General features: G+C 36.9%; 2 pseudogenes; both read left to right on the top strand.

The window, feature by feature from the left end:
* The first annotated feature begins 136,560 nt into the window (after positions 1 to 136,560).
* LOC124523209 (protein S100-A11-like) lies at positions 136,561 to 136,871 on the top strand (annotated as a pseudogene).
* Positions 136,872 to 142,156: 5,285 nt separating this feature from the next.
* LOC124523353 (atlastin-1-like) lies at positions 142,157 to 278,027 on the top strand (annotated as a pseudogene).
* Positions 278,028 to 288,358: the final 10,331 nt, after the last annotated feature.

Here is a 288,358-nt window from a genome sequence, read left to right as displayed (position 1 = left end):
ATAGTTGTAACAGAATATTTATTGTGTCCTCTAATGAAAGTTTTCCTCCTTTATGATTCAGGACCTCTCAGCTAAATGATCTGGAATTGGGATGGGACACAATTATGCGAATGGATAACTGGGCATGATGGTAAGAAAAGCCAATTATCCTATTCCCTTTCATTTCTTGGCCCCATGTATTCCACCCAGTGTTGACACCACCATATATCAAATGAACTTTTAGTATATATATCATATCTTAGATGACCAGGCTCTAATTCTGCAGAGTGTGTTCTTAGAACTGTCAACTTAGCTGAGTCTTGAATAGTTTATTCCATCATTATATTTGACTAGCTGTCTTTGAGTGATAAGGTTTCATGGTACAAATGTTGAAAATCCCATTGTCATTCACCAAGTGTCACTCATCCTTTGACATAAAATGGATCCCTTGCGCTTAGGCAATGATATATAGTATACCATAATGATAGATTAGGCATTCTGTAAGTCCTCATGGGGTAGTGCTGGCAGAGGAACTGCAGGCAGAGAAGGAAAACCTATATCCTGGGTGGCTTTCAATTCTGATAAGAATAAATCACTGTTTCCTTCAGAATGGATGATGTCCATTAAAATCAACTTGCCATCAAGCAGGTACCTGGACTCCACGAGGAATGGTGCCATATTGAAAAGTCATGATTTGTCTCTATTGCCGGTAGACTAGGCAGTCAGTAGTGGCAGTAGCTAGTCACCTATATGTTGAGGAAGTTCATGTTTGAATTCATGTTATGAATTCATACATAAATCCATCCACGAGGCCATGGTCACTCAATCCATGGCTCACTATATTAAGACTTGTGTGATCAAGGACAGAGAGTGATTGACATTCTAGAACAAGTTACTGTCTTCAATTTGGTGGTTAGGCATCTCTTTGCAGTGGATGACATCTGTTGGGCATTAATAGGAGGCACAAACAAGTGCACTCATCATGCTTTTTCCTGTAAGTCTACCACCATGACTCTTTGTTTCTTGTGTCTGATTTTTTACACTTATTATTTCCAGACTCTTTACTAAGTATGCAAACCACTCACTATTATTGCTCAGTAGTCCCTGTACATTCATAACTAAGGTCAATTCTTCCCTACAAAGAGAACAGTGAACAGACTGCTCACAGCTTGGTCCTCTAGGAAGATTCTCATTTACTCCTTTGTTTAGAACCACGCTTGAAATGGGATATAATGAGACAGCAGTTCACTTTTGGCTCACACCAATCTCTCATACCAACTGAATTATTATGTATGCTTGAAGTGTTTTCCCTTTTCTTTCAGTTGGTCAGTATTTCTAGGGACAACACATGGTGAAAAATATAGAACACGCCCTAAGTTATGTATCTCTTTATTAAGGATAGGGGGAACATGGTGAAATAAATCATGTTTATTAAAAGGAATATCTCAGGATGCCACAGCTATTTAGAAACCTAAAGATGTCTACGTAGCAGTCTCAGAAGCTTTGTAGTTTTATCTGTCATCATATGGCATGTTTATCTTATTAGGACATCTCACTTACTTGTCCTTCTTGCTTACAAGATTAATCAGGATAATCTTCAGTATAGTGCACCAGTGTGATACTCCACATAATTCCAAGATCATCAAGATAGCCATAGACTATACATGAGAACAAGGTAAGAGAATTAATATAGCACATAACAAGACAGTGGATATGTACTGTTATCCTTCACATGAGAAGACAATCTAATTTTGCTTCCTTTTGCTGATGCAGACTGAGAAAAGCACATTCATTAGACCATTGTTAACATTCCAAATGTCAGATAGTGTACTGATGTGTTCCAGTAAAGATAACACAACTGTATAGAATAGTCCTAAGTATTGGGAGGTCCTGCTCCAATCCATGTGTTATTTTGTTGTTGTTATTGTTGTGGTTAAAGGAGCAACATAGGTTAACTAAATGGAAATATGATAGGACTACCATTCCTACATCCTTTTGGTCTTTGATAGTGATGCTAATTGCCATAGTTCCTCTTGGGATGTGGTAGTCCTTCAGATTTGTTATTGCCATGATGTAGCAATGAGAAAGAACATTTAGGGATCTTATACTTGGCTCTTTCTACTTTAACACCTCTTCTGCTACAAGATGGGAGACAATTTGAAGGTTCTGCTCGCTGGATGTTATATATATTTATACAATCTTATACTCAGAGATTGGAAAAATAAAGATAATTGGTCCATACATACATTGGGCTTGGATTTTTTTACACCTGGTTTCCAGAGCCCACACTCTAACTAGAGGACTTTATGGCTTGCCATGTACCCAAGTATCAATTCAGAGTTCATACCTAACAATACTCAAAAACTATGGACATTGCCCTTCCCAGAGCACAATTACTCTGGTAAACAGCCATTGTTCTACTAAGAATTAAAAGCATATTTACTATGCATAATTGAAGTGTCATCACATATTATTCCTGCTCTACTTTCAATCAATGGGCCTTGGGTTAAGACTGGCATCTGGAAAGAGATCTTATAAACATAGTGGCTTTTTCTTTGTGATCTTTGACATCAAAGATGTCAAAGGCTCCTTAGCCTTATTTTTTTTAATGTGGGTTTTTAAAAAAATATTAAAAGTTCAGTAACTCCTTTTTTGACTGGCAATGTGTTGCATTTGAGGATACACCATGATCTATTAGCCATTGTCATTCATCTCTACAATTACAGAATTTTGACTGTCACTCAGGCTTGTTGCCAATTATAGCAATCATATCTAACTTGCCTTTAAAAGTAAACTGCTGACAAATAACATTGTCATTCTGCAATTCCATTATTCCTGTTGATACTAAGAAGTCCTGTTCTATTACATGTAATAGTGTCAAATCTTGTCTACAGCCACCACCAAAGGACCAGTGACCCCCTTGTTAGGGTGGTCTTTATTACCTTAGTGAAAGGATTCTCCCCTTTCCCTCCAAATAAACATGGTAGGAGAAAGTGTTTTTTCCTGCACCACATAAGAAATCCATGTTAACCTTTTAAGTTTCCTGTGTCTTCTGACTCTTACCTCAATATAGTAGCAAGACAATTTTATCACCTAACCTCTCTTACTAGATATATTTGCATTTTATCACCTAACCTCTTTTATTAGATATATTAGCATGTCTAAGTTTCTAGGAGCTATCATAAAGAGCATTAATGACTGGTTTCAGATGTCCTTCCCAGAATATTGAGTAGGGATTCACAGATGAGTAGTCCTGTGACAATTTATTTTCCCCTTACATATGCCTTGGGTTTTATTCTTGGCTCCTTTAAAGCAGAAGCAGAGTGGTTACAATTAATTCACACTTACTGGTTAAATCAGGAGGATAAACCGAGGGAGCAGAGATGAGGGATGGGGAGGGCAGAAAGAGGAGTCAGTACAAGAGCGAATACACTGAGTTGTCTATGGGTAACTGTTTGCTACATCCCAATGGGTTCTGAGATTTAGATGAGACTCAGAGAATCATCTATCCATAAGTTCATGACCCTCACTGCTCCAAGTCTATCTCACGGGGGCATTAACTCCTCCACATCCATGCTTTGTGCACATGTGAAGGCTGAAAAGGTACCCAGGGTTGTCCCAAAGCAACTGGGGCAAAGAAGCCTTGGAGCAGAAGATGAAGGGTACACTGAATGAACTGAAGCAAATGCCAACAAATGGCATCTGCAGGAATCTGGTCAAAGACTGTGCAGAGTCAGCTGACACAGGAGATGAGGCTGGAAAGATCTGAAGCAGTATCCAAGAACAATCTGATAGACAATGCGTTGTGAAACAAAGGGATGAAAATAAAATTGTTGTAATTTTTATTAGTTTCACTTTTTAAATAGGTAATTTTAGTACTTTTCAATGTACAAGGTTAGCAGAGATATATTTTGTATTTGTTAATGGCTGCATTCTTGCTCTCCTCACCTTCAGTCATACTTCCCAGATATAATTTCAACTTCATGGTCTCCGTTACTTTGGACTTTAGTTTCCAAATTCTATGTTTGTTTCATTGATATGTATTTATGGTTCTAAGTTTGGTTATATAACTTTAGACAGCATCTTCTGACTTCTTATAATGCAAGCATTTATCACCTAATATTTCTCTCTACATCATGAGGGTTTTTGCTATCTTAATATTTTTAGATATTTTACTGATTACCTTTTAATCTATAAATAGAACATTTAAACCTCTTATCATCTCACCAGTTTAGAAAGTATTTCTACACACTACGCCGTATTAAAGATTATTAACATTCTGATCCTTTTCTCCATACTTCTCTAACACCACCCAGCTCTCTTCTTCAGCTATGTCTCCTGTCAATTTGTCAATTGTGGTAAGATTTTTTTGGGGTATAGTAAACCTAAGACTTCTGTTAGTTTTGTAAATCAGTGACTGCCAATACTTAAAACCATTAGCAGCATTTTAGCAATTTTGGATTCACATTTCTTCCCTGTGGTTCCAAGGTCCACTAGTTCTCATTTGATAAAAATGATTTCTGGAATCATATTCAGATAAATTCCTTTATTTTCTTAACTCATCAATTGCTTAAGATCATGCTACATGTAATTGTACTTTATGGATGCCTTGGATGCCGTGTTTTTGTGATTTTGTTATTGCTTTTAGTTTGTTTTTTTCTTGTTGAGAAAAATAGAAATTTTTCTTTCAAATATTAGTTACCAGTATCAATCATTTTTTAGTTTCATATTCTTTCTTTCACTTGATAGACTCTATATAGTTTTTTTTTAACGTTTATTTATTTTGGGGACAGAGAGAGACAGAGCATGAACGGGGGAGGGGCAGAGAGAGAGGGAGACACAGAATTGGAAACAGGCTCCAGGCTCTGAGCCATCAGCCCAGAGCCCGACGCGGGGCTCGAACTCACGGTCTGTGAGATCGTGACCTGAGCTGAAGTCGGACGCTTAACCGACTGAGCCACACAGGCGCCCCTCTATATAGTTTTTTAAAAGACATTCAACTTAGATTTACTTGAACTGTTTTTACTAAATTAGACCCCTTCTGGACATCATCTTATAGCTTATTTTCACTGTACTTTTAAGTTTTTTTTCCATTCCATTTTTTCTCTGGCAAAAACACACATGTGTCTTGTGAATCTTCTTGTCTTAGAAATATTTACTTTGGCCTTAGTTCTTTGGCTGGTATAGGATTTATAGTTAAAATGATTTTCCCCAAAAATTTCAAAGCACTGTCTTCTAGAAACTGGTTTTCCTGATGCGCTATCTGATGCAGCCTTAATACTCAATATTTCATTGATTATCTTTGTTTTTCCAGGAACTTTTAGCACTTTTCCTTGTGTTCTGAAGTCTTATGATGGCATGGTTAGGTGTATCACTTTTAAAAATATCCCTCACCTTATCATTTTTTTAGATTCTTTTTATCTCTACATGTGTGTCTCTCATGTGCTGGGACATTTTATACTATTATTTCTTGATAATTTCTTCCTTTCCCTTTATTCTGCTCTTTATATCTAAACATCATTATGGTTTTGTGTCGTATGTCTTTGATAGATCTTATATTTACCATATCTTTTCCATTTTACAATCTCTGACTTCTTTATCTTAATTATGCTTTTTATCTCAGTTATTGCACTCAATGTTTTGTGTTTGTGGGTATATATTTAATTGAATTTTTGATATTTTCAATTTTAATAATTTTTATTTCATTACGTAGCTTAAAATTTGACTTGGTTGGGAAACCGCCCCTTCCCTCCACTCTGGAGGAATTATTCCTTTTCTCCATGATTCTAAATATAGAACACTTAACTTCTAATTCTAGAAAATACTGTCATGAACTGAATTGCCTCTCCAATTTCACATGTTGAAGCCCTAACCCCAAATGTGAAAGTATCTGGAAATAGGGTCATTATGTGGTAATTAATATTAAATGAGGTTATAATGGTAAGTCCTATTCCAATATGACGGAGGCTCTATAAGAGAAAGGAAGAGATCTTTTTCTCTCTCTGCCATGTGCGATCATAGCAGGAAAGCCGCTGTCTGTAAACCAGGAAGATAACCTTCACCAGAACCCAAGCAGGCTAGCTCATGTACCCTGAACGTGGATTTCAGGCTTCCAGAACTGTGAGAAAGTAAATTTCTGTTGTTTAGGTCACCATGTCTATGCTATGATATTTTGTTATAGTACCCTTAGCAGCCTAACATAAATACCTATCTTTCTTGGTTTATTTTTTATCATGATAACAGCAAATAACATTTGTGTATTGATTTGTAAAGCCACACCTCTCCTGATGAGTTTTTGACCTTAGAGAAAAGGAATACTATTTCTATCTATAATTACAGCCATGCAATATATGCTATTTGGTCAGTGCTCACTAAATAGAATTTTGTTGGATTGATTTTGTTGACCAAGTGAGATGTGTGATAGTTTAGGCAAATCTTAAGACACGCTATAGTCAGGCAAGGCAAGGCTATGCCATTGATGAGGGAGCATAAGGCAAGCTGAGGACAAAGCACAAGCTACCAACACTGCCCTGCCCCTGGGTGGGATATGGTGATATTTCGCAGGCACTTCTGGCTGCCCAAGAACAAAGGAAAAGGAAAGGAAACAAATGCTTAACTGATAGATCTCACAGTCAAGCAGGACAGAGTCTTCATCAGTGTATATATGTTTTAGTAAATTATAAGAAAAAGGCAATCTTATCAATAGCTTAATCTCCAGAAACCTGTAGACTCAGTTTCCTGGAGCCCCAACATCACCCTCCCCTCCATAGTGATAGGGAGAACAAATGCAAGAAGGAAATGGCAGGTAAAATTAAATTTCCTTGGGATGCTTGGGTGGCTCAATCAGTTAATATTCTGACTTTAGCTCAGGTCACAATCTTGCAGTTCATGAGTTCAAGCCCCTCTTCTGGCTCTCTGCTGTCAGTGCAGAGCTGGCTTTGGATCCTCTGTCCTCCTCTCTCCCTGCCCCTTCCCTACTCATTCTCTCTCTCAAAATAAATAAACTTAAAAAAATATTAAATTTCCTCATCACCTGCAGTCCACTGACAAATGAAACAATTACAAAGTATAACATTTCTCCAGGAACCCCCTACTGTCCTAATGTTAATAGCTTACTAGAGGAAAAACAACCTTAGCTTGACAATAGCTAGGCCTCAGTTATCTTAGGAGTCTTATTTAGCATACGAAAGTCCTCCCAGAGGCCTCCTTTTTGCCTTTACCTCTCCCAATTCCACAGTATATAACCAATCACTCTTCACAACCTCAGTGCAGCTTTCTGCCCACAGATCCTGCCCCGTACTTTAACAAAATTACATTTTTTTTTTGCACCAAAGACGTCTCAAGAATTCTTTCTTGGCCATCAGCTCCAGATCCGTACCACTCCAAAACCCCATCACCATGGTCATAAATAAACCTGGAATTTCACTTGCATAACATTACCCAAGCCCAGGGCAGGTTAGGCAGCCTATGGCTGTCTTCCAGCAAGTAATTCAGAGAGTAAGCTACTTCTATCTTTCAACATTGTCACCATACAGTCTTTTGTTTACACCTGTGCTGAGGACAGAGAAAGCTTGGGGAAGACACATCCATGAATTTTGCCAAGACCAGGACACATCAATTCTGCTCAGGCTCCCCCATAAAAATGAATCGTTTGAATCCATCTAGATTTATGGAACCCAGGAAATGGATATTGGGTAAACAATAAACAGTTTATGCCGGCTGCCTTCTATAATATGTTGAGAGTTGAGTTTAATAATCATCATGTCTATGTTCTGAAGAACTTGCCAACAAAGAGAGCAGAGCAGTGGTTTACCAGCAAGCAAGAAGAGTTTGTGATTTTACTTCTCTTTAAGTCAATAACTTATGAATTTTAATGTAACATATACCCTCTATAATTAAGTGAAGAAATTATCTTACGGAATTTATCTAAAGTATCAGTTAATTAAATATAAAAATGGAAGAAACAGAGCAGCAAATGTAAATATCTGTCATCGTATGCTAAGAACAAAATAACTGTCAGACACCACGTATAGTTACATCTTACTCATCTAGTAGAAACACTATTCCTAGAAAAATTATATGATATTTAATTGCTCAACATCATGTGGGAAACAAAGACAGAAGAAAATGGCAGATAAAATTAAATTGCCTTGTAACTTGCAGCCCACTGACCAATACTCGAGGCTGGGGAATAAAACATTTCTCCAGGAACTCTCTAATGTCTTAATGTTAATGCTTTGCTGGAGGGAAAAACAAGGACAATACCTAGGCCTCCAGGGTCCTGTGAGTCTTCCTTAGCATCTGAAAATCTCTTTGGAAAGGTCCGCTGCCTTTACCTCCCTGCAACTACCAAGTATATAATCAGTCTCTCCTCTCCCTGTTGGTAGCTCTTTTTGCCCAGGGTCCTGTCCTTGTGCTTTAATAAAATCACCTTTTTTCTTGAAACAAGGACATATCAAGAATTATTTCTCAGCTGTCAGCTCCAAACTCCCATCACTACCAAACCCCATCATTTGATGCCCAACTTCCTGCTCATGGTCCTGTTCCTGTGCTTTAGTAAAATCACCTTTTGTTTTTGCACCAAAGACACCTCAAGAATTCTTTCTTGACTGTCAGTTCCAGAACCCACCTCCATTCCAAAAACCCCATCAAATATATACAATACTCGTCTTAACATCTGAACATAGATTAAGTGCATATAGTCATTTGGATAAATTAAACATAAGTTAAAAGAATTTAAAGGAAAAATACAAATTTCGTCAAGGTGGGCTGGTTATCTATATTAATAGATAATCTATTATCTATATTGTAGCTCACAGTGCTACAACACATTAGACAATTATTCCATGTTTACTTTCTCAGTTATGATACTATTTAATGAATGATAAAATTTGAAAATTTCAAATTAACCTCTTATTAAATCAAATAAACCAAGTTAACATGATTGGTAGAAAATAAACAAACTGATTTTGAAACCTGAAGTTCAAAGAAAACTCCCCTAAGAATAAAATGTTTGAGCCAACCTCTCAAGAATGGGTAAGAAATAATTGTGGTAAAGGGAAAAAAATATGACCAACAAGTGGGAACACTTGGGACAAAGGTCCTGTATGAGAAGGGAAGCAATGAATAAATAAATATTCAAAACATTAAGTCAAGGCAAGGCTGAATGAGAGTCAGCAAGGAATGAAGGTGTGGGCAGGCAAAGCTGGAATGGCTTCCCACATTTTGCATCCTCATACAATGCCAAATAAATATGTAATAATTATTCTCAATTTATCATTCACTCACTCATTTAATCACCATTCTTCTAGGGATTCATTATGATATAGATTTCTGAGGATAGGAGACAAAGAGGAGTTTTTGTTTGTGTTTGTTTGTTTTACCCTGAGGAGCTCACATTAAATCTTTTATACAACAAATGCATGAATTTGCATGCCTACCAAGCAGGCACTGGGAATTCTATCTTGCACATCATGTCCTTCCTGCCAACTGCCACAAGGTCAGCATGGCTGAGGCCATTCTAGAGAGACCATGCCCTACTACCACCTTCCATGTGTATTTACTGAACACTTCCTGTGTCTTGGAGTTGTGTTCATTGCTCCCACTTTGGTATGTCCTTCACCTTTGGATCAACACAGGCTTAGCCTACACAAAGATGTACAAGTGAAGTAGAAATTTAGTAAACCATTTGGTACGTTCATCTGCCTTTCTCTGGAGATAATTTCTTTCTGCCATGCAGCAACAGATTTGAACATTTGCCCCACCTGTATCTCAGACCAAGGAAATAAAAGGTACAAATCAATATTTGGAGCTTATCTGTAATGGAATTGCAAGCCCTTTAACAAGACAACTCACTGTCAGGACTGATGTGAGATAATAGGACATGTCTGGGGGAAAATGGGAGGAAGGGTTAAGCTCTGAAGCCATTTAAACAACCTATATTTTTTCTGGATAGTTGCAGATAAATAACCGTGCATAAATTATATACCATCATGAAACTCTACCATCCTAAGATGTCCTCAATATCTTTATAGAAGTTTTGTAGCTAGTCAGTTTCCAATTTATTCACAGCATGTATTTCACAACTTTTCTTTTAACAATCTATATACTAGAACAGACTGGTTTCTAAAATCCAGATATGTGTGTGTGTGTGTGTGTGTGTGTGTGTGTGTGTGTGTGTGTATTTCTGTGGTTGCTGTTGTTACTAACACTTGATTGAATCTAGTAGCAGATAAGTTGGTTACCTCTTAAAATGACTTTCTAAGGGAGAAAAACCTAAAACAAGAAAAGAAAACTAAAATGACAATGGGTTTGCAATGTTTACCTGCAGAAGTTTGATAAACGGTCACTAAAATTATTTCCTTTATGAACATTGCAGGGTAGAGAGGTCTGTCAAGACATATGTCTACCAACAAACCAGTAGCCCTAGATATCACTTAATAGCTAATACCATGAATTCAAACATCATTCGATATTCATTCAATTATCATTATCTGAATTTGGTATGTGTCAAGTACTGGGCTAGATAGATAGTTGGAACATAGAGATACCACTTTAACTTTGTTCCCTAGCAGAAATTCTGAGTCGGGAATTCTTCTTTGAGTAACTTAGGAGCTAATTGCTCTGGATAAAGGGAGGGAGGGAAGCAGAACCTGGAAGGAGAAATAGCTAAGCAGCTATAAAGTAACTCCAGCCTATCCCAATGGGAAGCTCTGGAACACGGATTGTACCACTAAGCTGACTCCACCTTGTGAAAAGGAAAATAGCTGCTGCCCCTCATGTCAGTTAGTTTGGGCTCAGGCTTTGGAAGAGGGTGCGTGAGGACAGTACTCTCTCTCAGGCACCACAGCTCCAGTTTTACTGAGGGTACTTACCTTAAAAAAAGTAACAGTAAGCCTTTAACAGCCAAGGCTCACAGTGGCAGGAGGGTACATGCACTGGCCTGGAAAAGCAATCTGCACGGGGCAACACCATCCACTACAGAAGTTTCTGTTCTGATCACATGACAGCACAGGACTTTAACTTAACCACTTAGAATGACTTACCTAGCATTATACGGTTATTAGAGGAAGCAGAATATCTTACAAAAACAAGCAAACGGATACACATTTAAAAGAAAAAAAAATTACCATTAGCATTTTTCAAAGATTCTCCTTAAAAAATGTCCTCTGAACTCTCATAACCAATATCAAATTTTGTCATTAGAAGTGGCCTGCTTGCTTGTTTCACTATTTAAATTGTTTACTCTTTATCTGGCCACGAAATAACTTTGAAAACTATTTCTTCCCCACACTACCAGAAAACAAAGAGAAACACAAAAGTACATGTAGAAATACAGATTTGCTTTTTCTTAAAATGTGCAGGTAAATATATACACTTTATCAATTTATTCCCCAATTTTCACTATCTGACTTCTATTAATAATTTAGCAAACACAGATGAACTCTAAAACTCCAATATATTTTTTAAAATGTTTATTCATTTATTTTGAGACAGAGTGTGCAGGGGAGGGGCAGAGAGAGAATCTCAAGCAGGCTCTGTACTGTCAGCATGGAGCCCGACACAGAGCTCAAACTACGAACCGTGAAATCATGACCTAAGCCGAAATCAAGAATCAGACACTTAAGCGACTGAGCCACCCAGGCACCACCAAATACCTTTTTTTAAAATAATTTTTTAAATTTTTATTTATTTTTGAGAGAGAGAAACAGACAGAGTGCGAAGAGGGGAGGGGCAGAGAGAGAGGGAGACAAAGAATCCAAAGCAGGATCCAGTCTCCCAGCTGTCATAGCACAGAGCCTGATGGGGCTTGAACCCACAAACCGTGAGATCTTAACCTGAGCCAAAATTGGACGCTTAACCAACTGAGACACCCAGACTCCCAACACCCCAAAATACCTTAATGGAGAAATCATAAATAGTTTTTCCTCTCATGTCACTTTCTAACTTTCTACTGCTTTGTTAGTACATTGTTGATTTCACTATTAAATAACATCACTTTATACTTTTATATATCTGTACTGATGAGACAGCTCTAAGAAGGAGGAGTGTCTGATTTTTCATGTTTTCTGAATGAAGCAATGCCTTGAATATCGGAGGTGCTCGATGGATGTGTGTTGAAATGGTGACTAGACAGTGAGGTTACATTTTAAGAGGCAGTCACTTTCTAAAGACAACAAGAAAAGCAACAATTCTATAAAATTAAAAATATCCTTGAAAAGTTTATAAAATTCCCATTAAGAAACATACATGGTTTTGTGTATATATTCCTATGTCGACTCCTCTAAATCCATTGCTCAATATTTTTTATGCTTTTCAATTATTCTTCAATTTCTTCATCAAGGAGAGTGCTGATTTGTCACAACCTACTTAAAGATCACTTACACCACACATTTAGCTCTTTTCAAAGGTCAGGAAACCCTGAAACAACCTTTATACATACTTATCATAAATTTTGGTAGTTCACATTGGTTGTTTTTGGTGTAACTATATCCACTGCTTGTTTAATATGAGTAAGGAGATAGGGGCTATCCTATGATTAGAATTAAATTTGTGTAAGATAAATACATTAATTATTCAATTTCATTGTCTTACTTCTCAAGTGAACATAATTAGCTCATCAACTTCAAAAAAGGACCCATCTCCCAATGGTTTTATTAAAATTTCCAAATTTCCTCATATCTTATTTTTTCACATATACTCATCATCTTAAAAAGCAGTGAATGAGTGGTTTCTTTTAGATCTTTACAATGCAGTCATAACCGGTAGCCAAACGAGCATGTACCCATCCCCTCCCTTAACAGAGATTTGCTTTTCTATATGCAGAATGGCACACTGTTGTGTTTACAGGACTGCTTCCAGCAGCTAATTATTGTAAACAACATAATGCTATATGGTACTGATAAGAGTAAATATGATAATGACCATGCATCCTCATCATAGCGTCATCTTTGGAAAACTATTTCTGAAAGTAAGCAATTGATGATAGTTGGAAGAGAAAGCAAGAGAGGGAGAAAATTTGATTACTAGGTTTTAGAGGTTTCAATTTGCTGAAAAAGTAAATCTCTAACATAATGACATGCAAGAATGTGGAAGAAAAGGCTCCATTACCACTTGGACAGCTGTTTACATTTTCTTCCATCTGGAACACAAGTGAAAAGAATAAAATTTTGTTTGATTGCAGCGACCCAGGTCAGCGAATTAAAAATGCAACAAAATTCCCCTAAAGCACCATGGTCCACAAACGGATGTCCCCTAAGCCAATACAAATTTATTTCTTCCCCAAAGCAACCAGCATTCTGGACTGTGAATAAGATGGAGACTTTTCCCACAGTTGTTCTCATCTCCCTACCTCTGCTGTCATGCACTGTTTCCTCCTGCAGTACCGTTTCAACCACACATCCCATTTCCATACTACGATCAAACAAGAGGACATTCTCAACAATGGGGAGAAAATGATACAAGTTTTAGGAAATTTTAACAGGTGTTCTTTGTCTAATCACACAACAAATAGACACTGATTCCCGGTAAGCAGCTTAAAACAAAATTGCATTAGTATCAGCATTGCAAGAGAAACTGGTCTACAGTGAAACCAATTTTACTATGATATGGAGAACAGACTGAGGTTTCTCTAAGGCTTACTTACCATGCTAACTTTACTTATAAACAAAATGACAAAGAAACTTCTAGCTGAGGAATAAAGTATCTCTATGATGTTTCCATATTGTATTACAAATGTCTCAGAGTATTTGTAGAGGCATTACTCTAGTCTCATTTCATACTGCAGTAAAATGAATTAAACACAGTTTGAAATTTATACAGTAATTCTGTATGTATAAAAGTAATCACATTACTTTTGCAGTGAAAATATAAATATATTACACGTTGTGGCTTTTAACATTCTTTGACTATTTAATTCCATTATTGTATCAGTCATTTTCAGTCTTTTATATAAAATACCAGGGTATATTTAGACCTACATTAGTTTTCCATTGCTGTTGTAACAAATTTCCACAAACTTTATGGTTTAAAATAACATGAATTTACTAACATACAGTTCTGGAGGCCAAAAGTCCAAAACCAAGTTTTTTGAGAAGGCTACATTCCTTCTGGAAGCTTTGAGAGCAAACCCATTTCCTTGTTGTTTTCAGTTTTTTGCTTTCCTTGGATCTTGGCCCTTGCCTTCTCATCTTACTCCAACAACTAATTTTCATGCTCACACCCCTTACTGCCAATTCTGATCTTCCTGCCTCCCTCTTATAGAGACACTTGTCCTTAAGAGCACCCTTGATTACACTGGGTTCAACCTTCCCAACTATCTCAAGATTCTTTACTTAACCACATCTACAAAGTCTTCTTTATAACACAAGGCAAGGTACTGACAGGTTCTGGGGATTAGGACATGGACATTTTAGGGAGCCCATTATTCAGCCTATAGCAACACCTTAAAATTTAAATATGAACTGATTGTTTCCAACATCAAATCATGGGATGTAAATATCACACTGATTTTTGCTAATTACTCTTCTTCATTTTGATAATGATTAACAATACTATAGTAAAGTATCTTATTTCTACGCTGTAATAATAAAGTGTCATGGAGGTTTGCCTGTCCATTTTAGAAAACTGTCATTTAAAATTATTTTCTTGAGGGAATCCTGGGAAGATGGCAGCATAGGAGGATGCTGGGCTCACTGCGCGTCCTGCTGATCACTTAGATTCCACCCACACCTGCCTAAATAACCCAGAAAACCGCCAGAAGACTAGCAGAACGGAGTCTCTGGAGCCAAGTGCAGACGAGAGGCCCACGGAAGAGGGTAGGAAGGGTGGAGGGGCGGTGCGTGGTGCTCCACGGACTGGCGGGAGGGAGCCGGGGCTGAGGGGCGGCCCCCTGGCCAAGCAGAGCCCCTGAGTCTGGCTGGCAAAAGCCGAGGGGCTGGACTGAGTGCGTTCTGACAGCAAGCGGGACTTGACATCTGGAAGGCTATAAGCTAACAGCTCTGCTCGGAGAACGGGAGGACAACAGGGAGGGAGAGTTGTTGAGCCCGGGACTACAGAGCTCAGCTTGGCGGGGAACAAAGGCGCTCGCCAGCACCATCTCCCTCGCCCATCCCCCAGCCAAAATTCCAAAGTACACCAGTTCCTGCCAGGGAACTTGCTTGCTCCGCGCAAACACCCAACGCTGTGCTTCTGCGGATCCATCCCTCTGGCGAGTCTGACTCCCTCCCAGTGCCACAGGGCCCCTCCCGAAGCGGATCTCTGAAGGAAAAGCGAGCTGAGCTTGCCCCTCCCGTCCCTGTGCACCTTGCCTATCCACCCCAGCTAATACGCCAGATCCCCAGCACCACAAGCCTGGCAGTGTGCAAGTAGCCCAGACGGGCCAGGCCACCCCACAGTGAATCCTGCCCCTAGGAGAGGGGAAGAGAAGGCACACACCAGTCTGACTGTGGCCCCAGTGGTGGGCTGGGGGCAGACATCAGGTCTGACTGCGGCCCCGCCCACCAACAGGAGTTATTCAAGACAGCACAGGAGAAGTGCCCAGCAGTCCGCAACCCCCCAGACTATACAAAATGACAAAACAGAAGAATTCCCCTCAGAAAAACGTCCAGGAAATAACAACAGCTAACGAACTAATCGAAAATGATTTAAACAATATAACAGAAAGTGAATTTAGAATAACAGTCATAAAATTAATAGCCAGGCTTGAAAACAGTATAAAGGACAGCAGAGAATCTCTTGCTACAGAGATCAAGGGACTAAGGAACAGCCAGGAGGAGCTAAAAAATGCTATCAATGAACTGCAAAATAAAATGGAGACAACTACGGCTCAGATTGAAGAGGCAGAGGAGACAATAGGTGAACTAGAAGATAAAATTATGGAAAAAGAAGGAGCTGAGAAAAAGATAATAAAATCCAGGAGTATGAGGGGAAAATAGGGAACTAAATGATGCACTAAAGAAAAATAATATACGCATAATTGGTATTCCAGAGGAGGAAGAGAGAGGGAAAGGTGCTGAAGGTGTACTTGAAGAAACAATAGCTGAGAACGTCCCAGATCTGGGGAAGGAAAAAGGCATTGAAATCCAAGAGGCACAGAGAACTCTCTTCAGACGTAACTTGAATCAATCTTCTGCACGACATATCATAGTGAAACTGGCAAAATACAAGGATAACGAGAAAATTCTGAAAGCAGCTAGAGATAAACGTGCTCTAACATATAAGGGGAGACTTATAAGACTCGTGACTGATCTCTCTACTGAAACTTGGTAGGCCAGAAAGGAATGGCAGGAGATCTTCAATGTGATGAACAGAAAAAATATGCAGCCAAGAATCCTTTATCCAGCAAGTCTGTCATTTAGAATAGAAGGAGAGATAAAGGTCTTCCCAAACAAACAAAAACTGAAGGAATTCATCACCACTAAACCAGCCCTACAAGAGATCCTAAGGGGGATCCTGTGAGACAAAGTACCAGAGACATCGCTACAAGCATGAAACCTACAGACATCACAATGACTCTAAACCCATATCTTTCTATAATAACACTGAATGTAAATGGACTAAATGCGCCAACCAAAAGACATAGGGTATCAGAATGGATAAAAAAACAAGACCCATCTATTTACTGTCTACAAGAGACTCATTTTAGACCTGAGGACACCTTCAGATTCAGAGTGAGGGGATGGAGAACTATTTATCATGCCACTGGAAGTCAAAAGAAAGCTGGAGTAGCCAAACTTATATCAGACAAACTAGACTTTAAGTTAAAGGCTGTAACAAGAAACGAAGAAGGGCATTATATAATAATTACAGGGTCTATCGATCAGGAAGAGCGAACAATTATAAATGTCTATGTGCCGAATACGGGAGCCCCCAAATATATAAAACAATTACTCATAAACATAAGCAACCTTATTGATAAGAATGTGATAACTGCAGGGGACTTTAACACTCCACTTAAATGGATAGATCATTTAGGCCCACGGTCAATAAAGAAACAAGGGCCCTGAATGACACATTGGATCAGATGGACTTGACAGATATATTTAGAACTCTGCATCCCAAAGCAACAGAATATACTTTCTTCTCGAGTGCACATGGAACATTCTCCAAGATAGACCATGTACTGGGTCACAAAACAGCCCTTCATAAGTATACAAGAATTGAAATCATACCATGCATACTTTCAGACCACAATGCTATGAAGCTAGAAATCAACCACAGGAAAAAGTCTGGAAGACCTCCAAAAGCATGGAGGTTAAAGAACACCCTACTAAAGAATGAATGGGAAAACCAGGCAATTAGAGAAGAAATTAAAAAATATATGGAAACAAACGAAAATGAAAATACAACAATCCAAACGCTTTGGGATGCAGCAAAGGCAGTCCTGAGAGGAAAATACATTGCAATCCAGGCCTATCTCAAGAAACAAAAAAAATCTCAAATACAAAATCTAATAGCACACCTAAAGGAAATAGAAGCAGAACAGCAAAGACAGCCTAAACCCAGCAGAAGAAGAGAAATAATAAAGATCAGAGCAGAAATAAACAATATAGAATCTAAAAAAACTGTAGAGCAGATCAACGAAACCAAGAGTTGGTTTTTTGAAAAAATAAACAAAATTGATAAACCTCTAGCCAGGCTTCTCAAAAAGAAAAGGGAGATGACCCAAATAGATAAAATCATGAATGAAAATGGAATTATTACAACCAATCCCTCAGAGATACAAGCAATTATCGGGGAATACTATGAAAAATCATATGCCAACAAAATGGACAACCTGAAAGAAATGGACAAATTCCTAAACACCCACACGCTTCCAAAACTCAATCAGGAGGAAATAGAAAGCTTGAACAGACTCATAACCAGCAAAGAAATTGAAGCAGTCATCAAAAGTCTCCCAACAAATAAGAGTCCAGGACCAGATGGCTCCCCAGGGGAGTTCTACCAGACGTTTAAAGCAGAGATAATACCTATCCTTCTCAAGCTATTCCAAAAAATAGAAAGGGAAGGAAAACTTCCAGACTCATTCTATGAAGCCAGTATTACTTTGATTCCTAAACCAGACAGAAACCCATTAACAAAAGAGAACTACAGGCCAATATCCCTGATGAATATGGATGCAAAAATTCTCAACAAGATACTAGCAAATCGAATTCAACAGCATATAAAAAGAATTATTCACCATGATCAAATGCGATTCATTCCTGAGCTGCAGGGCTGGTTCAACATTCGCAAATCAATCAACGTGATACATCACATTAATAAAAGAAAAAATAAGAGACATCCGAGGAAGATGGCGGCGTAGGAGGACGCTGGGCTCACCGCGCGTCCTGCTGATCACTTAGATTCCACCTACACCTGCCTAAATAACCCAGAAAACCGCCAGAGGATTAGCAGAACAGAGTCACCGGACCCAAGTACAGACGAGAGGCCCACGGAAGAGGGTAGGAAGGGCGGCGAGGCGGTGCGCGCTCCACGGACTGGCGGGAGGGAGCCGGGGCGGAGGGGCGGCTCGCCGGCCAAGCAGAGCCCCCGAGTCCGGCTTGCAAAAGCGGAGGGGCCTGAGGGACTGTGTTCCGACAGCAAGCGCGACTTAGCCTCTGGGAGGTCATAAGTTAACAGCTCTGCTCGGAAAGCGGGAAGGCTGGAGGACAAAGGGAGGGTGAGCTGCGGAGCCCCCGGACGACAGAGCTCAGTTTGGCGGGGAACAAAGGCGCTCGCCAGAGCCATCTCCCCCGCCCATCCCCCAGCCAAAATCCCAAAGGGAACCGGCTCCGGCCAGGGAAATTGCTCGCTCCGCGCGAACACCCAACTCTGTGCTTCTGCGGAGCCAAACCTCCGGCAGCGATCTGACTCCCTCCGGCTGCCACAGGGCCCCTCCTGAAGTGGATCACCTAAGGAGAAGCGAGCTAAGCCTGCCCCCCCTGCCGCCGTGCACCTTGCCTTCCCACCCCAGCTAATACGCCAGATCCCCAGCATCACAAGCCTGGCAGTGTGCAAGTAGCCCAGACGGGCCACGCCACCCCACAGTGAATCCTGCCCCTAGGAGAGGGGAAGAGAAGGCACACACCAGTCTGACTGTGGCCCCAGCGGTGGGCTGGGGGCAGACATCAGGTCGGACTGCGGCCCCGCCCACCAACTCCAGTTATACACCACAGCACAGGGGAAGTGCCCTGCAGGCCCTCACCACACCAGGGACTATCCAAAATGACCAAGCGGAAGAATTCCCCTCAGAAGAATCTCCAGGAAATAACAACAGCTAATGAGCTGATCAAAAAGGATTTAAATAATATAACAGAAAGTGAATTTAGAATAATAGTCATAAAATTAATCGCTGGGCTGGAAAACAGCATACAGGACAGCAGAGAATCTCTTGCTACAGACATCAGGGGACTAATGAACAGTCACGAGGAGCTGAAAAACGCTTTAAAGGAAATGGAAAACAAAATGCAAACCACCACGGCTCGGATGGAAGAGGCAGAGGAGAGAATAGGTGAACTAGAAGATAAAGTTATGGAAAAAGAGGAAGCTGAGAAAAAGAGAGATAAAAAAATCCAGGAGTATGAGGGGAAAATTAGAGAACTAAGTGATACACTAAAAAGAAATAATATACGCATAATTGGTATCCCAGAGGAGGAAGAGAGAGGGAAAGGTGCTGAAGGGGTACTTGAAGAAATAATAGCTGAGAACTTCCCTGAACTGGGGAAGGAAAAAGGCATTGAAATCCAAGAGGCACAGAGAACTCCCTTCAGACGTAACTTGAATCGATCTTCTGCACGACATATCATAGTGAAACTGGCAAAATACAAGGATAAAGAGAAAATTCTGAAAGCAGCAAGGGGTAAACGTGCCCTCACATATAAAGGGAGACCTATAAGACTCGTGACTGATCTCTCTTTTGAAACTTGGCAGGCCAGAAAGACTTGGCACGAGATTTTCAGGGTGCTAGACAGCAAAAATATGCAGCCAAGAATCCTTTATCCAGCAAGTCTGTCATTTAGAATAGAAGGAGAGATAAAGGTCTTCCCAAACAAACAAAAACTGAAGGAATTTGTCACCACTAAACCAGCCCTACAAGAGATCCTAAGGGGGACCCTGTGAGACAAAGTACCAGAGACATCACTACAAGCATAAAACATACAGACATCACAATGACTCTAAACCCGTATCTTTCTATAATAACACTGAATGTAAATGGATTAAATGCGCCAACCAAAAGACATAGGGTATCAGAATGGATAAAAAAACAAGACCCATCTATTTGCTGTCTACAAGAGACTCATTTTAGACCTGAGGACACCTTTAGATTCAGAGTGAGGGGATGGAGAACTATTTATCATGCTACTGGAAGCCAGAAGAAAGCTGGAGTAGCCATACTTATATCAGACAAACTAGACTTTAAATTAAAGGCTGTAACAAGAGATGAAGAAGGACATTATATAATAGTTACACGGTCTATCCATCAGGAAGAGCTAACAATTATAAATGTCTATGCGCCGAATATTGGAGCCCCCAAATATATAAAACAATTACTCATAAACAGAAGCAACCTTATTGATAAGAATGTGGTAATTGCTGGGGACTTTAACACCCCACTTACAGAAATGGATAGATCATCTAGACACACGGTCAATAAAGAAACAAGGGCCCTGAATGAGACACTGGATCAGATGGACTTGACAGATCTATTTAGAACTCTGCATCCCAAAGCAACAGAATACACTTTCTTCTCGAGTGCACATGGAACATTCTCCAAGATAGACCATGTACTGGGTCACAAAACAGCCCTTCATAAGTTTACAAGAATTGAAATTATACCATGCATACTTTCAGACCACAATGCTATGAAGCTTGAAATCAACCACAGGAAAAAGTCTGGAAAACCTCCAAAAGCATGGAGGTTAAAGAACACCCTACTAACGAATGAGTGGGTCAACCAGGCAATTAGAGAAGAAATCAAAAAATATATGGAAACAAACGAAAATGAAAATACAACAATCCAAACGCTTTGGGACGCAGCGAAGGCAGTCCTGAGAGGAAAATACATTGCAATCCAGGCCTATCTCAAGAAACAAGAAAAATCCCAAATACAAAATCTAACAGCACACCTAAAGGAACTAGAAGCAGAACAGCAAAGGCAGCCTAAACCCAGCAGAAGAAGAGAAATAATAAAGATCAGAGCAGAAATAAACAATATAGAATCTAAAAAAACTGTAGAGCAGATCAACGAAACCAAGAGTTGGTTTTTTGAAAAAATAAACAAAATTGACAAACCTCTAGCCAGGCTTCTCAAAAAGAAAAGGGAGATGACCCAAATAGATAAAATCATGAATGAAAATGGAATGATTACAACCAATCCCTCAGAGATACAAACAATTATCAGGGAATACTATGAAAAATTATATGCCAACAAATTGGACAACCTGGAAGAAATGGACAAATTCCTGAACACCCACACTCTTCCAAAACTCAATCAGGAGGAAATAGAAAGCTTGAACAGACCCATAACCAGCGAAGAAATTGAATCGGTTATCAAAAATCTCCCAACAAATAAGAGTCCAGGACCAGATGGCTTCCCAGGGGAGTTCTACCAGACGTTTAAAGCAGAGATAATACCTATCCTTCTCAAGCTATTCCAAGAAATAGAAAGGGAAGGAAAACTTCCAGACTCATTCTATGAAGCCAGTATTACTTTGATTCCTAAACCAGACAGAGACCCAGTAAAAAAAGAGAACTACAGGCCAATATCCCTGATGAATATGGATGCCAAAATTCTCAATAAGATACTAGCAAATCGAATTCAACAGCATATAAAAAGAATTATTCACCATGATCAAGTGGGATTCATTCCTGGGATGCAGGGCTGGTTCAACATTCGCAAATCAATCAACGTGATACATCACATTAACAACAAAAAAGAGAAGAACCATATGATCCTGTCAATCGATGCAGAAAAGGCCTCTGACAAATCCAGCACCCTTTCTTAATAAAAACCCTTGAGAAAGTCGGGATAGAAGGAATATACTTAAAGATCATAAAAGCCATTTATGAAAAGCCCACAGCTAACATCATCCTCAACGGGGAAAAACTGAGAGCTTTTTCCCTGAGATCAGGAACACGACAGGGATGCCCACTCTCACCGCTGTTGTTTAACATAGTGCTGGAAGTTCTAGCATCAGCAATCAGACAACAAAAGGAAATCAAAGGCATCAAAATTGGCAAAGATGAAGTCAAGCTTTCGCTTTTTGCAGATGACATGATATTATACATGGAAAATCCGATAGACTCCACCAAAAGTCTGCTAGAACTGATACATGAATTCAGCAAAGTTGCAGGATACAAAATCAATGTACAGAAATCAGTTGCATTCTTATACACTAACAATGAAGCCACAGAAAGACAAATAAAGAAACTGATCCCATTCACAATTGCACCAAGAAGCATAAAATACCTAGGAATCAATCTAACCAAAGATGTAAAGGATCTGTATGCTGAAAACTATAGAAAGCTTATGAAGGTAATTGAAGAAGATTTAAAGAAATGGAAAGACATTCCCTGCTCATGGATTGGAAAAATAAATATTGTCAAAATGTCAATACTACCCAAAGCTATCTACACATTCAATGCAATCCCAATCAAAATTGCACCAGCATTCTTCTCGAAACTAGAACAAGCAATCCTAAAATTCATATGGAACCACAAAAGGCCCCGAATAGCCAAAGGAATTTTGAAGAAGAAGACCAAAGCAGGAGGCATCACAATCCCAGACTTCAGCCTCTACTACAAAGCTGTCATCATCAAGACAGCATGGTATTGGCACAAAAACAGACACACAGACCAATGGAATAGAATAGAAACCCCAGAACTAGACCCACAAACATATGGCCAACTCATCTTTGACAAAGCAGGAAAGAACATCCAATGGAAAAAAGACAGCCTCTTTAACAAATGGTGCTGGGAGAACTGGACAGCAACATGCAGAAGGTTGAAACTAGACCACTTTCTCACACCATTTACAAAAATAAACTCAAAATGGATAAAGGACCTAAATGTGAGACAGGAAACCATCAGAACCTTAGAGGAGAAAGCAGGAAAAGACCTCTCTGACCTCAGCCGTAGCAATCTCTTACTCGACACATCCCCAAAGGCAAGGGAATTAAAAGCAAAAGTGAATTACTGGGACCTTATGAAGATAAAAAGCTTCTGCACAGCAAAGGAAACAACCAACAAAACTAAAAGGCAACCAACAGAATGGGAAAAGATATTTGCAAATGACATATCGGACAAAGGGCTAGTATCTAAAATCTATAAAGAGCTCACCAAACTCCACACCCGAAAAACAAATAACCCAGTGAAGAAATGGGCAGAAAACATGAATAGACACTTCTCTAAAGAAGACATCCAGATGGCCAACAGGCACATGAAAAGATGTTCAGCGTCGCTCCTTATCAGGGAAATACAAATCAAAACCACACTCAGGTATCACCTCACGCCAGTCAGAGTGGCCAAAATGAACAAATCAGGAGACTATAGATGCTGGCGAGGATGTGGAGAAACGGGAACCCTCTTGCACTGTTGGTGGGCATGCAAATTGGTGCAGCCGCTCTGGAAAGCAGTGTGGAGGTTCCTCAGAAAATTAAAAATAGACCTACCCTATGACCCAGCAATAGCACTGCTAGGAATCTACCCAAGGGATACAGGAGTACTGATGCATAGGGGCACTTGTACCCCAATGTTCATAGCAGCACTCTCAACAATAGCCAAATTATGGAAAGAGCCTAAATGTCCATCAACTGATGAATGGATAAAGAAATTGTGGTTTATATACACAATGGAATACTACGTGGCTATGAGAAAAAATGAAATATGGCCTTTTGTAGCAACGTGGATGGAACTGGAGAGTGTGATGCTAAGTGAAATAAGCCATACAGAGAAAGACAGATACCATATGGTTTCACTCTTATGTGGATCCTGAGAAACTTAACAGGAACCCATGGGGGAGGGGAAGGAAAAAAAAGAAAAAGAAAAAGAGGTTAGAGTGGAAGAGAGCCAAAGCATAAGAGACTGTTAAAAACTGAGAACAAACTGAGGGTTGATGGGGGGTGGGAGGGAGGGGCGGGTGGGTGATGGGTATTGAGGAGGGCACCTTTTGGGATGAGCACTGGGTGTTGTATGGAAACCAATTTGTCAATAAACTTCATAAAAAAAAAAAAAGAAAAAATAAGAACCATATGATCCTGTCAATCGATGCAGAAAAGGCCTTTGACAAAATTCAGCACCCTTTCTTAATAAAAACCCTCCAGAATGTCGGGATAGAAGGAACATATTTAAAGATCATAAAAGCCATTTATGAAAAGCCCACAGCTAACATCATCCTCAATGGGGAAAAACTGAGAGCTTTTTCCCTGAGATCAGGAACACAACAAGGATGTCCACTCTCACTGCTGTTGTTTAACATAGTGCTGGAAGCTCTAGCATCAGCAATCAGACAACAAAAGGAAATCAAAAGCATCAAAATTGGCAAAGATGAAGTTAAGCTTTCACTTTTTGCAGATGACATGATATTATACATGGAAAATCCGATAGACTCCACCAGAAGTCTGCTAGAACTGATACATGAATTCAGCAAAGTTGCAGGATACAAAATCAATGTACAGAAATCAGTTGCATTCTTATACACTAATAATGAAGCAACAGAAAGACAAATAAAGAAACTGATCCCATTCACAATTGCACCAAGAAACATAAAATACATAGGAATAAACCTAACCAAAGATGTAAAATATCTGTATGCTGGAAACTACAGAAAGTTTATGAAGGTAATTGAAGAAGATATAAAGAAATGGAAAAACATTCTGTGCTCATGGATTGGAAGAATAAATATTGTGAAAATGTCAATACTACCCAAAGCTATCTACACATTCAATGCAATCCCAATCAAAATTGCACCAGCATTCTTCTCGAAACTAGAACAAGCAATCCTAAAATTCATATGGAACCACAAAAGGCCCCGAATAGCCAAAGTAATTTTGAAGAAGACCAAAGCAGGAGGCATCACAATCCCAGACTTTAGCCTCTACTACAAAGCTGTCATCATCAAGACAGCATGGTATTGGCACAAAAACAGACACATAGACCAATGGAATAGAATAGAAACCCCAGAACTAGACCCACAAACGTATGGCCAACTAATCTTTGACAAAGCAGGAAAGAATATCCAATGGAAAAAAGACAGTCTCTTTAACAAATGGTCCTGGGAGAACTGGACAACAACATGCAGAAGATTGAAACTAGACCACCTTCTCACACCATTCACAAAAATAAAGTCAAAATGGATAAAGGACCTGAATGTGAGACAGGAAACCATCAAAACCCTAGAGGAGAAAGCAGGAAAAGACCTCTCTGACCTCAGCTGTAGCAATTTCTTACTTGACACATCCCCAAAGGCAAGGGAATTAAAAGCACAAATGAACTACTGGGACCTCATGAATATAAAAAGCTTCTGCACAGCAAAAGAAACAACAAACAAAACTAAAAGGCAACCAACAGAATGGGAAAAGATATTTGCAAATGACATATGGAACAAAGGGCTAGTATCCAAAATCTATAAAGAGCTCACCAAACTCCACACCCGAAAAACAAATAACCTAGTGAAGAAATGGGCAGAAAACATGAATAGACACTTCTCTAAAGAAGACATCCGGATGGCCAACAGGCACATGAAAAGATGCTCAACATCGCTCCTCATCAGGGAAATACAAATCAAAACCACACTCAGATGTCACCTCACACCAGTCAGAGTGGTTAAAATGAACAAATCAGGAGACTATAGATGCTGGAGAGGATGTGGAGAAACGGGAACTCTCTTGCACTGTTGGTGGGAATGCAAATTGGTGCAGCCACTCTGGAAAACAGTGTGGAGATTCCTCAAAAAATTAAAAATAGACCTACCCTATGACCCAGCAAAAGCACTGCTAGGAATTTACACAAGGGATACAGGAGTGGTGATGCATAGGGGCACTTGTACCCCAATGTTTATAGCAGCACTCTCAACAATAGCCAAATTATGGAAAGAGACTAAATGTCCATCAACTGATGAATGGATCAAGAAATTGTGGTTTATATACACAATGGAGTACTACGTGGCAATGAGAAAGAATGAAATATGGCCCTGTGTAACAATATGGATGGAACTGGAGAGTGTGATGCTAAGTGAAATAAGCCATAAGGAGAAAGACAGATACCATATGTTTTCTCTCTTATGTGGATCCTGAGAAACTTAACAGAAACCCATGGGGGAGGGGAAGGAAAAAAAAACAAAAAAGAGGTTAGAGTGGGAGAGAGCCAAAGCATAAGAGACTCTTAAAAACTGAGAACAAACTAAGGGTTGATGGGGGGTGGGAGGGAGGGGAGGGTGGGTGATGGGTATTGAGGAGGGCACCTTTTGGGATGAGTAATGAGTGTTGTATGGAAACCAATTTGACAATAAACTTCATATATTAAAAAAAATAAAATAAAAAAATAAAAAATAAAATTGTTTTCCTTTTACAAAAATAATAAGTCACTTTATAATACTTTTCACACAGGATATACATATGACATATATGTATATATGTATATATGTATATTTATCATGTTTATCATGTATATTAATAGAGCAAATTTTGTGTTAGAACTGTTTTTCTATTGTGATGACCAATTTCTTTCAGTCAAGAGAAAAATTAAATTACTATATGCTAGAAATGAGAGCTCTGTAATTTTAAATTTGGGGGAAAATTCTAAAGGTAGATATTATTATGCCCAGTTTAAGAATGACACAACTGTGACTCAGAATCTGGAAATAGGCCAAAAGACAGACCCCCTCAGTAGAAAATATCTAAATTCCGTCCTGCAGATTATATCATGGGTATAGTTTTAGGTAATGGCTATTTTTTTTAAATTTTTTTTAACATTTATTTACTATTGAGAGACAGAGAGATACAGAGCATGAGCAGGAACAGGGCAGAGAGAGAGGGAGACACAGAATATAAAGCAGGCTCCAGGCCCTGAGCTGCCAGCACAGAGCCCAATGTGGGGCTTGAACTCACAGGCTGCGAGATCATGACCTGAGCTGAAGTCAGATGCCTAACCGACTGAGCCACACAGGCACCCCGGTAATGGCTATTTTACAGTGTGTTACTATGTGCATTCTAGTCTGGCTTCCAGGTTCTGTTTTAAATGAATTCTTCCCCCATTAGTCTCCAAATGAGTTTAGTAGTAAGACAACACACACTAAGTGAAAAAGCATCATAACATGAAGTGAACTTCAAGTTTCCATGGACACTTGAGAAGTTACCTACTCCTTTGTCATTCTTCTTTTCTCAGTCTTCAAAGGTTGTTTTCATGACGTTTTCTCTAGGAGGCTGCCCCAGACCCACTCATCCTTACACAGAGTTACTTATCATTGATTCTGTGCACTTTATGTATTTTTTTTATTTTGATGTTTATTTATTTTTGAGAGACAGAAGGCCAGCAAGAGAGGGACAGAGAGAGAGGGAGACATAGAATCTGAAGCAGGCTCCAGGCTCTGAGCTGTCAGCACAGAGCCTGACATGGGGCTCCAACTCATGAGCTGTGAAATCCTGACCCGAGCTGAAGTGGGACACTTAACCGACTGAGCCACCCAGGTGCCCCGATTCTATGCACTTTCATAGCCCTGCCCTCCATTATCTCCCCACTGAGCAGACTGCGTGGTTCTTCCTCTCTACTCCTCCACTTTAAATCAGGGAAAGAAAGACCTGCCCGTCTGGTTTAAAAACTGTATCACCATCACCTAGGGCTTGGATGTTAGAACACATCTCACAGGCAATAAATTCTGGTGGGTACTAAATATATAACTGACCATAGAATGAATGAACAAATAAGTTAATGAAATGTGAGTGTTGCAGAAATTTTGAGAATGATTGCTAGAGCTTTATGTTTGATTAATACCTGATGGTGTCCTTCTAATTTTTCTTTTGATTTTCAATACATACTCAGCATCTTCTTCACATAATGCTGCATTATATATAAACCTGCTCAGTTGGATTAACAACTCTAAAAACTTAGACTGACAAAAAAAACAAAAAGTCTTACCTTTGGTAATATTTCTTACAAAAATGATAGCAGTGTAGAGATGAAAAGCACATCTCTAGGACCTATTTAATAGACATAGAAATGATGTAAAACATGCACTTTAACAACTGTATTTACTCAAAGGAAGAGAAGTAGAAGTTTTTGTTAAAGAGCAGACTGCATTATAAAAGTGACCCATTGATTACCGATTTTAATTTTTTTTAATGTTTAAGTTAATATTTATGTGTCTCCCAAAGTGGAAACTGAATCACACTATGTAAAAGTATCACCACTTGTATTTGTATAGGAATCTTTCCTGCAGTGTTGTTTTTGGTAAAGTTATAAATTCTTATTCTAAAGCAAACATTTAGCCAAGATTAATCTTTTTATTTTTTTATCCATGTTTTCATATACAGAACTTGCTTAAGGCAAGGTACATCTATATAGGCAAAATCCATTTTAATTTTAAAGAAGAAAAATAGCTAAAAGGCATTTTTTTGGAATTGGAAAATTACAGATAATTCACAGTTGAGGGACTACAATGCAAACTACCTACTAAGTTGTTTTGTTGTTGTTGTTGTTGTTGTTTGTTTGTTTTTTCCCCCTGAGGACACGGGTGGTATTCTTTTGCCAAAGGGAAAAATCCATTTGTCAGAAGACAATTAAAACTAAATCTAGTAGAAACTCCATGCCTACATGTTTTTATATAACAAAATCTCAGTGTCCTCAAAAAAATTCAGTATATTCATTGGTGCTCTACCTTTATCAAGTTTTTATTTTCAAGAAGCTTGGTTAATGTTTTATCCAAATTTGCCCTCAACCCATATGATGGCCCATGATTTCTGCATCTCAGACAGTTGACTTTTGAGTGGTAGGGGAGGGTCCCCAGACTCCACTCATTAGATGCTGCAGCAGGATTCTCACCCAGAGTCATGACTCTGAGGCTTTTCTTTCCAGGAAGCAACTTTATTCCTGTCAGCACCGTCCAGTTGGATTCCTACCCAAAGAACACCAGGAGGTGTAGCTTTTTATGTATTTTCTGCTTCTTTGTCTCCCATATAGAGTAACACACAAACATGCAGTCTGATTAAGTGGTCTCATGTTACAAGGTCATGAGGAATGTTGTCATGTATGGGTATAGCCAGGTTGCCTTGAGGTTTGTTTTGTTTTGCTTTGTTTTGTTTTGTTTTTTTCTTTCCTTAACCAGGGGACCCCACCACAGTGCCAGGTGTGACAATCAAAACTGTCCCCCAGTATTACCAGATGTCCCCTGGGGACGAGGTGGGGCAGCAAATTCACACTTAATTGAGACCTACTGGCCTAGACAAACAGAAGAACCAAAGAGAATCAGTGCTGTGTCTGTTAAACAGAGATTTATTCTCTGATTTTCCATATGATACAGAGTGAAGCACTTCTTTAAGTAATTGTGAGAAATAAGCCCATTGACCCAATCAAAGGAGGGACGTGAAGACTCCGAGAACAATGACATGAGGATTTAAACAAAGTTCTTGCAAGAACACGTGTCTACTAAACAGACACACTCCGGGCAGTTACAGCAGGCGATTTATCTCCTAGCACTCAGAACACCCCTGTTGCCTCACTGGCTGAGAACTGCAGAGATTACAGCCTTACCCAGAAGTCATCTATGCCCATGTAAGGCAAAAAGTAGTCTGATGGAAAAAGTGTACATTCCCTGAGGTGTCGCAGACACTTTTAGTCTCTCCTCCTTTTATTCTATGGCACATGGTCATTGCAAAGACCAGCAAACAGCCCGAGAACCTAAGCCAGCAAAAGGGAGAGAAGAAGAACCAGGAAGTGAAATGTCTAAAGGGTTGGGACTCCTTTGTGTGTGTGTGGTGTGGGGGGAATTCATACATATTTCCAGTAGGTTGTAAATCTGCTGCTAACTGGACAGCCCAGCTTTTATTTAGTATTTCTGAAAATGAAACATCTCCCTTACTTCTCACAGTAATGATCAGGGTCACTGCTTGCATTCTAAACCGTGGATTTTGTGCCTGACTTTCAAAACCGAAGGTATATATCATACTTGGAAACTGGGCAGAGGGCACATACAGACATGCCTTGGAAACAGAAATAATCCACTTGATGATTTCCACTGCTGAGATTTATGACTTCAGAGTCAAAACCTCCCCTCCCCCTCTACATTGCAACCCTTAGTTGTGATGGCCACACTCACTACCCCAGTGAAAGCATGACGTTAATTCAGCCATTTTGACCCGACAACACATAGTTCCTGGCTTTTCTCAACAAATTCTAAAGGTCACTGAACTGAAACTACTGGAGGTATTAGTCAGAAAGTTACACAGCCAAGGAACAAAAACAACAGCAGCAGCACACACTTCAAATGTGAATAGAAAATTATATAATATATGCCCCTCTCCTTTAATGTTACATAACCTACAGACACACACACACACACACACACACACACACACACACACACACCCCGGTTTTAACTTTCTTTCTACCTGTGATTATATTAAATTGAGTTGTTTATCTATTCTGGGGCCCCTCTGAACTGAAGGAATGGCTTTCTCCTTGTGTGTCCAGTTCCTGCATTTATGCTGCTTCTGAAATGCTGACTAACATGTTAGCCTTTTCAATTCGCTTGTCTCCTAGGTGAGGAGCTGCACATTCTTCAGTGACTATCTAATTATTTCCATCAGAAAGGAGAGTTCTGAAAGGAATAACATTGCAAAGCTTCTGGGTTTTGTTTTGTTTTGTTTGTAAGTAAACAAGGTATGGGAGGCAATATTTACCAAAGGGATTTCAAGTAGGATCTTGGGGAAATCAGATTCCCTGGATCTCCTTATGGTGTTCAAGGTAAGACAGTGAGTATATGCACAAAATATTACCAAAGTTACCGGAAGTAAACAACCTGCAATTCTTAACTAATTTGATAAAATGAAGGGATAACTGGATTATGGATTAATTATTCATACAGACTGGACTATGAGTTTTTGGTCTGATTCGCGAAGTTTAGCTGGTTCCTGCAATGCAATAAAATAGAACATGTCTACTGTTCCCATGTAGCAGCCTGGTATGTACATTTGTTTGGGTACAGTGAGAATGAGGCCAAAATTCTGTCAAAACACTTTAAATTCAAACAGAAGAAATAGTACCATTCTAATCATCTCCTTAAACCTCCTACTTTGCACACAGAAAAGTGTATAGTATCAGTTTCTTGAAGGTGGACAAAAATTAATATTCAATTGGAATTTTCACATTTCATCTGTTTTCAGATATATGTTGCTTCACAACTTATTTCAAACTCTGAAATGGCTTCACCTTCAATATGTGGGTTATACTGATCCCCTAAACACTATGCATGGCAATTACCTGACACTTTGAGGTTATCCTGTGAAATAAAATGCGTATCCAGTATTACAAAGAAGCTTCTATCTAATGATGCATATTAGCACATCATTTCAATTTTAATGAAATCAATGGCTTATTGACATGCCCTGATTTATGCCTCACAGCAACTAAATGAGTAAGTGCTACTAACCCCACTGCATGGATGAGGAAACTGAGTCTTAGTTTCATAAACTTCACATCACATGGAAGCTAGTCCAGTTTACACAGCTTCAATGTGTAGAAATGAGACTCAGAACTATGTTTGTCTGAAATCAAAACCATACTCTCATCTAAGAATCCTTTCCTTTCTTTTCAAACTAACCATCCTTTAATTCCATTTGAAAGTAGGTCTGTGTGACTTTCTAAAAATTAAAAGAAAAATATCAGTCATTAAAAGAAGAGTTCTATATTTGAGCATTAATTTTCACCTAAAATGATTCTATAAAGAAAATGAGTTAATTAAATATGCATTACAAACTTCAAACTTGGATTAGACATACTCCTGTAGATATTTAAAAGACCAATGTTTGTAATTTGTTCCCAGTGAACAAAAATTTATTAAGTGAGTATTAAGGACAAGGCAACAAACACTGTGAGGCTCTAAAAATGCAATTTATCAGGAAACAGAGGAAAAGGAGAATGAGATAATTCTAATAGAAAAACCAAAGCATTATTATAAGATTTTCATGAAAGCATTAGACAACACAAGAGTTTAGTTTTACTTTGTTTTTTAATAGTCTCAGAGTGGGAAAGACCTTTCTAATTATGATACCAAATACAAAATCCATAAAAGAAAAACTAATGCAATCAGCTACATAAAAATAAATTCTGCATGAGCAAGAAAAAGTCAAAAGCAAATTACATACTTAGATAAAAACATTTAGTATTTGCAGATAAGAATCTAGAGTCTGTAAACTCTATAAGAAAAAGATATATGCACAATGTTATTCATTACAATATTGTTTACGATAGCAAAAAGGTTAGAAATATGTGCTCATCACTGGTTACATATATATGTTACATGGATACTATATCATTATAGATGCATTTAAAAATGAATTTTTTAAAGGTATAATATAGAAACATTCTTGAAAATATTATAAAGTATTCAAGGTAGAGCCCAGGATAAAACTAACCTTAGGCTAAACAAAAGTATGCAATTTTGTGTGTGCATAGCTGTCTTTATCGAGTTAGCGTACCAGAAACTAAAAGCAGTGTTAGCCTACACTAGGATCCAAGGAGCAAGGAGATAGAGACAGGACGGATACTTTTCACAGTTACAAGTAAATTCATTATCTAGTCACATTTTAAATTAAACAAACAGTTATTTTAAAAGGAATATCTTATAAAAGACATTACTGGGAGGCTACCAAGGAGTAATCCTGAGTAATCATAAAGAGTCGAATACAATAATGGAAGATAACTGAGTTGGCAGGAAAGAGAATCAGTTTAGCTTGGGACACAATGAATGGGATGAGTTTGAGAACAGATGGATTCATCATGCTGAGGCATAAGTAGGTAGAGGTCTCTGACAGAGAGATGGCAATGTGGGCCTAAAATTTTGACAGTGTTCAGCTTCACATTGCTCCAAACCTACAGCACTAGGCCACCTGCATTTCATTCTCATGCCAAACCTAGTCTTGAGTACCCAAGCCTAATCCATACATCCTGCCTCTTTCTGAGGTCTGAGACAGGAATTTTGATGAATGGAGGATGCCGAAGTCAGGTGACCGCTATAGAATTATGTGAGGTTCATAGACATCAACATTGAAGTTAAGGGATAGTAAAGAACACCACAAGCCAAGTGTGATGTTATACTGTATAATTTTCCTTATATTTTTTTTCTCTACTGTGTTTCTTAATATCTGTGGACACTGGCTTCATCGGCTTATGTTAATAGTTTTGTGTCCTTCCTCTGGAATTGGTACACTGATGTTTTGGCCTGGTTCATTCCCATGGGCCACAGTTACAGACAACAGGTGAGTCAAAAGAAAGTATCTCAATTCTGGGAACATTTTGGAAGTATTCAAAACAAAGGTGATCTCTTTCACTAGGGATACTTGCTAAGATATAAACGTGTAAGCTTAGAATTTCGGGGGTCAACTACATATAGTGAGTGAGCTATTGGAGAACGAGATCAGCACTGAAGAAGATAAGTGCCTACGTGCATACACACACACACATTCATGTATGTGTATGAGAAAGGGAATAAATCTAGGCTATATCATCTGAATTCTGGAACCAAAGCCAAGTCCTTCCAAAATTTTATTATTATTTTTTTAATAATTTATTGTCACATTAGCTAACATACATTGTATACAGTGCAGTCTTGGCTTCAGGAGTAGATTCCCATGATTCATCACTTGCATACAGCACCCAGTGCTCATCCCGATAAATGCCCTCCTCAATGCCCATCTCCCATTTTCCCCACTCCCCAACCCTCCATCCCTACCAATCCTCAGTCTGCCAAAGTTTTATTTCTTGAGCCCAAAACTTCTTTGTATGTATGTATGTATGTATGTATCTATCTATCTATCTGTCTATCTATCTATCTGTATGTATCACCATCACTCTTATTCCTTAAGCCTCCTCAGTTGAAGTTTTATTACTTAAGAGAAAACTCATTTATACAACATTATACTTGCCAAAATGGTAGTTATAATTATAAAACTCCATGAATCAAATTCTGTCTCTATTTCAGGGAAGACCCAATCTCATAAAATTTGTGAACATTGAGTATATAGTTATTTGCCAAACAGTTCTAAGGGGCTCAATAAACACTTGTTGACTGATGACTCTCATGTGGCTATTTCAATATACAATTGACCCTTGAATAACACAGGTTTGAACTGTGCAAGTCCAGTTATATGTGGATTTTTAAAAATATAAATACAGGGCAGTACTATAAATGTATTTTCCCTTCCTTATGATTTTCTTAATAACATTTTATTCTCTCAGCTTATCTTATAGTAAAATTATAGTACACAATACATATAACAAGAAAAATATGTGTTAATCTACTGTTTGTGTTATTAGCAGAGCTTCCAATCAATAGTAAGCTATTATTAGTTAAGTTCTGGGGGAGGAAACAGTTATATACAGTTTATTGACTGTGTACAGGAACATGGGTATCCTTCCATGTTGCTGATGTACTTCAATACATGGGGTGAGAAACGACTAAAGTCAAGGTTTTGCTTCACTGAAATGAGGATTCTGGTATGTGCAAAGCATACTCAGTTAATGGGCTTTATAAGGCTGAATACAAGATCCTGGTGCTTGGATTTTAATATAAGACAGGAAATCTATTAATAAGAAGCTACATTTCTTATGACTAACCTTATTTCACTAATAACTTATAGTTTTATCTTCCTACAACGTAGATCTTTGGGTTTCTCTTTAGCTTTAGAAGAGAAGAACAATCAGTAATGTTCTACAAACAAAGTACGAACAACATTTAAATTGAAGTCAAAATTAACAATGGGTTATAGGATCAGACCTATGATCAGACCTATGTAGCTTATAAGTTAACTGTTTTAAGTGCATACCACATATATTACAAATAACATATTGTTATGTTTGGCTCTGCCCAGAAGGCAATAAATAAAATCTATGTCTAATGGCATTTACATATTAGTAGTGGCTGAAATTTTATAGATGCAGTTTTATGGCCCAAAGAAAAAGCAGTTATTTTGGGGTCTCTACAGCTATAAACCTGTACATAGATTTTTACAGTGCTGAGTAAGCTTGGATAAAATTAAAGCATAAAATTTCCCCACATGACTACTTTGGTTATCCTTGGGAATATTATTCATCTGAGGATTTTTATTTCAAATAGCAAATGTATGGAAGTAATTTTTTTTTCTTTTGCTTGATGTGGACCAAATTAATGAAACTAATATAAAAAGCAGACAGAAATTGTCAAAGACACTTGCAAGACATTTTGTATTGAAATGTCCTTGTGTTTTGACATTCTGATTTCTTGTTTTCTGACAGGGCTATAATTTGCTTTAAGAATTGTTTTAATCAGTTACCAAATGTTTCTTATGCTGCACTGGATAGAAGTAATTGAATTTTGTAAAGATGTCGCACAGTAGCTGGGGTAAGATTAAAAAATTTATTTCATTGACCCTTCTTGCTTTCAAACCCAGGGTCTAATTAAAAACAATGCTTCCTAAAAGAGGTTATCATCAAAGATGGTTTTAATAAAGCTTTACAGGTTAGCTTTGATAACATCATCGTTTCCTTTAACAAGACGACGAATGTGGTTGCTGCAATGACCAAATCCAGTAATTAAACATCTCACAGCTAGCCCATGTTCAAGTTGCATGTTCTGAGAGCTTATAAATCCATGAAAATAAATCTCTCTGGGGCCATCTCGACTTCAGAAAGATAATTTTTTTTTTAATTTTTTTTCAACGTTTATTTATTTTTGGGACAGAGAGAGACAGAGCATGAACGGGGGAGGGGCAGAGAGAGAGGGAGACACAGAATCGGAAACAGGCTCCAGGCTCTGAGCCATCAGCCCAGAGCCCGACGCGGGGCTCGAACTCCCGGACCGCGAGATCGTGACCTGGCTGAAGTCGGACGCTTAACCGACTGCGCCACCCAGGCGCCCCCAGAAAGATAATTTTAAATGAGCTGGAGAAATGGACCTTGCTCTTTCCCTAAAGTGTGTGGTGCATTGCAGAATGCCTATTTATAGAATTACTTTAAATATAATCACAATCTCTTCTTTTGAAAAAAAACAAAACAAAACAAAACATACTTTCACTATTTTTTTCACTTAACTTGTAGATGAAAGCTGTCTTCCTTTAGTTCTGAGATTCTATTTACATAAGGCAGGACTGAATATTAAAGAAAATAAAGTACCCCTTAAAAACCTGTGAAACACTGGGTGCCTGGGTGGCTCAGTTGGTCAAGTGGCTGACTTCAGCTAAGCTTATGATCTCACAGCTCCTGAGTTCAATCCCTGCATCCGGCTCTGTACTGACAGCTGGATCCTGCTTCAGATTCTGTGTCTCCCTCTCTCTCTGTCCATCCCCCTTGCATTCTCTCTCCCTCCCTCTCTCTCTCAAAAATAAACACTAAGAAAAACAACATCTGTGAAACACCAGATCATAATCTAATGATTTCTAGAATTTTTACAATTCATAAAGGCTTTAGAAACCATCCAAAGAATAAGACACACATTACTGGGGATAAACATTTTCTTTTGCCTGTTGAGTATCCATGATTTTTTCTATTAATGATAACTCAATTCTCCTTTGCAAAATCACTCCTCCCTGACTCTGACAGCACATGGTCCATTTTCTCCTAGTTCCATCTATCTAGTTTTCTGGAACACATTGGTATTTGGTATTTCCATAGCCTGGATTTCTGGCCTCCCCTTCAAGTCTGTCAGTGACCCTGGGTCCTTTGAATTAATTCATTTTGGGCTGGTGAGAACTCAAGTTGGTTTATGTGGCTTATTCTCAAAGAATCCTTGCTAACTGTAGCTCATTAGATGAAAGCTCAATTAGGACAAGAAATGCGTCTATCACTGATTCATGCAACAGTGTGTAAAATACTGTAAGTGCTCAAACAATAAATGCGAAGTTGATAGGTACAATTTAGAAGAATGGAGTGAAACGTCAGATCTCACGGGCAGATTATTCCAGAACCTAAGTCAAAGATTACATTCTCTTTGATATTTCCTTCCGTTGTTTCTTCCCAATAAACACCCTTCCCTTAAACTATGCATGCTCTGCTCCAGCTTTGCTGAAGAAAGAGGTGCTGACATTACTGGTCTTTAACATGTATGCCACTTCTGTACTATGGTTAATTTATACTATACTGAGACTTCCGGTGTTTAATCTGAGCATAAAAGTATCCCAGGAATGCCACTGGCTGACAAATTTGTTAAAGTTGCAATCCTTTAAATCCTCTTAAGGTCATAAATTACAAATTATGACATTAAATTGAAGACAGATCTTGACCAATTATTTTCTCACTCTTATTCATTCAACATAGTGTACTGTCCACTGGATAGGAAGAAAAAAACCAACAAGATTATGCAGTTTAGGTAAGAATACAGAGAGAACATGAATAACTCCTTGGCTTAAAGGGGTATTATTTTCTAAGGAGTAAAGTCAAACTTTTGAACATATCCTGTAAGGCTGCCCACTTGCTGGTCTCATTTTTCTCTTTTACACCTCAGGTCCCACCTGCTTGAATAACCAGTCTTCCTACACTCCCATTGCACCATCCATCTCCATATATACTGAAATCTCAAAGAAACGTCTTAGGTGCTTACTCATACCCTTGCACACACCACTTTCTCCACCTCTGAAGCCATTCCATGTTTGCTTTTATTTGTTTGTTTTTTATCATCCTTTGAGACAGAAAAAATATGAACTGATTCATGGGCACTTTTTCAGAAGACTCAGATATATTTATGTATCCCTTTTTCTCTCTCATAATATATTATATAAAAATCTATTCTAGTATTAAATACGTTTTACCATAATTATTTTTACATGTTTATCTCTCCAAGTATTCTGAAGGCTCTTCAATGATAAGAAATGGGTCATGTTCATTTAATTCTTCACCCCACTCTCTGCATATTAACTGGTACACTGTAAGCTTAACATATATTTGACAAACAGAAGAATAAATGAATAGAGACAAGATAAAAAGTGAAACCCAACTCCCAGGCCAGCTATTCTTTCTACTGCATCAAGCTGACCTTATCCATGGCAGACATAAAATATATTATATTATGATTTAACTGTAAATTAAACTGATTTCCTTTAATCTCAAATATATCTATAAGTAAACTGTGTAAGACTAGAAAGGAAGACAAAGACAATTATTCTGATGGTTTGGACTAGACATTTGCTAACTCAAATATCTACATGTTTCAGAAAATGTTCTTTTGTTAGAAATACTCAATTATTTCACTTTTCACTTCACTTTGTTTGTATATACGTGGACCTTAAGCTCATCTTAATATTGTGGTTTATATTCACTCACTTCCAAATTTAAATGCATTTCAAACTAACTAACTAACTAAATAAATAAATAAACAAACAAACAAACAAATCTCAACCCTCAAGTGTTGCTTTGATTGGGTAATATGAAATAAAAGCAGTTTTTATTTTACATATTTTTTGGAACAATGCTAGCCTTTTTTTTAAATTGAAGTATATTTGACACATAATATTACATTCGTTTCAGATTTACAACACAGTAATCTGACACTCTTTTCCATTATGCTATACTCACCACAAATTAGCTACCATCTGTCACCATACAACACAATACCACTGACTATTCCCTAGGCTGCCTCTCATCCCCAGATATAAACACAGCTTATAACCCTGGTTGACTGGATAATTGCAACTGTGTAGACTTGGTCTGTGTTTCCTTGCCAGTGTATATTCATTCTCAAGGCCTAGTTTCTATTAGACTTAATTACACTCCCCTGCTACTTTAAATTGAGGGTATCCTCAAAATGAGGGTTTTGTCTATTAAATTTAATGACTTCCCTCTGTAGATCAAGTGCCTAGGATGTTGGTATTAAATGGAGATGATGCTCCTACAGTGAACATACATTTGTAAAACAACTCCAAGTTTTGCAGCACCATGGTTCCAACCAGCTGTGTTCCAACTCTTGCATGAGTTCATTGGTTTTTAGTAAACATGACTAATGGAATAAAATGCCTCAAATGAACAAGCACACATCTCCCCCGCTCTTTTTTTCCCTCTACATGTCCTCTGAACATCGATCATTTAGTTCTACTTGACTAGTATTTCATCAGGGAAATAGTATATGTATTCTACCACCTTGTGGCTAATGTTTACTGTACATGAACCTTGAGGCTATATATGCTTTAGTAATAATTAATTCATTAATAATATCTCTCAGGGTGCTTTAATAGAAACAGAAAGGTGACATAAAGAGGAAAAATACAACAGAGAATTGTGCCAGTTGTGTACCAAGATCTATTATTACAAACACTTAACTCAGATAATTGAACTCTTGGGGATGTCATCACTTGAATTTTCATTTTAGAATTCTCCCAACTTAATTCCATGGATCTTCACATGAGCAACCTTAATAGTGATGATTTGTCTATAGAACTTCAATCCATATCAGAAAAACAGAACAAATACATTAACTATTTTCTATTAATAAGAACATTTACTTGGAGTTGTAATACCTGTGTGCAAATCTCTGTCTGCCATCTACTAGCTAGGTGACTTTGAGCAAATTCCTTTGGTTAAAATTAAGATGATAATTATAATCCATGCCGTACCTAACTTCTGAGGTTGTCAGGATAACTAAATAAGAATTTTCATATTAAATCTCCATATTAAAATTAACTTAAGGTATCACTATTCATATAAGTATATAAATTCAAAAAAATTGTTTAAAAGCAGCCAAGATATTTGGCACAGTCATTGAAAAATGCCCGTTCCATAAACAAACTTTGTCCATAGGACTTTGAACTGGTATGACTGAATTTTTGACCCAAATGATAGTATGCTTTGGCATCTTGAGGATGTAATTTAAAATAGCAATTACTTTATCACCTTTTATTACCTTCTCCCAGACAAAAGCATAGGCCAGAAAACTAATTATCAAAAGAAGTTTTCATTAGGCAAGAAAAAGGTGATCAAATTACTTGGGCCAGTTCTCAAATAACTATTTTTATATGATCTAGATATTTAAGTGAATTGTGTATGCTCAATTATCTGTTCCTACAATCCAATCCATACATCGATGTTCCTCTGGTGCCTTCTGCCACCACTTTTTAAAATTTTTTCATGTTGCAGTAACTCTCGGTTGTATTCAAAACATAGTTAAAATGACAAGTCACTTAATCTCTGACCTTGGACAACTAGAAAGAAATTTTCTGTACCCTGTAAGGATTGTGGAAGGACCTATTTAACTTAAGAACAAAAAAGAAATAAGAAGAAAATCTGTCCCATGAAAGAGAGATTCTTTAATTCTGTATATAGCTCTTGAGGACACAATGGACATCAGTTGTTGAAAACAATAATAGTAATGACAACAATGATTAATATTTATTCAGTACTTGTAAGTACTAGGCACTTTGACAAATGTTTTATATGCATGTTTTAATTAAATCCTTTGAACAACCTTACCAGCTAGTATAATTACTACCCTAACTTAACAAATGAGAAAACTGAGACAAAGAGAAATTGAGTAAATTTCTCAGTATCACATGCAAGAATTCAAACTCAGAGCTATCTTCCATCACAGTCCACTCTTAATCTTTTTACTACATTGTAAAAAGCACAAAATTCAACTCAACACAACTTTATCTGAGTTCTCCAGCAAGAGAATGAGCCCGTCAGTGTTAAGAATTTTTATTCATTAAAAATGAACTTGAGAGAGTAATGAGCCTAAAGTTACTGTACAGATGAGGGAAATGAAATCCAGAGCTGCAAAGTGGCATTTTCACCCTCACAGAGTAGTTGGAAGCAGAGATGGGATGGGTAGTCTCCTGTTTCCCACTCTAGCGTTCTCTTTGCCATACACAGTGCTTTTTAATTTGATGCTGGATGATCTCCATTGATGATGTTGTAGCGATGTTTCAGCAAGAAGCAGTGCCCCAGACTGCGTGAGCTATTTTTCTGCCTGTCTGGCTAGCTTTCCTTTCCTTATTCCTATAATTGACATTACTCCCCTAGGTATAGGAGTGAACAATAACTGTTAAAATTTATGTCCCAGGCAAATGTGATTGGCCCAAATCATGGATAAATCAGAGACCTTCCTACGTATTCATCCATGGATTTTAGGGACACTCTGTGATTTTTCACTGGAGTTGCTGGTATGTGATTGTTGATTTATGTTCAGAAGGAAACTGCTCCAGCACATGAAAACAAACAAACAGGAGGTCAAAAAGAGGCCTGAAGGGATTAAACCCTGGCTTCCAAGTTTTGATGAATTCAACCTCTGAATTACCTCATATCTCTCCTTGACTATAGGAGTCAATTAATTTCTCTTTTCTTTAAGTTAGAGTTGGAATTCACATTCTTGCAACCGAAAGACAGAAGCCTAACTACCCAAGACGGAGAGGGTGAACTCAATTTCCCTTGGGTATCTTTCTGAATCAAGTCACCGTGAATCACTAATCCTGATGTTTACTACATTCAGTCATTCAACAACACTGCCTGTTTACCATCAATTCATGAAAGGACAACACGTTTATTTGAGCACTTTTTGTGAGGTCAGGCGAAAACCTCCCCAACAGATAGCCCTGTTTCCAAATGGCAAAATGGAGAGAGAGTCTAAAATTAAATCCCAATTTTCATAAAATGTTTAGTTTCTTCAGGAGAATTAAACACTGTGGCTAGAAATCTTTCTTCCATAGTATTAAAAGAGGCACTTTACTGAAACATTTTATGAGAAAAATCTTGTTTTCTCACACAGAAACCCCTTGGTGACCTTATACTCTAGGTCATTTCTTACCAAGCACTTGTTTATTATCATGTAGTCATGGGAGCTGACATGACTATTTGTTGTGCCTGAAATGTAATTATAATTCTCTTGCTGCGTCTCAGAAACAAGTCTTTGAAATGGTCAATGGTCAACGCAGTAGAAAGACATGAGCCTTTCACAATTGTTGCAAAATTTCTTGCTCAGGATACTGAGTAACTTTGGAGAACAATTTGTGGATAGGCTGATGACCAGCAACTCATGTAAAAGTGGCCATAGCGATAAAAACTCGGAACTGTAGACAATACACCTACCTATGACAATACAACTAAAAACATCACCTCAGTGCTTTCATTAAATATAAAATTATTAAACTTTTAATGTTGTCCATGAATTCAAAAGGTCCACATATATGTTGCTAGTTCTATATCATTTTTCACAGTGAATTGGAAAGAGAGATGTTGTAGTATGAGGCTGCCATTAGGATCAGGAAAAACTAGCAAATATACTCGAGTCATGACAGATACTATATTATTATATTTTATGTCGAACTGTGATCACTTTGTCACTTACATGTTCAAAATGAATTCAAAGTCTTTCTATCTCTAATTATCAAACAGGAATTTCTAGGAGCTGTCAGATACTCAAGAAGTGACCATCTTTATACCACTTTCCAGTCAGTGAAATGGAAATTTTTCCAAGTCAAAGTATTGAAGAAGTGCCTACATAGATGCTTCTATCACATGTGATGGGCTTATCCAGCTGTCTGTAACTTGAATCACTGACTTTGTGTCAAGACTTGCCAACAATGGAGTGACCTTAGGGAGGTCAGGGCATAGCAGAAATTATTGAATGGATTGATGACACATCAGGTTTAATGTGGGATTATGACTAATTTTCTTAAGTGCCACTTGGACAATAAATAGAAATAACTTCACAATATACTAAACACCTGATGTTTCTCTATTCTGTCGCCAAAATATAAGTAGTCATGTCAAAAACACAAAGTTATTTGAAACTGACTTGGGGAAAAATTCTTTTTTCAGTTGGTTTACCACACCAATCAACTCTTCTCTGTAAGTGATTAAGACTTAAGTTTGAAAGAAAAATCTGTAAACAGGAAAGAAAATTAAAAACTACTCTATGCTTTTCACATCTCCCTCAGGATCCAGTAATTAAAAACCACATTCAGCACCAAAATATCAGCTGTACTTTTCCTGTGAATTCACAGCCTTAAAATAGTGATGTCCTTTCAAGAAAACACTATTCAAAATGACAAGGGCAGGGCATCACTAGGTGAAGAACCATTAACTTTCAACCCTTTGTCCCCTCTCTAATGTTTTGTAAAAAATACAGTAGTAACAGATAATTTATCTACCTTATTCTAAACCACTCTTCACTAAGTAATCTCCCCTTTTGGGGCCTCTTTCTTTTCTACAACTTCACAATTTTGCATGTATTTCATACATACAGCCTCCTTTGACTTTAAACAGAGATTCGTATTTTTAAAAATGAAAAAGCCAAAGGACATACAAAAAACAAAAACATGGCCTTGGATGGGAAGAAAATTCAACAAAAAATTGAGTCAAAATTAAGCAATACAATGAAAATATACACATCCAAATAACTCTGATTTCAATTATTAGGATCACCCATTTTTTTTTTGTCCTCATGAGACTGCTTCCCAACTTATTCATTTTGATGACAAACGTGATATTATCAGGTATAATTTTATGAAAGAATGAAGGATAAAGTAGGATATTACCTAGGTTGGGAATTCTGTTAATCTTTGAGGGGGCTTAAGGAATAATGAATATTTTCCTTGGTACACAGCTATATGACCACCATCATCCTTGTTCTCCTCCTCATCGTTGTCACCATCATTATCATCATCATCCATTCATTAGTTATTGTATAGTAAGTCCTAAGCTCAGCACTTTACATACATTAACTTCTTAACCTGGCAGGAAAATAGGAACAAGACGTGGTAACAAATTTATAAGGTGGATAGTAATGTCATCTGAAATTTGCATATGAAGTAAAGAGAAGTAAATAAATGCTTGAGCACATAGAAAGAACTGGCATTGAACCCAAGACTTGAACCCAAACAGTTTGAGAGTCTTGCTTTCATTCTAATTTCTTAATTCAGTTCCAAGAAGCTTAATGCAAAAATTTCTTTTGTAACATTCTTCGCTAGTTATGTGAATTATATGTTACTCAAAGACTGAAGATTACTAAAATCTAAAAGATCCTAAACACTTCTGAGAGTTTCTGGAGGACAGGGCATCATTCTTATTTTTTGTAGTAACCAAGCACATGCAGTGGTGCTAAGCAGTTTTTAATTCATATTTTATCAAAGTAAAAGAAGAATATGGCTTAAAGAACTAAATAGTTCTAAACTGCTTAGAATAAACTCCATAATTTCCTACTACTCTCATCCCTATCTTGAAGAAAAAGTTTTCTTTTGGATCTTCCTTCTATATTTCCAAATAGCATGCTTATATTGCTATCTCTCAAATGATATCTGGAGACTGATATTTATAAATTTTGTATTTTGGCTCTCCTACTCTCTACTTTTCCTACTTCTATTCTCCAAATGTTATATCACAATCTTTGTTTAATATTTGGTGTTTTAATTATCATAACCATGTGAATATTATTTGCTATTGAGTCACAATGTACTATGATAACTCTTTCTTGTTACTCCTTTTGTTTTCCTTGGAATTATCGTTGCTTATTTTTATTGCTTAATAGTCTTTGAAGCTTTTTCTAAGACTTCCCACACCCTCTAACAGATCTGAAAATCCACTCAGCACAGTATTCATATAATCAGAACTGTCATAAAATGTCAATTTCATTTTTTTAAGCCATTATAGGTATTTCTTCTGAAGTCATTTGCTGCTCCAAATTATTCTAGTATCCTTTATCAAGTCCTGTAGTACAGAAATCAAGTTTTGTCTTTGACCTCATCTTGGGAATTATCTTGATCACTCTGTTGTGATAGATACTCTGTTCTCTAGATCCAAAGCCTTTCCTTTTGTACTTTCTCATTACTTTTGGAGTACATCCTACTTTGGATTCCCATAAAACAGTATATGAAAGACTGAGACACTGAATATCTGAAAATCATTATTCTACCTTCTTACTCAATTTATAAATCTATATTTAGCCATACTATTTATTATAATAAATACATGAATAAATAAAATATCATTTCACTATGAATTTTAAAGACATTGGATCCAATTATCTTCTAGCTTCAGTGTGGATGTTGAAGGGTTTCTTGCCATGCCAGTTTTCAATTCTTTGTATGAAACTTTATTATTAAAATATGGAAAATTTCAGAATCCTCTCTTTATAACCAATATTTTGAAAAAATAATAACTGCATGCCACATAGATCTTTTTAATTTTTTTATTCTTATTTTTGGTGTACCCTTTTAAAATGGAGACTGACTTACGTCAGTTCTGGGATTTTTTTTTTTCTCATTTCTTTGCTAATTTCCCATTATTTTATTTGTTGCTTTTTTGTAATGGCATTTAGAGGGATGCTGGAAATTCTCACTTACTTGTTCAATTTTCTTATATACTGCCAACTATTATCCATTTGTATCCCTCTAGATTCCAAGAGAATTACAGAATTTATATCCTGTAAAATTGTACGTATGTTTTAAATTTTATCTAATAATTTGTTTAATTTCTAAGATCCTTATCTTGTTCTCTAATTGCAATCTGTGTAGCTTTTGTAAAACTTCCTGGGCTCTTGCGGTAGTATTTTGGGTACTGATATATATATATATTTTTTTTATATATATATATATATATATATATAAATATATATATATATATATATTTTTTTTTTGAGATGTTCTACTTTCTGCAATCTTGTTCATCCTGAGTTAGGTTGGATTTTTGTTTGTTTTGGGGGGTTTTGTGTGTTTTTTTTAAGTTTATACATTGATCATCTTCAATCTTGGAGAGGTTCCTCAACTGTAGCTATTTGTTTATATCATTTGGTTCTTCCTAGTATCAGCATTTAGCTTTCTCTTCTCTGGAGTAGTTGAGTTCAGCCAAAAAAAAAATGCTTCTATATATTAAAAAAAAATGTTAATGTTTATTTATTTTTGAGAGAGAGACACAGAGCACAAGCTGGGGAGGGACAGACAGAGAGGGAGAAACAGAATCTGAAGCAAGCTCCAGGCTCTGAGCTGAGCTGCCAGCCCAGAGCCTGACTTGGGGCTCAAACTCATGGATCGTGAGGTCATGACCTGAAGTCATAAACTCAATCAGCTATGCCACCCAGGTGCCCTAAGATGGTCCTACATTGCTCGTTGAAGATGATAAGCCTCCATGCCAGTTTTATAAAAGCATTTCCAGGGAGACACCGGGTGGCTCAGTCAGTTCAGCATCTGACTCTTGATTTTGGCTCAGATCCCAGGCTCATAGGATTGAGCCCTGCACTGGGCTCCAGGCTGAGGATGGAGCCTGCTTGAGATTCTCTCCCTCCCTCTCTGCCCTTCTCCCCCACTTGCTCACACTCTCTCTAAAATAAATAAAAACAAAACAAAACACAACACACAATAAAAACCTTTCCAGGAAGAAAAAGAGAACTCAAGCCCCACAGGTGAGTAAGCAGCCTCCTACCTTCCTGGGATCTAAAGAGTTGGGAGTAGCTTATTTTAATTACTTCAGAGATTAGCTCTCCCATCTCCTGGAATATAGGTTTATCTACCTGACTATGAATAATGGAGGTAGCAATTATGGGTTCTTCTTGTTCCATATACAAACTTTTTCATCAATATCTCTTTGAAGCATCCACCACCAACCCCAACTAACCTTTTTTCAATAACCAGTGCCTTCAAACTTACAGCCTTCCAAGAGTTCTATGGAGTATGTCAGCCTCCACTTTGTTAGCATTTCCCTCATCTGTTATGGATATGTGACATTTTTTCCGCCCCTGCTTATTCTATTATCATGTATTCATTTTTATATTGTGATTTGGAGATATTGATTTATCTTAGATTCATGAAGCCAGAGTATAGATCCCTGTTTCATGCACTTCTTACAGTATAAGAGGAGAAAGGGCCTAAAACATTTCTCCACCACCTTAAAACTAAAAGCCTGCTAACTATATGATGGCTTCTATAAATGAACAAATGGATTAGTAAACAATTGTAAATATTAGTACATTGTTGGTCTGGTGGTCATTGTATATGTGCCTCAAATACTTGCTGAAATTGAGTATAAAGTCACAACATAGTAAAATCAGCCTGATTATTTTTTCCTTTTCCAACAAAGCTTCTCTCCTTTCTAATTTTATGAGAGATGCTGAAATTGACCAGCAGGTGTGGAAGACTCCACTGGGAAATTTTAAATAAAGGAAATTGATGGCTAGGTAAACATAGTACTTAAATTTAAATATATCTAAGAGCTTAGCTATTATTCTTAAGTACCCCAGTCATCTCCCCTAAGCCTACCCATCTAATTATTCAGAATGTAAGGCGATGTCATTGCTTACTCCACTATCTTCAGTGGGTAAGTGATTATATCTAAAATACAAAAATGCTGTTTTACAAGCTCTATCACATTCTCAGGAATTTTACTTAAAAAATTTGGGTGACTCAAGCAATGATAGTTGCTAACTGGTCACAATTGCTGATTGGCCCTTCATAAGAGAAACTTGTATTAAGTTTCTCAAAGACTAAGAAAGTGCGTGTATATTAACTTTATGTGGAACAAGGGTATTATGAAAAAAAGTAAAAGTCTTTATAACTGATTATAGAAAAACAACTTGATCTTTATATAAAACAATATAATCAGCACACAAAAACTATAGTATGTACAGAATGTTTAGGAAGTACTCAGGTTCAGAGAGTCCAAATTAAGCAGACATTAAAATGTACAGGCACATAGCTCAAACATGCTCGTCAATGTTTTAAAACTTTAGTAACTTCTATCATAACTATTTAACATTGTAGTATACACAGTTGGTCCCTTTGTGTTGAATTCTATAAAATATCACCAGACAACCTATTAATAAGTCAAAACTAACTTTGTAAGAACACACAGTAAATGAGAACACTATCTTAACAGAATCTTACCAGTTTCTTAGAAAGGGAAAGTGGTAACTGAGGTATTTACAGCACTTGCGGTCTGAATTTAAATGTTTTAAGGAAAGTTCTTTAGGGCAGGAAAATGATTGGGATAAGCCAAAATTTTAAGATAATAGTTAAGTCTTGCTGGAAATATCTAGACAAGAGCCTTTAAAGGATTCTTGATAAGTAAACTGTTGTTCAGTAAGCAAACAGTTTGCTCAGGTAAAAAAAAACTCTTGTCTGAGATTAACTGACTTTCAAGAATTTGCTGAAGAAAATAATATTTGCATGTAGGTTTACACTTCTTGGACAAAATTTTTCTGCAAAACACAACTAAGGCATCTTAACCTAGGTAATTTAAATTCTTTTCTTTCCTAGACAAATCTTCCCAAATTCAAAACTAAGTCATGGTGACACAGGTGGTTTCAGTTATACTTCTCTTTAAAACAATGTACTTTTGGATTGCATGGCTTTATCCCGACCTCTAACAGATACATTCTGATTTTTCGCTATTACTATGGTGCACTTTGGGCCAAAGAATAGAGAAGGAGGAGTGGTATCAACAAAATGGCACCTCCAGGCCCCACTCCTCTAACTGAAACCTTGAAACCCAAGGAAAACTATCAGAAACAACTTTAGCAGAACCTTGCAGAGGTGTCAAAGTTTTATAGAGCCCAAGCAAGCACTGGATCAATAAAGTCAAAGTTAAAATGGTAGAAAATCTTTGTGGTATTTTTACTTGTGCTTGTCCCATGCCCTCATGGGCATGGCATCACTCTTTTAGAAGTAAACCTATGTTCCCAGTGTGGAACTGATTCCTCATCTGGCAAGAGTAGAGAAGCCCTTAATCACAAATTATCATGTATGTCCACTCTAACCTGTTTATGGGCTATCTGAATGACTGATGCAAGGCACTCATCTTTGTTTAAAATAGCTCAGAAGTCAGCTGGAAAAGCGGTAGGGATTGATTAAGAAAAAAATCATTAAAAGGTAAATTAACAAACCACAGGTATCTGGGACAAATGATTACAGTAAAAATATGCAATAGCCTGCCTAAAGTCCAGAAGAAAAAGGTAGGTAGAAGGTCTTTGGGAAATTAGAAAGTTGCATGCACTGGAAGTATAGAAAGCCAATTTTGAAAGCTTTCCCAGGGTAAGATGCAGACTGGTGAAAACCTTAAATTTTCACTTTAAGCTGAATCATAGGCTAAGTGAAAGCCTGGTTAGTGTTGAGGGAGTGGCTTGGCAGAGAACAAAGATGCCAAGACTAAGACAGGGATTTTGATCTTTTGTTTGTTTTGGCATTTTTTAACACAATTTAAATAATAATATTTTTTGGCATTTAACACAATCACTGCCAAAACAACAAAAGAAAACCTAAGGAACTGAGAATATAGTGATCACACTCAGGAAGGAATTATAGTCCTTTCAAATACAGTTTGGGAAAATCAATAATCAGACTACTATAACCATCAGCAATTTTAAAAAATAAAGCAAAATAAAACAGCAAACTGGAGAATGAACAGAATTTATATTTATAGTTATGGCATTATAACATTCAAATGTCTACAAAAAAACCCACCATGCATTCATGGCCAATTCATTTTCAAAAGGATGTCATGACAATTCAACGAAGAAAGAATATTCTTTTCAAAAATATTGTACTGGAAAACTGGGTATTTTCATGCAAAAGTGAAATTGGACCCTATACCATATACAAAAATGAACACAAAATAGACCTAAATGTAGGTTATACAACTCCTGGGGAAAAAAATGGGGATAAATCTCTATGTTCCTGAATTATAAAAAAAAAAAAAATGTGGTTCAAACAACACTATCAAAGCAGGGAAAATAGAGTTCCCAAGAGAAAGAAAATATCTGAACTTCATGTATCTGATAAAGTGTCTCATTTCCAGAATATATACAGAAAACATGCTACATCAATAAAAAGATACCCTAATTGAAACATGGGGAAATAATTTACATATATTTCATCAAAGAATATACACAGATGGCTAATAAATACATGTAAAGTTGTTGAGTTATTAGGCAAACCCAAGTCAAAAGCAAAATGTCACGCCACTTCATACCCATCAGAGTAGCTATTAAAAACAAAACACAACAGGGGCTCCTCAGTGGCTCATTCAGTTTAAGTGTCCAACTTGTGGTTTTGGCTCAGGTCATGGTCTTGCGGTTCATGGATTCAAGCCCCGTGTCAGGCTCAGTGATGACAGCATTGAGCCTATTTGGGATTCTCTCTCTCCTTCTCTCTTTGCCCCTTCCCTCCTCATTCTCTCTGTCTCTTTCTCAAAATAAATAAATACACCTTAAGAAAAAAAAAAACCAGACAATAACAAATGTTGGCAAAATTGTGTAGAAAACATAATTGTCATACATTAGCAGTGGGAATGTGCAGTGGTACAGTGACACTGGAAAACATGGGGCGCCTGGGTGGCGCAGTCAGTTAAGCATCCGACTTCAGCCAGGTCACGATCTCGCGGTCTGTGAGTTCGAGCCCCGCGTCAGGCTCTGGGCTGATGGCTCAGAGCCTGGAGCCTCTTTCCGATTCTGTGTCTCCCTCTCTCTCTGCCCCTCCCCCGTTTATGCTCTGTCTCTCTCTGTCCCAAAAAAAAAAAATAAATAAACGTTGAAAAAAAAAATTAAAAAAAAAAAAGGAAAACATGTTGGCAATTACCCTAAAAAGTAAACAGAGTTGCTATATAACTAAGACATTCTGATTCTAGGTGTATACCTTAGAGACGTGAAAACATGTTTACACATGAACTTTTACACAAATGCTCAAAGCAGTATTACTCACAACAGCCAAAACAAAGAAACAACTCAAATGTTCATTAAAAGACAAATTGATAGGGGCTCCTGGGTGGCGCAGTCGGTTAAGCGTCCGACTTCAGCCAGGTCACGATCTCGCGGTCAGTGAGTTCGAGCCCCGCGTCGGGCTCTGGGCTGATGGCTCAGAGCCTGGAGCCTGTTTCTGATTCTGTATCTCCCTCTGTCTCTGCCCCTCCCCCGTTCATGCTCTGTCTCTCTCTGTCCCAAAAATAAAATAAAACTTAAAAAAAATTTAAAAAGACAAACTGATAAACAAATGTGATGCTGAAAACCACTACTGTTTCTCTTCCTCACTTCACCCTCCAAATACAGTAATATTTAGCCTTAAAAAAATAATGGATTACTGGTACAACATGAATTAACCTTGAAAACATTATGCTACGTGAAAGAATCCAGAAACAAAAGGTTACCTATTGTAAGATTCTGCCTAATGAAATATCTAGAATAGATAAACCAAGGGAGACATAAAGCGGCTTAGTCATTCATAGGGGGAGGGTTAGAGAAGCAGAAGTGAATACTAATGCCTATGGAGTTTCTTTATGAAAAAAGTTCTAGAATAAGATGGTTGTATAATCTTGCAAACAAACTAAAAACTCCTGAATTTTATACTTTAAAATGGTGATTTTTTTCATCATATGAGTTATATCAAAATTTAAAGAGGTATATATGTGTGTATATATGTGTATATATGTGTATATGTAATATAAAATAGAGATGGACATTTTGCTGGATGCTTTTGAATAAGATCTTCATTCTTAGAAAGAGGTACTTATAAGATGATAAACTTTTCTTATGCTGGACATTGTTTCAGTTAGGAGTTTTGGAACCACAAAACCTAGCTGGCAATCATGGTTGTATCTGGCATAAGGGTAAAGTCCATCTGTGAAAGAAGAGGTAAACCACATAAATCTTTGATGTTTTTAGCTGTGGAATCAACCATGCCCATATCCAGTATGTGTCAGGAGTGCTTGTCATATGATAGTGAATCTTCTGGTTTAAGCCTTTTATTTAGGGTTGTGGCGACTTGGATGCCAAAAGCACCTCATAAGAACTGTGGATTGCAGAGACAAGACTGGTTACTATTGTAAATTCTAATATACAGAACTCCAACATACACCGCAGCATTCCTTTCAACACTATACTTTTAAGATATTGTTAATCAGCAAGATACGTACAATTTTTTTTAAATGTTGTAAATTGATTTCAGACCTGTGCTGTTTTTCCTCTGAAATTTGTCCTAGACCGGTCATTAATCATGCATTAATTACCTAGATCAATTTTCATTTGGAAAAGATGCCTCACCCATATTCCTCTTACAGTTATATTCTTCTCAGCAGGAACATTATTTTCAGATGTACCTTTTGTAAATCAGTTAGATTCATTATTACTTACACTTACTTGTCTCTGTTATTCAACAATTATTAAAATAATATTTCCATCGTATATATTTTTATAGTTAGCCTTTATTTGTGGCAAATAACAAATTTTCCATTTGTTTTAGTGATATAAAATCTCTATTTGAAATAAATTTACTTGAGTCAATATAGATATTATTACCCACGTATTGGCACATGGAAATTGCAAAAATTTTTAGAGCTGTCCTTTGCTGCCTGTATGCATTTATCAGCTTCATTCTGTCCTTCTGGGCTAGAGTTTCCTCTGCAAAACTATTGCCCCTTCTAATCTAATATTTTACAATTTTATAATTGTTAGTGATAAAACTTCCTACATGTCAGCAACCTTTGATATGTATAATTAAACTGTCATTTTTCTGTTTTTCTGCCTGTCACTTTTGGAATGGGGGTACTAAATCTCCTACTTCTTTATTCTGTTAATTATATCTCATAGTGTATCACAATTTTGGTTGTAATTTTCACAGTAAGCTTATCTTTAGTGCATTCTGTCCCCCAACTGCCAGGGGAGTCCTAGAGCATCAGCAACATTTTCACCTGGAATATCTCTTTCTTGCTGGATCTTGAAATTGCCTTTCTTTCCTTATTCCTTCCCTTTCTCCCTTCCTTTCCTTCCTTCCTTTCTTCCTTCCTCCTTCTTTTTAGATGAAGAATGCCACTATCGACTTGCTTTTGTTATACTTTTCCGTAATTTATAAGTACTATTGGGGGAGGGGGGATCATTCCACATCAGCTCAGCTGCCATATTTCTAAAAACTCATTTGTATTTATATTTTGTATTTATATATTATCATGGGAGCTTAGGTTTTCATTCACATTAGGGAAGAGATGTGTTTATAGCTAGATCAACTTTTTGTTTCATCATAACTCGATTGTATTGCACAATCTAATCTATTCTATATAAATTAGAAGATTTTAAAATAAGCGGAGAAAGCTATTTTTCATGGTACTTTGATTATCTTTAGTCACTTATAATTCAGCATGTAATTCTTGTATTAAAATCCAAACATTTAAAAAAGTACAAATATTCTTAAGAAAATTCACAATCCTATTTAAGGGTACATAAGTCTTTTCATTTAGTTATGCAGTGTGTTTTCTTGCCAAATGTGATTTATTACATAATTGAATAGATTTTCATTTCAACATGAAGCACTTTCTGAAAATCATCAACATGTAGAAATGGCAACAGTTCCCCTTAAGCTTTGAAAACAATTATGTTAAAGGACCAGTTTTGATTGACTTTAAGAAGTTCAAGAGTTCAGAAAATAAAGTAGGTCAAGTGTTAGCCATATTTTCACACTGTAGCAAGTGCGATTGGCACATGGACATACTAGTATTTCACTGAGGTGAGTGTTCTCAATCCCACTCAATCATTACCTTTTGGTTTCTAATTAAAAAATGTCCTTCATAACTTAGCTTAAACATTAATTCATACTGGAAAACTTCCATGACCCTTTAAATTGAGTTATGACATATGTTTATACCTGATCACTCTATGTATTACACTTCATTGGGGTTACATGTTTAACATATTTTTCCCACTGCCCTACAATTCTCTGAGGGAAGTAACTGTAATCTGGTTTCCTTCTGTATCTCCGATTCTTAGACTCTTTGAATCTGGAAGGTGTTCAAGAACTAGGCACTGAACGTAGGAATGGATGAATACACATATTACTCAGAACGATTCCTATATATTGTGTTAAAAGGTTTTGGGGAAAAAAAAGTTATGTGATGAAATCAGAACAACTGCTACTTTCACACTGTGGTCAAATGTGTTCTCTGGAAACTGAATGACAGCAAAGACCATAACTTTTTTAGATGTTGCTTTTAATCTACCTTTTATTGTTCCAAGGTTGCTCATCTTCTTTTGTATTATCCTTTATGTTTGGGTCTCAATTTCCTTTTGTATAAAGTGAGGACAATACACTGGATTGATGATCTTGAGGAATATTTTAAAATTAATATACTAATCCAGGTTTTGTATGTTGGAGTTTCCTGTTTTCTTTAATGTATCTTGTTATTTCCCTTCTAATATTCCAGGAGGAACTTTAGAACTTCTTTAGGAATTCCTGCATTCCAAATAAATGCTTTTTAAAAAAGTAATAGCAGTAAGTCTTAATTTTATATTTTTCTCTTATTCCAGGAAAAATCATTTGATTGATTGACTCTGGATTTTTATATATCTTAACCATCCAGCCTCTTTGAGTACCTCTAAAGAACCTATATAGGCAAGGGAAAAGGATATCTGAAAACAAGTGAATAGTATGGTATTTATAATACTTATTTTATAAGGCAGAGCCCTAAATCTCATTTTTTGCTAAGAAATCTTTCTACTCCGTTGAGGTTTCTCGGAGAGATATCAATTCTGTTCACTTTTGTAGAACTTTAGTTTTCCCCATCTTATATTCAGATGATTTCTGAATCTGTTTTCTATTATCTCCATTGTTGCAAGTTTTCAGCAGATAATTTTCTAGTGTATTTATTTAAACAGTATTTTTGAATACAGTCCCAAGAAATATGATGTGGTAACCTACAAATTAGAATATACTTAGAAAATATAACAATTTCCAGACAGCATTATTGGTATATTAATTTCTATTGTAGTCTTACATAATTGGGTTATAAATACGCAAATATCATTCACATTCAACACCCCCCCACACACACACAATGAGTAATGCTTCAAAATGGCTTTTTCAGAAAGTCAGATACCATGTTTTCACTTTTATGTGGATCCTGAGAAACTTAACAGAAACCCATGGGGGAGGGGAAGGAAGAAAAAAAAAGAGGTTAGAGTGGGAGAGAGCCAAAGCATAAGAGACTCTTAAAAACTGGGAACAAACTGAGGGTTGAGGGGGGTGGTAGGGAGGGGAGGGTAGGTGATGGGCATTGAAGAGGGCATCTTTTGGGATGAGCACTGGGTGTTGTATGGAAACCAATTTGACAATAAATTTCATGTATTAAAAAAGTAAAAAAAAATTAAAACAAAACAAAACAAAATGGCTTTTTCGGGTCCTGGTTTATTCATTTGACTAAATAAATCTGTAAGGTGCAGTTACAAACTACCAACGAATCTATAACATTACATTAAAAGAGAAAGAGCAGAAAAATTTCTGTTTATGCACTCCTGGGAACAAATGTATTACTTGTGTAATATTCTCTGTAGCTAAAATTAATACCTGGACATTTTAAAGTTATTTAGTGCTATATAAATCAGCATGTGAATCTTATTAGTAATGCTATCTCCACTTTTTTTTTTAATTACAGTTGTTTCAGTACAGAACAAAATACTTCAAGTTTAATTTGAATATTAAAGAGTTTTATGGCAGCATTTTGGCTGCTTCTTGGAGTGAGTTCCATTTGGAATTGCAGTCTTAAGTTTCATAGGGCTTTTTAAGAAAGTGATTAATTATTTTTGCTATGGTGTCTTATAATGTGTGAGTCTGATTATTTCAGTGTTACATGGGCTCTAGTGTTAGATTATTTCTTTTTCATTTAGTTCGAAGGCTCTTTCTACTATGCTGTTGCATTCCTTTTTTTTTTTAACATTTATTTAACTCTCTGAGAGAGAAAGAGTGAGACAGAGCATGAGTGGGGGAGGAGCAGAGAGAGAGAGAGAGAGAGAGAGAGAAAGAGAGAAAGAGAGAGAGAGAGAGAGAGACAGAATGTGAAGCAGGCCCCAGGCTCTGTGCTATAAGCAGACAGCCTGATGCCAAGCTAGAACCCATGAACCCTGAGATCATGACCTGAGGTGAAGTTGGACTCTTAACCGACTGAGTCACTAGGTGTCCCTACTATGCTGTTTCTTAAATCTAAAAACAAAACAAAACAAACAGCTTTAGATCATATATGAAATGTGAGGTTTATATATCAATTCAAGAACTGGAAGTAAGAAGGCTTAACTCTGAAATCTAGAGTGGTATAAAGAATCTTAACATTTTAAAATACAAAGAGACTTTAAAAATCATCTTGTTCAATCATAATATAATTCCATTATGGGTCCCATGTTTTGATATATACTGTCTACCATACAAACTATAATTGGTGAACTAATTGTTAATGCATTTCTAATATTCTATTCACTAAAGTCATAAATACCTAAAATTCAGAAATTGTGGTTAGTATACAATAAATATTGAAACATCAAATAATTTTATCCTCAAACACACAAACTTAGATATTTTAGGTAAGGCTTGTACATCACTATTAAAAAGTAATTTTTAGTAAAAAAAAAAAAAAAAAAAAAAAAGTCTGCACCCACCCCATTACTACTGATAAGAATTTCAGTTCATAAAGAACAAAGGGCCAGAGTAAGCAGCCTTCATTACCATGGACTTGTCATCCAGGTTAATTGTTACCTTAGAAAACTGAGCCCATGGGTCTGCATAAAACAAAGAGTATCATAGAGATCCGAGCTTGTGTCAATGCTAGTATTTATCGGAGCCTGGAGCCTGTTTCCGATTCTGTGTCTCCCTCTCTCTCTGCCCCTCCCCTGTTCATGCTCTGTCTCTCTCTGTCCCAAAAATAAATAAACGTTGAAAAAAAAATTAAAAAAAAATAAGCCGTTAATATTGTAGACTACTGTTTCACTCTCCAAATTTTACACTGTACCTGGCATATGACAGGCATCCAACACAGGTTTCTTGAATAACTTGAATTAAACAAGCAAAATAAAACAAAGAGAAGTGTAGTATTATGTTGTGAGTGGAAATATAAGATATCTGTGTTCCTTCATTTGGAGTGGAGAAGGACAATCTTAGAAATCTAGATCAAAGGGAATTTTAAAATAATTTAGTCTAACTTCTTCCTTTTTCAGTTCCAAGGTAATGACATCATGTGATCAAGATCATAGTGCTGGATAACCAATGGCATTTCCAGTTCTTGAACCCAAGGTTTCTTTCTAGGTGATATAAAAATATTTTTGCGTACTTCATTCTTCACCTACAGCCAAGGAAGACTGTTGTATTCATACAAAAAGAAGGTGAAATCCCCTACCTGGGCATCAATGCCTAAAGATCCCTGTTTTATACATTCTGCTTCTGTTCAGTTCAGCTTCAGACCATGAGAAAGGTTGTTAGCAATCCTGATAGAAAAGGTTACACTTGAATTTCTTGATCATGGTATTTATAATGCTTCAAGCGATATCATTCAGCAGGCAGCTGAGGTGATATTGATTTTACTAAAGAGAAAAAATTCTCATACAGCATTTCTGAACCATTTGTTGGCAGACTAGCTGTTAGTTATGGTCTGTATCTATTAGATCTAACTCTGGTCAAATGGTAATGTAGGTGCAGCAGTTGAATCCTATCTATCAAGGGTGATGTGGGATATTTTTTAATGTAACAGATTTCATCTACTTTGAGCCCCCAAGTTGAAAATTGGCTATCTATGTTCTGAATCTTCAGATTATGAGCAAGCGTCTTGGGTAGGGATTTGAAGCTAAGGACATAAAATGGTACATTGTTGTGCCAACAACCACTGGGTACTACTTATGCCATTACAGCTATAAGACAAAGGAACTATAAATAGTTATTTTTCACAGCTAACAGGGAAGATCCTAATCAATCAAACTCAATTAGTCAGAAATGGAAAACTTCAGGGGTCCCATATCTCTGTGGCTCATTCCTCTGGTGTCTAGAAACAGGCTTTAGATCACATATTTTCCATAAGAGATGTTTCTCTAAAGCTGTAATTGCTTTTCCTCCAATTTCCTTGGTGAGAAAGAACAGGAAAACCCACATTTACTATTAATTAGTCCACAACATTCCAGAAATGTGATTCTGGATAAGTCATGTATTACTTCATTTGTCATATGAGAGAGTTGAAATATATGATTGTATGTCCTTTAACATCAACATTTATATGTGAGATTCAATAAAACATCTTTAATCTAGGTGGCCTCACTTAATTGTTATAAAACCTTAAGTATAAGTAAGTATAAATATAAGTATGAAAGTATAAAACCTTAAGCATAAGGCTCAGTTAGAATTTGTTACTTGACTAAATTATGACAGAGCCAGGGTCTGAATGCTGGTGGTTGTGCTTCCAAAGACCATACTATTTTTACTATATCTAATGATATTTTGGTCATCAAGCATGTTTGTTTTTTAGTAAATATGTACATGTATATTGTGGAGTGGTATCCTTGGATTTCTATGCCGAAGTGTAAGCTAAATAACTCAGTGATTCTGTCTAATTTACAAATATAAAATAGAATTCAAAAGAAATAACATTTGCAAGGTTAAAAATCTAACAGAAGATAATGTCTACACATACTCTGTAATCTTAGAGTTGTTTTTGAATTCATTATGGCAGTGTGTGTGTGTGTGTGTGTGTGTGTGTGTGTGTGTGTGTGTTTGGGGGAATCTAAGGGCTTCAGTGATATCAGCCTTGTTTCAAACAAGATTTCTCTGATTTCTCATAGCAAAATTATCTAGCTTTGGCAGGCTTCCTCAAGTTTTTCCTATGATCTCCATCACACATTGTCCCCCCAAAGAAATTACATTAGAAAAATATGGTTCATAACAATAGATAATGCTAGTTAACACCAACAGTTCCATTTTGTTCCTTAATCAGCATCAATTTTCCCTTTATTTAAAGTTAAAAGAAAATAATATTTAAGTAGCATAAATAGTGTTTAAGGCTTCCAAATCCAGGCTTTAATTATTAATGTCCCAATGGTCTTTTCAATTGACTTGAGGTTGTATAATTATCTAAACTTTATTTATGTATAATTAAAATTGTCAACTTTAAGTTTATTTTTTAAGTAGATGATCTCTGACTGCACAAATATATGCCTTCAGGCATATATGCACACACACACATTCCTATGGAATCCAATTTAGATCTGTAGTTTCAAAAGGGTAATATTAAGTTATACATAAGAGCTACTGGCCTAAACTTTAGCAGGTCAGACCTACAAAACAGTCTTAGGATTAGGAAGATTCTCAAACATAAAGAGAAACTCATAACTAATGAAACTCTTATGAACACACAAATCAAATATATATTCCTTTTTATGTGACCCAAGAGAAATAAATATTAGATTCACCGATTATGTTGCCAGATGATTAATCTTTTGATTGATTTGGTTGAAAGATATAAGTGGAAAGTATTTTCAGAATCATGCAAAATGTTGGTATATCTGGAACTTACATTCCTTTGAACATTCTCTTTCTAAGCAATATTTCTTACTTTATTTAGACATACAAGTAAAAACAAAGTGTGATTCCACACCCACGCTATCATCCCTGGAAAGTTTCTCCTTAAGTGCAACTGCCTATGATGTGCAAAGAGGGTGAAAGTCTTACCATCATATTATCCATAGAAACCTTTATGACATTCAGAAGACAGCAAATTGAAAGAAAAAAGACTGAATTTAAGACAACATTAAAAATGAACAAGACACGTTGGTACTTTCAACAGGGTTACTGGAAACCTCTCTTTTCATTAATAACTGTAGACATAAGAGAAAGAAAAAATATCTTAAAGAATACTCTTTTAATCTAAATGGAAGGACTGCAAAGCATGCAATTATAAGTGTGTAAAAAGTCAGGAAGTGAAAAAGCCAAAATAATGAGAGATTCTTGTAATATCTAGTGTCACAAAGTTGCAGTTCTGTCAGAAGTTTTAGTCTCAAGAGGTATCTTGGAAAGGAAAAAAAGCCTCAGGAAATAATAACTAGAACTTGGCAAAGAAAAGCTCCTTTATGAGAAGTGCCTGCAGGGCAGAAATAATTGGAAGCCGAGGCTTCCTTTGCCCTGACAGGTGCCCCTTGGTTTCACCAGGAGTGGACTTCCTAAAAGACCCAAAACAGAATATAATAAAAAATCATCGGGGGATGATCTCAGTATTGTATTTGGACAAACAGAGGGAAGAGTGAAGAGAGACATTAACGAAAATGGACATTCAAACCATGTCCACTGTGGATCTAGGAGACAATTATTGGGGTAGTTCAGGCCAAAACATGCTTTACCCTCAGGTATACAGTGGGTACTTCCTTGGATGACTGGGATAATAGTTTCCATGCCCCATCTATTTTTTTGGGTGCTGAGCTGGTTTGAAGAAGAGTACTGTTTAGTGGAAGGAAACCTCTCTGTTGGTGGCAGTGCAAACAGTGCCGTTGAGAATTCATTTCATCTAATGGAAGGTTCCACATTCATAAGAGCATAACTAAAAATACAGAAAAGAGAAATCAAGGGAAGAGGAAAGTATGATATCAGCTACTACTCTTTCAGGACAAAATGCTATTTTAGCTACCAAGAAAGAACCAAAAATTTGACTCAAGTAAAACAAAACTATGAGTGTTTGATAATTAAAACAAAACAAAACAAAAAACCTAGTAGGGGGCACCTGGGGGGCTCAGTCGGTTAAGCATCTGACTGGATTTCAGTTCAGGTCATGGCCTCAGGTCATGAGATCAAGTCCTGTGTTGGAATCTGAGCTAGGTGTGGAGCCTGCCTAAGATTCGCATTCATTCTCTCTCTCTCTCTCTCTCTCTCTCTCTCTCTCTCTCTCTCTCTCTCCTCATCCCTCCCCAACTTTCACATGTACAGGCATGCTCTCTATGAAAAACATACACACACACACACACACACACACACACACGCAAACAAAAAAAAACCTTGGATAAAAACTTTAATCTTAATATATATTGAAGCCGTTTAAAATTATCTATCTATCCATCTATCCATTCATCCCTCCCAAGTAGTAGGTTTGGAAAGAAAAATAGAGAAATATCCAAATAGTTGCTTTATGAAGACCTTCACAGTAAGGAGCATTGCATATTTTTTTTTTAATTTTTTTTTCAACGTTTTATTTATTTTTGGGACAGAGAGAGACAGAGCATGAACGGGGGAGGGGCAGAGAGAGAGGGAGACACAGAATCGGAAACAGGCTCCAGGCTCCGAGCCATCAGCCCAGAGCCTGACGCGGGGCTCGAATCCACGGACCGCGAGATTGTGACCTGGCTGAAGTCGGACGCTTAACCGACTGCGCCACCCAGGCGCCCCTAGCATTGCATATTTTTAAAAGGTTTGCTTGATGTGAGATGTTGAAGAAAGCAAGCAGCGTTCCTTCAGGCTCATAATAATCTAATAACATGGAAACTAAAAATATTTAGAAAATTTTATTTCACACTATTCACTTAGAACTTTGCTGTGTAAAAAATAATTAATTTAGTAGACTGATGCTTGCAAAATTTTTCATTTAGATTGGGTCAAAGATACCATTTGGGCTGGATTTACTGTGAGAGCATGGTTAGCTTTCAAACTCAATTTCCAGAATCCCCTTCACTAGATGGGTACAATTTAAATCTGACTTAATGAGGAACTTGTGTGAGATTTAGATGGTATAAATGAAATACTGACTATAGAAAGTAGTGGCTTTCTATACCTTATCTCACTCTGATGCAATCCTTAGGTAACCTCTTTCTCATCTGCCTTGCAACAATTATTTTTCCCAACTGATGGCCTGTTGACTACAGTGGCCCCAGATCCATCACCAGATGCTTGGCTTCATAACCACAAGGAGCCACAGCTTTCTGTTGATCCCCTCCCTTACCTTCATCATGTGATAGAGAAAAAAACTACTGGATCAGTAAGTCAGAAGGCCTCCATTCTTATCCAGAATTTGCCAGTTTCAGGAGCTTGGGCAATCACTTACTTCCTTTGCGACTCAGGCTCCTCAATTATACAATAAAGGAATTGGACTAGAGATACTCTCAGGCCTTTTATAGGTCTAAAACTTGATCTCTGTCTTTACCAGTTTTTTATTACCAGCTCCTTTGTGCAAGAGGTGAATCAAGTAAAGCACTTCATCACCTCCTCAGGTATGTCTCCATACTTGGCCCCAAACCCCGGCTGCTTCCTGAAATCAATTCAGTGCTGCATGTTTTACGTCTGCTCTGACAGACAAAATACTAAAAACTCTATTTTCAGAAACTCATTTTGGGGTGTCTGGGTGGTTCAGTCAGTTAAGTCTCAGATTCTTGATTTCAGCCCAGGACATGATTTCATGGTTAGTGAGAGCCTGCTTGGGATTCTTTCCCTCTCTCTCTGCCCCTTCCCCATTCATGCTCGCTCGTTCGCTCTCTCTCTCTCTCTCTCTCAAAATAAATAAACATTTTAAAAAACAGAAACTTATTTTATTGTTCTGGTATTTATTTCTTTTTTTAATGTATGAAAATAAAATGATTATAAGCAAATTCTTTCAAATAGGGATGAAATGATTGCATTATGAGCATAGGGAAACATTAATGTGGTAGTTTTCTATACTTTTAGTTACTTTCAAACAAATATAAATTATGCCTCAGTTCAATCTTATGTTCTGAGTTAAAATCACAAAAAAAAAAATAATTGCAAGGAGAGACTTAAAATAAGGACATTTTGGGGGTGCCTTAGTGGCTCAGTTGGTTAAGTGTCCAAGATTGGTTCACGCACTCTGTTCTCTCTCTCTCTCTGTGTCAAAAATAAATAAACATTTTTTAAAAATTTTAAATAAAATAAAATAAGGACATTTTGGACTATTTTCTTGTTTGAAGTGAAATTGAGAGATAAAAGTAAAAAAAAAAAGATTCCACAGTGTTCTTAAGAGTCAGGAAAGAAAAAAAAATCAACTGGAAAGTCATTAAGATTAATCATTATTTAATTATTACAGTAAACAAAACACTAAAATAATCTATCAAAAATACTTCTAAAACATCTTGTGTGTTTTACTTTGTTGGTATTTTTTTTTTTTGGTTTATGTTTATTTTTGAGAGAATCAGAGCATAAGTGGGGGAGGGGCAGAGAGAGAGAGGGAGACACAGAATCTGAAGCAGGCTCCAGTCTCCAAGCTGTCAGCACAGAGCCCAAAGAGGGGCTCGAACTCACAAACTGCAAGATCATGACCCGAGCTAAAGTCAGATGCTCAACCAACTGAGACACCCAGGTGCCCCTTGTATATTTCACTTTGTAATGATTAAATAATACCAAGTCCAATGTCCATCAGCTTTTACTGTAATAAGCTCATGAAGGTTTTCATTCAAAGAGAATGCCCAGGTAAGTGATCCTTAGTTCAGCTCAGAGCTTACTACCATGTTCTTCCATCTTCCTTTAATGATGATATTTAGCTTATCAATTATTTCAAACCATTTAGGAAGAAAATGAGTTATCTAAGCATCCATTCAGTCATGTGATGGTTAATGTGGAAGCACTTACTATGTGCTGAACGTGTGGGAGGGATTTGCTTAATGCTTTTCCCATTTAATTTTCAGAGGACCTAAACTGGGTAACATGATCTGCATTCTACATATGAAGAAATCAAGGCTGAGAAAACACAATGATTTGCCAGAGGACACAAACCTAGAGTGCCAAAGAAGCATGCGAAGACCAGTGGGGTTGATTGCAAAACCCACACTTAACATTTACAATATACTAGCTCTTGGGACTGCTGGGCAGCTCCATCAGTTAAGTGTCTGACTCTTGATTTCGGCTCAGGTGACAACCTCACGGTTTGTGGGTTCAAGCCCCTCACCAGTCTCTTCACTGACAGCACAGAGCCTGCTTCGAATTCTCTCTCTCTGCCCCTCCTGCTCTCTCTCTCTCTCTCTCAAAATAAATAAATAAACTTTAAAAACAAACAAAAAGTTACTATATACTAGCTCTTACATATAAGCACATATGGCATTGAATTTTAACAGTGTGTAAGTCTCCTGCTTATGGAAGGAGAAAATGAGCCCCATCAAGTTAAGTGACTTGCCCTGGTAGTCAGAAGCCACAACACGTTCAGAAGATTGGAGATGCTTGTGTATAGATACAGACAGAGTTCAATTGGGAGAGGTAGTATCAACTGTAGTCCCTCAAGGTGTCTTCTTTTAACCTCTAGTATTTCAAGCAAATAGTCTCTTGCACTTTTGTATACACAGTCTAAAAATGTTGCTAAATACAGAACTCTAATGAAAGGAATACTCTACTTAAATCAGAAAGATGAACCAGATGGCCTATCATATTCTTTCAAGACAGCCAAATGATCTTCATATTTTCCTAAGTTTATTGAATAATTCTAAGTAAAAGTTCATGGCCATTTTTAAAAATTTTGTATTGATATTATTTTCAGTCATTTTTGTTATTATGTACTAGGGTATTATGACTTCTATTACTGCTAAAAATTTTTACTGAGAAGAAGTAATTGAACAAGTGGTTGCACTGACAATTATTATTTTTTTTAAAGTACAGTGAACTCCAATCTGATAATATACTCTGTTACATTCCTAGTTGTGCTGACACTTATAAAACCTTTCAGGTTGAAATCACATTTGAATCATTTGGGCTCAGTTTTAGTTAAGTAGAGAAATTTAAAAAACACAAGATAAACCATATTAAAGTTACATTTTAACCAATTCATTTAATAAGTATAATTTCTTCTTTACCTCATTTCTTTCAATCATAGCATTTAATATAAATTTAAATTGGGGGGCGCCTGGGTGGCGCAGTCGGTTAAGCGTCCGACTTCAGCCAGGTCACGATCTCGCACTCCGTGGGTTCGAGCCCCGCGTCGGGCTCTGGGCTGATGGCTCAGAGCCTGGAGCCTGTTTCCGATTCTGTGTCTCCCTCTCTCTCTGCCCCTCCCCCGTTCATGCTCTGTCTCTCTCTGTCCCGAAAATAAACGTTGAAAAAAAAAAAAAATTTAAATTGGGATTTTTTTATAAAGTTAATATTGTAAAGTTTCAATTATTTAATTAGCATTCTATCCCTTTATCTCCAACTGTTTCAAAATTTATTTATTTTTTCATCGTTGACTATATAACATACGTCTCTTAGCTCAACTGTGACCTTTTTTTGAGGGGTTTTCTCTGATACCGCCAAAACATTTTAATTTCTTCTCTGATAGTCTATTGAAAATATGACCTCAATTGTTTAGAGGGAACACACCTCAACACAATAAAGGCCATATATGACAAATACTCAGCTAATATCATACTTAATGGTGAAAAACTGAAAGCTCTTCCTTTAAGGTCAAGAGCAAGACAAAGATGTCCACTCTCATCCACTGTTTTATTCAACATTGTACTAGAAGTCCTCGCCACAGAAATCAGACAAGAAAAAGAAAAGCCAGCTAAGTTGGTAAAGAAGAAATAAAACCATCTCTATCTGCAGATGGCATGATACTATTTATAGAAAACCCTAAAGACTTCACCAAAACTATTAGAATTAGAAATGAATTCAGGAAGGCTACAGGCTACAAAATTAAAATATACAAATCTGTTGTGTACACTAATAATAAAGTAGCATAAAGAAATAACGGGGAAAAAGTCCCATTTATAATTACATCAAAAAGAATAAAAAAAAATAAGAATAAATTAACCAAGGAAGTGAAAGACTTATACACTGAAAACTGTAAGACAATGATGAAATAAATTGAAAAGGACATAAATAAATGGAATGATACTCCATGCTCATGATTTGGAAGAATTAAGACTGGTAAAAGGCCCATATTACCCAAAGCAATCTATAGATTGAATGCAATCCCTATCAAAATGCCAACAGCATTTTTCATGGATCTAGAACAAATAATCCCAAAATTTGTGTGGAACCACATAATACACCAGATCGCCAAAGCCATCTCAAGAGACAGGAACAAACCTAAAGGTATCACAAGTTCAGATTTCAAGCTATATTATAAAGTTACAGTAATCAGAACAGTATGGCACTGGCACAGAAACAAGTCAATGGAAAAGGAAAGAGAGCTCAGAAATGAATCCAAATTTATATTACAAAAGAGGCAAGAAGATACAATGGAGAAATGACAATCTCTTCAACAAATGATGCTGGAGAAATTGGACAGCTACATGCAAAACAATGAAAGTGGACTACTTTCTTACACCACACACAAAAAGAAACTCAAAATGGATTAAAGACCCCCTGAAACATAGAACTGAAAAAAAAAAAAAAACATAGGTGGAGCACCTACATGGCTTAGTTGGCTAAGCATCCAATTCTTGGTTTTGGCTTAGATTGTGATGTCATGATTCATGAGTTCAAGTGCTTGTCAGGCTCCTTGCTGACAGCTCTGGGCCTGCTTGGGTCTCTCTCTCTCTCTCCCTGCCCCTTTCTGCCTCTCCCCTGCTCACTCACTCTCTTACTCAAAATAAATAAGTAAACATAAAAAAAAATAAAGAGATAAAAGAAAATACAAGCAGTAATCTCTCAGACAGCATACTTGGAGTAAATTTTTCTGGATATTTCCTCAGGAAAGGAAAACACAAGCAAAAGTAAACTATTGGAACCACTCTAGCCACTATTAAACATAGTGTGGAAGTTCCTCAAAAAATTAAAAATAGAAATACCATACAATCCAGTAATTCCACTACTGGGTGTTTACACAAAGAAAATGAAAATACTAATTTGAAAAGATATATGTATCCCTATGTTTGCTGTGGCACTATTTACAGTAGTCAAGATATAGAAGCAACCTAATATGCATTGATAGATGAATGGTTAAAGAAGATGTGGTATACATATACAACAGAATGTTACTCAGCCATAAAAAAGAAACAATCTTACCATTTCAATAACCTGGATTGACCTAGAGGGTTTCATGATAAGTGAAATGCCACACAGTGAAAGACAAATACCATATGATTTCACTTATATGTAGAATTTTTAAAAAAATGAACAAACAGAACAGATTCATAAATACAGAGGACAAATTGGTGGTTACCAGAGGTGAGGAGGTTGGGGAGATGGGTAAAATAGATGAAGGGGATTAAAAGGTACAAACTCCCAGGTAAAAAATAAATCATGGGGATGAAAAGTATAGCATAGGCAAGATAGTTAATATTGTAATAACACTGTATGATGACAGATAATAACGACACTCACTGTGATAATAATGTATAGAATTGTTGATTCACTATGTTATGTATATGAAAGTAATATAACAATTGTATGTCAACTCTACTTTAGTTTTAAAAAGTCCTCACCCAATTCATCATCTCTTTCTATATTGAAACCTTCTGCAATGCGACTTTATAGCTCTTCCCATCATGAGTAGAATATGTTTCTCTACTCGTTGGATCTAGGCTGGTGTGTGAATTGTTCTGTCAAATAAATGCAATGTATGTAAAACTTGCCAGTTCTAAGGCCCCGCATGCTATTGCTTGCTCTCTTGATATGCTGTGATTACCATGAAAACAAGCTCTGGATAATCTGCAGGATAATGAAAGACACAAGGCCTAGTCACTATGCCAGATGACTGCCAGCCAAGCGTCAGACATGAATGAGGTCCATCCTAGGACACCTAGCCCTCAGTTCATAGAATGCCAGCTGAGCACAGATGCATGAGTGAGGCCTGCCAGGATGATCCCAGCGTAGCCCAGATCAGTAGAACAACTCAGCTCACCCACAGATGTAAGAGCAATGATATATGCATATTAAGTTAAACTACTAACACTAGGGATGGTTTCTTATGCAATAATATACAATGAACCTTCCTTTGTTGATGCCAAGCACATATTCCTCTTTCCTTGCAATTAACATTTCTTACATATGATTTTAATCTCGGATCATTTCAGCTAGGCATATCTTGAATGCTCAAGTATTGTAAACACAATATAAAAAGAGCCATGAGGAGAAGGAGGAGGAGGAGGATAAAGAGGAGGAGGAAGAGGTGGAGGGGGAGGGGGAGGAGAAGGGGGAGGAGGAGAGCCACATGTAGTTCTTATTTAACCATTCAATTTTTTTTAACATATGAAATTTATTGTCAAATTGGTTTCCATACAACACCCAGTGCTCATCCCAAAAGATGCCCTTTTCAATGCCCATCACCTACCCTCCCCTCCCTACCACCCCCCATCAACCCTGTTTGTTCCCAGTTTTTAAGAGTCTCTTATGCTTTGTCTCTCTCCCACTCTAACCTCTTTTTTTTCCTTCCCCTCCCCCATCAACCACTCAATTTTTAAAAATATTTTTAATCCTCCACAAAGTACCTATAATACTAGGAGGTCTCACCGGAAAAAGGAAAGAACTGTGGAATAAGCATCCAGTAGGCTAACTGCTAGCACAGCTTGTTTCACATAAGTGACTCTAAGGAAGCTTCTTAACCTCTCTGAACCTTCTAAAATTTTAAGCCCAGAGTGTAAGCCCCTACACCATGCTTTAGAGAGAACAGCAGCTGGACACAGTCCCTCTGCCTTGATAACAAAGCCAGAGAACATGCACTTTTATTTTCCATTTTACATCATGGGCCCAGATTTGAAAGGCTTACTCACTCCAAACTCTCTTGGACATCTCTTTCATGTTGTACCACATTAGCATTTCAAATTATCTTTCTTTCCAGCAGCTCTTGCCTTTGCCATTATGTTAAACAGGATAAAATGTAAATAAACTGATTCTTTTTTTGGTAAGGAAGATGAATAATATTAATATATTATTCGCCTAACTGGGCAAATGGTAAACTGATGGTCTCCTCTCATGGTAAAAATGGGCTTATATACTTGGGTAATTTCACTCACTACTTCCATCCAAAGATTTACAACCATAATGGAGTTTAACTGAATGAAACATACTGTTCTGAGGATGTATGAAATACGCATATGTTGATATTAACAGTAGTGACATAAAAAAAGAAGCAAAAAAATCACCTGATAACTATCTAATCAGTAGAGATTATACCCGGTTTTGAGAGAAATTTACAGGTGTCATCAATCTCATCATACTTTGCTTGGCTACATTTAATTACAACTATTTGCAGATTGCAAATAATGATATACATATAGTTGGAGCTAAATAGCAGATTGCAGATAAAAAATGATATATTTCATAAACAGTGAGTTATCAATAGAACCGCATTACAAATCTCTTAGCAAAAAGAAAAAAAAGTACTTTCATGCCCTAATATTATCTAAACACAAATTTTGAAGCAAATGTTTGGCTCTCATAATTCTAGAGTACTTGATTTTTGGAACATTGCACTTGGTTTGAAAGCAGGGTAATTAGCCAGGATTGGCAAAGTGTCTGTGAATAGAGTACATGTTTGTGGTTATTTGGAATGCATAGGGATCTACCATTCAATGGTAGCTCTTGTGTTTATTCTTCACAAATGAACCTACAAAATTATTAGAAACCTATGAATGATACTGAACAATTAAGAGACTTGTTTTATTCCATCAATTCTACTTATTGAGCACAGATACATTTTAAAATTTTATTCATTTCTCTTATTACATACCTAGCTCTTCAAACCTATACTGACCCAAGGAACACTAGCAGAGTGTAAATTTTCATTCATATTTTTTAGGGCGCAGGCAACAAAAGTAACCAACTCGCTTGCTTTGTAATTCTCAATGAATTCATTCACTTTGATAAACAGGGTCTAATCCTTTAATTTAGAAAGGCTCTAGTATGACTTTGAGATTGCCTTAGGTAGGAGGAAAATATAATTTACTTGTAGTGTCCTAGTGGATGTAACTCTTGGATCCATTGAGAAACCAAAATGTACCTATGGAATTAATCTGGGGCTAGAAAAATATATGCTGATAACTGAGCTATAGTTTTACTAGGAATCCCATATTTTATTGATTCTATTAAGCATATTTTTCATGACTTAACATCTCTAAAAGATAGATGCATAATATTCAGAAACATCTTAAAATTGCTGCTGGCCAGGCAGCATTCATGAGAAGTTTGTTTGCACACATGCCAATTTTTTTTCTTTTGGTGGCATCGCTGGATACCAGAAACCCTTTGACATCTAAATTATTAAACCATCTGAGAATCACTGGAGAAGGACTATGTGTTCTAGACATTGTCTGAAAACCTTCAATTGTTAGCATCTGGTAAAGTTAGGAAAGCAATAAAACTTGAAGAACCAGTGGCAAAGCTTATAGAAGAACACTGGATGTAGCAGTGAAGTAATATTTTAAGAAATAATGCCCCCCACTCCAATGTCTTGGACAGCACAAAAGACAATATGGTGTGGAAAACCACAGATATTAACAGCTCTTGAGTTGCTAATCCAAGAGTATTGGATTTCAATGCTAAGACACTTCAGGAGTAACTTAAGTGTTTTAAAAGTTGTTTCCCTTTTTACATACACACATGAGATAATTATCTGAAGATCTTTGAAATGATCTTAATAAGTACAGATTTTAGTTGAAAAGACCCAATGAAGCAATAAGAGAGCATGACTCTTAGTTGATTCTGAAGCAGATTTTCTGTTTTAGTTTTACAAAAAAAGATCTATTTAATGACATCTTAAGTACGGTGCTACTTAAGTAGGGTGACACATAAGTAGGGTGCTACGTATTTGAATAACATCTATATGCTAGGGATATGAGTTTATTCTTAACACGGTTATAAAATAGACACTGAAGACCCATGCATGCTGTAATAAACCAAATGGTGTATTCTATGAAGACAAAATTATTAATCAACTCCATCGTTGGACACTGTAAAAATATTGCTTATGACCGTAAAAGTCTATTACAGAATTTTATTTGTTTTTCAGACATGTTACATTTAGGTTTCCTGTTCACTAGAAATTTGAACAACTACCTGTTATTTAAAAAAATGGACTTTATATTTTAGGGGTTCCTGGGTGGCTTAGCTGGTTAAGCATCTGACTGACAGCTGACAGCTCAGAGCCTGGAGCTTGCTTCAGATTTTGTGTCTCCCTCTCTCTCTGCCCCTCCCCTGCCCATGCTCTCTCTCTCTCTGTCTCAAAAATAAACAAACATTAATTTAAAAAAAATAGACTTTGTTTTTTAAAGCAGTTTTAGGTTCGCAGAAAAAGCGAAAGGAAGGTACAGAGATTTTCCAAATACCCTGCTTCCATACATGTACATCCTCCCCATTATCAATAACCCAGCAGAGCAATACAGTTGTTACACTTGAATGTGCAGTGATACATTATTATCATTTAAAGTCTGTAGTTCATATTAGAATTCATTCTTGATGTTGCACATTCTGTGGGTTTGGACAAATTTATAATGATATGTATCCACCATTACTGCGTCACAGTGAGTAGTTTCGCTGTCCTAAAACTCCTCCGTGCCTATTTATCCCTCCAATGTTTTTTATTATCTCCATAATTTTGCTTTTCCTAGATGCTGTATAGTTGAAATCACACAGTATTTTCAGATCGTGTTCTTTCATTTAGTATACTATGCATTTAGGTTTCCTCCATGTCTTTTCATTGCCTGATAACTTCTCTTTTATTTTAGTGCTGAATAATATTCCATTTTCTGGATGTACCACAGTTTATCTATCCCTTTATCTGCTGAAGGACACCTTGGTTGCTTCCAAGTTCTCTCAATGGTGAATAAATCTTCTATAAACATTTGTGTACAGGTTTTTGTGTAGACACTATTTTTAAGTCCTTTAGGTAAATACTAAGGAGCATAGTTGGTGAGTCATATGGTAAGATTATGTTTAGTTTTGTAAGAAAACACACTATCTTCCAAGGTAGTGGTACCATTTTGTGTTCCCACCAGCAGTGAACTAGAGTCCTTTTTGCTCCATATTCTGGCCAGTATTTGGCACTGTCAGTGTTCTAGTAAGTGTGCACTGTTACCTCATGGTGGTTTTAATTTTACATTGCCCTAATGATGAATGATGTGGAGCATGTCTTTGTCCCATTTTTTAGTTGGGTTAGTTTCTTTTGTGTTGAGTTTTAAGAGTTCTTTGTGTTCTGGACGCTGGAATGTGGTAGTAAACTGAGTAGACAGAGTCCTTGTCCTCATGAAATTTATATCCTACTTTGAACTTATTAAACTTGGAATACAGGGAAAACTTGTTCTATTTTTGCTATTTATATCAATAGTCACATTCTTTAGGCATAAAAATCTTCATCTCCCTTTCAGTGACTACTTTAACACATTAGAAATATTTCTTAATGGAACTATAAGTTATGAGTCCCTTCTTATAGCCCCCATATAGCATCGGTGTTTTGTGGATATAGATTAGAGAAACCTAGAATTAATGAGGATTTTAGTTGTTTCAAAAATAACTTTATTCCTTGATGAAAATATGGTAGGTAACCAATTATTTTTATATGACCAACACCTTGAATTTATCCTTTAGATTAAATATTGTTTTATAATGTGTATATTTACAGAAGGACTACATTGTTCTTTCTTTGAAACGTGAATTTGATTTTTATAAGCTCTCATAGAGAAAAAAATTAAATGTCTCAGGCCCCTTTAATATATGTACTCAATATTTCTTTTATGTTTACAAATATACAGAATTCGGTAATTTTTCAATTAGCTTATCCATAGAAGAAATACTTTTACAATAAAAATGGCAAACATCCAAAATTCTCTGCTAACAGAAATAATTTAGAAATGCATTTCATAATTTCAAGTCTTTTGAACAAAACTAGTTTATTGTCTAAGACATAATTGGCTAGACATATTACCATTTTTATTCTAAAAAGTTTAGTTGAAACTACACTCTTTGCGTCTCTATCCAAATCTATTGGTGAAGTTATGACTGCAAAAGTACAGCACAATAAACATACTTTACATTTAAATAGTGCCTAACTTTCTGCAAAGCATTTTATATTATAATCCCATTCGATACATATATAACTCCTAAACAGGCAATTCTGGTATTATGAATGTAATTTTATGGATGAAGAAACTGAGGCTCAAAGAAGTTATTTCCAAAGCTTACGTGATATGGCAGTGTTGGAGTTTAAATCATTGAACTTCTGATTCCTAGTCTTGTTTGTTTCTTATACTATATTGACTACATTCTGCAGACTACCATTCTGAGAGATGTAATACTGAACATATTTTTGAAATGCCTTTATGTTGAATAAACTTGAAATATGCCAATTACTGCAGATTCACAATGTATGTTAGCACATCAAAAAACTCTGTAAAGTCCATTGCTATTATTTAACTTTTTAAAAATTTATTTTAAATTTATTTAAAAATTTTTAAAATTTATTTATTTTGAGAGAGACAGAGCTGGTGCCATTGGGGGAGGGGCAGAGAGAGGAGAGAGAGAATCTCAAGCAGGCTCCACACTGTCAGCACCGGAGCTTGATGTGGGGCTCATACTCACAAATTGTGACATAATGATCTGAGCCAAAACACTTAACCTACTGAACCACCCAGATGCCCCTTTTATTTATGTATTTAAGTAATTAATTAATTAAAGTTTATTTTCTTGAGAGATGGGGAAGGAGGTGGACAGAGAAAGGAAGACAGAGAATCCCAAGTAGGTTCTGTGCTGTCAGGGCAGGGCCCAACACAGAGCTGGAACCCCCAAACTGTGGGATTGTCAAATGAGCCGAAACCAAAGTCACTTAACCAACTGAGCCATCCAAGCACCCCAATTTACTATTTATTTTTGAGAGAGAGAAAAACAGAGAGAGAGGGAGAAGCACACAAGCAAAGGACGGGCAGAGAGAGAGGGAGAGAGAACATCCCAAGCAGGCTCTGCACTGTCAGCACAGAACTGGATGTGGGGCTCAATCTCACAAATGGTGAGATCATGACCTGAGCCGAAATCAAGAGTAAGGATGACTAACCAACTGACCCACCCAGGGAACCCCAACTTTTTTATTTCACCCTTTCTCACATCTATATATACATGAAATTCTTCTTTAAGAGACACATATTCATATTCTGTGTAAAAGTGTTCTGTAAAATATATTACTCCAAAGAGCAATAGTGTATTATGTTCTATTGCTGGTCTTGTCTTTTATCCATTGTTTGTATTTTGTAGACCAAAAGCACTTTATGGGCTTCCTCAATAGTGCTATGTAGTTTCTACTCTCAAATTGTTTTCAATTCTCCTAAAAGGCAAATTACCTCACTGAACTGAAACATTTCACAAATTACATTATGCCATGATGGACACGGCCAGTAAGCAACGTGGTTGCCGAGAAAATAGGAAGATGGAGAGATCCACAGGGGCAAAGGTTTCCTGGGTATGGTCTCATGGGGAAGCCGGTTCTAAAAGAGTACTGAACTGATTTCTATTCGAATTTAGGCCTTCACTTCTCTGTGTGTGAACTTGGATCATTCAGTTCATTTAACATCTCCAGATTTTCCCCCTTATTCTTCTATAAACTGTTTTTTAACTAGATCATTAGTTTTCAAACTGTACCTGATAAAGTACTTGAGAGATCATAGCCCAGAGGAAGTTGGGAGAAGTTTTGTGGCACTCACTTCCCTTCAGATTCACCCAGAGACGTTTCCCTGCTTTTGATACTGGTCCTTCCCATCCGATTTCACATGAACTCTGGGCTCACAGGATAAAATGGACTTTGAAAACAGTTCCTATGGAAGATTGGTTTCGTTCCCTTTTAACATTTTCACAAATGAGAATGAAAAATCTGACCTATTTTAATTTTTATAATGACTATCAATCTGTGTACAGAATTACTTTACACATTTCTTAAAATATTTACAAGAATGGTGTCATCAGCTGATAAAATTTCCAAGTGATCAATTTAGAAAACGATTGTTCACTCAGAATCAGAATCTTGACATCCATCAGTATTTGTCACTAATATGTGACTACTCACAAAGCAAAACTGCAGAGTATTCATTTATTGCTCAATATAATATTATATGTGGAAGGGGGTCAGGACACACTCTCTCCCCCAGAATGTGTCACATTGGCACGTGGTTTATTTTGAGCTGAAGGCACGTAAGACCATGTGGGCTCAAGAGAAACTTTTATCCCTTCTTTAACCACACAAAAGAATCTAAATTGGGGGTATTCCCCAGAATGAGGATTATTAAGATATAAATTTTACCTGAGTGGTATATATGGTATATGTGAGATATGGTATATGTGATATATATATATATATGTATATAGTATATATGTGATATATGGTATATACACACATATATATGATACATATGGTATATGTGATACATGGTAGGACAAATATCTAACTAGCAAATATCTGCTTTTCTTATTGCCTTTTCAAGTGTGTTACTCTCCTCTGAAGTCCCAAATTCCTGCCCCCTTCTTCCTGGTTCAGAAGGACAAGTATACCTCATTTTGCCTGGCTGTCTTTGGAATTTTCATATCTATGTGGATTCCTGGCACATACACGTATTAAAGTTGATTTTCTCCTATTAATCTGTCTCATGTCAATTTGATTCTTAGTCCAGCTAGAAGGACCTCAAGGTGACAGGAATTCTTGCTCATTGACAATGCTAATTTAGAAGGTAGTCTTTATGTATTTTGGTTTCTGGAAATGCTGATCAATCACCAGCAGAAAGTTTGAACACTGAGGGGAAATTACCTTGATTATTCCTAAAGATTCATTTAAAGTTCAGGATATATTCCTGTTATGAACATGGATTTATAGCAGTATCAGAACAAAGACATATTTGAGTTTTGGAAGAAGAGTCAAGATCTGAGGAAGGTTTCATATTTCAAAGGTTATTTAGATACTCAATTGTCCTTCTCTTGGGGTGATGTAGATTTTCCAAAAGAGGACATTTTAAGATGAAATAAAATATGTTCATTCTTTTCTATGTCAACAACGACTCTGACTAAAATTATACCTAAATTTTGTTTCCTGCAATAATCCAGACTCCACCATCACTTTCTGTGGGATTTAGAAGGCAAGTCAATAAAGCTAAGTAGAAGTAGATTGCCTTTTGGAGATATATTAATGGGCTTCTACCACATAATTGTTCTCTAATTATTGCCTGAACGTACCTACAAAAATTAAACAATTTATCCCCTACCTCTAGAGTGACTTGAATATTAAGGATGTTTCATTCCCATCTCCAAAGTGTTTAGGATGAACTTTCTTTCAGGAAAGTGATGGTGGATACAAATATACAGACTAACTGCTTAAGAATCCCTTTGTTAAGAACAAATTGTTGAGTCCCTAAAGTACCACAAATAAGTTATTTAGTCTACATATATACAGCAAAAATAATAATAATAATGACAGTAACTTTCAGTTAGGTTTCCCCAAAATTAATTTTATGCTGTTCCAATAACAAATTGTCTTTAGTCAATATATATGGGAAAATTTTAAAAAAGTAAAATTATTCCACCACAAGACAGCTCATGTATCTTTTCCTTCTGATTTCGTAACTATATGGATTTATCAACAGTCAATTCCAACCAACACTGAACCAAACACCGAAATGGGCTTGATGGGTATACAGTTAAACACAGTCACCAGGTTTGAAGTGGACCATCCCCATTTTACACAGACAGCAAACTATACAGCAGTTCATTTTATGGTTCCAGCAATGAAACTTACGGTCTGTGCTTCTCTGAAGCAATTCACTTAATTTGTCTGAACTTCAATTGCTTAATCTACAGAAAGGCTTATGTTAGAAAACTCAAGTAAGAGAAAGCCCTGGGGACAGGCAAGGCAAATATATAAAGGAAACATTTCTTACCCTTGGGAGACTTCACTGCTTGATCATGACAGGGTTATACAGTAAAGGAACCACAACATGTTAATATAAATGTAAGTACAGCATTTTAAAAGGAACACAAAATCAAGAAGTGGGAGAAAGAGAATGTATGTTTCTGTGTGTGTGTGTGTGTGTGTGTGTGTGTGTGTGTGTGTGTGTGGTAAATTCAAAATCAAATGTAAACACATTTTAGTTTAGTACGCATGGACCTATCATCACCTTACTTCTGTAAAGTAACATGAAAACCTCTAAAACGCTAGTGTCTCTTACTGCTCTTTTCTAAGGTTCAATCTGATACAATTTTGAAAGAAAGTGAAAACTCAATCAGACACCCTGAGTAGATCAAAGAAAATACAAACCTTTATCTTTTGTGTTTCCTTTCACAATTTAGCAGTTCCAAGCTTAAAGGCTTCAGTGGCCATCTCAGCAAAGAATACCTCAATCAAATGCTACAGTGTGTTAATGCATCTTAATAATAATAATGAAATAGCCTCCTTTAATACGAGTAAAGGTCTTCACTTGTTATTCATTTAAGAGCTTAAATCTCAGGTTTAAAATGAACACACTTTCCTCTGAATGTCAGTCCACTTCAGCAGGTGTAGAAGAGTAAAATGCCTGGAGAGACTATAGAAAGTTTCTGCTTCTTAAAATCATTCTCCTCCTTCATTCAGTGGTTAAACAAATATTTGCTGAATGTCTATGAAGGGCTGGATTATGCTGAGTGCAAGGATATTAAAGAGATTGAGAAAAGAACAAACTCTTGCAAATTTCTTGAAACAGTGGAAGAGAGAGGTATCTATATAACACCAAGCTCATTAATGAATATGTATATATAGATCCTCACCCCAGGTTAGGTAACATGCTTAGGGTGCTAAGACGGTGGCAGGTCCAGGGACAGTTTTATACTTAAGGAAAGACTTTCAGGGAAAACCAGTCAGGCCCTAGTTGGCCTGTTCTATCTAATTCTGGCTGTTCTCTCTACTTCTGACACTGGCCGCCAACACACTACCTCAGTTACAATGTTCTTTTTTTTTTTTTTAATTGGGTTCCAAATAAATAAAGACTGTCTTCTAGTGATATTCCCATTCTTTTGTACTGAATGAGGGAAGAGTATATACCTTCTTTCTCCTTTCAGAGGTACAAGATTCAATGAGGGAAAAGATATGTCAACAGTCCAGAATTTAGGAGAAATGAATCTGCCACGATTTTCTTTTTTCTCTCAGAAAGATGACCAGTTTTCAAAGTATAGTACTTTCTTTTCATCTTTAAAATAAAAACAGAGGCTGACATAGACTCTAGTCAGGAGCAAGAGTTTTAGAGCCAGGGTTGTGTTTAAATATGGGTATTTAGGGGCACTGGGTGGATCAGTGGGTTGAGTGTTGAACTCCTGATTTTGGCTCAGGTCATGATCTCATGGTTCATGAGTTTGAGTCCCGCATCAGGCTCTGCACTGAAAGTGTGGAGCCTGCTTGGGATTCTCTCTCTTTCACTCTCTGTCTCTCCCTTGTTCACTCTTTCTTTCTCTCTCTCAAGAATAAATAAATAAACTTAAAAAAATAAATACAGGTATTGACTTTGATATCTATTGACTCTATGATCCTGGGAGAATGACTTGGTTCTTTGCGCCTCAGCTTCCATCTTTAAAATGGGCTGAAAACAACCTTCTCATAGAATTGGGATGAGGAACAAATGAGCTAATGTAGGCAAAGTGGTTGGAATAGTAATTAACACACACTAAAAGCAAAATAAATGTTAGTTATGCTAATGTATACACATAAATCAGTATGGGTAGGTTTGAGCTCAGAAGGAAAAGTCAAAGAAATAACTAAAATTTATGTTAAAAATAACCATTTGTCTGGTGCAATCATTTTTCTACTCATTTAACACCCAATAAATATTTACTGAGTCCTTATTATGTGGCATTGGAGATATACAAATACATACAAAATTATCAAATGGATAAATACCTTGCCCTGCTAGAACCTAAATTCAAGATACTGGAATTGTATAGGAATAACTGACTTTTCAAATCACATCCTGGCCCAAGATGTTACGAAATTATTTCAAGAGGGGCGCCTGGGTGGCTCAGTCGGTTGAGCGTCCGACTTCGGCTCAGGTCATGATCTCACAGTCTGTGGGTTCGAGCCCTGCATCGGGCTCTGTGCTAACAGCTCAGAGCCTGGAGCCTGTTTCAGATCTGTGTCTCCCTCTTTCTCTGAGCCTCCCCTGTTCATGCTCTTTCTCTGTCTCAAAAATAAACATTAAAAAAATTTTAAAAAAATTAAAAAAAAGAAATTATTTCAAGAAATTGTTTGTCATTAAAATGAGCATTTGCTATATGGCAGGCTCTGTGCTCAGCACTTTTTCTCCATTTCTTTTTCCTTTGTGACAGACCTGTAAGTGGAGTACTATTATCAGCTTTTTACCAGGGCAAAATTGTGCCACAGCAAGGCTAAGAAATTTAGCCCAGATCAAGCAATGCTCCGTAGAACTAAAAAACAGGAAATCTGATCCTGAGGACACATGTTCTTTAATATTATCTAGTATCAAATCAAAAGCAAAATGAGATACAACATCACACCTGACAGAATGTTGAAAATTAACAACTCAGGAAACAAGAGATGTTGGCAAAGATGTGGAGAAAAGGGAACCCTCTTACACTGTTCATGGAATTGCAAATTGGTGCAGCCACTTTGGAAAACAGTATGGAGGTTCCTCAAAAAGTTCAAAATAGAACTATACTATGACCCAGCAATTGCACTACTAAGTACCCAAAGGAAACAATAATACTGATTCAAAGGGGCACAAGCACCCCAGTATTTATAACAGCACTATCAACAATAGCCAAATTACGGAAAAGAGCCCAAATGTCCATTGACTAATAAAAGGATAAAGAAGATGTGGTATATAATACAAAATATTACTCAGCCATTAAAAAGAATGGAATCTTGGGGACATGATGTATTTTTAATTATTTTACTAGTTCATGAAATTAACAGGCAAGTGCTAATAATATTTTTTAAGTTCTTTTATTATTATTTATTTTGGGAGAGAGGAAGACAGAGAGAGGAGGAGGGGGAGGGGTAGAGAGAGAGAGAATACCAAGCAGGCTCTGCACCACCAGTACAGAGCCCAATGAGGAGCTCAAACTCATGAACCATGAGATCATGACATTAGCTGAAACCAAGAGTCAGACGATTAACCAAGTGAGCCACCCAGGCATCCCAGCACTAAGAATATTTTACATACAAGATAAATGAGGCTCAAAAATGTTAGGTAAGTCACCCAAAATTACAAAAAAGGAAATGTTTAAGCTGATATTTGAACCATTATCTTGCTGACTCCAGAAGTCATGAGCTACACCAGTGGTATAGATTAAGATATTTCAAGCAGTTTCAGATTTACTCTCTAAAGAAGGTAAGAACATTTAGGAAGTGTCCTGGGAATAAAATACAATGACTACTTTTGATATGTTTGGTTCAGCACTTTATCAGGCCTAAACCCCCAATTCTTCAGAAGAGGTGCAAAATTTGGCTCAAGGTTGAATACCATTCTTAATTTCGTCTTTTGAATATACTATGTAGGTCACCTCCTAAGTGTATAACTCTATCCATAATTTACTTACACAGTGAGATAAAAGTTCCATTACACTACAAGACTGATTACCCAGGTTTTTTCATTAAATGAAGTTAAAAGCCCAGAATTTTTATCTAAAGACCATCTGACGAGTGTTGTGCTGACATGATACTTTCATCTCTGGTTGGCACTGTAGGGTACATTTTCATTACTTAGCAATTCCTTGCAAATATTGCTCAGGTTATGCTAGTGTGAACTCTAAGTCCTCTGAAAGGATCTGACAAGATAAAATGGCTGTTTTCCAACTATTTCCATTTCAATCTTATATATAAGCGATCAGAACTCTGTATAATACCTATCTGGGGCCATAAAGGCCTCTGATGTCAGCTCTTTCCATTTCCCACTAGACCAATGTGATAGATAAGAATGTGTACTGTCTCCTCTGTTGTCCTTTTTCAGTAAAGTTTTAACTTGTCACAATTTGGGATGCTGAGTATAACAATGAATTATTCACCTAGAAATCTGAAAATAGAATTGCATTATATGCTGATAATGTATGATCTTTTTTAAATGGGCAAGTCCACCTAAAATTTTTCTTACACGTCAGAGAGAACCATTTCAAAGACAGTTCAGGTAAGAAAGGGAAAAAAATATTAAACTTCTTCAACAACCCAGTCTTCATGGAACTGATATGTAGGTCAAAGTCACACTTCAATGTGTTTCTGAAAGAGATCTTAAGACTTAGCTAAAAAAAAAAAAAAAAAGAAATTCATAACTAAATGATGATTAAAGTTTACATCGTTGTCTTATAAAACATCTGGATAATGTTGGTGCATGGATATTGCCAGAATATAAATGCCCACAAAAGGAAATACACAGTTGGATTTCAGGGCAAATGGACTGATTCATGGCATATCTAAACATATGTATTGACTCAGTGGGCTATATACAGCCTAGTTCTTCTACATGGATTTACTTCAAGGCTTACACAAATATATCTATAGATGACTATATAATTGTAATAAAGCACAGATAATATATTAATGGTGCTCCTGCTGATAACTTACATTTATTGAGTTCTGACTATATTCTGTCTTCCAATTGAGTATTTCCTTACAGTATTTAAAGACATAAATTTTCATGCACCTCACATGACTCAGGTGTGATTCAAATCCACCCTGCTTAATTCAAGAGACAATGATTTTTAACTGCATCTTAAATTACAGGTATCTTCTAAAAATGAGACACAAGGACATGCCTGCTCACAAGACATATTAATTTTTGTGGTAGCTCCTCATATGCAAAACAAAACAAAACAAAACAAAAGAAAAACAAAACCCTTACAAGTGCTTGCCTTTATAAATGCGTGGTGGTTTCTCTCTATCCCCCAAGTTTGTTCTTGCTGTATTTGTAAGTTTTCTTTTTTCTTCTCAAAAAAGTGCATTCAGTTTAGAATTCCACTTCTGGTTATAATTTAATAACTTGTACTAAACTAGCCCTTCCACTATATAAAACTTTACAATTTGACAAAGTATTTGAAGTAACTGCTTTTAGGCAGTGGGCAACAGGTAGCACAAGATGGTAATGACTGAGAGAGGGGAAACTCATGTGATTAGCATTATGATAACCCATTCTCTGTCTGAGTATAATTTCATAACCACATTTCAGAGTGCTGTAACCCAAGCATAGCTTGGGTGTCCAAATGAGCTGAAAAGGCAGATAAGGAAGTGTAGGCAACTAACAGGGTTAGAATCTATAGGACAGAACAACAGAGTGATGAACAGGGGCTTCCTACATTCACATGGGGAGTTTTTGGCTTAGGATAGGGCTATACAAATGGAGGGTAAGGCTTTCCAAGGTTTATCAGAAAATGTAAAAAAGTACTCTACATAGACTTTGACAAGTTAAGGATATATATGGTTCTCTATAAAGAACCAAGTAAAATATAAAATGAGAACTAGCTATAAAGTCAATAAAGAAAATAAAATGGAATGCAGAAATAGATAATAACTTAAAGAAAGAAAAGTGAAAAGGGAAACAAAACACTAAAAGGACAAATGGCAGGGGTGCTTGGTTGACTCAGGTGGTTGAGGGTCTGACTCTTGATTTCCATTCAGGTCACGATCCCATGGTTGTGAGATTGAGCCCCGTATCAGACTCTATGCTGAGTGTGGAGTCTGCTTAAGATTCTCTTTCTCTCCCTTTGCCCCTCTCCTCTGCTTTCACACTCTCTCTTAAAAAGAAAAAAAGAAAAAGAAAAAAATTAAAGTGGCAAATGGCAAACAAATAGTAAAATAATACACTTAAACCAAAGTGAATGATAGTTTTATTAAGTTTAAATGTACTAAAAATCCCAATTAATAGGCAGAAATTTGGTAGACTGGATAAAAATGAAGTGAAGAGGGGCACCTAGGTGGCACAGTCAGTTAAGCATCTGGTTTTAGTCTGGGTCATGATCTGGAGGTTTGTGAGTTGCAGTCCCGCATCCAGTTCTGCCCTGACAGCTTGAAGTCTGGAGCCTGCTTCGAATTCTGCCTCCCTCTCTCTCTGCCCCTCCCCTGCTTGCATTCTCTCTTTCTCAAAAATAAATTAATAAATAAACATTTTAAAAAAAAAATAAGCAAAGATATAGCATGCAAATAATAAGCATAAAAATGATGACATTCCAGGGTGCCAGTTAAGCATTCGGCTCTTGATTTTGGCTCAGGTCATGATCTTGCACTTTGTGACTTCAAGCCCCACGTCAGGCTCTGTGCTGATGGTGCAGAGCCTGCTTGGGATTCTCTCTCCCTCTCTTTCTGCTCCTCCCTCTCTCTCAAAATGGATAAACATTTTTTTTTTTAAACAAGGTGACTTTCCTATATTAACATCAGACAACATGTATCTTATGGCCAAAAGTATTACAAGAGATAATAAAGGACAATACGTTGTAAGAGAGGCAATTTACTAGGACACACAGAAATAACAAAAATGCATATACCTAATAATAGGCATTAAAATGAATGATTTAAGGGTGCCTGGGTGGCTCAGTCGGTTAAGCGTCTGACTTTGGCTCAGGTCATGATCTCACGGTTCCTAAGTTCAAGCCCCGCGTCAGACTCTGTGCTGACAGCTCAGAGCCTGAAGCCTGCTTCCGATTCTGTGTCTCCCTCTCTCTGTTTCATTGCTGCTCATGCTCTGTCTCTGTCTCTCTCAAAAATAAATAAACATTAAAAAAACAAAATAAAATGAATGATTCAAAAACTATCAAAACGGGAAACACAATTATAGTTAAAGATTGCTAACATCCTTCTTTTAGTAATTGGACAAGGAAATGCACTAGGCTATAAAATGTCTCAATAGATGTCAAAAGCTGAAATATTGCAGAGTACATTATGTAAACACAACAGAATTAACAAATTAACAATAAAATAATGAGAATACGTCCTACATATTTGAAAATTAAATTGCACATTTTTCAATAATCCATAGACAAATGAAGAGATTACAAGGGAAATAAGAAAATACTTTGAGGAATGAAAATGAAAACTATGTATAAAACACATAAATACCAAAATATCAAAAATATCACTAATAAAGCTTAGAATAAAATGTTACAACTAAAAATGCTTAGAAAGAAAATTAGAGCTTTAAATGCTAGGATTAGAAAAGAGTTGGGGGGGGGGAGACCTAAAATTAATGATCTAAATTTTTACCAGTAAAAGCTAGAAAAGTTGGGCAAATTATCCGAAGTATACAGGAGAAATAAAGCAAGGAAAGAAGGAAGGGAGGGAGGGAGGGAGGGAGGGAGGGAGGAAGGGAGAGAGGGAGGGAAGGAGGAAGGGAAATTAAGAAGCCAAAAGTTGTTTCTTTGCAAAGATGAGTATCATTGATAAAACCCTATCAGGAGTAATAAAACAAAATACAGGAAATATAAACTGCCAACATCAGAAATGAAAACATGTATAATTCTACAAAACCTACAAATATTGATATGAATGGAGGGAAACTTGTGAAAAAAAATTTATGCCAAGAAAATGAAAAGTTAGATGAAATGGAAAATTTGATAAAAACACAGTATATCAAAATTGACTGACAACCTGAACAGACACATATTTGTTAAAAAAATTCAACTCACATTTTTAAAAAAGAAAAAAAAAATTAAAGCTTCTTATGAGAAAAATACCAGACCTAGGCACTATCATTGACAAATTATATAAATATTAAATGAAGAATTTGTGCCAATGTTACATAAACTCTTTTAGAAAATAAAAGAGAGAACACTTCCCATCCAATGTTGTAAGGACAGCTGATCTCTGATATCAAAAGCTGATGAAGTCATTTGAGAAAAAAAGTTTGCTGTGCAGTATGTCACATGATCCCATCGACACAAAAATTCTCAATAGAATATTAAGAAATCAAATCCATCAAAAAAAAAATGGAAACTACATCTTAACCAAGGTTTTTTTTTTTAATTTCAGGAATACAAGATTGGTTCCATATTCAAAAATCAATAAGATTCACTAAATTTTAAATATAAAGGATAAACATGTTTTAAAGATAAAAATTTTATGATATTTAGTAGATGCAGAAGAAGCATTTAAAAATTCAACACCTATATATGATGAAAACACAGCAGCAAACTATGAATAACAGTAAATTCAACATTTTTTTTTAGTTAGTTTGTTTATTTGTTTGTTTCTTTGTTTAGAGAGAGAGCATGGGCATGAGAGAGGCAAAGAATCCCAAGCAGGCTCTACTTTAGCGCAATAAGGCAATAATAATAATAATAAATAATAAAGAGAGAAAAAGAGGTGATAAAATGTCCTTATTCAGAGATTACATGATAGTCCACATTACAGATTTGTACACAAAATTTGTTGTAGGAACTAAGAAGTAAATCTTCGAGTCACAGAGTACAAGGTTAATATATAAAGATCAACTATATTTCTATATACTACCATCAAAAACTTATGGGAAATTGAATTTTAAAATATTATTTATCACAGCATCAAAATTAAAATAATTAGAAATCAATTTAATAAAATATATGAATAACTTTTCATTATCAACTAGAAAATATAGTTGAGAAATTCTTTAAAAAATCCTAATAATAAATAGGCAATTATGTCATTTTCATGGTTCGAAAGATCTCCTATTTTTAAAATTATCATTCTCTTTAAAAAATACTTTTAAGGATGGAACTAGAGTGTATTATGCTAAGTGAAATACATCAGAGAAAGACAAGTATCATATGATTTCACTCATATGTGGAATTGAAAAACAAAACAGTAAACATAAGTAAAGGGAAGCAAAAATAAAAAAAACAGAGAGGGACACAAACCCTAAGAGAGTCTTGAATACAGAGAACAAACTGAGGGTTGCTGGAGGGGAGGTGGGTGGGGGGGAAGGGCTAAAGGAGTGAGGGACATTAAGGAGGGCACTTTTTGGGATGATCACTGGGTGTTACATATACATAAGTGACAAATCACTAAATTGTATTCCTGAAGTCATTATTACATGTCTACTAACTTGGATTTAAATTTAAAAAAAAATAGTAATAGGGATGCCTGGGTGGCACAGTTGGTTAAGTGTTTGTCTCAGGTCATGATATTGCAGTTCATGAGTTTGAGCTCCATGTTGGTTGAGCTCAGTGCTAACAGCTCAGAGGCTAGAGCCTACTTCCCATTCGGTGTCTCCCTCTCTCTGCCCCATGCCTGCTCACCCTCTCTCAAAAGTAAGTAAACAGAAAAAAAATTTTTAAATAAAAAATAAAGTATTAAAAATTTAATATGAAGAAAATTTTCATTGTCTACAAATTGATCTATAAACGTAAACCCGTCCCAAATAAAATTCTAGGCTTTTTTTTTTTTAACTGACAAGTTGATGATCAAGTTTATATAGAAATGCAAACCACCTAGAATAGTAAAAACTTATTTAAAAAGGAAGAATCAAATTGAATGATCTATTTACCTGATTTCAAGAGACACTGTAAAGCTATTCTTCAAGAAAGAGAGTATAAGATAAAGGAAAACATAAGCACAGTGTAGTACTCGCACAAGGATCCATGGAACAAAGTGAAAGAATCCAGAAATGGCCTGCATGTAGGTCATTTTTGACAAAGAGACCAAGATAAATTAACAATGGCATCATAATCTATGCAGCACATGTCCTGGAACAAGGAGACATCCCTATGGGAAAATAGATAAACCTTGGCCTCTATCAGTTTCCTAGGGCTCATGCAAAACTTTACCATCAAGTAGCAACTTAAAATGGCAGAAATTTATTCTGTCATAATTCTGGAGGCCTGAAGTCTGAAATCCAGGTGTCAGCAGGGTTAGTTCTTTCCAGAAACTGTGAGAGAGAATCCATTCCATGCCTCTCATAGCAACATCTGCAGGCAACCCTTGTGGCTTATTGACAACATAACTCCAATCTCTGTGTGTGCTTTCACATGTCCTCCTGTGTACATCCGTGCCTTAAAGCCCTTTCTCCTTTCTCTTACAAGGCCCTGACTCACTGGATCTGTGTCCCACCCTAATTCCAGGATGATATCATTTCAAGATACTTCATTATCTGCGAAAGTCACATCTACAGGTACAGAAGGTTAGGACTAGGACATATCTTTTGGGGGCCACCATTAAACCTACTATAACTCCTATCTTACACCATGCACCCAAGCTACTTGGAAATGAATTATAGCTCTAAAAATAAAAGCCAAAATTATTAAAAATCCAGGGAGGATAAAACATAAGAGAACATTGTTATGATCTGGATAAGCAAAGTTTTCATAGATAATACACACAAAAAAGCTTGAAAACATAAAAGAAAAAAAGTGATAAATTGGCCTTCAGGAGAATAAAAATCTTCTGATCTCAAAGGATGCCAACTAGAAGTTTTAAAGTCAAAACACATACTAGGAAAAAAATCATAATCTATGTCTTACAAAGGAAATGTATATAAAATATTCAATAATTTCTGATAACTCACAAGCACATGAAAACAAGCACATAGAAAAAGGATCAATATCAGTGGTTGTCAAGGAAATTCAAATTAAAACTACAATGGCATATCACTTCCCATCTGTAGAAATGGGGCTGTACAGAGGGCTCAATGGGCAATTGTTGGTGACAATGTGGAGCAGAACGAGTGGAATTCTCATCTACGGCCACTGAAATTGCTATGTGGTGCGACAACCTCAGAGAGCAGTTTGGTTGTCTCTTAGATACTCACTGCCTGTATCATCACCAACTTCCCCCCCCCCCATTTTGAAAATGCATGTCCACATATGGGTGACCTCCACTGTTCGAAAGTTCACGTTATACCACCCACATTGATGAAAGATCTACCTTAGCACCTGCTTTTGCTAACTAAAAGAAATCCCAAGAGGATTTTAGCTTTTATGAAAAAAACGGAAATAGCTAAACAAACGTTTAGTGTTTGTTTTGCTGTTTAATGGCAGTGCGTATCCTCGGCAGCAAGAGTGGCCCCACCAAGCTCCTTCCTCAGGAACTAAACTTAGCATCTCAGCAACAAGCTGGCATAGCTTTGAACTGTATCTGTGAGCATCTGTTCTTTTTCTGGATTTATTTTGTGCATTCATTAGCAAGATGTGCCCTCAAGTATCTGAAAAGCCTAAGAGAGGTTATTTTGGGGGTCTGGGAATACTAAAAAAAAAACTCCATATAAATTAATGGTAATTGCTTCACTTCTTGATACCAGTTTCACTGATGAAAGTTTTCAAAGCAACACTCTACGTACTTTCCAACGGTGAGGGAAACCTATAAAGACTTATGCACAAATGCTGAAGTCCAAGATCAAGATGTCTGCAGAGTTAAGGTGTTCTGAGGTCTCTTTCCTGGGCTTGCAGTTGGCCGTCTTCTGTGTCCTCATACTTTCACCCCTTGGTCTGTGGTGTGCTCTCACCTTTTCCTATGAGGACTCCAGTCATTTTGGATTGAGGCCCACCCATATTACCTCATTTTACCTTACTCATCTCTTTAAAGGTCCTATCTCCAAATACAGTCACATTATGAGGACCTAGGAGTTAGGACTTCAACATAGGAATTTGGGGTGAGGGGCACCATTCAGTCCGTAACAATGACTTCATGTGAAATCAATGAAATTGGCACAGAAAAGTCTATCTATTTTGCAGGAATTCATTTATACGATATTATGAGTAGGCCTAAGCACTATATAATTCGTGATGGAAATTGCCTCAGTATTGCGTGAGGTATGAGATGATGGTGGTGGTGTGTATTGACTTCAAAAGAAGCCAAGGGAAGACTGACATGCTCCATATCTTATTGTTGGTTAAACAGGTATACGTATCTGTCTAATTACACCTTAGCATATTTGACCCCAAGAAAGGATATGCAGATTTTAGTTCAGTAAACAGTTAGCACTGTGTTGATGTCTGGGGATAACAGTATTCTCCAAAACTTACTTTTTTAATTTTAAATTTTTAATTTTTTTAATGTTTATTTATTTTTGAAGGAGAGAGAGCCAGAGTGTGAGTGGGGGAAGGGCAGAGAGTGAGGGAGACGCAAAATCTGAAGCATGGTCCAGGCTCTACATTGTCAGCACAGAGGTCAACACAGAGATTGAACCCACAAACCCGTGAGATCATGACCTGAGCCAAAATCAAGAGTTGGCACTCCACTGACAGAGGCACCCCAGACGACCCCTCTCCAAAACTTGCTGGAACACCCTGTTCTACCTTGAAGTTAATTTAACAGTTATGTGTATCACTCTTATATTACCAATAAAGAAAAGGTTACAGCACAAGATACACAGGTAGGAAAGTGTTGATAACAACATTCAAACTGTGACAGTTTCATTCAGATCCCATGTTCATAACCTACATTTGTTGCAAAGATTTGCAATCGAATTGGTCATTTTTTTACTACTTGATTCTTACATGAATTTGGGTGGATTGCACTGATATTCTATGTATTTTATTATTCATAAAATGGAAAAGATAACTATTGGATAGGTCTCTTTCAAAATATGTTAAAATTCTAAAGCATTTTCTAAAAAATATGTAGTTTTTGTTGAATTAAATATAGCATTTTTAAACTATGAAATTCAGTGAATGCAAGCAATTCAACCAATTGTCCAATTCTCTCTCTTTTATTTTCTTAAATATGGAGTAATGAGGAAAGTTTTCTCACCGAAATGTGAGAAATTTTGTTTTCCTGATTATTTGTAGGAAAATGCTCTTATTGTTGCCCATTTCCTCAAATTATTTTTATAATGAAGACCAGAATAAAATGTACAAACTGACGCTAATTTTAAGGCAAAAATCGCTCTTAGGAAAATTTCAAAAAGTCACCATGTATGGCACAAAAATTAAAAAAACACATAAGACAATAAAAAAGCAAGAGAGTTACCAGCACTCGAAAGATAATTTTAAAATGATATTGAATACAGGGAATATTTTCAGATTTTGAAACAATCCTGCATGCTGACTGCTGAAAAAATACAAAGAAATGTTTTCTCTATGTATCATATCTAAAGTCACATATATCACTTGTGTGCCTATGTGTGTGTGTGCATGGTGAGAATCTCTTAAAAGAAGCAAAAACATAATTTTTGATAATAAGAAATATCATAGAAAATTAGGTAGTAGATGTACTAACGATTCTTCACTAAGAAATCTTTTTAATTTTATCTGAGTTTAATATATAGATTTTTCCAAATAAGGTGGTGGTGCTTATTTTATTACTGCATTTATACATATTTTATGCATGTATATGTATGAATATAAATGAATGTATATAAATCTTATTTTCCATATAGTGACTATTTTTAATGAATCAATTCAGTTTTAAAATAGGAGAACCAGGTTCTACACAATTAACACATTTTTTTTCAGCAATGATATGTTTCAGCATCTTGCACTGTTGTTCCTCCAATAACCATATTTTGTACATGTACATTGCTATGACAATTTCATTAAAAATATTTTGTTTTAAAAATGTGTAAAAGTTTTATGCTATATTTAATCTACAAATATTAATTATTGAAGACAATTCTGCCTAGGAGCATGGAATCATTTTAAAGACAAATTGTGCTTAATTCAAGTGTGTGTGTGTATATGTGTGTGTGTGTAAATTCAGATATATATATTTTAAAACTCAGATGTCAATTTTTTTCTGTCTCTGAAGATAGATCATATGTCTACTGAAACTGAGGGAACTCAATGTATTTATAAGATTTGATTATTATTATTTTATACGGATGAAAGGTTTAGCAAAGAGTTTAACTTGCTATTAAAAATAAAAGTACAAGAACTTTTATTAAAAAATAAAACAGTAAAAATGGATGCTCAGTGCAACTGGTTAGGCTTCTCATTAGTCACTCATTTTTACTCATTCTTGAAAGAATGAAATAATGACTAGCAGTACTCACTAGTCTATGTTTCATCAAGAATTATAATAGTTTATAAAATTTTATGCTTTATATCTGGGTAGCGGTAATCATGCAGTATATTTTTTATTAATAAAAGATATCACCTATAGCTGACTCTAAAGGAAAACCATGTCTTTATAAAATTCTTAAATATCCGTTAAAATGGAATGTCTTCTTTTGACAGGCAATCCTATATGGTATTCCTCTAGAAGTGCCCTTTGAAAAACACATCCTGCTGGTACTTACAACTCTTTTGACCCATGGTGTCTTTCTTTTAAAGCACATCACGGCAAGTAATACCACACAATTGTTGCTGTTTCATATCTTCTTTTTGTAAGTTTAACTCCACAAATGATTAATGTCTGTGTCTAACATGGAATTACTAGGAGGATGAGGGACTTCCATAAAGCATACGATTAAGTTTCAACCTCTAATTATGATAAGAAGAACCAATGTGCACAACCAAAAAGGAAGGAATGAAATACGCACGGTGCTATATAGGTATCAAGTGACCGGAGCTAAGTATCAGAATTCCGGAATGGTATCAAGAGCTGAACCACTTTTGGAGACACCAAAGAGAACCATTCACGTTAACAGCGTTGTACTGGTTAGGAACTGGATTCCCTCCCACCTGGACAGCATGACAACATTTAGAAACTCACATATCACGCTGAGGCATTTTGGCACCAGTGAATGCATAACTCGTTTTGTTGGATGATCTGATTGGGTTATTCTTTCAGGCAGCATCCTGTTTTGCTATGCTGTATTCTTGCTCCTGCATTCAGTGCTTTTCATGAGTGCGCGAGAATACATTCAGATTATCTTATTTTATAAATGAAGGTACAGACATATAATTTTTACAATAGGAAATATTTATCATATATCTTTTTTATGGAAGTACCTCAGATATTTAGAATCACTGCCATAATTTGTATATTGATGGGAAGAATTGAGATGTTTAGCCATTTCCCACAAGAAAAATCTTTGATTACGCTATTGCAAATTGTATGAAAATAACAACAAAAAAAACTCTATCAAACAATAATTTTAATATGTTATCACTTCAGAGTTAATAGTTAGCTTCGGTTTTATCCCCCAAATGGCAGCTTTGAAGAATTTTGTTGATATACTATTTAAATACAAAAAAAAAAAAAAAAGATATAGAAATCACTAGTGTCATCTGTTGGTGAAACTGAAAAATACAAGATATTCTAGAATTGGATTTCTTTTAAAAAAAAAACAAACTGTTTATCATTCCTATAAGATCCACTGAAGAGGCATCTGTGGGATTATGTGGCTAACAGAATTGTTTTGTGCTTCATTTTATCATTTCTTCTCATTGAAAAAAAATGTGTACTCTTTTAGCTCATGGCTGAGGAACGGCAAAACTGTTTTGCAAAATGAGTTAGAAATGTGAGGCTGTCTTACATAAATGGATATATATTTTTATAGTAAATAGGGACGCTATTGCAGGATAACATAATAACAATACCTCCCTACCCTTTCTACTACTAGCTCTATTAAAACAGTGGAGCTGCTCTGAATCTGAGGGAAATAACACGAAGTACATTAAGTTTGGGTTGTGGGAGGAAAAAAGAAGCATATTCAAAATTTTCTTTCAATTGACTATTAATTCCTATTACCCCAAACAATCTACATATTATCACTTTTCTTCTTTCAAAAACTCCTACCTGAGTGAAACAGCAGTGATTTAAAAATACAAAAAGCAAGTGAGTCCCCGTAAAACAAAACCAGTGCTTCCTATTACAGGCTTTGAAAAGAGCTATAGCGTGGGGGGGTGGGGGGGTGGGGAGAGGAAAGAGAGAGACACAACCAGAACTGATCCCCTTCTGTTGTACCAGGGGACTTCATCCTTGCCACTTAAAGTGGTCTCCAAACAGTATCCCTGACAATTTCTAGAGTGTTGCTAAAAATACACAATCTCGAGCCCCACTGAGATCTTCTGTTGACTAAAAAAAATCAACATTTAAATAAGATCCTCAGGTAATAAGAATGTTAACCTTGGATCACATCACTTACCCTGTTGAGGACCCACCATGACATTAGGCACATACTTGTACCCTCATTTTACTGATCAAGAAATAGAATTTCAGAGAATTTCCTTCTACTTACCCATGTGTCCCAAATATAGCCAGTCTCCAGCAAAGTAGGGAGACTTTATTAGTGAACTTATCAAAATGATATTTTCCAGAAATTTTCATTTGCTAATTTAATCACATGTTATTTCATCTCTACCATTTATTAATGAACATTTTTTTCTCCTATTACACAGAATAGAGGCTGTTTCATGCATCTATATTCCTAGTCCCACATTTGTCATGCTAAAAATGTTTAACAAGTTGAGAGTATGTATGTGTGTAATTGTATCAATATTCTTCATAGCTTAGGGCAAATTTCTCAACTTCTATTAGTTTCAGAGTCATTATCCATAAATAATAATCTGGTAGAATAGTGGCTTTCAATTCTAGGACCTTCAGCCCTTTTAGAGAAAAAAAATTTCATAATGCCTCCTTTATTATCCTAAAATTAAATTCAGAAACAGTATTACCTATCTCTACACATGATCTAGGAAAATGGAAAAGTTATATAATGCTGTATGTTGATATGCTGGAGAAACAAAAGGAAATCAATTGATGAAATAATGTATTTTTCACTGTGTAACTGTATTAGTATGACTACATTAGATGATAAAATACAACAGTCACCTGTTTGCAATTAATCCCCCAGAATTACCATGAATTTTGTAGCCAGAAATGCAGACAAATAGTTGCAATGGCTGTTTACATATTAGCGATGTGATTTCAAACCCAAATGGCAAACAACCCTCAGTGAAATTATGAGGAAAGAAAATTGTTTTGATCTCTTGAGATGATATAATTTGGCCAATCTGGAGAGAAAAAAAAATTGTGAAAATGACTGGACCAAATATTAGCCATGCTTCTCTCTGCCACCCACAGGCCTTTGACTGGACTTTGACTCACTCTTGCATTTAAGTAAGCATGGGAACAGGGAACAAATCCTCCTTGACGGTGCCTCCCCCAAATCCACAGCCCTCCAGGGAAACGCTCCCCGATTAACGGCTCTATCACACCACCTGCTCATCCCACTCCCCATCTTCTAGTTTCTTCCAACTTCATTTACTTCTCCTTATGAAAGAAGAGCCATTCTGCCTGATCTCTGAGACTTGCAGATCTTACGATCAAAGTATTCTCTCTAATGCAATAGTCTTCCTCCTCCTATTGCAATAGTCTTTTTGAATAAAATCTCTCTTTACCTAAGTCTGAATTTTTTTTGACACAGTTCTAGAAATTCAGAAAGGTATGTGACTAGGAAAGATAACCGTCTTTGAAAGGACCTCACATTGTGGTCATTTTTCATCCACCTCTTCTGAAATTGTCAAAGGCAGCCATCATAACTGAATGTTAACAAATTTCCGGAAGAGGAGTAAAATATAGTAGGCTACGCAGTCCCAATCCCAGAGCTTACCACTTGGCACTAGAGCCTAACTGGCAGGGTTGAATGCAAAATATTTTGTGTTTAAAAGTAAAGCAGAATTACATAAAAGGCTCAAGTGATTATGAACAGATTTTTGAAAGTTAAGTGACATATGAAAAGCTCTTTTCATTGTGTAAGATTTTCCCATGTATTGTGATTCGTAGCCTGCTGGCTACCAAATGCCATTAGTATTCCCAGTCATTGTGATAACCAACTCATCCCATCCGAAATACTGCCTAGAAAACCATACTGTCCCAATAAGAAGCACTGCAAAGAAGATATCCATCCTTTTTTCGGTTGGAAAAATTCCACAATTCTAAAGCATTGTAAAGAATATGTACAAAAATGGTCTGTGTGCAACAATGTATGTCTTTCACTAGTCTGAACTAAGAAATCCCTGAAATACAAGTGTGTGTGTGTGTGTGTGTGTGTGTGTGTGTACCTCACCTCACTCTAAAAGCATTTGAGGAAGTAACACTGCTTCTTTAATCTTTTGATATATTTCCAAGACTTGTAGATAAAAAGGTTGACATAACCACTTTTTTTAAAAAAACATGAAATTTGGGGCACCTGGGTGGCTCAGTCAGTTAAGTGTCCAACTCTTGATTTCAGCTCATGTCATGATCTCACAGACGTGGGATCGAGCTGTGCAATGGGCTCTGCTCTGAACACTGAGCATGGAGTCTGCTTGGGATTCTCTTTCTCCCTCCCTTCTTCTCCCTCCCCCTGCCCCCCCCCCCACCCTGCTCATGCTCTCTCTCTCTCAAAATAAATACATACACATTTTTTTAAAAGTTTAAAGATTTTTTTTAAATAGGAAATTTAACCCCTTTAAAGGCTGCGTATGTCTAAATTGTATAATTAACATTATTCTAAATGTACTACAGTGTGTATTACACACAGAAGTTCTAGTAATTAAAATTATAGGAAATCATTTGATTTTATTCCCAGTCCGTCACTCAGTAAGTCAGTCACTCAAAAGATAATTGGAAACTTACGCAGACAAGATAGTCCTCAATAAGCTAGGAAATGCTCATGAAACAGATTTCAGTGGGAGGAGAAAGGTAAATAAAGGTGTAGACCTACACACAATAACACCATCAAATAGACACATAAAAGAATAACAAATGCTAAGGAGACAAATGAAATGGAGCTGTGCTGGAGAACAATCAGGTTGCTGTTTCAGACTGAGAGGTTAGAAGAAGCATTTCTAATGATATAACATGTAAGATACATGTAAGTATTCAGAAACAAGCAGAGGTGTAAAGATTACGAAGAAAAGCCTGTCAGGCCAGGGGGACAGCTTGTGAAGTGGTCCCACAGAAAGAAGCCCAGTGTAACTAGAACTTGGTGGGTAAGGAGAGAGGGGGTCACAAGAAGTCAGAGAGACAGGCTGGGATCAGATCAGAGTTTACTGAAAAGTCTTGCATTTGTAAAAACCTAGCACACTACATTTTACAGAAAGCTCTGGAAGGAATTCGTGCAGCTCATCCACCCAAGCATCCATTCATGCATCTGTGCATGTATTTACCTATTCGTCCACGCATTGCTGCATGCATCTGCCCCTCCATCCATGCATGCATGCATGCATGCATCCATGCATGTATTTATCTATTTGTCCGTGTGTTGCTGCATGCATCGGCCCAACCATCCACCCATGCACCCATTCATGCATCCATGCATGTGTTTGTCTATTTGTCCATACATCGCTGCATGCATCTGCCCACCGATCCGTCCATGCGTGCATCTATTTGCTCATAAACATTTATCACATACTATGTTCTGTTTTTTTTTTTAAATCGGAAATGTAATGATAAATTCCCAATTATGGACCACAAAGAACTCCTGGTCTGATGGAAAACACTATACTTTACAATTAAGAAGAGAGAATCAAGGCCCCTCCTTCTGTCACTTTGTTGCCTGCTGGGAGTTCTACCCAGGTGAGTTGTCATTCCCCTGGCAGTCACACAGTAATGACTCTGTGGTGTCTGACAACAATCAAGCCCTTATCTTCAGATAACTCGCAAGATAAAGCCTGTGACTGCTGCATCAAACCAGACTAATGTGCCTCTCTCACTTTATGAGAACACATGCCTTTGGATATAGCTTCAGACGGATACACTGGTGGTGACGATAAACAGATGTATTACATTGTCTGCCTAAGTGTACAGATACACAAATAGATAAATTCAACTGGGAAAAGGCAGGCCTTGGGATATCAGCACCTCATCCCTGAGAAAGCTGATTGCTAGTGCCTTGAAAGAAGGAATCTACTTACTTGTAACAACGACCATGCCAGGCTGATTTGACAACTTCTGAAGTAAATATTTTAAAACCATAATGGAAGAAGAAACTACTTCACCTCGAGTCCTTGAACCAAGGGAAGCTTGTCATATGACATTTTCTCCTCAGTGACTTTATGCTGTAGTTCGCCTAAAGGCACAACTATTAACTAGATATGATGGCTTTATTATTTAGATTCTATTTTGAGGAAGACAAAATAGGGGAGGGGGGAAGAGTGAACTACACAGCATGCTCATTAACAGATAGATTTTTCTAACTGTTTCCTAAATGGAATTTCTGGTTCATCTGACCTCTATTTTATTGCCTCCCGTATTTGCTGGAAAAAGGTTGAGGGCTTAGCATGATATCTTAACTGTGATGGTTCTGCTGTAGAGAAAAAGTTAAAATGTCTTTAGCTGAGGAATAGAGAAGAGATTCACTAAAGATATCTTGCTGTGCAAATACAGCAATGTCTCACCCTATTCTTCCCCATCTTCTTATAGAAAAAAAGAACAATCTCCTCCAACTTTCACCTCTAAAAATTGCCACTGTGTTATAAAATCCCATAGAAATGATGTAGTTGACTCTTTCACTAGGGGTCAGTTCAGAAATGCTAGTATCTAAATAATAATACAGTTCAGGCTCCCTGTACTTAGAAACAAAACAGTTAGGATTTACCCTTTCCCCCCTGCAGTGTTCCTGAGATAAATCTTTCCAAGAGAATTCAAGCTGTTGTTAAAAGCATGTCACCATTTCAGCTGGCTTGAGAGTTTAACAGCCTAGGGTCAGAGTTAAATAAAAGGTTGTTTGTAGTCAGACACAGAGGAAAAAGCAAGGTAAAGAAAACTATTTCCTGATTCCTGGCAGAGTGAGCATCCTACGTAGTGCAGAAACATTTTGGGATTGAGGTATGTTCATCTAAACTGAGTGTGAAAGGCTTCTATCATTTGAAATGCAAAGATTACAACTAGGATACAACTCAGATAATTAGGCCACAAAACTTATCTTCTCAAGAGCCAGTACAGCACTTTACCTGAAGTACACATGTGCACTGAAATACTAAATAAACAACTACTACAGCGTTCTTTAAAGTCAATGAATCATGTTATCAAATTTTACTTTGATACATATTTAATATATAGTTTATTTTGATACATACTTAATGTCTATGTATAATACATGTAATCTGTATGAGGTTGTAAAAGAATAGGAAGGTTCCTAAGATGTCTCTGACTCTGTAAATGGGGGGTGGGGCTCCTAATATTGTTATGCATAACATACAAGTATCTATGTAGAATGAGAAGATAAGAGTGAATGTATGGGTCATGGTAGTCATGAATTTGACTGGTACCTTCAGTCACATTCACACTCAGAGAAACATCCCAGGAGTTTTCAAGACTATAATAAACCGAGTTCTCTGAGAAGAGTTTGAGGTGAAATGATGTGATAAGCTCCTCACTTATATAGACCTGTCCTTGGAGAAATCCAATTTCAAATGCTCGGGGACTCTATCCAAAGAAATCAGTCCAAAAACATACCAGGAAATCTATAAATCCAAGATGTTAAATGTCAACCGAGTGTTAGTTGGATTTAAAAGGTTGGCAATTAATCTCTAGAGACAATAGTTGCATGTATTGGAAAATGCTCATGGAATACAGCTGTTAATCAGAAATATTTGGCAGATAGTACTTTAAATTAGCTAAAGAGCTGATAAAAATTATCAGAGTACTGGACTATATTCAGGCTTATTAGCTTCCTTACTGTGGCACAGGGAATGTAGTCCAAAAAAAGAAAAATATATATATATATATGGCTTCAGAATGCATAGATATCTAGCATGCCATGATCAGTCATGGGGCTTTGATTATAGAGATGACTAAAGACAACTAAACTGTAACTTCAGTATTCATGGAGATACATTAGTTTGGTGCCATTCTATATCCCAGACTCTGCAAACAAGTCACTAATTCTTGGTTCACAAGACAGAAGGCCAGCATTCAAATTCCACCTCCATGACTCACTAGCTACGTCATTTTGGACAAATCCCTCAATTTCTTTGAGCTTGTTTCTTCATCTGAAGAATGAGAAAAAAAAAATCACAGTAACAGCACCAAGAAAAATAATTGTAATCTATCTCAAAACTATTTTGGGTACCAAGTCCAATGAAATAAGTGAAAATGTTTACTAAATTACATAGTTCTCTGCAGGAGGTAGCTACTGATAAAGTCGTGGGGCAATGGGTTGTTCGTGGGGTCCAGAGCTGACAGCCAAGACAGAATTCCTGAAGACGTCTTTGGTGCAAAAAGGTGATTTTATGTACGTATTTATGTATTTATTTATGTTTATTTATTTTTGAGGGACCAAGAGACAGAGCACAAGCCAGAGAGGAGCAGACAGAGAAGGAGACACAGAATCTGAAGTAGGGTCCAGGCTCCAAGCTGTCAGCACAGAGCCCCACACGGGGCTCGAACTCAAAAATTGAGATCATGACCTGAGCTGAAGTTGGACGTCTAACCAACTGAGCCACCCAGACGCCCCCAAAAAGGTGATTTTATTTAAGCATGGGGACAGGACCCATGGGCAAGAAGAGCTGCACTGGGGTCGTGATGGGTAACTCATTATATAGCCTCAGGTTGGGAGGAGGTCAGGGATACAGTATGTCTCTAAGGAATTTTGGAAGCAAGGTTTCCAGGACTTGAGGGGCTAGCCGTTGCTAGGGAAATGCCATTTATTACCATTTAATAAAACTTCAGTCATGAAACCCTTCAGATGTATATCGGGGGGCCATGAGCTTAGTATGATTGCCAGCATATATCTTGGGGTAGTTGAGATAAAGGAAGGAGATTTACAGGATTCTCAAGGCTGGGATAATGTCAACCTAAGGTTCTCTTTTGTCCCCAGCAAAGTGTCTTTATCCAGGCAGCTGGGCTTCTAGAGAGAGGTCATTCTGCCAGTTTCAAGGACATGTCAGTGGGCCGTAGGCTGTAAAGGAATTTAATTTTTCATTTGCCTTAGTTTCCCACATTACCATGGCAAGCATTTAACCCCCCTTCCTTGTTCTTGGGTAGCCAGGAGTGTCTGAGGAATATCACACATATTCTACCTGGGGTGGGGATGTGCCAGCCTGTATTTTGCTCTCAGCTTGCCCTACGGTTCCTCAACAGTTATCATATCTCAGCTCCTGTGTTCTACATTTCTTCATCTTTGATCATCACCACGAATACATGCCCACTGATTCATCTCTAATGTGGCTTCTTCTCCATCCTTGTGCCCAGGCAGCACTGCTCCCCTCCCACACCAAATCATTCCATACTCTGAACCAAACACCAGTGTTTTCAAAATAAAACTTATCTACAATTTCCTTAAGAGCTTTACATAACACCCTCTCCCCTTTTCCTTCGTTTAAAAGAAACCTTTTGGGGACCCAGGTGGCTCAGTCAGTTAAGTGCTCAACTCTTGATTTTGGCTCAGGTCCTGATCTCACAGTTGTGGGATCGAGTACTGCGTAGGGCTCGGTGCTGACGGTGTGGAGCCTGCTGATGTGTGGAGCCGGCTCTCTCTGCTCCTCCCCTGCTCTCTCTGTCTCTCAAAATAAATAAGCAAACAACAAAAAAATAAATCTTATGTAAAATAAATGAATTTAAGAAAGAAAGAAAGAAAGAAAGAAAGAAAGAAAGAAAGAGAAAGAGCAAGAGGGAAGGGAAGGAAGGAAGGGAGGAAGGGAAGAAGGAAGGGGGGAGGAAGGAAGGAAGGAAGGAAGGAAGGAAGGAAGGAAGGAAGGAAGGAAGGGAGAAAAGGAAGAAAGACACATTTTGTTTAAGACCATTTTTTTTTCTTTTTTCCTCCTTCATTAGACCCAGAACAAGGCTGGAATTTTTCTTGCTCCCGACTCTTACCTGCTCATTAAAAAAAAAAAAAAAAAAAAAAAAAAAGCAGAGTCTTCTGAGCTTATTCTAAATTGGTAAAATATTTCATGGGCCTTGGGAATGATTAAATTAGGTAGGATTCTGATTGTTCTCCTTTGCACCGCTCCTCCAATCACAACTGTGATCTAGAACCAAGCTCTGCAGAAGACTTCAGCTGCTCCCTGGCCCTCAGGCTGCTGGGTAGGTTTGGCAGGACAAACCTGAGCAGAGAGCTGCCCCTCCCTCACCACCTTTCTGGCAGTGACAGGGTTTCTCTACAGCTACAGACTCTGTTAGGTACCCTCTCTCCCACAATCTGGAATGATACTCCAATGATACCTCCCCACGTTTTTAGGTCTGAGTGGTAAGAGCTTCTCATTTTTGTGTTAGACTATTGGTACCTCACCCACTGCTAATGACTCCCTTAACTCTTCCCACACTAAAATGTTCATGTATTAAATTCTCTTCAGTTACACCCTTGTAATTAAGCCACCGTTTTTCTGCCACAATGTTGATTGATGTGTAAAGCGTTTGGTACAGCACCTGTCATGTAGCCAACACTCAAGAAATACTTTTTACATGTAACAATAATATATGAAATGATGAAATGATTATTTATTATTGTTAACAATCCATGTCAGTGTATCCATTCCTGAGAAACAACTCTAAATTAGTAAGTGTGGGTCTAAGATTTCCAAAGACAAAGAGCTCTGTGAAACTTTATAAAGACCCACTATTTTGTTTGCCAGTAAATTTAAAAGTCAGGTTCAAACTTGTCAGTTTGTTTTTGTTTTTTGTTTTTTGTTTTGTTTTTTTTCAGAACTGAATTCAATGTTTTAAGTCCTATTTTAATTGAGGGATTTTTTGTTTTGTTAAGCTGAGTTTTGAGGTCTTTTATTTCATCTGGTTTGTTTCTGATGTAAACAATTTTAGTTGAAAAGACACCTCAAGTTGCATATAGTGGATGAGAGGCAATTTAAGAAGCAGTGGAAAATAACTGGGGTTTTAAATACAGCATTATAATAGTTGAAAAGTATTTGTATGGAACGTTATCGCTCTCCTTTATAACACTTTGCAACTTTAATGAGAAAGCCACTATATTATTTGAGAATCATGAGATAAATAAGAAAAATAAAATGTACTCACCCCAAATCACTGAGTTGTTGTGAATAGCAGTTGAGTTAACATAGGTACAAAAGTTACTCTGTATAAGGTAATGCAGTTACAGGCATTAATAGAACACACATGATAGGCCAGACACTTTGGAAGGTTTTGAGAGGATACAGATGAGTCAGCACAATCCTTGCTGGTGGTGGGCAATACGGGGCGGGGCCAGGGAATTAGTCAATAACATCTATTAGGTTTCTGAAGCTACTCTAACAAAGCACGGCAAACTGGCTTAAACAACAGCAACTTATTTTCTCACAGTTCTGGAGGATAGAAGTCCAAGGGCAGGGTTTCACCAAGCCTTGCTCTTTCTGAGGTTGGGAGGGAAGGATCTCTTTCAGGCCCTTCTCCTTGACTTGGAGATGGTTGTTTTTCTTCCATGTCACATTAAATTGCCTTCCTTCTATATATGTCTGTATCTAAATTTCCCCATTTTATAAGGGCACTAGTCATATTGGATTAGGGTCCACCCATAACCTCTCTTTAACTTGTTTACCTCTGAAAAGACTAATTTCCAAACAACATCACATTCTGAGATATGGGGGTTAGGACTTCAACATCTAAATTGTGGGGGTGGGGCACAATTCAACGTGTAACAATTAATACAGAGAATGACTATAGGCTGTGATAAAAGAACACACAGGGTACGCTGAATCAAGATGTTGACCTGATACTATTAAAATTCTACCTTCAGCCTCATTTTCTAATTTCTCCCTGTATTTAATAGGTCTAAGTCTAAGTCATTTTGCGTTTTCTCAATATCCGGCACTTTCCTATATTAAACCAAGGAATACACATCAATTAATTAATCTGTAAGTCATTACAATCTCCTCTTTCCAAGTATTTCAATGGGTCCAAGCCCGGGGTTCAAATCCCTGATAAGTCACTAAGCAGCTAAGCGACCTTGGGCAAACCAGGTAACTGCTGTGGACCTCTGTTTTCTTCTACTTGTAAAGCAAAGGTTCAGGTAGGAACCTTACTAAGGTATCCTTTAGCCCCTATGTTGTGAGGTTCTAATTTATTATATGGATGCTGCTGCATACCAACCAAGACGCTTTTCTTATCTAAGAGTTCAGGTAATAAATTTACCAAATTCTATATTTAAAAAAGCACAGGTTGTACAGAATATTTAATTGATTCATTTAGAGATAAAAAGTTAATGTGAAATTTTTAATCTTCTAGGAGGAGACATTCAATTAGAGTGTGCCTAGTTTTGATTTCTAGTATCATGGCTCTGCCTAAGTGAAAAATAAAGTGGAAACTTACTTACATTAACTTAGGGCCTTCAAACACATCTACCATTTTATCTGGATACCTTATTTCCCAGAACTATCTGGTACTTTGCTTTGATTTTGCACTTTATGGCGTGTACTTGTTCTTGAAGGGGTCCACGATATGCCACGATGGCATAAGGATTATTTTGAGCTGAAGGCATTAGAGATTCGACAGATACAGGAAGAGGCTTCTGTGCACTCTCCTTATCTGCCTAAAAGCAGAGACGTGTAGAATTCAACTGTCATAAGTAAACCCTCCCTTAAGGCAGGATTCCCTTACCAAGGTAAAAGAGTGACTCCTATCACCAGGGATGAGACATTGCATAAACAGACCTTACTAAAACAAAACTACCTTCCATTAGTTCCCCCTGTATATTTTCTCAGTCATTCTCTGGCATTTATTTTCCCTTGAAATCCTAACCCTCTCCCCTTATTAAACTGGTATGAAAAGCCCCAAATTCAAGCCACTTCTTTAAGTTAGATTCTACGTTCTCCCTGAGAGGTGTACCTAAGTGGATAAACTGTCTTTTCTCTTGCTGATGTGTCCTCTATCAGTTTAATTGGCAAGCCACCACCCCCCCCCCAGCCCCAAATTACCTAAGAGTGTAGAGGAAAAGTATTTTCTCCCAGACATTCTCTGCATCAAACCGACGATTTAGGAAGTATTTGACTGATAAATATATTCAATTAGCTAATCTAATAGCTAGAGTGGGGATAGTTGAAAGTCATGCTTTTAAAAGCAGAAGGATGCAGAGTCCTCATATTGGTTACTTGAAGGGCTATTACAGAAAAGGAAATGTTGCCTATCTTAGTAAAACAAGCGTGGGCCATGAACATCACAGCACCCTCTTCTTGGCCACAGCTCTGAGATGTTCCCTGAAGAGATGATGCTGGTGCAGAGTCAGAGTGATAACAAATCAGCATCTTCAGTCGAGCAGGGCAATGCTGCCTTGGGGAGCACTCCCTTCTGCTGATAATTCCACACATTACACTGAAATATATATTAGCATTCCAGTGGGTTCGGTGATATAGGTGTTCTAATGTCCCCCTACCGTGAGTCTGCATAATGCCCTGAGAAACACAAGTCACCGTCCCAGCCTGTGTTAACTCACACCAAACTGCACATTTGGAGAATTCGATTTCTTCCAGAATTCAAAGAAGCAGAAGGAACGTGACTACCTGATGAAAACCATGCTGAGTAATAAAACAGCAACTCCTTATATAAAAGTTGATGTGTGGAAAACTTTGCAAAGTTTGTAATATGGATGGGGGGGCCCTCTCAGCAGCCAGATATTAATACAGAGATGGTTTTAAGGGAGACAGACTAATCTTAAAGTGAAGGTCACTGGAGGGGGACTTTCTGTTTTTGGTCCTTTCATTTGCCAGGTACACTTGGTGAGACCTAGGAAACTTGAGGCTAAGGCGTATATTCTGTCGAATTGGCTCCAACAGTCTGTTCAGATATGAACTTGCTATTTATCCATTCATTCCACAGCTATCCTTTTAGGGACTGCTACGTATCAAGCACTATGCTATGCAGAGGAGACACAGAAGGGAATAAAACGACCCTGTTTCTGTCATCAGGCAAGTGGAGTATGCCTGGAAGATGGAGTAGAATGTGGAATAAGAGCAAGCGTAAAGAAATCTCAGGAATGCAGATCCTAAAAGCTAGACCAGAAAATGAAACTTCACACTGGAGTCTGGAAGGATCTGTTGAAGGAATTTAAACACAACAGAAGCCTGTCTTGTTCTGCATTTCAGGAGATCATTTCCAGCAAGCCTTGGGAAGGGTGGATTCATGGACATAGGAAAATAAATAAAGGACACCTCATATATATTGGAGACATGGTTGGCGGGGTGGGGGAGGGGGGGGTGGTGCCTGCGTGGGTCAGTCAGTTAAGCATCTGACTTCGGCTCAGATCATGATCTCGAGGTTTGTGGGTTCGAGATCCACGCCGGGCTGTGTGCTGACAGCTTAGAGCCTGGAGCCTGCTTCGGATTCTGTGTCTCCCTCTCTCTCTGCCTCTCCCCCACTTGTGCTCTGTCACGTACTCTCTCTCTCAAAAATAAATAAATATTAAAAGAAACATTTTTTAATTGGGGATGGGAAGTTCTGAAGGGGCCCTGTCATATACAGACCACTCACAGCAGCCAGCACAGCCAGGACTGAGAAGAAAGAAAAGAATTATCTTGACAAGGGAGGACATTTATCACTCAGGAATTTCATGTCCTGCTTTCATGAAAAAGAAGGAAGTTGTTCCCTCCCTCCCTCAGCAACAAAGTATTAACTACTGCCTGCAAGTAATGAGAAACTCTTGTTCTTTACAAGTGAAACTTTGTTCAAAACAACCGTTCTCAATTTCTTCCTAACACCTAATAAAAGCTGGCCTTCCCCTTATCCCTTTGAATTTACTGTTTACCATAATTTCTATGCCCCAAATTGCAAATCTTCCAACATTCCCAACTAAACTTGCTTGCTAGTAAAAATAACTGGCTATTTTATTTTAAATGTTTATTTATGTATTTTGAGAGAGAACATTGCATACACATGCACACACCTGGGGGAGGGGCAGAGAAAGAGGGCGAGAGAGAATCCCAACCAGGCTGGCCCTTCTGCACTGTCAGTGCAGAGCTTGACATGGGGCTTGATCTCACGAACCTTGAGATCACTACCTGAGCCAAAATCAAGGCGGATACTGAGCCACGCAGGCACCGCTTTGGCTATTTTGTTCTTAAGGTTGACAGACAAAGCAAAATAAAACCCATAATTTTCTTCTCATGAAAATTTAATTAATAATGGCTAAGAAAGGCACTTAACTTTTCTATGCCTTAATTTCCTCACATATGAAATAGGTCAGTTGCACTAGATCAGAGGGTAGCAAACAGTATCTCTCAGGCCAAATTCAGTAGCCTGCCTGTTTTTGCTACTGGAGTATGTCATGCTTATTCACTGTGTATTGTCTATAGCTGTTTTTGCACTACAATGCAAGAGTTGAGTAGTCATAAGTGACTATGAAGGCCAAAAAGCCTGAAGTACTTACTATCTGGCCTTTGCAAGAAAACAAAAAACGAACAAACAAACAAAAAAACCCAACCCTGTACCAGATAATCAGTTGGGTTTTTTCCAGTCATAATATTATTTGAGCTTAATCAAATACTAAACTAAACATCTATAACCATAACCCACCCCCGCTTCCCTTCTCAGACATGCATTATTTATAAAGTAATGAATACACATACATAATGATTTGGGTTGTTTCGGATACTTGAATATATTGGTTAACTGAGAGTCACACATGATCAAAATATGGATTAGGACATTTTCAATACGTGGAAAGCTTAAAAAAAGGAATTAAACCTTAAATATAGATTTAAACGAGTTTAATACATGAGGATACAAATTATTTTGGAGGGAGTTGAAATAACGAATATTTGGTACAAAGTGCTACAAAGTAGAATATGTAAGGTAAAGGATTTAATATACCATAATAAGAATGATATCTCAGAAATGATTTACTACACCAATCCCTTGACATCTCCTTTTCTAATTATCATTCATTTAACTTCTAAACATGTTTTAATTGTCTGTACTATGGGACTTCTGATGGCCTGACACACCTCTACAGATTCACTGAAGGATAGCAGAATTGCTTAGGGACCTCCTCCTCTCAGGGCATCATAGTTTATTGTTGTTAATAATGGAAATACATCATGTTTATATAACACCTGTCCTTGGAAGAACTCATTAGATCACTTATTCTCTGAGATTTTTATTTAAAATTTCATGGCTCTTACTTAAATCAAATAGTTCTTAGAAATATGGAGAAACAGATCATTTTTAGCTATGTTTTATCTATGGGAAAATCAAAAGCCAGAAACCACCATTTATTTTATTTTACCTCTTTTTCTTTCTTATTTTTGTCACTTAGTGACAAAACTAGTTAAGTGTAGTTTATTCAGAAATGAGATCATTGAGACTGGGGTCTATCTCCTAAAGTAGAAGTGATATGACATTTCCTCAGTTGGATTAAGGCAATAAATGTTGAGATTAGAAAGCTAATTTCCTTTCCAACTTTCACGAATTTTTGAAGCTCTCCAAACCAATTTCTGTGAAGAGAAAGATAGATACAATGCCAACGTAGGTAAATCCCAAAGGTGTTCCAAAAATGAATGTGAACATAATGGTTCTAGTAACAATATCTCAAAGCTTTATTGATTGCCTGCTCTTAACACTGTCCTTGCTAGGAATAAAGTTCTGCCTTCATGACCACTCAAGTCCTAGAGGCTATTCTGAGCTTACTTTAAATGTCTTTTCTTTCCCCTGGGCACTACCAAGCCCCCCAATCCTGGATAATTTAAGGCTGATCTGGATAATGTTAGCACATATTGAGTGTTTACTATGCTCCAGGCACTATATTATCTCATTCTAACAGCAGTTGTAGAAGAGGAACTATTAATTTTATTATTCTTATTTTATAAATGAGAAAACTGACTTTTTTCAAAGCAGGAGAGAAAAACTTATTTTCCCTCTACTCTTCTAGGTTCTTGACTGAACAACCCCTAATACAAAAAAAAAAAAAAAAAACAGATTAACAGGACAAAAACAAACATGTTTAATAACATGTATGCCTCCTGTACACAAGAGAGATACCCACCAAAACTGAGTAACTCTCTAAAATGGTTCATGCCCTACACCTTAAAGACAAAATAAGATGTTGTAAGGGTGATGAGGGGTTTCCAGGAAAAACACGATGAACAAGGATATGGTTGTTAGGCCATTGTGTCAGTGCCTTCTCCATTGGTAACAGTTTCTAGAGATTTAGTCCTCCTCATCTTCCTGGTACAAATACGGAGACACCCTAATAAATGGAGATTTTCCTTATAGATGTAAATGTCTCATAAAATGGTAACTTAAAACTGTTTTCAGAGATTTTTCTATGTCTGTTGTTCCTAAAATAATTGGTATGCCAAAGAGGCATATTTTGGGGTGGCAAGTTCTGTTCCCCTTTACCAGTAATGGCAAATATAGACACAAACCCAAGCACCCTGACTACCAGGTCTCCACTAATAGTAGTGATTTTGTTCTGCTACCTCACTGATCAGTCCTGTATATCTGATATTTTGCTTTAATATTTTGCAAATAAGCCTTATAATTTTAATTTAAATAAAGCATTTGCACTTTTTCTCCCCAATCATATAGTAGGCCACTTGAGGATAATGACTGTCTTATCATTATTTGGAAGCCAGATACATGTGCGCAAATATCTCCTGAATGATGTAAATAAATGAATGTGTGAGTACCAGTGTGCCTGTGTAAAAGTCTAATGCAAATGTCAGAGGTCTTATAAAAGTAATTATGAGCCGTATCATCCTTAAAATTGGAGGTGTCTCCTCCTTTAAACTTCTGTCTCTTGTTAGGTGTATTCCTCATCCAGAATTCTTTAAATTCTACCTACTACCATACATATTTGAAAATGTTTTAAATTATTAGCTTCTTTTTAAATTATTAGCTTCTTGAGCTTAGGAACAAAGTCATTTGTTTTTGTCTTTTATCTCTACTGTTCTTTTTTCTTTTTGTTTTGTTTTGTTTTAAGAAAGAGCACGAGAAGGGGAGAGGCAGAGGGAAAGGGAGAGAGAAAATATTAAGTAGGCTCCACATGCAGCGTGCAGCCTGATGTGGGGCTTTATCTCCCAAGTATGAGGTCATGACCTGAGCCAAAATCAAGAGCCAGACACTTAAGTGACTGAGTCACTCATGCGCCCCTCATCTCTACTGTTCTTAACAGACTGCCTTATGTATGATCTGCAAAAATATAAATCTCTTCTGGATAAGTAACTAAACATCTGTTGATTTTATGTGTCAACTTGTTATTTTGCTATTTTTTGATGAGAGTCACAATCTTTACCTTTCACGATTAGATCCTTTTCTTAACCTAGAAAGTGTTCCAAACTGTGTGAGATCTTAAAGTCCAAATCACACTATAATTGGAGTTCTGTCTTAATGCTTAACCTTGACGCTTACAAAAAGTTTTATCTAAGGCATGAATTTGGTAAGTTTGAGTTGGTGTAGTAATATCGAACTGAGGTCACCTTGAGATCAGGAACATTATCTTCTTCCTTCGGAATACACATTATTTTAAATTAAGTAACTCTGGATATAAAGAACAAGTGGTCTGGCTTCACCACATAACACCACATAACTGTATCTATAGTAAGAAATGCATTTTGAAAACCGGTGACAGGCTATGGAACCAAATGCCCTTTTTCTTTTTGTTCAGTTTTCTTGTAAACATGCTTTATTTCTTCTTTTTTTTTTGTTGTTTCTTTTTGGTTTATTTTTTAACTCTCTTCTGTCTTCTGCTTTCTGTATAGTTCTAAAAATTTTCACTTAACAATACTTATATTCCTAAATCTCAATTTTTATTAATATGTTTTCATACAGAGTTTAATTTTATTTACTCCGTTAAATTGAGTATCTGACTTATCAGTAAAGATAATATAAGAAGGAGTAGGGATGTGACGGCTCAATACATGAGTTTTTATTACGTTTTGGAAAAAAGTGTGAAGATTATTAATTATCAGGTTTTTCAGGTGGGAAACACAGAAAGTTTACCAAGTTCAAAAACATCTACAAAAATTATCTTCAGAATTCATAAACTGTACTTTATCTTTCACTGTTGATGAGGACCCGAGTGGGTAACTCTGGGGTCAGGCTGTAGGCTCTACCAATTCTTCATTAATAATAAAAGTTAATATTGATGATATACTTATCATGTTCCAGAATGGTATTTTACATAGATGACCTCATTTATTTTAGTTTACGTGCAATAATATGTTCAGTTAAAGCAGAAATAATGAGAGAGGAACAGAGTCACAAAGGAAATAAGAGGGAAGGTTCCCAGGCTTGTTGAACTCATGTTCTTACTTTGATCAGGGAGAAAACTTGCATATACAAAAGTCATGGATGGTTAGAATTTTGCAGGGAGGGAGTTTCTGCAATAAACAAAATCAATTGCCTCATTTTACAAATTAGAATTGGATCAGCCAGTTGAGGTGATTTGCCCAAACATATTAGCAGCTGTGCCTGTTAGTCTAATGCTTTCAAAAATCCACCTCAAAATTTCATAGACTGGAAACAACCACACACTGTTATAACCCATAATCGGGCAATCAGTGCTGGGTCCATGGGACAGAGCTTCTGCTCCCTTTATGTCTTCTGAGCCTGGAGTGTTCGAGATGCTTCTTCATTCACATTTGTGGTACCTTAGACAGCAAGGCTTGAAGCACTAGGGGGTGTCCAATCACCTCACCTTTTCCACTTCACCTTTGCAAGCGGCTAGCCTGGGGCCTCTTCGCAACATGGCATCTGGCTGCCAAGAAGGAGGATGCTGGAGCCCGGATCCTTTTAAAGGTAAGGCCTGTAAATGTCACTTTTGCTCCATACTATTGTTTAAAGCAAATAACCAATCCAATGTACAGTAGAGAAGGGAAGAAGACTCTATCTGGGGATATACACATCAGCATGCAAAGAAATTAATAGTGACCACCTTTCCAGAGGATCACAACAGCACAACTGAGAGGAAACGCATTACTCATTCTATTTGGTTCTGTCTCAAAACTATGCCTCTCCTACTTGTATGTTCATAGCGCTGTACCTGTTGGAGAAGACAACTGGAGATTCTGATCTCTTTCATGGCCTGAGTCCTTGCACCAGATGTTTGTTAGACACATTACACACACTAAATAATTATATATTGATGTTTACTTACACCATAGTACTATTCCTTCTCCCCACCCCCAAGACCACATTTTTTGAAAAGTGTCCTATCTTTGAGATAAAGAGTGGGATGGCCATGGAAAAACAAAAGTCAGTTATTTACTGAGAGCTTACTATCTGCCAACTGCCAAGTGTGCGATGACCACATAATTGTTTTGTGTAAAACTCACTAGAAACTAGAGAGATGTGGCATCTCTAGAAACTAGAGAGATGAGGGCCAAAGGTCACACACCAGAAGACAGAACTAAGAAAGGAATCCCAGTATCTTTACCTTCTGGTCCATGGACTTTTCACATTCCAGGGTGTTAAGAAAGCAGAGGCAGTTTACTCTTTCAAGAAGTTTGGCCATGAAATGAAGAGAAGGGAAGGAATGTGGAGACAGGGAACAGAGAAAGGAAGAAAAGAGAAGGCCAAAAGAGAAGAGGAGAGTAGGAGAGAGTAGAGAACAGGACAGACAGAGTCCTCAGGTTTAAACATATAGAAGAACTGTGTGTTGGGGATTAGGGAGGTTGAACATATCCGACAGCTAACTTGAGCCAGTAGAGAGTGAAAGATGAAAGATTGAAGTAAGGAACCAGTTACTAGAGGGAGCGATATCTCAGAGGAAACCAGAGCACATACTGCTAGGGCAAAACATGCTGGCCTTGGCGGTGAGGATGGGCATTTCTTTCTCAGACACAGTGATGATAGAAGAGGATGAAGAAAGGCCTGACGACTTTGGAGGAGAAGAAGAAAGTTGAGATATCTTTTGAGTGATTAAAAATCTCAGTGAACACCATTTCATGGTAACTATTCAAATGTTGACTAAAAAAACAAACGGTGCTACCAAAAGCAAAGAAAACGTAAAGAAGATGCTTCTGTATTGTTCCTTAAAAAACAGTGGCATCTTTCAGAGAAAGGAAGAAATAACCACAGCACAAGATACTTCTCTCTTTCTTTTTAAAACATCTTATCTTTAATTTTGAAATAACCCCTAATATCAGAAAAGGATGAGTATTCAAATTAGAGCTTAATATTGTTGAGTGCTAAATTCCCCAATTATTTCCTGTCTTCTGAGATTTTATAAGTAGAAGGTTAAGAGTCTTCTCGATATTTGAAGCAATAAAACACATTCTGTAGATGATATTAACATCCTTTACTTAGAGTGCACTGAACAGGAAAAGAGGTCAAGTTCAAGATGAAAAATATGGCCACATATCCTCAGTGTTACCGAAGCCTCTGTGGTCTTTCCCATTTTTAGAAATGCTTCAGCCTTTCTTAAAAACAAAAACAAAAACAGAAAACTATGTGATGGGTTGTACAAGGGTTTGCTTTTCCTCTTTTCAACTAAGCCTCTTTTTAAAAAGAGCTTAATGTTTCATCAGAAAAGACCAAAAAATAAGCTTCAGGAAATCAGCCATAAAGGCATTAAGAAGTCTCTATGAGAATCGCCTGCAGCAAAGCTGAAGAGACGTCATCCACTAATCTTAACATTAGCTGACATTAATTTTGAAGTAGTTATTGCTAATACGAATCATGAATAACAGATTAAATTATATTTATTTACAGTCTTTACCATTCAAGATGTTTTCTCCCTTTGATAGACATACTTAAGACACCCCTTCACGCTAAGCATGTGTGCTTTTTCTCTTAAGAGTGGGCAAGAAGCACCTAATCACCAAAAACCAATTGTAGTGGAAAGAAGGAGTCTCCTACGTTTTTTATTTATTATGCCTAACTTTCATTTCACCACATATGAATACCAACATTTCTGTTGGAAAGTTAATGAGTATCTTCTACCTTCTCAGTCAGCATTCACAGTGCAAAATCCTTATTTGGACTGTTAAGGGTATGCCAGGAAGAATGGCAACATTTTCCTGGGTATGGAAGAATTCCAGGTAACATGACCTGTCTAGAAACAGACTACCTGGATATAAATGCCAGCATCATCACTTACTGGTTGCGTGACCCAGGACAAATTGATTCTTGTTGCTCTTAGTTTCCTTAAGGAAAGATAACAGCAATGCCACTACATAGGTGTCATGATGGTTAAGTGAAAGTCATTATCAGAACATCTAGTATTAGACTTTGTGTTTTCTTATTTTATTATTTCAAGCACTCAAAAGTACTATGGAGTTTAATCTACGGTTCATGTGAAATAATACAGATGACTGAAAAATAAAAATAATAACTCTCAGTTGGGTTTATACACTACCATGTAGCTCAAATGTCACTTTTTTGATGAGGCTTATCTCATTTAAAATTGGTATCTGTATTCCTCTGACTCAGTAATTACAAAATTCCCAATCTGTTCCATTTGTTTTTCTACCACACTTATGTCCTAACCTGTACTACTTATTCTAGTTATATTCTTTCTCCTTCCTCTAGAATGCCAGCAACTCAAGGACAAAGATTTATATTGGTTTTATTCCCTAGTATATCCCAAGTGCCAAGAAGAGTGCGTGGGATATAGTAAATTCTATACGATTGTTTGTAGAGTGAAGGGAGGAATAAGAGAAGAAAAGATAGAAGCAAGTACAACAGTTCTTGTCCAAAAGGGTGGGGGAAAAAAAGGAGTGGGGGAGGGGGAGAGGAAAAATGAGTACATCCCATATAAAGCTTTAACTGTTTTAAGGACATAGGGACATTATGAAAATGTTCGTTCTCCATGAGTAGTTCATTAACCTTTTATAGCTTAAACCATGACAATGAATTCAGAGTTTTTAATAGTATAAACTTCTTCAACAGAAGAAAAAATAGCTCTAATTACACACAAAAAATAAGAATAAAATTGATGGCTTGAATAAGGCCAGGGGTGCTTGTTCTGGCTCATTTTGCTTATGGATTCTTTTATTTTATACAGGGAGTTTTGGGTAAATTGGGGCCACAGATAGCCAGTAATCATCTCCCTCAGAAGTGGAACCCACAGAACAAAGTTAGCTCTCTCCAGTCCCAGAGCCAACCAGAGCTTACTTAGAACCCATCAACTCTAATTCTTACTTGAGGGCATAATATTAATCCTGCTTTATCAGCTCAATTACAGGTCTGCTGTCCCTCTTAAGGGAACAAGATACTCAAATTACTTAATTAGCATGTGAACTGGATCCAGAGGTACAACCACTTGGCAGGGAGAACACATAACAATCTTATGTCAAAAACATCACCAACAATCCCAGTAGTTGGGTGGGCCAAAGTCAAACACGTGCTTCATCTCAACTCTTATAATTTAGAAAGAAATTCATAAATATTCTATGAAAATGGTTCACAAAATCAACAACTGGGGGTGCACAGGGAGGGTTCCCTACCAGGGGTGGTTAATTTATTCAGTTTCAGTAAGTCACTAATATGTTATCTTCATGGGTGATAAAATCTAGAGAGCATTTTTATACAAAGGCTTTTGCATGTTACCTTCTCTTTTCTTCACACCCCACTGTCCCCACCCATGCCATATACGCAAACATTATTTCTACTAATTACATAATTTCCACATACACACACTGGGATATGGTGGGAGTGGGATTTTCATAGCACACAACCTAATAGTCCAGAGTCCAGATATTTAGGGTGATCATGCATCCCTGTTTGCCAAGAATAGCCCTAGTACCTCAATATCCCCCCTTTCATTCTCAAAAGACTTTCAGTTTGGATGACAAATGTTATGATCACCCTAAAGATATTGTAGTCCTGATACCAAGAGAAAAGTTTCAAAGAAGACACATCAGAGTAAGTCTATCTTCCAAGGCCACTACCCATTAGTCCTGTATACACTGGAGGGTCCCACTAAAAGCAACATTCACTCAAGGAGACTCCAGTCATCCATGCCCTGATATATGTCATTGCTGCATCTTGAAAATGTCATTCAATTCATAGGTCCCAAGATTTCACTAATGTATTTTTATATCAAAAACCTATTGTTGTCAAAAAAAACCCCTGATATTTTAAAACCCTAAAACCCTTTATCCAAAACTACTTTCACATCACAAAACAGAAAAGGTGGTATCTTACCAGGCATGACTTCCAACACCTGAGTCAAGAGCTAATGTCCGCTTGCTCTGTACCTCAACAAAATTATGTATCCATGTCAAAAACACAAAATACATTCTTAAAAACATATTTGTAGGTATTTATACTACTATAATCATCTGAATCTTGGTGAAAAATAAAAAATGAGCTGTAATAAGTAAAAGAAGCCCATCAGTTGAACTCAAAAGACTTTTAAAATGTAAATAGACTATTTCCCCTACAGACTTTATGCCATTGGTGGGGGACAGTTTTATAGATTTCTGTAAGCCATCCAATTAAGCCACCTTTTCATTTGATGATCTCTTTGCTTTTTTTGAAAAATCATGATCACCTTTCCCTTTGGTGGCATATTAAAACATAATGAACAAACTAAAAATTTGTTCAAAGTAGGTGAACATGCAGGCATAATACAATGAGGGTATTGATGGTGGTTTAACTACCATTTCACTCTTAGGCAGTGGAGAAGTGACAAATTGTGGGCCATGAAATCATCAGCTTGCAGGATCATGTCATTTAAATGGGAGGATTACACAAGGCTTGTATCTGCAGAAAATGACACTCCTCTCAAATTACGACTCCAGCTACTCCAGTGGCAGAAATGACCATCATCAATATGAGAAAATGTTCAGGATCACAGGAAATGCTGTCCTCCATTTCTCTTCCTTTCCGATACAGCTCTCTGCTCTCCAAAATGAGATAGCTGGGCAGTTGTTGGATCGTTTCCTAATGATTAAAGATGCTGCCCGCATTACACCATACGTTTTGTTGCTTGTATGTTGGGGCTCTCATAAAAGACAGATACCTCACTACAGGAGAAACATGTTTAGGCAATGCCCTTTTCCCAGAACCTGATTAAATCATGATGCTTAAAAGAGTTTTGCTTTTAAGATACAAGTAGTTTGAGCCCTATTGGCACTGAGTTTAAACACTACAAGCAAAATATTAGTTTTGGGTCTGTGGTGTATCCATAGCCCTGAGTGTCTCCAACAAGCTTATCTGGAGGATTCTGTTTATGTGAAAGAAATTGCTATGATCAATCACTGTGTAGTAAGGGATCAAACAAAATGCTGAATCGAGAAATGTTTTCCATTGGCCCTGTTCAGCAAGAGACAGGAGCACTACAAGTGAGCTGTTATATATTCTGCAAGAAAACTACAATTTATGTTCTAGATTTTTTTTTCTGTTGTTGATATGAAACCTCCTGTTTCAGGATCATTTTTTTTTCCAGCTCATATTATGCAGTCTCCATAGAACAGAAGGCAATTTCAGTGCCCAACCTTAGCTGTTATGAGTATTTTAGAAGCTTCTATTTTTCTTGAAATAAAAGAAAACCTCTGAAATTCTCAATGTGCATTGCAGAAATGAATTCAATTTGTTTCTTCTCTATATCCACATCAGGGTGGCCAAAATCATTATTACCATTTCATAAATACATTGAGAAAGTGAAAGAACATTGGGGTTATAGGAAGCTGTTCAAAGAAACAGCAACAATGAGAAAAAAAAATCCAGGTATGATAATGACTCAGATGTCCATAGGTCCGTTCAAAATTTATTTTTGATCTCAAAATAATTTGAGACCTTTCACAATCTCACAGGGCACAGCTGGCATTTGAAATTCCATAGTGATTAACTTGGCCTGTTTATATAGGGTTAGCAACAGGCAACCTTTTAATGTTTTAATGCTATATTAGTCATTTCCTTTTATTCAGTTCTCAACCCCCATTAGTCAGATACTTACAAATGTGGGGCCATCTATTATGTCCCCTCACTTTCTGATGCTCCAATTAGACCCTGCCAGTGGTTTCCCTATCTGGTGCTCTCGTATATAAACTCGGTCTTCTGTATTATAAAAGCCACTGCTCAAAGACTCATTTTTAGAGCAATTCTCTGAATAGGTCATTCAACTGCTTGAAAGTTTCATGGACCTTTTCCTGTAGAATAAATGTTAAACTTCTTATCTAAGCATTTAAGGTTTTCCTGGGTGATGCTGATTTATTTTTTTTCTCCTTAAATTTCCTTCCTCACTTATTTTTTTCTCTTTAATCAAACTCTACACTTCAGACAAATACTCTTTATTGTGCAACTTCACTAATTTGTTTTGGGGATCCCAAAGGCCCTTTCTTGCTCCTGAACTTGCCTATAACTTGATTTTAATTTTTTTTTAATTTTTATTTTACACAGGGCAGGGAGCAGAGAGAGAGAGAGAGAGAGAGAGAGAGAGAGAGAGAACCAAACAGGCTGACCACTGTCAGTGCAGAGCCTAATACAGGGCTCAACCTCATGAACCGTGAGATCATGACCTGAGCTGATACCAAGAATCAGACACTTAACCGAACAAGGCACCCAGGCGTGCCTAGAACTTAATTTTTCAAGAGCATAGATATTATCCTTCAAGCCTCATTTTTACCAGTATATCCTCTATGACCTAATTTCCCATCATTTTGTCTGGAGAAGAGAAACTCTATCTTTCCTATCTCCATGGCTTATTGCCTGTTACCACACTTAGCACTTTTTACAACATATCCTAGGGTTTTATATGCATGCCTGCCAGACTACCATTTCCTTGAGAAGAAGATAAGGATCTTATCTTATCCATTTCACCTTCTCACTCATAAATAGTGATGTACACATGGCAGGTGCTCCGGAAGGTTTTGGTGAGTAAATTGAGAGAAGTGTTTCATTTTTTCATTTCAGTTGTACTAATCAAAACTTGTTATAACTTTCAGTCCCTCATCAAAATCCCTTCATTAAGAAATTAATAAGCTGGTTTATGAAAATGGAAGTTAAAGAGTTAATGCTTTAGTCTTATGTCAGGTGTCTACATTTAGAAAGAGGCCTCTTAGAGGCACTGCCTTGGAGCATTGACAGCTTTTATAACATGGACAGAAATAAATTTTCATCTTGCCCTGCCAACTTTATATACTATTCAACTTAGAGGGTTTGCCTTTTCTGCTTGACCATGAAATGCCAGGATCCCTTTGCCCTCAGGACTCAAACCCCAAGCTCCGCTGACCCAAATCTTTTCCTCTTAATGGACACTTTACAGAGTGCTTCTTCTACAATTTAGTTTATTTTGGTAAACCCAGCCTGGGCTCCATGTTCTAAACAATCTGGGGAAGTAACTTCTTTATAAAAAAGTAAACTGTTAAGAAACTGAATATTCAAATAGACAATAAGGAGACCATTTATAAAAACATGACTCTGACCCATAGTCTGTTGTTACTAGCCCAACATAGTAACCACCTACCAACTATAGTAACTTCCCAGGACACCAGGAAATAACCCCTTTAACAACTGGCTCAAAAGGTCGGCAAATTTTTAATGATTGACAGCTTCCTTAATTTTTTACCCCATTTCCAGCAGAACCAAACTGAGAAAGCCAAACAGGCACCCCTAACCACTAACATAGGATGCTCTGCTTCTAGTTAGCCTGACTACAGATTCCAGTGCCAAAAGCCTCCATTCGGTCCACACCGGAAGCCTTCCCTTTTTCCCACTATTGAAATCTTTTCCACTTCTTTGCCTGCCTTTGAGACTCAGCTAAATGCAAGTGATGGTAGCTGACTCCCTTGCTATATCACAAGCTCTGAATAAAGAGACTTTGCTTGTCCTAATTTGGATTTATTTCCACAACATATAGTGACATTAGTAACTAGAATGTTTTAGAGAGTACTCCTCTGTGCTCACCTGGGAAAGTGAGCTTAATCTTGCTCTATATCAGATCTCTATTCTCATGATTCTGTGAGTTGGCGGAGTTGTTCTTCTCTTTACTGATGAGGTAGCATTCAGCAGGTGGGTTCCCTGTACTCAACTGGAACTACTGGGATAGCTGGACAGCTGGACCTCTCTATGTGGTCCTTTGCTCCACAGCATGGCAGTGTCACAGCAACCACGTAGGACCTCAAAGACAGAATCTACAGGGCCACTGGAGATCCAGACTCTGAAGCTCACACACTGTTGCTTCTGGTACATTTCTTGTTCAAGTGAATCACAAGTGCAGCCCAGACTCAGAAGGGTAGAAAATTCCTCTTAATGGAGGTTCTATAAAGTCACACCATATAAGAGCCTGCCTGCAGGAATGGGAGATATACTTGACCAGTAAACAATCTAGCACATGCTTATATGGTATATTTCCACCACTTGTGTCTGCCTCTACCAATGACTAAGCAGCACCAGATTCCCAACCATTTCTGGACTAGGAGTGGTAACAATAAGGTGATCATGGATTAGGTCAACAGAGCCTCCTGTGATAGGCCAAGGATCATCTTTTAATCTTCTTAAATAATTCTCTAGTGGTTTATAATTCAATCCAACCAATGTACAAAAAGGACCCATATTTTCAGAACTGTGATAGTTGCAAAGATACATAAGATGAGGAGAATATTCAAAGAGTTGATGATGTACAAAAGAGGATTAGATAAGTAATCTAACACTGATACCATAAGGTAGGGTAACTTAAGAGCCATGGGTGAAGTTATATTACAAGAGGAATAAAAAGCTTCAACTTAGTGCACTTGGTAGGGTATTACTGGGAGTATGTGTTGTTCTGTTTTCTCTAAGTATTGTTTTATAAATGTACCTTCTTCACTTCATGAGCTTCTGGCTGGGCTGTCAATCAAAAATGCTTGCTATTACCAAGGTTATCCAGACTGGCCAATCAGATTTCCCAAATCCCTGAACAAAATAATTGGACCACATGATCGTACTCACACAAGTAGAGCAAACTGGATTCTGTGTTTCTTCTTCCCTCCCCCCGTTCCACCTTCTGTCCCTCCCTCCCTTCCTTCCCCTCTCCCTCCCTCTCTTCCTCCATCCCTCACTCCTTCCCTCCCTCTCTCCTTACTCTATTTCTCCCTCTTTCTCACTCTCTCCTTCCTTCCTTCCCTTCCCTTCCTTCTTTCCTTTTCCTTCCTTCCTTCCTTCCTTCCTTCCTTCCTTCCTTCCTTCCTTCCTTCCTTCCTTCCTTTCCAGGACTGATAAAGACAGTAGAGATTTACTGCTTTTAGAGAACTGTAAAGTGTAGCCTGGAGCCACTGGATGGAGAAGTAAAGGGAGGCATTTTCCCTACCACTTAGAGAAAACTGAAAACTCCTAGAATTCCCAACTTTTTATGGCAATACATGAGTTTCTCTCATTCAAGTATGTTTGAATAAAGTTTTACCATACACAACTGAAAAGGCACACTGACAAAAAGAGTATTTCAGTTTGGAAATGGCTTTTTGAAAGGCTTTGTTGTACAGGTAGACTTCAACAGAGAAAAACATAGGAAGACAACATGAAATGCAAGAGAACAGGGCAGGATCTGGCAGGTGAGAAAATCCCAATTTGACTGACGCAGATGGAATACAAAAGGGGAAGGTGGGAGACAAGGTGGCAGGTATTCTCGACACATGAATGGCTTAGAATGCCACAAAAGACATTCTGTATTTAGTCTTTTGACTTTAGGAAAGTCAGTTAACATTACTGCATAGAGTAACTCAATCAGTGGAAAGCAAGAGTGACTAAGAACAGATTGATCATACAGATGGCAATACAAAAGAGAAGAAATCAAGAAAGAGCTTTGTTAATTAACTTACTTGTGGATAATCATTTCATAATGTATATTCATGTGAAATATCACACTGAACACCTCAAATATATACAATTTTTGTCAGTTATACCCTAATAAAGCTGGAGGGAATGAAAGAAAGATGCTTTTAAAGTAGACTCTATCACAATTAGAAACTCATTGTCGTGAATGAAAGGAGAATTGGACCACGGTTTTGAGCTTTATGTAAAGAAAAGAAAGAAAAGCCTTTCTAAATTCTGAGCTTCTTGAGGGCAGATTTTAGAGAAAAATATTTTAAGCAGGGAAAGGGAAACAGAAATCTGGTTTATGTTTTAGAAACTTTGTTGACTACAGTGGATAGACAACCTGCGAAGGAAGGAAGGAAGGAAGGAAGGAAGGAAGGAAGGAAGGAAGAAAGAAAGAAAGAAAGAAAGAAAGAAAGAAAGAAAGAAAGAAAGAAAGAAAGAAAATGTGATCAGAGCAGTTAAATATCTTGCCCAAGGTCACACAGCTAGCAAATGGCAAAAGTATAATATACATACTGAGAGTCTGGCTCCAGTGTTATCCCATGTGCACTTCACTCAGCTACCCTTGTAAACAATTAATTGTTCTTCTCATATTAAAAATATCTTAGGGGGCCCTGGGTGGCTCACTCTGCTGAGCATCTGATTTTGGCTCAAGTCATGATCTCACGATTTCTGACACTGAGCCCTGTATTCGGCTTTGCAGTGATTGCGTAGAAAGCCTGCTTCAGATTCTCTGTCTTCCTCTCTTTTTGCTCCTCCACTGCTCTCTCTCTCTCCCTAAGATACATAAGCATTAAAAAAATATTAAAGCACGTGGGGTGTCTGGGTGGTTCAGTCAGTTAAGCACCCAGCTCTTGGTTTTGGTTTAGGTCATGATTTCATGGCTTATCAGTTCAAGCCCTGCATGGGGCTCTGTGCTGACAGTGCAGAGCCTGCTTGGAATTCTGTCTCTCTCCCTTTCTCTGTCCCTCCTGCCCCCTCTCAAAATAAATAAACTTAAAAAAAATCTCATCCCAGTACAAATAGCAATGACTCATTTGAAATAATAGCTTCCTAACTCATGTCCTTCACTTGAGTATTCTGTCTCCTTGAATCCATCCTCCACCGAGCTATCACAATTATCTACGCGCACACACACACACACACACACACACACACACACACACACACACCAAATCAGGTTATAGCTCACCCTTCTTCAATGCCTTGTTATTATGGTAGGATAAAGTATAAAATCCTTTTAGACACAATGATGTCTAAAATTCAGCACATCCAGTTTGCTAGGGCTGCCATCACAAAATACCACTGACTGGATGGCTTAAAAAACAGGAATTTATTGGCTCACAGTCTGGAGACTAGACATCCAAAATTAGGACGACTTGATTCCTTCTGAAGGCTATGAGGGAAGGATCTGTTCCAGGCCTCTGTCCTTGGCTTCTAGACGGTAGCTTTCTCCCTGTGTCAACCTATCTCTATGAGTATCTGTGTCTATGCCCAAGTTTTCCATTTTATAAGGACACCAATCATATTGGACATGGGCCCACCCTAATGACCTCATTTCATCTTCCTCCTCCTCCTCCCCTCCCCTCCTTCTACTTCTTCCTCCTCCTTCTTCTCCTCCCCCTCTTCTTCTCCTTCTCCTTTTCCTCCTCCTCCTTCTTTAATAGAGAGCAGAGAACACAAATGAGGGGTGAGTAGAGGGAGAGAGGGAGAGACAGAATTCCAAGCAGGTTCCGCAATCTCAGCACAGAGCCTGACGCAGTGCCCAACCTCACAAAGATCACGTGAGGTCATGAGATCACGTCCTGAGCTGAAATCAAGAATCACATGCTTAACCCACTGAACCACCCAGTTGCCCCCTAATGCCCTCATTTTAACTTGACCACTGTAGTCAAAAATCTATCTCCACGTTAGGTCACACTTAGAGGTACTAGAGGTTAGGACTTTAATGTATGAATGGGGGAGGGGCATAATTCAGTTTATCCCAATGGCCTTGACCTCTCACAATTTCCTGCCTTCATCTCTTTCTCTAGCAATCCTGAAGCACTTGTAGTCCTCACACACACCACTCACCACCATCACCATTCTGTTTTCACTATCTGATGAGACTGAATTTTCTGTCAGCCCTGCACTGTGTAGCAGTCAGTCCTCCATCATCCCTTTGATCTGCTCAACTCCTATAAATTCCTAAGAAGACTTTCTTGAGGCTTAGGATACCTGAATGCTCCTGTAAAGCCCAGGGCTTGTGTCTGTCACAGCATGTCCCACATCTAGGAATTAGGGGCTAACATTTATTTGCTAATATCCTAAGTTTGGTGTATACAAAGCAAATACTCAGTTTATGTATGAAAAGAGAGCTTCTCGAGATATTAATTGGCCTGAGCAAAGCAATTCTTCCCTCAAAGCAGGCCTGTGTACAAAGACAGCAAAAGAAGGTTGCTTCATGAGCAAAGAGTCAGAACTGAGTGAATCAGATGATTCAAAGTTAGATGGCTCTGGGCTTGGATGGTCTGATAATCCTTTTCCATAACAGAGATAAGGACACCAAATTTGATAGTAGGAGTGGTAGAAATAATAATAATTGTAAAAAGTATTAACATTTCACATTAATTAGGTACCATAGGCATTTTATGTAAAATGAATTATTTTATATAGTCCCTACAGTAACCTAGTAAAATTGATGCTGTTATCTTCAAATTAGATCTAAAGAAATTAACACCCAGAAAGGTTAAGCAAATTCTCCAGAATTTGAACAAGTAGTGTCTGACTTCAGATTCCTCAATCTTACCACCTCACTCTGCTACTGGAAGCTCACTGGAACTCTCTTTCTACTGATCAGAGTTTACACAGAAACTTCCAACTACTTCTTTTATGGATCTACTCCTCTAATACTGATCAACACATCTTTTGACAAACGCATGTTTTTTTAGTTTTCAGTTATGTCTTAACGCACAGAAGCTGTCCTTTGTCTATCATACATAGTTGCTTATCTGTGCTATTCTCTCTTAAGTTTTGGGTTTAAATTTCAGGCAGCAATTCAGGGACGCCTGGGTGGCTCAGTCAGTTGAGCCTCTGACTTCAACTCAGGTCATGATCACGGTCTGTGAGTTTGAGCCCTGCGTCAACAGCACAGAGCCTGGAGCCTGCTTCTGATTCTCTCTCTCTCTCTGTCCCCTCCCCTGCTCATGCTCTGTCTCTCTCTGTGTGTCAAAAATAAACAAACATTAAAAAAATTAAAAAAATAAATAAATTTCAGACAGCAATTTAGAAAGTAGAAATTTTAGAAAGATGCCTAACAGTTGCCTGCGGGGTCTGGCACCATCACATTGTATTATAATGATATCTTTTATTTATGTCTATCTCCTCACTAACATGACAGTTGTGTATTCAGAGGACTGTAAAGTATTCATTTTTATGCCCCTATGTCTAACAGAATTCCCGTTGCATGGTAGATATTAAATAAACAATAGTTGAGAATATTAGTTATGTGTGCATTCATGTGTATGTGTGTGTGTATTTGTTTGCAAGGAACATAAACACTCTGGCTGGCATAAGAAGAAGAGGATTGATTGGAAGAATACAGAGGAGTCTGCAGACTCAGAGGGGAGACGTGAAACAGGAGGCTTAGAAAAGACAGGGCCAGTGTAGCTCGAGGGGTCTATAGGTATTGATGGACTATCTTTCTCAGATAAAGTATCTGGAAGGAATCAACTCCTACTATTTCCAAGCTTTGTGTCAATCAGATAAAAATGGATGAATAGGGGTCATGCAGCAACCATCTGGCCACAACAGGGCTGACTATCTGGACAGACATCCTGCCAGACTGTAGCCAGTGGAGACAGAATTAGTTTCCTCAAAGCTGGAGCTATTGTGCCTAAAGGTGAGGGAATGTACACTGACTACCAAAGGAAAAACAAAAACGAACACCACTATTCTAACTTATTTAATGATATGAAACTTTCGGAAACCTGAGCTTGGCTGGCATTCTTAGAAGTTATTAGGCATTTGGGGGATTAGAGATATGAATCCAAGAATTATTTACCTATGATTGCTACTTAAGGTTTGGACAAAAAGGAAAATCACAGAAGAAGAACTTTAAAAAATAAAAATACAGAAAGTGATGAAACCACTAATTTTTAGGGGAGAAAAAAGAGAAGGTAGGAAACCTTCAGAAAATGATATAACCTTTCTAAACCCCAGTTTATTTTGTTTGGTTTGGTTTTTGTCTTTAGCAAAATGCAGATTACAATATGGTCTACTTCTTTGGTGAGTTATGAGGATGAAATGAGATAATTCATGTAAAGCTCTCACCAAACTGTGCACCTGGTCAATAGATGATAACTCTCCTCCTATCAGTAGAAGGAGAAAACAGAATGCCATGTGTTAGAAACTAAGGAAGTTGGGGAGCTCAGGAGGTTTCACGCTTCAGAGCAACTGAGAAGAATAAGACTGGGCATCTGATGGTTATCTAGTCATTGGAAATATTTAGGAAATATTTTCGGGAAATGAGAAAGTATTAAAAATTGAAAGAGTGGTAAGACAAAGAAAGCATGGTTAGGGCAGACTTTCTTCCAGAAGGCTGAAATCAAAGGAAAAAAGCTGGTAATTAGTCAGATTCTCCTGGCCAGCTGCCAATTTGAAATCTGTCCTGTGATCTGTATCAGGCATTTGGAATATGGATGTCCCCCTCTCTTTCTGTGCTAGAGCCTTGGAGAGGACAATTCTGAAATAAACTCAGACTTTAATTATCTGCAAACAGGTGTCTATTTTTGGGTCTCAGGAGAGATCTTTCTAACTGAAAATTCATATTCAGGCCTAGTTTTTTTTAAGTGTTTTTATTTATTTTTGAGAGAGAGAGAGAGACAGAGCACAAGCAGGGGAGGGGCAGATAGAGTGGGGGACACAGAATCAGAAGCAGGCTCCAGGCTCTGAGCTGTCAGCACAGGCCCCTATGTGGGGCTCAAACTCATGAACTGCAAGATCATGACCCGAGCTGAAGTTGGGCATGTAACTGAATGAGCCACCCAGGTGCCCCTCAAGCCTAGTTTTTAAAAAATGAAACAAACAATTACAGTAATAAAAAAAGACAGCTGACAGAAAATAATATTCTCCTCTCCCCCAACACATGCGCTTCTGAAACATCTACTCTCAGAACTCAGAGAGCTTCATCAGTACGTCCTGGTTGCAAGCCAACATAGAATCAGTCTGTTGCTTGAATTTCCTTCAAAACAGTTCATCTAGGGCCCCCACCATCCAAATTTTTATTAAAGTGTGTGTGTGTGTGTGTGTGTGTGTGTGAGCGCGCGCATGTGTGCGTGTGTGCATGTGTGTGTGTGTGTGTGTGTCTATGTGTTTACTGAACTTGCATAGAGATCAAAACCACTAATTGGAAAAAAAAGAAATCTTTCCTATTCCTACTACATTTTTGGTGACATAGGGGAGTTTTTAAGCATAGATTATTACAGACACCCAATTATTTAAGCTGAGCTCTATGTATATATTAATGATAAGTGTGGTTTCCTTTTGTGCTTACTACTCTCCTACTGAAATTCTATACATTTTTATCAACTACTCAAATACTTTCTTTCCTTAAATTCTGCCCAAGTCTTCCATTTGCAATTAATCTCTTCCACATAATGTTTTTTTTCCCTCCAAGTCTACATTATCTTCTAGTGAATTTCTCTACACTCCACCAGCTAAAAGTTCCTTGGGGGAAGGTACTTATATTTAGGTTAGTCTTTACAACAGAATCTAGCATTCAACCTAGCAAAGAATCTAGCAACATCAAACCCTTGCTCTTAGTACAAATTCAATAAACACACATGGAATTGAATTTTATTGATGTGTATATTCTTTCTAGATCAAGGACATACTGTTGTATTTATTTTGTTAAGTTCATTTTCCTGAATACTCAAAATTCTATTTACACATCAACTGATGGTAGGGGTGTTGAGGAAATATTCTCCTACAACTCAAGTGACTTCAAATCATTGAAGATGTAAAGCACATGCCTATAGTTATTCCTTCCTTTTTTTCTTCTTCTTCACACCTATTCAATCTAACTACAGTTTGTTGAGCAAGAAAGACCCCCCCACCCTCCCGCCGAAAGCTAAAGTAGTGTGCAAATTAACTTCAGTAGCAGTCAACATAGAATACAAAAAGGCTACTGGAATTATGTTTCTAACAAACTCAAACATGGTTTTAGTGAAAGCCCTTTGTTTCTGTGTTGAAGAAGGGCTACCATATCTCAAAATGTAGTAAAAGCTCTTTATCTTACCATTTTGCCATGGCCTCTGGGACTCATAAACTTTGAGAACACAAAAGAATACTAATTCTCACTAGATCTCTTGCCCATTTTACAGATGATGAAACTGACATACATAAATATTATGTAACTGTCTACACATACAACTACTTATCATGGATATATTTGACATAATAGCTGCAGTAGCAGAAAACTTACAAACACATTCACAATGTCTGCCCTTAATGAAGGGCACTGATCAAGCTATCTCCCTTAAAAGTTATGGGATTACTTCTGCTCCCCCATGGCCAAGTGTCTACTGCTCATCTAGTGTAGTTTCTGCATCATTCATCAACACTAGACTGAAATGGCCACCACCTCCCTGAGAGCTGTACAACCAGAAAAAGTCAACTGGCCCAATCGTTGACCTAACTCGAGTTGTACTCATGCCCCTATATCTTCTATCTATATTGATGAGAAAGATTAAACAGTACCTTTTGCTAGGAAAATTATGTCTCCCAGATCCCTTGTCATTGTTTTACTGGTTTTGGAGTGTCAATCTATTTTTGCTGGAATTTCAGGTCAATTATGGTTGCATATCACAATTTTCACACCCTATAAATGGTTGTTTTGCTGACAATTGCTGCCTCTGATGTTTGTTTTATGAAATGGGTCAATGCAGTAGGATTGAGATATCAGGGTATCAATGGCTGATAGCACAATTATGTATAGTGCTGAAAATTCCATGTTTCATGTAATTCACTACATGTTATCAATGCATCTCAACTCAGCTTGAAATAGTCAACAAGTGGACAGTGACAGTGCCCACTGTGATACTCTGTCACTGGAACCATTTACATTTTTTCAGAGGTAGTTACCACTTGCCTCATTAGACATTTGTTTAACCAGCATCATCAGTTCTCTGTCTCCAACTTAGCATCGGAAACTAAGGCTTTAATAATGAACACAAAGTGGTTGAAGACTGGCCCAATCTATACTGATCACTAATGAAATACTGATGCTTTCAAAAACTCTTCAATACTTAAATTGGGGAACACACAAACCACGTTTAGTTTACAGAGTACTTAAAACAATTGAGTAGGATAATTGATGATTAAAATACAAAGGATCTGCAATTTGTTCCCTAGAATGGGAATTAGAACAGTAAAGACAATGCACAGATTCCTAAATGAATGATACAGTACACATGAGAATGGGTTTTTCAAAAAAATCATAAAGGCAATTCATAGCACAGATATTCCAGCAAAAGGTTATAAAAGAATCAGGACTTTCTTCCCTCTCTATTGGGAAGAGTACCATAGAAGAGAAACATTAGTTACCTCAAAAAGCTATGTAATACCACCAAAAGAAACTGAAAACTGTGTGAGACTCTTAAGAGTAACCAGGGAATACAGTTTCCAGTCATATTTCCCTCCCATGTGCATTAGATCTTAGTTTAATAGAGTATCATGACTCTGTGATATTTCTGGAGCTGGCTTCCTCAGGCAATCACATAATTTAGCTTTTTGAGAAACTCCATATGGGACAGAAGGCAGCTAAGGGAGTAGAAGGACATGAAAATGGCGCTCCATGGCATTGCCACAATGGAAGAAGCCATTAACTACCACTAACATAAGGATAAAATCCCTTGCACATGAAACATAAATACAACAGCCTTGATAGAAGTCTGCAAACTTATAGTGCCGAACATAATAACAATAGAAGAAAACGAAACTTGTTTTGCTCACTAAGATGACACTACTAAACCATTAATAGGTCAGATACTTATATTTTCTTACCAGAAATGGTGATAAGACTGGACTCAGCTATATAAACCCTGTATCCCATCTTCCTTGTGATAAACAACAATTATTTGTAAGATAATAACCACCACTAGGTAAAATGCTAACTGGAACATCCAGAGACTAAATTCACAACTGTGTTCTCTTTACCATCGGGCACTTAATAGATTAAGCTATTTCATAACTCCAACATACACATGTATTTTACCTGAAGCAAACTTACTTTCATGCAAAACAGGTCCCACTATTCTCCTCTGTTACCACTCCTGTTTTAATTAATTGATTACATACGTATTTACTTGTTCTATTGTCTTTCTAATCTTCACTAGGTGATAAACTCTGAAGGCAGAAGCTACAATTATTTTGGTCATCACTCCTTAGTGCCTAGAAGAGTGTCTGCTATAGGGTAAGAGTTAATAGATAATTGTTGAATCAACCAATCTGTAATCAAAAGAAAAATAAATGGTGGAGAGGTTAATTCTAAAATTATTTCCCAGAGGATTATGACACATGAAAAATTTGGTATTTTAGCAATAGATCTAAAACTGAAAAAGAAATAAAAGGAAATCAGTAAACTCTTTAGCAGAGAAAACAAATTTTCTAACTGTAAGCCAGGGAAACCTTGGTTAAGTTTCAAACTAGAAATCACCTTTATACTTTATCTGCAGCATTGGGCTGCATATCATGATGATCGGTAGCCTCCAAAGGCTTTTGAAATATATACCAGCTCCAAACTCCTCAGCACAGCAAACCCCAAATTTATGTCCACTTCAGTCTTTGCCATTTCAGTGATAATTTACTACGTGGTCTGGAGATAATAAGCAAATCCTATATATTTCTACTCACTTACATGGACAAGTGCCTTCAATGACTAGCAAATCATTTATTTTATAATACTGTAGCTCTAGCCAAACATGCTTATTCTCTCATACCACATTTGCATTTGGTGACTTGGTATAATCAATATTTTTTTCATTGCCCATTACTTTTGAATTAGAGTGCTTACTGATGATTTCATTTTTCTGGAGGGAGGTTGAAAGTTGAAAAGTATATGTGTTGAAGTATGAGATGCATGTTTGGAAAACGGAATGTGAAGGTGAAGATAGGTAAAATGAAGAGCTTTTGACTTGGCCTTATAGATTACAGAAAGTATGTCACTTGATACACATAGCTTCCCTAATAGTTCATGCTGTTAAATGAATAATATTCCTTAAAATGTCCCATCTACAAATCATTTGGTGGATGCTTCTTTGGAGGTGATATCACTCCAATATACAAACAGACCAAGGCAGGAAAACTTTTATAAAAGTCACAGGAAGTTGTCACCTAACCTTAGGTTGAAAACCTCCAGTAAGGAAAAGTGAAGGAACAAAATGTTGTTGTTTAATCTGCAACACATTCCATCCCTTAGCAAGTTCCTCCCATCCTAGCCCCAAACCATATCTCTAACTTACTTCATCTCCATTGCTCATGGCACCCTCTGTCCTTAGCAAGCCACTACCAAGCCTCACCAAGCCCACTGTATTTATCTCCTACCTTGTTTCTTTACTTCTTTATCCAGCAATTGCAAGTCAAACTAACATTTTCAGAACATAAACTGTCATATCCCTTCCCTGCTTAAAGGATTCCAGCAGCCTTCCATCTCACCCATAATCAAATTGAAATTACTAAGGACCAACATATCGGTCCTGACCACAGGCTTTGCATGTTTAGTTTCTTCAGCCTGCAAAGTTCTCCCCCTTTCTTCCATTGGCTGAACCCACTATTCCACCAGCATCATCAGCTCTGTCTAGTGAAGAAGAGCATTCATTCACTACCTATTAACACTTGTCTTGCTTGAGAAAATCACATGTGAACCAATGAAATTTAGCATAATACTGACACCCCCCTACTTATCAATCATATATGAGCTAATTTGAGTTACCAAAACACGCAGAATGGCAGAAGAGGCATGGTGGTAGTTGAAACAGTGATTTGGATGACAAACATATTTTGGCTTAAAGGACATCTTCACAAGTTTTCTTTGGCAGTCAACACTATTTGGAAAAGAAGAATATTAATTGCTTTACCTCAGGATAATGAAGCATGGTAATAGACTTATGATCTATTTCACTTGGAGGATGCATAACATACTATCTATCTTTCAGGGGGCCTTTTTCTCTATCGTGTTGACATTCTCATGAAAAAGTTTGGACCCCACAGAGGCTTGCATTTGATTTTACACTTCTAAAGCCTAATCTTAGTGATGTTAATATTTAAGGAGTTTTGTTCTTCCTTTAGAAAATGGCATACTTCTAGGTAATTAATGCCATGAACACTATGGCTAGTGGTGGTCTTAGAATACAAGCTTAAATGTTAGGAACTAATCCTTTTGTGAATGTTCTCACTTGTTTTTGACTAGCTGTTAATAAAAGATGACTGATGAAATCATGATGGATGCTGGCCCTTTATTGTTGACCTTTCAAATTATGAATCGGTTTCACATTCAACACGTTGATTAAACATCATTCTCCATTATTAAACATTCCTTTTTAAAGTCTATGCTATATTAAATCAATACCTAAGCTTTATGATTTAATAAATGAATTGTCTATAAGCTAATTAAATATGTGAAAACCTACATAGGAAAATTAAGATTAAAAAAAATTAGGTGTAGGTTTATAAATAGCCACTACTGGGGGCGCCTGGGTGGCGCAGTCGGTTAAGCGTCCGACTTCAGCCAGGTCACGATCTCGCGGTCCGTGAGTTCGAGCCCCGCGTCAGGCTCTGGGCTGATGGCTCAGAGCCTGGAGCCTGTTTCTGATTCTGTGTCTCCCTCTCTCTCTGCTCCTCCCCCGTTCATGCTCTGTCTCTCTCTGTCCCAAAAATAAATAAACGTTGAAAAAAAAAATTTAAATAGCCACTACTCATTCTTCTAGGCTGAGTGATTAATGTTAACAAGTGGTAGGGATGGTACTTGAGCAAAACTTGTCAATCATTGCTGTGTTTTAGATGAGAGATTACGAACTAATAGAAAACTAAATGAGGATGATGCCATTTTCTCTTCATCATCTTGAATAAAGCTACATACAGTCAGGTGTTGGGAGATATAAATGTTGAAGTCACCAATGATGTACCATTGAATCATAGATTCTCTGAGTTGAAGGAAATCTTTGAGAATCCACTTATTGGAACTCTATATCTGATAAATCACACTCATTTATAAACCAGCTAATATATTTGTTTTTCAGTTCCACTTGGACATCTCTTGAAACAGGATATTGATTATAAAGCAGCATATTCCATCTTTGAATACCTCCATCTGTTAGAAACATTTTTCTAAAGCTGACCAGAGTCTGTGAACCCACAATTTCCATCCACTAGCAGAGTCACAAAAATAAACTGAATTTCACTGAAGTATAACAATTCTTTTTATGAGTATTTATCCTAGTTAGGAAGTACCCACTGATTTTTCATTTTTCTCACACATAAATATGAGGTCTCTATTTTTTCCCAACTATAGCACTTGGTGGTTTGCTAAGTCTCCAAAGTCCTCCTGGGGATTTTCACCCAAGTATACTCAATTTTTATATATTTTACTTATGTCCTCCCTAGAGCTAAACTCAGTACAGTCTACTTTCATTAAGCTAGAAAGTTTTAGTTCTGGGAATCACTGTATATATAATAGTATATAAAAGGGAACACATATAAAATGTATTTCTCTACTTTTTACACTGTCAAAAATAACAACATCACCAATTATCAACAGCCACATGAGACCAGAGAGTAAGAAAAACATAAATTAGAAGAGAGAACACTATAAGCACATGATGAATGAGCAAATGCAATAGTGCCCAAACTCTCAACATTGAGTTGCAATTGTATCCAGGTGAAGCTTAATCAAAGGCATGGAAAATGAAAACATATATTGCTCAAGCTGACCGCACTCCCGGGCATGAACTCTCCAGTCTGGACCGGAGTAGGGCTAGTAGAAGATCTCACCTATATTTCTCAGAGGAAGGCAAGATTCAAAATGTTCACACTCATGCTCTTTGTAGTCTTGTCCCAATAATGACTCATGAAGAGCTTGAAGCCAACCAAAGCCGTTTTTCACACAGAGTGCTATCACTATTTGATCCTATCTTCCTCTTCCTGGATTTTAATTTTTTTGTACTTAATTAGGATCAAATTATCATTTCAATAGGCTGATATGGAATTGGATCTCAACACTTCCAAATTTTTATTACCTTGTTTTGAACCATTTAGGATATAACATCGGTCTTAGAATTACATAGGAAAAAGGAGAGATCTTCAGTCAGCAACTCTGTTTTTTTTTATATATATATATGAAATTTATTGACAAATTGGTTTCCATACAACACCCAGTGCTCATCCCAAAAGGTGCCCTCCTCAATACCCATCACCCACCCTCCCCTCCCTCCCACCCCCCATCAACCTTCAGTTTGTTCTCAGTTTTTAACAGTCTCTTATGCTTTGGCTCTCTCCCACTCTAACCTCTTTTTTTTTTTTCCTTCCCCTCCCCCATGGGTTCCTGTTAAGTTTCTCAGGATCCACATAAGAGTGAAACCATATGGTACCTGTCTTTCTCTGTATGGCTTATTTCACTTAGCATCACACTCTCCAGTTCCATCCACGTTGCTACAAAAGGCCATATTTCATTTTTTCTCATTGCCACGTAGTATTCCATTGTGTATATAAACCACAATTTCTTTATCCATTCATTAGTTGATGGACATTTAGGCTCTTTCCATAATTTGGCTATTGTTGACAGTGCTGCTATGAACATTGGGGTACAAGTGCCCCTATGCATCAGTACTCCTGTATCCCTTGGATAAATTCCTAGCAGTGCTATTGCTGGGTCATAGGGTAGGTCTATTTTTAATTTTCTGAGGAATGTTTTAAAGTGATCAATTTCAATTAATCACATCACATTTAAGTACATGATGTTGATATTTCTAAAAAATGGGGTCATCTGGAGAACGATAAATCAAGGTAAGATCAAATGTAATCTGTTAATTATCCACTAGCGATAGTGCCATTATGAACCTTATACCATTTTATGTCTAACGTTGCCCAAATTTTGTAGACACATTTGTTGCTTAAAGGATTAAAAATAATACCAGTCCTCTCATTTGTTCCCACACACAAAAATCTTCATATGTGGTTTCCTATATGAGGTCATGATTCTCACACCTTTACCCAGTGTACCACAGTGTATCAGAGACAGCTGACCATCACTGGCTGTCACACAAATTATGCATTCTTATACACACTTCCCAATGAAACCATTTGCTGTATGCTTTTCACCAGGCATGTTAGAAATAGATGCTTTTGTAAGCTTTTAAATGAAGCAAAGAGAGAATTCCTGAAGGGTAAGATGGTTTTGACAGTGTGATTCATTTTTTTGAAGCCATAAGCACCAAAAGAATAAATAAACAAATAAACAAAACCTGTCAGGTTGGCTGTCAAATATAATTAGACTGTAATGGCTGCTATGAGACCTCCGTTTATTTCTAGCACAATGAGCTGGAATAGAACTTCACTGTGCCTGTGCCGGTGGTGGATTTAAAAGGCCAGGCACAGACATGTGATGAATGGGATAGTCCTTTCTTTTCACATCCAAGGAATGTATCAAAGACTCCCCTGATAAAGATGGTCCAGAATTAAGGTTTGCTGTAGAGCAATGTGAAAAGCATGACCTTCCAGTCAGGAGGCTAGAGTTCTTATCTTTTCTCTGTCATTACCTGGTAACTTGAGGCAAGGTATCCAAACATGAGGTATGTCCATTTTCAGGCATATAAAGGGACTTGGACTGAATTATCTCCTTTCAGGACAACTTTATTATTTTTTTATTCCATTCATTATCTAGGAGGCTTAAAATCAATTAGGCATTAAAAAGAGAATTCAATTGACTCCAGTTTTGTTTTGCCTTTCATTGACATTTTGTCTGTGTTGGAAATCAATATTATATTTGCTCTTAATCTATGGAGGTAAGGAAGTGGTAGGAAAAGTTGGTGAGAAAAAAAAGATTCAAAGATGTCCTTTTCCTTATTGAATCTAAAAATATGGAGGTGCCCATTTAAGTAACAGATCTCTAATTATTATACATAATCGGGAGTGAAAATACTCCTACTGTTGTACTTTAGTGAATTATGATGTTTTAAATTGTTCTTCACAGATCTAGAAAAAATAATCCTAAAATTTGTATGGAACCCCAAAAGACCCCAAATAGCCAAAGCAATCTTGAAAAAGAAAACCAAAGCAGGAGGCATCACAATCCCAGACTTCAAGCTCTACTACACAGCTGTAATCATCAAGACAGGATGGTACTGGCACAAGAACAGACACTCAGATCAATGGAACAGAATAGAGAACCCAGAAATGGACCCACAAACATATGGCCAACTAATCATTGACAAAGCAGGAAAGAATATCCAATGGAATAAAGACAGTCTCTTCAGCAAGTGGTGCTGGGAAAACTGGACAGTGGCATGCAGAAGAATGAACCTGGACCACTTTCTTACACCACACACAAAAATAAACTCAAAATGGACGACAGACCTCAATGTAAGACAGGAAGCCATCAAAATCCTTGAGGAGAAAGCAGGAAAAAACCTCTTTGATCTTGGCCACAGCAACTTCTTACTCAACACATCTCTGGAGGCAAGGGAAACAAAAGCAAAAATGAACTACTGGGACCTGATCAAAATAAAAAGCTTCTGCACAGCAAAGGAAAAAATCAGCAAAACTAAAAGGCAACTAACAAAATGGGAGAAGATATTTGTTAATGACATATCAGATAAAGGGTTAGTAACCAAAATCTATAAAGAACTTATCCAACTCAACACCCAAAAAACAAATAATCCAGTGACGAAATGGGCAAAATACATGAATAGACACTTCTCCAAGGAAGGCATCCAGATGGCCAAACGACACATGAAAACATGCTCAACATCACTCCTCATGAATACAAATCAAAACCACAATGAGATACCATCTTACACCTGTCAGAACGGCTAACATTAACAACTCAGGCAACAACAGATGTTGGTGAGGATGTGGAGAAAGAGGATCTCTTTTGCACTGGTAGGAATGCAAGCTGGGGCAGCCACTCTGTAAAACAGTATGGAGGTTCCTCAAAAAACTAAAAATAGAATTACCCTATGACCCAGCAATTGCACTACTAGGCATTTATCCAAGGGATACAGGTGTGCTGTTTCGAAGGGACACATGCACCCCCATGTTTATAGCAGCACTATTGACAATAGCCAAAGTATGGAAAGAGCCCAAATGTCCATCGATGGATGAATGGATAAAGAAGATGTGGTGTGTGTGTGTGTATATATATATACACATACATACATATATAATGGAGTATTACTTGGCAACCAAAAAGAATGAAATCTTGCCATTTGCAACTACATGGATAGAACTAGAGGGTATGATGCTAAGTGAAATTAGTCAGAGATAGACAAGTATCATATGACTTCACTCATATAAGGACTTTAAGGCACAGAACAGATGAACATAGGGAAGGGAAACAAAAATAATATAAAAACAGGGAGGGGGACAAAACAGATGAGACTCATAAATATGGAGAACGAACTGATGGTTACGGGAGGGGTTGTGGGAGGGGGGGTGGGCTAAATGGGTAAGGGGCATTAAGGAATCTACTCCTGAAATCACTGTTGCACTATATGCTAACTAATTTGGATGTAAATTTTAAAAAATAAACAATAAAACAAGTTAAAAAAATAAAAAAAATTAAATAAAAATAAATGTTTAAAAACTGCAAACTCTACAACATCCCCTTCCTCCTTCCTTACTGATGTTATGTCTTGGTTGTGGACCTGATCCAAAGAGGCCTGTGAGAGCCAAGTGTTAAATTTCCAGGAATCTTGCAAACTGGTTATTAAATAAACACAGACATCAAAAATCAAACTCCATAAACTCACAATTAAATTAATTGCATTAAAAGCAATATAGTAAAAGCTCAAAACTTCTAATTATCTTACCAGTGAGTACTATTATCTATTATCTTGAGTTTATTTACATTTATTGCATGTGTAGAGTAGAAATTCTACAGAATGGTATGTCACTGCACACCTCAACTCTATATTCAGGGTTGTCATGTTGGTAGCATGAAACTGGCAATGTTGAGAATAGTTCCACCAAAAAAACCCAGGCAAATGCTACAACTCAAAACATGATTCGTTGTTTTGCCAATTATCTAGGAATAATGTAAAAATGTTAATAATGTAGATTAAGTCACAAGTATGTCACATCAGTGCAGTTGCGTTATGAAAAGAACACACATTGTGAACTATTTTTCTGGTATTCGAAGATCTAGCAAAGCAGCACCACAGAGGGTAACAGCCTCCATGCCTGCTTCATGCAGACATGGCAAAAATGCCTAACCTTGCCGAAACTGAGCAGTGCATCGAGTCTCTGATTGCTATTTTCCAGAAATATGCTGGAAAGGAGGGTAACAATGGCATGCTCTCCAAGGCAGAGTTCCTAACCTTCAGGAACACAGAACTGGCTGCCTTCAGAAAGAACCAGAAGGACCCTACTATCCTTGACCACATGAGGAAGAAACTGGACTTCAATTCTGATCACAGATAGATTTCCAAAAATTTCTTAATCTTATTGGCAGCATGGCCAAACCTTGCCATGACTCGTTTACAAAGTCTACCCAATTATGGAAGTGAATCTGAGGGGCTCCTGGGCCTGGCCTCCAGATCACTCCCTTTCCTTCAAAGCAAACTCCCACTGCGCATCTCCTCCTCACATCCTACGCATACACTGAGCCCAGAGCATCCAATGCTCCATGCAGGCCAGTCCCGCTGGTAGGTAATAAAGCAATAGTGTTTTTCAAAGTGCAGACACACACACATACACACACACACACACACACACGCACACACACACAAGATCTAGCAAAGATGCCCTCACATTAATGATAAATAGGTAAAATTCTGACATGTATCTTCACTGTTGTTTTACTTTTGTATCACTCATTAACTCATATGAAATTATCAATTGACATTCATGCTGAACTATGCTTATGAGCTGCAAAAACAGTTTGATACAAAGCTACAGATGCAAAGTTAAGAAAACACTTGTTGGACATATTATGTATAAATAAATAAGATATAGGAAAGTTATCATAAAGAATACTATATATACTATTGTTATTTGTAAATATTGTGCTACATATCCCTTACAGCAATGAAATTTATAACACCCTTATAAATGTAGAAACATGTGGCCCCTCCCAACAGCCATTTGTTAAATATTTACCAACACACGACAATTTTGCCTTCAAACTTGAATCTCAAATCATCTGAAACGTGGATTTCCAACTTCCATTGCAGCTAGGAAGGGCCAGTGATCCTAGTTCTGATCAGGTACGCTGAAGTGAACTTGGCTGAAAGCCGCTGAGAAATATTTTATTAGTTGATAGAAAGGAAGAAATATGTGAGAAGAAAGTCCTTGCTTCTTTCTTGCCTTAGAAATTTTTTGTAGTGGTTGCCACTATGAGCTGCAGCAGCCGTCTAGTGAATGTGGAGGGGGAGATTAAGAGGGTCCCTATAGAAGTGATGTCGAACTCTGATATCATGAAGTCATTACAAACTTCCTTGGAATTACCTCTCACTGCACTTATTTTTGAGATTTATTAATCAACTCCTAGTCTGTAAATCACATTTTTATTCAGAAACTTTCTTACTTGCAGCCAAAAGCATCCTACCTGATACAATGGGGTGCACTTCTCATCTTTGGTGGTTTTCAAGAATCTCCTCCTAAACATACATAATCCTGTATCTAAGGTGCCACACACATATACTGTGTGTGTGTGTGCGCATGTGCGCAACCTTCTTCATCCTTCATCACCTCAAGATCATTTCCTTGGAGGATTCCTGACCCTATGTCTTCTGCTGTCTCTATTGTTATTATTCATTGTTATAAAATATCATCTTTTCTTTTCCAGAATTTATCTTAGTTTTATATTTTACTGTTATTTGTATAAGTATGAATAGTTAATAATTGGGCTTAACCATTCTTTTTATTAGTAATTGTATTCATTTTATTAATAATATGTCTAATCGTATGTTCTCTCCACTTATTTCTGTACTTACTGATCACTCTGCCATCCCTGAAACAACTTTTGACTTGCCTTCCAGAACACCATCTATTCTTCATTTTTTCACCAAGTGACCACTCCTTTTCAACCTCCTTTGGTGGCTTCATTTCAGCTCCTTGACTTCTTAATATTAGTGTCTCATTCATCGCACAATACTTTCATCTCCTCATTGCTTATTATGACACCCATTCCCTGTGGGACCTCATCCTACATAATTTCTTCAAATAGTATCTATGATGACAACAGCCCAGACTTTTCCTTCCAACCATAGCCTAATGGAAATCTCCACCAGGAACTCAAAATCAACATACTCAAACACAATTCCCAATCTATTCCCACTCCCCACCCAACAAAGCCTTCTACATCTACACTCGTTCCCATCCCAAGTAAGGGCCGTTTCATTTGTCCAGTTTTTCAGGCCAAGTCTATTTGACTTAACCTTAACTCATCTCTTACTGGCTCATTCTAGGGCCTATTGATAAGGAAAATCTATAAGTCTTACCTTTTTTTTTTAATTTTTTAAAATTTTCTTAACATTTATTTTATTTTTGAGACAGAGAGAGACAGAGCATGAGTGGGAAAGGGGCAGAGAAAGGGAGACACAGAATCTGAAACGGGCTCCAGGCTCTGGGCTGTCAGCACAGAGCCCGACACAGGGCTTGAACTCACGGACCGCGAGATCATGACCTGAGCCGAAGTCGGCCGCTTAACCGACTGAGCCACCCAGGCGCCCCTATAAGTCTTACCTTTAAATCAGTCAAGAATGCACCCACATCTCCCCAACTCCATCATTACTATCCTATTCCAGTCCTCCATTATCTCTCCCCTGGATTACTGCAACTGTCTTACAACCAGTTTCCCTTCTTCCTCTTTACATGTCTTTAGGCTCTTCTCGACATAATAACATTTGGCTTTTACTTTACTTGAGAAAGGAAGGCTTTGGGGCATTATGACAAACTTTTACAACAACCTTGATTAACCGCTGCATGGTTCTCTTTGACTGTCCAAGGTGATTCTGATGTAGGTTGAGGATGGTACACTGGGTGAAAATCAGAGAGGAAATAAAGTTAAAGGAGAGGAAATCCCCTTTGTGATTTTTGTCATCTCTCTTTTATTCTAGAGTTTCAGCTTGAGTGGCAACTCAAACACATTATGACTATATACATCAGCAACATGTGTTTTATATCTTGCATATTATTTCTTAGCAATATATATGACACATGGCACACAAATGCATGGTGTCTTCCCTACAAAACAACAGAAAACCACTTGAAGCTTTTTATCTACCATCATTCATGTCCAGGGCCAGTTCAATACAGCATCAGTTCTAATGTCAGAACAAGAATTTGTGTTTTGATTTATATAACTATATTTAAAGGATACTGATTTTATATTTGAGTATGCTGTACGCATTTCCTTAAATTGTCAAAATAACAATGGGGTATCATAAAATATCTACACTTTTCTTATTGAATTATAATCTTTCCCTCCCTCCTTTCCCCATTATCCTTTGCTTTTTTCCTCCCATCTCTCCCCCTCCCTTAACTCTCTGTTTGCTCCCCTCACCCCTGCCTTTCTTTCTTTCCTCTCTTGTTCTCTTGTGAAGCTGTGGACATGAGAGTGCACAGATGACAGCAGGCACCAGCATCTTCCCTGTTATACATGGGGTTCTGAGCACAGCATGCCTTTGGCCCAGGCAGGTGGGGGAACTGAGAGAAGCAGGCTAGCCATCTGGAGACGAACATATGGGTGGTGTGGCATACGTTCTCACGATTGGCGGCTGGGAGGATCAGAAATAGAACGAGGAGGTTTTACTCCTCTTAATCAAAGAAACAACAACAACAACAAAAACTTGGAAATCAAAGGGGCTACTAATACAGAGGGATCCCAGCTTAAAGGAAAAACATAGTTTTCCTAAATGTTCATACAGTGCTACCTACATAATTAAACTTTTTAAAAATTAGAAGTGTTTCATTTTTATATAAGTATTGAATGGCATTTCTCTCTTGCATCTAATTATTAGCAACAGCACCATTATCATCATTTTAATAGCTACTATAATAGCAGGTTACTAAAATACTAACCATTGGGGCACCTGGGAGGCTCAGTAGGTTGAGTGTCTGACTACTGATTTCAGCTCAGGTCATGATCCCAGGGTTGTGGGATCAAGTCCCACATCAGGTTCCATGCTGAGTGTGGAACGTGCTTAAGATTATCCCTGCCCCTCTCCCCCACTCATGCTTTCTCTTCCTCTAAAAATTAAAAATATAATAATAAAAATAAATACTAGTTGTTTAATACATTAGCTACATAAATTGTAAGATTAAAAGAATCACCATGGGATTTTTTCTTCCTTCCTGCTGACAGCCAAATTCCAACTCAGATAAAATGAAACAGAATCTTGAATAGTGGGTATAAAATAGGTACAAAATAATGAAAAAAATAGAGTTTTCTTTAAAAGGCTCTCCCAAGATTTTATTCCAATCATTAATCAACACTGGTATATCTTTACATTTTTCCTAGGCTAGGAGTCAGGAAAGCTGTATTCCAGTTCTAACTCTGATGTTTCCCAGAGCCTTGGGCACATAATTTTGTTTTGGATTCCATTTCCTCATCTCAAAAACAAAGTCATCAAAATAAAAGATCTTTACATTCAGATATTTACGATTCTAAGTTCACTATAGTTTAAAATGAATAAAGTGAATAAGAAAGAACTATTGTATTGTACACTAAACCGAATTGGGAATTATGTCAAAAATATTAAATAAGTTGCCTCAAAAACAGATTAGGGTGGCTAGTCCAATAATGGTTCCATGATGGTTACTTTATGAGCTAATCTTCGATTCTCTACAAAACTGAATGAACATGGAAGGTGAGAGACATACGTACACGAAAAAAAATGTTACATAGAATATTGGGTTCATTTCTGGACACACCACTTCCAGAGTTATCTATATTTCATCTAGACAGTGAAAGAAATAACTCAGGGAGGGATGATCAAGATTGTAAGGGGTCACAAAAGCATTTAATATAAAGACTGATTAAATAAATGAAGGAAATTATTCCTGAAGAAGGTCCAAGTCAGAATGAGAAGCATGGTGGTTCTCCTCAAATACATGAAGAAATGTTAGGTAGAAAATGAGTTGCACTTCTTTTATGTGTACTAAACAAAGACTAGTTTTTTTCCATACATATTTATGGAGTAGATATTATGTCAGACAGTAAGCCAGATGTCAAGGATCGGATATTAAATGAAAACAAATATGGAGCCTACCGTCATAGAAATTTCAGCCACAACCTAATTAATCCTAGAAATAAATGTAAAATGAAACATGAGCTAAGTATCACATAGGAGATAAGTGATCTAGTTAGTAAGGTTAGGAAGTGTTGTCCATGGAAGAAAGCATTGTAACTACAATCTAAAACATGAATAAATAAGAAGGAAATAATTTTGCAAAAACTGATTTTATGTATGCACATATGTATGTGTGCCAGAGGGTACCGATGAAGATAAGAGTTTTCAGTAGAAGGAACAGTATGTGCTAAAGTCTTATAATAGAAGGGGCATGGTCTAATTGAAAAACCAAAAAGGTGTTTGGGACATATAGGTTGAAATGAAGCTGTAAAAAGGAGCGAAAACAAACAGGATTTTATAGATCATATTAGTTGTAACGAGAATCCATGGAAGTGTTTCATGTATGAGATGAAGCATGTGATATCATTCAATATTTATTCAGATAAATTCAATGTTACGGCAATTAAAAAAGACCCAAAAGTGACTGTGGATTAATCAGTTAGGAAGTTTCCCCCTCCAGACAAGAGATAGTAAACACTTGGTCTAAACTAGTGGTGATGGCCATGGAGATGGACAGAACTGGGAAGAAATGTGGCGTGTTTAGGAATGAACAGCGACAGAATTTTTTGTTGAACTTCACAGTGAGAGAAAAGAAGGATAGCAAGGATGACTGCTGGTTTTCTGGCTTGTACAAGGAGTGGATGGTGATGTTCTTGTCTTTCAATGAGAAGATTACAATAGGGAGACCAGGTTTGGAGACTTGCACATAGAGATTTTGGGTTGAATCCTGTCACAGTGAATTTCTGTGTCATGTTTAAATGTTTAAAACCACTGAGTCCTTACACAGAGTGTAGAGAGTTAAGACACAGCTCAGTATTCATGAAAGCGAGAGTGGTGAAAAAGTCTGGGAGAGAAAGGGCAAATGAGAAAAGACCTTTTTGAAAGCAGTTTGGCGATCCTTTCTCCTGATGTTGTTTTAAACCAAGGCTGAGACAAGCATAAAAGAAGCCCTCAGCAAATATTCAGCAAGAATCCCGTGTGACATTACCCAGAGGTCTGCATTCAAGGTTAAAAGTGGTACTGGATAAAAAATAAGCTCGTCTGTGTGTTCTTTACTTGGCACTAAACCTCAGTGCCTGCTGATAATTCAAGCTGTTAATAAAAAGAGGTCAATCTTTCCCCCCACATCAACAGTGAAATAAATAAATAAATAAATAGATAGATAGATAGATAGATAGATAAATAAATCTCCATGTGAAGAAATGCATTAAGCAAAATAAGTAAAGAAAAGCTGAGAAAGGAGAAAACAAAGTCAATGAAAGCTATCGATCAGTGATGCTTAAAGAATGTAAACATTCAATAGTGAAAAGAAAACAGAAACATAATTGTAGAGGCTGTTTAATATTTGCACAGCCATCATTAGAATGCTCACTACAGTTAACATTTCTTGGAGAACCTTCTTCATAAACACAGTATGCCTACAATTTAAACGATGCTTTTTCCAGTTGTCTGAATCACTGAATAAAATAGTTCTGAATTCCCATTGACTGCTAGGACGTTTAAAAGTTATTTTATTCAAAATAGAAACCATAGGACATTGGTGAAGTTTTACTGTTGGTACACAATTCTCCTTTCAATACCTTCAAGTTTTTAAGATGTTGGTATCTGGCAGTTCACTATGCTGTGGAAAAATTATAACATGTCTTTCTCAAATATCTTGGGTTTATGACAGGAAGATATCACTAAGAAATCAATCATTCTCCAAGTTGAATCTTTTCCAATTTTCCTTCAGAAAGAGTCAGCAACATCAAGCTTTTAAAATGATTATTTCTCTGGTAGCCTATGGGCTGTTAAATCATGCAAATAATTAATTGATGTAATTAAACACATAAAGCAACACTGGCAAAATTTTGTACAGTGAAAATTAACTAGACTTTTACAATAAATAGGCAATTAATGCAAAAGAAAATAGAAATAAAGAAGTACATACTGAGATTCTGTTTTATGTGTGATATTACCACCACCAGGGAGAATTTTTTTAATTGTCCTTCTTGGTGGAAATGAGAACAAAGTAGCATAAACATTTATAGTACTAACTGATCAGTTTGGTATACTTGATGCTGAACAAAATTATTAAGTTCATTTTCTGACACATCTTCCATTAAGAAAGGACACCCACAATGGATTGCACAGAGAAAGAGGGGGGGTTCATTGGCAAAATAAAGGACAATCACAGAGCTGAAGACGTTGGCTTTAGGCAAACTCTTTTTCAACCTCTGAGCACTGGGAGATAAACTAATTGTCACCTGTCCTAGATCTTCCCCTGACCTCCTGTCAAAAGTAGCTCAGCAACCCTACTTGTTTCTATCACTATTTTACTATCCTCCATTTTTTTTAATCTATTTTTTAATGTTTAGTTTTGAGACAGAGACAGACAGAGACCAAGTGGGGAGGGGCAGAGAGAGAGGGAGACACAGAATCCAAAGCAGGCTCCAGGCTCTGAGCTGTCAGCACAGAACGTGACATGGAGCTGGAACTAACGAACCACAGGATCATGACCTGAGCCAAAGTCGGATGCTTAACGGACTGAGCCACCCAGGTCCCCCCTTATCCTCCATTCTTAGTAGCAGTCGTCCTGGTTGATATGAAACTATGTGTTCAAGATCCCTTTCCTCCAAAAGAACTACATTCTTGTCATGTTTATGATATGTCCTGTTTTCTAGAAAAATGATCACACTTTGTAGGAATCAAGTATTTCCGAAAACCAAATAAACAAACAACAACAACAACAACAACAACAACAACAACAAACCCACTCATTATGTGCCATGCACTGGACAAAGTGCTTTATATGCATTTTTTCTTATAATCTTTTAATATGCTTAGCTTATAATAAAACACCCAACAAGACTCATTGCATTCGAATGAAACACTCTTCTACTATAAAGCTTTGTTTATATCCCAAATAAGTCCACTTAACTCTACTGGTTGAAATAGTTCCAAATGACTAATTTATCAATAAATGGCTATTTGACCAAATTATTTGACTGTTTTTACTGCTGAATCTGATCAAACACATTAGCAATAGAATAGAGAAGCCAATATATTTTGATTATACATAAGAAATATTTGTTAAATTAAAAAATAGCTATCACTGCTTTACATTTGTGGTTGTAGGTGTACAGTTACTCAGCCCCATGAGAAGAAAAATATCTAAATTATACTTCTGCTTATTGCTTATGTCTGGAATCAGAACTCTGCATAGATGCTCATTAAATGAGTCAGTGAAAAAAATGTACAGCATGCCAAAAATGGAAGTGACACAAATAAATAAATATTTCAAATGACAATCCTCTAAAGCAGGGGTTATAGACTAGATTGTGTTCTTTTCAAATTTATGTATTGAGCCCAAACCTTCATTGTATTTGAAGACAGGGAATTTAGCAGACAATTAAGGTTAAATAAGGTTTAGTAAGAGGAGATTGGTAATTCCATAGGATTGATGTCCTTATATGAGAAAAAAAATGAGTAGAAGATCTCTCTCTTACCATACCCACCCTGGGATACCCTGGGAGAACACAGCAAGAAAGGGGCTATCTGCAAGGATATCTGTAAGGAGGTCTCACCAAGAACAAAATCAGTGGACATCTTGATCTCGTACATCCAAGCTCCAGAAGTGTGAGAAAGAAATCTCTGTAGTTTAAGTCGCTCACTCTGGCATTTTGTTACGGCAGCCCAAGTAGACTAATACAGTTGATAGTATAATCTTCCCCCTCATATTGATGAGACAGTTGAGGCACAGAGAAGTTAAGTATTTTTCCTGAGGTCACATAGCTAGAAGTGGCAAGGCCAGGACTTGAATTTAGGAGACTATAACTCCAGAGCCTGTGCTCTTAACTATTTAGCATGCTTTCAGGTAGCAAGTAGATAAAGGGATGCAGATACAACGAAAACATGCCATGAGAAGGAATCATAAAAAAAAAAAAAATGAGTATGAACCTGGAGAGGTAAGTAAAAGCCAAATCAGGCAGAAACTTTTTTTTTTTTTAAAAGTGTCCTATTGTCCTAACAGCACAAGGAAGCCATTGAAAGGGTTTAAGCAAGAAGGACGGTGGGGAAGGATGGGGAAATGGGACCTTGGATGAGATGTGGATTCTGAAAAGGTCACTCTGGTTACAGTACACTAGTTAAAAATATTTAAAACACTTAATCTTGACAGTAAAATAAAAATGGTCATTTAGATTCTACTTGGCTTTTTTTTTCTTTTCAATGAGTCAGTTCACTGCCTGACACAACGTTAAAAAGGTAGAACTGTGCTAATAAGGCGAAGAGGTGAAACTTCTCCAAAGAGAGTTAGAAATGTGAGGTTTGCCTACTTAAGAATCTCGGGTGCAGGTAAACACAGTGCATTCTCCCCCCATTGTTATCAAAACAAATCACCACAAAATTAGTGGCTTAAAACAAAAGAAATTTATGAGCTGACTGTTCTGTAGCTTCCCAAGGCCAGTAAAGTATGTCTGGGCTGACTGCATTAGTGCCATACGGTCATAGGAATGAAGTCCCTACTTCACTACTGACATGGGTCATTCTCACCTTCTAGAGACCTTATTTCCAGGCTACTTACTGACTCCCATAAAGTCAATAATGATGAATCTTTGAATCTCTGGATTCTTTTCTCTCTGCCTCATCTTTCTTCCCTGTGGGGAATAAGCTTAGGAATCCCCCGGACTTACACCAATGGGTTGTTAACAAGGCACCTTTTCTTTTGTTAATTAATCATCTCTGCTCTAGGCAGCATATAGCCCTATTTACCTGCTTACCTAATTTGGTCCTTCCTTCCTGTGAAAGCCCCTTTCTATAGTACTAAATTGGGGGGCGTTTTCACCCTGAACGCCTAATCTTGCTTACCTCATATATGTTTGTATTGGGGGACTTTGCCCTGTCTCTATCCTGGGTGTCTTTGCATACCCCTCTCTATCCTGGGTGCCTTTTCACCCTCTGATCTATCTTGGGGTCCTGATCTTTTTAAACCAAAATCAGGTTTGAGCATCCTATGGCTTTGTACTTCTTTATGCCTTGTTAACCACTGGTGTAAGCCTGGGACATTCCTAAGCTTACTCCCCACACTACCCCACTCTTCTGCCTGAATATTCTGCAGTGGTCCTTTGCTTTTAGGGTCCCCATGTGATTACAGTGGACCCACCCTGATAATCTCAAATTACCTCCCCAAATTGAGATAAGTTGGCCAGTAATCTTAGTTCCATCTGCAAAATCGCTATACAACAGTACTAGATTGGTGTTTGATTGAGTAAACAGAAAAATAAATCTAGGGGGACATCTTTAGGATTCTGAATATCATACATGGTCCCCGTTTTCTATACACATATACCTTAGAATTAATCATATAAGCATGAAGGATGTTCTTGGACTGACCTTTTGCTTAATTTTAGTTATTCTAAATATTTTTTTTTTATTCTTTCTTTAGTCATAAAACAAGAGTCATAGAAAAACATATTCCCTTGAAAGAAATCTAATGCTAGGGGAGTATATGTCATTACATTTGGAGCCAGTATATATGAATACAGATTGAAAGCATAGAAATAAATTTCTTAATATGATAAATTAAGATATTCTACTCATTCCAATTATCTTTCCAGCAACTCATCATTCCTCAGGATTTCATTTTGCTATTTCAGATACAAATGACATATTTTAATTCAGTCAAACCAGCATTAATAATTTCTTAGCAAAATATGACAAAAATCAAATACACTTTAGATGATGGATGATGGAGCCTGGCAGTACAAACAAATTCTGATTTCACTTATTTTACTATCTATGGCAATACCTCTAGCAATGAAGGGAACAAGGGTATGTCATGGTAAACATCTGTGTCCTAAAGGAAGGAATAATTAGTCAGTATTGGTATTTTGTGTGAGTATTCATGCTTCATCTAAATCAATCTTTGCAAAAATATTAGGTGCTTCAGAGATGCCCTTAAGGCAGCTACCACACAATATCTCTGATTTTGAAGGAGTTAATGTGTATCCCTTAGAAAATAGCTTATCTGAAGGTAACTGAGGTATTTGAGAAAACATTGCTCTCAAATAGAATAAATATGGATAAAAACCAAAAGTGACATTTAATCCCAAATTCAGATAAAAGAATAAATTAAGTATTATTTAATGGACTTCAAATCTATACTACTTTCCCCCTAGGAAAAAAATAATCAGGTAAGATTTAGTAAACAACTAAATATCTTACTAATTTCAAACGGCTTTGAAAAATAAGTGAACACTACAACAACTAATAGGAAACTCATTTTTCTTTCCAAAAACAGAAACAATAAATCTAGGAGCCAGTATGAATTGTAATTTTTCAATTTGCCCTATCGTGCTCCCAAAGTCATATGTCTCCATGTTCAAAGCAATCAACATCTCTATGCTCTCTGTAAGGGGTCAGAAATAATGCAGAGGGCATGCTAATTACATGGTCATTATAGAATGTACAACATGTTGATTGATTACTAGACACTATTGTCTATGCAAATAAGGAGCTGAAGGCCAGAAGTTATGAAACACAAGAATGAAAATGAGGTCAAGAATCCCACATGAGTCTCCTTAACTCTGACTCTTTAACCAGTAAGTGGGGAGGTTATGGATTGAGATGTGTTTCATTTTTGAGTTCATGTTAAATACACAGTGTAACTAAGAGAGCACCAACTTGTTTCTTACATATTATATGAACATTGTATTTAAGAATAAATATTTAGAAAGCAGTTAGTTAGTGGTGGCATAGAAGGAAAATGTCTTTATCCTCAGCCAAATCCTTGTTACTTCTATGCTGCTTTAGAAAAAAATCTATAACTTCAACCATCAACTCCAAAGTCTATTTCCAAAACAGCAGGTGGTTTCTGAGCATACATTGCCTACAATTCTTTTAGAAAGTCCAAATGCAGTCACATCTACCTTGCATTTACAGACTCACTCATCTTGCATAATACAACTACTTAACACTGAGAAATGCAGGGATAACTGACAATATATGTTTCCTGATACACACTGAAGTTTATATTTTTGAACTTAAAAAGTGTAGGTCAATTTACCAATATTTTGATGAACAGTGTACATCCAATATACCTCACAGACTGTATCTATTAGGTGTAACGGAAGTTGTTTGTTCCAAGTCTTACCCATGAGGCTGAAATTATATATAAACATATATATATGTGTGTCATTTAAATGAAATTCAAACACAAGAAGACCCAATGAGCAATGCTTGCATCCTACAAAGAATTTAATAACACCACTGGAGCCAACCACTTTATAATGTATATGGGCCTCAGTTGTCTCAGAGTTCAGAATAAATCAAGGGAGTAGACTGCTATTTATGCCTTCTTCAATCTTCAGACACGCTGAGGAGAATAGCTACCTTTACTCAGACCATTTCTCAAGCTGTTAATTCCCTTAAAAAACAGGACTGTGAAAAATGATACAGAACGTGAATAAGCACAATCCTGCAACACCATTTTCTAAAATAGGTAGGACTGCATTTAAGGAGTAAAAAAGTTACAGTGTGTAAGTCTCCTCTAACGTTTCCAAATGTGACATCATTGCTTATTAGTGGATTAAATAAATTTATGGCTATATCACTAACTGGGCAAAATTTTGTAGGAAATTATACAAAGGGGAGGTAAAGGTGTACTTGTTAGAAGAAAATGAAAAGAAATGTGTTTTCTTAGTTTTAGTGTAAAATAACTCAGATTCCTAAACATTCTCTGTCAAAGTTTGGGGATATATTCTATATATGCTAACAATTTTAAAGATAGTTTGATGATGTCATTAAGCAAAACCTCTTTAGAGAAAATCATTTTTTGATTTAAATCCTGGCTTTACCATTTACTAAGAATGTGATATAAAGTTATAAATATGGATAATAAAATATTTGTTTGTGGAACTCTTTAGGGAATTAAATTAGGTAATATACAAGGAGAATTTAATAGAATGCTTGTTATATACTAGGCATGCAATAGTGTTAGCTAGTCATATTGAGAGACATAGAAACAAAGCAATTTTAAGACAATAACAGCTAGGTACTAGAGTCGACAGCAAATTTTCACATTGATGCTATTTTGTGTGTGTGTATTTTATATTTATTTCATTTAGGAATTATAAGCTGTATACCCTTGAAAGGACTTTAGACAAATGAGAAAATAAAACAGGAGAAGATAGACTCAATATTACTAAAATCACAATGGACTATTCTCTCTTTCCTACTTACCTTTGCACATAGTATATAAGTGTATAGTGTATAAGTAATCCTTGATTAATAAATAAAGGGCTGAAAAAGTGAGTGGATGTATGTATGCATAAATTAAAAACATTCTGGATCATCTGAAAGACACAGAAGGATTGTACTATCAAGAACTAGTGAGCAGATTGTCATATTCTGGCAATAATTCTAAAGGTAAAGAAAAGTAGAACAACAACAACAACAAAAAATGTTTAGTTATCTGCTTTTCTTTTCTGCTACAGGAAAGAAAACAGTCAATTTCCCCTGGCATTAAATGTGAACAGAATTTAGACAGCAAAAGGCTTCTAGTTTCTTCTCCTGGTTTTGCCACTACATAACCATGTGACTTCAATCTCCTCCCCGTTTTAGATTCCTCAGTTGTAAAATGAAAGGGTAGGACAAGGGTACTCCTACAGTTCCTTTTACCTTCAATTTTAAGTAACTTAGATGAAAAAAAAACAAAACTGTCTAAAGCCAATGTATCCAGTAGTAGGAGTGGATTATCTTGTTAAAAATGCCACCTAACTAAGTCAAATCTATTGTACGCTAATGGGATATAATTTGTGATTCTGAGACCCTGGCCACAGCTAATGACACAGGATTATTCACTCATTGGTTAACTGCAGGCAATGGAACTCAGACTGGATACAATCAGACTGACTTCAAATCCCAGCTCTTACTACTTACTAGCTGTGGCCAGATAATCTATCTGTTCCTCCTCATCCTCATCTCTTAATAAGAGAATAATAATAGCATATATTTCTTAAGTTTGTTTTAAGGGTTTAATGAGTCATTGTCATGTGTTCAGGAATTAGCATGTTACAATAGTTATGTGGCGTAAGTTAGCACCAACAGATGCTACTAGTAAGGAAGCTCAGAGTTCATTAGAGGAGTATTCCAGAAAATGGATGGACAGCTGATTTGTGTCTTTAAGCTTATCCTATTGGACAACTCCCTTGATGGCATGAACTATGCCTTTATTTGCTTTTCAACACTAATTCACAACAGATATTTTCAATGCTACATCTGTGTCCCAGGAATGTAAACACACAGATGATGGGTTAGTAAGCAAATTGAATATAGGCCCTGCCCTCAAAGATCTTGAGTTGGATAGAAATGAACAAAATAGTCTATGGCCATACCACCCCGAATGCGCCCGATCTTGTCTGATATCGGAAGCTAAGCAGGGTTGGGCCTGGTTAGTACTTGGATGGGAGAAATGCACAAAATAATCCAACAGGTAAATGCCTTAATTACATTAGATTACTTCATTTGTTTTACATGAGTAGTAAATACAGGAGATTATAACCAATTTTCTGCTTATAAATATTTAAGAAGATACACAGTAAAAACAAATTAATTCTTTAATACGGATACACGTGTCACTTAAACTAATACAATGCATGGCTCTGCCCTCTGCCTTCATATTTTTTCTAAGGAAGTTAACTTGGGCTACCTCCTTCAAGATGGCCTTGGGAAACCACTTTGGAATACTAAAGTTGGGTATTTTTCCATTCAAACAACACTACTCAACACTGTTCTATATACTAGGGATACTTAAATGAACAAGTCAGAAAAGATTCTTATTCTTGAGAAACTTGTGTACTATTTTGGAAAGACAGACAATTAAGTAGCAAATAAATAAATACATAAATATGAAAAGCTACTTATAGTAAACATACTTTGCAATTTAAAAATAGGTCATTGATGATACAGAATCATGTGCATTGGTAGCTGTATTAGGTTGAGTGGTTAAGAAATAAGTCTCTTGAAGGAAGTGGCATTTAAAATGGAAGCTGACTGATGAAAAGCAGCTATTAGTGAGAGGCACTCACTGAGGAAGAGAATCCCAGACAGAGAAAGAAGCTAGTGCAAAGGCCTGGAAGTAGAAATAGCATGTTGTAGCAAGAGAAAACTCAGTGAGGCTGGAATGCACTAGTCAAGAAGTAGGAAGAAAGCGGTTTCTGGTTGTGCCCACTGCTCCTTGCCAGGTCTGGTCCCCTCTCTGCCTGGACAAAGGTAGGACAAGTGCTAGGACCCAGCACCCGAGCACCGCTCCCACTGTTAGCATGTTCCCCACTATTGCCTCTGGAACTTCGCCCAATCTCCTAACCACCCCCATTCTTTTAGGGTCCTATCTCCCTGAATCCACTGCAGTGCCTATATCCCCTGCACCCCCAAAGCCCTTGCCTACCGCTGGTGACTTCCCAGTGGAAGTTCTTTCCCTCCCTCCATGTCCCACACAGTGATGAGGGTCTCCCCTGGGAGTGCTAGACACTGAAATAACCAAAGGACAGTAGGGTCCCCTAGACTGACCCCTGAAAATGTCACTGGCAAATGGCAGGGGAGATATGCCAAATGTCCTGCTTTACCCTATATTTTGTTATCTTCCAATGGCCAATTGCCAAATGGCCTCCAACTAGACTACTTAAACAGCTGACTTTGACTTTCATCAACAGAGATTTCCTGTAGAGATCCCCAAATCAAACTCCGGAAGGCCCTCCTGAAAAGATACCAGCTTAAGACCTAAACAATGCCAGGAAATGTGACTTTCATCACAATCTTTCCAACTATCATCAACATTTGCGATCACTGCCAAGACCACAGTGGTATGTACAGTGTGGAGATGCCCCAGAGACATACAACATCAGCAGCCATCAACCTTAGGAACAGACCGCAGTAACAGTGGGTGTGGAGAGAAGAGAGCTTCTTTCTACCTCATGGCTCCAGGTCTTGGCTTCTTAGTACTATGGGGACCTCAGGATAGGGTGTCATTTGTATTCTGCACAGTGTCCTCTGGCTGACTTCGAGATCTTCAATTCAAGGTGAAGATACAGCCTAGGCTGCAAAGAACCACCCCATGCCCGAGGTGATGGTTTTAGAGTGAGTGGTAGTTTCTAATGCACACAAAAGCCTTGGCATCAGTAGCCTGAGACTGGGCTCAGTTCTTCCTCTCCTACCACTTGCAGCTGTATAACAAGCACACGCTGACTTGTGGAGGAAGAGGGCAAGGAGACAATGTGCAAAAGAATGGACCAACTACTTTTGCATCATGAAGAAGAAATATGCCTTGGGCTCTATAGAAGCAGGAGACTGTGGTCCTTCCTGGAGCACACATGAAGATCAGGGAAGAGACTCGCTGAAAGAAAGAGGGGGAGAAAGAGAAAGAAACAGAGAGCGAGAGAGAGAGAGTGAGAGCAAGAGGAAGAAAGAAAGAAAGAAAGAAAGAAAGAAAGAAAGGAATAGATAATATAGATATATAGATAGATGATATAGATATAGATGATTAGATATAGATATAGATATAGATATAGATATAGATATAGATATAGATATAGATACAGATATAGTTTTTTTGAGAGAGAGAGGGAGAGAGGAGGAGGAGCAGGGGAGAGAGAATAATCTCAAGCAGGCTCCACAAACAGCACAGAGCCCACTGCAGAGCTCTACTCTGGGTGAGATCTCAAGACTGTGAGATCAGGACCTGAGCCAAAATCAAGAGTCAGAGACTTAACAGACTGAACCACCCAGGCACCCTAGGAAATACCTTCCTATTATGATAAACTCCTAGATAATCAGGATAATTATGTGTAATAAGTACCCCACTCAAAGTGACTTAAGAAAACCTACAGTGGAACAGGCTCATATGCTTAAAATCCCAGAAGTAGATTTGGGGGCGGGCGGGGGAGGAGAAGGAGAATAAAAAGAGGAGGAGGAAGACAAAGAAGCTGTTTTTTAAATCGTTTTTTTTCTCCAGATGCTCAAAGAATGGTAAGACTCCGTTTCTCTCCATATTGTGGCTGTGCTTTCATTGTATTGGTTTTCTTTTCTCTAATCAGGGCCTAGACTGACAGCTGAAGCCTTACTTTCTGCTCCAACCTCCTTAGCAACTGATCCCATTAGCAAGGAATGAGTCTTATTGGACTAACTTGGATCCTACACTCATCTCTGAACTAAGCATTATAACTGTGGGTTCAAATATGCCCTTCAGATTGGGGTCACTCGACTCTGTCTGAAAAAGATCAAGAGAACTTTCTGCCCTCCAACACACAACTACATCACATGAAGTGAGCAGAAGAAAGGAGGTTGAATGTTCAGTAGGTACAGACCACAGATGATCCACTCCCCACAGCCCCCCATTCCCGACCACACACATACTCTCACACGCTCACAGCCCCATAGGAAATGACTACCTCTCTGGGTCCTTCAATATAGTCTCAGGACCAGAAGAATGCAATTTGACCTGAGAAGCATTGAGAAAGTGCTCGGTGACATTTAACAACCACTTGCAAACAAATGGTGTCTAAGGAGCAGGAAGAGAGCTGGCAGCAATAGAAGGAAGAATGAAAATGATACAAAAGCTGTATGAGGTAGGGGCACCTGGGTGGCTATGTCAGTTAAGCATCAGACATTGGCTCAGGCCATGATCTCGTGGTTCATGAGTTTGAGCCCTGCCTCTGGCCCTGTGCTGACAGCTCAGAGCCTAGAGACTGCTTCGGATTCTATGTCTCCCTCTTTCTCTTCCCCTCCCTGCCTGGTGCTCTGTCTCTCTCTCTCTCCCTCAAAAATAAAGAAACATTTAATAAATAAATAAATAAATAAATAAATAAATAAATAAATATTATATGAGGTAGAGAGTGTAGATTTATTCTAAGTGAAATGCATAGCCACCAAAAGTTTTTAAGCAGAGAAAGGACTATCTGATATGTGATTCAAGAACACTTTTCTGTGAATTAAGAAAGGATTACAAAGTAGGAAGGAAACCATTAGCAAGTTGTTTTGGTGCTTTAGGCAACTTATGGTAGTGATTGTATTGGAAATTTTGAAAACAGAAAGATTTGGGATTTATTTTAAAGGTAAAGTCCATAGGAATTGCTGATGCATTGAATGCATGTGGTAAGAAAAAAAAAGAAATTAAGTGTAATTATGAGAATTCTGCTTAAGAAATGAAACAGAAGATGTTTTTATCCAATTAGATAATGACTTACTTGGAGAGGAACAGATTGGGTATATAGACCAGCTGCTGACAAGCTTTCTGTAAAGGGCCAGACAATAAATATTGCAATATTTGCAGACCATACAGTCTTGGTGCAACTATTAATTCTACACTTCAGTGTGAAATTGTCTGTAGACAACATGTAAATAAACGGTGTGATCATATTCCAAATTTTTTTCTTAGAATTATTAGGAAGGTCAGATTTTATTAAAACTGTAGTTTGCCAAAACCTGATATAGACAAAAAAAATTGTTCAGGTCATATTAAGTTTGAAATGCCCACCAGACTTCCAAATGGAAGTGCAAGGCTGGGTATACAATTTTAGAGTTCTGAGGAGAGGTCAAGAATTGAGGCCAATAATTGGGATGTAGCAGCATTTCAATGTATTGAATTAGAGCCCCAATGGTGAACATACAGATGAGAAAAAAAGAGAGCGAGAGAGACTCAAGGATAAAGGAAACGCTCCAATATTTGAAATGTTGAGGTCAAGAAGAAGAGATCAGGGGCACCTGGGTGGCTCAGTTGGTTAAGCATCCAACTTCAGCTCAGGTAATGATCTCGCGGTCTGTGATTTTGAGCCCCTCATCGGGCTCTGTGCTGAGAGCTCAGAGCCTAGAGCCTGCTTTGGATTCTGTGTCTCCCACTCTCTCTGCCCCATTCCCATCCATGCTCTGTCTCTCTCACTCTCAAGAATGACTAAATGTTAAAAAAAAATTTTTTTAAGAAGAAGAGATCAAAGAGATAGGAAGAAAACCATCATTAAGTGTAGCGTCCATTAAACAATGGGAAGAAGTGATTTCCAGAAGATGGTGTAGTTGACCATGTTGAAAACTGCTAAAAGCCTTGGTAAAATAAGAATAAAGATGAGACTACTCATTTTGGCATATGGAGGATATTGATTACTAATAAATGAATCTCTGGAATATGGCAAATGGATATAGCAATAAAAGACAATTTTTTCACAAAGTTTGGCTAGGAAAGGAAGTAGAAAATTTGGGTCATGGCAAAATGTGGGATCAAAGGAAGGCTTTTCATTTAAGAATGAATGATGGCATGTGCTAAAGTCCACTTGAGTCAGCTAGAAAGCACCAAGGTAAAATATTAAGGAGTTTTAACTTTTGATAACTTGAAATTGGCCATGCTGTATTCTCTGCAGAGAAGTAGGTAAATCCTACAAATTGGGACTTTTTTTTTCCCCAAAGAATATGAGGTGCTGTTATAACTGTTGGTGGCCTGAGGCTATTATAATGCTAAGAAACTGTTATAGTAATCCCTTCAAGATGTCCTCATACTTAAAGTTTTTCTGTCCAAATCCCACTATCCAACCACTGTGGGATATTGCTGGAAACTGGTACAGAAGGAAACTCTGATACCAACACAAGAACTAGTTCTTGGAACACTGACTCTTCATGGTTAATGGGAATGTTTTGATACAGTGTGGACCTAGAACCTTAAAAAAAAGTCAGGACTATAAAAATCTGTGTAGAATGGGAATTAATCAGATGCTTACTCTCATGACCATCTAACTTTCACTCAGTGTCTGGGCTTATGACCTCCAGTTGGTTCATGGATACTAGGTTTCCTGCTTGTGTTGTTCAAATATGACACTTCCCATTGGTTGCTGATGCTGATGCCTTCCCTGACCCTACCTCCATTTGGCTTCCCCAGTAGAGATGGGGCAATATGATCATTTTTTCCCCAACAGTGATCCCTGGTTTCATCTCTTGGTGGGCTTTGCAATTCTCATCTTGATGTTGATGACCTGTTAGGGACTGAATATGTATGTCCCTTCAAAACTTTTATGTTAAAATCCTAACCCTTAATATGATGGTATTAGGAACTGGGGCCTTTGGTAGTTAATTAGGTTACAAGGGTAGAGTAGTCATGAATGGGATTAGTGTCCTTATAAGAAGAGACAGAAAAGAGCATGCTTCTACTCTCTGCTCTTCATCATGCAAGGATTCAAAGAGAAGATGGTTGTCTATAAAACAGAAAAAGTCCTTGCCACACAACGAATCTGTCAGAACCTTCATCATAGACTTCCCAGACTCTAGAAATGTTAGAAATAAATGTTTGTTGTTTAAGCCACCCAAGCTATGTTATTTTTGTTAGAACAGCCCAAAATGACTAAGATTCAACCTATATCAACAGTGTTTGAGCCACAATTACCCCAGAGAACTTCTGTTTTACAAATGAAAATAATGGCATATACGTGAGACAAACAGAAAATCAAGCTCATTTTCATTTTTAATTACTAGAAAACAGACTAAAACAAATTACTACCAAGTCTTCAAACTCTATAAATGAAACTCATGCCAGAATAAACAGATGGCCTCCAAGCCTCCTTTAAGAAGCACATCCCAACACAGGCAAGACTCTGTAGCATCCAAGTATGTGCCATAAGGAAGCTTCAAAGAAAACATTTAGGTCTCTGATCCTACCCATTATGGGCTTGTAGGTTTAATGAGTTTGGCATGACCTGTGCATCAAGTCAATTATACTTCTAATAGGGTAGTGGGGAGAAACAGGAGAGGCAAATTAATTTTCCTGAAAGAGCCATACTCCTCTAATTTTTCATGGGTTTCCATAAAATTTCACCCTCACTAAATACCTGGTTGAGATAGAGAATAGAGCAATTTAGGAAGACAGATATGTTATCTCTTTTCTCCAAAAGATCTTTCGATTTCAGGTGAAAGAAAAACCTGCAATGCAAACCTAAGTAATTACCATTATATGTTAATGATTTTAATGGTCAGACACTGTGATTGGATAATGAATAAATTTCCCTTGCCCATTAACTACATCACTCTAATAACTAACAGTAATCTTCAAAAGTGGTAAAAAAAAATGAGCGGGGGAGGGAACCTGTTTTCTTTAATTTTATTTTTACTCTTTCCATACGTTTCCTCATTAATCAAGTGCACTAAGTTTATATTGCAATTTCATGTTCTTTAAACTATTGGGGAAATGTGAAAATTAAGAGGAATGGCAAGAAAGACATTACCAAGATGAGATGTAAAGAGGAAAATAAAAACAGATCACAAAGATTATATTTATTTTCATTGATTCGATCTTGTATATCCTCTTGGTGAAGGATTAGAAGTCTACTAAAAAATGTGAGGATCTAGGAAATTACTTGTTTTTAAAAACATAATCGGTTGTTATAAATCATGACACTTTATATTTGTACGTGACTTACATCATACAATATGCATATATTCGATGCATTACAGTTCACATGCATTACATTTCCATTATTTATATTTCACAAACGAGGGATGATATCCAGAGATACAGAACAACTTACGTTGGATAGAAAAAAACAATGGCAAAATCAAGACGAGAAAGGTCTTCTCAACCTGTTATCACTGCTCTTTCCATTATTCCAACTACCAGTTAGAGATTCTAAGCACTCATACTGGCACATATTTATTTATTCAGTTTATACTTAAGAAAAGTTTGAGGCCTTTCTTGGATCCATTCTGTGCTAGTACTGGGTATATTGCGGTGAATAAAACACGAATGGTCCTTCCCTTAGGGGGACTTGGAGCCTCCTTACCTGTAGAGAAAGCAATGACGAATAAAAAAGCATCCAAAAAATAACAAAATATTTAAGATGAATGTCATTTAAAAGTGACCAAGGTGCTCTTAGACAATGAACAGGAGCAGGTCTTATTTTAGGTGGCCAGTAATAAGGGTAGGTTTCTCAGACAATGTCAAATTTAAGTAGAGAAGTGGAAAATGCAAAGAGCCAGGTATGTGAAAAGTGGGTAAAAAATACTCCAGGCGGAGGGAATGTGTGACAAGGAGAGGGTCTGGTATGTCTGAAAAGCCAAAAGTTGTCCCTTGTGACAAGAATGGAAAGCATGAGAGGGAGACTGTTAGGAGAATTTGGAAAGGCTGTCAGGGGCCAGAAGAAAAATTGTGCTGGATATGGTAAGGAGTTTACATGTTACGGTAGGTTCAGTGGGAAGTCAGTGCACGGTTTCCAGGGAGAATGGTGCCATTATTTTATGTCACCATCTTAGCATTGCTATGAGGTAAGTAGGACAGGTATTAGAATAGCTACTGGACCAGGGCACGAACAGATGCAGAGAGCTTTCACTCATATGCTAAAATGGCACGGCCATTTATTCATGAACACTCATCCAGGTTTCCCCGCCTAGCCTGGTAGAAGCAGCCAAAATAAACTTTGAGAAGAGAATGAACACCTTCTGGTTTAAAAATAACTAAACGCTTTCTGAAACTCCACTGTCAAAATATATAAGTCCCAAGCAACAGAGAAATAGTCAACTTTCAGCACTGGATTCGCAGTGCTCTTAGCTTTAGGGAATTTAAAACCAAAATACTTATGTGGATTTCTGGCAACGGACACATCGTTTACAAGGATTGTCATTGCTTTAAAAAGAGCATGCAATGTTTAATACATAAGCTTTATCCACTGCTTAGTATCATGAGGATTAATTAGTTAAAGCTACACAAATACATTGAGGATAAAGAGCGCTAACATGTCAATACATCATGTTCCTGCTGCTGTAAATCAGACACTCTAAGATTGGAATTTGTTTAGAACCTTTCACTTCCCTGAAGTCAAATTTAAGTTTTGTCTGCTTTTGTTTGCTGTTGTATTCTGAAAGCCTGTAACAATGTCTGACTTGAAATAAATTGCTGGTGCTCAATAAATTTGTGTTCCAGGAAATAAATTAAAATGTGGCTCTAAAAATCCTTTGAAAAAGTGACATTAAGATACTTATTATTTTGAATTTAATTGCTTTCTTATATCACTGATTGTCATTTACACGGCTAGTCCTCTGCATATAAACTAGTGAAAATTAACTGAGTACATATGGATAAATGTGTGCGTGCATGTGTGTGTCATTTATTCAGCACATCGTGAAACAGTGGTAGCATGGCTGGGGAGAAAGGTGTCAAAATGTCAGTGTTTTATTCATGGTCCTTTCTCACCGCACACTAACTTGTAAGGCCAAACAGAGAAACTCCTTAGAACATGCTTTAGAAATTTAGGACGCATGTTCTAATGTTTATTAAACAGAAATCTTATAAGGATCCTCTTCCTGAAACCTTGATAATTCTATGCAGGATGGTTTTCCCATTTATTGTCTAATTCCTGTGACCGTTTACCTCACGGCAGTGTTGTAAGCTATAAGTAAATTATTTATTTGTCTCCTTTCTGTCTGCCCCAGCAGAATGTAAGCTTATCTTAAAACTAGCACAGATGCTTATGCTCAAGGTGCTGAGGAATATTTGGAGAATGAGTAGACTAGGTTCAGATATGTAACTAAGGATTCTGTTCTATAAATCCTCATACCCTTTCCATTTAATATTTACATCATTCATTCTTCAAGGCTTCATGTGTCAGATACTGTATTAGGGTTATGTATCAGGATGCAAATCAATGTGGTTCTTGGAGGAAGCAGCCTCTTAGGGAGGCAGGTCAAAAATAAGAAAACACACATGAGCACAATAATTATAAATTTTACAAATAGCGTATGGGAATCACACTAAATAGGACAAAGGAGGACCTGGGAGTCAGGAAAGATTTGGAAGAAGACAAAAACTCAGTTATGAGGAGATCCTGAAAACAAGGTCAGGGGTAAATGAGAGGCTCCAAAAAGAGAATCCTGAGATTTCAGAGAAATATAAAGAAGGAAATGAGTTTGAAGTTATCAATCAATCAATACAAAGCAAAGCATGGTAAGCCTGGCTAGGTAAAAAGCTATCAGATAGGGTTGCCTAATAAAATATAGGAAAATCAGTTGATTTCAGATAAACAGTGATTTTTTAATATAAGTACATCCCAAATATTTTGTGAGACATATTTATACTAAAGATTTGACATTTATCTGCAATTCAAGTGGACATTCCTTTGTCATTTTCATATATACAGTTGACCCTCATCATCTATGGATTCCGTATTTATAAATTCACCTTGCTAACATTTAATGGTAATATCCCAAATCAGTATCTGCGGTGCTGTCACTGTCACTGATGAGAATCGAAAAGTTTAACTCCCGAAACAGGCACTTTCCTAGCTAAAGTTAAACGAGGCAGTGCTCTGGTTGGAACTCTCATACTGTACATGTGTCCTTCTCATCGTCTATCTAGTGTCACTCTTATTTTTGCATTTTTGCATTTAGTGCTCTTGTTGGTGATCTTGCTATTTAACACAGTCCTCAAGCTGAAGTGCTGTCAAGTGTTGCTAAGTCCAAGAAGGCTGTAACATACCTGAGGAGAAAAATATTTGTGCTAGATAAGCTTCCTTCGGGGATGAATTATAATGCTATTGACTATGAGTTCAAATATTGATGAATCAAGAATATATTTAATAAATATGGATATTTATAGGTAATGCTATAAAATGTTATATTTAATTAATATATAAATAATATAATATATAATTCATAAATGTATAAAATATAACATTTTATGGAATTACCTATATATATCCATATTTATTAAATATATTCTTGATTCATCAATATTTGAACTCATAGCCAAAATATATATAATATATATAATTGATTCATTGATATTGCACTCATGGCCAACATATAAATTACACCAGGAAATAGTATATATTATATGTAATTGATATTTATACTTGCAAACAATATGCACACAATACAATATATATAATAAAAGTGTCTTTAAAGAGAAATACACATAATACAAGGTAATGTATTGATTATTCAGTGAAAATGCTCTAACCAGAGGTTCTCAGAAACCTAACTCTCTAATTCCTCTAGGAACAATAGTTTTATATTTGCTAGTTCAATGTTGTTGAAAATCTTAGAGAACATAAGGACTGCAATTAATGAAAATCAATGGCATATATGTGTGTGAGTGTGTGTGTGTGTGTATATATATATATATATATATATATATATATATATGATGGACTTTACAGATATGTGTGTTATATATATTCACATATGCATATATATTTATAATTCATAAATGTATAAAATATAAGTTTTATAGCATTATATATAAATATACATATTATATATATGGTATATGGGGTTTTTTGCTTCATCTGACACCCTGACATATCATGTAGAGCTTCGGAGAGCATGGTAAGGAGTTTAGATGCCATTCTGTTTCTAGGTTTAATAAGAAGCTATTGAAGTCTAAATATGGAGAATATGTTGGGGAGGGGTCAAATTTGGAAGCTGAGAAAACAATTAATTGACTATTGTGATAGCCAAGAGAAAAAGTGATGATAAACTGACTTAAACAATTGTTGGCATAGATGGGAAATAATATACATTTTTAAAGTTTACTTTTAAGATAAAATAAAACTGCAGACATTGAATAACCATATTCATACATGGTCATAAACAGACTGGAGTGAAGGTTCCAGATGGAGGTGGTAGTAGCTATTGTTTTAGCGCATCATCATGAGATCAAAATGAGATAATACACGGAAAAACAGCTGGTATAATATACACACATGGGAAATACACAGAAATGTTAGCGCATTCTCTCACTGTCGTTACCACTCCACAGACAAATCTTGTATTTTGCCATAAATTATTAGCCGAGAGGATTTCTTTTTCATGAAAAGTGAGTTCCAGGATAGTTATTTTTAAAGAGCTCATCTGACATCTTTTTAGAATCAACATAGTTTTCCCATCCATGCAAAGCTATTTACAAGTGCCTTGGATGTTCCCTCAGGTTTAGCGGTATAGGCGCATACTGTCAACTGTCCAAAGATTTCTTAAAATTCCACAGGAATAAACATATAAATATTCAGATGCTCCTGTTCTTGGCCAGCATCAGCAGCATAAGGCACTGAAGTCTGCTATGTGATCCAAACCTTGTAGTCTTTAATTCAACACTAATGGGTGAGATATAAGAACAAACACTTGTTCATGTTCCAGAGTCATCTGCTATGAAATCCACTTGGCAGGTCAAGTTGGAGAAATGTTGACACACAAAATGTTAAATAAAGGTTTGCTTTAAACCTCCATACTTCACAGGGCTCAAGTTGTTTCTGGTTTATGAGTGAAAAATACTACAGGATCAGATGTTATACAGACCCTCCCATTGCTAGCAGGCAAATGTTGCAAGAGTCCAAAGAATATAATATGATGGAACCCTTTCCAGATGTCAAAATAGGGGGCAAAATGTCAGAAACTAGATTATTTCGGTTTGGAAATAGCTCTGTGTTAAATGAAATTATCTTAATCAACTAGTTCAGTAATTCAACAACTGAATACACATGAACACACGCACACACACACACGTGTATGCACACACACATAGACCCAAATCCGTTGTATGCATGAAATGGGTAGTTTAATGTAAAGCAATTTTGGAACATTAAGGGGTGAAAGAAGACACAATGAAAAGGAGAAAGAAAACTCTCGGTTCTAAATATCTGCTCAAAGTTCCCGAAATAAGAAATCTATAACAACTCAAGGGGAAAAGAAAACATCAGTCATGTCTGCTAATCAAATTATATACTCAATTAGGAAAAGGAAGAAGTAAAAAGATTAAAATTCAATTTGACTTATGTGCATATGAGCACATGTACCTGCACATATAAAGGGAGTGAGAAATTGTGGATGGTAGGGAGGGTGACAGATTACATTCCTACTTGAGACATGGAATGCTACTTCGGGAGCCACCAGGGTCATAATCTAGTACCCAAAGTGAGATAAAACGTCATGCAGAGTGACTCTATGTTCATGAATAAGAGTATGTCAGTAGACTTAGAAGGACAACATCATCCCCTTCAAGGTTTTTGCAAGGATGTTTAACATTTTTATTTAACCCAAATGGACATGATCAATGGATACAGTGTCACCTAGAGTAAATTTGTGTGGATTGAGGAAGCAAGGAGGAAACATGCAAAACAAAAGCTTTGTTAGGCACAACATCTATACCTCAAAGAGTTTTTCGGATTACAAACTTTTTAGCTTCTTCTGACCCTCTCCACCAAAGTGTTCATTCACACTCAAAAAGCTACTTTCTTCTCATTAAGTATTATTATTTTTGTGATCATTACATTTGAACAGAGTTTTGAGGTTTCCAAGAAATTCTTTCAGATACTGCCTTGTTTTATTTTTCTGCTCTAAATTCATACCACTAAGCATGACTGTAAGGCTCTTCATCACCTGACTTCTACTTTATCCCTCTCTTTCTTTCCTCAACACTAATAGCATGTAATCCTTTACTCAACCTTTATTCTTTGCCAGTATTTAGAACATTTTTCTCTTTCATCTTCATCCACACGAATCTTAGGAATTATAGAGGAACAGAAATCAATGTCTCTAAAATGGGACTTCTCAAACTTGGCACTAATGACATTTGGGGCCAGCTAGGTTTGTTTGTTTTGGTTGGGGGCTGTCCTGTGTATTGTAAGATGCTTAGCAACATCTCTGGCTTCTACCTACCTAATGCCAATAGCAATCCCATCACAGTTGCCAATCAATCAATATGCCAAATTGCCAAATATGTCTGCAGATATTACATTATACAGCCCTTTTCTCTCATCCACTCACCTTGCAGTTATAATCTATACAAAAATGTTGAAAATCCCTTTACAACAATTAGAGTATGCTATAAAAACTGAAAGCCAAGAAACATCTTCCAGAGAATAAAATCATAATTGTCAAAAATTATTATAAGACTTTTAAATAAAGTTAAATAATTCTCTTAAACCATGAAGAAAGCAAAAATCATTAAAAAAAAAAAAGACAAAAAGAGGTTAGAGTGGGAGAGATCCAAAGCATAAAAGACTCTTAAAAACTGAGAACAAACTGAGGGTTGATGGGGGGTGGGAGGGAGGGGAGGGTGGGTGATGGGTATTGAGGAGGGCACCTTTTGGGATGAGCACTGGGTGTTGTATGGAAACCAATTTGACAATAAATTTCATACATTGAAAAAAAAAAGACAAACTCAGAAGATCGACTATGTCTGAGATAATGGAAATAAGGAATAAAAGAAGATAATGAACCCAGACATAGTTTGAAATTTCTACACAGTAAAAATAGAAAGATACTCCCACAAGTATCCTGAGAGAAGAAAATCAAGTTTATGACTAATGAAAAGAATATTAGATTACTCATCATCTATTCTGTATGCACAAAGGCAATGGACAGATACTACTTTTGGGAAGACTGAGAAGGAAATGAAAGGTCAAGGAAGGGAGGAAAGAAGGAAAAGATATTTTCAGAGACATGACTAAAAAGAAAAGAATCTCCTGTTTGCCCAATCATTTATGGAGGTAACACTCATAAAAACTAATATCGGAAGACCTTGTTTCTGGGGAGAAAAATCAGTGGGAAAGAAATTATGGTTACAGTGAGTGTTATTTTATTAACAACCCCACTGCAACCAATGAATTTGCAACCAGTGTGAAATGTGTCTTGATTCAAGGAAATTAGTCATTTAATTAATTTGACTAAAAATTAATTTTACCTGAAAATGTTCAACCTAATAGAAGCAACTGATTTTGACTCATATTTATGCAATTTAGACGCATTTTGATGGACCATTTGTGTTACTCTCTCTTGGTTGTCTTTAATGCCAGTCCTGATATAAAAGACTCAGAGTAGTTAGTATGGTTCATAATAAATCCTTTTCTGGTTTGGCATAAATTCTTTCCTGTGGGATACAGTTTCCCTCTCAAAACTGTATCCTAAAGATACCCTCTTCATCATATCTGATGTGTGGCATCCATGGCTAGTATGAGAAGACCAAAAACGAAATATGCATAATAAAGCTTGTGGGGAAAAATTTTATTTGAAAAAAATATATTTTATCTTCGCAGGTGGCTGGTTATTACATCTTGCCATAAAATCTAAATGATGCGCCTGGTGTTAGAGTGTATTTGAAACGATAAATGGACTTGTACAGCCATCAAATACCATGTTTTGCTTCCTCATTTAACTGACTTCCAGAGTGACTGGTAACAATCTAAACAAACATGTTAATATGCTGTTGTTATATAAAAGTACCTCTAATGGAGCACAATTACAATTTTCTTATTTAATCTTGGATAGGCCATTGGGATTATATAATCCAATTAATTTATGTATCTCTTGCCTAAACAACTGACTACAGAATCAGACTTAGACTTTTGAAAAAGAGCATTAAATACAATGCTGCCCAAGCTGAGAATAACCAGCTTGGAGCTCCTGGGTGGCTCAGTTGGTTAAGTGTCAGACTTTGGCTCAGGTCATGATCTTACAGTTCATGGGTTCAAGTCCCATGTTGGGCTCTGTGCCCATAGCTCAGAGCCTGGAGCCTGCTTCAGATGCTGTGTCTCCATTCCTCTCTGCCCCTCCCCCACTCATGCTCACTTGCGCTCTCTCTCTCTCTCTCTCTCTCAAAAATAAATATTTAAAAAAACAGCTTAATTATTATTTGAGCTGTGTATGAGGCATATTTTTGGCTCCCGGGATACAGCAGTGAACAATATAAAGTACCTTCCTTCATGGAGGTTTCAAATTCTACTATTTTGGTTTTGCAGAATAACAAAAACAGAAGAGGAAAACAAGAGCAGGGTGTAAAAGTAGCCCGTGTTCAAAAACTAAACACATCTCATTTGTATTTTGAAAAAGAGCATTAATCAGGTTAAAAGAAAAAGGATCTCAACTCCTGATTTTACTTAAAGAACACTCAGGTTTTTCCTCCAGAAAGAAAAAAATATACTTGGGAAAATATTTCTCTGAACGATGTCATCAGTCTTAAGTCTCCCCTTCAATCTCTAGAGGGGAAAGTAATTCATGAGAAATCCTCTCTGTTTCTTTCCACTATATTCAGAGATGGAAAAATGTGTCACAAAGCCTTGAGAAGATGAAGAGTATGTCAGGAGGAAAGAGGATAAACAGAGATGCCCTAAAAGATGAAGGAAAGTAGCTTTAACAAGAAAGAGGCAAGACAAAGTATTTACTCCAGATATCCAAATTCAACAAGAAACCAACAGGAAGCTGCTGCACGTATGGGGAGACAATGACAACTCCTTTTTCCTTGACGCCTTCAGGCTACCTATGCCTCACTGTAACTATGAGCCTTAATCTCACTTTACTTTCAGATGTCCATCTAGAGCTGAAGCACTTCATTCCCTTCTCAATTCCTTTTATGTTGATGGACTCTTCCAATCATCAGAATGGTTTTGTACAATTTCTTGCTCATGTCCTTTCTTCTGCTCTGAGAGTCTAAAGCTGAGATGCCTAGGCACTGAAATCCTAAACATTCATGGGTCTCAGATCAAATTCCACTTTGTCTTTCCATTTTCCTCTTTGTGCCCTTGATCCCTCCAGCTTAAGGGATTCGTCACTCATCCTCATGCTTATGTCTTGTCCCCAACAGCAAAATCTAGTAGGTATTACTAACAACTTTTCATCTCTTTAAGCTATCATCAAATTTTCTTGAAGTTCAGAAGTATGTTTTGTTCAGAATGAAAGAGGCCAGATAGAGTTTCAGGAGTTCTGGACTAGACTATGAATGTTGATTGTCATTAACTATCGTTATGCTTGTAGTTAAAACTCTTAATGAATCTAATTCTCAATTTCCAATCTATAAAAGGTGGTTCATCAAAATAACCACATGATCCTACTTCTAGTCTATATGATATAGTGCCTAATATCATACTTTTATTACAGTAGGCTTTTATAAACATTTGTAGAATACTGAATGAATTTATTTCAGAAATAAAAACTACGGATGATAAAATGGAAAGGACTATATAAAATATTGTCCCAGAAGCATGTGTTTCCAAGTCTGGCACTGACACTAACAGCCTCTGTGGATTTCATCAAGTTCCGATGTATTTTTCTGTAAAGTAGGGTAGGGGAAGACCTAATTACATTCTACTGTGTAAATCAAATGAAGTTATCTATGGTGGGATTACATTTATATATATATATATATATATATATATATATATATATATACACACACACACACACACACACACATACACACACACATATCTTATAGATATAGATATCTTACTTTTCTCTCTCTGTATATTGCACTTGTCCACTCAATGAGCTTGTGCTTGCTGGCTTAGTAGATGGATGTAGCTGAGAACAAATCTGACATAGCCCAAATGGTTTCCTGGCTCTTTCTAAGCCTTACTGAACAGAGGCAACGCACTGGGCATAAACAAAGTGCTTGTCTCTGAAATAGCGACATAGCAAAAACTATTGGAAATGTTGAAAGCACGTAATAGTAGGGCCAAGGCAGAGACTCAAAAAAGGCATGAAGACCTGACAAAAAGGGTAGATAGTGCATAAAGATAGATAAAGGCAGGGGCGCCTGGGTGGCGCAGTCGGTTAGGCGTCCGACTTCAGCCAGGTCACGATCTCGCGGTCCGTGAGTTCGAGCCCCGCGTCAGGCTCTGGGCTGATGGCTCGGAGCCTGGAGCCTGTTTCCGATTCTGTGTCTCCCTCTCTCTCTGCCCCTCCCCCATTCATGCTCTGTCTCTCTCTGTCCCAAAAATAAATAAAAAAAAAAAATTTAAAAAAAAAAAAAAAAAAAAAAAGATAGATAAAGGCAGAAGCCATAGATAACTCAGAGAACCAGAAGCCCTGATGTTATTTCTCATTTTTAACTGGTGCCAATGACTCACTGACCAGAGCCCACGGTTAATCTTGGCACTATTTAACATTCCATACATATCCACAACATACTTTAAGTTTGGAGAAACCCTGGAAAAAAAATGAGGTTAAATTTTCCAAATTCTTGGTGGGATTTAGATATGAGTAGTATAAAAAAGTATGTCACTGTTTTTGCTCGTTTGTTTGCTTTTTGCACATCAATGTACATGAACTTGTTGAGATTCACATCTTCAAAACATGTGAAACGTCTTTATAAACTGCAAATTGCTACTGAGCAAGAGTTACTCATAAAAACTATGACTAGATGGGTACACCGGATGTAACTAGAATACTACCTGAATTAAGGCAAGCAATTAATAATTATTTTTGCTTCTATTGTCACCCCACTACCACTAAACACACAGTGTAGATGGAGAGGCTGCACAGACACAAGAAATGATAAAATCAATGAAACATGTATTTCTGGTACATGCCCGTGTAAAGCTAAATCATAGTATCACTGATTTGAATGTTAATTACTATTCCATCCTTACTTGCAAAGAACTAATGAGTCCTAGATTGAAATAAAGGTGGCAATAAAGTAGAAATCAGTCTGGGGCAAATGGTAACCTGAACGACTTTTCTAGAATTACTGTAAGTTTACTGGGGTAAAAACATGCTCCAAATTTGTATGAATAACTTATTTATAAAATGCCTTAAGAAATGCTGTAGCCTCATTTGGGTGCACATCATGTCCAGCTCCAAATTAACATTGGTAGAGACCAAAAGTTTCAGTGACAATGACTTGCTGATTAATTTCAAGTTTATTTATTTATTTTTTTTATGAAGTTTATTGACAAATTGGTTTCCATACAACACCCAGTGCTCATCCCAAAAGGTGCCCTCCTCAATACCCATCACCCACCCGCCCCTCCCTCCCACCCCCCATCAACCCTCAGTTTGTTCTCAGTTTTTAACAGTCTCTTATGCTTTGGCTCTCTCCCACTCTAACGTCCTTTTTTTTTTTTTTTTCTCCTTCCCCTCCCCCATGGGTTCCTGTTAAGTTTCTCAGGATCCACATAAGAGTGAAACCATATGGTACCTGTCTTTCTCTGTATGGCTTATTTCACTTAGCATCACACTCTCCAGTTCCATCCACGTTGCTACAAAAGGCCATATTTCATTTTTTCTCATTGCCACGTAGTATTCCATTGTGTATATAAACCACAATTTCTTTATCCATTCATCAGTTGATGGACATTTAGGCTCTTTCCATAATTTGGCTATTGTTGAGAGTGCTGCTATGAACATTGGGGTACAAGTGCCCCTATGCATCAGTACTCCTGTATCCCTTGGGTAGATTCCTAGCAGTGCTATTGCTGGGTCATAGGGTAGGTCTATTTTTAATTTTCTGAGGAACCTCCACACTGCTTTCCAGAGCGGCTGCACCAATTTGCATTCCCACCAACAGTGCAAGAGGGTTCCCGTTTCTCCACATCCTCGCCAGCATCTATAGTCTCCTGATTTGTTCATTTTGGCCACTCTGACTGGCGTGGGGTGATACCTGAGTGTGGTTTTGATTTGTATTTCCCTGATAAGGAGCGACGCTGAACATCTTTTCATGTGCCTGTTGGCCATCTGGATGTCTTCTTTAGAGAAGTGTCTATTCATGTTTTCTGCCCATTTCTTCACTGGGTTATTTGTTTTTCGGGTGTGGAGTTTGGTGAGCTCTTTATAGATTTTAGATACTAGCCCTTTGTCCGATATGTCATTTGCAAATATCTTTTCCCATTCCGTTGGTTGCCTTTTAGTTTTGTTGGTTGTTTCCTTTGCTGTGCAGAAGCTTTTTATCTTCATAAGGTCCCAGTAATTCACTTTTGCTTTTAATTCCCCTGCCTTTGGGGATGTGTCGAGTAAGAGATTGCTACGGCTGAGGTCAGAGAGGTCTTTTCCTGCTTTCTCCTCTAAGGTTCTGATGGTTTCCTGTCTCACATTTAGGTCCTTTATCCATTTTGAGTTTATTTTTGTAAATGGTGTGAGAAAGTGGTCTAGTTTCAACCTTCTGCATGTTGCTGTCCAGTTATCCCAGCACCATTTGTTAAAGAGGCTGTCTTTTTTCCATTGGATGTTCTTTCCTGCTTTGTCAAAGATGAGTTGGCCATACGTTTGTGGGTCTAGTTCTGGGGTTTCTATTCTATTCCATTGGTCTGTGTGTCTGTTTTTGTGCCAATACCATGCTGTCTTGATGATGACAGCTTTGTAGTAGAGGCTGAAGTCTGGGATTGTGATGCCTCCTGCTTTGGTCTTCTTCTTCAAAATTCCTTTGGCTATTCGGGGCCTTTTGTGGTTCCATATGAATTTTAGGATTGCTTGTTCTAGTTTCGAGAAGAATGCTGGTGCAATTTTGATTGGGATTGCATTGAATGTGTAGATAGCTTTGGGTAGTATTGACATTTTGACAATATTTATTTTTCCAATCCATGAGCAGGGAATGTCTTTCCATTTCTTTAAATCTTCTTCAATTACCTTCATAAGCTTTCTATAGTTCTCAGCATACAGATCCTTTACATCTTTGGTTAGATTTATTCCTAGGTATTTTATGCTTCTTGGTGCAATTGTGAATGGGATCAGTTTCTTTATTTGTCTTTCTGTTGCTTCATTGTTAGTGTATAAGAATGCAACTGATTTCTGTACATTGATTTTGTATCCTGCAACTTTGCTGAATTCATGTATCAGTTCTAGCAGACTTTTGGTGGAGTCTATCGGATTTTCCATGTATAATATCATGTCATCTGCAAAAAGCGAAAGCTTGACTTCATCTTTACCAATTTTGATGCCTTTGATTTCCTTTTGTTGTCTGATTGCTGATGCTAGAACTTCCAGCACTATGTTAAACAACAACGGTGAGAGTGGGCATCCCTGTCGTGTTCCTGATCTCAGGGAAAAAGCTCTCAGTTTTTCCCCGTTGAGGATGATGTTAGCTGTGGGCTTTTCATAAATGGCTTTTATGATCTTTAAGTATGTTCCTTCTATCCCGACTTTCTCAAGGGTTTTTATTAAGAAAGGGTGCTGGATTTTGTCAAAGGCCTTTTCTGCATCGATTGACAGGATCATATGGTTCTTCTCTTTTTTTTTTTGTTAATGTGATGTATCACGTTGATTGATTTGCGAATGTTGAACCAGCCCTGCATCCCAGGAATGAATCCCACTTGATCATGGTGAATAATTCTTTTTATATGCTGTTGAATTCGATTTGCTAGTATCTTATTGAGAATTTTGGCATCCATATTCATCAGGGATATTGGCCTGTAGTTCTCTTTTTTTACTGGGTCTCTGTCTGGTTTAGGAATCAAAGTAATACTGGCTTCATAGAATGAGTCTGGAAGTTTTCCTTCCCTTTCTATTTCTTGGAATAGCTTGAGAAGGATAGGTATTATCTCTGCTTTAAACGTCTGGTAGAACTCCCCTGGGAAGCCATCTGGTCCTTGACTCTTATTTGTTGGGAGATTTTTGATAACCGATTCAATTTCTTCGCTGGTTATGGGTCTGTTCAAGCTTTCTATTTCCTCCTGATTGAGTTTTGGAAGAGTGTGGGTGTTCAGGAATTTGTCCATTTCTTCCAGGTTGTCCAATTTGTTGGCATATAATTTTTCATAGTATTCCCTGATAATTGTTTGTATCTCTGAGGGATTGGTTGTAATAATTCCATTTTCATTCATGATTTTATCTATTTGGGTCATCTCCCTTTTCTTTTTGAGAAGCCTGGCTAGAGGTTTGTCAATTTTGTTTATTTTTTCAAAAAACCAACTCTTGGTTTCGTTGATCTGCTCTACAGTTTTTTTAGATTCTATATTGTTTATTTCTGCTCTGATCTTTATTATTTCTCTTCTTCTGCTGGGTTTAGGCTGCCTTTGCTGTTCTGCTTCTATTTCCTTTAGGTGTGCTGTTAGATTTTGTATTTGGGATTTTTCTTGTTTCTGGAGATAGGCCTGGATTGCAATGTATTTTCCTCTCAGGACTGCCTTCGCTGCGTCCCAAAGCGTTTGGATTGTTGTATTTTCATTTTCGTTTGTTTCCATATATTTTTTGATTTCTTCTCTAATTGCCTGGTTGACCCACTCATTCGTTAGTAGGGTGTTCTTTAACCTCCATGCTTTTGGAGGTTTTCCAGACTTTTTCCTGTGGTTGATTTCAAGCTTCATAGCATTGTGGTCTGAAAGTATGCATGGTATAATTTCAATTCTTGTAAACTTATGAAGGGCTGTTTTGTGACCCAGTATATGATCTATCTTGGAGAATGTTCCATGTGCACTCGAGAAGAAAGTATATGCTGTTGCTTTGGGATGCAGAGTTCTAAATAGATCTGTCAAGTCCATCTGATCCAGTGTCTCATTCAGGGCCCTTGTTTCTTTATTGACCGTGTGTCTAGATGATCTATCCATTTCTGTAAGTGGGGTGTTAAAGTCCCCAGCAATTACCACATTCTTATCAATAAGGTTGCTTCTGTTTATGAGTAATTGTTTTATATATTTGGGGGCTCCAGTATTCGGCGCATAGACATTTATAATTGTTAGCTCTTCCTGATGGATAGACCCTGTAACTATTATATAATGTCCTTCTTCATCTCTTGTTACAGCCTTTAATTTAAAGTCTAGTTTGTCTGATATAAGTATGGCTACTCCAGCTTTCTTCTGGCTTCCAGTAGCATGATAAATAGTTCTCCATCCCCTCACTCTGAATCTAAAGGTGTCCTCAGGTCTAAAATGAGTCTCTTGTAGACAGCAAATAGATGGGTCTTGTTTTTTTTATCCATTCTGATACCCTATGTCTTTTGGTTGGCGCATTTAATCCATTTACATTCAGTGTTATTATAGAAAGATACGGGTTTAGAGTCATTGTGATGTCTGTATGTTTTATGCTTGTAGTGATGTCTCTGGTACTTTGTCTCACAGGGTCCCCCTTAGGATCTCTTGTAGGGCTGGTTTAGTGGTGACTAATTCCTTCAGTTTTTGTTTGTTTGGGAAGACCTTTATCTCTCCTTCTATTCTAAATGACAGACTTGCTGGATAAAGGATTCTTGGCTGCATATTTTTGCTGTCTAGTACCCTGAAAATCTCGTGCCAATTCTTTCTGGCCTGCCAAGTTTCAAAAGAGAGATCAGTCACGAGTCTTATAGGTCTCCCTTTATATGTGAGGGCACGTTTACCCCTTGCTGCTTTCAGAATTTTCTCTTTATCCTTGTATTTTGCCAGTTTCACTATGATATGTCGTGCAGAAGATCGATTCAAGTTACGTCTGAAGGGAGTTCTCTGTGCCTCTTGGATTTCAATGCCTTTTTCCTTCCCCAGTTCAGGGAAGTTCTCAGCTATGATTTCTTCAAGTACCCCTTCAGCACCTTTCCCTCTCTCTTCCTCCTCTGGGATACCAATTATGCGTATATTATTTCTTTTTAGTGTATCACTTAGTTCTCTAATTTTCCCCTCATACTCCTGGATTTTTTTCTCTCTCTTTTTCTCAGCTTCCTCTCTTTCCATAACTTTATCTTCTAGTTCACCTATTCTCTCCTCTGCCTCTTCCATCCGAGCCGTGGTGGTTTGCATTTTGTTTTCCATTTCCTTTAAAGCGTTTTTCAGCTCCTCGTGACTGTTCCTTAGTCCCCTGATGTCTGTAGCAAGAGATTCTCTGCTGTCCTGTATGCTGTTTTCCAGCCCGGCGATTAATTTTATGACTATTATTCTAAATTCACTTTCTGTTATATTATTTAAATTCTTTTTGATCAGCTCATTAGCTGTTGTTATTTCCTGGAGATTCTTCTGAGGGGAATTCTTCCGCTTGGTCATTTTGGATAGTCCCTGGTGTGGTGAGGGCCTGCAGGGCACTTCCCCTGTGCTGTGGTGTATAACTGGAGTTGGTGGGCGGGGCCGCAGTCCGACCTGATGTCTGCCCCCAGCCCACCGCTGGGGCCACAGTCAGACTGGTGTGTGCCTTCTCTTCCCCTCTCCTAGGGGCGGGATTCACTGTGGGGTGGCGTGGCCCGTCTGGGCTACTTGCACACTGCCAGGCTTGTGATGCTGGGGATCTGGCGTATTAGCTGGGGTGGGAAGGCAAGGTGCACGGCGGCAGGGGGGGCAGGCTTAGCTCGCTTCTCCTTAGGTGATCCACTTCAGGAGGGGCCTTGTGGCAGCCGGAGGGAGTCAGATCGCTGCCGGAGGTTTGGCTCCGCAGAAGCACAGAGTTGGGTGTTTGCGCGGAGCGAGCAATTTCCTTGGCCGGAACCGGTTCCCTTTGGGATTTTGGCTGGGGGATGGGCGGGGGAGATGGCGCTGGCTAGCGCCTTTGTTCCCCGCCAAACTGAGCTCTGTCGTCCGGGGGCTCCGCAGCTCACCCTCCCTTTGTCCTCCAGCCTTCCCGCTTTCCGAGCAGAGCTGTTAACTTATGACCTCCCAGAGGCTAAGTCGCGCTTGCTGTCGGAACACAGTCCGTCAGGCCCCTCCGCTTTTGCAAGCCGGACTCGGGGGCTCTGCTTGGCCGGCGAGCCGCCCCTCCGCCCCGGCTCCCTCCCGCCAGTCCGTGGAGCGCGCACCGCCTCGCCGCCCTTCCTACCCTCTTCCGTGGGCCTCTCGTCTGCACTTGGGTCCGGTGACTCCATTCTGCTAATCCTCTGGCGGTTTTCTGGGTTATTTAGGCAGGTGTAGGTGGAATCTAAGTGATCAGCAGGACGCGCGGTGAGCCCAGCGTCCTCCTACGCCGCCATCTTCCCAGAATCTCCTAATTTCAAGTTTAATAAGCAATGACTCAACTCATGAAAAACACTTGCTCTATAATATGGCACCCTACTGTTTGGCACAATTTAATTCCAAATTAAATACTGAATTTAACAAAGGAATGTTATAGTCTAATAGATTTCTGACATTCATAGACTAAAAAAGGAAATTCTTCTGTTGAATTCTATTGAATTATATTAAATATATAACAGGCATTTAGAATTTCTTACCCACCCACCTGTGCCCTATGAGGAATACCATAAATCCATAACAGCTTCTCCCTAGGCATTTGTATTTTATTTTTATTTTCCCCTCAGTTATAGTGTCCTTACATCAAAGGTTCCTAGCAACTCTAGCTCTTTAGATCTGTCAGTGGGATCTTTTTGAGTTTTGCTAATCTGAACTGCTTCACCCCATGCCTAACATGATTCTGAGGTATATGAAAGACTCCCTGTCTACTGACTTATTCAATTCTTATTCATATTGCATTTCTATCAGCAATCCTATGGATAAGCAATGTTGAGATTTGTAGTCAATTCTCTGTAAATCATGCTTACTAATCTTTAGGTATGTTCCAAAATATCACATTTGCATGGTGGCTTCCCACTTAGGGTGGTTTAACAATGACTCACTTTCTAATTTAACAAGAGGGTGAATTAGTATTTAATTTTACTTTTAAGTACACCCAGGCATTAATAGTATTTCCAGTGCACACACAAGTAACACGAGGCTGATGCTACTGCTGGTGAATGGCAAAACTTAGTCGACCAGAAACCGTAAACTAGGCTTTTGTCTGTTAATCCTAGGCTCTTTTTAACTGCATATTATAGTTTAGAAACCAGTCATAGTTTCTCATCTCTTTTTTATTGTGCTTTTAAGAATGGAGTATTCCAGAAGCCATCTAAACTATCCCTAATAGTCAATGCCAGAATGATTTAACATTATAATCCAAATTATAACAAATATTCATGGATACATAATGAAATAAGTGTAGTAAGGAGAAATTTAATTATATTTAATAGATCAATGAATGAATTAATAAAGAGAATAAACATATTTCCTGTATAGAAGAATGTCAAATAATTTATGTAGATACTTTCCGCCTACACCTCAAGAAGGTGGCACATAATGCCCTACTCCTTAAATGTGGGTTGTGTATAGTAACTTCCTTCCAAAGTGTACAGTGAGTACGGGGGGAGGGGGAAGTAACTTCACCGTGCAGAAACCTGACAAACATTACCTCAGTCAAGTGACCAAAGTCAAGATAAAGAGTGATGTCATACTGATAGCATTTATCCTTGGGATGAGGTGATGAGAATGGCGTTTTTATCTTTGTCTATCTCAAAAACCTGGATCTCCGTTTAATCACATGGAAAACATTACATATACCTCAAATAAGTAATATTCTACAAAATACTTAACCATTCTTACTCAAAAATGTTAAGGTCATAAAAAACAGGGGAGGTACGAGAAATACAGTCAAGAGGAGCTTAAGAAGCATGACAATGAAGGGGTGCAGGACAGCCTCCCCCAGATTGTGTCACTTTGACATGTGGGTTATTGTAAGCTGATGGCATTTGAGACCCTATTGGCTCAAGAGAAATTTTTGTCCCTCCTTTAACCACACAGAAGAATCAAATTGGGGGTCTTTCCCAGAATATGAGTTATTAAGAGAGATAAATTTTATCTGAGTGACCCGTCTGTAATGGCAGGGCTAACATCTAATTACCAAACATCTGCTCTTATCAACCTGTGAAGTATATTCCTTTCCTCTGAAATCCCAGACCACTACTCCCTTCTCCTTAGTTCAGGATGGCATATATACCTCATCTTGCGCGACTATCTTTGGAATTTCCATGTCTACGTGGATTCCCCATACATACATGTATTAAATTTGATTTTTTCTTGTTAATCTGTCTCATGACAATTTGATTCTTAGTTCAGCTAAAAGGACCTTTGAGGGAACAGGAATTTTTGCTCCCCAAGAACAAAATGTAACATATCCTGAAAGAGAAAAATGACTAGGTTAAAACCAAAGCAATATGAATAAACTACAGCCTTTGTTTACTAATAATGTACCAATACTATTTTATTAATTGTTAACAAAAGTGCCATTCTAATGTTAGATGTTAATAATAGGGGGAACCGGTGGGGGGAGACGAACTCTCTGTATGATCTTTGTAATTTTTCTAAAAATCTAAAACTACTCCACAGGATGCCTAGGTGGTTCAGCCAGGTAAGTATCTGACTCAGGATTTCAGCTCAGGTTATGATCTCGTGGTTTGTCAACTCAAGCCCTGTGGAATGTTCTCTCCCTCTCTCTGGTCCTCCCCTGCTCATGTTCGCTCTCTCTCTCTCTCTCTCTCTCTCTCTCTCAAAATAAATAAACATTAAAAAAAACCTATCCCAAACATGAAAAAAAATAATATGGGACATTCCTTTCGTGCAAGGGTCTTCCCATCCTCTTTCCACTCTTATGTCTGCTTGGTATTCTATACAACACTTCCTAAATTTCCATTCTTACTTTACTCTTTCTTGTCCTTTTTCTTCATTTCCTTTAGTCTTGACATGCCATGAAAGCCAAAGAATCAATTCATTTTTTAAAAGATGTTGAATATGTGAGGAAAGGATCTCGGGTCCATCTTGCTTTCCTTCCAAGCAATAAAATGCCACATCTTGACAATCACCAAGTACAACTGCGACTCCCCAAAGGAAAAGCAAATCCTTTTAAAACCTTACATATTTGTTTACAAAGCAGAAACCCAAATCCCCTTCTTTCTAACTGCTCCAAGCCACAGAGCATTACCAACAGAGGGCTTAATCCCCTAGCAATCTAATCAATTCCAAACTGAAAACTTCATTTTGCTCTCAAGAGATTAGCTCTGCCCAATTGTGCTTTCTGCCTACACAGATTTAAAATAGATACTACATGTCCATGTCATTCAATTGATTATTAAATTAATCCATGTAAAGGGGACAGGAAAGTGAGTTTGAATGTATTTTTGCTTTTTAGAGGAAACTCTGGATATAAGATAAAAACAACATCCTCAGAGATTTGAAAATGTATTCAACAGGGCAGAGAGTGGCACAAAATATTATGATCTCAAGAAGCATGAACAGCCTCCTCTTAACACGTTTTCAGAATATACTTTTGCCTCTGGGAAGACAAGTCTTGGTTATATTCAATCCTGTCCCAGCCCTACTTTAGAAATGCAAATTCCATGTGGAAGTGCAATAATAAATAGAGTGTCTTGAAAGATTTGATGATCAGTGTCAAGTCACTGGCTGTTTTGCACAGTTCTGAGGCCCCTCTGATCAAGTAGATGGGGGAGCAGGTAACCAAAGAGATGGGCTGGGATGGCCGGGCTCACAGCCTGTCAGCCAGCACAGCTCAATCGTGCAGGAGGGAGTTTTTGAGATCCTCTCACAAGTTGCACTACAAAGATTCAACTGCCAGAGAGAAATGGGTTTTAAAGAACAGCTTTCTAACATTTTTAAAAATTGTGAAAAGAGGTGAGAGTTCAAGAACTGCCAGTTTTCCTGTCCTCTTTGCCAGCTTCCTTCAGTGTGCTCTTTATGTAAAACTGCTGTTATCCAGGCTTCAGGGTTCTTTTTGTCCACAGTCAATATATTGACAGAAAATAAAATGGTGAGGAGAGTCAGCAGTACTGTGTCTTGGGCCAAAAAGTCTATATTTAGACCTGTAGGTTAGCTCTCTATAGTCTAGCTTAAGGCTTCTCCAATTTAATGTGCACAAGGATTACCTGGCATCTTCTTAAAATGAAGATTTCAATTCAGTAAGTATGGGATAGGGCCCAATAGTCCGCATTTCTAACAAGCTCCAAGGTGACACTAATGCTGATGGTTTACAAATCACACTTTGAGTGACAAGGGTCTAGATAACATATTTTTATGCACCAAATAAAGACACAGAGTTTATTATTTAACGTTTGGCCATGTGTGGAGAGCATCCCTCAGGGACAACTTGTCTTCTCCACCACACACACACACACACACACACACATGCACACACACACACACACACACACACAGAGCTTGTCTTTTTTGTGAATCTCTTCTCTTCTCGCGGTCAGTCATCTTTTTTTTTTTTTTAATCCTTTCCTCAATGTTGCTTTCCTTTCTCCTGGCCTGAGCAGTTAATGCATCCCTAGCTTCTTTTATTTTAGAAAAGTGCTTTCATTTCATTTGAATTGTTAAAAAGAAAACTACAGGCCCAAAGTGGAGTCACCTGCCCCCAGGACAGCACACCTATCTTAATTTCAGTGAGTGGGACTTTATGCCAATTAATCTGGAATTTCCGTTCTGTACCAATGAGGTAATCATGGGCCTTTTCCATCCCCCAAAGGAAATGAGGTAATTTGCATGATATGACCTCTGTCTTTTCCCCTAGGGAAAGGTGACTTTGCCTGCAACAATCCTTTCTTTTCTTTCACTGATAATGTCTTGCCCCATCCTCCTTTCTATAAAATGCTTGTTTCATACAGCTCCATAGATCACCCCCCTCTACTTGCTAGGTAGGATGTTGATTCCATGAATCATGTAATAAAGCCAATGAGATCTTCAAATTTACTCACTTACTGTATCTTATCTTCTACCTAATATCAGGGTTGTATTACAAAGTATTCTTCCATGAGTCAAACATCAGTAGATGCCCCTCCTAATTTTCCCTTCCCCCAGTTACTATAATGGCTATCAGAGCAACACAGACATGGTAAGTAACTGAGAACTACACACACACACACACACACACACACACACACACACACACACACTTTCTGGAAAGCATTTATAAATAGGTGGCTAGGTAAGCTTTTAAAATTTTTTTCATTTAACATTTAAAAATTAAGGCAATGGGAGGTGTAAATGCGTAGGTATATGGAAGAGGGTGAGAAGAGATAAACAGATTTTACTCTGAAAATATAATGAGTAACTTCAACAAAATTATTTTAAGAAAGAAACATTTAAATTATTTTGCCCTAATATTTTGCTCTTGGAAGTGAGAATAGGCAAGTACCCTCTTCTTAATGGCCTATTCCTGTTTTTCATGACTTTATGGGACAAAAGATTTGAAATCATACTGAGAACATACACTTCTATATTCTGAAGAATAAGATACAATTTCCCTCATAGCATATAAAGAAAGAATGAGAAAACCTCACTATTTTGTGAAGTCTGCTTCCATGCAATGACTCCTCATGAATAGTAAAATAAAATAGCCAATCATATCAATTCTGGTCTTATTTCCATTGTTTTAAGTGGTTCCTTCTTTGTGGAAGTTATTCAAATAATGGGAAGATCCCACAGGTAGAATGGATTGTTCTGCATTGTGAATGTACACAGACAAATCACTGTGCAGTGGTAGCTCTTTACCTGAAAAACTGGTCTCAAATAAACATGTAATCAAATCTGCATATTAACTGTATGAATAAATTAAATTCATGGATCTATTATTAGATATGGTTCTATTTGATGATGGTGTTTGAGGTCCTGCTAGTGAGTCAACTAACTCTTCTTACATGTGTTTACTGTTGAGTGGTTTTGTCTCTTAATTACATCTTGCAGCATTTCTTCTGAAGATGAGAGAGCTCACACTGCCTACTGATAGGATCTAAATAGGACCTCAAAGTTGCTTTGATTGGCTAGCACAATATTTTAGAGGTTGGGGGGAGAAAAAGGTTTTGAATGCCATGAGAAGGAACTTCCTCTTTAGATCATCCCATTTTCCCCCATATGCCCCATTTTCTCAGATTCCCACATCTCTACTCCCCCATCCATCAAATTTACTCGTGTATCATAGCAGAACTGGTTTCAAGGTATTTCAAGTTGCATCTGTGTTCTGGAGTTGGTCTCAGGAAAGAAATGGAATAAACGCCAGCACATCTGCTGAATAGCATTTGCTGTCCTACCACGATGCACACCAGAGTTTTTAGTTTTTGTTTTTGCTTTTTTAAATTTTTTTTAACGTTTATTTATTTTTGTGACAGAGAGAGACAAAGCATGGACGGGGGGAGGGTCAGAGAGAGAGACACAGAACCTGAAAGAGGCTCCAGGCTCTGAGCTGTCAGCACAGAGCCCCACGCGGGGCACGAACCGCGAGATGATAACCTGAGCTGAAGTCGGACGCTTAACTGACTGAGCCACCCAGGTGCCCCCAGAGTTTCTAGTTTTAACTATTTTTCAGTATAAATGTCTATTGTGTTATTCAAGCAATTTGCCCAAAGCCACATAGTAACTTTTCAGTGGTAATGAGAACACCTGATAGAAAAACTGATAATTCAGTTTGGTTTTTTATCTTGTTAATGTAAAATGAAAACACATACTTAGTTAAAAATTTCTTCATATATCTAAAAGATAGGGCAAAACCAATCTCTGAAATATCCTAAAAGACAGAAATTTGTTTAGCTTATCTCTCTTTTCATCCACATATGGACACATTAACCGAGATATACTTAGTACTAGCAAGTTCCACTTTATTTTGACAATTAGTCAAATAACAGTAAAAATGTTCTTTACTATTTATAATTTTTGATATGAGAAATTTCTTTCTAAACTGAAACTGTCTGTATCAGACTCATCTTAATAATTTTATAAAGTAAGGCAAGATGGTGGAAAATCTACATGACATTTCATATTCCAAGTAGCTAACATTCATTCAACAAATGCCTATTACCTGCTCTGTAAAATGCAGTGTGAGAGGTTCTAAACAGCAGTCACCTCTTTTGCTATGGACTTATTACTTGTTTGGTAGGTTTTTCTTTACTTACATTAGGCAGTGACTCCACACTCAAGCAACAGAAAACTGTTACCAGCTGCAAAGAGTGAAAGGAGTAACTCATCTTTGCTTGGTATTTCGGAGATGGAATTTTGTTTAAATACTGGTTCTGTTACTTGCAATATTATGCAAATGACTCAACATATACACATTTCTTCTCTGAAAAATGTGATTGATAACAATTTCATACAGTTTTATTGGCTGAATTTTGTCCTCTCCAAAAAAGGTATTTTGAAGTCCTAACCCACAGTACTATAGAATGTGACCTTATTTGGAAACATGGTTGCCTTGATATAATTAGTTAAGATGAAGTCATGCTGCAGTAGGGAGGATTCCTAACCTGAAATGACTGGTGTCCTTATTTAAAAAAAAAGGGGGGGGAGGGAGGGGAGCACCTGGGTGGCTCAGCCAGTTAAGCACCTGGCTTCGGCTCAGGTCATGATCTCACATTCCAGGGTTCGAGCCCTGAGTTGGGCTCTGTGCTGACAGCTCAGAGCCTAGAGCCTGCTTTGGATTCTGTGTCTCGGCCTCTGTGTTCCCCTCCCCTGCTCATGCTCTGTCTCTATTACTCAAGAATAAATAAACTTAAAAATTAATTTTTTAAAAAAATGTGGTTACAAGGAGACAAAGACACCCAGGCAGAACTCCAGGAGATGCTGATGGTAGAGAATGGAGCTACCAGCTTCAAGAAATACCAGCTTCATTCAAAAGCTATAGTGATCGAAGGATGTGTTCCCCGAAGGATTTCAGAGGAACCACGGCCCCCAAAGACACCTTGATTTTGCACTCAAATCTGCAGAAACATGATACAATAAATTTCTCTTGTAAGTGGCCCAGTTTGTGGTACTCTGTTATACCGGTCCTAAGAACCCAGTATATATACAGTTAAATCAGATAATGTTTTCAGGGTGTTAGGCAAAGAACCTGACACTAACTCTCAATAGAAAATTGCTACTTTATATTTGTAGTTATTTTATCTTTCACATGAGAAACATAATTAACCAGAGAGATATGCCTTACGATTTGAGAAGATTGTGCTAAGTATTTAAAAAAAATCAATTTAAGAAAAGCAAATGTTCTGTTCAAAATGTAATTGGGAGGAGAACGCAAAAAAATAGTAAAAATAGATTAAGAAACAGCTTTTACTTTCTCTGTAGCACAGTTTTTAAACTGTAGGTTGTTAATTTTCTCTGAAGAGAATCTACTTCTAATGTTGACCAAGTGACTGACTACTGATTGATTGAATAAATGAATAGATATACCCAAGGTCCCTGCCTTTGGAAACATCTCCTCTCTCCCATTTCATGTAATTCATGACATGACTCTGCCCCATGTATAGTCATGTCACCTAATTTGACTTTACAGGCCATGAGCAGTCTTAGACTAAGAGCCACTAATACAGGAGAGGTGACTGGTCACCTCCAACCACATGCAGAAAATTATTTATAAAACAGAATGTAATCAACATGCAGAGGGAAATGAATCATAAAAGAAGATAAAATATTCTAACATCATGATTGAAGGACTGGATCTAGTTAGGCCTGAAACCAACTGGACCATCGCTGGGACATTTTCATCATTATGGCAGGAAATACAATTAATTTCCTAAGCTAAATCAATGGTTGTTTTGCATCAGAATCACCTGTAATTTGCTTCCAGATTTTATTTTTGTAAGGCATTGTGACTTGGGAACCTCCCCTAGTAATTCAAATATGCAACAAGGTTAAGAATCACTAAACTAGTTAAGGAGCATTGCTCTTACTGGGAACCTACACAATCCTGAATAATTAAACATCTTAATAAACGGCCAAGTGTAATGTAGTAAAATGTAGTGAAAATCACCAAATCACACGAAAAGAATTCAAAAGGTTTAAATCTTTATATACCCACCTACCCCTCAACCTCCAAAAATTAGATTCCTCACAAAAATTGGATTCTACAAACAACTTTTGGTAAGAGGGGCATTTAGAAGTTTTTAAAGAATACAACTCGTACCCTATTCACATAGCTGCAAAGTGATATTATATTGTGACTTTAATTTGCATTTCTCTAATGGCTGATGATAGTAAACATTCTTTAATGTGCTTATTTATTATAGCTTATTTATTATTATATTGAGTATATATCATATACTCAAGAAATGTTTCTTCAAATGTAATCAAATGCTTTAATAAAAATGTAAAGAGACTTCTCTAAGAGGATTTTACTTCCCTAAGCATGAAGCAGAGGGAACAATAACCTAGACCTTCTAGAGTTTTTTTCTAGAATAAACATATATGTCACTGATACTATAATGGAATGAAGGGCATACAAAAGGTGGGGTGAAGGAGATAAAGAAAAAGAGAGGAAGGGAGAGAGGGAAGGCGAGCAGAGGGAGAGGAGGGAACAGAAGAGAGAAAGAAAGAAAAAACCTGTTACCTTAGTTAAGCTCAGTACCTGCATTTTGACCAAATTTTTGAAGTTCAAGTTTCATGTTGTATTAGATTGACCTTTGAAAATTATGCAAATGCAATCTTCTTTTTTGAGTACATTTCTTGTTCATTTTCCTAACAAACACTTTTTTTTTTGATTTATGATAACCCTTCATGGTATGATAAATAGGCATGGTACATTTTGCAAAAATTCTTATCTGAACAGCACCTTTGATTTTTTCAGAAATCTTTGCACAATAGGCAAACTGTTTAGAAGATCAAAAAAAAAAAAAAAAGGAAAAGTAATCACATTTTGTTGTGAAAGGTCAGAAAATGTACTGCAAATCTGGTTAAACAATAGCTTTTGAAACTTAGAAGTCAGGCAGATATAGATGATGTCAGAGAAGGTTAATTATTTTTTAAAAAAATTTAATGTTTATTTTTGAGAGAGAAAGAATGTGAATGGGGAAGGGCAGAGAGAGAGGGAGACACAGAATATGAAACAGGCTCCAGGCTCTGAGCTGTCAGCACAGAGCCCGATGCACAGCTCGACCTCACAAACTGTTGAGATCATGACCTGAGCCAAAGTAGGATAGGTAACCTACTGAACCACCCAGGCGCCCCGTGGCTAATTATTTTTTTTATAAAGGACTCAGACTAGCCTCAGGCCTCACTCTAGCCTTTTAATATAAATTAATTCCTATCATTTATATATACGATTTTGAGCTTTTGTCTCTAATAGCTAAATTTTCTAATCCTGATAGAAAAAGCGGGCTACCTGTAAATTGTTTGTTACTTGTGACCAGACTGGCTACATAATTTGTGCAGCCCACTGTAATAAAAATGTGCACACATTGTTCAAATATTCTTAAGAACTTCACCATGGAGCCGGAGAGCACTAAGCCAAGCAGACTCCTAGTGTGTGACCCTGTATATCACACACTCATGAAGCCTAACTATAGCTAGTAAAAATTTAAATGTAGGGGATAAAAATGGAAAAGTGCTAGTGAGAAACCCTGGATTTTAGTGGTTTTTTTTTTTAATTAAACTTTTTTTTTTTTTGATTATTCGTATGCAGTTCTAAGAATGAATACAGAGAGCTCTTCCGTATCCTTTAGACCGTTTCCCCCAGTGGTAACATGTTGAAAAACTAGACTGCATTATCACCATCAGGATCTTGGTAGTGATACAGTCAGCATATAGAGCATTTCCATCACTGGAAGGAGGCTTCATTTTGCCTTTTTATAGCCACACCCACTTCTGTCATGGCAGTCACTTACCTGGTCTTCTTTTCTATAATTCTGTCACTTCAAAAGTATTACATAAATAGAATCCTACAGCATGTAACTTATGTGATTGGCTTTTTTTCCATTAGCATAATTCATACTACTGAGTAGTATTCCAAGTTAATGGATGTACCAGTTTGTTTAGCCACTCACCAGATGAAGAACAGGTTGTTCCCAGTTTGGGGCCATTATGAATAAAGCAGCTATGAACATGCCCATACACATTTCCAAACGAAAATAAACCTTCATTCCTCCAGGATAAATGGTGAGTTATATAGTAGTAGTATGTTTACATAAGAAACTGCCAAACTGCTTTCTTGAGTGGTTTTCCTTTTTAAAATTCTCACTAGCCATGGAAGAGTGATTCATTTTCTGTGCATATTTCCCAGCATTTGGTTATCTACCTATCTATCTACATACCTACCTACCTACCAATCTACCTATCTATATTTTAGCTATTCACATAGTTGTGTAGTGATATTATGTGACTTTAATTTACACTTCTCTAATGGTTGATATCAAACATCCTTTCATGTGCTTATTTATTATATATATCATATAATCAGTGAAATATTTCATATATTTTGCTCATTTTAATTGGATTATATGCTATTTGAGATGTGAGTACTCCATAGTATTCCATCATTTGATATATGATTAGTAAATATTTTCTTCCCATCTGTAACTTTTCTACCTTATTAACAAGAACTTATGCAAAGAAAACTTTTTTAATTTATCTATTTTATCTTTTATGGATCATAATTTGGTATCAAGTCTCAGAATTCTTGGCCTAGTTCTAGATCCCCAAGAATTTTTGCTATATGTCTTCTAAAAGCTTTATCATTTTATATTTACAATGAAGTCTATGATCCACTGTGAGTTAATTTTTGTAGTGTAAGACTTAGGTAGAGACTTTTTTTTTTGTCTGTGAATGTTCTATTTTTCTAGCACTCTTTGTTGAAAAGGCTGTCTTCTCTCCTTCAAACTGATTTGCACATCTGTATAAGGTCAGTTGGATATGTGAGGGTGATTCAGACTCCAGGTTTTCTATTTGATTCCACTGACCTATGTTTCTACTGCTCTGCAAATACCAAACCAGTGTGGTTATTAAGTCCTGAAATTGAGTAAACTGATTCCTCCCACTTTATTCTTCTTTTAGATCCTTTAAATCTATCAATACAGTATTTCTACATTTTATTTAGATTGTCTTTGATTACTTTTACCAGTATATTTCCTCTACTCTTTTTTCTGTTTTCAATTTCATATAGTTATTTTCTTGATTTTATTATTCCCTTCCTTCTGCTTGCTTTGGGTTAATTTTGTTTTTCTTTTTCTAGGTTCTTGAGTTTGTAATCTTAGATCATTGATAGGAGACTTTTATTCTGTCTCTAATACATGTATTTAGTGTTGTTCCAACAAATTTTGATATGTTGTATGTTGATATTTATTTAGTTCATTGTTTTGTTTTGTTTCAATATTTTTTACAACCTCCTCTTTAACCTATGGATTATTTAGAAGTGTGCTGTTTAAGGGCGCCTGGGGGGCTCAGTCAGTTAAGCGACCGACTTTGGCTCAGGTCATGATCTTGCCATCCCTGAGTTTGAGTCCTGCTTCAGGCTTTGTGCTGACAGCTCAGACCCTGGATCCTGCTTCAGATTCTGTACCTCCCACTCTCTCTCTGCCCCTCCCCACACACACTCTCTCTCTCCCAAAAATAAATAAACTTAAAAAAATAAAAAGAAGTGTGCTATTTAGTTTCCATGTCTTCAGAAATTTTTCTTTTACATTTCTGTTATGGACTTCTACTGCGATTTCATTTTTTTGTCAGGGATCATTTCCTATGATTTCAATTCTTTTAATGTTGTGGAAGTTTGTTACATGATCCAGCATATAATTTATCATGTATGTTTTATGGACAATGGAAAAGAAACTTTACCTCACATGCTATTGTTGGGTTGAGTTTTTCGTATAGATCAGGTTGGTTGATGTTTTTGCTGAATTCTTCTATATCTTTGCTAATTTTACCTGGAGTTGTTCAACTGATGAAAAAAGGAAATTAAAATCTCTGATTATTATGTGGATTTACCTACTTTTCCTTTCAGCTCTACTGGTTTTTGAATCATATATTTTGTAGTCCTGTTGTTTGATGCATACACATTTTTGGATTGGTAGGCCTTTTCTGTAGGTTGACACGTATATCACCCTGTGTAATAATTTTCTTTTCTCTGTAATCTATTTTGTCTGATATTGATTTAGCCACTTACACCTTCCTTTGATTAATGTTTGTATAGTGTAAAATACTCCTTCCTTATGTTTTCAATCTACTTCTGCTATATTTTAAATTATTTTCTTGTAGACAGAATATAGCAAGGTGATGTTTTTTTTTCAATATATGAAATTTATTGTCAAATTGGTTTCCATACAACTCCCAGTGCTCATCCCAAAAGGTGCCCTCCTCAATACCCATCTCCCACCCCCCATCAACTCTCAGTTTGTTCTCAGTTTTTCAGAGTCTCTTATGCTTTGGCTCTCTCCCACTCTAACCTCTTTTTTTTTTTTTCCTTCCCCTCCCCCATGGGTTTCTGTTAAGTTTCTCAGGATCCACATAAGAGTGAAAACATATGGTATCTGTCTTTCTCTGTATGGCTTATTTCACTTAGCATCACACTCTCCAGTTCCATCCACGTTGCTACAAAGGGCCATATTTCGTTCTTTCTCATTGCCATGTAGTACTCCATTGAAGGTGATGTTTTTTTTGTTTTTCTTTTTTATTTATTTTTATTTTTATTTTTTTAACGTTTATTTATTTTTGGGACAGAGAGAGACAGAGCATGAACGGGGGAGGGGCAGAGAGAGAGGGAGACACAGAATCGGAAGCAGGCTCCAGGCTCCGAGCCATCAGCCCAGAGCCTGACGCGGGGCTCAAACTCATGGACTGTGAGATTGTGACCTGAGCTGAAGTCGGATGCTTAACCGACTGCGCCACGCAGGCGCCCCGAAGGTGATGTTTTTAAATTGACTTTGGTATTCTTTTAATTGGTATTAGACCATCTGCATTTAATGCCATTACTGGTATGTTAGGACTTATGTCTGCCATTTTATTTTTAGTTGTCTATTTTTTCTGTGTACAACAGGGTATAAAATTCTTGGTTAAAACGCCTTTTCTTTCAGTACTTCAAATTTTTGCATCACTTTTTTCTGGCTCTCATCATTTCTAATAAGATATCTGTTGTCATTTGCACTGTTCTTCCTAAAAATAAGGTGTTAGTTTTTTATGGATGCTTCCAAAATTCTTTTCCTTATCTTTAGTTATCAGTGTCCTAAGTGTGATGTTTCTTGGCATAGATTTTTTGGTTTTATCCTGATCAAGTTTCACTCAGTGTATATGTGTGTTTATAAAATATTATTATGGTATTATTAGAGTATCTGGGGAAATATTTACTTCATTTGTCCAAGGACTGATTATTTAACCAAATGAGAATTGCTCTGTAATATTGTATATAAAGGGCCCATGCAAATACAGAAAAAAATTAAATGTCTATTCAATGAGAAAAAAAGGGGTTATTTATGGCCTATGTTATTCAAAATAAAATAACAACAAGTGGCAAATTAACTGTATATAAAATTATTAATCCTAGTTAGTACTATGTTGGTTTTTTTTTTCCATTAAATAGGAAAAATTGGGAACATTTAAAAGTAAATAGGAAAGAAAGTGATACTGTCTAGTTTAGTGAAGGGTATACATTTTATGATAATATTGTGAATTTAAAATAAATTCGGGTCATGATCTCACCATTCGTGAGCTCAAGCCCCACAGCAGGCTCTTTGCTGACAGTTCAGAGCCTAGAGCCTGCTTCAGATTCTGTGTCTCCCTCTCTCTGTCCCTCCCCTGCACGCTCACTGTCTCTCCCTCTCTCAAAAATAAAATCTTAAAAAAAATTTAAAAAGGAAAAGAAAATAATTTTAAATAAAATTACACTTTATAAATGTACAGTGAAAGTTAATGCAAAACTCATCCATTAAAAGTGCATTAAGGATCACAGAACTTCAAAGTTCCTGGGCTGAGTGAATTATAAATGGTTTGAATATAACTGCTACATAGCTCTGGCTCCTTAATGAGTGAAAACTAATAGCTACCACTTTTATCAGTGTTAGCCTTGAACAACACAAAGACTGAATTACGGCAGTCTTTCAGAAAGTCCCCTTGGGCCACCTGGGTGGCTCATTCAGTTGAGCATTCGGCTTGGGCTCAGGTCATGATCTCACGGTTTGTGAGTTCGAGCCCTGCGTCGGGCTCTGTGCTGACAGCTCAGAGCCTGGAGCCTGCTTCAGATTCTGTGTCCCCCTCTCTCTCCGCCCTAACCCTGATGTGCTGTGTCTCTGTCTTTCAAAAATGAATAAACATAATTTTTTTTTAAAAAAAGAAAGTCCCCTTAAACATTCACACACACACACACACACACACACACACACACACACACACACAAACATCGTATCTGTTATACTATGACATAGGTCTTCATAAAAACTGCCATAACTATACAAAGTCATGAAATAAAAACTGCAGAGCTTATGGGAAACATAGAGTTTCAACAACAAAATACTTACGAACTTTGTGAGATAGGAAACTAATAAAAGTGTTAGCATATCTATGCATGTTAAATGGCTAAGAAATACATAATTAAAACAATAAATAGGTACTTCACCTTAAAAAAAACACAGAAATATTCTTGTGTCAGGTTTCAGCTTATGAGGAACTATGAAATGGTGGGAAAAGGATGATCTGAAAAAAAGATAGAAACACTAGATATTTAAGCACATACCACTTGTGCTGAACTGAGGTAGCTGGTAGATGTTTGAGCCATGTAAGGTTTATGTTGTGTATATTCCCACAGATCTTCAACCAGATGCTGTTTTGTACATCCACATAGTATTTTCCAATGACAAAGTAGCACATAGAAAAATGTGGAATTTATGTTATGTTCAAATTGTCCCTTAATAGGTCAAAAGAAAGGGAATAAATTCACTTCTTCAAAATAAGTGATTAAGGAGAACCAACTGCACCTATGTTCATAATCAGATACATGTGTTTGCAAAGGCTCAAGTGTCATAGACATTCTGTAGTGTAATTTAAAACAATTCCCTTTAATATCAAGTAAATCCCATAAAAATCTGTATTTCATTTGATCCAACATAGTAACTTGTGAAACTTGATAAAGGAAGTTAGAAACAACTTATTTCAAATATATTTACTATGACACATAAATGGAAAGACATATGTTTATGGATTGGGAGAATCAATATTATCAAAATGTTTATACTATCCAAAATAATCTACAGATTGAATGCAATACCTATCGAAATACCAACAGCAAATTTTCACAGAACCAGAACAAATAATCCTAAAATTTATATGGAACCACAAAACACCCCAATAGCCAAAGCTACCTTGAGAAAGAAGAACAAAGCGGGAGGTATCACAATCCCACATTTCAAGATATACTATACATCTCTAATAATAAAATCAGTATGGAACTAGCACAAAAATAGATACATAGATCAAAAGAAGAGAGAGCCCCAAAATAAAACCAGGCTTGTATGATCATTTAATCTATGACAAAGGAGACAAGAATATCCAATGGGGAAAAGACTATCTCTTCAATAAGTGGTGCTGGGAAAACTGGACAGCTATGCAAAACATGAAACTAGACCACTTTATTACATTGTATACAAAAGTAAACTCAAAGTGGATTAAGTACTAAATGTGAGACCTAAAACCATAAAAATCCTGGAATAAAACATAGGCAGGAATCTCTGTGACATTGGTCTTAGCAACATATTTACTGATATGTCTCCTCAGGCAAGGGAAACAAAAGCAAAAATAAACTACTGAAACTACAGCAAAATGAAAAGCTTTTGCACAGTGAAGGAAACAATCAACACAACAAAAGGGAAACCTAATAAATGAGAGAAGATATTTGTATGTGATATATCTGATAAGGGGTTAGTATCAAAAATATATGAAGAACTTATAAAATTCAACCACCAAAAACCAATGATCTGATTAAAAATGGGCAGAAGATCTGAACAGGATCTGACATTTTTCCAAAGAAGACATACAGACGAACAACAGACACATAAAAAGATGTTCAATGCAACTAATCGTTAGGGAAAGGCAAATCAAAACCACAATGAGATATCACCTTACACGTGTCAGAATGGCCAGTATCAAAAAGGCAAGAAATAATAAATGCTGGTGAATATGTGGAGAAAAAGGAAACCTCTGCACTGCTGATGAAAATGTAAACGGGTGCTGCCATTGTGGCAAACAGTATATAGGTTCCTCAAGTAATGAAAAATAGAAATACCATACAATCCAATAGTCTTACTGCTGGGTATTTACCCAAAGGAAACAAAAACACTAAGTTAAAAAGATATATGTGGGGTGCCTGGGTGGCTCAGTCGGTTAAGAGTCCAAATTCAGCTCAGGTCATGATCTTTCAATCCGGTCCATGAGTTTGAGCCCTGCATCAAGCTCTGGGCTGACAGCTCAGAGCCTCGATCCTGCTTCGGATTCTGTGTCTCCTCCTCTCTCTCTCTGCCCATCTCCTGCTCACACTCTGTCTCTCTCTCTCTCTCTCAAAAATAAATAAACATTAAAAATAAAAGGCATATGCATCCCTATGTTTATTGCAGCATTATTTACAAAAGCCAAGATAGAGAAGGACTGTAAGTATCCATCAACAGAAGACTGGATAAAGAAGGTTTGGTATATATATGTACATACAATGAGATACTTCTTAGCCATAAAAAAGAATGATATCTTGCCATTTGCAACAGTATGGATGCACGGAGAGGGTATTATGCTTATTTCTGACTTACTTCACTTCAATCAGACAAAAAAAGAATTCCATATGGTTTAAGTTATATGTGAAATAAAAAAAAAAAAACAACGAATAAACAAAAAACAGAAACAGACCCATAAATACAGAGAACAAATTGATGGTTCAAAGGCAGGGGAAAACAGGCAAAATGGGTGAAGGGTAGTGGAAGATACAGGCTTCCAGTGATCAAACAAGTAAGTCATGGTGGAGAAAGGTACAATATAGGGAATATGGTCAATGGTATTATATACTGTTGTATGGTGACAGATGATAGCTACACTTGTAGCGAGCACAGCATAAGGTGTACAGTTGTCCAATCACTACACTGTATACCCGAACCAAATGCAACACTGTGTGTTGACAGTTCTTTTTCTTTTTTTCTTTCTTTCTTTCTTTCTTTCTTTCTTTTTCTTCCTTCCTTCCTTCCTTCCTTCCTTCATTCCGTCTTTCCTTCCTTCCTCCCTTCCTTCCTATCTATCTATTATCTATCTGTCTTTAGTGTTAGTATAATTTAAATACACAAGAGTTAGACCCTCCTTTAATGTCTAAATAAGTCTTTGGTTTAGTAAATTATGGGAAACTCATATAACTGCCATGCAAATATTAAAATACCTTTGTAAAAATTATCTTCTGATTTTTAAATATCCATGGCACACAAGTAGAAAGGAAAAATATTAAAATAATACATATGGTGACATATAAGTTGATAATATACACAAAGGTATGTAAAAGAATATCAATAAATTGCTGCCTTGGTGGGATTAAAGATTTTACCTAAGTTTTTTGTTGTTGTTCCTTTTGTTTCTAAATGTATAGTGATTGTTTTCATTCTGTAATCCATATACAATTAGCAGTATAATAAAAACATATTATATGATATGCAACTTACAGTGTGATTTCAAAATATTCAATGATTCATTTTTTTAAGTGATTTGCCCATGGCCCAACATTTTGCCATGTACGGTCCCTGTATTAGAGTCAGACCCTGTGACTCTACCTCATTCCCCTCCACCAGGCAGCATGTCACATGTCTCTACTTGAGTCCCTGGAAGACATTGCTAAATGATCTTTGACTCATAACTTTTATCAACAAAATATTGATATGACTGTCCCTGAGCAATCAGAACTGGGACATAAAATGAAATCTATTGGCTTCCTCTTTATTTCCCACACTGGTCAGAAGCACAAGTATTATATATTCCCACTGGAACACCCATCATTGGGGTCAGTTGTAAGAAATTTGGTTTGGTTATTTTTAGAGTTGGCTAAAATGCACTATATATACACTGCACTGTAATATGTATATTTTTGAAACAAATGTGTCCTACAGAAACATCAGGAAATGATGTCTTTTTCCAACATATAATACTTATATTGATCCTAATGTATCCTCAGAGGATTCATGTTTAGACTCCACTCATAGATAAAATACTGTGATTGTGGTGCTCTTCTTCACTGATGACATTGAAATAAAACTGATATGAATCAAGGGGTAGAGAAATAAATGCAGTATATTTTAAAGAAGCTACTTTGACAGCCACTGGGAGGAAACACTGCTATGCCAATGTCAAAAGCAGTCCTTCCTCAAATCCCATCCTTTTTGCAGTGCAGAACAACCTTCATGAGTTATACTTTTCTCAAGTCCCAAGCCAAACTTAAAAGTTTAATCCCACATGAGCTAGAATGAAATCCTTTATAAAAATAGCTCCTGGCCAAAAAGCTCTACTTAAAGGAAGAAAGAAAGAAAGAAAAGAAAAAGAAAGAAAAGCAGGCAGCAAATGGGATAATAAGCCAACATAATTCTAGCACGGTAACCTTACCACCTAGCATTCAAAGACTCTGGGCAGCCAAGTGTCAGGCTATGTTGAGAAGAAGCATGAGTTTCTGGCTCTTAAAAACTCAATTTCATTAAACAAATATTTATTGAGTGTCTTCCATGTGCTCAGTAATGTTTTAGACCCCATGGAAGAAACAAAGGAAATATAAGACAGTTACTACCCTGAAGGTATTTGCAAACTTGTTGAAGAGCTGCCTCTAAAAAAAAAAAAAAAAAAAAAAAATTGCTGCTAATGAGTAAGAAATACACATGATTCAAAACACCCTGTGGACAGAAAACCCATTCACATGTCATACAGATATCATTTTAGTTGAAGTTCAACCACCTCATTTTCAGTTTACCAAAGGAATCAACCCAGAGCACACGTACATCTTTAGCCTTGTCCACATTTTAAGGGGATTATTCCAGACAAACAAACTCACTTCCAGGCCCAGAATGTTCCTCATGAGCTGTGTTGGAGCTGCCTGAACTTGCTCCTTGACCTTGTCTGTCAAGTATGCTAGCCATTTTTTTTCTGGGTAATGCATTATCACTGCATCCCATTTTGATGATGTATTATACTTACACATCATTGAAGAGGCAATTTGCTTTGATGATGTACGGACATGCAATATATCACAATGCTGAAAAAGCAAGAGGAGAGCACCCTGGAGTCTATAACTCAAGTAGTGATGCCCTCCGTGGAAGAACAGGGAGACGATTAATTTAAATTATCTGGACAGGAACTGGGCTGACAAAAAGACTTTTGACCCTTCCCTAAATGTAAAATGTAAAAATAGTTACACTAAAAATGCTATCACATGGTTATAAAATAACAAGATCAGAGATCTTGTGTTTATGGAATTTTTCAATGTTAACTATGATGGTTGGTACACAAACCTATACAGGTGACAAAAATGCATAAAATTTAACACACACATAGAGTACAAATCAAACTGAAGTAATGTGAGTAAGATGAAGGAATGTCAGTGGACTGTCAAAGTCAATGTCCTGATTGTAATATTATACCATAGTTTTACAAAATACTACCATTGAGGAGAACTGGGTAAAATATTTACATGATTTATATTATTTCTTACAAATTATTCTATAATTTTCTCAAGAATTTTGGTGAAATGTTTTAAAATGTTTTCTCCAAGACAAGAACAACATTACATCTGTTTACAGAATTGATTTAAAAAACTCACTTACCTTTTTGTTAAAAAAATACATTTTAAAGGGAGTTACAAATATTTAATATTTAACTGTGACTCTTCTATTCACATTAAAAACTAATGTTCAATTTATGGAAAATGTTTTATTAATGAAAGAAACTAATAGTGTTTAAATGATTTCAGAAAGGTACATGTATAAACACAGGAAATCTTAGTGACATCTTTTATTATAAAATAATCAACTTATGTGAATCAGGCCTATGAAGGCACATTTAATTAATAAGTTTATATAAAAGGATGAAGGTGAGATCCATGTATAAGCTCTTCTGGAAGTAGGGATCTTTAGATAGAGCATGTATCTACTTGACAACAGAAATGCCCTTTGGTAAGTAGATGTTTCCATTGTTAGTCACATTTAGCTGCAATGAAATTTATTTTTGACTGAAATTGAAGACATGGTTATACACAGCTGTTAACCTAAGGGAAGGGTTTGCCTACTAGGAATAGAACACAGATGCACAAATACAAGAGAAAGGAATATAAAAGGCAAAGTGAGGACTGTCATGGGACCCAAATGTAAACAGAACTTACTATAGGCAAATGGAGATGCTAAGCCTATGAGGAAAGGAAGATACCAGGAGACAAAGACGGACACATTCTCATTAGTAGGAACACAAATGACATCACAGTTATGAATGATCCACAATGCTCAGAAAACCATTCAGAAAATAACAGTACAGATAAAAGTTGCTCACAAAAGAGCCCTTGGGAGTTAGTTGGTGGTAGTTATGAAGATCAGAGATAAGTATGTAAGTTAGTTAGGCTGCTTCCCCAGCTGTACTCTGTAGTAAAGGTGTTCTCTCATTCACTGAGGCCAGAGTAATAACATATTCCAAAGAAAGTGATCTATAAACTTGAGGTAGGGACTCCCAGAGTGGGTGTTATATCACGGAAAAGAATCAACATCATTTTTACTTGAAGGAGAGAAGGCATGTGACTACTTATTCCCTGCTCATATCCCTAAAAATAGCAACTGCCAGTCATTGGTGACAATGTCTCTTCTTTTTTTTTTAATGTTTATTTATTTTCAGAGACACAGAGAGGAAGAGAGAGGCAGCGAGAGAAGGAGAGAGAATCTCAAGCAGGCTCTGCACTCTCAGTGCAGAGGCTGACACGGGACTCAATCCCACAAACCATGGGATCATGTACGTGACCCGAAATCAAGAGTCAGATGCTAAACCAACTGAGCCACTCAGGCGCCCCGACAATGTCTCTTCTTGTTTAGAGGTAGAGGCCACTATGTAAAGAGAAAATACACAATAGCTTCCTAATTTGTTCAGCTACTCATTCCTAAATATAAATAGAGAACTAACAGAGTAAATTTGAAAAAAGGCAAAGAGTTACACAAATAAACCGGGTTGTGAGATTTAAAATCGTTCATCCATCCATACATCTAAAATTGATATGGTGTTTTTCATTTTAGTTCCAGCAAATGGAGGTTTAAAAAATATACTACATGCTGTTACTATTAATGAGCATAAAAATGAGATACATTAGGGGCGCCTGGGTGGCTCAGTCGGTTAAGCATCCTACTTCAGCTCAGGTCACGATCTCACGGTCCGTGAGTTCGAGTCCCGCGTCGGGCTCTGGGCTGATGGCTCAGAGCCTGGAGCCTGCTTCCGATTCTGTGTCTCCCTCTCTCTGACCCTCCCCCGTTCATGCTCAGTCTCTCTCTGTCTCAAAAATAAATAAACGTTAAAAAAAATTTTTTTAAATGAGATACATTAATAACATCTCCCAAGATTCTGAGAGGCAATATGGCCTATAAAGGAAAGATACAGACTGTGGTTAACTCAATCAGGATTCACAATAGGGCTTTACTGAAGATCTTTAATATTTGCTTTAGTATTTGAAGGGATAACATAAATACATCCTTTGCTTGACACAATAAAATAAATGGAATTGAAAAATATAAAACACAAGAATATTAAAAGCAAAATCATTTATAACATTAAATATTTTCAAAAATGTTATAGAGACTAGTTGGTCTAAATTTTGACTAGTGCTTTACTTTACTTGAATAAAGATTATTACACTAATAAATAAGAATATTCAAGTGGAACAAAGTGTAACTAAAGAGAAGGTTCATTAAGAAGGTTTTGTACAAATGTAAAGATGTATGTAGATAATATATGTGTATATGAATGTGTGTAAGAAACAGTGATTCTGCACGTATACCAAACTTTGGTTTATACTGCTGTGGAGAAAATTATTAATGAATGATGCAAAGCATTTCATTTCTAAATCCAAATGCCTTTGGAATTGCCTGGAGTGAAGTAATTTTGCCAGGGACTATCAGAGGTAATAGGATGATACAACAATAGAGAGTATTTTTTTACAGTTTAGTAATAGCCAGGAGATCATATTTCTTGATTTTAGAAGTCATAATCAATTAACCAGGGAGATAGATTAAAGGCAAAACAGAAAGAAGAGTCAAGGAAAAGAAAGGAGAGGCCATTTCTACTAGAGGCTGATACAATTCAAGGTTTCCTTACAACTTCAAGAGGTACACTTTCAAAAAAAATAAGAATAAAAATAACACACACAAGAGAGAAATATGCATCTGAAATGGCAACCAAAGTGAACATAGCCGACAGACTGTGTCAGGATATGAATGATTTATGAAGAACCCTGGAAAGGTCTAAATCTAGAGATAAATTAATCAATTTCTTTCATCTATTCCCCAATGGAAAAACTCATCTGGGTTTTGTGCTTTAGTTTACTTGGACTTTACATATTTGTTTCTTTCTCTTTGTTGTTGTTGTTATTTCTCACTCTTTTGCTCACTGAGTTTCATTTGCAGGTTAAATAAAGAAATATGGTGGCAGGCGCCTGGGTAACAGTCGGTTAAGGGTCTGACTTCGCATCAGGTCATGATCTAGTGGTTCCTAAGTTTGAGTCTGGTGTCGGGCTCCTGTGCTGACAGCTGAGAGCCTAGAGCCTGCTTCAGATTCTGCGTGTGTGTCTCTCTCTGCCCCTCCCTGGCTCATGCTCTCTCTCTCTCTCAGAAATAAAGAAACATTAAAAGAAAAAAAGTATGGTGGCATCAATCCATGAAGACCACTGAATTCTGAGATATATTAATAGAAGTATAGTTTTAGGAAGACATTTTCTCACTATAACCAACATTACTTGAAATTGGAAATCAACCACAAAATTGCCCAAAAGAACATATGTTCTAGGTAAGTTATAAATTTATGTTTACTGTTCAATCTTAATAATATAATTAGGGATTCTTTCCTCTCAATTCCTTCCCCTCAATGTCTAATAAAGACATTGTTAGCATTGGATTAATTGTTAAACAATATAAAATGGGAAAAAAAAAGAGAATTATTAGAGTCACAGAGGATGTGACATAAAACGCAAATTCTGGTTAAGATTTTTCCGAATAAAAATTAAAGACACGGTAAATTATTACTATCTGGTTTTACATTAAGAATCTCAATCTTAGGGGCACCTGGGTGACTCAGTCGGTTAAGCGGCCAACTTCAGCTCAGGTCATGATCTCGCGGTCCCTGAGTTCGAGCCCCGCGTCGGGCTCTGTGCTGACAGCTCAGAGCCTGGAACCTGTTTCAGATTCTGTGTCTCCCTCTCTCTGACCCTCCCCCATTCATGCTCTGTCTCTCTCTGTCTAAAAAATAAATAAACGTTAAAAAAAATTAAAAAAAAAAGAATCTCAATCTTAGGGGCACCTGGGTGGCTCAGTCAGTTAAGCTTCTGACTTTGGCTAAGGTCACGATCTCGCAGTTTGTAAGTTCAAGCCCCTTATTGGGCTCTGTGCTAACAGCTCAGAGCCTGGAGCCTGCTTTGGATTGTCTCCTCCTGTCTCTGCCCCTCCTATCCTCATGCTTTGTCTGTCTCTCAATAATAAATAAACGTTAAAAAAATTCAAAAAAAAAGGGATCTTAATCTTACAAAATAATACTCATTTTTAGAATTCATGATTTTTTTTTAAATTTTTGTTTTTGAGAGCGAGTGAGCAAGCACGAGTGGGGAGGGGCAGAAAGACAGGGAGACACAGAATCCAAAGCAGGCTCCAGGCTCTGAGCTGTCAGCACAGAACCTCAAGTAGGGCTCAAACTCACGAGCTATGAGATCATGACCAGAGCCAAAGTCACATGCTCAACCAAATTAGCCACCCACATGCCCCATGACATTTTTAAAAGTTTATTTATTCTGATAAAGAAAGAGCACAAGGTGGAGGGAGAGGCAGAGAGAGAGGGAGAGAGAATTCTAAGCAGGCTCCACAATGTAAGCACAGAGTCTGATGCAAGGCTCAAATTCACAAACCATAAAATCATGACCAGAGCCGAAGTCAAATGCTTAGCCAACTGAGCCACCCAGATGCTCCTAGAATTTATGACATTTTAAGAAAGATTGCATAATTTAGGAAAAGCTACAAAAACCGGAGTAGTCAAGTTTAGGCTACGTGTCAGTGATTCTCAATCACTTTTGAATGAATGAATGAATGAATGAGTGAGTGAATGAATAAACAAACAAATAAAATTATAGCAACAGATAATGCTAAAGACACAGGTTCTTTAAAATGGAATAAAGATAACCGGCAAGAGAAGTAGAGGAAAGAGGAATCTGTTGTCAAATATTAAAAGCTTATTACATAGAAGACAGAGAACTCTAGTATAATCTCAGACACAAGAATTAAACCTAAGGCTAGAAATGCAGGGAGGTAGTTCCTGAAGATCTTTTTTTTTTTTTTTTTTAATGGACAAGATTTTCTCAGATTTTGTTTAGTTTCTGGCCATGGAAAATCTGAGGGGAACTTTCTAAAGGTGCTTCAATCATTTTGTAGGTCATACACTTCCTTATAAATCTGAGAACTTATAATATGATAAAAAATGTTATATTGTTTATTTTTTTAATGTTCATTTATTTTTGAGACAGAGAGAGAGAGACAGCATGAGTGTGGGAGGAAGAGAGAGGGAGACAAATAATCCAAAGCAGGCTCCAGTCTCTGAACTGTCAGCACAGAGCCCAATGCGGGGCTCAAACTCATGAAGGGTGAGATTATGACCTGAGCTGAAGTCAGACCCTTAACTGAGCCACCAAGGAGCCCCTGAGAATCATTGAAGAAGCACATATTTTACAAAAATGTAGATGACACAATTTAAAAAAATTGAAGATTCATATAAGGTTCCAGGATAGCTGGAGATAATTCTTTCAAAAATATTGTACTTTTTTTTAAGTATTCAAATTCCAGTTAGTTAACATACAGGATAATATTAGTTTTAGGTGCACAATTTAGTATTTCAACACTTCCATCCAACACCTGGTGCTCATCACAAGTGCACTCCTTAATCCTCATCACCTATTTCACCCATCCCCCCACCCACCTAACTCTAGTAACCATCAGTTGGCTTTCTATAGTTAAGAGTCTGTTTCTTGGTTTGCCTCTCTTTTTTTCTCCCTTTGCTTCTTTATTTGTTTCTTAAATTCCACATATGAAAGAAATCAGAGGGTACTTGTCTTTCTCTAACTTATTTCACTTTGCATAATACTCACAAGCTCCTTCCATGTCTTTGCAAATGGCAAGATTTTATGGCTGAGTGATATCCCTGTGTGTGTGTGTGTGTGTGTGTGTGTGTGTGTGTGTATACACTTGTATATACTTGTATATACTTGTACACACACACACATACACACACACACACACATGCACACCACCTTTTCTTTATCCATTCAATCCATTCATCAGTCAATGGATATTTGCTCTGTTTCCATAATTTGGGTATTGTAGAAAATGCAGCTATAAACACCAGGGTGCATGTATCCCTTTGAGTAACTATTTTTGTATTATTTGGGTAAATACCTAGTAGTGCAATTGCACTATCATTTTATTTGTAACTTTTTGAGGAACCACCATAATGTTTTCCAGACTGGCTGCACCAGCTTGCATTCCCATCAACAGTGCAAGAAAGTTCCCCTATCTCCACATCCTCACCAACATCTGTGGTTTCTTAGGTTGTTGAATTTAGTGATTCTGAGAGGTGTGAGGTGATACCTCATTATAGTTTTGGTTTGTATTTCCCTGATGATAAGTGAGTGATGTTGAGCATTTTTTCATGTGTCATTTGGCCATCTGGATGTCTTCTTTGGAGAAGTGTCTATTCATGTCTTTTGTCCATTTCTTCACTGGATTGTTTTCTAGGGTTGAGTTTGATAAGGTCTTTATAGATTTTGGATACTAACCCTTTATCTGATATGTCATTTGCAAATATCTTCTCTCATTCTGTAGGATGCTATTCAGTTTTGTTGATTGTTTCCTTCACTGTGAAGAAGCTTTTGATGTTTATGAAGTACCAATAGTTTATTTTTACTTTTGTTTTCTGTGCCTCAGGAAACATATCTAGAAAGATGCTGCTATGGCCAATATCAAACAGGTTGATGCCTATGTTGTCCTCTAGGATTTTTATGGTTTCAGGTCTCACATTTAGGTATTTAATCCACTTTGAATTTTATTTTTGTGTTTTGTGTAAGAAAGTGGTCCAGATTCTTTTGCATGTTGCTGTCCAGTTTTCCCAACACCATTTGTTTTAGAGATGTTTTCTCCCCCACTGGATATTTTTTCCCACTTTGTCAAACATTAATTGGTCATACAGTTGTGGGTTCATTTCTAGATTTTCTATTCTGTGTCTATTTTTGCTCCAGTACCACAGAGTATGATCACTACAGCTGTGTAATATCACCTGAAGTCCAGAATTATGATACCTCTAGCTTTGTTTTTCTTTTTCAAGGTTGCTTTGGCTATTTGGGGTCTTTTGTGGTTCCATACAAATTTGAGGATTGTTCTAGTTCTGTGAAAAATGCTGTTGGTATTTTGTTAGGGATTGCATTAAATGAGTAGACTGTTTTGGGTAATAGTATAGACATTTTAACAATATGGAAAGTCTTTCCATTTCTTTAAGTCATCTTCAGTTTCTTCCTTCAGTGTTCCACAGTTTTCGGAGTACAGTTCTTCCATGTCATGGGTTAGGTTTATTTCTAGGTATCTTACTGTTTTTGTTGCAATTGTCAATGGGATTGATTTCTTATTTTCTCCTTCTGCTTCTTCATTATTGGTGTATAGAAATGCAACACATTTCTGTACATTGATTGTTTTTATCCTGTAACTTCACTGTATTCATTTATCAGTTCTAGTAATTTTTTGGTGGTCTTTTCAGTTTCCTACATAGTGTATCATGTCATCTGCAAACAGTGTAAGTTTTACTTCTTCCTTATTGATTTAGAATCTCTTTATTTCTTTTTGTTATCTGATTGTTGTGGCTAGGACTTCCAGTACTAGATTAAATAACAGTGCTGAGAGTGGACATCCCTGTCTTGTTCCTGACTGCAGAGGAAAAGCTTTCAGTTTTCCCTTTTGAGGATAATAGCTGTAGGTTTTTCACATATGGCCTTTTTTTAGGTTAAGTTATATTCACACTAAACCTACTTTGTTAAGGGTTTTTATCATGAACGGGTGTCATACTTTGTCAAATACTTTTCCTGCCATCTATTAGAATGATCATATGGTTTTTATCCCTCCTTTCAATGTGGTGTATCACAGTGATTGATTTATGAGTACTGAACCACTGATGCAGCCCAGAAATGAATGAATGAATGAATGAATGAATGAAAGAATGAATGATGGAAGGAAGGAAGGAAGGAAGGAAGGAAGGAAGGAAGGAAGGAAGGAAGTTGATCATCGTGAATGATTTTTTAAATGTAATGTTGGATTCACATTGCTACTATTTTATTGAGAACTTTTGCATCTATATTCATAAGAGATATTTGCCTGCAGTTCTCCATTTTATTGGAATCTTTATTGGGTTTTGGTATCAGGGTAATGCTGGCCTCATAGAATGAATTTGGAAGTTTTCCTACCTTTTCTAATTTTTGGAATAGTTTGAGAAGTATACGTTTTAACTCTTTTTTAAATGTTTGGTAGAATTTGCCTCTGAAGCCATCTGGTGCTGGACTTTTGTTTATAAGGAATTTTGTGATTACGGATTCAATTTCTTTGTTGGCTATCAATCTGTTCAAATTTTCTCTTTCTTCCTGTTTCAGTTTTGGTAGTTTATATGCCTCTAGGAACTAATCCATTTTTTTCCCAGAGTGCCCAATTTGTTGGCATAGAATTTTTTATATTATTCTCTTATAATTGTTTGTATTTTTGTGGTGTTGGTTATTTCCCCTCTCTTGTTTGTGATTTTATTTATTTGGGTCCTTTCTCTTTTATTTTTGATAACTCTGGCTAGAGGTTTATCAATTTTATTAATTTTTCAAAGAACTGGCTCCTGGCTTCATTGATCTCTTTTGTTTTGTTTTTGGTTTCTATATCATTTATTTCTGCTCTAATCTTTATTATTTCCTCTCTTCTGCTGGCTTTAAACTTCATTTGTTGTTCTTTTTCTAGCTCTTTTAGGTGTAGGGTTAGATTGTTTGTTTGAGATTTTTTTTTTTTTTTTTTTGCTTCTTGAGGTAGACCTGTACTGCTATATACTTTCCTGTTAGGACTGCTTTTGCAGTATCCCAAAGGTTTTGGGTCAGTGTGTCTTCATTTTCATTTGTTTCCATGTTTTTTGTTTGTTTGTTTTTTTAATTTCTTCCTTGATTTCGTGGTTGACCCATTCATTGTTTCATATCATAGTATTTAACCTCCATTTATTTAATCTCCAATTTTTTGTGTGGTTCACTTCTACTTTCATAGCATTGTGGTCAGAAAAGATGCATAGTATGATTTGAAACTTTTTTTGTTGGGGGGAGGGACTCTTTTGGGATATCATATGTGATCTATTCTGAAAATGTTCCATGTGCACTTTAAAAGAATGTGTATTCTGCCGTTTTAGGATGGAACGTTCTCAATATATCTGTTAAGTCCATCTGGTTCAGTAGGTCATTCAAAACCAGTGTTTCCTTGTTTATTTTCTGTTTAGACGATCTGTCCATTGATGTAAGTGGGGTATTAACTCCCCTACAATTATTGTGTTATTATCTACTAGTGCCTTTATGTTTGTTATTGTTTTATATATTTGGGTGCTTTCATGAGGAGTGCATAAATATTTACAAAGGTTGAATCTTCTTGTTGGACTGTCCTCTTTATGATTATATAATGATCTTCTTTTCTCTTTTTATAGTCTTTGTTTTAAAATCAGTTTTGGCTTTCTTTTGACATCTATTTGCATGATAATCCTTCACACCCTCAATTTCAATATGCAGGGTGGTTAGGTCTAAAATGAGTCGCTTGTAGGCAGCATATAGATGAGTCTTGTTTTTTTATCTATTCCAACACCCTGCATCTTTTGCTTGGAACATTTAGTCCGTTTACCTTCAAAGTAATTATTGAGAGAGATGTGTTTATTGCCATCTTATCACTTGTTTTGACATTGTTTCTGGAGATTTTCTCTGTTGCTCTCTTGTCTTTGTCACTTTTGGTCTCCCCTTTGTACTCAGAGAGCCCCCTTTAATATTTCTTGCAAGGCTAGAGTAGTGGTCATGAACTCTTTTACTTTTTGTTTGTCTGGAAACCTCTTTATCTTTCTTTCTATTCTGAACAGTAGCCTTGCTGGATAGACTAATCTTGGCTCCAGATTGTTCCCATTTAGTATTTTAAATATATCATGCCACTCTGGTCTGGCTTGCCGAGTCTCTGTTGAGAAATAGCCATTTAGCCTTATGGGTTTTCCCTGGTAAGTTAAAGACTTCCTTTGTATGTTCCTTTTAAGATTTTTTTCTTTATCACTATATTTTGAAATTTTAATTACAATAGGTCTTGCAGTGGGCATGCCTATGTTGATTTTGATGGGAGTTCTCTGTGCCTCCTGGATTTGGATGTCTGTTTCCTGCCCCAGATTAGGAAAGCTTTCTTCTATTATTTCTTGAAAATTTTCTGCCCCCTTTTCTCTCTCTTTTCTTCTGAGACCCCTATAATATGAATGTTACTACATTTGATAGAGTCACTGAGTTCCCGAAGTCTATTCTCACATTATATAATTTTTTCTTTCTCTCTTTTGTTCAGCTTCATTATTTTCCATTATTTTGTTTTCTAGGTCATTAATTCATTCCTTTGCTTTTTACACTCTGCTGTTTATTGCATCATGCCTATTTCCAATCTCCTTTATTGACCTCTTCACCTCTGATTCTTTTTTAACTCTTTTATCTCTGTGGTAAGGGTCTCATTGATATCTTCCATTCTTTTCTGAACCCCTCCCCCCGAGTATCCTTATGATTGCAGCTTTAAAGCCTCCATCAGTCATGTTACTTATATCTGTTTCACTTAGACTTCTGTCCTTGACCTTATCTTGTTCTTTCATCTGGGATAAATTCCTTTGTTTGGGCATTTTGTCTTATCTCTGCCTTCTTCTCTGTTTTAGAAAAGCCAGTTATATCTCCTGCTCCGGAAAGCAATGGCCTTATAAAGAAGCAGTTATGTAGTACCTAAGGCCTGGCACTTCAAGGAGTATCTCCAGTGTGTACTGCATGTCCTCTGCTATTTTGTTCTGGCTGCTCTATCCTTCAGGACAGTCATCTGCAGAGGCCCTCCTTACCTGCTGTGAGCAGTGTTTGGTCCCTGGCCTGAATGTGGGGAGTTTTAACTAGGTTTACTCTGGTCTGCTTATGAAATGAGGTCTCACACCAATTCTGTAGAACTCTCTGGTCGGGAGACATGGTGTGGACAGGGGTTTGTGCTGGTCTTCCAGGGGAGGGGCCTGCCATGCTGGAACTGAGGCAAGCTTGACTGAGAGGGGCAGTCCCACCAGAGCACAGGGAGGTATGGCTTAATGTAAGCAAGTTAGTCAGCCAGTAACCATGCTGAGCTGCTTCCTTCAGGTGGCTATGTGTTTAGGCTAAGGGCCAGGAAGTGGGGAGGTGTGGAAGGGAAATGGTACAGGCCAGCTCCTTTATTCCCAGAGAAGTGTCTCTGTAAAAGCTGCATCTCAGAGACATACTCTGAGAAGAATGAATAATCTCACTGTGTGCCCCAGGCATTCTTCAGTTAGTGGTTTTCATGCTGTCTGGTCCTGGGATGTTTGCCTACCTTCTCTGAAGGGAAGCACAGTGTCCTCTAGGCTCTATGCCAGCCAAGCCCACTGAACTTTAAAACTCTATGCTTTAAGCTCTGCTGGTTGCAAGAACTCACAAAATTCAACACCTCTCTAATTTTCAAACCAACTGTTTTGGGGAAACGCTATCCTTGTGTGTTGCCCTGTGTGCTCCTCTTTCTCTCTGTCTTGTCCTTCTCTGCAACCATGGCTCCCCACCCTCTCCAGCCTCTTTTATTCTCTTCCTTATACCACATGCCTGAATTTCGCCCTTCTTCAACGTTGCCTCTTCCCTCCCTTCAGTTGTGGAGTTTCTGCTGTCAGTCTTCAGGTTGATTTCTGGGATATGTAGGTTGATTTGATGGTTATCTAGTTGTGTTCCTGGGACCAGAAAAGCCTAGGGTCCTCCTATTCTGCCACCATATTCCTCTTCTCTGAGTTTTCTAGACATTATTATTAACCACTGAATTTGAAGCCAACTACAAAAGCTAAATCTTGGTATTTAAAAAATCTAAATGCAGCTGGACAAGTCTTCAGTTAGGTCCACCTTTGCAAATCTGATATTACTAGGATAATGATAGGATTTTTAGGATAATGAATATATTAGCTTTTCTAATGAGAGAATCAGCATGAATTGCAGGAGAGATGGCTGAATCAACACTCCCATGTTCCAAAGAGTGAAAAGGTTCTAGAGCTTATTTGGAATCCACCAGCTAAACCAACCCCAATTTACTGCGATTTAATTTAATGTGCCTTAAGCTCTCCCTTTCTCTTTAGTTTTCAGAATTTAGAAATATTTTCCTTCCTAAGTGTGATTCTCTACTTTTCTCACTGACATGCATGATAAATGCCAAGGCCAGGAAAACTCATCCTATTCAGAATGAAGAAGTTAAAGGAATGTTCGTCTGAGACCTATGATATACACAACAGGTTTCCAAGAGGAACTTATTTATTTATTTATTTATCCCTTCCTTCCTCTCTTCCTCCCTTCCTTATTATTTTCATCTCAACATGATTGTTTTGAGTGAAAAATTTAAGTACTTTCATGTAACATTAGCTTGCCTTCTGTAGATAAAGGCATAGTATATATAGAGATGAAAAAAAATCTTTTTCCTAGCCAAAAGTGTTGCTTTAAACAAAATGCTTTTAAAGGCCAGTGGCAGCAGCATTTATTCTAGTCTCAAGATGCTCACCAATTCAGAGAACAAAGGTCCCTATTTGTTGTTTCAGTAGTTTAACACAATAAAGTAGAGCACTATTTTAATAAAGCAAAGTAAGATTAAATATTTCTTCACTCTTGCCTCAAAATTAGTTAACAATAGCATTAAAACTCCCAATTTTTCTATATACACTAGAGATCATTTTTTAATTAAAAGATAATCTATGTTTAACAAATAAGTCAAATAAATAATAACTATATACTCCCAGAAAAGCAGAAATTAAAACCCAAGTATCCATTTTATTACAGATTTACCTTTATTTTCCTATTGAAAAAACTGCTAAGTTGCAAAAGAATGGTGTTACGATATGAATTCATATGATATATGTTAATGTCTTATCAGTGACATCTGAATTCTCAAATTTATTTTGAAATTAATCATACCTCAGTAGCTCCAGGATATTGAGAGTCACTGCATCTAAGAAAATCCTGAGGTTTTTTATCTCTTTGGAAAAAATAAAAATGGATTGAGCTCAAAGATGCCTATCATATGCATAAAGCAATAGACTTTTATACATGTTTTGTGTTGGGTATTTATCCTGGGTTTGTTAACAGTGGGATGATGTCTACTTAGATTTAGTTTAGCTGGAGTAATCACTTAGGAGTTAGGCCATTCCAGTTTTGGTTTGTTGTTGCTGTTGTTGTTTATAGCACTGCAAGCTAAAGAAACTGATTATTGAAATTCAAGTATCTTGAAAAATGTAATATTATACACAGAAATAATAGAATTACAAGTACCTAGATTATTCATATCAATTTTAACATGACAGTTTTTAAAGAGATAAAGACAAAATGGCAAATATTTAATGGTGGTAAGTAATTGGATGACAGAGGTTTCAGAGACTTGACATGTTAGTAACTGCTGAAAGAACTCAGGTTTTAACCTAGCATCCAGATGACTCTGGCATATATTTGAGTAATGTATACATCACTGAAGAATGCAACTGGGCCAAATATTGGAAAGCTTCCTGAGGAACTTTTGGGCCCCTATAAAAATGGAAATACTAAACAAAGATGTCATAGACTTCTCTAGAACATTTTGATTTTGCCTGTTTTATTTTTAAGTTAGAGTTACTTTAAAAAATCAGCAAGATAACAATTGTCAAGGAACATCTAGAAGAGCTGGTCCTTATAATTCTTCATATCCATGATTCTGAATAAAAATAAAACTGAATGATACCAGGTAGAGGAACGATTGTATATTAAGACAATGTAGCATCAAAATATAATTTCACTCTAGGGAAACTGATTCCTTAAACTATATTTTCACAGATTTCAGCTAACATACTTAAGTATACATCGTGAATGAAGCTTAATACTAGATTCAATGGAATACACCACATCCTCAAACATAGTGAATATGTACTATGTGCATAGTACAAGTACTCTTTTTGTTATTAGTCCTAATAATAAAATAAATGCAATTCTTATTGACTAATACTAATGCCCTATGTTCTCTTCTAAATACTTTCATCCAATAATGTATCGAATCATTTTAATAAGAGTATTAAAATTCAGGTGATTGTTTAAAGGTCACCCAGTGAATTATAAATGAAAACCCAAGGTTCAGTTTCTCTAAAATGCACAGGATATTTCTCTATTATTTGACAATTGTAACCATGTTTATGTTTTCTTTTATTTCACTTACACCACTCCAATAATTATTTTCATATCTACTTTCTTCTATACAGATAAAATATGAAGGGATTTATCTTAAATATATATATATATAAAGTTTAATATATAAAGTAAAATTTTTATTATACACAATTTTATATGTACATTATATAATAATTTTTCTTACAATAAAAATAACAATAACCATTAAATAAGTTTAATCAAGTATTATTGGGACACATGTATTTATTTTGTTAGCTTTTGCTTTCCTTCATGCTTGAATGGGGCACATTTGAGTCACAGATATTTTGGCAAGGTCTATGATGCTTCAACTGGCATGATGAATGAGGCCTTTGAAGATAGGAGGCAATCACCTCTGACTTTAGCCCCAGGAAAATCTATGATCCCTGACACTGTCTGCCTTTTCTAGGAAGTGAGTTTTTCCTTGAGACCTTTGACTCTAGGTAAGTTAATTTGCTTCTCTTTCTTTGCTCCCTAGTGTCTTCTCTGGTCAGCAAACTAAGTCTCGCTCAGTCAAAAAACAGAAGACCATACATGATGTGAAAAGTTTGTTATAGTTTCATATAGGCACTGGATGATCCAGATAATGCAATCTTCTTTGCCTCCATCCATCTCCACACATAAAATGAAAGGGGATTATTGAGATCATTATCCAGATAACTCAGGCAAATAGTTTTATTTGCAACAATTAGGGCTCTGTGTTAGTTAGCAAAACTAAATATTTAAAGTGATGATTAAATTGGTCAGCAGATAATTTAACCATCTGAGTTGCATAATCATAATTCTCTATCTCCCTCTTTTTTTTTTGCCTCTCTGCCTTATAGATGAAACTAGCTAAATTTTGACACAAAAAAGCAAAATAATAAGGTATTGATGGTGATAAAGAATTATTCCCTAGCTAGCAAGGGAGTTGCACAGGAGCATTAGAAAAATCTAGAAAAATTACAGTTTCCTGCAAAGAGAAATAGAGATAGTCAAGGAGCTGACACATGTACAGCCTAGACAGTTGAGTAGTGTTAGGGCAAAAGCTTGTCTATGTGATTTCCCTGAATTGGAATTCCCCAGGAATAATAGCTCAGTGATGTGCTGTTCATGGGAGACAAAATGCATATGTTTATTCCACCCTTTTAAACTTCTTCTGCCTGAGGTCAACCATAAATACTATAATTAAAGCAGTTTGAGAAATATAAACTCAGAGAGGTAGAAACAGAGGACTTGCACAGGTAGGGAAATGCCCATAAGGTTGTACTCCAAGAATTTGCAGCGTGACAGCTCAATGTATTGAGTCTTAGCCATCTGAGCAGCTCTGCACCTGCTGAAACACGCCAGACATACTAAATGAGGATGATTCTAGGTAATGCTGAAAACTTGTAGCTTTTGATAAGAAATGGATTTTGAGGTCTCATTTCATAATTTAAAAGTAGCTCAGAAATCAAGATATGCCTACCATCATAAATAATTTGTCATTAAGTTTTTATGTTGACCACTTGTCTTTATCAGGATGGCCTAGAAAAAGTACCAGGTGGTCAAAAAGGTAAAGTTCATTCTGTTATATGCTTTCTCTGTCCTAATCTATGTGTTGAACTAAAACAAACACACTAAAAATGTCCTATTTTGTAAACAGTTGTGATAGCTCTGCTGTATGTACACAAGTATGACTAGTATTCAGTATCTTCTCCCAAGTCTTGGTGTGAACTTTTCATTATTTATATGGCTATCAAATAAAGGTATCATTTGTGTGCCTACCTGTTTTACATCAAGTATTATTGTCATGAGTTAATATTTTTTGGTGTCATGTAAATTCATGGAATATAGGAAAGTATTTAATAAATGGTTTTCAAACAACTGAATAACTATTAGAAAATGAATATTTTTAAATATATATTTTGTCAAGTTTATTTCTTTTGAGAGAGAGAGAGAGAGACAGCATGAGCAGGGTAGGGGCAGAGAGAGAGAGACAGAGAGAGAGAGAGAGAGAGAGAGAGAGAGAGAGAGAGAGAGAATCCCAAGCAGGCTCTGTGCTGTCAGCATGCAGCCCCAGCTGGGCTAGAACTCAAGAACTGTGAGATCATGGTCTGAGCCAAAACCAAGAATTGGACACTTAACTAACTGAGCCACCCAGTTGCCCATAGAAAATAATGAATCTTTATTCTTATCTCCCTCTATAGACAAAAATAAATTTGGGTCAAATCACAAGTCTACATGTAAAACTTTAACGATAAACCTTCTAGAAGAAACTACAAAAGAATAGCTTAGTGACATTGAACTATCAGAGTGAAATTTGACATTATATTATTAGTGACACTGAGGTGGACACAATTTCATATGACATAAAATACTATTCACAAAAGAAATTAATATGTATTCAGAATTTAACCAAACTAAAAATTACAGCTAAACAAAAGACAAGTAAATGAATAAGCCATAAATTGGAAAAATATCTATAACACATATACCTCACAGAGAACCAGCATCAGAAATATATAAAAACTCCTGTTAATCAACAACAAAACGAAAGCAAGATGAAAGGCTACTGAAGAGACTTCGAAAAATACTTCACTGAATAAGACAGACAAATGGTCAAAAAGTAAATGAAAACATGTTCGATGTTATGAGTCACTGGAGAAAATCAAGTTAAAGTGACAATGGCAAATCATTTCACACTCACTAGAATGGCAAAAATTCAAAAGAACTGACAACATTAAAAGTTGGTAAGGATGCAGATTGTTATTAGTTTCTATTGCTCCTATAACAAACTACCACATACTTAATGGCCTAAAACAATACAAGCTTTTTATCCTGTAGTTCTAGAGGTTCAAAGTCCTAAATTCAGGGTATCAGAAGAATTGTGTTTATTTTGAAACCTGAGACAAATGTATTTCTGTGCCTTTTTCCATATTCTAGCGGCTCCCTGCCTTCTTTGGTTCATGGCCTCTGCCTCCATCTACAAACCAGTAGTACAGCATCCCTACTTTCTCTACCTCTGTTTCCTCATCCTCACCGTCTCTGAATCCACCATCATATCACCTTCTCTGACTCCCCTCCTGCATCCCTTTTACAAGAACTCTGTGATTACGTTTCATTTACAGGACAAACCACGATAAGTTTCCTATCTCAAGATCCTTTAATTAAGACATCAAAGTCCTTTTATTATATCACCTAACATATTTATAGGTTTTGGGGATTAGGACATCTTTGGGGGGTCATTGTCTTGCCTTCCCCAAAGAGCAACTCGAAGTCTCAAAAACTGATGGTGGTAACATAAAATGGTACAACCTCATGGAGGAGCAGGATGGCAAATTCTTATACAGTTAAACATACAAAGTTAACCTTTATGACCAGGAATTCCAGTCAAGGTTATTTACTCCAATAAAAATAAAACATATGTCTACAAGTAGACTTACATAAGAATGCTCATGCCAGTCTTGGGGCACTTGGGTGGCTCAGTCAGTCAGTTAAGCATCTGACTTTGGCTCAGGTCATGATCTCACAGTTCATGATTTCAAGCCCCGCATGGGGCTCTGTGCTGACAGCTCAGAGCCTGGAGCCTGCTTCGGATTCTGTGTCTCCCTCTCTCTCTCTCTGCCCCTCCCCCCACTCATGCTCTTTCTCTGTCTCAAAAATCAATAAAACATAAAAAAAATTTTTTTAATGCTCATGGTAGTCTTAATTACAGCAGGCAAAAATTAGAAACAATTCAAAATCTCTATTAATTGCAGTGAATAGATAAATACATTTTGGTATATTCCTACAATGGGATGTTGTTAAGTAATAAAAATGAACAAACTAATGATACACGAAACAATATGCATGGGTCTTAAAAACATTACATTGAGTGAAAGAAGCTGGACAAGAGACTACACATTGCGTGATTCCATCGGTAAGAACCCAAAACAGGCAAAACAAACTGGTTTTAGTGGAAATCCAAAAGTAGCTGCTGCTTTCAAGTAGAAATTGAATACAAAGGCATAGGAAGGAACTCTTTAGAGTGATGAAAGTGTTTTGTCTCGCTTAGGTTGTTGGTTACACGGACATGGAATTTTTTAAAACTCATCAAAATGAACAATTAAGATTTGTTCAATTTTTGAATGAAAATGATATGGCTATAAATAGCCATATTTATGGCTATGATATGGCTTAGTTTTAAAAAGTAAACATGTTCAAAAATTCTTGCCTTGACAAAACTTTAAGACTATGGTTCATTTTTCTTCTACAGGTCTTAATTCTGCCTAAAGATGGTATAAAAATTTCATGATATTGCATCTCTGTAAAGAAAACAACAAACACCATCATAAAACTTTATTAATTGTCAACACACATGTATGAATGGTCTATTTTCCTCTTTCTTGATTTCTTCTCTCCCTTTCCCTGGATAATTAACTATGAAAGTGAGCCATCTGACCTAATAGTAAGCTGAGAATTTTTTTTTCTTTATTTTAATATACCACTGAGTTCTCCATGGCTAAATATTTTTATTACAGCCAATAATAACAATATTTCAGTTCTGATATAATATTCCTTGCTTCCTTGACTGATGATTTTATTTTATGTTAACTCAAAGACATGTGATAGACCTAGGATCAATCTTTAACTGTGTTCTCTGTATCTATTTACTTAACTATCTTTCTATATATTTTTATGGAAAGCATGGGTTATTATGTGTCCCCATTTTTATATTTTCACTAAACTTTCTATTAGTTCCTCTTAAAATGTTCCTTTCAGTATTCTATTGATTGATCAGTATTCTATTTATTGATCAGAATGATTGATTCTGAACAAAGGAACACATGAGTAAAAATCACACCAACCGTTCTCTAGATCCTTGTTGAAAACAACATACAGAGATTTTGTTTCTCTTTAACCCACATGTGCTTCTTACACTGAAATTCTATGGCATTTTGTTCACTAAGGCAGGCAGCTGACATATTCATGTTCATCATTTCAATAAAACCAAAACAAACATTGCAGTTTTCCAAGAAGTCTTATTGGAAATACTGACAAAGGTAACAGTGATGTATAGGCTTTGCATGCAACTTCTACTTAACTCAAAAACTGTCAAAGTAACAGTGGCTTTTACTTGTGCTTCAGCAAGCTACTCTAGATAATAGTGCCTTCATTGATTCTGAAATTATCTTTCAAAGATGATTTTCTGTGGCATCAGTATAAATCCAGAGAGCCAAATCACCTTGTGAATTATATCTACTTGTTCCCAAGGATTTAATTAAGAATATCAAAAGCTGGCTAATAAAAGAAAAAATGCCTTAAAATTTTTCACTAAGGGCAAGGTTTGCTTGATGCAGGTGCCCTTATTAGGAGTGCAAGGAAGATCACTTAATTGGTAAGATTGATCCAATATCACAACACAAGAGAACAGAGAAAAGGGAAGGTACATGGTAAAGGAAACATAACTACTGCTGATACCTCTTACATCTTTTAGACTAAAGATGTGTGGTCTACATTTCACTGGTGGACTGCATGTGTTTTTCAGAGAACCTAAACTACTACATTTGCTCACAACCACAACTGCGGCCATAAGCTCATTTTATTCATAAATGACCTAATTTTAATCAAATTATTTGCACTAATTTTGGTGATTTTATTAAAAATTTAAAAACTGCAAAATCAAAGCAACTAGATTTCAGATATTTTACATTTTTAAGTTTATTTATTTTGAGAGAGAGAGAGAGAGAAAGAGCATACAAGAGCAGGGGAGGGGCAGAGAGAGAGAGAGGAAGAAAGAGAGAGAAACCACAGAGCCCACACTGTCAGCACCGAGCCCAATGCAGGGCTTGAACTCACGAACTGTGAGACCACAACCTGAGCCAAAACCAAGATGGATGCTCAACTGACTGAGCCACCCAGGTGTTCCCAGATACTTTATACTTTTATAGTGGGCCAGAGACATAAAAATATTATGCATATTAAATTATCATATTGACATCAAAACATAAAGATCTTCACAAATATTATTTTGAGTCCAATCCAAGCATTTTATAGTAAAGACAATGTCTGTAATTATTCCTATTATATATCATAGGAAAAATAACAAAAATATACCATTGCAGAAAAAAAAGGTACAGAGTATTTACCAACTAATCAGATGATGTTACTTTGGTTAACTATTTAAAATGAATTAATAATCACTCAAATTCACCTGTTATTGAAAAGATTCAGCCTGACTGAAAAAGTAATCCCTTGGGTTATGAAATGTGAAGATATAACTGATCCAGCTGAAGAATTAATTACCATTCAAGGCTAGATTTCCTAGCTGGTCCTAGTGAGGCCAAAAATCCCAGTTTTCAATCTATGCAGGTTTTGTTGTCTGCCTTAAGATTCTGTACGGTGAATTTAAATTACCTCACTCTTGAGAGCCCATTCATCAAAGACATTGTCCATGCCATTATCAAGATATTTCCCACACTGGCCATCTTTTTAATGAGGGCCTTAACCGCCAGAGAAATAGAAAAGGAAAATCTGGATACATCAGTGAAACCCTTCACCATTAATGGAAAAAAAGATAACAAAGATTGCTCTCTAGGCTGGGTCCAAAATAGCATGTTCATCCACTGAGGGCATTGCGTGTTTAACAATAAATTGTATAAGCCATCATTATCCCTCAACTACAAAGCTGAAAGAGCCTTTTCTCTGGCCTACATAGCTATAGCTTTTCACCCTTCAAAATTATCATCTTCCCTACAACTCATGCTCTCTCTCATAAACAAATGTAAGAATGTAACTTCCTTAAATAAAAGAAAAAAAAAACCCTCTGTATTACCATATGCTAAGAGCTTCTACTCCTTCACTTACAAGCACAAGGGCCATTTTAATCCGACTTTGTCTTTCCTCATAAGTTCTCCACCTGTTCTGACAACTCTAAACACCCTTTCTTAAGCATGGTGCATTTGCTTCTTAGGGCTGCTCTTGCAAATGACCACAAAACTGAGTTGTTTGATACCATAGAGATTTATTCTCTCAACATTGGAGGCTAGAAGTCTGAAACCTAAATGTCAGCAGGGTCGGTTCCCTCTTGGAGGCAATAAGTGATAACATGTTCCATGTCCCTCTCTTAGCTTCCCGTGTATGCTGGCTATCTCTGATGTGTTTGGCTTACAGCAGCAGTCTCTGCCTCCACCATCATGTGACCAACTTCTCTCTGCATGTAAATGTCTTGACATGGTGTTCCTTCTGCCTCTGTGTCTCTCCCTTTTCTTATAAGGACACCAGTCACATTGCTTTGAGGGCCCACTCCACTCCACTATGACTCCATTTTCCCTTACATCTTCATCATCTCTGCAAGATTTTATTACTAAGTCATTTTCATAGCTCCTTGGAGTTGGGTGACAACATATTGGATGGTGGGGTGGACACAATTCAATCCACAACAAATGAGATATACATCATGCCTCCCTGCTATTTTCATTACTCTATCAGGTCTTTCTCCTTTACTATTTGGAAAAGCTTCTTCTAATTTTAAAATATCAGTTCATATATCCATTCCCTTCATAGATGTCCATACCCTTCTTGAGGAAGCCTTGTTCTGTACTATAGTAATTTTCACACAAGTCCTTAGAACAAGAGTCACAGCACCTTGTCTAGTACATGGCATGTCCTAAATAAATGGTTTTTAAATGAATAAGTGCTACTTAAATTTTGTTATACTTATAATAATCTATTAGGCTAAATATCTTTGAGCATATGAAACTATATATTATACATAAACTCATGCTAGTTTTTGATAATATTTATCCATCTGAATTAAATAATTTTGTAAAAAATGAATACTGAATCATTTAGCTGGATATTAAATATTTCTGAATCATTTAGTCTCTTCCTCTCATTTCTAGAAATAGACCAAAATCACCTCTCACAAATAAAAAGGCATAATTTCTAGGATCTTTCCCTTTCCCCATTTGTTTTAATATATTTTCCTGAAGATATACAATGAACATAATGTCTATTGCAACAGAATATAATATGGAAAAATGCAAAATATTTTACAAGTATCTTAGCACGTGACAAAGAGTATGATTACTGTTAAACGCAGAAAATGATTAGAAGTTCATCAACAACAAAATATTATTCAGAAGCCATTATGGTCATTCCCTGGGTGTGTCATCCAAAGACCAATTCCATCATTAGTATGCCATTAGACATTTAGCAATTTATGAGGGAAGGTTAGAAGGTCCTGTTCAACAATTCTGTGAAAAATTTAAGTTCCACCACACTTAAGTTTACAGAAATACCTTCTCTGACTGGTTTACATGTTGACATAAAATCAATTGGTTCCACTTACAATGCCTGGGAAGTGTGAGGGAATTAAATAACCAATAGTAATGTTTGTTATTTAAAAAAAAAATCACTACATTTGATATAAAAACAGGTAGCAGTGTTTTTCACATTAGTCCAATTGGCATGAATTCAGTTTCCAGCATCTTAGCCAGCTTTTCAAAATTGTAGGCAATAGTACTAGCCATATTTTCAGCCTACTGGTATACTACCTACTAGTACATATAGATACATTATACTATAATAACATCAACTCTGACATGTAATTATACTATATCTACAGGAATGGTTCAAGTGTTACTTTGGTGGCTACACTTGCCATAAATAGAGTTTTTTTTTATATTTATATCACACTTGAAGATTCAAGGAACAGATTTCCTCCAAACTTACCAACTATAATCCAAGTAGTTTCTTCTCATTTAAATTATTAGCACACTATATGTATATAAATACACGCATATATATATATACATATATGTGTATATATATATATATATATTAGTATATATGTATGTGTGTGTGCATTATTTTCTAAAAATATCTTTTTTTCTCTTTCTAAAATCTACTGTTGACAATTTTTATTGGTCTTTAAGACTCCACAACTCACTTTATCATCTCCTATTCTCAGAATTGCACTCCATGCTTTACTTAAACACTCCCTTTCCCATCTCCTTCACTTTGCATTCATATCCACCAAAGTTGAACTCATCCTTAACGGACCACTGCCAATGTTACCACTTCCCTTAAATTTTTATTAATCATCCTAATTAGAATCACCTTTTTTTTTCTTTTAAATGGTCTCAATGCTTTCATCTCAGTGCATGAAAAACAGTATCTGCTTTACATTGTATTAATGATCATAAAGACACATCTCGGCTGTTAAATTATAAACTTCAGGACAGCAATTTTCCAACTCATCTTTATGCTCTATATGGTAGCATATGCCTGGCCCAGAATGGATACTGGATATTCAAAAAATATTTGTTGGATTGAACTGGATAGAATTATTTAATGCAAATTCTGAAGTTAGCACTTATTAGTAAAAAGCTGTGCCACAGAGAATCTGCCTTGAGTTAATGAGATATAATTTTATACACATGTCCAATAGTGAACACAAAAATTGCAATTAGAAATTAAAACAGTATTTAATAAAGAGTGACAATATAAATAATTTATCTTTCCCTAATTTACTTAACAGATAAAATCAGTATTTTATATTCTGGATTCTAAATTATGTTTAGTGTCATAATAGACAAATGTAGCTCTTATACTCTATAATCATGGTACTGGGGAGGCTTGAAGAAGAAAGCAACACCAGCTCACAGATGTTAGATTTTCATAAAAATATAACATCTTAGATTATATTCTACTTACTCACCTACTATTCCCTTAGACTAGAACCAGTAATTAGAATTACTAAATACTAAATCCAGAGACCTCAGAAAGGTATTTCTTACATATTTTTATTTTAGCAATAACAACAACAAAAAGTAGACCACAGCTTTTTAGTAGCTACTCTGACTTAGGATTTAACAAAGGCATAAAATCTGTGATTAAATATACAGACACAGAGTTAGTGCCTTAGTTCTCCTTCATGGCAGAATTAACCACTCTGTTATCCAGATTATTTTTTTAAGCAAACAGATTATAATAATGAGGAATCCAAAGAGAACAACAAATCTTAAAAAGTACTTCCTCCTCATTTACCAGAAACAATAGATATTTTACTAAGCTCATGTTAACACATGTTAGAGACATTTAGGTAATTAAGTATATAAAGCCTCTGGACAAAACAAAACCACCCAGGAATTTGGCCAATATTTAAGTAAAAGAAAGGCAAGAATATCTATAATGACAAGTCACTAGTAATGAATCATAATTCAAACAAAATTGAATAACTGAAGCTATGCAAAGAAATTACCGGGCTAAATGTTTTTCTTAATATGTAGGTTATTTGAATGTCTAGTAACACTGTCCATTATTTAAGGAGGAAGTCTGGCACAATTTGTAAAGTTGCAGATATTTCTTTTATCTTCCTCCATATAAAGTCACACATGTTACACATTTTCCATAGATGAATTGCAAGTAAACTGAATGATGATATCAATGAAAATGAATCTAATTTAAAGAATATATTTAAAAATTTTTAGAAAACATAAAAATGGGGCACCTGAGTGGCTCAATCAGTTGAGTGTCCAGCTCTTGATTTTGGTTCAGGTCATGATCCCGGGGTGGGATACAACCCCGTGTGATGCTCTGAACTGAACATGGAGCCTACTTGGGATTCTCTCTCTCCCTCTGTCCCTCTCCCCACTTATTCCCTCTCTTTCTCAAAAAAATAAAAATAATGTTCAAGCACAGTGTTCTTCTGCATAAAAAAAAGACATACACATTTATTTGAAGCAGAAATTTCTAAGTTTGTTTTTATTTTAATTCCACTTAGTTCACATACAGTGTTATATTAGCTTCAGGTGTACTATATAGTAATTTAACAATCCCACACATCACCTAGTGTTCATCAGAACAAGTGCACTACTTAATTCCCATCACCTATTTAACCCATTCCCCACTCACCTCCCCTCTAGTAACCATCAGTTTCTTGACTATAATTAAGGGTCTGTTTCTTGGTTTATCTTTGGCTCATATTTTTTTACCCTTTGCTCCTTTGTTTTGTTGCTTAAATTCTACATAGGAGTGAAATTGTATGGTATTTATCTTTCTCTGACTGACTTATTTCACTTAGCATAATACTCTCTAGCCCTATCATGTCATTGCAAATGTAAAGCAGAAAATTTTAATGATAGTGACATTCATTCACTTTAGTAACCTTGGCTCCCAGTTGGACACACAAAGCTTTTTTTTTTTTTTGCTCCTAGCGGAACTAGAGAAAACTAGAAACACTTTTCACTTTTAGAAGGTAGATGATATACCATTGAATGCTCTTTTGAGAAACTTACTCATGTTGAAGACAATGAAATGATTAAGTATCTCACGATCATAATGTTAAACTATATTAACATTTGGTTTATTAGACATTTTTTCTTAAAAGGCCTTAATGTCACAAGTTGTTTTTTTACCATTTATTATGACTATATTTTAATGTACATAAAATAAAACTCATCTTCTGATGGTATCCAGACCTACAAGTTTAAACACATACATAGATTCTTGTAACCAGAACCAGTAAGAGGATAAAGACCAAATCCAACATTCTGGGGGATTTGAGGATGCTACCCCTCCCCTAGTCAGATGCTCCCTCTAAAACTATCTGTTTAGACAGATAGAACCAATCTGTTCCCTGTTCCTAATAGTTTTACTTTTTTCATACTGGCTCTATCTACACAGAAAACCAAGTATTGGAATTACATTAAATCTAAAAGCAAATTTGGAGAAAACTGCATCTTAACATTATTGAGTCTTCAAATTCATAAGTATGGTATTATCTATCCATCGGTTTAGGTTTCTTTTGATTTCTTTCATCAGCAATGCAGTTTTTTATCAGATAGATCTTGTATGTATCTTGTATATTTATGCTTGAAGATTTCATTTTTGAGAAACTATGATGAATGGTATCTTTTAAGATTCTGGTTTTCAATTTTTCATTGTTGGTACATAGAAAAAGGTTTTTCTATGTTAATCTTGTATCTTGCAAACATGCTAAATTAGGTCTAAAAATGTTTTTGTAGATTCCTTGAAATTTCCTACATAGACAAGCATCTTGTCTATCACTAGGGATATTTTTATTCCTTGCTTTTGAAATTTCATGCCATTTATACATTTTTCTTGCCTCACTATACTGGCTAGAACTGAAAGCATTATGATACTGAGTGAAAGTAGTTGGGAATGTATATCCTTCACTTCTTCTAATGGGGAAAATCATTCAGTATTTGTCCACAAAGTATAATGTCAGCAATTTTTTAAATATATATTTTGTTTTTCAGATTGAGAGTGGCGCCTTCTGCTCTTAGTATGCCTTTGTTTTTTGTTTTTTTCAGTCACAAAGGGATGTTGATTTTGTCCAATGCATTTTCTTCACATCGATATAATTATGTTTTATGTTTTTTTTTCTTACTTAGTCTGCTGATGTGATGAATTATTACAGTGATTGATTTTTGAAAGTTAAATCAGTTTTGCTTGCCCCAGAATGTGCCTATTTGGTGAGTACTGCAAGTGTGATTAAAAACCTTATGTATTGCTAGGTGGAAAGTTCTATAAATATTAATTAGGTCAAGTTGATGGATAGTGTTAACTCTTCTCTCTCTTTGCTGATTGTTCTGTTTGTTTGTTCTATCAATTCATGAGTGGAAATCATTGTACTTATCAAGACTAATTGCGTATTTATATATTTCTCCTTTTAGTTCCTTCAGTTTTTGTATCATGAACTGGAAAGCTTTGTTGTTAGATGAGTACTCATATAATTACAATACAAAAAAAAAAACTGAAAAAGAAGAACCAAACTGGAGGATTCACACTAAATTATTTCAAGATTTACTAGCAAAAAAGCAGTCAAGGATATTAGTGGTACTGAATATAGACCTCAGGGATAGGCCCATCCTTTTATTATCAATTTGACAAAGATAGAAAGAAAAATCAGTAGAGGAAGGACAGTCACCCACCTTTGGTGCTTAAACAATTGTTCATGAAGATGCAAAAAAAAAGGCAGGCAAGGCAAAGGCAAAGGCAAAGGCAAAGGCAAGGCAAGGCAAGGCAAGGCAAGGCAAGGCAGAGACAAGACGAGAAAATGGTGCTCCACACCTCACATTACATACCAAAATTAAGTCAAATAGACTGTAAACTTAAATATAAAAGCAAAAAATTATATAATTGCTAGGAGAAAGTTAGAGAAAAATCTTTGTGACCTCATGCCTGGCAAATAATTCATAAATATTACAGAAAGAATATGATTCATAAAAGAAAACATTATTTGTTTTTATTAAAATTTAAACTTCCATTTCTTAAAAGACACTGTTAAAAAAAAAAGATGGCAAGTCACCAAAGAAAAATATATTTGAAAATTTATAGCTGATAAAAGACTTCTACAAGGCATATTCAAAGAATTTTTAAACCTTAATAGTAAAAACATAAATAACCCAATTCTTAAAAATGAGCAAAATATTGGAACATACACCACACCAACTACATATATATATATATATATATATATATATATATATATATATGAATAAAGAAGCATATGAAAAGATCTTCAATGCAAACTATAATCACATTAATATCTAGGAGATACCCTTACAGACCTGCTGGAAAAGCTAGACACACACACGCATACATACATTGGTGCAAAGGTGTGTGTGTGTGTGTGTGTGTGTGTGTGTGTGTGTGTGTGTTTATAATACCAACTTCTGGTGAAGATGTGGAGCAACTGGAAATCTCATACACTGTTGATAGTAACAGAAAATGGCAAAATGCTTTAGAAAAGAGTTTGGCAATATCTTAGTAGATATACATTTACTATACACTCCACAAATCACACACTTAGGTATTTTCTCAAGGGAAATGAAAACTTACATTTACAAAAAAATCCGCACATCATTTTTTATCAGATTTATTCATAATTGTCAAAATCTGGAAAAAAATATTCTTTAATGAGTGAATGGATAAACAAACTATGGTCCATCCACACAAAATGGTATCACTCAGCAATAAAGTTAAAAAGCTCAAACTACTGAACAGGAAAAACATGGATAAACCTCAAATGCATTCTGATCAGTATAAAACGCATATTTGAGGGGCACCTGGGCCGCTCAGTTAGTCATCTGACTTCTGATTTTGGCCCAGGTCATGATCTCACTGTTGGGGAGATGGAGCCCCATGTCCGGCTCTATGCTGAAGGCACGGAACCTGCTTGGGATTCTCTCTATGCTCCACTCTCTCTGTCAAAATAAGTAAATAAGCATTTAATAAAACGCATACTCAAAAGGCTACAACCTGTATGATTCCATTTACGCGCACTTCTGGGACAGTCAAAATTAAAGGAACAAAAAAACCCAGATCAGTGGCTACAACTAGGAAGTGACCAGCTATAAGTGGTACAGAGGGCATTTTTAGGTGATGGAAGTATCCTGATTATAGCAGTGGTTCCTCATTATCAAACACATAAAACTATTCACCCAAAAGAATACATTTTATTTCATATTATACATGAAACGACCAATTGTAAAAATGAAAAGTGGTTGAGAAACGAGTTGCCAAAGAATTTGAGAAACAGAAAAACCTGTTTTGCTTTTTATTTTGTAAGTTCTGGCAACCACTTGGCAGATGTGAGGAAAAGTTAAATGAGTAGAAATGTGCTGAGTAATGGTTTCTCTGTATGAAGCATGTAGGATGGATCATTCTATAGATTAGAGGGAATGCCTGTTATAATTTTCCTGTGGTGCTGTTGCTAAGGAAACATCATGCCCTATAAAGCTATTTACTTTTCTGTTCTGGAAGAAAGTGGACTTATCAAGGAATGGATCTATCTATCACCTATCTATTTTAGCTTATACCATTTGCAATTTAGCAAATAAGGAAGGAGTATTTTATTTTTATTAACTATTTTTATTTACTCTATAAAATTTCAAATATAATACTACAGTGTAATATTATTACTGCAATTATCCCTTCATACCTAGAAATAGAACCATCTAATCGACATTTTAAGAATTCAGGTCTTAGAGGGAGGTAACCGGACTTATTGTACAAATTATGGACAAGGGAGCAAAATGACAGGTTAAATAAGAGTTCTTTCCTGTTCTACTGATTGATTTTGTGTAACTATATGTAGCTTATTTGTTCCACCCTATAAATAAATCATAATAATGTTAATAAATTTTCATCCCATATGTTTGTCTCACTTTATCCACAAAACAAACCAATGTGGTGAGAATTATTACTATATGCTAAATATGTATGTATATCAATAGAAACATGTGGAGAGACTACTCAATATACTATTTATCCTACATTACTCCTTATATGTCAACTCCTTCCCCATCTCCTAAGCCTCTTTCCTAACCAGGACAACTAAGAGGGTTTAATCCTATTATGTACTCTCAAAAGTCACTTATTTGACTCAATTCATTGCTAAGAAAGAAACTTAGTAATTAAAGTCTACACACTATGTTCCATATTTTTAGGAATTAAATTTTACATCTGGACTTTAATACATTCATTTATAGTACAACTTATCATAGATATTTGCAAATTTTATATCTAATAAGTGGTAAGTGTTCAAAATACATGAAGAATTTATATAACTCAACACCAAAGACACCCAAATAATCTGATTAAAAAATGGGCAGAGAACCTGAATAGACATTTTTCCAAAGAAGACAAACAGATGGTCAAAAGACACATGAAAAGATACTCAATATCACTAATCCTTAAGTAACTACATATCTAAACCACAATGAGATATCACATTACACCTGTCAGAATGGCTAGTATGAAAAAGACGAGAAATACCAAGTGTTGGCAAGGATGTGGAGGAAAAGGAACCCTCCTACACTGTTGAAGGGAATGTAGATGGTGCAGCCACTATGGAAAACTATATGGAGGTTCCTCAAACCGTTAAACATAGAACTACCCTAGGATCCAGCAATCACACTACCACGTTTCCCCAAAGAAAATAAAAACACTGATTTAAAAAGATATATACACCCTTATGCTTACTGTAGCATTATTTACAATAGCCACGATATAGAAACAACCTAAAAGTCTATTGACAGATGAATGGATAAAGAAGGTAAGGTATATGATGGAAACTTTTTCTAAGACTCAAGAAAGTGAGAGGTCAAGTCAATTACACTAAGCTGGATAGGCTGTGGATTGCCATATCACATCACTTACGATGTTGAAATTAAACCAACATAGAGGAAAATAGAACATAGACACAATAAAAACTAGGTGATGATGACATTTTAAGCTCCTAAAACTAGTCGTGCCTGGAGTTATTTTACATAAGAATTGTTAAGTTCCATGCGGCAGTACATATATATATATACTTTTTCAATATATGAAATTTATTGTCAAATTGGTTTCCATACAACACCCAGTGCTCATCCCAACAGGTGCCCTCCTCTATACCCATCACCCACCCTTCCCTCCCTCCCACCCCCCATCAACCTTCAGTTTGTTCTCAGTTTTTAACAGTCTCTTATGCTTTGGCTCTCTCCCACTCTAACCTCTTTTTTTTTTTTTTTTCCTTCCACTCCCCCATGGGTTTCTGTTAAGTTTCTCAGGATCCACATAAGAGTGAAAACATATGGTATCTGTCTTTCTCTGTATGGCTTATTTCACTTAGCATCACACTCTCCAGTTCCATCCACGTTGGTACAAAGGGCCATATTTCGTTCTTTCTCATTGCCATGTAGTACTCCATTGTGTATATAAACCACAATTTCTTTATCCATTCATCAGTTGATGGACATTTAGGCTCTTTCCATAACTTGGCTATTGTTGAGAGTGCTGCTATAAACATTGGGGTACAAGTGCTCCTTGTATCCCTTGGGTAAATTCCTAGCAGTGCTATTGCTGGGTCATAGGGTAGGTCTATTTTTAATTTTCTGAGGAACCTCCACACTGTTTTCCAGAGTGGCTGCACCAATTTGCATTCCCACCAAGAGTGCAAGAGGGTTCCTGTTTCTCCACATCCTCGCCAGTATCTATAGTCTCCTGATTTGTTCATTTTGTCCACTCTGACTGGCGTGAGGTGATATCTGAGTGTGGTTTTGATTTGTATTTCCCTGAAGAGGAGCGACGTTGAGCATCTTTTCATGTGCCTGTTGGCCATCTGGATGTCTTCTTTAGAGAAGTGTCTATTCATGTTTTCTTCCCATTTCTTCACTGGATTATTTGTTTTTCGGGTGTGGAGTTTGGTGAGCTCTTTATAGATTTTGGATACTAGCCCTTTGTCCGATATGTCATTTGCAAATATCTTTTCCCATTCCGTTGGTTGTCTTTTAGTTTTGTTGGTTGTTTCCTTTGCTGTGCAGAAGCTTTTTATCTTCATAAGGTCCCAGTAGTTCATTTTTGCTTTTAATTCCCTTGCCTTTGGGGATGTGTCGAGTAAGAGATTGCTACGGCTGAGGTCAGAGTGGTCTTTTCCTGCTTTCTCCTCTAGGGTTTTGATGGTTTCCTGTCTCACATTCAGGTCCTTTATCCATTTTGACTTTATTTTTGTGAATGGTGTGAGAAAGTGGTCTAGTTTCAACCTTCTGCATGTTGCTGTCCAGTTCTCCCAGCACCATTTGTTAAAGAGACTGTCTTTTTTCCATTGGATGCTCTTTCCTGCTTTGTCAAAGATGAGTTGGCCATACGTTTGTGGGTCTAGTTCTGGGGTTTCTTTTCTATTCCATTGGTTATGTGTCTGTTTTTGTGCCAATACCATGCTGTCTTGATGATGACAGCTTTGTAGTAGAGGCTAAAGTCTGGGATTGTGATGTCTCCTGCTTTGGTCTTCTTCTTCAAAATTACTTTGGCTATACAGGGCCTCTTGTGGTTCATATGAATTTAAGGATTGCTTGTTCTAGTTTCGAGAAGAATGGTGGTGCAATTTTGATTGGGATTGCATTGAATGTGTAGATAGCTTTGGGTAGTATTGACATTTCGACAATATTTATTCTTCCAAACCATGAGCAGGGAATGTCTTTCCATTTCTTTAAATCTTCTTCAATTACCTTCATAAGCTTTCTATAGTTCTCAGCATACAGATCTGTTACATCTTTGGTTAGGTTTCTTCCTAGGTATTTTATGCTTCTTGGTGCAATTGTGAATGGGATCAGTTTCTTTATTTGTCTTTATGTTGCTTCATTATTAGTGTATAAGATGCAACTGATTTCTGTACATTGATTTTGTATCCTGCAACTTTGCTGAATTCATGTATCAGTTCTAGCAGACTTTTGGTGGAGTCTATCGGATTTTCCGTGTATAATATCATGTCATCTGCAAAAAGTGAAAGCTTGACTTCATCTTTGCCAATTTTGATGCCTTTGATTTCCTTTTGTTGTCTGATTGCTGATGCTAGAACTTCCAACACTATGTTAAACAACAGCGGTGAGAGTGGGCATCCCTGTCGTGTTCCTGATCTCAGGGAAAAAGCTCTCAGTTTTTCCCCATTGAGGATGATGTTAGCGGTGGGCTTTTCATAAATGGCTTTGATGATCTTTAAGTATGTTCCTTCTATCCCGACTTTCTCAAGGGTTTCTATTAAGAAAGGGTGCTGAATTTTGTCAAAGGCCTTTTCCTTTTCTGCATCGATTGACAGGATCATATGGTTCTTATTTTTTCTTTTATTAATGTGATGTATCACGTTGATTGATTTACGAATGTTGAACCAGCCCTGCATCCCAGGAATGAATCCCACTTGATCATGGTGAATAATTCTTTTTATATGCTGTTGAATTCGATTTGCTAGTATCTTAGTGAGAATTTTTGCATCCATATTCATCAGGGATATTGGCCTGTAGTTCTCTTTTTTTACTGGGTCTCTGTCTGGTTTAGGAAGCAAAATAATACTGGCTTCATAGAATGAGTCTGGAAGTTTTCCTTCCCTTTCTATTTCTTGGAATAGCTTGAGAAGGATAGGTATTATCTCTGCTTTATACGTCTGGTAGAACTCCCCTGGGAAGCCATCTGGTCCTGGACTCTTATTTGTTGGGAGATTTTTGATAACCGATTCAATTTCTTTGCCGGTTATGGGTCTGTTCAAGCTATTTCCTCCTGATTGAGTTTTGGAAGAGTGTGAGTGTTTAGGAATTTGTCCATTTCTTCCAGGTTGTCCAGTTTGTTGGCATATAATTTTTCATAGTATTCCTTGATAATTGTTTGTATCTCTGAGGGATTGGTTGTAATAATTCCATTTTCATTCATGATTTTATCTATTTGGATCATCTCCCTTTTCTTTTTGAGAAGCCTGGTTAGAGGTTTGTCAATTTTATTTTTTCAAAAAACCAACTCTTGGTTTCGTTGATCTGCTCTACAGTTTTTTTAGATTCTATATTGTTTATTTCTGCTCTGATCTTTGTTATTTCTCTTCTTCTGCTGGGTTTAGGCTGCCTTTGCTGTTCTGCTTCCATTTCCTTTAGGTGTGCTGTTAGATTTTGTATTTGGGATTTTCTTGTTTCTTGAGATAGGCCTGGATTGCAATGTATTTTCCTCTCAGGAAAAGACATTTTCCTGCCTTTGCTGCGTCCCAAAGCATTTGGATTGTTGTATTGTCATTTTCGTTTGTTTCCATATATTTTTTGATTTCTTCTCTAATTGCCTGGTTGACCCACTCATTCTTTAGTAGGGTGTTCTTTAACCTCCATGCTTTTGGAGGTTTCCCAGACTTTTTCCTGTGGTTGATTTCAAGCTTCATAGCATTGTGGTCTGAAAGTATGCATGGTATAATTTCAATTCTTGTATACTTATGAAGGGCTGTTTTGCGACCCAGTATATGATTTATCTTGGAGAATGTTCCATGTGCACTCGAGAAGAAAGTATATTTTGTTGCTTTGGGATGCAGAGTTCTAAATATATCTGTCAAGTCCATCTGACCCAATGTATCATTCAGGGCCCTTGTTTCTTTATTGAATGTGTGTCTAGATGATCTATCCATTTCTGTAAGTGGAGTGTTAAAGTCCCTTGCAATTATCACATTCTTATCAATAAGGTTGCTTATGTTTATGAGTAATTGTTTTATATATTTGGGGGCTCCAGTATTCGGCGCATAGACATTTATAATTGTTAGCTCTTCCTGATGGATAGACCCTGTAATTATTACATAATGCCCTTCTTCATCTCTTGTTACAGCCTTTAACTTAAAGTCTAGTTTGTCTGATATAAGTATGGCTACTCCAGCTTTCTTTTGGCTTCCAGTAGCATGATAAATAGTTCTCCATCCCCTCACTCTGAATCTAAAGGTGTCCTCAGATCTAAAATGAGTCTCTTGTAGACAGCAAATAGATGGGTCTTGTTTTTTTATCCATTCTGATACCCTATGTCTTTTGGTTGGCGCATTTAATCCATTTACATTCAGTGTTATTATAGAAAGATACGGGTTTAGAGTCGTGATGTCTGTATGTTTTATGCTTGTGGCGATGTCTCTGGTACTTTGTCTCACAGGATCCCCCTTAGGATCTCTTGTAGGGCTGGTTTAGTGGTGACAAATTCCTTCAGTTTTTGTTTGTTTGGGAAGACCTTTATCTCTCCTTCTATTCTAAATGACAGACTTGCTGGATAAAGGATTCTCGGCTGCATATTTTTTCTGTTTAACACACTGAAGATCTCGTGCCAATCCTTTCTGGCCTGCCAAGTTTCAAAAGAGAGATCAGTCACGAGTCTTATAGGTCTCCCTTTATGTGTTAGGGCACGTTTATCCCTTGCTGCTTTCAGAATTTTCTCGTTATCCTTGTATTTTGCCAGTTTCACTATGATATGTCATGCAGAAGATTGATTCAAGTTACATCTGAAGGGAGTTCTCTGTGCCTCTTGGATTTCGATGCCTTTTTCCTTCCCCAGATCAGGGAAGTTCTCAGCTATTATTTCTTCAAGTACACCTTCAGCACCTTTCCCTCCCTCTTCTTCCTCTGGAATACCAATTATGCGTATATTATTTCTTTTTAGTGTATCAGTTAGTTCTCTAATTTTCCCTTCATACTCCTGGATTTTTTTATCTCTCTTTTTCTCTAACTTTATCTTCTAGTTCACCTATTCTCTCCTCTGCCTCTTTAATCCGAGCCGTGGTCGTTTCCATTTTATTTTGTATCTCATTTAAAGCATTTTTCAGCTCCTCCTGACTGTTTCTTAGTCCCTTGATCTCTGTAGCAAGAGATTCTGTGCTGTCGTCTATACTGTTTTCAAGCCCAGCGATTAATTTTATGACTATTATTCTAAATTCACTTTCTGTTATATTATTTAAATCCTTTTTGATCAGTTCATTAGCGGTTGTTATTTCCTGGAGATTCTTTTGAGGGGAATTCTTCCGTTTGGTCATTTTGGATAGTCCCTGGAGTGGTGCGGACCTGCGGGGCACTTCCCCTGTGCTGTGGTGTATAACTGGAGTTGGTGGGCGGGGTCGCAGTCAGACCTGATGTCTGCCCCCAGCCCACCGCTGGGGCCACAGTCAGACTGGTGTGTGCCTTCTCTTCCCCTCTCCTAGGGGTGGGATTCACTGTGGGGTGCATGGCCCGTCTGGGCTACTTGCACACTGCCAGGCTTGTGGTGCTGAGGATCTGGCATATTAGCCGGGGTGGGTAGGCAAGGTGCACGGGGGCAGGAGGGGCAGGCTTAGCTCGCTTCTCCTTCCATGATCCACTTCAGTAGGGGCCCTGTGGCAGTGGGAGGGAGTCAGACCCGCTGCCAGAGGGGTCGCTCCGCAGAAGCACAGCGTTGGGTGTTTGTGCGGAGCCAGCAAGTTCCCTGGCAGGAACTGGTTCCCTTTGGGATTTTGGCTGGGGGATGGGCAAGGGAAATGGCACTGGCAAGCGCCTTTGTTCCCCAACAAACTGAGCTCTGTTGTCCAGGGGCTCAGCAACTCTCCTTCCCTTTGTCCTCCAGCCTTCCCGCTTTCCGAGCAGAGCTGTTAGCTTATAACCTTCCAGATGTCAAGTCCCACTTGCTGTCCGAACACACTCCATCCAGCCCCTCAGCTTTTGCAAGCCAGACTCGGGGGCTCTGCTTGGCCAGCGGGCCGCCCCTCCGCCCCGGCTCCCTCCCGCCAGTCCGTGTAGCCTGCACCGCCTCTCTGCCCTTCCTACCCTCTTCCGTGGGCCTCTCGTCTGCGCTTGGCTCCGGAGACTCGGTTCTGCTAGTCTTCTGGTGGTTGTCTGGGTTATTTAGGCAGGTGTAGGTGGAATCTAAGTGATCAGCAGGATGCACGGTGAACCCAGCGTCCTCCTACTCCACCATCTTCTGCCGGTCTATTTTTTTTTCTTAGATTAATGTATTAGAGTAGTATGGAATATGTATATGTGCATATTTTTTATTCATAGCTGAGGTCCACTTTTGCAGGTTTGGACCAGACAATCATCCAGAACCCTTCCCACTCTAAAATTTTCTATTTTTTCTAAAACTTTCAATGAAATTCATCAATTAATAACCAAATGTTTATATGTATTAAATGAAAAGATGGAATGTCCTTTTAATGGCTAAGTTACCTAATATATTTAAAAACTTGTGCAGAGAAGGAATAGCCTCCCTTTGCAAATTTGACAATTAAAACAACAGGCTAGACATCTCACCAAAGAGGATCACAGAAGGCATATACACGTATGAAAATATGTTCCACATTATATGTCATCAGGGAAATGCAAACTTAAACAACAATGGGATACCACTACATACCCTGACACACACCTTGGCCAAAATCCAGAACCGTGACAACACCAAATGCTAGTGAGGATTTCAAACAACAGGAAGTCTCACTTATTGCTACTGAGACTATGAAATGATACAGTCACTTGGGAAGACAGTCTGACAGTTTCTTAGGAAATAAAACATACTCTTAACTATATTAACCCAGAAAACACACTACTTGGTATCTGCCCAAACTTGTTAAAAATTTATGTCCACATGCACAAAAAAAAATAAAACAAACAACCTGTACACCTTATTTTGTGGCAGGTTTTTTTTTTCATAATGAAAAAAATGAGCTATCATGTCACAAAAAGACATGGAGAAACTTTAAATTCATATTACTAAGTGCAAGAAGCAAATCTAAAAGGCTACACATTGTATTATTGCAACTATATGACATTCTGGAAAAGGCAAAAATATGGAGACAGTAAAAAGATCAGTGGAGTGGGGAGGAAGATGAATAGGCAGAACACAGAGGATTTTTAGGGCAGTGGAAATACTCTATATGATATTGCAATGATAGATATATGCCATTATACTTTTGTCCAACTGTACTGAATATAAAAGATTGAAAAAAGAACCCTAATGTAAACTACAGAGTTTGGGTTATTATATGTATAAGTGTAGGTTCATCCTTGGGAAAAAAAAAAAAAAGAAGTATTCTGGTGAGTGAGGTTGATAATAAGGGAGACTATGTGTGTGTGGGGGGGGGGGCAAGAGACACATGGGAAATTTTTGTACCTTCCAGAATATTATTGTAACCAAATTCTAAATACTTTTTAATTTTTAAAAAATACACTAAAAACATGTTTCCTTTAATTTATAATGTATTTTTCAAAACGGTAATCATACGAAAGGATTGCAAGATTCAAATCTTCAATATTATCTGAATTTAATAGGTGTTTCAATTGCTAGGAAATAATCATGGCATGTGTTAAGCCTATGACTTAAAGCAGTAATCTAACGCATAATGATGGACCCTTTAAAGATCATCTTTAAAGATCAGAAAATGTGTTTACTATGAGATTTTATGTCAGCTTTTATTCTCTCCTTATCCATGCTTTGGAAATGTGTTGGAAGATTTTGGCGAAGGGGAAAGTGGGGGGAGGTCAAAGCCAAGATTTCTCACACAAGGCCATTTTGAAACTAATTCTAATATTTTTTTCTGAAAAACTTAAAAACGAGGAAATTAAATAATCTGGCATATCTTCACCCTTAATAAGCCTGTTATGTATTTTACCTATATCTCTCTGGGAGGTGGGGTGGGAACTAAGAGTCATTGTAGATACATGCATACATGGTTGTTATTTCATACCCCAGAACAGGCATTTTGTGCTGAATTACTTGACTTTCTGGTCTGGCTGACTGAATTTGTTGCATCATCTTAAATTCATTTCCTTAGACAATGTTTAAATTATACTCTTGTAAAGCCTGATTGATTATAATGCTAAGCTCTCATGATGGGCTTAATAAATACATACTCAATTGAATAAATACTGACCTGCATAGCCCCACTGATGGGATAGTGACCTACATTATACACTTCATTAGGAGAGTGGCATGAGTAATCCTCCAATTATACAGGGGCCAGCAAACCATGGCCACATCAAGCCAAATCCCAATCTCGCTTGTTTTTATAAAAACAGATTTATTGGAATAGTGACACATTTACACCCATTTCTTTATACGTTGTCTGTGGTTATTTCCACCCTACGGTAGTTGACAGAGTTGAAGAGTTGCAATAAAGACCATAAAGCCCAAAGAACTGAAAATATTTGCTATCTGGCCCTTTACAGAAACAAAAAATCACTGTCCCTGCCTCAATATATTTATTTTCATATTGTCTATCATAATGAAAACGTAACATCAGACTTTATCCGTATAAGCTTAATTTTTAAAAGATCAGAACATAGGGACTAAGCATCAAATGACAGAGTAAATTACACAAATGGAAACTCTGTGTTTATTTTTTTACTTTAAAATCATATTATAATCACATTATAATTTAAAGTATGAATACCTAGTGGATTGTACAAGACTTTTTTAATTAAGTGGTGTTTTGCCTAAGCATTAAAATAATGATACCATCTTTAAAACACATGTAGCAAGGAATGAACCCCGTATATTAAATGAGTTCTTTGTAGCTGGAAATATTCAAACCCAGTGAGATGTAGAAGGAGTATTAATGAAATCGTGCCCCATAGGGTTAACGAGATTGAAACTAGCACGAAGTTTAAAGCTTGTTTTCCATAGAATTGTTTCCCCCTCATCAGCTATTATGTCTTTTCAGACCCTGCTAACAAATCCACTAAACTCTTCTACAGAAGCTTGGACTCAAGGTTAACTGAAAGGTTCTAGCCTATGAACAAGCCAGGCCTGATACTCCTTATCCAAGATAACTATAAGGACCTCAAGAGCCCATCCAGTTTTTACTGGCTCTCAGAGCATACATATAGCCCCTTCCTTCTTGTCCTAAGGTAACCTCCTGGTGTCAGGGGCTAAACACTCATTCTGGTGTCAAGTCTCCACCCCAAAGTGTTATGTATATGTTTGCTCAATGTACATGCTCCATCTTTCCTCATGAATAGTCATAAGGGATGCCTTTTGTATCATTACGTATGTGATCTCATTCCCTATAATTACAAAAAATTTGTTGTGTCCCTCTTCAAGGAGGTGGATTTGAAAGTTGTCCTCCCACCTTCTCTTGTGGAGGCCTCTTTTAGTAAACCCTTTCCTTGCTACAAGACTGATGTCTTCATGATTGGCTTTGCTGCATATCAGGCAAACAGATGTGGATGCAGCTACATTATGAGAAGATTACAAGGATTCTCTAGATTGCTTTCAATTGAGATTTAGTGATGTTTGGGCAAAATAAATAGGACTGAAGGGCCTCCACTTAAAATTAAAAGCTTGGGTGCCTGAGTGGCTCAGTCAGTTAAGTATCCAACTCTTGATTTTGGCTCTGGTCATGATCTCACAATTTGTGAGTTTGAGCCTTGCATCAGGCTCTGTCCTGGGATTCTCTCCTCTCTCTCCCTCTATCTCTGCTCCTCCCGAACTCACTTGCATGCTCTCTCTCTTAAAATTAGTCAATAAAGTTAAATAAAACAAAATAAAACAAAACAAAACAAAACAAAATAAAATAAATAAAATAAAATAAAATAAAATAAATAAAATAAAATAAAATAAAATAAAATAAAATAAAATAAAATAAAATAAAATAAAATAAAATAAAATAAAATCTTGTGTGGGGCGCCTGGGTGGCTCAGTTGGTTAAGTGTTGGACTTCAGCTCAGGTCATGATCTCACGGTTCGTGAGTTTGAGCCCTGCTTCGGGCTCTGTGCTGACAGCTCACAGCCTGGAGCCTGCTTCAGATTCTGTCTCTCTCTCTCTCTCTTTCTCTCAAAAATAAAAATAAACATTAAAAAAATTAAATAAAACAAAAGGTCAGGCATGAAGAAAAATAATCTGAATTCCTTAGAAGAACTAAGATCTACACAGGGAGAAATGGCACAGGAGTAAGAAAAGGTATATTATGTTTTTAGAAGAAAACAATTCAACCACTTGGGCTGAAATCAAAAGAAGTGAACAGGTGGGACACGTGGAAAACAACCATGTAGTAAACAATCAGTATTCATACTTTGGTATCTGAATTTCTGGTCTTTTCTTGTATCTGTACACTTCTACACAATCAAGGCTTACTGAATGTACAATTAAGTCACTCGCTTTTTCCATTTAGTAATCAAAACAATGACCATTTTCCCGTAGTATTATTCTTTTTAACGGCATACTATTACATCTTGCATCATTGAATCACAGTTTATTTAATACCAGTTTTTGCTATTTCCACTAAGATGGTAAAAGAGGAACATGATTTATTTTTTTATTTTTTTAACGTTTTTTATTCATTATAGAGACAGAGAGAGAGCATGAATGGGGGAAGGTCAGAGAGACAGGGAGACACAGAATCTGAAACAGGCTCCAGGCTCTGAGTGGTCAGCACAGAGCCCGATGCGGGGCTCGAACTCACAGACCGAGAGATCATGACCTGAGCCGAAGTTGGTCACCCAACCAACTGAGCCACCCAGGCGCCCCAAGAGGAACATGATTTAAACAAAATTGTATTGCCAATAGATTAATCTGATATTTGAAATTTAGACGGTCACGGACAAATTTTGCAATGAAAAGGGAGAAGGGGCAATGCTATTTGTGAGACACTCATATTGCCTTTAAATTTATCTGATGGATTTGGTTAAGGAAAGAAACTAAGAAAGAGGATCCATAGACACATATACTATGCCTTGTTTTATATTTGAATACCAACTGTGGCATATTGTGTTAAATGATACCTTACATGCATTAAGTTTTCCTTTTTGCTGTAAGGCTATGACAGAATTCACTTTTTTACTAATGTGTGTCAGAAGAGATGGCAGAGACCATAATTAGCCAAGCTTTCTCTGATTATTTCTGGATATTGAGGGGATAGTTCACTTTTACATTTCCTTGTGCCATTAATATTATTTTTGTCTGAAGAGAAGGAAGATGAGTTGTATGCCTATAACTTTGTCCAAACTTGTCTCCTATGCCCCATTACTGGATTATCAGCTTTCCTTTCTCTTCTGTACTTTTCCGTGAAGATTTCATATCTTGTGTACTGGGAGAATAATATTTCTGGAAAGAGTTTTTTATTTCTATTTTGTATAAAGAAATACAAGAAGGATTCTGTGTTGCTTAAATATGTATATCAATAACTTAACAGAGAATGATACAAGATAAAAGTACTTTTTTAAAGAATGTGGTGGTCCTCAAAAGAAAATAATTCAGAGTTAAAAAAAAAAACCCACATTTTTTATTGAGTCTATTTCTGTAGCACTTCCATGTTCTTTAATCTCTTTTCCTTTCTTTTTATCACTTGGTTTTTGAAAACTTAATTCTCTGTGCTATACTTCGGGCAGTAAAAAGTGTATCCAGAATGAGAAAACTTCTTAAATTTTGGTTTTTATTAGAGCAAAGATCCTTGAATGGAACAAGACAGAAACAAACCCTGTAAGATTGATGGAAAGAAAGAGAAAAAGAAGTTGAAGAAACAGAGGTGCTAGTAATGAGGATTTGTTTGCTCCCAAATGACAAATCATTCTACCAGGCAAGCACAAATATCTCATCCTCATATGCTAGGTCAAAGAGGCTCCTCTTTTTTAAAAAAAAAAAAAATTATGTTTATTCATTTTTGAGAGCACGAGAGAGAGACAGCATCAGCAGGGGAGAGTCAGAGAGAGGGAGACACAGAATCTGAAGCGGGCTCCAGGCTCTGAGTTGTCAGCATAGAGCCTGACACAGGCTTTGAACCCATGGAATGCAAGATCATGACCTCAGCCAAAGTCAGATACTTAACTGACTGAACCACCCAGGTGCCCCTGTAGAGGCACCTCTTAATCTTACTGTTGGTTCTTGGCAGTTGTAAACACAGTGTTCTATCAGGAAATAGGAAAAAATTATTAAATTACAAGTGAAATTTCTGATCAGTTTTCCTGAACTCAAAAAGATGTTCCTGACACATGGCCTTTCTTAGTAAATTAATAACATGCGATCTTAATTTATTTTCTGGTATAACTCACCATATATGTGACAATTTGATTTAAAGTCAGTTTTTAAAAAAGTAGTAGGTTAATTATCTAGATAAAATTCACAGGGTAGTGATGTGCCAAATCAACGTTGACTAAGAATCACCATGCATATGTTTGGTGAACTGTATTAGATCAGAAAGCCATGCTCCGAGTCGCTCTCTTACAAATACAACATTGTGGAATAACAGGTTTAGTGTGAATTCTTCTACTAAGAGTAAATCAGTGATAGTCAATATGAATTATTTAGTCAATTAGTCTATCTACTTGCTAATAGGTTGCTATTTCTTTCCTAAGCACACAAAATGGATTCTGAAAAACACGCCTCTTTCTGTGGGTCTCCAATGCCCTGCTCTAGCTGCAGTGCTCTGTTAATGGTTGTGCAAAAGCAGAAGGATAATTCAGACCAGACATTAAGGACTTAATGCTTAAATTATGTGATTATTTAACATAGTGTTTTTAAAAGATATTTTCTTTCTTATTAAGCAAATAAATCACAATTACTAGGCTAGTGTCAGAGGAGATATTGTAGCTTTGCGGTTTGGGGTTTGGATTCAGATTTTAAACCTGTGTTTGTGGATTAAGAATGTTGTTGTGTTGGGTAAGTCAATAACTTCTTCAACACCTGGTGCCTCATTCATAAAATGGAAATAATGATATCTAATGTATATAGTTGTAATTAGGAGTAAATAAGATAATACCATGAAGTAACTTAATCTACAGTAGTTTAATGCATAAGAGGTCTCAAAATCCCCTCTTAAAAGCTCCTCAAGACCGTAAGTTCTAAATTTTTTCTTAGGTTTATTTATTTATTTTGAGAGAGAACATGCACAAGGAGGGGAGGGGCAGAGAGAAGGAAAGACAGAATCCCAAGCAGGCTCCACACCATCAGCACAGAGTCCATTGCAGGGCTTGAACTCACAAACCATGAGACCATGACCCAGTATCATGAGTCAGAGGCTTAACCTAGTGTGCCACCCAGGTGCCCCAAGGGCAGAGGTTCTATCACACTCCTACAGAAGTATGTAAAGAAGAAGCTTCCTTTAGAAACTGCCCCATATGATGTCATATAGATTAAGGACAAGAAGGCTAATTTCTCAGTACGAACACAAAGAAAAATGGGAAGATAAAGATTTATTCACATCAGGTTCTGCTCATGTTCCAATCCTTAGTTTTATTTTAAATCCTTTAAGATTTTATTTATTTCAGGCCTCACAGCTGTTATCTTAGGTAGTACTGCAAAAACTTTTAAAAACATCATTAAGTTAAATTTAGAAACAGTTACAAATAACACTTTTCCAGAGCTCACTTGCTCCTTCCTTCCTTTCCTTCCTCTTTCTTTTGCTCATGAAAATGTGCATATACATATGGAGAGTGTTTCTTTCTCTCAATCTTTATCTGGTATTAAGTAACTTCAATTAAACAAAAATATATACGATTCTCATCAACCACTCTAAATATGTGACAAATTGCAGGATATGGCACTTACAATTAAGTCATACTTGAGACTTTCAAACAAAAGTAGAAAAGTAATACATATATTACTATTACTAATAGTCCATATATTGAAATGAAATCTGATCTGGTGAACAGTAATTCTGTGTGTCAAAATGTGGTATTTAAAAGCTAAACAGACCAATAGAGTTGCTCTCCATATGTTTGTTAATTTGTTTTCTCTTGTATTACAAAAATTGAAGCAGTTTTAAAACATATGTCTAATACTCATGTTCTATATTGTTTAGCCAGTCAAATTACCTGTGTTTAATAAGCATGAAAGTCTAGTCTGCACTGAAAGAAACCATGGTGTAAAATCTAAATCTTGGGAAAATTATGTTTATGTCAAAATAATTTTAGATTATTTTTAAAATGTGCTTCCTAATGCAATGACAATTCCATAATTAAACATAAAAATTATATCTATGGGTAATTTTCAGAAGATTTAGCAGATTTTAAAATTGGTGATAAGCTAATATAAGTATTACATAATCATTTTCCAAATCCCAGCTAAGGATGAGTTACAAAGTTTTCATCTCTTTGCTAGGAAGCAGAATTATAATAGAACAAATCAAGATTATTTTAGGTCAAATTGATCAATCTCCCTTCTCTATCACAGGTTGTATTTGGGATGCTCTATATTAGGTCTCTGTTGATTGGGCCATTTGTAGAAATCCCATTACTGATGTGTTCAACCAAGAGTTCCAGCTAAGACACAGCCTAGATCAACTAAACCATGATTTTGCAATATTCAGCTAATCTTAAAACTTATAAAACCTCTTGGATATTAATACAATGCTTCTGAATTCCTGACTCCCAACTTTTGCTTAAGGATTGTGTTGGAGAATAGGGAAAATCCTTTGGTACAACCTGGCTAAAAAGTGTCCCAACCCCAATAGAAAGTTAATTGTCTGGCCCATGCTTCCTTTACCAGCAATGACAATACAGTAAATATCAGCCAGTTTCCCCCATCATCATGGCAGCCATTCATGTGGCTACAACTTAGATTACAGTCTTTCCTTTGAGGAAGAAAGAGATTGTGGGTATGAACGTCTGTACTTTGAACCAAATATTCAGACTCCTTATAAGACTGCATGGCCTGACCCTTAGCGTTCTCTCCAACTTCATTTTATACCACTTTTCCTTTTATTCAAACTCTCTCTGCCAGTGTTCTCTAGGTTCTTAGAAAAAAACAGCATGTTCTTGCCTCAGGACTTTGCACATGATGCTAAGAGAGAAGAAACCAGCAAGAGTGCCATTTCAGGCCAAGGTCTATTGAAGATAGCTTCGCCCTGATCTCACAGGATGTGGGGACTTCATACTCCCATGACCAACGACCTCGGGTGACATGGGATGTAAACTCTAAAGGATTCTTGCTCTCCATGTCTATGGACAAAGTGTCTCTGACAGCCTTAGGAGAGTCTGCCAAGTAAGATTGCAGATGAAGGGTACTGAAATCAAAAGCACATTGAAGATGGAGGAGAGCCACTCAGAAACAAGAAGAAAGAGTCTGGACAGTGCACCAAAAGGGTCTTATAGCATTCATCACATCAACAGCGTTTTATCTCTAATAATGACCTATTCCTTTTTTGTGTTATAACTCTTCTAATCCATACTTATGATTCTGGGGCTAATTACTAAAAGGAAACGTGTTACACATCAATGACTTGTCCAAGTAGTATTGGTAATTGGCCTCAGAGTTCCAAGTATGGAGTAGAAGGTAAAGGATTAAGATACAAAGGAGGAAGCAAAATATTATCAATTTCAACAACAAAAGCAAAAGGTTATATAAAGAACAGTGCAACTAAACCTTCTTAAAAATCAAGGGTACAAGAAAACAGAACTGATGGGGGTAAATGGAAGAGCACACCACATTGATTCTCAGCTTAGCAGGCCTTTTCCTCTGCTAGAAGGAAAACTCCTTAATCATATTGATAGTCCTGCTAGCAAGACAGATATACTAATTGGATGTCTGGCCCAGTTGTGTAAGATTGAGGAAGTACTTCATTTCATAAACTTTTTCAAAAGAAGTCTCCATAAGCAAGAAGAAAAACGACACTATTATATATTCCAAGTAGGAACTTAGAATGTAACAGAGAATTGGTAACATATACTGCAAAAAGGTAGAGCCCTGGTTTAAGTAAATGGATGGGTGATTTGTTTTGTCATTCCACATTCATTCTGCCTTGTTTTGGTGACAGCACAGTAATTTCCTGTTAAAGAATTACTTCTCTTCCTTTGTAAGCAATATGGTGGAACTGCCAGTCAAGGTGATGTAGTTTTCTTAACCAAGGAATGAATATGTGATGCCTATCAGGTCAATCCAACATTCTCTTCATCTCCTGCTGGTCTGCGAGTCAAGTAGAGGAACACAAGAATGAATAATAACTGAAGTTGATACATTCTATTGTCAATATTCAGGTAGGTTGGAATCCTGGTAGTGGAATGAATGGAATAGTCATTGTTTTGTCTCATCTATGGTACCCTGGCCATTTCTTTGATTCTGTGACCAATGTAAACTTACAATAAAATTAATTGGCATGAGTATCAAGGGGTACCGACCTCCTCTCTGCTAAGGTACAAACTTCAGTATCAAAGCTCTTTATAATTTGATGCAGTTTAACTTTAAATGGCTTGGATTCTAGTTTGACTCCCAGAATACGTGTCACTGGAAGTATTCTTTATGACTGCATTACTCTGTACCCAGAGCTTTACAGGCAACTGCTTTTCAGCAGGTGCTTAATAAGCATCACATTTTATAATAGTAGATTGTGAAGAGAAATAAAAATTATATAAATTATCATGAATATGTCATTTAATGCTTTGGAAATTTTCTTCTCTCAGCAATGAGATGAAAAGACTGGATTTCAAGGTGTAAAATCCTATAGGCTTCTTTAAAATTTCCTCCTCTCCCCCATGTAACCAATAATTATTGCTTAGTATGTGCTGATTTCTCATCTTAATTCTTTATACACATTATTTCATTTCATCTCTATGATAACCGTATGAGAAAGACATCAATATCACTTGGGGAATTCATTTGGTCACAAGTGGCAGAAAACCATTTACAATGGTTTAGACCCAGTAATTTATTTACTTCAGACACACACAAAAATCTAAGCTTAGGCAGCTGGTGTCTTGTTGATGTCATAATTAGAACTTTTGAAATGCTCTTGGGTTTTCTGGACATGTTCACAAGACTTCCTACCCAGCTCCTTGCACTGTGATCCTGTTCAAGTCAAGTCAAACAGAGAAAGGTGGGAATGTCCAGAACTCAGATCTCTTTCTTCCTGCATCTAGAAGAAAGAACATACTTTCTTCACAACCCACAGCCAACTTCTACTTACATCATGCTAAGTAGAACTGTTATGAGGCAACTCTCAGCTTTAAGAGAACTAGATAAACAAAGTTTTTAGCTGGAACTATTTCCAGACCTCAAATTGAAGTCCCGCTGGCAATGAAAACAAAAATAAATGTTTGGAAGACAAATGATATTGTCAGCTGCAAAACTTTCTCCCCCTTTCATTTTTTCTTATTTTTTTTATGTTTGTTGAGGTTTAGTTGATGTATGTATTATATATGTTTCAGGTGTACTACATCATGATGTAACATTTGCATATATTGCAAAATAATCACCACAGTCAGGTTAGTTCACATCTGTCACAATACAGAGTTAGTATTTTTTTTCCAATGAGAACTTTTAGGATCTACTCATTTATCAACTTTCAAATATGCAATACTGTGCTATTAACTATAGTCACCGTGCTATATATTAGTTATTTATTTTATAACTGGAAGTCTGCACCTTTCAATCCCCTTCTTCCATACTTTTTGCAGAACCTTTTTAATTTCCATTTTACGCTTGAGGAATGAGGGCACCAAAAGGAGAACAGCAATCTTTCACAGATAGTAAAAGGGGAAAAGAGGAATTGGAAGCTAAGAAGTCTGACAGAGAATCCAAACTCTAAATAATGGTATCAATACAGTATAGAACCACAAAGAGGCAGCCAAAACTATTTAGAATGTCAAACTGTTTTAATAACTAAATGTTCAGAAACCAATTGGATCAATGAGGCCAGATTTTTAAACGATGACTTATAAGTCTGTGTTAATTACTGCAAAACTATTTTTTGTCACCTTCTTATTGTGTATACTGGGTCGTAAGCTTCCATTTAGGAAGCTGCATGAAATATTTCAGGTTCTTATATTTTAAGAGCATATGCCACATCTTTTATCCACCTATCTATCTACCAATCAATCATCTATCCATCCATCCATCCATCCATCCATCCATCCATTATCAAACTTTTGAAGAGAATGTGGTGTGATATAAACAGGTTCATTTGAGGAGACCAAAACGAAGGCTTAGAAGCATGACCCAAACTTATGTAAACTTACGTTAGCTAATAAATTATGAGACCCAGTTTATTCGTGTGTGAAACAAACTGATAGTAGATAAACCGTTTTTCAGAACAGATTAAATGCATATAAAATTTCTAGCAGAATACTAGGGCACAGTTAATGTATATTAATTTATTTTGCAAGAAAAAAAAGCATGAGCGGGGGGGGGGGGCAAAGAGCTAGGGAGAAAGAATCCCAAGCAGGCTCTGTGCTGTCAGTGTAGAGCCCAATGTGGGGCTCAATCTCATGAATCATGAGATCATCACTAGAGCTGAAATCAACAGTCAGAGGCTTAACCAACTGGGCCATCCAGGTGCCCTGGCATGTATTATTTTAATGATTTGTGAATACTTTGGAGTTTCTCTTTTTTCCTTACCAAAAAATATGTATACATTATATCAAATGTTTTAAAAATAAGAAATCAAGAAAATACAATAAAGACCAATGTGATCCTTACATATTCTATCACATTTTTCCTATTTGATTAGTTAATAGAGTAATACAAGTTCCTGGTAACTAATCACATCGTACAGAAAAGCCATGATCTATAGTCCCACTCCTCCTCAATCCTAATTTCACTTTTTAATGAAAACTCCCAGCATTTAGATAATATAAATCTGCAATTATTTCTTGACCTATCAACTGTAGAAAATTTCTATGGACTCCCCCAATGTGAATAATAAAGATTAAACTACAACTACTGATACTATCCTTTATTTTCTCCTTCGATACTGCATAATAATTCTTCTATCGATTATATTTTCATCTTAAATAATATACTTAAACCTCAACTTCTTGTTCCATTAAAATTCAGCAGTATTTTCTGGCATTTTAAGATTAGAATTTTCATTCCCTTAGTCACTCTTCCAATTTTTCTTTGTCCACTCTCTCTTCTAGGTTAATGTACTACCTGCTGTAAGTTAGGCTTTAATTTTAACATTGTTGACACTTTTAGTATTAATATTTTATATTGCACCTTCAACAAAATGTATCACACATTGTCCTTAGGGTGATGTTAAAAAGTAGTTTCGCATTTTATGATTATATAAATATGTTTTGGTTATCTAAAAAAGTACCATGGAAAGACTGTGTTTGAAATCTTTAATTATAAACTGGGTTATTTTAAGTTCTCTTCTGTTCTGTGAGTTACTTATATTTGCTCTTAGAATAGATTTTATATCTGAGTTTCTGATTCTTCTTTTTGATTCTGCTAGCTCTCCTCAGAAGCATGGTTTAAATTTAAGAAATAATGATGCAGGTAATGTGTTCTTCTATTGTTGCCTGATCATTAGTACAGTTTCCTTTTGGTTTTCCCTACTGATTTGGGACTATGACCAGAATGTCTACATGAGGTAAAATAAGGTCCGACCTGCTGGCTGGCTGACTACAGAGCTCCTTCTACCAAATGCCAAATGACCATGATCTTGTTACTAATACTGACAGCCACATTTGGTGCCTTAACTTTCCTCAAACTGTTGCTTGGCAGAAAAACCCCACTTGGGGTCTTATCTCAGGGTAACTAACAGATGCCTATGGCCTAAAACTAAGCATAGGAATGTTACTTGGTTTAGTTCTGCATAATGACCATTTGGGGTCCCAATTGCCCTTTGCCCTTGACTGTGCCTACTGTCTCTGACACCACAGCCTCTAGAGACCCATAAAACAGATTGGCTCAAAAATCCTCCACCTTCCATATTCTGGGACGTGCAGCTTTCTTTGTATTCATCCTCAACCCACTCCTTGGTGATTTTTAGCTCTTAGTCAGTTATAAATCACCTCCGTTTATCTTCCTTGTATATATTAACTTGAATCATAGGAAATAGCCCATGTTTAACCCTTTTTAACTAACAAAAATGGCAATATTCAACGGTTCAATCAAGGCACTACATTTTGTAAGCCATGCTGTTTCTTCAATTTTTTTACTTCACTAAGTTCTCACAGACGACAAGAGGCATAATGATACTAAAACCATTCAATATTGAATTGGAAGCTTATATTATTTTCATTTTTTATTTTTTTAATGTTTATTCATCGTTGAGAGAGAGAGACAAAGAGCGCAAGTGGGGGAGGGGCAGAGAAAGAGGGAGACAGAGAATCTGAAGCAGGCTTCAGGCTCTGAGCTATCAGCACAAGCCCAGATGCAGGGCTGAAACTCATGAACTGTTAGATCATGACCTGGGATGAAGTCGGATGCTTAACTGATGGAGCCATTCAAGTGCCCCACGAAGCTTGTATTATTTTTAATAGGAATATTCACAGGGATGTAAATTAAGTCCTGCTGGATTATGGGCCTGCCAGAGCCAATTCTTTCTAACCTAGGAAGGCTGAAATGGTTTACAATAAGAAAGAGGTCTTATTCTACTCAGCATTTTTCCACCTAAGACCCTGAACATTTTACAAATCCTACTTAAAATGATAATGGGTAATTTTGGTCTGGTAATCCTTCTTCACTGAAAACAAAGCAAAACAAGAAAGCCCCTCAAACACAACAAACAAAATTCTCATATACTTCCAATACATGATTTTTCCACCAAAACTTAAAATCAGATTAAGTCCAAGGTACAAAATATAGACTCTCTTCCTTGAAGGAGCGGCATAAACTTAGCTGAAGGTTCTCTTGAAAAGACACAGATAGGAAAACACACCACGATGTAACTGTGTGGTTAGAGGCCAGGAACACAAAGCAGACGGTCCCTGTTTCGCTTCCCTTTTCCACGTGCTGGACAAGCTGCAAAAGCAGTGAGACCAGCACTGACAGGCCAGAGTGTCAGATTTAGGATTCCCACACGAGGCTGCCCTGCCATCATCTCCAGATTGCTGTACAAGATTTGCAGCCCTGCTCTGCTTTCTGCTGCCAATAAGAGAGACATCAGGGAGGCAGCTCTGAAGAACACAGGATATGTTTGCATGTTTACAACTTCAGATACTGCAGTGGCCTCTCGAGGGGCATAGCAACAAGGCCCGGATACTCCTCAGGATCCTCAACACTCGTTCCCTGGGAGTGCGAGGTGTCTGAAAGAATGCGACTGACTCCATGTGCCAGGAGAAGGATGAGATACTGTGCTCTCATTAATGCTTCATTTATGGACCAATTTATGTTTTGTATAGAGCTGATGTTTTCCCTTTCCTTTCAAATACATTCTGCAAAGTTCAACTCATTTTTTCTATTCTACTTGAGATTGCTTAATATCTCATTTTAACCTTTATTCTGCCAAAAATAAAGGGATTGTCTTAAACTGATTAACTTCCTAATGTGGGAACGGATATCATATTCTGATTTTTAAAAAGGTGCGGTGGAGTGTTGGATATGTAGATCTAACTTACACTACAACAGTGTTGTAGATAGAATGCCCTTTGTAATAGGCTATTTTTAAACTGCTTGTCTTTATAATAGAAATTTGTTGCTTTTGCCAATCCACATCAATTTTCCTGTATTCTGGTAACAAGTCCCAATTTTACACTGATGGATTGGTTATTTTGTGCAATTGTCCATCATGGTATCCTGCAAGTACGTGGGCACATACTCCACAGTTGTCGTTTCTTGCTCACTAGAGAATCTCAACCTTGAGCACAGTGATCAAAAAACCACTGGATCTGTCTCTATTTTGTCCATCCCCAGGCTTTTTCTTCAATACTTCTTCAATTTTCTGAACTACCCTTATATGTCAATAAATTTATCTATCCATCTATTTATCTATCCATCTATGTATGTATGTAGGTATGTATGTATATATGTATGTATGTGTCTGTCTGTCTATCTATCTATCTAGCTAGCTAGCTAGCTACCTAGCTATTTTTGCTTAAGAAAACCAGAGTCAGTAACTGAGAAACTGTTAGGAAAAAATATGTAATGATCTATTTAGATTAAAGACATGCAAAAATATCCAGAAAACATAGTGGCAGATCTGGTATACAAGTCTTTTAATTAGTAGAATCTTTTTTTGGCCAATTGTGACACTGACAAATGAACCATGTGGTTCAACATTGCTAATTCAGGATTAATTCTTCCCCAAGAAACAGCCTGTTCTTAATGAATTGTGGCTCACTCAACTCAAATGCAACAGATTCAAATAAACCTGTGACAGGATTTTCACATCACATACATGGTCAGATTGACACAAGGTCAAGAGAAAAAGAACAAGAAAAAACAATGCTTCAGAACAATGTTACCCTATTTCTTCTTTCCTCACTCCCTGCATAAAAACATTATAGTGATATTGACAGTAAAAAAATGACATCATTATGCAAACGCTACAGCTGAGGAAGCAACAATAATTTTAAAGAGGGCAGAGCTGAAGCAAGTGCATATGTGTTAAAGAAATGGGGAAGGAAAAGTATGTGTGCTTCTCCAGGGAATGAGAGTGCATCTGATTTAAAACAGACCTTTAAAAAGAAAGCAAGACCTGTCCATCAGCTTTGGCTTCAGGAGAGGTATCCTCTCTGGAGAATATGTTCTCTGGTAGGAGAATGGTTAGGATGCCAGGTGCTATACAGAACAAAGGAATAGTGTACAGATTCATCAGTTGTTTGGGGTAGGAAACTAAGATGGATTAAACACTGTGAAACATATAATTAATTGCATTATGAAAACAACCTGAGGATCTGACATTAACGAAGTGGGTAAAAAGTTATATTCAGTGAATTTTGCTATTTAAAAAAAAATTAATGTTTATTTTAGAGAGAGAGAGAAAGACAAGGAGCAAGTGGGGGAGGAGAAGAAAGAGAGTAAGACACAGGATCCAAAGCAGGCTCCAGGCTCTGAGCTGTCAGCAGAGAGCCCAACACTGCGCCTGAACTCACAAACAGTAAGATCATGTCCTGAGCCGAAGTCAGCACTTAACTGACTGAGCCATCCAGGAGCCCCAGTGATTTTTTTTTAATCAAAATCTATCAATAAAATTTCATTGAGCTCCCTAAAACATGTTCTTTATTGACATATATACATTAAAATATTAACACACATATGATTATTCTGTATACATATAACATTTACACATTAATATAACATATACCATAAATCTTAATATACATAAAATGTATACAGCTTGCAACTGTGTGACCTTGGGTAAATATTTTAACTGTTCTGATTCCTCATCTACAAAATAAATTTAAGTATAATACCTACCACATCTAGTTATCTTGAGGATTAAATAGGGTAACATATGAAAAGTACTCAGAAAAATATACATGTTATTATATGAATGATAAATCTCATTTTACTTTGGTAGAAAATGTTTCTGATCCCTTTATTATCCTTGCAATATTGTGTGATAAAATTAGTGACAGGAAAATTATCTCATCAAAATTCTTCTGAGTTTAAGATGTAAAATTTTGGGGTTTTTTATTTATTTTGTTTTTTGAGAGAGAGAGAGAGAGAGAGAGAGTAGCACAGGAGCAAAGGGAGAGACAGAATTCAAGCAGGCTCCACACACAGCATGACTGTGAGATCATGATCTGAGCCGAAATCAAGAGTCAGATGTTTAACAAATTGAGCCACCTAGGTGCCCCCAAAACATGAAACTTTGTATTAGATAGCTTTTGATATGGTAATGTGCTGACCTATTACTATAAGCTGTCAATCATTCCAATAAATAAGTTTAGGTAAATATTTTGTGCCCAATTCTGTGCTCTGTAAAGCAGATGCAAAGATGAAAACAAGTGAATCTGCTACAGAATCTCATGATCATACCCCAGTAGTTGAGAAAAAAGCTTAAAAGATAGAATTTAGATGAAAACTCTCTGTATGCTGTGTGAATATAATTTGTGTGTATGACATGGTGACAATGAACACATGAAGCTATCTATCCCAGGAATAGCTTTGGTTCTTTAAGATACACTTACTGCTCCTTTCTTTGTACCATTGTTCAATTTTTTATATTTTTTATATATATTTTTTATATTTTTTATAATATAAAATATAAAATATTTTTTATATTAAGAATTGGCATTAGGGGCACCTGGGTAGCTCAGTCAGTTAAGTGTCCAAGTTCAGTTCATGTCATGATTTCATGGTTTGTGGGTTTGAGCCATGTATTGGGTTCTGTGTTGATGGCTCAGAGCCTGAAGCCTGCTTCGGATTCTGTGTCTCCCTCTCTCTTCCCCTCCCCCTCTCACACTCTGTATCTCTGTGTGTCAAAAATGAATAAACACTGTAAATATTTAAAAAAAGAATCAGCATTAAAAATAAAGCTTGACTATGTGAGTCAAATGAAGAACCATGGCTCCTGGGTGGCTCAGCCAGTGAATGTATGACTCTTGATTTTGGCTCAGGCCAGTATCTCATCATTCGTGGGTTTATGTTCTGCATCAGGCTCCGTGCTGAAGGTGTGGAGCCTGCTTCAGATCCTCTGTCCTGTCTCTGCCCTTCTCCTACTTGCTCTCACTCTCACTCAAAATAGATGAATAAACATTAAAAGAAAATCATGGCATTTGGTTCCCAAAATATTATAGGTAAGTTGTAAAGAACTTAAAATGAAGTGGGTCCACAGGTAAGACATTTGTACTAAACAAAAGCATTTCTACTGTCTTTCCAAAATATATTCATTATTCTTGTTAATAACCCTCTCCCTTTACCAGATAGAAGGTATTTAATTTTTCCTCTGTTGTCAATGACTTCCCTTTAGATTTCCTTTCTATTCCTAGAAAGCTGCTCACTTCAACAGAAGGGAATTTCCAATCATCTTAGTCCAAAATGTTCAATAGAGAGAGTTTACTATTTTGATCAACAAAAGGTTTGCGTTCTCCAAATTGGCTATTTATACTAACTAAATTAATCTTTGACCAGTCAAATTATATAAACCATATAATCATATCCTCTAATATTTAATGGATATTGATTAGTTCTTGTGGTTGCTGGATATCATTTTAACTGTTTTTTTGGTCACCCCAACAAAATTGTATTCTTTCTGTGTTTGAGGATCACCAAAAATTTCTAAAGACTTGGTAAAAAAACTGATGTCACTGAGCTAAAAATATAACATACCTATTTACTGCCTGTTTCAGGAGCCACATTCTCCAGACTTCCTAATAATTCCAAAAAGCACCTGTAATCTATTTAATGAATTCCTCCTCCACCTAAATCAGCTAGAACATATTTTGTTTAGTCACAAATTAAAAAAAAAATAGGACTGATACTGAAATAAACAGATGTATTCTAAGTCCCCACTATGAGTTAGGAACTGGTGAAATTCTTTTGAGGCCTATTAATGACAACAACCAGTAATACTTTGTTATTTGTAAAAATTGTTCATTTCCACGGTGCACAAACTGAAATAACATGAACTTACTCTAAATCATAAAAAAATAATTACAAATGATAGAATATCCCCTATCATCAAGCACAACAAAGCTTTTCTCTCGTTCCAAATGAATGAGAATATACCAAGCTTTGCCCAAGTTATACTAATGAGGAAGGGAAATTTTTTCCCCAATGAAGCCAAATCAAGTCCACTTGTTAATATTGCTACAAGTTTTTTTAGTCTTTTCAGCCAATTTCCATTTATGATTCTTCTTAAAATGATGGCTGGGAGGATGTGCCTAAGTGGCTCAGTCAGTTAAGCATCCTACTCTTGGTTTCAGCTCAGGTGATCTCATGGTTCATGGGTTCAAGCCAATGTGCTGACAGCAAGGAGCCTGCTTGGAATTCTCTCTCAAAATAAGTAAATAAACACTTAAAAAAGAGAGAGAGAGACAGAGAGAGAGAGAGAGAGACAGAGAGAGAGAGAGAGAGAGAGAGATGACTGGCAAATGTTTGCAAGACTTCATCATTTTTTTCATCTTTTTTTGTACCTCTCAGTTATTCTGAAAAGTTAAAGTAGATCCTTGGGGTTGCTGCACAAATATCCAACCCGCAGTATTAGATGCGGAACAATTCTGGGCCGCTTGTGTTTTACATTTGTTACACATTTCCAGAGCCTGACCTCGGCTGATATGCTGATAAACATTTTTCACTTTTAGTTGAAAGTAAAGGAGCTAAAAGAAGGCTAGTCTCGTTTGGGGGATGATACAGTCACAGCTACTTAATGTTCCCAGTGCCTTTCTCCACACCTAGAAATGTGTGAAGCTACCTTGATAGTGTGCTAGATCCTTTCATTTACTTATTACTATTCTTAACCATGAGTTTTTCTGTCAATAAGAGAAAGAATTTTGCTTGGAAATCACTAATAAAACAGAAATCTCCTCCTAATCATCTCTTATGTTAAAGCGAGTCAGAGCTATGATTACAGGAAGCTGGTGATTTGTTCTTGAGATTTTTCTTCTTTTTATTTTTTTTATTTTGGCTCTTTGTAAAGGATTTCTGAATTAGGGCTTAGGTAACCTTTTCAAATTCAGAATCTAGTTCCAAATAGGGAGAAACTAAATCAAGTACCCGGCAGGGAGAAGAGAGTTTGTTTCTCAAGGCTAGGCCACTGACCCCCAACACCTCACTCCATGTTTTTCTTAACCTATTACTTTCTGTTGATGGAGGAGCATCCTGAGAATAGAATGAGACATTCTTGGAAAGTGTCAATGTTTTTGCAACTGCAGTAGTAGTATAAGATAAAAAAAAAAAGGCCATCCTAGAAAACTTCAAATTATACCTGTGACTTGTTTAAAACTGTTATCATTCAATTTGTGATGCTATTTAACACCTGCACTTAATCTCAGTTCATTCTGCAGTGAACCTATGCTTTCAGAAGGAAAAGCCTCTCAAGCAAGACAACAGAGAAGAGAGGCAAAATTGACAGCAAGCAGTTTGAGGAACGTATATCTTCTTTGCAATATACAGGAACCATGTTTTAAAAGGCTATAAATCTCCAAATCACCCATGACATACTGCAGTAGAAATCCAGTCCAGAGTTAGCAGAGGTATCAATCTGAAGGTCAGCTTTTTTTCCTTCAATTTTTAAGTTTATTTATTTATTTTGAGAGAGACAGAGAGAGAATGAGCAGAGGCAGAGAGAGAGAGAACCCCAAGCAGGCTCCATGTTGCCCAATGCGCGGCTCGAACCCACAAAACCATGAGATCATGACTTGAGCCAAAACCAAGAGTCAGGCATTTAACCAACTAAACCACCCAGGCACCCCTGTGGAAGTCAGTTTTTATCTATTATCAACTTGATGGGATGGGGAACACATGGCATTTATAATTAACATACTTCTTTATGACCATGAGACCACAGAGGTGGACAATGAAGAACTAACGGCAGATCTCCACAGTGAAAAAAAAAATATCATTTTGCTAATCAGTTCTAGACTTTGGGCAGTTCATCCTTTGAGCAACAAGAAAATAAATTTTTCATTATCTTAATTAGAGGGTGATCATTGCCAAAAACAAATGAATACTTGAGTCCAAATAAGGTGACTTAAATCATTTTAAAACATAATTGTATAATAAAGAATGTAAGTTAAAGATATCTTGAAAAGCATAACGAGATATCACTATATCTCCACCATAATGGTAGTTTATGAATTTAAAAATTAAAAAGACTGACATCAAGTTTTAGTAAAACTCTACAGAAAATGTCAGCCTTATAATAGAAAGAGTAAAATGATCTCATGATTTTAGAATGTTAGCCATTTTTTTTACTGTATGACCCACGAATTCCACACAATATATAATGAAAATAAATACATATGCGTATGCATCAAAAGACATACACACACAAATAAAATTCATGGTAGCATGATTTGTAATAGCCCCAAACTGACAACATCCAAAGTTTCATCAACAGTTGAATGGATTAAAAAATTTATATAATATTGTAAGGAAAAGGAAAACAGGTCCCAAAATAAAATATATTCATGTTTTCATTTATAAAAAGTTCAAATTGAATAAAAAATTAACTGGCTTAAAACAACAAAAATTTATTAATGGTTTTGGAAGTTAAAAGTCCAAAACCAAAGTGTCTTAAGGACCATACTCCCTATACCCCTCCTAGAATAGAATCCTTTGCCTTTTCTAGCTTCTGATATGTGCCAGGATTCCAACATCTCTTTTTGGAGGGACACAACTAAACTCAGAACACACCGGAAATTCTTAGGGTAAAAATGTTGAAGTGAATTGAAAAATAGCTGGGATTGGATACAAAGCTTCATGCATCCCCATGGAATATATACCTACTGCCTTTATGATGCCATGTTGGTCAGTACTAAATCAGGAGCCAGCGTTCAAGGTAGTTTCTCTGAATACAACCATATTTGGCTTTCCAACCGTCTATACTAGTGTATAAGGAGATAAAACGGCCCAAGTCTTTAACGTTATTAATATTCCTGGTTCAAGTATTAAACAGTACAGAGTCAACCCATGTTTTTTTTCTGTCACAGAACTCTAAGTGAGTCTATGATATCAAGAGTCAAACATCAAGCCATGGAAATGTTAACCTAGTGCAGGGGTAACACATATGTAGATCCTGTAGATTGTTATAGTCTACATCCATCACAGACCTTGATAAGGGAGTGGAGAGTATAAGTTGGTATGTGAGATGAAATATGATTAGCGCATACTAAATATGGAAGGACCAGCCCTAAGCTACACGATCAGGCCAGGCAAGTTTGACTTCTGCAACATCTTTCACTCCTTCCATTTTGGCTCCTTTTTCTTCTCTTTTTATTCTCAGCGTTATCTGGATGTCTCTAGTTGTCCATGGCTCAATGGTTTGTAGTCTCAAAACAGATTGCTCACCTTGGTAATTAGCCACATGAACTATGTACATGCCTCCACTCTCAGCTGCTAACTTTTGCCACTTCTGGATTCAATTTTTCTGCTTATATGTTAATGTGTACATAATAACCATGAATGCTAATGGAGTTGTTTAGGACTGCCACTATGGAAAATTGCCTTGACCTCAAGGCATTGCTCGATTTGATAACAGAGATGTTGTATTATAATGGTTGTAATGGTTATGGGCTTTGACTCGATTCAATCAGTCTGACTCAGATGCTGATTGGGACTCATTCACTTTGGGCAAATAACCGTTCTGTCCTGTACCTTCGTTTCCACCTTTGTGTCATGTGGACAAATAAAAGTGCCTACCTCAAAGGGTTGCTGAAACGAATGAATGAATTTATACAGAAATCCCTTGGCATCCCTTTGGCATATGAGAAGCAGTTTACACAAGTTGGGTGTTTTAATTGTATAATTATGCAAATCAGAGTTTTAGATTTGATGATTAAAATTTAAAGGTTAAAAACAAGAAGAATTTCTAATTGTTTTTCACCTATATATTGGGCATTGGGTTAGATTCTGGAGATACAGAGTTGTGTCTTTAAGGAAAATTTAATAAAGACACAAAAATAGAAATTAAAATGGAATATGGTAGGTGCTGTAATTATTTACTGCTTATTATGAGAACATGACGACATGATTTCATTTTTTCTGTTTTTTCTTTTTTTTTTTTTTTTGCAGGGTGGGGGAGCTATTTGCTGTTACTAGGTGTGATATTTTATTTGATACTACACAGGAGAGAAATTGTCCAGTTAAACCAATGAAGTACTTTTTACAAATGTCTGATTATCCTGTCTTCCTGTCTCCTCTCTATCCTATTCTTTCCTACTCTATGCTTTTCTACCCCAGATTACTACATATTCTTGGACTTATACACTTTATAGATGAGTGAAATTCTTTAATATTTGACATTTGGTTTCTAAGAAGCTCCCCTGTAATTCAAAGTTAGGTTTGTTTATGAGAATTTATGAGGTTGTTTTGCATTCATTCATTTATACTTTGAAATGCATGTATGCATACATATGTATGTATATGTATCATTTTTATTTTGGTTTACAAAAAAAGGACATCTTATTAGACATTGTAGGTACTTTATTACAAGCATGATATATTTTTTCTCATGCTTTAGCTCTGAAACTCTATTTTTCATAGTTCCTAAATAAAAAACATTGGGTCAATTTTCAATGATTTTTTAAAATCCCAAATTGCTTTCTAGTTGGTGAAGAAAATATAAAGAAAAATATCATGAAGGTGTTTTTCATATTTAAACTTGCCTTTTTAACCTAATAATGAAATACATGCATTTTAAATTATCACTTGACAGTCAACCAGATCAAGAGGGCCAGGTAGAATAGCGTGTCTTGGGCTCTAAAACTTGGGCTCTAATTCACATACACATCATCATTCATAAATAAATTTCAGAGCATCCAGTTGTGTGAACATTTTCTAGAAATATCTTTAAGTTTAAAGTCCACACTTCATTGCTTTAGGCATTAACTAGAACTCTATGGTGACAAAAAAAAGTGTAAAACACTCACGGTATAAACTAATATCCAAAAACATTTTCCAAATACTCCACCAGGCCTAACACTATGTAAAATATTGATTTCAATTTCTTAACAACAGACCTATTTCTGTGATTAATATGAAAAGAACTTTAAACTTGCCATTTGCTCTCTCATTACTGGAAAGTCTTAAAGAGTTCAGGCTGGAGCCATGGATCTGTAAGTCACTCTAGTTTCATCCTATTGACAAAATTATTCATGCAAGTAGAGAATGAGTTCAGCACATTTCTTCCAAATATAATCTCTTTAGCATCCCTATGCTTGTCTAAACCCTTTAGCTATCTTTAAATTTAGCTCTCTATAAACTTTTTTATGCACAGTTCCAACAACAGATGTTGCCCTTTGAAATCTGCTTTGAAATCACTTCCAAGATGTAACCAAAAGTAAGCAAGTTAGGGAAGGAGGGCTGACCTTAGTTTGCTTTTTATTTTGCAATGGCATCAGCCTATTATAAAAGCAAGGTTTCTTACCCTGTTTTGTTTGAGACACTGACCTCTCTGTAGCAATTAAAGCAGAGTATGTGGTTTCTATTGTATAGAGTTTTAAATTCACTCTTTATGTGTGTTTGCTGAGTACTTTCAGGACTGGCCTGTGCTATTTTCAATTTTATTTCAAGTTAATGTAAGAAGGTCTTGAGTCAACCTTTAGAAATAAGGATGTGTTATAATAAACAATACAAAATGGTATTCAATAACCATTCGGAATGAATAAATAAGTAACATTGAGCACAAATACCGTTTGTGAATAAAGGTTGTCAATTTTTTTAATCCTTTGGAATGAAGGTAAGAATGTTATTATGTTGAACATAATAGTTTTCTTATACTGAAAATATTTGAACCCATCTTGGATTCACCTAAGCTTAGATCAGTTTTGTACTGTTGTCATCATTGAAGCCATGGTTTAAAAGCAACCAAAAATCAAAGAGTGTCAAATAATGTCTACATGTAAATGTTATTTTTCATTACTAGTTAGAAATTTTGGACTAAACAATATATATTTCAGAAAGTATAATACTGTCATGAATCAACAGTTTGGCAGGGCTACCTTGGTAAAAGATTTTAAATATCTCAATATTTTTTCCAAATATAGTAATAATTCAGTACAACACAAATTTTCAGAAGTAAGGAAACACAAACTATAAGGCTATTTATATGTTATACTATTCAGTATCAATATTATTAATACATATGTTTTATATAAGGTGATTTTTTTTTCTATTTGGATCCCTCTTAAAACTGTACAAAAGGGAAAATAATAGATTTTTGTTTTGGGATTTTGCTTTCTTTTCATGATTTTCATACATGTGACTTTCCTTTACACACACTTTAAATGCCACCAGAGAATGAAATATGCATGGAATAAATCCAAAGAGAAATCTTTTGAAGGGTCTGACATCATACAAATTGTACAGAGGATTGTGAATGTTTGGACAACAGAAAACAGAAAGGGATAGCAAAAGTTATCTTCAAAACTAAAAACTGCAAGAAAAGATTAGATTCCAGCTACCACAAGAGTTGCAGAAAGGGAATGAATGTATCTAAGAACGCTGTAATGATTAAAGCTCTCTGGAGATGCTATGTGCTGCCTCAGTAGGTAGTAAGTCCCTGTGACTCTAAGTATTCAAGTAGATATTGGATGGCAGTGATTAATGCTATCTGATCTTCAAGGAGTCTTCCAACTCTAATGACCTGTGTTTCCATAAGTGAGTCTAAGATATATATGGCTTAATTTTTCAAGTGTTTCCAGTTTTAGTGAGATAACTGATGTATAGCATTGTATTAGGTGTATAAGGTGCACAACATGATTTGATATATGTATGGATCGTGAAATGATTACCACACAAAGTTTAGTTAAGACCCATTACCTCACATCATTACAAGTTCTTTTTTGTGATGTGATCTTTTAAGATCTACCATTAGGTATAAGTTGTACTTATTTACTGATGTCTGTTTCTCATTAACACTTTGAGGAGAGGAACCTTATCTGTTTCTTTCAACAATGCACACGCAAATGTAAGATAGTTCCTGACATATTGCACACATATACATAAGCAGTTTTTAATGATTTTTAGTATTTTTACAGCTTCAATGAGATACTCACATACAGCAGACATAAATTTAAAGTATACATTGTGATGAAGAGATAGTATATATATTGCAAAATGATTACCAGTTAGTTCACATCTCTCTCCCATCACATAATTATAATTGTGTGTATGTAGTGGAGGGGGGGGATAACATTTAAAATCCATCCATACTCTTAAAAACTTCCAAGTATATGATACAGTGTTATCAATTATAACTACCACATGTGCACTAGATCCCCAGATCTTATTTATCTTATACCAGGAAGTTTGTATCCATTAACCAACTTCTCCCCATTTTTCTCACCTCCTAGCTCCTGCTAACCACCAATATACTCTGTTTCTAAAGTATGGCTTTTTTTGATTCCACATATGTGAAAACATATAGTATTTGTCTTTTACTCTCTGATTTATTTCATTTAGCATAATGCCCTTGAGGCCTATCCATGTTCTCCCTAGAAAACGCAAACAATTTAAGAAAATGACCAAATTTCATTAAATTGATTAAAATTAAGTTCTTAAAAAATATTTATTTTTGACAGAGAGAGAGAAAGAGAGAGCAAGAATGCAGGGGAGGGGCAGAAAAGGAGAGGGGGACAGAGAGAGATTGAATCCTGCAGAATCCACAAACCTTGAGATCATGACTTGAGCCAAAATTAAGAGTCTGATGCTCAACCACCTAAGCCACCCAGAGACCCCAAACCTAAATGTTTTTTTAAATATCATCCCATTTTGGTATCAAAAAGGCACAAAAAAGTAAAGCGACGTTTACTTGTCTCCCTCCTTCCCTTCCCCATCTCAATGACAAGAGAAAAGTTAGGTATACAGAGCAAATAAAAGACTGACCCTCACAATGCCCAGAGGTCCTTCAAGACCTACTGTCTACCAGTTTTAAGCAACAGAATCATTCAGAAGCTTTTCTCATCCTCTGCTTCTCTTTGTTCCTGAAGACACAGACTTAGGAAACCCACACTGCACAACACTGCATCCAACTGAGAGAACTCTGCCTTCCACCAAGGCATCGCCAATAAAAAGTGGCACATATGTGTATGATTTTATTAGCAGGAGGTCTAAGTATTAAAATAGGCCTTTCATAATGAGATCATACTCCCACATATAAAAAGCACTTTAATACATATAGCTTTTTGGTTTTACCTTCAGTCTCTATGAAGAACTAATGTGTGACAATGACATCATATGGTGTAGAAATCCACAAGGAGAATTTTGGCATTATTTATTTTCATGTCTTTTTGTGTTTTTCTAAAGGACCTAATCTGGAAAATAGTGAATCAAAGTACTCAGAAAAAACCACCAGAAGACAATAATGCATTGTATGGAATGAATGATGAATAAAGTTCTTTTATCTTCTGACTTTTTAAAATGACACTCTGTTCTCTATTGGCGATTCATTGAAATTCCCCACTTCTTCAGATCTTCTCAGAGATTTTTCATCAGTTAGAAAAGAAATAAATACCGGAAACAGCAAGGATTGAACGAAAACACATTTAGAACCAACAGAGTCTAATATTTGCTTGTGTAAATTCACTATATTTAATAGCAATAATGAGGTTCTTTCAACTTGTTTCAAGGAATTCTCTATATTCTAAGATTAATGACTATGTAGGCAGGAGCTGGTATATTCGTTAACTAATAATGTGCTTTATTGTGTTATGGGTTTAAACATGGTGTTTAATTTTTTTTAATGACAACATTGTTTCAAGAATTACAATTAAAAAGCCCTTCAAAACATGACAAAGAATTCATTAGTCTAGTACACTATATTTTTGTATAATTGATGATAACTGTGTAATGATGTGGTAAGCTGGTAATTAGGCATAATTTGCTTATGCAAGTGAGTCTAAAAAAATAGGGATCGATATTCAATTTACACCTATGTGAAAAGCAATTAGTTTAATTGATGGGGAAAAAACCCTCAACAATGGCTAATTATTCCAAAATGACCTGAAACACTCATACAAATTATTAGAATTAATTTTACATGAATGATTAGATTATATAAATCATTTTTAAAGACTTGAAGTTTCTTTAGTCATTCATAAAACGTAGTAGAAGAGGTGATTTCATAATATAATGGATGCAATTTAGAGAATAATCACCAGGTTTTCCCTACAATGCTGGCACGATGCCACCTCAAAGTAGACAATAATGAATATAAACAAAACAGGTGCCATTATTTCTCACTCAGGTATAACAGTTCAACAAAGAAACATTTACCCAATAAAACACTATCTTGTATAATTATTATTTCTCTCTCAAGTCCTACTGAGTGTCTACGTGAATTCCTGAGACAGTTGTAACATTTTATATTCCTTTCAAAAGTAAAACTCAAGTATCATGGATTTACTTATCATCAATCCTGGTTTTTGTTTATGAAATAGATGATGATTTACTCTTCACTTATTCTGCATTCTATTCTTCACGTAACCATGCCATTCTCATCATTACTTCTATGAAAGAAACACCGTTTCGTAAGTATCAGAAAACAGCATGTTTAATGTCCATCTGAAATTTCTTTCACTTTAGGACGCATTCTCATTATCAGCATATCAATCTATTATTGAAACACATATAGATTCATTACTGACCTTACTAAACTCCAAGTGACATGATCAAATTTAAATAAATTAGGGGCAATGTCACAAAACAAAAGCGAGTACTTAGGTCTGATTTCATTCTTCAGGACAAAGTCATAAAACTGAAGTCCAGTTGACACAAGAAATTTGTTTCAGCTTAAGTTGTCTCTGTCTTATAAAGGTAATATTTTTGAGGAAGGAAAACACACACATATGGAAGATGGGTGATGTTCTAACTCGGGCTGCCTATTTTAGTAGACACTTCACTTTTTGGAATATATACTGATTTCAATGTCTTTTCCTACAGCAAGTCAATAAACATCTCACACAATGTTTGTTTCTTGTTTTTGTTTTTCTTTTAAGCTTGCCTTGACAATGCAGCTTGAATATCATTCTAAGACAGGCCTAAACGTTTTTAATATTTTTAATTTTTATCACTCTACCCCCAAGTCATCAATGGCCTCTATTAAGCCTTGTTTTTTAACTTGCAGTTCTCGTCTTCATCTTTGCCTTCGACATCATAGCTTTGTCCTTATGTAAGTGGGAAATGTGGTTCTGCACGGCGGCATAATACAATGTTATTAGCATGCTATAAGGACTCTGCACACATTCTCACAAATTATAAAAAGGCATTAAGCATGAATCTCAGAATGCCCAAGTGGATTTTATAATGGCTCTGATAACACTCTGAGCTATATTACATTTTTGTTCTGAACAGGAATCCCTCAGAGAGGAGGTAAAAAGTTATCTGCTGTCAAAATGCCTTGATGTGTTTCCAGTCATGGAAGTTTCACACTTGAGAACTGAACACAGTTTTGTATAGAATATTCTGACCTTCTCTAGAGAATGAACAAGTATGAACACAAATAACAGAAACTGTTGGGCTCTGAGTTCTGCTACTGGCTCCTGACCATTGCAGGCCTTTTCATAGCTAGTTATTGAACCAATAAAACTTGCAGTTATCAACCTTGTGATTCACCAGAGACATGTAATCTGGACCTTGGAGAGTGACTAGGGGCACAAGTTTCTTACTTAAGCATTGCAATAAGAATTTCAAATTTGAGGGGCGCCTGGGTGGCGCAGTCGGTTAAGCGTCCGACTTCAGCCAGGTCACGATCTCGCGGTCCGTGAGTTCGAGCCCCGCATCGGGCTCTGGGCTGATGGCTCAGAGCCTGGAGCCTGTTTCCGGTTCTGTGTCTCCCTCTCTCTCTGCCCCTCCCCCATTCATGCTCTGTCTCTCTCTGTCCCAAAAATAAATAAACGTTGAAAAAAAAAAAAAAAAAAATTTTAAAAAAAAAGAATTTCAAATTTGTGACCACCTTTCTGAATTTGAAGTGGAAGTCATAAGCCCTTTTATGTTTTCATAGTAGGTTTTTATTTTTGTATACTTTTATTTTGATTTTCTGGTACTGTCTTTATCACAACTATCTGACATGAGTATCTCAATGTATGTACGTACTGTTGAGTAATAGATGGAAAAAGAAAATGAGACCCAGAATAAGAAAATGACTTTCCTGGGTTACATAAAATATTTGCCCTAGAAATAAGATTAATCTGTGATACTTTTTTTTTTTCTGGGTGTGAGTGTTGTCTGTTAGATTGGGTAGACACCTAAAGAGTTGGTATGATTTGTTCAGCTCAGCAAGCAGAGGTCCAAAATTAATGCTTCTGCATCAATCCCAGGTCCCCATATATAATTACACACAATTTACTGAACCTCTCCAATCTTTAGGAGAATCAATGTGAGAATTCTAAGCATCTTAGAATTAATGAAACAGGAGGTATTTTAGAGAACATCTAAGCAGTGATCTTCAACAGGAGCTGTGCATCAAAATGCCATGGAAGACGTAAATGATAACACCTGGGTTACACCCTCTACTGTAATTGGTCTGAAGTGCAGCTGGGAGATTGAGATTTTTAAGATCTCCACAGAATTCATCTGTATATACAAGGCTGGGATCTCATCAAGATAAAAAGCTTGCACTTATCCTTTGCACTGCAAAGGAAACAATCAACAAAACTAAAAGGCAACTGACAGAATGGCAAATGATATTTGCAAATGACCTATCAGATAAAGGGTTAGTATCCAAAATCTATAAAGAACTCACCAAATTCCATACCTGAAGAACAATTAATCCAGTGAAGAAATGGGCAGAAGACATGAACAGACACTTTTCCAAAGACATCCAGATGGCCAACAGAAATATGAAAAGATGCTCAATGTCACTCGTCATCAGGCAAATAGAAATCTAAACCACACTGAGATACCACCTCATGCCAGTCAGAGTGGCTAAAATGAACAAATAAGGAGACTATAGATGCTGAAGAGGATGTGAAGAAATGGGAACCCTCTTGCACTGTTGGTGGGAATGCAAACTGGTACAGCCACTCTGGAAAACAGTGTGGAGGTTCCTCAAAAAACTAAAAACAGAACTACCCTATGACCCAGCAATAGCACTGCTAGGAATTTGCCGAAGAGATACAGGAGTGCTGATGCATAGCAGCATATGTACTCCAATGTTTAGAGCAGCAATTTCAACAATAGCGAATTTATGGAAACAGCCTAAATGTCTAACAACTGGTGAATGGATAAAGATGTGGTTTATATATGCAATAGAATACTACGTGGCAATGAGAAAGATTGAAATCCTGCCATTTGCAGCAACGTGGATGGAAATGGAGGGTATTATGCTAAGCAAAATAAGTCAGGCAGAGAAAGACAGATACCATATGTTTTCACTCATATGTGGATCTTGAGAAATTTAATAGAAGACCAAGGGGGAAGGGAAGAGGAAAACAAAAGATACAAACAGAGAGGGAAGGAGGCAAACCATAAGAGACTCTTAAATACAGACAATAAACTGTGGGTTGATGGGGGGTGGGGAAGAGAGAAAAATGGGTGATGGGCAGTGAGGAGAGCACTTGTTGGGATGAGCAATGGGTGTTGTATAAAAGCCAATTTAATAATAAATTATATTTTAAAATTCTTTAAAAAATAAGAAAAAAACAAAAACCAGGAGATCTTTATGGTCCAAGTGACGTGTGGAAGGAAAACAAAGTAAATGAACATCTACTCCAGTCTTTTTTAAAACCACAGGTTTGCAGTGGAAGTCCAGGTTCCATGCATTGTCTCCACTGACTACAGTGGGAGAAAGAAGCTCATTACTGCCTGACATGGATGAGAGATTCAATTTCCTACTTTATCTCCTCTGACACTACCCTGGTGGGGGTCAGAGAACCTCATTACTACCTCATAAGGTAGTGGTCTAGGCTCCCTGCTTGGCTTTTGCTGGTGGGGGTGGGACTACAGTCTTTCTGGTGGTGTCTGACCAACTTAAAAGTTTTCTTTCTTGTTAGGCTCTCCTTTTACTACTCCTCTGGCCTGAGAGAGAAGGATTCTAATTAGCTATTCCTCCCCCAGCCCCCTGGATTGCTGACCTTCCTGGATTGGCTTCTTTACCTCTAAGTCTCACTGGTGAGATTCATAAAGAAAGCCCAAGGCTAAGCGAAATGAGTCAGTTAGAGAAAGACAAGTATTACATGATTTCACTCATATGTGGAATTTGAGAAACACAACAGATAGGGGAAGGGAAGGAAAAACAAGATAAAAGCAGAGTAGGAGCAAACCGTAAGAAACACTCAAATCCAGAGAACAAATGAAGGGTTGCTGAAGGAGAGGTGAGGTGAGGGAATGGGCTAAATGGCTGAAGGGCTTTAAGAAGGGCACTTTTTGGGATAAGCATTAGGTGTCATATGTAAGAGATGAATCACTGTGTTCTACTCTTGAAACCAAGACTACACTGTATGTTGAGTTTGAATTAAAAAAAAAAAGATGAAATAAACAAATAAACACAAATGTAATTTTAAAAAAAAGAAAACCAAGGAATTCACCACCGTGTTTTCCCCTGGGTCCCAAGATCCTCAGCCAGTCTGCCTTCTTCCCTCCACTTTCAGAGTCTAATGTTTATTTTCTATAAAATGTCCAGGGTTTTTGGCTTTACTTAAAGGGAAGAAAAGTAGAAAGTATGTCTATTCTATGTTTCTGGAAATGGAAGTCTGTTATAATATGATTTTTTTAACTTTTTAAATGTTTATTTATTTTTGAGAGAGAGACAGAGTGCAAGAAGGGAAGGGCAGAGAGGGAGACACTCTGAAGCAGACTCTACGCTCTGAGCTGTCATCATAGAGCCTGATGCGGGGCTTGAACCCATGAACCATAAGATCATGACCTGAGCCACGGTCAGCTGCTCAATTGACTGAGCGACCCAGATGCCCCTACAATATGATTTTTAAAGGGGATTCTAGAATAACATTTAGCAACTCTTATAATATCTAGTAGCTCTGTTAACAAAACAAACATATCTTTTTTCCTAAACAAGTTGGTTTTTTTCCCATTAAAAACTATATTATCACTCCTGCTGGTGGCTATTATTTGGGGCTTATAAAATGCAATCCTTTTCAGTGCTTTGCTTTTAGTTCTATAGTATGAACCTAGTAGCCTCACCTCACTACTATGGTCCTTGAGAAATTTAACATACACTACTTTCTGTTTACAAAGTTCACTGACAGGATTAGCCTGGCTCTACTCAGTTGGATTACATGAAAAGTTCTGCATTTCTATGACATTCTTACAGATTGCCCTTCCAGTGACATCTGAAATTTTACCCAGAGCAAAGAATCTGGAGGAGAACCAATTAGAGCAAGTAAAATATAAATTAGGGTCTAGTCGCTGGATGCAAACCCTAGAAAAGCTGGCAAATGCAAGTTCTCATTGGTATTTTTAAAGTTATAAAAAATGTACACCATAAAACAATCTCATAAAACTTTTATAATCATTATTATAAAATGTATTTTCTAGTCAATAAAATAGTTTAGATATAAAGCCCTCTTGGAACTTCAAAATCAGCATACTGTGCCTTCTTTATGATCATCGTAGTACTTTAATAAATTTGTGGTTATGCCATTGTCTAAAATTGTGCATTGTGTACCCAAAACATGCTACCAAAACATTTCCTGTCTCAAAAGAAGGAAGAGATAAATGCCTGGTGACTGAATGTTGGATGAATTAAACATGCATTGTTACCCCAGGTTCTCATTCAACTATTTTTTTTTTAATTTTTTTTTTCAACGTTTATTTATTTTTGGGACAGAGAGAGACAGAGCATGAACGGGGGAGGGGCAGAGAGAGAGGGAGACACAGCATCGGAAACAGGCTCCAGGCTCTGAGCCATCAGCCCAGAGCCCGACGCGGGGCTCGAACTCACGGACCGCGAGATCGTGACCTGGCTGAAGTCGGATGCTTAACCGACTGCGCCACCCAGGCGCCCCTCATTCAACTATTGAAGAAATGTCCCCAAAATGTCCCCAACATTCTCAAATAGTACTACTCAGATTCTTGTAACTGTAAAAGTTAGTAACTGCTTTTCAATGCCAATATATGTGCATATATACTATTTAACTTACAGAGTCCCCATCTTAATTTCCTGTCTCATTTTGGCATCACTCTGGATATGTCAATTCCTTAAAAAGCTACATTCTTCACATGTGATTTGACTTTCCTCTTGATCTTATATTTCATGACTCTGCAAATCAACATCTGCCCTCATCAGTTTTCCATTACCATGCAAACTGTCAAGATTATTTCATTCAGCCATCCCCATGTGCCACCATGGGTTAAGAAGTATATTGTAGTAGAAGACTACCAAAATTTTTTGACTAAAGCTATCCCTTCAATGTCATTGGCACCAGGACCAAATCTCTCACGATATGTAAAAATACAGCAATCAAGCAGCTTCTTTTTTTTTTAATTTTTTTAAAAAATTTTTTTTTCAACGTTTCTTTATTTTTGGGACAGAGAGAGACAGAGCATGAACGGGGGAGGGGCAGAGAGAGAGGGAGACACAGCATCGGAAACAGGCTCCAGGCTCTGAGCCATCAGCCCAGAGCCCGACGCGGGGCTCGAACTCACAGACCGCGAGATCGTGACCTGGCTGAAGTCGGACGCTTAACCGACTGCGCCACCCAGGCGCCCCTCTCAAGCAGCTTCTTGATGTTGTAAGGGCACAAAGAATAAAAACAAAAACAAAAACAAAAATATAATCCTGTCGTAAGAAAATCAATGATAACCTGATTAAGCAAGTCAAAATATGATGGTATTCTTCAGTTTCATGAGGTGACTCCACTTACAAAAAGGCAAAAAGGTCTATCATAAATATTTAAAGGACTGTCTTGTGAAAAAGGAATGAGACTCGGGCTAAATGTTAACACAGGTAGAGTTTATGTCAACATTTAGAAACTCAGGTGGATAAACTGAGTCTCCAGTTGAGGAATAACTGACCATGTTGATTTGTTGTAGAAAGTCCTCCCTCAGATGGTAATGAGTTCTTTCACTAAAGCTATTTAAGTTCAGAAGAGGCTTCAAATTCCAGAAGTAAACCTCAATTGATTCAAAGGGGAAAAAAAGTCTTAAACAGAAATTGGCAAGGTTAGGTTAAAATTCCTCCTAACATGAGCATTCGGGGACTCTATCACAGATGAACTCAGACAGTGCTGTTTGACGGCAAACTCTCACAGAAAGAAAGAAACAACGAAAAAAGCCAAAGCATAAATAACTGAAAATAGATGCTAACATAGAAGTAACACCTACTCTACAACTAATTGCTGGTGTGATTCTCCTCTAATTGCATAGCTGTGAATGTGTCTTTTCTTTTTAAATCTTCTGCCAAGATGGCTAAATACAAGCATAGTTTATAGCAGCTCTTATAGGGGAATATATTTTGGAGTAGAATTTGTAGAATTTCCATCACAATACCTGTCATTATTCTATTTGATCTTATTGACTTCAGTAGCATTCTCAGGTGATACTTTCCAGATTCATGAGTGGATTGTTTGCAGAGAGGAAAGTAAACACTTTTCTCTTAATGAAATGTGTTAAAGAGTTAACTTTATGTCTGCCCATTTTATAGAAGTGGTATTTCTAAACCCTGTTAAAATTGTTTTATAGACTTCCTAACCGCTGTAACACATTAGGGGGTAATCACATTAGATGCTGCCTGCCGAGCCTGGCAAGACTTGGTCAGTAGTTTAAAGGGACTGTTCCAATAATACAGTCAGCTCACTAGTAGCTGGATGACTCTAATTGAAATAACTGGACTGTACCATTAGTCCAAATAAGGCCTTCAATACCATTTTTTGCTTCATTTGAAACCAAGATTAAGAAGATGCCACTTATAAAAATGATCTTCATTATAATGTTTTCCTCAAGTGTCAGGATAGTTGGAATATATTATAAGTGAAACCTCATATTGATACAGATTTTTAAATCATTTATATGTTAGTTTTGATTATAAGGACCAATTACCCACACAATCAAATTGCAGAAATTCCTATTACATAATAAATCTCAATGTATTCATTTCAACTGACCACTATTAGATGAAGATCCAGCAGACTTCATGTTAATAATCTTGACAAAGCCCAATCGCTATGGTGTTGATGGAGATTATATCTTAATAGCTGTAGGAGCTAGACCCAAAGATTCCCTTATCCCAACTCTTGCTTCTAGACCCTTAAGAAGTCATCTCCTACATGGTACTAGGATTCATCTGTGTGACTATAGAATACAGCAGAGGTGATGGCATATCACTTGAAAATGACGTTAGGTCCTGTCCTTTGGATCATTCTTCCTGAGGGAAGCAAGCTAGCTGCCATGTTGTGAAGATACTCAGAGCCAACAGAGAGGGCCATATGACAAGGGAGTGAGTTATCCAACCGCAGCAAAATAATAAATGTTTGTTGTTTTAAGCTACTAAATTTGTGATCATTTTTTCATGAAATAATACGTAACTAAATTCAGCATGTAAGAAATGGGATGCTACAATGACACAAATTCTAAAATAGGAGAATGACTTTGGAAGCAAGCAGAATGCTGGTAAAAGTTTAAAGTGCCTAGAACACAAAGACTTAAAGGAAAATGAAGAAAATCTTATGCAAAAATTGAGCTCAGCAATATGGTTGCCTGTAGTAATGTGTAAGACAAAAAATGTGCTAAAGAATTTTGCCTAAACATTTTCCATCCAAAGTGTTAAGAATGTCCCTTGTTTCTCCTTGCTGTATATGAGAAAATTTATCAGGAAAGATAAGCTAAAGGAAGAACTGCTAAACAAAAAGAGGTCATTATCATTGCTACTGATATTCTATTAATAAATATGTAATGAAACGAGATGACATAACAATTTCATCAAATATTCAAACAGAAACTTTGAACAGATTAATATAAAGTAAATTGGAATGGTAAAGGCATGTTTTCCATTGCAACATTCCACCCCACCCTACATTAAATCATCATCATCTGTCGCAGACGATTAGTCTGGAGTCCTCTCTTGTCCAGCAAGAGAGCAGATGCAAAATTAAATACAAGAGAGGCTAATGTCTGGGACAGCCCCAAACACGGATTTGTCTCCATATTTATTGAGCTCACAAGATCTGATACACATGGTGGACACGAAGAAAACAAGATCTTACACATGTGAATGTGGAGAAAACAATCAGACAGTAATCTTTAACTTGCATGTGTAAGTTATGTAATATGTATACTTATGTAAGTATAAGGAATTCTTGAACCTATTTCCCAACAATCATCATTATCATCATCCTTATCATCATCATCATCATGACAGATATATTTGTAGGTGAGAATTACCAAACCATCCAGGATAACTTATCTATGCTTATTCTTAGTTTCCTAGGGCTACTATAACAAAACTATGAAAAAATAACACAAAATAGGTGGCCCAAAGAAAACTACAGAAATTTATCCTTTCAGAGTTCCAGAGCTAGAAGGCCAAAATCAAAGTGTTGACATGGCCATGCTCTCTCTTCTAGATTTGGCAGACTTTTGTTTTTTTTTTTATTTTTTTTAAACTTTTTTTTTTTCAACGTTTATTTATTTTTGGGACAGAGAGAGACAGAGCATGAACGGGGGAGGGGCAGAGAGAGAAGGAGACACAGAATCGGAAACAGGCTCCAGGCTCTGAGCCATCAGCCCAGAGCCTGACGCGGGGCTCGAACTCACAGACTGCGAGATCGTGACCTGGCTGAAGTCGGACGCTTAACCGACTGCGCCACCCAGGCGCCCCGGCAGACTTTTGTTTTTAATGGACTTTATATTTAGAGCAGTTTTAAGTTCAAAGCAAAACTGAGTGGAAAGTACAGAAATTTTTCTATAAGCTTCCTTCCCCCACACATGTATAGCCTCCCCCATTGTCAGCATCCTCCACCAAAGAGGTGCATTTATTACAAGTGATGAATTGTACATCATTATTATCCAAAGCCCATAGTTTACATTAGGGTTCACTTCTGGCATTGGGCATGAGCATTCTTTGGATTCAAAGGCACATAACATGTATCTACCGTTATAGTATCAAACAGAATAGTTTCACTGAATTTTTAACACTCTATTTATCCCCTCTTCTCTAACCCCTGGCAACCACTGATCATTTCACTGTCTCCATAGTTTTGCCTTACCCCGAATGTCATACAGTTAGTAACACACAGTATGTAGTCTTCTCAGGTTTGTTTACCTAGTAATATATTTAATTTTCTTCCATGTCTTTTCATGGCTTGATGGCTCACTTCTTTTTTAGTGAGTAACATTCCATCATCTAGATGTACCTACTTTATCCATTCACTTACAAAGGGATGTCAATGTTGTTACAAGTTTTAGCAATTATGAATAGAAATAGCATAAACATTCAAGTGCATGTTTTTGTGTGGACATAGGATTTCAACTTCTTTTGGTAAATACCAAGCAGTATGACTGGTGGATCGTATGGTAACAATATGTTTAGTTTTTAAGAAACAACCAAATTGTTTGGCATAGTAGCTGTGCCATTTTACATTCCCAACAGTGATGAATCTAAGTTTCTGTTACCTCATATCCTTGCCAGTATTTGGTGTTGTCAGTGTTCTGGAGTTTGGCCATTCTACCAGGTATGCGGTGGTATCTCATTGCTGTCTGAACTTGCATTACTTTAATTATACACAATGTGGAGCATCTTTTCTTATGCTTATTTGTCATCCATCTATCTTCTTTGGTGAGCTATCTATTAAGGTCTCTGGCATGTTTTTATATCAGGTTGTTTATTTTCTTATTGCTGAGGTTTGTTTTAATGTTTGAAAAAAATTTTAATGTTTATTTGAGAAAGGGAGCATTGGGGGAGGGGCAGAGAGAGAGAGAGAGAGAGAGAGAGAGAGAGAGAGAGAGAATCTGAAGCAGGTTCCAGGCTCTAAACTGTCAACACAGAGCCAGACACAGGGCATGAACTCATGAACGGTGAGATTATAATTTAAGCCAAAGTCGGATGCTCAACCAACTGAGCCATCCAGGTACCCCAGTCTTATTGTTGAGTTTTAAGAGTTCTTTGCATACTTTGTATAACAATCGTTTATTAGACACATCCTTTGGAAATTTTTCCCCCCAGTCACTGTTCTTTTCATTCTCTTGACAATGTATTTTGCAAAGCAGAAATTTTTCATTTTATTGAATTCCAGTTTACCAATTATTTTTTTTTTTTTGCTTTCCTGGATTATGCTTTCATCCTTGAATTTAAAAAGTCATTGTCAAACTCAAAATCATCTATATTTTCCTGTATGTTAACTTCTAGGATTTTTATGTTATTGCTGTTGTTGTTGTTGTTTACACTTAGGTCTTGAATCCATTGTGCGTTAATTTTTGTGAAAAGTCCTGCCTTTTCCACTGGATCCTCCTCTTCTGAGCTATACTCATATATTATTGTTGTTGTTGTTATTGTTTTTCCTGAAAATCCACCTGAGCTGTTTTAGTCCCTATAATTTCTGGCCATGGTGGTCTGAACACTGATGGTGGTGATGTTCTGTCACTGTAGGACCAGTCCAAGTCTTCACTGTCAAAGATGACCATTCCTCTGAGATAGATGAGATCACACTAAATCAAGTGCTTCCCCTGGAGGCTTTCAGGGTCACAGAGATTATTGCTGTATCTGTTGCTGGAGCATTATGAAAGGAAAATCATTTCTGAAAGAGTTCATGTTGAAATACATGTACAATCAGGTATTAGTTCATTGGATTGGACATTATAATGAACCACTGACTGGTTTTTCACAGAGAGGTCTAACGAGAGAGCACAATAATTGAGATATGGAGTCGTCGTCTTCCTTTTCAATAAGCCTGATGGTAAAATGGTTGCAGTGTTATTGATAGATGCTCAGGGAACCTTTGACAGTCAATTTGAAAGATTCATCCACAGTATTTGCCCTCAGCAAAATGATCAGCTTAATACAGGTATATAACCAATTCTAAAATGTCTAAGAGAATGATCTTCAGAATCTCCAGCTTTTTGATGAGTATGGCTGGGAAACATTCCTGACGGGGGAATATTCCTGAAGCCATTTCAAGGCCTGATATTATTTCTTTGAGAACTAAAGTTCCCCGCATGAATTTGGGGAAGCTGATGGTGGCACCAGATTTTTGGAAAACTTCCTCAAGTTTTCAGAGAACCAACATGAATAACTACAGAATGTTTGAAAACACATCTACTGTGTTTGAAAACATACTGTTTTCTGCTACCTCATCTTGGTTTAATAGCTACCAATCCATACTTTGATAGAAAATTTAAAGAAATAGATGAATTCATCAAAACTTGAAAACACAGATTTCTTGTATGCCTTAGTCCTGAGAGCCTAGATTTTAAAGAAATCAAAGGGTGGAAAGATCCAACATGGTGGAGAAGTAGGGAGACCCAAGTTCCCTTGTCCCCCAAACACAGCAGTGTTGAGGCCAAAGGACTTTGAATTCCAACAGTCCAGGCTTCCGAGGGACAAAGACATCTCAAGGGACACACAGGGACAACCTGCTGGGCCATAGGTACGTGATTTTGAACCGGGAGAGATAAAATGGGCTGCATAGACACAGAGGGGAGAGATCCCCTTCTATAGAGAGACAAAGGGAATAGAAAGAGAGGCGGAGGAAGGGCAGGATTGTGTCTGCACAAGAGAAAAACCTCCTACCGGACAGAGAAAGATCCAATCTCTAACTGTGGGGCTTCCTCCAGGTTGGGGCCAGCTGCCCAGTTCACACACCTGGGGAAGAGATAAGCCAGCCCCGGGCTCAGTAACCAGTTCACAGGCACAGTCTGCAGTGGGAAAAAGTGATCCCCTTCCTGGAGTGCTGTGGGAAGAAGGTATATATCTGTTCAAAGGACAAAGACTGCCTGCTCCTGCCAGCCAGATGCAAAATATCAGCCTTGTGGAGTGGCACTCCCCAGTACTGGGGCACACAGAATGGGATACTCTAAGACATTGGGGTTTAAACCCCACCCGATTGCCAGCGAGGTGCGAGAGTGAGTGGAGCAGGACAAACCACGCATGCAGCACTGTGAAGTGGGATGGCTTTTCCCTGAAACCAGGGAACCTGCAGTGGGATTCTTTAAGACATTGGGGTTCAATTCTTTAGGACATTGGGGGAGTCAGCAAAGTGGGACAAACTGCCTCATTTGTGGCCACAGCACTGTGAAGACAGCCTAAACAGAGTGGTTTGGGACACCTGGTCCATGGAAGGGAGACTGGGGTGTCGCCATTTTTCTCCCCATCACCAACAAGGTGGGGCCTCAGGGCACTAGACAAGGAGCCCCCAGTGGAGGTGGAACCTGCCTACACCAAACCACACCCCTCCACGCCTGGTAAGAATGTGTTAATTGCAGGGGACAGATCATCCAGACAGAAAATCAATAAAGAAACAGTGACCCTGAATGATACACTGGACCAGATGGACTTGACAGATATATTCAGAACTTTTTATCCTAAAACAACCAAATACACATTCTTCTCGAGTGCACATGGAACATTCTCCAAGATAGATCACATACTAGGTCACAAAACAGCCCTCAATAAATATAAAAGAATTGAGGCCATACCATGCACATTTTCAGATCACAATGCTATGAAACTTGAAATCAACCAGAGCAAAGTTTATAAAACCTCCAAATGGATGGAGGTTGAAGAACATCCTACTGAAGAATGAATGGGTCAACCAGAAATTGAAGAATAAATTTAAAAATATATGGAAACAAATGAAAATGAAAACACAACAGTCCAAACCTTTTGGGATGCAGCAAAGCAGTCCTAAGAGGAAAATACATTGTAATCCAGGCCTATCTCAAGAAGCAAGAAAACTCCCAAATACAAAATCTAACAGCACACCTGAAGGAACTAGAAGCAGAGCAACACAGAAACCCCAAGGATAGCAGCAGAAGAAAAATAATGAAGATCAGAGCAGAAATAAATACAGAATACAAAAAAAGAGAAGGAAGGAAGGAAGGAAGGAAGGAAGGAAGGAAGGAAGGAAGGAAGAAAAACCAGAACAGATCAATGAAATTAAGAGCTTGTTTGTGAAAAAAATAAACAAATTGATAAACCACTTGCCAGAGTTTTCAAAAAGAAAATAGAGAAGGCCCAACTGATAAAAATCATGAATGAAAATGGATTTATCACAATCAATCCCTCAGAGAATACTATGAAAAATTATATGCCAACAAAGTGGCCAACCTGGAAGAAATGGACAAATTGCTAGACACCCACACGCTACCAAAACTCAAATAAGAAGAAATAGAAAATTTGAACAGACCCATAACTAGTCAAGAAATTGAATCAGTTATCAGAAATCTCCCAACAAATAAGAGTACTGGCCCAGATGGCTAACCTGGGGAATTCTACCAGACATTTAAAGCAGAGTTAATACCTACCCTTCTCAAGTTATTCCAAAAATATAAATGGAAGGAAAAATGCTGGACTCATTCTATGAAGCCAGCATTACCTTGATTCCAAACCAGAAAGAGACCCCACAAAAAAAGGAGAATTACAATATCCCTCATGAACATGGATGCAAAATTTCTCAACAAGATACCAGCAAATAACATTCAAAAGCAGAGAAAAAGAATTATTCACCACGATCAAGTGGGATTCATTCTGGGCTACAGGGCTAGTTCAATATTCACAAATCAACCAATGTGATACATCACATTAGTAAAAGAAACCATAAAAAACATATTATCCCATCAATAGATGCAGAAAAAGCATTTGACAAAACCCAGCATCCTTTCTTGGTAAAAACCCTCAAGAAAGTTGGAACAGAAGGAACATATCTAAACATCATAAAAACCATATATGAAAAGCCCACAGTTAATATCATCCTCAATGAAGAAAAATTAACAGCTTTCCTCCTGAGATCAGGAATACGACAGGGATGTCCACTCTCACCAGTGTTGTTTAACATAGTGTTGGAATTCCTAGCGTCAGCAATTAGACAAAAAAAGGAAATAAAAGGCATCAAAACTGGCAAAGAAGTCAAACTTTCACTTTTCACAGATGACACGATACTCTACATGGAAAACCCAAAAGACTCCACCAAAAGGCTGCTAGAACTGATATTTGAATTCAGCAAAATTGCAGGGTGCAAAATCAACGTACAGAAATTTGTTGCATTTCTATACACAAATAATGAAACAACAGAAAGAGAAATCAAGAAATTGATGACATTTACAATTACACCAAGAACCAAAAAATACCTAGGAATAAACCTAACCAAATATGTAAAAGATCTGTATACTGAAAACTATAGAAAATTTATGAAGAAAATTGAAGACACAAAGAAATGGAAAAATATTCCATGCTCATGGATTAGAAGAATAAATATTGTTAAAATGTCGATACTACCCAAAGCAATCTACACATTCAATGCAATCCCAATCAAAATTGCAACAGCATTCTTCTCAAAGCTAGAATAAACGATCCTAAAATTTGTATGGAACCACAAAAGACCCTCAATAGCCAAAGTAATACCAAAAGAAAAAACCAAAGCGGGAGGCATCACAATCCCAGACTTTAGCCTCTACTACAAAGCTGTAATCATCAAGATAGTATGGTACTGCAGAAAAACAGACCCATTGACCAATGGAATAGAAGAGAGACTCCAGAATTGGACCCACAAATGTATAGCCAACTAATCTTTGACAAAATAGGAAAGAATATCCAATGGAAAAAAAGACAGTTTCTTTAGCAAATGGTGCTGGGAGAACTGGATAGCAACATGCAGAAGAATTAAACTAGACCACTTTCTTACATCATTCACAAAAATAAACTCAAAATGGATGAAAGACCTTAGTGTGAGACAGGAAGCCATCAAAACCCTAGAAGAGAAAGCAGGCAACAACCTCTTTGACCTCAGCTGCAGCAATTTCTTGCTTGACACATATCCAAAAGCAAGGGAATTAAAAGCAAAAATGAACTATTGGGACCTCATCAAGATGAAAATCTTCTGCACTGCAAGGGAAACAATCAACAAAAGTAAAAGGCAACTGACGGAACAGGAAAAGTTATTTGCAAATGACATATGAAATAAAGGGTTAGTATCCAGAATCTATAAAGAACTTCCTAAACTCAGCACCTGAAAAACAAATAATCCAGTGAAGAAATGGGTGGAAGACATGAATAGACACTTTTCCAAAGAAGACATCCAGATGGCCAACAGGCACATGGAAAGATGCTCAACGTCACTCATCATCAGGGAAATACAAATCTAAACCACACTGAGACACCACCTCACGCCAGTCAGAGTGGCTACAATGAACACATCAGGAAACTACAGATGCTGGCAAGGATGTGGAGAAATGGGAACTCTCTTGCACTGTTAGTGGGAATGCAAACTGGTGCAGCTGCTCTGGAAAACCATGTGGAGCTTCCTCAAAAAATTAAAAAACAGAATTAACCCTATAACCCAGCAACAGCACTACTAGGAATTTATCCAAAGGATACAACAGTGCTAATGTATAGGGGTACATGTACCCAATGTTTATAGCAGTGCTTTCAACAATAGCCAAATTATGGAAAGAGCCTAAATGTCCATCAACTGACAAGTGGATAAAGAAGATGCGGTTTATATATATACAATGGAATACTACTTGGCAATGAGAAAGAATGTAATCTGGCCATTTGCAGCAACGTGGATGGAACTGGAAGGTATTACACTGAGTGAAATAACTCAGAGAAAGAGAGATATCATATATTTTCACTCATATGTGGATCTTGAGAAATTTAACAAAAGACCATGGGGGAAAGAGAAAGGGGGAAAAAAAATGGTTACAGAGACAGAGTGAGGCAAACCATAAGAGACTCTTAAATACAAAGAACAATTTGAGGGTTGATGGGGGACTGTGGGAGAGGGGAAAATGGGTGATGAGCATTGATGGGGGCAATTGGTGGGATAAACATTTGGAGTTTTATGCAAGTGATAAACCACAGAAATCTACCCCAAAAACCAAGAGCACACTTTACACACTGTATGTTAGCAAATTTGACAATAAATTATATTAAAAAAAAAAAAGAAAGAAAATGTAAATAAAGGGAAAAAAAGAATTCAAAGGGAATAAAATCAGTTTCCAAGGTCTGGCAGACTACTTCAAGGTTTATATAAAAATCTATCAAGGTGGGGGCGCCTGGGTGGCGCAGTCGGTTAAGCGTCCGACTTCAGCCAGGTCACGATCTCGCGGTCCGGGAGTTCGAGCCCCGCGTCAGGCTCTGGGCTGATGGCTCAGAGCCTGGAGGCTGTTTCTGATTCTGTGTCTCCCTCTCTCTCTGCCCCTCCCCCGTTCATGCTCTGTCTCTCTCTGTCCCCAAAATAAATAAACGTTGAAAAAAAAAATTAAAAAAAAAAAATCTATCAAGGTGAAGAATTACCAAATCCCAAATCCATGTATAGGCCACAGCAGAAACTAACAATTTAGTGTCCATAGCAACTGGTAAAGGCACATACAACACAACAAGATTTGTGGTTACAAGAAACCATTTCTGGTCCCAACTGACTTGCAGACCAAATATCTGGAGCTTAAGGAAGAATTTGTAAAACTATATTGAAGGGTGAAAAAGATATATGAAGAAGAATGTAGCTACTGTTATTAGCAGCAGTTAGGGAGTAAAACATAAACTCTACATCTATTATCAAGCATAATAATAGCAAAATATCTTCCATACAGCTCATACCACACCACCCTGTTTATTGTCATCTTTATCATATGAGCGATTGCTGGTTTAACTAGATTCATTGGTTTGGACATTACAGCTCAACTATGCAATATGATAATGGAATTGACCCTTATCACCCTGTGCTCCAGGGCATATATTTGCTACTCTGGAGAATACCAACAGCTGGGTGCTGTAAGAGATCAGGTAGGTACACCCTTGTGGGACTTGGCCTTTTTATAAGCTTTATAGTATGGCAGCAACTGATAAAAAAAATCTGTATCATCAATGTTTTCCTGCTCCAAAGTAAGATTCTACTAAACCACCAGCAAAGGAGAAAATTTAATTCAAATTTTTAAAAATGCAGATGTGTAACCAATTTTCAGTTCAATATTAAGTTTTTATATCTCTATGCAAACATTCAAATTGCTTTTATCAGAACAGAGTAAAACACCAAACACCTCTGAAGACTGCAAAATGGTACAGTTCTTTTACTTCAGTGTTTAATAAGCAGATGTATGTATACATGGTTGTATCATTTTGTTAGTATGCTATTTCCTGATTTTGTGTTCAAATAGGCTGTCATAACTTAAAGTATTTGTCAATCTACAACACTGGTACTTCTGTTCTCAAGTTTACTAAATTCTATCACTGGGTTATAATTAAACCATATTTTTAAAGGTTGTGGAAGTTATTAAGTCTGTGTAGAAATTCATGTTTTTGCATATGGGTGATGAGTTGTTTCAGCACCATCCGTTGAAAAGAAAATCCTTGCTCTATTGTCTTCTCTCTGTGCCTTGGTGAAAGATGAGTTGACTCTATTTACAGGGGTCTAATTCTGGGTCTCTATTCTGTTCCAGTGACCTATTTATCTTTTATTTTGCCAACATCACACTGTCCTGATTGCTATAACTTGTAGTAGGGAGTGTAGCTGGGAATGATGACATCCATGAACATAGAATATCTATTTATTGAGTTATTCTTTGATAGGTTCCATTAGAGTTGTGTAGTTTTCCTTATATGTATGTATACATATTTTGTTAGATTTCTACCTGTTTCATTTTTGTACATTAATGTAAATTATATTGTGATTTTTTTATATTTCAAATACCACTTGCTCACTGCCACTATATAGGAACACAATTAACTTTTTTATATTAACCTAGCATCTTGCATCTGTGCTATAATCACTTATCAGCCCAAGAAGCTTTTTGTATATTTTTAAGATTTTCTACATAAATGATCATGTTATTTGCAAAGAAAAACAGCTTTATTTTCTTGTTTTAAATTCTGCATACATTTTGCTTGCTTTTCTTGTCTTACTACGTTATCTGGGACTTCTAGTATAATACTGAAAAACAGTGGTGAGAAGGAATATCCATACCTTGTTACTTACGTTACTGGGAAAGTTTCAAGTCTCTCAAAATTTAATATGATACTAGCTGCAAGTTGTTTTTTTTTTTAATCGATTTTTTCTTTATCAAGTTGAAGAAGTCCTCTTCTATTCCTAGTTTACTGAGAATTTTAAAGCATGAAGGAGTATTGGATTTTGTCAAAGGCTTTTTCTTCATCTAATGATATGATCATGTGATTTTTCTTCTTTAGACTGTGATGTGATGGATTACAATAATTTTCAATTGTTGAAAATTCATTGCACACCTGGGATAAATCCAATTGGTTGATCATGCAGAATTATTTTTGTACATTTTTGGATATGATTTACCAGCATTTTATTGTAAATTTTTGCATCTATATTCATTAGAGATATTGTAGTTTTCTTGTAATGTCTTTGGTTTAGGTATCTGAGTAATGCTGTTCTTATAAAATGAGTTAGGGAGTATGCCCTCTGATTCTATCCTCTAAAAATATTATAGAAAATTCATATAATGTTTTTTTCTTAAATGTGTGGTAAAATTCACCAGGGAACCTATCCAGGATTGGTGCTTTCTATTTTGCAAGGTTATTAGTTATTATTTTGTATTCTTTAATAGATATAGGGCTATTCACACTATGTATTATTTTTTGTGTAAACTTTAGTGAATTCTATCTTTGAAGGAACTGGTCCTTCTCATAAGTAATTAAACTTGTGGCCATAGAGTTTGTCTCAGTATTCTCTTATTATATTTTTTTAATGTCCATCGAATATGTCGTGCTGCCTTCTCCTTCATCTCTGATACTTACAGTTTCTTTTCCTTTTCTTTTTTTCTTAATTTGCCTGGCTAGAGTCTCCTCAAATTTATTAATCTTTTCAAAGAAACAGTGTTTGATATTTTCTTTTTCTATTGATTTCTTGTTTTCAATTTCATTATTTTTTTACTCTAGTTTTTACTACTTACTTGCTTCTGCCTATTTTGGATTTAATTTGCTCTTTTTTTTCCACTTTTGTAAGGTGGAAGGAAGTTCAGATTATTTATTTTAGATCTTTCTTGTTTTCTATTAGATACATTCAATGCTACAAATTTCCCTTTAAGCACTGCTTTTACTGTACCCCATAAATTCTGAAAATCTATGTTTTCATTTTTGTTTAGTTCAAATTATTTAAAAATTGCTCTTATAATTTCTTCTTTGGCCCATGTGTTACTTAGAAGTGTGTTATTTAATCTTCACATATTTGGGGATTTTCCAGTTTTAGTTCTTTTTTTGATTTCTAGTTCAATTTCATTGTGGTCTGAGAGAAGACAGTCTGCGATTTCTATTGCAAATTGGTTAAGATGTGCTCTACATTGGTCAATGTTCCATGTGCTGCTGAACTTTTGGGGTGACACAAACCAACCCATAATCATCCTCTTTGTGTCCCCTTCCCCCAAACTGTAACTTTCCCACGTGCAAAATACATTTACCCCATTCCAACATCTTCCAAAGCATTAGCCTTTTCTCTTATTACCTCTAAGCCTAAAATTTCACCTAAATATAGTTAACACAAAAAGTCCCAATCTCATCATCTAAAGCATCTAAATTATGTATAAGTGAGATGATGGATATGGTCTATCCTGGGGTAAAAGTCCTCTCCATCTCTGGACATTTAAAACAGAGAAAACAAATGATCAATTTTCAAAATGTAATGGTGGTCTAGACATAAGAGTCACATTCATATCCAAAAGGAACAAGTTTTAATAAAAAAGAAAAAAAAAAAAAAAAAGCTTACAGGTCCCAAGCAAGCCTAAAACCTATCACAGCAAATTCCATTAAATTTCAAGGCCTGAGAGTAATCCACTGTGGCTCTGTCTATTGGGCCCTATGAGGACAGTCCCACACACTCAGTCCTCCATGGCACTATCTCTGCCCTCTGAGCTCACAGCAGTATCCACCCCACTGTCTCAACCTTTCAAGGTCTCTCTGGACTCTGAGCTACTCTGTAAGTCTTTCTTCACTTTTCTTGAAGGGTAACATGTATTTGCAGCTGAGGAGCTCTGTGTGGAATATTCCAGAAGTCCAGCATCTTCCTTCTTTCTTTTCCTTCTCTGTCCTCTTCAGTCCAAGTGGAAGCATTTCTGCTGACCGTTGACTGGATCCCTGTCATGTACCCAATCCTTCTAGCAAAAGTGTAACCAGGAACACTTTTGTAGTTTTTCTCCAGAGCACACATTTGGATTTTTAAAATATGGATAGACTGTCAACTTTCTAAATCATCAAGCTCCCTGCTACTTTATAACAAGGATCATGTTTACTTCATTGTCTGAAATCATGTTTTTCATTTCATTTTGAGATCCTACGAGTAGTACCTTTAATTCATATCTTTACCAACAGTTTCTTCAAGGCAAACTTAACTTTTTCTAGTGTGCACCTCAAAAACTCTTCTACTCTCTACCCATTACCCAATTCCAAAGCCACTTTCAATTTTTTTTTTTTGTTATGTGTTACAGCAGTGTGCCATTTTCCAGTACCAAGATCTTTATTAGTCCCTAGGGCTGTTACAATAAACTACGACATATTAGATGGCTTAAAACAGAAATTTATTCTCTCATCCCCCTGGGAGTTAGAAATCCCAAATCAAGAAGTTGGGAAGGGCACATCCTCTTCCCTAGCTTCTGCTGCTCGCAGTCCTTGCTGTTTTTTGGTTTACGGCTACATAATTTCAATTTTTCCCTCTGTTGTCATGTGGCAAACAGTCCTTTGTATGTCTGCGTCTTCACACAGCAATCTCCTGTCTGTGTGCTTGTATCTATGTCTTTTCTTCGTTTTATAAGGTCACCACTTATATTGTATTAGAGACCACCCTAAAGACTTTGTCTTAATTTGATTATTATTATATTCACGAGTACTAAGGCTAGGACTTCAATATGTTCTTTGGTGGGGACACAATGCAAGCCAGAACATATGCATTTTATATTGTATTCTGGGAAATTAAATAAAAGAATGAAAGTTTCCAAGATTATTTTATTCAAAAATGTTTAAAAAACTATGTAAGATTGAATAAGAAAATATTAATTATATGAGAAAATAAAAATTCAGCCATTTTGCTTATTAATAAAAATGCAAAAATCAACAGTATTAGCCAAATCAATCCAACAGCACACCTACACAATTTGCAATAGCATCTCAGGTATAGCACTGGGTTCTTAAGCTTAAGAGTTCCAGGGTAGCTTCTTTAGAGATTGTAGCTAAATTTTTGAAGTATTTAAATATCATTCTGGTGTCATTCCTGGAACCCCATCTTACACTTTTTTTCTGTATCCATTCAATGATTTTCTTGAAAGCACATAACTACTTGTACTAAACCATTTCTCTTTTAAATACATAAATGAGGTATGCCTGGCTGGGTCAGTTGATAGAGCACGTGACTCTTAATCTCAAGATTGTGATTCCAAGCCCCCAAGTGGATGTGAAGCCTACTTAAAAAAATAAAAAATTAATAAAATACATAAATGTATTTCCATTTCCTGCATTAGAACCTGATTGAAACCACTCGATAATGATGACTTTGTTAGATGGTGAGGGCAGAGGAATCTCATGGATTCCTCTTGTATACAAATAGGGCCATTCTGGAGAGGCATTCCTCAATCCCTAGTCAAATTCAGTATATAAACAACACATTCCAACTACATCAGGTCCTGAGTTTATAAGCTAAATACATGCTCACACAAGTCTCCAAGACGATGTTGGCAGAAATTTGATGCAATGATACTGGTGATGGTGTAAAACTACAATCAAAATGAGAATCTATTACTGAGGAAGTGATTAAGAGGAGATACATGCTTATATTAGAGAATTGCACAACATTAAGAAGAAATGAACTGAGTATGTCTGTACCAATATAGATGTCTCATGGAAACATACTGTTAAGTCCAAAAGTAAGAAATGGAATATGATCAACAGTACATTTATGCACATGTAAAACAAGAAAACAAATGTTATGAAACATGTATTAAAAAACAGGTATCTATCAAATGCATTAAAAACTTTGCTTTCCTTTATTAGGGTAGAGATAAGAGAAAGTGAGTTATAAGGATAAAACCGAATGAAGTGATAGTTTTATTTATCTATCACATAGAAGTAAGCTTACATGTACTCAGTAGTACATTAATTTCACCCCTCTATGCCTGCAATCAAATGAACAGAATTCAACATACCTAACACAGAGCATTTACACACTAACACTTAGTTGTAGTATATATTATGAATGTCTCCACAGAATTGATGGCACTCTCCCCCACTGTATAAGCTCTGTGAAAGAAGATTCAAAATGAAGTAAGCATTGCTAAGAGAGTTACTCAAAATAGAGCCAAAAGGACATCAAGGAAGTAGGGCATACATACAACTCCTGTTTCAATTCTCAGAACACCACGAACTTTCGACTTTTGTCAACTCTAACTTGTCAGTTGCCACTCTACCACCTCCAAGAACACATCCTCCTACTTAGCACTGAGATAACGTAACACCTTTTAGCCAAACAGCAAACCATGTATTCGTCAGTTTAAACTCTTCCAGCAACAATCATAATTCTTTCAAAAACAATTTATGTAACCTGGTGGGTTTTGCTTTTATAAACCTGCACTAGCAGCTCACGATTCTGAGCACATGTTCAATTTTGGTCTACTCTGGGTCTTTCAGGTTACATTCCCTCAAGCTTTTGGTTGCTTTACAGCATTTTCTTGATTGACAAATCCTTGTAGTTAGATAGAATTGACCATCACCCAGTAGAATGCCAGGGTATAACTAGCTAATTCCAAACAGGATATTCTGATTCACCTTTGCCATGACGATAACTTCAGCTAATCCAAGTCTGAATGTCCTACCCTTGGCTACAAGGATAGCTTCATGGCTGATCCAACGTGCAACAAAGTCAGGATTTACACTGGGTCACAGATCTCCCAAAACTGCCATTGACTTTTTGCAAACATGAGGGATATCTACAAGTAAATATGGCACACTTGAGGACAAACGTAGAGCCCTGGACTTCAAGTTTCCATCAGCCAATAAACCTTCTTCAATGTTTAAGCCATTGAGAGTTGAACTGCACAGGACAGAGGACATCTGAATTCACCCAGAAAATACGTGTTGCTTGATATCTAATTACTTATTTTCCCCTCTTGCTGTCTACTTGTGTATGTGCACGTACAAATGTACCGACATATGCGCATGCATGCGCTTTATCGGCAATAGTGAGACTGCATAGTACAGAGAGTACCAGCCATGATGTCTAAAGAAATGGCCCCAACATGCACCTACATTCCTATTTGTCTTGCAATTGTGAGGCAAGTACTATTAGATTCTCCAAGTCCTCTTTGGAAAACAAAGAGTAATACCTATTATGACAGGACTATTTTGAAGTTTAAATGGAATTTTGTAAGTGAATTCATTTTTTAAAACTATTTATATTAGTTATTATTATTACTTTGTATATGGTGCATCTATAACAGCATTAAAAAAGTAAAATCTCCAATCTCCTTCAGTTTATCCTGTACTCTACTCAACTTCCTGCAGCACAAGAGAAGGACAAAATGTCACTTTCAACTTTGAATTCCCTATCTTTTGTCAGTGTGTTTCACAACCTTAACTTCATTTAAACATAGTTCAGTGGTAAATGTCTCTATATATCTACACTTTCAAGTTGCTTAAAGATATAACATAATTGGGTGTACCTTTAACCCAATGGTTTCAAGTCCTAAAGGAATGGCATGCACACAACATCTTCCAGTATTAAACAGCCTGGGATCAAATAAAATGCAATGAACATGTCTGCTCCTACTGAACTGGAAATGTTGTTAGTGAGATACTGGACACAGATGACACTGCTACCTCAGGAAACATAATGAGGGAGTTTTATCAAGCCAAACCTTTTATAATGTTTGAACTCCATAAAAACCTGCAGGCGTGACAGATTAAATGTAATGCTTACCTCTGATTCCGAGCTGCAGTTTGTATCGTCTAATTCCTGTAAATAAGAACAGATGTGCCGTTAGAAGTTTTGATTTGTGTTTTTATTTTTCAAAACCCATCTAGCATAGTGAGGTTTTTCCATTTGGGGGATGGTGGAGTAGCTTTGTTTTCTCGCTCAAGCATGTCAGAAATGGGAAAGCACGTCTCAACTCCATCCTATTAAAAGAGAAGCTTGCAACAGTTTACAGAGATAGCTGTGGGCTTTAAAGATGGATGAAAAGAGACTGATCCATCCAAACCTATCTTCAAATATTTAGAGCAGGAGAAAAACATTACTTTAGCAAGTTTAGAAACATAACAATTATGAGTTTCAACTTGCATTCACGTTATAGCAGCAGCTACTTGAGAAGTCAATAATCACCTAGAGCAAACCAACAGGGTAAAGATACTGCACGGCAACCCATCTCTAGGCAAGTTTGCTACTCCTATAAATCACACACCCTCCACTTGAAGGATACATGTTGTTATTTTTTAACAGAGCGATTTCTTTAGCAAAACCTAGAAGTCTCAGCTTTGGCATATATAAAAAAAGATAATTTACAAGTTTGGCATTTTCATTTCTGCTGATGACAGTTTCAGGAGAGCCTCAAAAACTAATTAAACAGTTCACAGGCACACAATTAAATGTGTTCACATGATGATGATATGGGAAGGATGATGATAACATCACTTACTTACACTGAACATCTTCCTCAAAAAACCCAGAATAATGCAGTAAAGATTGCATAGGGTCATAGAATAACATGGGCTCTATTAGGATTACACTTATATAGCTACATGTAATAAAATATTATGTGGGGGTCTTTAAAGTATTCTTTTTCTGAATGATCATGTTTATATACAAACTATAATCTACATATCAATATTATAAGAAAATGAATCTTCAGCTCTCTTCATGTGATGCCACAAATGAAAAGCAAAACTATTCAACTTACGTGTCTTTCCCCACTATGAAATGAATCACTTTTTAACATTATATCTTTTTAACTTTTTTGAATGTTTATTTATTGAGAGAGCGAGAGAGTGAGAGAGAGCACAAGCAAAGGATGGGCAGAGGGTAAGAGGGAGAATAACAATCTTAAGCAGGTTTCATGCTCAGCACGGAGCCCTAAGCAGGGCTTGAACTCATGAACTGTGAGATCAAAACCTGAGCTGAAGTCAACAGTCAGATGCTTAACCGTTTGAGCCACCCAGGTACCACTAACATTACATTTAAACATAAAAAATTTTTTTTCATGTTTATTTTTGACAGAGAGAGACAGAGCACAATTGGGGGAAGGGCAGAGAGAGAGGGAGACACAGAATCTGAAGCAGGTCCAGGCTCTGAGCTGTCAGCACAGAGCCCCACTGGGGGCTCAAACCCACACACCGTGAGATCACAACCCGAGCCAAAGTTGGACGGGAGCCGAAGTTGGACACTTAACTGCCTGAGCCACCGAGGTACCCCAAACATTACATTTTTAAAAGTCAAATCACCAGGGTTATTTTGGCACTATGCAAACACAACTCTTGTCCCCATATATATATATATATATATATATTATATTGAAAATTACATATTTTAACAATACTAAGCAACCAAGAATATAGGTAAAATAGAGCCAGAAAGGAAAAATCCATTTTGTGATATTATTATTTCTGTTTGTGATTGTGGATTGTGAAGACTGTAAAGCAAATCATTCAGATCAATATTATATTTGGTTTTATTGTATTAATACCTAGTATCTTTGGGTAGCAGGTACTATAGAAAGGCATACAGTGCCATCATTTCAGATGATTAATTGGATGATTCATGCCATCTGTACATGAAATATGAGTCATATTTCTGCCATGTTTGAAGCCCTCATTTCATGCAAAGTGAAACAATCACTAAATATTCCAGAAATGTTGCTAAATAAATTTAAACATATATCCAGAAATATAAATATATAATGAAGAGCTGCTTATACACAGTAGCATGACAGACAAGAGCATGGGCTCTGGCATTAAAATGATCGTAATCTGACACCATTTATCATGTATGTGATTTTTGGCAAATATTCTAAGTGCATAATTGTCAGTTTACCAATCTGCTACACTAGCATCATCTCCTATATAGGGTTGGCAGAGGAAATGAAATAAGACAATAATACATTTAAGGTGCTTTGCCCTATAGACACTAAGAAACGCTAGCTATAATTCAGAGAAATTACTATTATTGGTAAATCAGCTCTCAATCATCCGCTCGTAATCCTACTAAAGTATTATATTTCAGAACTATTAATAATCTATAATCCATGTAAGCATGGACTTCAACACAGAAAAGGTTTGTCTTGGAATGGGGACAGTTATGGGATCAAATTTTTTTTAAAAAAAGGCCTCATTAAGTACTTGCAGAGTCACCAGTTTTTGTTTACATACAGAAAACAGCAATTGCATGGGGTCAATAAAATAAGATTTTCCTTCAGAGGAACACATAACGGATTCCTCTTTGGTCTGTTATTCTAAAATTGGTGGTGCCCATATCAGGCCAGAAGTGACATATCAATTTTTCATACTTACTTTTAACCTTTCCTGAAAAATACCTATTAGGCCCATCTGCTCATGACACTAATAGACAAACAAGGTGCTGCTTCCTGCCTGTTCTCTGTGAGTTCACAATCTGAAGAACCCCAACTCAACACAAGGGGCTCCTGGATGGCTCAGCTGGTTGAGCATCTGACTCTTGATTTTGACTCTGGTCATGATCTCACCATTCATGAGATCGACCCCTGTGTCGGGCTCTGTGCTGACAGCATAGGGCCTGCTTGGGATTCTCTCTCTCCCTCTCTCTCTCTTCCCTCCACCCCCAAAATAAATAAACTTAAATAAAAAAGTATATACTCTTGAGAAAAACTGGGAAAGACAGAACAAGGAAGATGCATTTTAGGATTTAAAGCAATTATCATTGGAAGCAACACCAAAATAACAAAAAGATCAGAAAACGTTATATTTAACTTTCTAAGTAGACTATATAGTCATATGGATCAAAACCTCAAAATATAACAAAGGTACACACAGAAAAATGTTTACCCTATCCTTGTTCTCCATCTGCAATTTCTACCCTGCTTAAGAAAAACTACTATCGGTGTCCAATATTTAATTCCTGAGTTCCTTTAGATAAAAACACACAAATATGAACATGCATCCTTATTTCTCCCTTCTGTGCACAAAATGTAATCTAATACCTATTGAATGGTTTCTATGTATTATGCAATTTGTCAGTAGTTTTAACTCCACCACCTCATTTCATCTTTACAGCAACCCAATGAGGCAATC

The sequence above is a fragment of the Lynx rufus genome, unplaced genomic scaffold (genome assembly GCF_022079265.1).
Source record: "Lynx rufus isolate CCGP_SWC_20201006 ecotype Redwood Valley unplaced genomic scaffold, mLynRuf1.p SCAF_4, whole genome shotgun sequence".
NCBI lineage: Eukaryota > Metazoa > Chordata > Mammalia > Carnivora > Felidae > Lynx > Lynx rufus.
The sequence above is the reverse complement of the archived record's forward strand: the minus strand, read 5'-3'. Positions and strand labels throughout refer to the sequence as shown.